This window comes from Coccinella septempunctata, chromosome 8, assembly GCF_907165205.1.
Source record: "Coccinella septempunctata chromosome 8, icCocSept1.1, whole genome shotgun sequence".
In the NCBI taxonomy this organism is placed as follows: domain Eukaryota; kingdom Metazoa; phylum Arthropoda; class Insecta; order Coleoptera; family Coccinellidae; genus Coccinella; species Coccinella septempunctata.
This window is the reverse complement of record NC_058196.1, coordinates 26,666,053-26,954,410: the sequence shown is the minus strand read 5'-3', so window position 1 is coordinate 26,954,410 and position 288,358 is coordinate 26,666,053. Positions and strand designations below refer to the sequence as shown.

Genomic DNA, 288,358 nt, shown 5'->3' with positions numbered 1-288,358 from the left:
TCACCCATCAACACAGGAAGAACTGCCCTATCGGAAGTTGTTCACCATTCGGACATTTGTAAAATTTGTATAATTGAATGTGAAATATATATAATAATATTAATCCGATACGTGTAAATTTATGAAGATTTATCTGAAAAAAACAATTTTTGGTGAGTTCTCAGATCTGAACTATTAGTTCTAGTCAACAATAAGATTCAAATCAAAATTTTTTTTTCGCAATTTTCAACGTGCCATAAATCCTGAAACGATATATACGTAAATCTGTAATCCTACTAGTTGTAAGAAAGATGAATACAAAAGAAAATCTATAATAGCTAATTGTGCACTTTGTAAATAATATATCTAAGAAAAATAATAATAATGAAAAGGTTTATTTCATTTACAAACACTGATTGATTTATATTGTAAATATAGCGATAAGATCTCAAAGTTTCCTACATCGGAATGAATTGTATTATGCAAAGATTTCGTGCAATAATGGAGTGCAACATTTAGTTTGAAGAAATTTTATTTTTATTTTATTATTTGTAGAAAAATTCAACTATATGTATTATACATTTTATTCAATAAATTTGTGGAAATAAAATTCATATGCCCAAAAATACTGCATGAATTGAATGTAAATGGAAATGAAAATTAGATTCGGCTTTTTATTGAGCATTGAGCACCGCTTTGTACTATAGAGTACTTTTCACGTGAAATGTAAAATAAATGTATATATAATTATCGAATGAACCTCTGAAAGAATTTAAAACTAAAGACATTAGCAATTAGAAAAATAGGATAGAATTTATAGGTTTATTTATATGGTACGTTATGTTATTCCGTTTTGTATTCGTAAAAATATCGAATTGATTATAGTGTGCGATGTGTGCTAACATTAAATTACAGTTAGATACGTCATTTTTTATGATGGAATCAAGGCATCCTAACACTGTTAAAAGAGCAGTATCTTTTTGCACTACATGTAATAAATATCCCTCGTAGATTTTCTTATACTTTGAATATACAGGGTGTTTCCAAATTGGTATTAATAATTTAGAATTGTGAATGGTGGGCACAAACTGAAGAAGCCTTTCCTTGAATTTTTTTTTGAACTGTTTGTCTAGCAACACATTTTCTGTAATGGAAGTGATAGTTTCATTGAGTTTTTTCTCAAGTGAAGTATTTAGGACAATGAAATTTGAAAGATAATTGTCGATTATGCAATAATGGTGTCGTAATTTTTTTGTAATTCGAAAATTATATAACAAGGTTGAAAAAAATTACTTCAACTGTAAAAATATTTCTAGCTCCATCTCAGTTTCACTATTTATTTGCAGAATTTATTGTCTATTGGGAACGCAAGGTAGAATATTTTTATATTCAATTTGATTAAATTTATGTTTATTTTCTTGTGTTCAAGTTTATGCCACCGTTTGGACAAAAATTTGTTTGTATGTGTTTTTATTCATATATAGTTATAAAAATATCAATGCAAATTTTTTTGAATAATTGGGAACTATGAACAACTGATTGAAATCAAATTATTATCGAAATTTAAACCCTGATTCTACAGTATTTGATAATGAAATTGATGACAGTTAGAAGTACTTGAACAATTTTGTAATTTAGCAGTTTATACAAAGTGATTTTAAAAGGGGCTCCTCATGTTTAAATTTAGTGAAATAGATTTTCGTATGGGAAGTGTATATTTTGTTGAAATCTCGTTCATATTTACACCAAATTTAAATTATAAATGTGTTGAAATATGTATAAATCGATTTTAATAACTATTGCCCATGAATTTGGTTTGGTTTGACGACTATACAAGGAAACATTTGTTAGTTGCTGAATTGAAGCAAGAGGTGAAATTTTGCAGAGAAAAATAATTGGTTGTCAAGACCCTAACCGAAAAAAAACCGGTAAAAAATTTAATTTAATATCGTTTGGACTTTGCAAACTGTAATATTCAAGACATTCATTCGAGTTTTTTTGGTAGAATCACCTAGTATATCTAGCTGAAACATATAGCATTTCTTCAGGAATAGCACAAACGTTTCAAAATGACCTCCGTCCACACTGATAGAATCCGAATATGACTGCGATTTGAATAAGCACAATTAGAGTATTGAGAGTTGTAATTTTCCAACCCAAGCACACTATATCCAATATTAATACACTAGAAGTTTTGTTGTTTTGTAAATCTTGCCTCCACGATGGAAAATTGAAACCTTGTTCCTTTGTCATGTCGGAAATCTGATGTTACAATAGAGAAAACAGTCCAAAAACTCTTCTCTATCAGAAAACGAAAGTACAAGCAAATGTATACGTTATTATTAAGTTACTTAAGGTAGTGGTGAAACGGCGGTAAGTTTGGGCAGAAAAGAGTAAAACAAAATTAAAAATCCCAAACGTTGTACATACAGCTGTAAGATTCGTAGGATAAGGATAAAATGTATACTGTTTATCTAGATTATAATTATTGTTTGTTTTCTTTCCAGTTTTATATATGAACAATTTGTTGCTTTTTGTTGCTCAAGATATTATATTTTAGTATGTACCATAATAAGGCTCCATCTTCTTGTCGTCTATGTGTGACTGTAATTTATTTTAATAAAACTCATGTTCTCCAGTTGCATCTGTTTTCTTCAACTTTTACTTCATTTAACTGAGATCCACGGGGGTGTTATAAATCCTTATAAAATTATATACGAAGGTTGTGTGAGGTATTTTACTTCTGAAACGACCTTTCAACTCGAGAAGTTGGAAATGAGTTTTCCTTGGTTTGCAGATGATGAAGTGGAAGTAGTAGGGGGATATATATGTCAGTTATCTTTTCGTATGCAATTTTATCCTATCTGGGTTGAAAAACAGGGTTTAGAATGCTTGTTTTCTGAAGTATGACGACCGTCGGGATATTATTGTTTGTCCCATTAATCTTACACCAAATTACAAATGAAAATATTGAGGGAATAGATCGATTTTTTTATACTAAAATGAATCTTATGTATTATAGAATCTGGTTATGATTATTTTGATCGAATATAAGAAGTAAATTTCATTTCCTTCGAGTATATGTGCGATATAGTTAAAAAGTTGAGTACATGTGCGCATTCGCCAAATTTTAGATCTTTAGCATTGATTTTTCTGAATTTCTCACATGTTCTTCTTTATCTTGTAGTATTGCAATAGCGTTTTTAAATCGCATTCTACATTCAGTATCCGCTTTTTGGATACAATTATACAGGGTGTATTTGAAGGTGAGGCTTTTTTCAACAGAAGGTAGAACTGGTTAAAATGAAGCGTTTCACCAAAAATCACCTATAGTGCAAAACTTTCACAATGACAAAGTTGAGAGAAAAATTGAAAATCATAACTGAAATAGATCCTAATACGACCATAGACTGTTTGTGAGCTGAATTATCGCAAAGAACTTTGAAAAATCTCATCTCCTGATTCGACCATGTGGTTTCCTTTAAGGATATTGGCTCATTCGATATTTACGTGGTAATAAAATGGAAACTGAGTATTGCCGAATTGTTCTCATTATTTTTGTAACTTACACGATTTTATGAAATGGCTCATTTCGATACCCACTGACAGAAGAGACTTAGGACACAAGTGTGAAAAACAGAATAATACTTCAAAATCTTACCAATAAAATTCGTCTAAATTATTCACGAATTTTTTCACAATGGTCATCACAATTTTCTTGTTCGAACATTCCAACAACCGTCGTAAAAATGGGATGAAATTGGGATTATCATAGCACTTTTTCAACATAACTAGCATAAGTACTTTCAAGAAACTGCCTAAATTTTCTACATTCTTTTCACCCTAAATTGCACGATACAACAATTGTAATTCTCTCAAAAGTGAGCTGATGCATCTAATCCGATGAACTTGGTACCGAACCATTCATTGTCCAGCCCCATGCTCATGTTTTGTTTCGTTTTTTCGATACCGGAGTCACTTCCCACAGTCCCTTACTTGGAATTCAATGAAATTTTGTCGAACTTCTAGGGGTTGTATCTCTACCATCTTGGATATTTTATGTAGACAATTTTTGGTTAAACAACTTAATCTGATGAGTTTTCTACCTTCTGTCAAAAAAGCCTCATCTTTGAAAACACCCCGTATTATATTAACATATGAGATAATATTGAATCTGCCTTATAATAACACATTAGATTTGGAAATCCCTGTTCTTAATTAGATTTCCAATATTCAAACGAAATTTTAAGGATTTTCCTAGACCACTATGTAGTGGAAGAAACCTAGGAAACAACTCTCAATTGTCACATGTGAGATTTTCTAATCCAAGCTCGACCAATTGTTGAAATACCCAAGAATATTCCTGTGAACCAAATGGAAACTACCCATTAATCGACTAATACCACCGAAGCGTTTCCACGCGATAAACAACCACCCAATTCTACCCCGTCCAACGCCTACTAGCCGTTTTATCATTCGTTCAAGAGAACGAGGAAAAGCAATCAGCCCCGGTAAATAATAATTTTCAGCGAGGTGCATGCTGAAACCGAACATATATTAAAGCTGCAATGAATCAGAGTTTCAGCTAAATCCACCTTGATGAATGTTTTTGGCTCCATGCCTGCATAAATCCTCAATGCATACCAATGAAGTATTCTCGGGATAGCCCTCATTGTCCCCACAGAATCCTATCCCCCTCTCTCTCCCTCAGGCCGCTCTCCTCCTTGAGATGGAGCAAAAGGGGAGGTCTGGACGACGTGGGAGATTTTCCAAATGGAAACTATACTGGTGTGAAACGGCACCAAGGTATAATATTTTTCCTATTAGATATATAGCTGGATGCGCTTTTGTTTAGGGCTGCTGAATCCTATATTTTAATGGCGATATAACTGGGAAACGATTAACAAAATTGCGGGATCTGGGGATGCGACATAAATCTACCCTTAAGGCTGAAAGGGCAATCCTCGATACTTATAAGTAGGCTTTGGAGGAGTAATCGAAAACAACAGTCCTTTAACGGATGTGTCTTGGATTCCATGAACGAGGAAAACTCGATTACAGCTACATATAGGTATGCAGGGTGTCCCAGGATTAATGGGAATGAATTCGGATATAGGTTAAGTACCTCAAAATAAGACGAAAAGTTCCTATGGTGACTTGATTATGGATTTATTGAATTTTTTCTGAAAGAAAGAGACAGACGAATGAAATTTTGTAGTGGTATTATTCAAATAGAGATATATCCAGAACTCATCTTTTATAATTGAAGAAATCTCGTAGAATTTTTTCTCAGTCCATGAAAAAAAAATAAAACAAATTTTCATCAAGAGTAGACGGATTAAGTCAAATGTTTTTAGGATGTATAGGGTGTATTTGAAGGTGAGGCTTTTTTTTCAACAGAAGGTAGTACTAGTAAAAATGAGGTGTTTCACCAAAAATCACCTATACAATACTTTCAAAATGACAAAGTTGAAAAAAAATTTGAAATGATTACTGAAATAGATCCTGATACGACCCTAGACCGTTTGTTATCTTAATTATCACAAAGCAGTGAGAAAAAACTTATCTCCTGATTCGACCATGTGGTTTTGTTAAGGATTTGGTTTGTTCGATATTTACGTGGTAATGAAAATGGAAACTTTGGATTGCCGAATTATTCTCATTATTTTTTAATAACTTACACGATTTTATGAAATGGCTCATTTCGATACCAACTGACAGAAGAGACTTAGGACCCAAGTGTAAATAATAGAATAACACTTCAAAATCTCAACAATGAAGTTCACGAATTTTTTCACAATGGACATCACAATCTTCTTGTTCGAACATTTCAACAATCGTCGTAAAAATTAGATGAAATGAGGAAAAATCATGGCACTTTTTCAACATAACTAACATAAGCACTTTCAAGAAACTGCCTCGATTTTCTACATATTGTTTCACCCTAAATTGCACGATACAACAATTATGATTCTCTCAAAAGTGACCTGATGCATCTAATCCGATGAACTTGGTACTGAACCATTCATTGTCCAGCCATATGTTTATATTTTGTTTCGTTTTTGCGATGCCGGAGTCACCTTCCACAGTCCCGTACTTGAACTTCAATGAAATTTTGTCGAACTTCAAGGGGTTGTATCTCAGCCATTTTGGATTTTATATATAGACAATATTTGGTTAAACGACTTCAGTTGATGAATTCTACCTTGTCAAAAAAAAGCCTCATCTTTGAAAACACCCTGTATACTATTACCCTATTATTTTTCTGATGTTACTCAATTTTTTTTAGAATAATAAGAAAAACCTCATCTTGAATTGAAATATACAACTTTCTTAATATGTATTCGGTATCCCCTGCACCTGTGCTGTCAATGACCTCATAAACAAAACCTCTTCCTCCATTTTCCCAATGAAAGTTAATCACCCAATCAATTAACATCCGACGACCTTTAAAGACAATGCATCTCTCCCGCAATTCCATTTGCCTAAAAATACTTTGAAATTCAAATCGAACGATCCGAACGGTATTTTTATACAATTAGTATTTGTTTGAACTCTGACAGTTCACGATATTAACATAATTTCACAGTTTGTTCGGAACCTTTATCGTTCCGACGTGGAACGGTAGCTGACAGTGTAAGAAATTGATGCCGAGTTAATGAAACCTTTGAACGATGAAGATATAAAATCTATCGAAACTATACTTACTGTCAGGAACCTTTTAAAGTCGGAGATAGTGGTTATAAACATAGAATATGGGGAGATTGGTATCGTCTTTGATGTCACCGAAGCTCCGATTGAAATATCTTGAATTTTATTGATTCGCTATCTTGTAGCTGAAATCCATTTGGGTATTTTCTGAATTGATATTGTATGAGATAATGTTTTACTTTGGTCCAACGAAAAAGAATCAGTTAGAACGTAAAACACTCCGAATTTTTCTGTTGAAAAGTAAGAAAAGTTTACTCTCGTCTATATGATTAATAAACATAACATTATCTCCCAATTTGCTATACAGGATAAAAATGAATTAGTTAAAATAATTTCACGTCAAAGAACAGTATAGGTCTCTCATGAAAACTGGACTCATTGTGAAGAGAGCATGTAAAGGTTGAAACCTAATAATTTTCTTTGAAATAATTGAATTTCGATCTACCAGAATCCTAAACCAGCTTTTTTTTATTGAATTTTGATTAAAATTTTAAAGTGATAACTTACTTGCTGCAGAAAGCATTGATATTATTTTCGAATAGAAGTAGTTAAAATCATATCAAATTTGCATGTTTCATACAAATTTGCAAAACAAGTAATTTAATAATGAAGAGTCGAAATGAAAAAGAAATATATGAAACAGCTAAAATATAAACTCCGTGGACAAAAAGAAAATGATTCTCACTTAACTCATCTGATTGAATATCATCAATAGAGTAGTAGGACATGGCTATCAGAAAATTTCTGATATTCCTTCTGAAATTTCAAATGTAATACGTCATTTGAAAATAAAGATCTAATTCACATGATTTTCATTACCTTTGAATTTTAACTAATTTTAGTGTTTCGCTATCATAGTAGCTTCCCCAGGTTGGTCCATTTATTACTATATACTAAGCTGTTATCCTAAGTTTTTTTTTATCTAAAGTGAAGGGGAAAGTAGAGGGATGGTTTTAGGGGTGGTTTCAGAATTAGTGACGCTTTATGCTAAATAAGAAAATTTGTCTATTTCTCAAGAATATTGCAATGTTGAATTAAATCCAACTCGTGAACTAACCCTCGTTTTCTTGGACGTATTACATACTTTTTTCCCCCTAATCAAGAGACGTTTTCGAAGGAGAAGCGATCTCATTATACCGAAAATTAATTCAGCCGTAGCTTTCCAATAACCCTAATTACACATTAAAAAACAATCTGCCTGCGCCATATCCACCCCAACCACCCCCCACGGCATCGACTTCGCCACCCGTGGGGGGCGGGTGGATTTGCGGTAGGGGATGCAATCAGCCGCCTGACGGCGATGAAAGATGGAGCCACCAGGTGTTGCATAAAGCATCGTGTGTCGACGGGTTGATTTAGCGATCTTATTTCGGTTGTTTTTTTTTTAATTTCGCCTCGCGATGAGAGAGCGGTTATCTCATCGAATTATAATCGAAACGGAGGGTTGCTTGAGTGGGGCGATAAATTTATATTATTTGTATTTTTCCACCCCCGTTCTGGCTCCTACGCGAAGAAGGGTAGTTGGTCTCAGGCTCTCAAGGACCAAGGTGGCAAGCCACGATAATAATATTTTAATTTAATAATCTAGAATGCTATAATAAAACAAAAAACTAAACTTGATAATTTATGCATACAATTATAATTCAATTATTTTTAGATTAATAAATAGACTGACGGTACATTAAAAAAATTTACATATGGAAAGAAATCCGGAAAAGATGAAAATATCAAAAAATGATAAAAAAAGCTTTATCGTATATTTTCATAATTAAAAATCATTGAAAAAAACTGAAAATATTTAAATATTATAAAATTATGGAAGAAACTGAACTGACTAAATAATTAGGACATTTTTTTGCGATTTCACTAATTAATTCCCATAGGCGAAGTTGGTTTATACAATTAAGTTGACAAAAATCGAAAAAATTAATTCTTTTAATTTTATATTTTTTCATCATTAAAATAATATTTCAGGTACATACAATTGAAAAGTTAACGAAGCAAGTAAAATATTCTTACCATAAAATGCCAAGAATTTTTTCAGATTTTTTCTTTGAAATATTGCATTACTGACTTCAAATCTAAAGATGTATTTCACAGAATTCTTGTTGTTAATTGCTTTAAAAATCGTCAATTAAACGTACGCCAGAAAATTCAACTCGAACAAGATCAATAAGTCCCTCAATATTATCATTAGTTATGGGACCTCCAATTTTTTTTTTCAACACCAGTTGTTTACTGGAAAAAATAAACCTATAAATACCAGTTCCTGAATATAGAACAAATATATCATTAATTCATAATAATACATGAAACGACATTTCTTTACATGTTATAGAAGGTCCAAAAAATTGTCTCTCCAATAGTACAAGCTAGTCATGAACGAGCGTAGGAAGTCCTAAAGAAGTAGAAACATCCAAACGCAACTGTAGACCGATTTCGGGATCATTGTCCCTCGTCAGTACAGTGTAGTGCTGAATATTCCAAACGAAGGATGGAGTCTTAAACGAAATTCTTCCTGTCTCGCAAAGGCTGAACCAAAACCTAGCTTTCTCTGCGGTTTCCTATACCAATGAATGAGGAATTAGCCTTTCTGAACCCCTTACATATAATACTTGTTCTCAAATATGTTTCCTGATATTTGTCCCCCAGAAAGAAAACTTTTTCCTACAGAAATTCACCGAACCGCCTGTTAGCAGCTATAAATATTTCAGGACCTGACACATACCGAAAAACAATTCAGCATAAAACGGCCGATAAAAAAATCGACGACAAATTTGAATCGTCAATAAATTTTAAACAACCAATCGACCGTACCTAATGATTTCTGCATTATTAAAACTAATCAGATGCATTATGAAGACGGTAAATAACGAATGCGACCACCAATCACAATTCGAATGATGCATGGTCAACGCCGCTGATTACTTTTCGGGTGGGCATTGTTTATTCACAACCCGCGACACGGTATGTTGTCGGAAATTATTTCGTTATGCGGTTCAACTGGTAGTGAAATATGTTAACGCTGGAATAATTGCAATTTTGAAATTTTCCGCGCCGAAATTGTTATTATTTATCGGCCGCTGTTTCGTTGTTTTTCTCGGAAAAGGCCGTTCGTGATGGGCGTTTGTCATCGGCGGATTGATTGAAACGCGGCAGTGAAATGTACCTTGTGTTGCTGAAGTGATTTAAAGAGGTGCAACGCCCTGTTAATCAAATTAAGGTTTTAGAGAAGAGTATAGGTAATTCAGGATTTTCTAAGACTTCCTCAAGAGATGACCTGAAATAGAAATGACTTTTTGATGTTGCAATACAAAAACTTAGAAACACGAAGTTCTTCAGCCTGTTATTTGTCATCGATGACCTTGGTTGATAACCCTGTATCCTTCAGTTTCAACGCTTTTTCCAAATACTGAATTGAATTGTATGCGTTCCAGATACAAACGACAATGAAGAAAAAGTTGGTCTCCAAAATAGAAACTCCCATAACTGTATATCCAGCAACATTCTCATAAAAACTCGGCAGATGCAACAACTCCGGAGAATCTCTCCGACAAATACAATAAAGTCATAACTCTGTACCCTGGAAAATAATCGGCGATTTTATGGCGCCGATAAAACAGGGCGAACGATTTCCCGAATGTTCCCCACGCATGCCGTTACGTGTGCGGTTCCGCACCTTCCTCCCGCGCCCACCCCAAAACCGAAACCCCCCCACTCCCCCGGTCGTGACTCCGCATACGCAACGAGCACGCACAACCCTGAAAAATGTCAATTTGTTCTTCATTAATTCAGGCGATATTACATCTGACAACGTCGTAAATTCCGGGGACGGCCCGTAATGAGTTCGTGATGTACCTATGTATCATCCCCCTGGGGGATGGAGAGTGTTGATTTTTCAGGCGGCGTCTTGATATGGGTTGCTGGAGGGTAACGATTGATTCCAGTCTTAGAGGAGGAGTGGTGAGTGGGTTAAGATTTCCTTACGATTAGGAAATTTTGAAGATTTGGCAATATGTTTCAGTTTGATGGTACAATCATCGGATGTATGGGATCCCCAGATATTTAAACTTTGTTCGAATCTTGTAGAACAGCAGCAATTTTACCATCTAATGTTCATTGAGGGGGTTTTATCACTTATTGAGTGAATATAACGACAAAATTTGAGGTATCTGTTAAAGTACCTCAAGGTTGAAGAAAGGTCTTCCAAAGAAAAGGCTCCGCTGTCTGAGACTACCTCTCGAGTTCCATTCAGAGGAAAATATTCTGTATAGCCATCCAATAAAAGAGTAAGATATGCAGTAGATGAACAGCGCCAGTTCTGGAGCAGAAAAAACTGAGTGGGCCCCCGCTTAGCCAGTATGTCTGCTTTGTCGTTTCCAGGAACCTTCAAAACGTTACCACGTACAGCTTACGCATAGCTTTCCTACATTTTCCTACCAAGTAGTATATGACCTTTTTCTCAGACAGTTATTTCAGCCTCCCCTGAATGTTACAGCATTTATAGATGGGTTTTTCATAGTATCCCAGCGTATATTCTCTAGCATGCTAACAAGAAAAGCATAAAGTTCGGCCTGCACTATGTGCCTTCCAACACTCCTAAAGGAATGGACTGCTTGAACAAGGTATCCCAATCCCCACAGGAGTTCTTCTGGACATCACAGAGTTGTCGATGAACCAAGTTGGACCTTCAGGTGCAAGAAATCTCTATCAGGAAAATGTAGGGTTAGTCAAAGCAGAAGTTGGTTGTATGTGGATTTTGAAAATTCCTTCATCACACTGTTATCTCTCTTCTAGCTAGCAGCCCAGAGGATCTACAGATAATGCTGGACACCTATAAACATATATACGAAGCTTTTTGCCTTAGACTCGATATCTACAAAACCAAAATCCTGGTAAGTCCGCCAGAAAGCCTGCAAACACATATCAGCCTGGAGAATGAAACTCTAGAACAGGTCGAGCAGTTCAAATACTTGGGAAGCTTCATGAATACTACGGCTAACCTAGACACGGAAATACACAACTGTATCAATTTGGCATCACGGGCATTCTGGAAGCTAAGGGTCAGAGTGTTTCAAACTCACGACCTCAATCTGAAGACCAAGAAAGCTGTTTACAAGGCAGTGGTCCTCCCAATGCTCCTTTACGGAAGCGAAAGCTGGACGCCCTACTGGCAACATATTAAACAGCCTGAACAAACGCAACAACGTCATCTAAGACAAATAATGCCCATCAGATAGTTCCACAAAGTTTCGAATATAGAAGTCTTGCAACGCGCGAGTTGTACAACAATTGATACTCAAGTAACAAGGGCCCGACTCAGATGGAGTGGCCACATTCTGAGGATGCAAGACACAAGACTCCCCAAAATAGCTCTATATGGCAAATTCACAGAGGGAGCCCGGAAACCAGGAGGCCAGTATAAGCGGTTTAAGGATGTACTACATCAATCTCTAAAATCAGTTAATACCAATCATAACTGGGAACAACTAGCGTTGGACAGGTCACAGTGGAGGTCTTTGGTACACAGTTATAATGAAGACTCGAGAAGGATTCAGCGGCGGCCAGATCTGGTTGGTGACTATCCATGCCCGGAGTGTGGAAGGATCTGCAGGTCACGGTTGGGTTTCTTCAGTCACAGGAGGGCACACAATCGCAACTAGCCACAGCAATGAATCTCTCTTCCCAGACTCCAAACGCTGTCCTCATAGCCACCTCCTTAAGCGGCAAGGTGTACAAGAAGTAAACCTAGCAGAAGATTCATAGCTGCCGTAGGAGTAGATCTTAAAGTACCCGTAATATTTAGTCAGGCTTTCCTCTGGCAGTAAGACATACTGCTGCAGTACCATTCTTCTCCAGACTCAGTCTTTCGAATCAAATGTTTTGACGTGGCATGAGAAATTCACACATACTCTGATCTACAACCACTTGGACGATGGTAGTTGAATGAAGATCTTTATAGCCGTCGAAGATAATGATGAAACATGTTTTCTTCCCCACCACTATGGCCAAGACCATAAGATAGAAGGTGCAGAAATGTTTCCTTGAAAGCTTATAAAGCACTTGTAATCTATTTCAATGGTTTTTCTCACCTAAACATGTTTGGTTTCCTACCATGCTAGACGTGTCTCTCCTATAACTGAGTAGACAAAAGTCTACAAAGGCAGGAAAGCAAAACTTATTTATCTTCTTGTTGTAGGAAACTTGTTTATGTCAATTTTATACAAATATCGTTATCTTTGGAACTGGTAGATGAAAAGGCCCCTAAAACTATTCCAGAACTCAAGATCGACTCTCATCTCAGAACTATCCTCGTTTTTCCTAGAACTCTAGTCGCTTTTGGAATATTAATAATTTATTAAACAGGTGATTCTGAATTACAGTTCTTCATGGCCTCAACTTGGTCTCTCCGAAATACAAAGAATATTACCATCTGGATCTCTTGACCATTGCAACCAACCCAATATACATACACCAACTTCACTTCTTACCAATAAGGGAAAATCCTCCCCGAAAAAGACCAACACCCTTTAAGCAAGATGAATACCGTCGAATTAACTGCGTAGATCCCAATTTGCCATCTTCGAAAGAACCAATAATGGGATGCCAGGATAGCCACACGGAGCGTCCGAAGGACGTTGATGAAGAAAAACGGCTCCGGGGCCCTAGCGTGCCTTCTGGAGGGACGTCGGAGTCACGTGATTGATGCGAAACGTGCCCGGGGTGTCTGAATACTTAATATTTCATTGCAACAAATGGCATTCGGTGAGGAATCCAACCCTTTAATTTGGGAGAAGAATTGGGGCGAGAAAGGCGCTGGGTCGCTTTTATAATTGGGAGATTTTTGGCTGGTAGAGGATCCTTGAAGGATTTCGTGGACATGAAAAAATGTGCGGGAAGTTTTCGGGTATTTCATGGATATTTTTCGAATTTCGCATTCACATTTCCGCCTATTACGTTGTAAGCCATACTTCGTGGTCCATTTTGATCTATACAAGATTGGGAACTGTTTTCCCTCCAGATGAATCGTTTTTCATGTCTCATCTTCCAGTGGAATATTTGGTGAACGGTTTTATCAGATCTCCTCTCCAAGTACAGGGTGAGGCAGAGCTGTTTGACGACTGTCAAAGGGCTATAAAAGGTTGGAGAAAAATGCTTTTAATTATTTCAATCAGTAGGGGATATAGTTCTAGTACTCATGTACCTACTCGCCTTCAGCAACGTGACACTGATGTCGTCGTTTTCGACGAGTGGTATGGCCTTGGTTATTTGTTGCTCGAGTTATGGCAGGATGTGTGGATGACCTTTAAAGATCTAGCCTTCAATGTAGCCCCAAATCAGGTGAGCGCGCTGATCACACCACGTCCCTCTCAATGCCTCAAAACAACTGATGTTAATCATCGTTTTTATATCAGAACGAAGTACCTGGCCAATTGTTATTCATATAAAAAGTAGTGAAAAGATTTCACAACAGACCAAGACGTGTTTTGCCCGATACGTGTTGAATCGTTCCTCAGATATAAAATGTCCAAGTGAAATAGCCCGTTATGGCCGTTATTCAATATACAGTGTGTCAATTTGAAGAGGTTCCACCCACAATATTTCGCACCCCATGCATAAGAGAACCTTTTTTTAATTTCTACCATACAATTTATTTCTACCATACAATCTTCAAAATCCAATAAGTTCGTATCGTGGGCTCCCCAACTAGAAGGCGTGACAGCAACCCCTAAAATCTTATATGTGAGGGAGGGTTGAGTAACACCTTGTTTTGAAGGTTATTCGATTGCTTTTTCAAAAATGTGGCATACTTGATCATTTTGTTAGTACTTATGAAAAATAAGAAAAAAGAGTAGAAGAGTTACGATAGCAAGAGCGGTGATAAAACATGAAAATAGTGAATATAATTTTTCTACAAAAGATTCTCAAAATGCCGTCGATTATTTTGTGGACAAAAGTATAGGGTGAGTCTTTGACTCTTGAGGTCAAAAGAACCATTTTTTTCCGATTCGGTCCTGATAAAAATATATAGCCATTTTAAGTTTTCAAAATGAGCCACCTCTGGAAAAACAAAACAATCTTCAGAGTAGCTAGCTGAATCTGTGACCCTACACATCTCTGAATCTTATTCATCCATTGCTGTAGTCCGTTACCGCGAATAAATCTACAAAAAGACAAAAAAAAATTCAAAGGTGCGAACTGACTTGTCATTTCTTAGGGCTAGTTGGCCTCCTGTGACTGAAGAGACCCAACCGTGACCTGCAGATCCTTCCACACTCAGGGCATGGATAGTCACCAACCAGATCTGGCCGCCGCTGAATCCTGTCCAAGTCCAACGCTAGTTGTTCCCAGTTATTATTGGCATTAACAGATTTTAGGGATTGATGTGTATCCTTAAACCGCTTATACTGGCCTCCTGGTTTTCGGGCTCTCTCAGTGAATTCGCCATACAGAGCTATTTTGGGGAGTCTTGTGTCTTGCATCCTCAGAATGTGGCCGCTACATCTGAGTCGGGCCCTCGTTACTTGAGTCTCAATTGTTGTACAACTCGCGCGTTGCAAGACTTCTGCATTCGAAACTTCGTGGAACCATGATGTGCATTATTTGTCTTAGATGACGTTGTTGTGTTTGTTCAAGCTGTTTAATATGTCGCCTGTAGGGCGTCCAGCTTTGGCTTCCGTAAAGAAGCATTGGGAGGACCACTGCTTTGTAAACAGCTGTCTTGGTGTTCAGATTGAGGTCGTGGTTTTGAAACATTTTGACCTTTAGCTTCCAGAAGGCCCGTGATGCCGAATTGATATGGTGTGGATCTTAAACAGAGTTGCATTCAGCTAAAGTACCAAATATTCAGAATATCACAGATATTTTCATTTTTGAACATCAAATTACTCGAAATCGGCGCATTATACGAGAAAATATGAAGAATACTTTTATCTTACAAAACGTCCATATATTCATTAGATAGCGTCCAACTTAGATTCAAGAGTTGGGTTCTTAGAATTTTTGGTATTATTATGGTACATAATGATCATAATGAGAAAACGGGAAGACGTGGGTGATATCTTGTATTCGAAACAGATTCATCAAATAAACGAAAAAATATATACCGAAATTCATACCATTCGATAAAACCGTTTTTGAGAAAAAACTAAAAATAACATTTTTGTATAGTTTTTCAACAGCCGGTATCTCTTAAACCGAGCCGATTCGACAAAAATGGTAAAGGAAAAAAGTGTTTCTTTCGACCTCAAGAATCTACTGCCGAAATATTTGTACGACTCAATGACTCACCCTGTATAACCTATTTTCATATTCAACCATCACTTTTAGGACTTGAATTCTTACTTTCTACAACCAAATGCAAACTATACTATTTCCTTCGAGCTCTACCTAGTTTATCCCGAGAATAAAACCGAACCAAACTTCAATCCCAAACGGACATAACCCGTCAATCAACCTCCAGTAAAACCGGGGTAACGTTAATGTCTCAATCGACGTATAATCGAATGAATCCGGCGGGGCAAATTGAGAAACATCAATAAAACACCGACGGCGCAATAAGTTCGAATAATAATCCGAGGTCCCCCCCACGTCAAAGATGTTGTCTTCAGAAGCCACGGCCTACTTGATATGCTGGCAACGATCTCGCTCGCCATCATTTCTCTTCTGTCTGCCGGAGTTTTCCGCTCGCGAAATTCAACGGGGGCGATATAAGTCTTCCGGGCCATGCATGTCTTGAATTACGAGAGATGGACAGAGACGGGGAGAGAGATGGCCGATGCAATTTTTCGGGACTCTGGTAATTGATGTACGAGCGTCCGATGCGTTTAGAATAATAAGTGTGACGGCAATATTCGCTCGGGTATTTTCCATGTAAAACTGTGCCAATAGAGTTCAGCTAAGAGTTTGACATTTGCATAGAAAATTATGTCGATTTCAAGGGCTCAAGGCGACCTCTACAACCATAGAACAAATGTAGGTTAGCTAAATTTGGTTATCTCGGAATATATCTGGTATTGATAAGGATTTTACTATAGTTCAAGGTAGAGCATTTCTCCGAGAAGTCTGGTATGCCAACTCTGCACAGCACGAGAAAAGCCCTCAATATTATTCAAAGCTATAGAGTGTGGAGCCGAAGAAGGAAATTCGGGATTTACTCGAGCCTGTCAGACAATGGACCCTGTAGAATACCTCTACCAAAAATAAGACCTGTATATAGAGGGAATTGTCTAGGACAGCCTATCAGAGTAGTAAAAAAAACGATCATTGGACATACTCAAGCATGCCAGATTGAGATATATGTGGTTAATTACATGTTGAAAAGTGTATATTCTCAATCTGACAATTTGAGCTTGAATAAATTGTGTGGGAGAGTACCAAACTTGCAGAAAAAAAACGTAACGTATTCATTCTCGAGCACGGTGGCTGTTTTCTTATTTTGAAGCTAATGATTTAACACTAACAGTTTCAGCTTTCTGAAACAATAAAAATTGGCCATAAATGTCACAAAAATCTCCTCTCCTGGGCTTCAAATTGTTTTCGCATTCATTATAGAAGTTGTAGAGCATAACATTTTCTACAAATTTTGTCCGAAGCAATTTCTTCTACGTTTGAACGTTTTTGAGATACATGGCGATTAATGTACATTAGACTGGGTTTCTACGTTGACCTTGGCGTTTCGCATGTGTGGCTAAGCTCCTCGACCTTATCGCCCTCTAACTCGAAAACGGTTAAAATTGCTTCAAACAAAAGTTGTATAGAATCTTATTATCTACAACTTTCATAATGAATACAGAAACGATTGGAGGTACAGGAAGGGAGATATTAAAAAAAATCCTTGATATCATCTTCAAACTGTCAGATTAAGGAAACATCCCCTGATTAGTGTCAGATTAATGGGTCATCATGTCTGCCACACCGAGATTAACCACCTGAATGAAAATCTGACATGCTGACGATTTTTTCTACATCTTTGAGAACCTGCTGACGCTTTCTCCACCGCTGAAAGTGCATACCTCCTAGAACCTTTTTCTTTCTCCACGATACTCGAGTTAATTCCGATTTAGCATCGTCCGCTCCCCAACTAATAAGAACGTGTTCAAAACTAGGTTATTGGAGATCATCACAGATCTCACACCTTTTCATCTTCCCTGGGCTAGGATTAGTCCATGGGGGTATTCTAAGACTATCCATTGAAGGTACCGGCAATGAGGGAGTTATGAATCAGAGAGCCTGGTCATCTCTGACTAGGTTATTGGAGATCATCACAGATCTCACACCGTTTCATCTTTCCTGGGCTAGATTAGTCCATGGGGGTATTCTAAGACTATCCATGGAAGGTACCGGCAATGAGGGAGTTAGGAATCAGAGAGCCTGGTCATCTCTGGCCAAATATATCCTTTCAGCAAAACTTCCGAGTAACAGGATGAACTAGCACAGAGAGAACCTTCACCAGGACGCTTTAAAGGGAGCCCAAAATCCTAGCCATCGAACAGAATAATATCAATTTGTACACAGATGGCTCTGAATCCATTACGAAGATTGGCGCCAAAGACTCACTACTTATAAAGGAAGTATTATAGAAATATATTTATACAAACCTATAGCGATACATTCTGAGAGTCAGCCTGCAATTGAAGCACTGAGCTCTTATCATTATTGATCATGGATTCTAAGATGATCTGGGAGTGTCGAAAAAAACTCAAAGAATCAGACAAGAATAACAAGATCTGCAAGTCTTCAAAGGAAATGAAGATGCCAATACTTGCCTGGAAAGAAGCAAAACTCTTTCCATTGGCACAGAATCTTTCTGTGGTAAAGGTAAATGAACCTTCAGAAAAAAGATTCAGGAGAGGGATTAAATTGAAAGAGAAACACTAAGGCGGAATCTTTTTGGGTTAGATCATTCCAAAAAGATTCTTCTCCTTACAGGACATGCCACCTCAGGAAACACCTAATAAGAATGAGTCCAGCAGAAAACGATGAGTGCAGATTCTGTGAGGAAGAGGAGGACACTTTGGACCACCTGATGATGGAATGCCCCAACATTGCTAGCCAACGCAAAAAACTTGTAGAAGTGATGAAGTAACTTTCCTTTGTCATCCCAGATACTGGAGTTCATTAGAAGTCTGGGGGCGAGGACAGCTCTGGTGGGAGGAACAAAAGACAGATTACAGGGCAAAAAGACCACCCTCAAATCAAGAATCTATAAGCGAGCTTAGCTTAAGGTTGAGGTATTATTTGTTATTTTCTTTCCTACAACTTTTAGACGAAATTCGAAGTCAAATAGAGAAAAAGACCAATTGGTCGAACCTTCCCGACATCATACAATCACAGCTCCCTCTGAATCTCATCCAGAACCGAAACCGAAGATCCTCCGTCCACCCGCCTATAAATCCCGTCTTACCGCCCGCTTAATCTGCCCGTCGACCTGATATACGCCCGTTCCAGACGTCCACGTTCGATTATCCAGGAAATGTATTGCAAAATTCAAATGAGGCCACATAAATACCCCGAAATGCACCCGGTACACCGGGACGGCCGCCAGTTTGATCTCTGACATCCTTAAATCAGGGTAGGCTTTGTGAGCGCGGGTATTAAAGTGCCCGTTCGTCTTCGGCGCGGGCGTTAAAGTTGAATAGTTTCCAACATTTTGGCTTCTATTAATAATGGGAGCGATAATTCCCGTTCAGTCGCCGCCGATTTAATTGGATGTGAATAATGAACCTGTTAGAATCGCGCTCTTATTGTCGGAGTGGGGTAATGGCGTTTTTCTGGGTGGGTCGAATTGGCTGGGTTAGTTGCGGTTTTGGAACGCGTTATTTGGTATAATTAAGAAGAGTGAGGAAGCTTTGGGTATTCGGATTATAACTGTTTGATTAATGGCTCTCTCTGACCTTGCATGGATTTATGTGTTCCTTTATTCATTGCTGTATCCCGTTACCAAGAATAAATCTACAAAAAGACCCAGAAACAAAACTATCGGTGCTATCAAACTTATAATTTCTTAGGTCTACTTGCGACTGTGTGCCCTCCTGGGACTGAAGAGACCCAACGGTGACCTACAGATCCTTCCACACTCTGGGCATGGATAGCCACCAACCAGATCTGGCCGCCGCTGTATTCTTCTAGAGTCTCCATTATAACTGTGGACCAAAGACCTCCACTGTGGTCTCTCTAACGCTAGTTGTTCCTAGTTATGATTGGCATTAACTGATTTTAGGGATTGATGCAGTATATCCTTGAACCGCCTATACTGGCCTTCTGGTTTCCGAGCTCCCTCTGTGAATTCGCCATACAGAGCTATTCAGGGGAGTCTTGTGTCTTACATCCTCAGATTGTGGCCGCTCCATCTGTGTCGAGCCCTCGTTACTTGAGTCTCAATTGTTATACAACTCGCACGCTGCAAGACTTCTACATTTGAAACTTTGTGGAACCATCTGATGTGCATTATTTTTCTAAGATGACGATGTTGAGTTTGTTCAAGCTGTTTACTTTGTCGTCTGTAGGGCGTCCAGTTTTCGCTTCCGTAGAGAAGCGTTGGGAGGACGACTGCTTTGTAAACAGTTGTCTTGGTCTTCAGATTGAGCTCGTGATTTTGAAACTCTCTGTCCTTTAGCTTCCAGAATGCCCCTGATGCCGAATTGATACGGTTGTGTACTTCCGTGTGCAGACTAGCCCTAGTATTTATGAAGCTTCCCAAGTATTTGAACTTTTCGACCTGTGCTAGAGTTTCACCCTCCAGGCTAATATCTGTTTGAAGGCTTTCTGGCGGACTTAACAGGATTTTGATTTGGTCAATATTGAGTCTGAGGCCTAAAGCTTCGTATATATGTTCAACATGTAGATCCTCTGAGCTGTTAGCGATAAGTGCGCAGTCATCTTCATATTGAAGTTCCGTGATAAACTTTGTACGAGTTTTTGCTGTGGTGCGCTTCAGGTTAAACAGGCCTCCATCAAATCTGAATCTCAATCCAACACTTCTTACAGGCATACCATGTCAGCAGTTATCGAGACAGCTATGGCGTATATACTTAGTAACAGAAAAAAAAGAACAATAATTAGGATAAATATTCATGGAACAAATTGAAACAACAAAATTAAACACAGAGGGGGAAGAAAATGAAACTATCATTTTCATTTTATATTCACAAACACCTTACAGAGTTTCAAATATAAAATAGATTCATTACTAGAAAAGCTGTTCTTCATCCAGAAGAGAGCCATTCATAAATCATCACTTCAACTCCTCTACCCAGGGTAAAAAGTATGATTTGATTTCGTATAAGGTGCATAAAATATCTTTCAATCAATATTTATATAACCTCACTGCTCTAACGACAATATAAGCCAGGTACGGCAGATTCGAAAATGCCGTACCTGTCTTCTTTTATAGAGTATGTCTGAAAAAGTCAGAAAATGTGGAAATTTATAATGCGTTATGATTTTTCTTGGGTTTACCAATGAGCAAATCGATAAATCCTTTGTATCGACATCGGGACCAAGAGAACCCCTTGAATCCAACAAAAACAACCCCGGAACCCCGCGCGCCAGCTCAAGACACTTCAAACGCAGAAATTACCCTGGAGACGTTAGATAAATCACAATAACATTTTCTTCATCCAGTAGTGGTAGTGGGAAAGTGCGAGAAGAAGAAGCGGGCCGCAGAAATGGCTCTCGCAAGTGCGGTCCAAATGTAATAATGTTGTCTTGTTTAAACTCGAGAGACGCGCGAAATGCCTGCAGGAACTCGGGAATGTAACATGTTTGCGGGCATTCCATCAAAGGGAGCTTCCTGCTCGCATTACGACGTAGTCGAAATATGCGAATTGCTCCCAGATATTCCGAATATTTTAAGTGAAATAGTGGAATAAAGTTCTCCGTCTGGTGCCCTCATGTGGAGGTCTTTATATGGTAGAAGTTCGTTGATACAGAATGATGTAATTTTGCTTTTTCAGAACGCCCCATGGAATGATGCAAATTCCATACAACTATCATTGTTTGTTTCTGCCATTGAGTACTCAATACTAAATATCTTCACTCACTGACATACTGTATACAGGGTATCCCAAATTGCAGTACTATATTTTAGGGAAGTTTAGGAATCCTTTGGCGAGATCTACTGGGTGTTTAAAGAAACAAAGTGCATAAGCCATTAGAAGACAACCACCTACTAACTCACAAGAATAAGCAATAACGCGATTACTTGCAATTGAAATTACCTCACGTCAAAAGCATTAATTGAATTCGAATGCACATTACGTTAATTCGACAGAATCGACAACCCTGCTACTACAATAATAATGGATCCACCGGTAGGACATTACCTAGTAACACGAGGACAAGGAACTCCCAATTTGAAATTCCGTTCTATTCATTCGATAGTAGGCGTGGGAATCGAGCGGTCAATTGTATTGGGATTGGATTTTTCGGGTTTTCATTCGATCGAATTTTTAATTACTTTTCGACAACACAACGTGAATGCACAAACGTTCAATTATCTGCTGCGTGCGATCTGCCTGTTATCGTTGACGTTTCATCACGTGAACCTCAATAAAAGTTTCAGAAGATGACGATGTTCAATTGATCATCGATTTGAATGCCGATAAACCCTAACACGATCCTAGCTCTGGTGTTATTTTAACAATCAGGTAGCATGAGAATGCCTGTAAGAGGTGTTGGAATAAGATTAAGATTTGATGGAGGCCTGTTTAACCTGAAACGCTTCAAAGCAAAAACCTGTACAAAGTATATCATGGAACTTCGATATGCAGACGACTAGGCACTTATCGCACTTATCGCTAGCAGCCCAGAGGATTTACAGATAATGCTGGACACCTATAAACATATATACGAAGCTTTAGGCCTTAAACTCAATATCGACAAAACCAAAATCCTGGTAAGTCCGCCAGAAAGCCTTCAAACAGATATCAGCCTGGAGAATGAAACTCTAGAACAGGTCGAGCAGTTCAAGTACTTGGGAAGCTTCATAAATACTAGGGCTAACCTAGACACGGAAATACACAACCGTATCAATTCGGCATCAAGGGTATTCTGGAAGCTAAAGGTCAGAGTGTTTCAAAATCACGACCTCAATCTGAAGACCAAGACAGCTGTTTACAAAGCAGTGGTCCACCCAATGCTTCTTTATGAAAACGAAAGCTGGACGCCCTACAGGCGACATATAAAACAGCTTGAACAAACGCAACAACGTCATCTAAGACAAATAATGAACATCAGATGGTTCCACAAAGTTTCGAATGCAGCGCGCGAGTTGTATAACAATTGAGACTCAAGTAACTAGGGCCTGACTCAGATGGAGCGGCCACATTCTGAGGATGCAAGACTCAAATCTGCCCAAAATAGCTCTGTATGGCAAATTCACAGAGGGAGCTCGGAAACCAGGAGGCCAGTTTAAGCGGTTTAAGGATTCACTACATCAATCCCTAAAATCAGTTAATGCCAATCATAACTGGAACAACTAGCCTTAGCCGGAACACAGTGGAAGTCTTTGGTCCACAGTTATAATGGAGACTCGACAAGAATACAGCGGCTACCCGATCTGGTTGGTGACCATCCATGCCCGGAGTGTGGAAGGATCTGTAGTTCACGGTTGGGTCTCTTCAGTCACAGGAGGTCACACAACCGCAAGTGGCCCTAAGAAATTATAAGTTTGATCGCATCGATAGTTTTTTTTTCGAGTCTTCTTGTAGATCCAGCAGTGAATGAAAGAAGGAATGAATTATGATATTATGAAAATATCTCCACTTAATTCTAGCTTCTGCTGCATCAAAAATGAACCGAGCATTATTCCTCACTACTGAAGATGATAAACCCAAAGCAGTTAAAGAATTACACGAAGGTCATATCAGTCATACGTTACTCTCCCAAACTTCCGGCATAAACCAATAAAAGAAACCATCGCAGGTTAAATGCCGCATTTGAACGACCATCCACATCTTCGACGGATCATCGGGATTTTGAGGAGTCGTATCTTTTTTCATTCCCTCGCTCATGTCCAAGCAACGGGCTCCGAATCATGCGGAGTGATCGCTGTTTATCCCGAGATATCCACTAGATTTACGCCCCAATCGAGGGCCTATCTCCCGATCGAAGCAGGCATGGAGACGGAATAACGTAATAGTTGTGAAAAAGAACGACATGTTTATGGGACGTCGTATAATAATTTTATTGATGTTCCCGAATAAATCGGAGGAGCCCTTGGAAAATCTCGACCGAATGGTAGGTCCAAGTGGAAATTTCGGAAAAACATATATGTATATGTGGCTGATTTATGTCTTTTCGAAGCCCCGATGGAATCGCATATTTTTTTCTGGATTAGGGAGAGGATGATATGTCCTTTTCTGTTTATTATCGGTTGATTAATGCGTTTTTGGGGAGGGGTTGGGATGGAGAGGATTAAAATTTAAAACACGTCCGATGATTCGATCATTTAATTGATTTATTGAATGAAGTTGAGGAAACGTATGTATTACTGTTTTGAAAAAAATTATGTCGAATACAGGATGTCCAATCATATGTGCATTTAAGTTTGAGGAGAAATTTTCTACAGGGAAATTAAGCGATTGTGCTTTCATTTTTTCGGTTATAAAGAAGTGGAAATCAAATCTCATATTTCAAGAGAAAAGTTGGGATGTTTAGTGATGCAGCAGTCTTCAGTGAGGTACAATAAGACTACTTTATGTTCTTGTTGACTCATTATGTTTGAGTTTCTATGTTAATGCATAGTGATTCATTACTTTCTGTACATACATACACCAAGGATCGAAATACAGGGTGACTGTAAACAAATGCGAAAGACTTAGGGAGATGATTCCTCGATGAAAATAAGCAGGGGTAGTTCCTATAATTTTTTTTCGAAATCGACCTCCCTTCCAAGATACAGCCTTTGGAAGGCGATGGCGAGTTGAGAGTTTTCAATTTTTTTATGGTTTCTAAAGAACACTGAGTCATGAAACTACACATAATATGGAGCACTAAGTAGATGTTACTCACACAATTTTTTTAGATCTAATAACTTTTTTATTAGGGGTTGAAAATAACAACCCCTTATGATTTTCCTTGAATAATTGTTTTCGTGGGATAGATTTTCGAAAATAAAAATTCTCTTATAGTTTCTCATTCAAATCTGGAGAAAAAAAGTCTCTTGCAAAATTTCGATACAGTCGATACTTTTCTGGGAATAAATAAAAACTTACAAACATTTCTGATCACTGTTCATTCCATTTCATCATGTAAGTTTTCCATAGAATGGCAACCTCCCGCTAAAATACATGCATCTATTCTATATCTCATAGACCTTCGTATACTGGTTGTAAGTTTTTATTTATTCCGTGAAAAGTATCGACTGTATCGGAATTTTGCAACAAACTTTTTTACTCAGAATTGAATGGGAAACCATAAGAGAATTTTATTTTTTCGAACATCTATCCCAGGAAAATAAGTTTTAAAGGAAAATCATAAGGAATTGTTAGTTTCAACCCCTACTAATAAAGTTATCTAAAAAAAATGTGTGAGTAACATCTACTTAGTGCTCCATATTATGTATAGTTTCATAACTCACCTGCCCTGCCCTGCTTAGTTTTTTCGAAGGGGTCATCTCCCTAAGTCCTTCGCATTTGTTTACAGACACCCTGTATAATTATAATAGTCGATTGAAATCGAAAAAAAAGTATCACTAAAATAACTATACTTCCAAAGGCACAAAATCGGAAAAAATTCCACTGTAGATTAACTAAAGTATGCGTTATAATAATAATTAGATTGAATCATTTCGCTCTATGAAAACGTTATGAACCACGAGGCTACGAGACTTTCACGAAAATCGAGACGAGGCGAGACTAGAGCCCATGAGACGAGACTTCATGTCTCATCGATGAGACTAGACGAGTCTTCAAGTCTCATCGATGAGACTAGACGAGACTTCGTGTCTCATCGATGAGACTAGACGAGACTTTATATCTCATCGATGAGACAAGACGAGACATCATATCTCATCGATGAGATTTGACGAGACTTCATGTCTCATCGATGAGACTTGACGAGACTTCATGTCTCATCGATGAGACTAGACGAGACTTCATGTCTCATCGATGAGACTAGACCAGACTTCATGTCTCATCGATTAGACTAGACGAGACTTCATGTCTCATCGATGAGACTGGACGATACATCATGTCTCATCGATGAGACTAGACGAGACTTCATGTCTCATCGATGAGACTAGACGAGACTTCATATCTCATCGATGAGACTAGACGAGACTTCAGTCGTAACAAGGTATGGGGGCGATTGTTTATGGAACTTTGGTATTCGTCAGAGACAACATGACGAGAACCACTTGTTTTGTTTTCTATGTCACTTAGTTTATCATCGCCGCTCATACTTCGTATATGACCTCAGCTCGGAAGTCTGAGAAACGCTCACTCAAGAGGGAAAAAACGGAATTGTTATCTTCTCAACTCGACAATAATCACCTGAGCATGAACCGGAAAAACTCGCGCGAACAGTGGGGAAAAAAGAAAAACTTATACAATATATATCCGGCCGTCGTAAACTTTAGATTGGTAAGTTGAAGCCCTTTAACATCCCCCAATAAAAAGCTAATTTAAAATGCGCCACTAGCAGCGGCCTATTTCCCTCCGCGTCCCGGAGCCAGTCCAATTCTGCCCTTCTGGCTGAAGATATTGCAGCAGGGGCCGAGTATAAATTTCCCGCCAGACTTCATTTCGAGCCGGAGCGGACCCGTTTATCTTACACACAATAACTCACCGGCCCGTCCGTTCTTTTTGTTTTTTCTTATTGTCTTCCTAGAGACTTTGCTGTAAGAAACACAGCGGAATGGAAATTGTAATCTCACTCCGAAATGAATTATTGTTAACACGACAAATAAAGATATAAACATTTTCGAGAATAATGTGAATTCTAGACGACATAAATTCAGTTCTTATCTCTCGTACGTAATCTGATCCGCGGCGGTGCTCGACTGTGCGGGTCCGCGACCTTTCGTTACGCTTTGAAGTAATTCGGGAAAACTTTGATTTTAAGGGAAAATCTTATTGGGCTGCTTCTTTTTCTCCGCGCGATTTATGCGCCGGACGATTTTCTCTCAGTGAAAAACAATAATGGAAAATACACTAATTTCCGAGTCCACCGACTTATTTAAGACTTGACTCGTTCATAAGGTGTAAAGGGGGAAAGACTACCAGAATGTGAAGTGTTGCCGGAACACTTGAACGATAAGGAGATGAGTAGAATATTAAAATAGTTTCCACTTTCGTCGAAAAGATGGCAGCACTTAACGAACGTCGTTTTTCAATTTCACCAGGATACGAATTCTAGCCAATGGCGAGACTTTTCGAGAAATTTTTTCATGTGGGAATTCATAGAAGAGATAGTTGCACCTCGCAAAGTTAATAACATGAATGAATACTTGTTCTTCAATGAAAAAAAAATTTTTTTCGTTTGACGAATAAAATTTTTTCAGACTTTGCGAGATGACGAACTGATTGAATTGAATTATAATGTAAAACCCATATAAATCAGTGGTTTCTGACGTAAGATATTCATTTTCTCTTTTTGAACTCACCAGTGAAACGGTGTAGAACCCTCTTAAGGCTTGACTTATTCAAGTGATTGCTATGGTACCTGCTAATTAAATAATATGACTTAACGTTAAAGCAGGCGCAGCCTCAGCTAGCAAGCAGGCGAGACAATACAGGGAACCAGAAGGGAAAAACCTTCAAACAGATATCAGCCTGGAGGATGAAACTGTAGAACAGGTTCAGCAGTTCAAATACTTGGGAAGCTTCATAAATACTTGGGCTAACCTGGACACGGAAATAGACAACCGTATCAATTCGGCATAACGGGCATTCCGGAAGCTAAAGTACTGAGTGTTTCAAAAACACTACCTCAATCTGACGACCAAGACAGTTGTTTCCAAAGAAGTGGTCCTCCCAACGCTTCTTTACGGAAGCGAAAGCTGGACTTCATACAGGCGACACATTGAACAGCTTGAACGAACGCAACTGCAGAAGTCTTGCAGCGCGCGAGTTGTATAACAATTGACACTCAAGTAACTAGGGACCGACTCAGATGGAGCGGCCACATTCTGAGAATGCAAGACACAAGACTCCCCAAAATAGCTCTGTACGGCGAATTCACAGAGGAAGCTTGGAAACCAGGAGGCCAGTATAAGCGGTTCAAGGATATACTGCATCAATCCCTAAAATCAGTTAATGTCAATCATAACTGGGAACAACTAGCGTTAGACAGGTCACAGTGGAGGTCTTTGGTAAACAGTTATAATGGAGACTCGAGTAGAATACAGCATCGGCCAGATCTGGTTGGTGACTATCCATGCCAAGAGTGTGGAAGGATCTGTAGGTCACGGTTGGGTCTTTTCAGTCACAGGAGGGCACACAGTCGCAAGTAGCCCTAAGAAATCATAAGTTTGATCGCATCCATAGTCTGGTTTTTTAGCCTTTTCGTAAATTTATTCAGCAATGAATGAATTTGACAACAGCAAATGACAGTTATTCTCACAGGCACTTATGTTTTCATCAAATTCTGTTTGCACAAAATTGATTCAATCTTTCCTTCATCTAGTACCTATATTGGCATCTTACTGACGAACACCCAGACGAAAAGAGTTTACGGACGAAAAGTGTATGCGGACGAAAAGTACTGGCTTCAATTACATATTACTGTGGGAAATAGTTGAAACAATTTTGAAAAGTGAAGCTATTTACTTTTTCTTCCATGTTTATGAGAATTCTTCTCATTCAGCCCTAAATTCAGTCCCCCATCATATTTTTGTCGTTTTGGCCATGATTTGATTGTTCAAAGTCCATCATATCTTGAAGAAAACGCACTCCTTGTTCATCTTAGTGTGCAGGATTTTGTTACACTTTGCTCAAACGGCTTGAGAGAGTGAACGAGCACACTGACAGATCATAGAAGTTCAAATTGTAATTGGCTACCCCCTGCGGGCGATCAAATGCGTCTTGTCGCTAAAAAGCATTATAATAACACAAAAACCACCCACGCGATATTGGGACTGAATATTCCGAATCCTCCCCTGTGTCTGATCTCCGCTAGTTTCTTACGCAGTTGCCTGATGGTTTCTGCACTTATAACATGCGATAACGTATCTGCCTCGTTCTCCTTCCGGAAGAAACTAATTAGGGAAAAGTTCCTCCTACTTCCAGAAGAACCGGAATATATTGTTTATCTCAGGCAGATAATAAAATGGATGCCTCGACAACTTTTTTTCTGATACCGAATTGGTCTTTCACGCTATTCCGATAGCGAGCAGAATATCTGAATAGATTCCCCGGCGAATCTCCCTTTTGGACTCACGAAAAACCCTATGGATAAAACATGAATCTATTGGCAATCTCTAGATAAAACAGTAGAATAATAAATGAATCAATTCAGGCACAAAACACCCGGTGATACAAAATCAACAAATGTTACGATATGAATCGAACTAAGAACACTTCGTCGAGAAAAGTAGATGCTGACCGTGGTTTCGGTCTCATCTGACCTCGTCAGAGCAACACAACTCCCACATCCCATTCATGGTCTCTGATGTTAGCAGACGGTACAGTGATGGGGTACACCCTAGCGCCATCTGAAAAGAAATGAGGTAAAATTCACTTCTCTAACTGTCAGGGCGAAGATGTCATTGCTCAAACGCTCAAATTGCAAGAACCGCATCTTACAATAATCGAGAAGAGAGAGGGAGAGCGAAAACGTTCGCATTCAAGGCAATAACCGTTTCTTCTAACTAGGGTGTATTCAAAACATTTCATCTTTTATTATTATCAATAACTTTTTCCATTGATGAACGTGTTCATGACATCTTCGAGTTATATTCACGAAATAGTACCTAAGTATCAGAATAAAAAGTCTTTGTATTTTCAACTAATCTCCAAACAATTGGATTTCCTTGAAACCCATACACAACAGCTTAAACACTTCCAACCCTAAATTCCTTCGTCCACCCCATATATTCATCCCTAAACTATCAAATTCACGACCTTGAAATAAGTACGGACCGATCTTCACCAATCCCGTCGTCGATTTCCATAAAAATCGTATTATTTATAAATCCTTCGCCCGGTTGCCATAGTTATAGAAAGTGCGGAGATTTTGAGCATCATAAATAATCATTTGTCATTGCCGATCTAGAGCGAACAATAGCGCGCGGAGTATTCGCCCGATATATAAGTCGTAAATCATGGCAAAGCTGCGAAATGTAATATGAGTTGTAGGGCTCTCGCCCCCCTGCCTACCTCCGATGTCCACTGGAAAGATATTGGTTTTTTTCTGCCACTGCTGCGCCTGCTGCCCGCCGGTGCCATCTTGTCCGGTCCGCCTATTAGTCTTTTCCCGCTCGCATATGTACAGATTTTTCCGCAGAGTCAGATTATACATTCTTCGATTATTAAGCGGAATGTCCACGTTGCGGCAAAAACGATTCGTGTCAGGTTCATGACAGGGGCGTCGCTGTAGGGATGATGGTATATCCGGAATTTGTAACCTGGGACACTAGATTTTAGATAGGTCTTTTCTGTCACTAGGCGACCTGGAGTTACATCCTCTTCTCCACAGAATCTGAACTCGTAAGATTCATTTCCAATAGGTCCCTAACAACACAAGTACATTCTATGGACATCCCAAGGACGTCTCTCACAAACTAGGAGGATGTCCCTGAGACAGTCTCTTTTGGGATATAGGACATACTAGGAATGGTCCATGGACATCCCCTGACTGCCAAAAAGGACATATCTGGGATGTACCTTTGGGTACATCCTAGGGATATACCGGGTAATAAGTACTTACAACATCCCAAAGATATCCCATATAGGTAAACTCTTACCAAAATATTGAATTCCTTGGATATTCCCTGGATGTTCCAAAGAATTTTACCAAGGACACACTCTTGGCACTCTTTTGAGTCATACTGCGGACATCCGATTTCCAGAGAAAAGGCGATAAAAGGAGTTCAAAGAAATACATCATCTCACTTGCTAATAACTTGCGTTCATCGTCCAAAATGAGGACATTGAAGGTCTATTTCATGGGGATTACAGGGACATGAGTGGAATGACATCTCAGGGATGAACCAGTTGAGATATCTCTAGGAAATACTAAGGAGGATATCCAAGGGATATCCCAATCATATTATTGAACTGACGGTACAGTTTAGGACATCAAAAGATATTCCTGTGTTATTAGGGGTGCTTTCAGATGCTGCAATGTAAGGTATTTAATGTGAGTAATTTAGTAAGGAGTAGCTTATTCTTGCTAAGATCCAGATACTTCTCTGAAGTGTTTTAGATCCCAAGGATTTCTCCGGTGTAATTCTCTTTCGGTTTTTTCTTGCTTCTGGAACTCTTTCTTGTAGGCTGTAGGTACATTTTCCTATACTACAGAAAGGTTCCAGGTCAATGAAAGGAGTTTGTGGTCCCTTACACAGCGGTCTAGCGATAGTGAACATCTCTTGCCAGCCCTGAATGCTCCTGCGTCAGTGCCTGACGTTGTTTACGAATAACATCACTACCTATAACATTTAAAAGAATTTCTTCTGAGGATTTGAGGTGGGATCTCTTTTCCAAACTTCCGCTCTACTTAAAATCGTGGGGATTCTGGATGTTCGTTGTCTTCATCTTCTGGTTCCTGGGAAGAAAAGCTGATGGGATATATTTGGTTAGAGAAGCCCAGACTTTCTGGTTCCTTGAAGTTAGGTTGGCGCGGTAACTCCCCAGGATATGTTTAGGATGGCCTTATGGACTAATCTATCTATTACAAGATGAGGAGCGAGGGGTGTGAGATCTGCAATGATCTCCAGTGCCCTAGTTTGGCATATTCTCATAGCTCCAGTGATGGAAACACAGCCTATCCGTCTTATTCTATCGAGTGTCTTACCAGCCACATTTCTGCACGATATCAAGGCTTTTATTACTTTACTAGCATCGATTTCAGAATGGTTATTCCAAGGGAGCTTACTATCTGGATTTATTCCCAGATATTCAACTGCAGACTTCCACTCTATGATCTCTCCCTTCAGAGAGATGGATTTTATCTTCATCTTTAGCCTTTCTGACAAGACTGAACATGTCTCCAGCCCCCAAATACTAATTCTTCACTTTTCTTGACGCCTTAACCACATCTAACTGACAATGACCACTTTTAACATTGAAGATTCAATTCGTGATAATGATCCATTTGAATCTCAATATCTTGGCCATTAATATCAGCGTTAATGATCATGGTAAATGTAAGTCTACTTCCAAATACTCAGCTCAGCGAGAACATGAATTAATCATCGCTTAATCCAACTGCCTGGGAGATGCAGAATTAAAAAGAAAAATGGCGCCACTACAATAACTACCTAATGAAAAGCAAACCGTCCTTGGTCCTGGAACACGACTAATCAACTTCCAAAAGCGGCGCACTCAGTTGAAGACGTGAAAAATATGGGACGCGCAATACGTTCATGAATATGGAGGATAAATCATTGTTGGTCAGCAGCGACCGAACAACGGAAGCGGACGAAAAGTGCATCATCCGAATTGTTCATAGCAAATTTGATTTGCCGTTTGTTTTATGGGGTTTGTAGGATGCACAAAACAGATCGTCCTGTCAGGGCTTCAGGGCTGGGTGTTTGCCGTGTCCACTGGAAATGTCGACGTTTGTTGGGATCACCAACCAATTATGATTTCCTTGAAGAGCATCCAGATATTCAGCAACGTTTGATTGCAGTGTAATGAAACCCTCCCTTAAATCAACAACTTACAGATAGGCACTTTGAAAATGTTTTGAAATACAGAGATCTTAAGGAACAAAACAGGAGAAAATGGGAGTTGAGAGATATTGAGGCCATCCCCATCATTCCATATAAGAACCTGATAACCAAGGACCTACCAGAGGAAGAAGAAACTTCAATTAGACGAAAACATCTATAGGTCAAGCAGAGTGATACTGACATTCATTAATTCAAAGACTCAAAAAGAAAACTATCGGTGCGATCAATTTTATAATTTCTCAGGGCTACTTGCCACTGTGAGCCCTCCTGTGACTGAAGAGACCCAACCGTGACCTGCAGATCCTTCCACACTCCGGGCATGGATAGTCACCAACCAGATCTGGCCGCCGCTGTATCCTTCTCGAGTCTCCATTGTAACTATGAACCAAAGATTTCCACTGTGATCTGTCTAACGCTAGTTGTTCCCAGTTATGATTGGCATCAACTGATTTTAGGGATTGATGCAGCATATCCTTAAACCGCTTATACTGGCCTCCTGGTTTCCGAGCTCCCTCTGTGTTTTCGCCAAACAGAGCTATTTTGGGTAGTCTTGTGTCTTGCATCCTCAGAATGTGGCCGCTCCATCTGAGTCGGGCCCTCGTTACTTGAGTCTCAAGTGTTATACAACTCGCGCACTGCAAGACTTCTACATTTGAAACTTTGTGGAACCATCTGATGTGCATTATTTGTCTTAGATGACGTTGTTGCGTTGGTTCAAGTTGTTTAATATGTCGCCTCTAGGGCGTCCAGCTTTCGCTTCCGTAAAGAAGAGTTGGGAGGACTACTGCTTTGTAAACAGCTTTCTTGGTCTTCAGATTGAGGTCGTGATTTTGAAACACTCTGTCCTTTAGCTTCCAGAATGCCCGTGATGCCAAATTGATACGGTTGTGTATTTCCGTGTCTATTTTAGCCCTAGTATTTATGAGTCTTCCCAAGTATTTGAACTGCTCGACCTGTTCTAGAGTTTCATCCTCCAGGATGATATCTGTTTGAAGGCTTTCTGGAGGACTTACCAGGATTTTGGTTGTCAATATAGAGTCTAAGGCCTAAAGCTTCGTATATATGTTTATAGGTGTCCAACAATCTCTGTAGACCCTCTGAGCTTCTAGCTATAAGTGCTCAATCGTCTGTATGTTGTATGACGTCGAGAACAGGGAAATCATGAGCCCAAAACCAGCAAAGGGCTCCAACGGAGCTTAATCCTTTTGATATCTGCGATAAGTTAATGTTCCTCACCAGAGGAACAAGGAGTGTGAAAGACTAAAGTAAAACATTGAAGGAAAAATACTTCGTTAATTGTTGTTCTTTATCAAAAATATTGGCAGTGTTAGTTTTTGTTTTCTCATTTTATTCATTAATTTTATTTTATTGTTTATTGCGAATGGAAATGAATAACAAAAACATTGAAATGAAGTTTTTCTGGTGGGTTTGTGTTGTTTCTCATATCCCCGCACATTCTGGTGAGTGCAACCCTCGGAATATGCAACGATGGAAAAATTCAGCCCCCTCCTCGTGCACATCCCTGAACGAGGTAGCGTGTCGAGTGTATAACCGAAAAGGAATTGTGTTAGAGCGAAAGAGAGAGAAGAACCCAGGCCCGAACTGACAGAGACGAATGGGTTTCATTTCACGCTGAGCCTCCCCCTGCCCCTCGCCAGTCTCGGCCCCGCATGATTTACCGGGCTACAATGTGGTAACCCATGATTTATTGCTGCCGAATGGCGGGCTCGCGAGTGTTGGTGCGCTTCAAAACCCGAACCCTGGCCCCCCCGGCCCCCCCCGACGCACTCCTCGCGGCCATACGATTATCATACAACTTATTTTCGATTCATTAATCGAAACGTCAAGCTCAGAGTGGAGAATTCGGGTCGGACGGTTTTTTTTCCCCGATCGATAGATGGTGCTGTTATCGGCCGGCGACACTTGGGATCGGAGTGGGCGGCGGACGAGCGGTAAGAATGGGTGGCGAGATAAGGACTGACCCTTGGGGGACACCTCGCGGCAGAAGCGACGTTTCGAAATGGTTGATAATGACGGTGTTTAATGGTCCTTTTTGGTACAAGGAAGAACTCAACAAATGTTTGATAATGGAAACCATTTCCATGAATTTCTCAGCAGAGTGTGAAGCAATATCATAGTATAACAACAGTTTGAATACTGGTTTTTTACATTTCAGACAGAGTTCGTGAAAATTTTCTTTCAAAATATCCTATTTTTATGGAAAAATTCATGGTATTAGAAGCCTGTGGAAATAGTTGTCGATTTCACCCCTTTCCAGCTATGGGAGATGAGAGAGAAAATTAGTTTCAGGTGCATCTCTATTCGAACAATACCACTGCAAAAAATCTTTCGTTCAGCTTGGTCCCACTTGAAAAAATTTAATAAATCCATAACCAAGTCTTCATCTTTGAAGCAACGTAACTTTTCAACGGAGCGTCTCCAGACATATATCTCCATAGGGACTTTTCGTCTTATTTTGAAGTTCTGAACCTATATTCAATTTTAGTCACATGAATCCTGAGACGTCCTGTACAGGGTGGGCAAAATTCGATGGGATTGAATGGCAGCTCTCTAACCGTAAGAGCTAGGGAAAAATGGTTGGCACGTTTCCCACCTCGTTTTTCAAAAGATTTTTTGTTTGCGAGTTATGAGTGACAACTCATTTTTCGGCACTCCAGTGATATAGTGATAACTTTTCTCTTTAATTTTTCCCGTAGAGTGGTCAGTAATGTCGAATAGTGATCTCCGGTTATTGTTCTATCCTTATCCAAAAAATCAATCATGATTACTTCATGGCCATCCCAAAAACCTAAAGCAAGAACTTTTCCAGCAGATTTTTGGACACGAAACTTCTTAGGTCTTGGAGAACCAGAGTGTCGCCATTCCATCGATTGTTGCTTCGTTTCTGGATCGTAGAAGTGTACCCAAGTCTCATCCATAGTAACAATTCGGTTTAAGAAGTCTACATCGTTTTCAAATCGAGCACAGATCGAACGCGATGCTTCTACCCTTGAACGCTTTTGGTCAACATTCAAACATTTGGGGATCCATTTTGCAGCAATTTTTCTCAAGTCCAAATTGACTTGATCTATATGATGAAAGCATTCGTATGAAATATTCAATGCTTCAGATATCCGTTCTAGCCCAATTCGACGTTCTGATAAAATCATGTCATGAACTGCATCGATATTTTCTGGGACTGACACAGAAACTGGCCTTCCCGATCGGTCATTATCTTCAATGAAAAATTCATCTCTTTTGAAGCTTGCAGTCCAACTTTTCATGGTCGCATACGAAGGGCATTGATCACTAAGGGTATTAAGCATATCTTAATAAATTTGCTTACCTCTTAACCCTGTTAAATACAGGTACTTGATGATGGCTAGATACTCCAATTTTTCGATTTTCACAATTTCGTTGGACATCTTCTTTCTTTTAATTTATTGCTCAACTCTGGTTTACTTTTTTGACCTTAAACTTCACACTGACACTTCTAATGAGTTATTGTTCGTTGCTATGGTAACGCAATATTTTTTCATGCATGGAACTGGCCTAGGCTGACTACATCCTCGTACTTCCAATTCGTTTATCTGCATTTCCCCAGTGGAAATAACCTGTAGGTACGCTGATCTCAACAACAACAAAAATTTTCCTAAGACAAGGACGCGTACTCAGTTATTTATCTACTCTTATATCAAGCAAATAATCAAGACTTCATTAAAAGAATTTATTTTAGGAATTAATGAAAACAAACAAAAATCACATTGAAAACTAGACGATTTTTGAAGACAAGTATTTTTCGTCCGCAGACACTTTTCGTCCGCTTCCTTCACTATGATACGGAACGGTAGGGTAGGAGAGCGTTTGAGTCATTGTCGTTGTCAGATTAATTTACCAGATTTTAGGAGTGAATTAAGAGCGTGGTTTGAATATTAGTGTTAATTATAATCGAGTTGTAATGTTATGGATGTATTCAGAACCAATATTCATTTGTTCGCCCATTTCTATCCGGATAAATCCAAACCTCCTTCAACAATTCATCCCTTTCCTTCGTTCATCCCTTCGAGCACCCGCAGAAGTGACCCATAAATAAGGGGATACCTCGCTAAGTCCATCCCTTCACAAGGAATCCTTCAGCGGATCCTCTCGAAAGAATGCATCTGATCCGCGATCCGGCCTACCGCCCGTAAATCATTATTAAATCTCGCACGACAAAAAATAAGACAAATCGACGCATGGGAGGAAGGAAATGAGAAAAATCCCCCCATAAATCCTTCTTGCGCCCGGGGACAAGCGCGTCGGTCCCCGAACTTCTGGCGAACTTGCTCACCAAGTCCGAGCTACGTCCGACCCCTAAATCATGGCTTCCAAATGTCGGCCAAGTCCTACGGAGAGTACGGAGACGCTGCTGCCGCTGCTTCCCTCGAATCCGAGCGGGCAGGGCATGTGCGCCGCTCTACGTGAATAATTAGGGTTTGATGCATCGCGGGAGGTGGCTACGTGGTTAAAAGTCGCTTCGCAGTGAACGGAATAGTTATTTTCTTGAGAACAGTTAGAATTTAGGTTTGATGAGCGGAATGCACTGGTACAAGGAATTAACGCGCCATTCCAATAATTTCTATACCTGTTTAAATTCACGTTTTAACTAACAGCTCTACGTTTTCAACTGTAATTACCAGTTGGGTTGCCTACGACGGTTTGTATTCGAGACGAGACTTGATATTTCATCGACGAGACGAGACAAGACTTTTATAAGGTCTCGTCTCGTGCGAGAGACTCGTAGTATCGTGAATATTTTAGACAATAAAGGAGTTTTGGTTCCGAATTTGAATATTTTAGAATCATTTTTTCGTATTCTTATCACTTTTTCCTATTTTTACCCATACGAGATTCAAGAGCAAAAACAAATGAGTTGTTTTCATCGAAATTTTCATCACAATGATCGAGAGCAGGAATTTTTCATTCTATTGCAATATACAGGGTGTGTGTTTGATTCGCACAAATATTGTAACAGTATATTCTTATGGTCAAAGAAACAGTTTTCTCCTTTACCATTTTTTCCGAATCGGCTCGGTTTGAATGATAGAGAATGTTGAAAACCCATAAAAGAAAATTATTTTTAGTTCTATCTCACAAACGGTTCTATCGAATGAAATGAATTTCGGAATATGGTTTTCCATTTATTTGATGAACCTTTTTCGAACACAAGATATCACCAACGTTTTCCAGTTTTCCTATTATGACCATAACGTACCATTAAAATACCAATAAGTTAAAGAACCCAACTCTTGAAAGTAATTTGGACGCTACTTAATGAATATTTGAACGTTTCGTGAAATAAAAGTATTCTTCATATTTTCTCGTATAATGCACTGTTCTCGAGTAAATTGACGTTCAAAAATTAAAAATATCTGTGAAATTTTAAATATTGGGTCCTTTGGCTGAATACAACTCTGCTTAAAAGATCCACAGATGTGTAGTGTCACAGATTTAGCTAGTAATTCCGAAGGTAATTTTGTTTTTCCAGGGGTGGCATAGCTCATTATGAAAACTGAATATGGCTATATCTTTTTATCAGGCCTAAATCTGAAAAAAATGCTATAGGAAGCAAGTTTCTTTTGACCTCAAAAATCTACTGTTGAAATATCTGTAAGAGTCAAAGATTCACCCTGTATATGAATGAATTCTACACGAAAACCTAATCGGAAAAATTTTCTACACTACATCACAATCGGACATCTGGTTCCGGAGTTATAGTTATGGAAAGAAAAACATACAAACTAACAAACACACGAATAATACTAGTATAAACTAAAGTAAAGATACGGTGTCTATTGAATAGTAACGATAGGTCAATGAACTCCTCGGTATGTCTCCAGTAACGAGCAAAACGATGGTAATGAATTGAATTTGACACTTTATGGAGAGTACAGGATCTTTTGTTTTCTTTGTCACTTAGTAAACATAAAAACAATAAAAATTTGAATTCGATAAGTTCGACCATTTCATCCCTATAAAAAGAAAGGGTAGATAAAAAAACGCCATCAATGACAATATCATACACAGAGCAAAATATCTGCCTAAGTACCTATCCATTTCTGGCATAAAAATTAAAGCTTACCATTTGAAAAAACTCGAAAACCTTCTACATCTCGTAGAATTAATGACAAATTAGTTGAGATTCAAAATGCACATCAGATGGTGTCACAAAGTTTCAAATGCAGAAGTCTTGCAGCGCGCGATTTGTATAACAATTGAGACTCACGTAACGAGGGCCCGACTCAGATGGAGGGGCCACATTCTGAGGAAGCAAGACACAAGGCTCCCCAAAATAGCTCTGTATGGCGAATTCACAGAGGGAGCTCGGAAACCAGGAGGCCAGTATAAGCGGTTTAAGGATACACTACAATCCCCAAAATCAGTTTATGCCAATCATAACTGGGAACAACTAGCGTAAGACAGATCACAGTGGAGGTCTTTGGTCCACAGTTATAATGGAGACTCGAGAAGAATACAGCGGCGGCCAGATCTGGTTGGTGACTATCCATGCCCGGAGTGTGGAAGGATCTGTAGGTCACGGTTGGGTCTCTTCAGTCACAGGAGGGCACACAGTCGCAAGTAGCCCTAAGAAATCATAAATTTGATCGCACCGATAGTTTCGTTTTTGAGTTTTTTGAAGATTTATTCTCAATAAACTTCTATAACGGGATACAGAGCAATGATGATGATGATTCAAAATGAGAATTGACCTATTTGTGCAGTTTTCCACAAAATGGTAAATATCGAAGATATGAATTAGCCGTTGCTTTTACCCACTCTTCAACAATCGTCGTTTGTAAACAACGGAATCCTCGGTGAAAATCACGAAACGTATTACCTGTTGAAAAACAATCCTTAAACTCAATGATGGGTCATCCGATCCAATCGCAAACCGCCCGCAATCGCTGGTCCGTCAAGTCAAGTCGTTCCACTTGCAGACACCACATAATCACGGCAATAACTCACAAAGCGCCGTAAAAGTAAACAAATACGAATAATGACCAATCACTTATTATAAACGCCGGCTATAAATCAGGAACAATACCAATATTACAATGTACCCGATGCTTCGAGCCGAGTTTATCTACCAAACATCGGTTCTTGCACGATCTGTGCATGTTTCTCTAGTCCACGACGCTCTTACAACTCGCCAAGAACGACTGCAATTACAGCGAATAAGAGCAGCAACCATTATTTTCGCAATCATTCATTTATCACTTTAAAGTTATTGTTTTTCGTGGCCGAGACTAGAACCTGAAAGTTTTGTGATCCTTCAATTAGATAATTTATTCGAATTGACCGTACACACCTAAACACAATTTTCTACCAAAAATTCTCAGTTTTTTAAACTAAAATCTTTATTTCCTTTCAACAGAAAGGTATGTGGATTAAAGAAAAGGACTCAATGGTTTCTTTCATACAGTGGCGTATCAAAGTAACGACAACGGACGAGAAGAGTTTACGGACGTAAGTGTCTGCGGACGAAAAATATAAGCCAAATGCTTGGTCACCACGACATATGGATTTGGCTGATGGAGGGTTAAGTCACTTATAAACCTAGGGGTCGACAAGTCAAGAATTCTTGTCTTGATGAAAAACTTCTTGTCTTGTCTTGAAAAAGACATATCAAATTTTGTCTTGACTCATGAAATTTCAAGATCTTGAAATTTCTTGATTAGCCAGCGACACTCTTAATACATGGTGATTCCCTGGCGAACTTTTCACGGCGTTTCGTGATAACACGACAATCTTGTGGTTCCCCGATATTTATTTGTTTTCTGACGAGGAGGTTTTTTGGACAGGATAAAAATTGCTGCAAAATGGATCCCCAAATATTTGATAGGGTAGAAGCATTGCATTCGATCTGTGCTCGATTTGAAAACGATGTAGACTTCTTAAACCGAATTGTTACTATGAATGAGACTACATTTCTACGATCAAGAAACAAAGCAACAATCGATGGAATGGCGACACTCTGGTTCTCCAAGACCCAAGAAGTTTCGTGTCCAAAAATCTGCTGGAAAAGTTCTTGCTTCAGTTTTTTGGGATTGCAATGGAGTAATCATGATTGATTTTTCGGATAAGGGTAGAACAATAACCGGAGATCACTATTCGACATTACTGACCACTCTACGGGAAAAAATTAACGAGAAAAGACGCGGTAAGCTATCCAAAGGTGTTTTGTTTTTGCTGGGCAACGCCCCTGCATCCAAATCTCATGTTGCCATGCAAAAAATTCCTGATTTAGAGTTTGAATCACTAGAACATCCCCCTTATTCACCAGATTTGACTCCATCCGACTATTATCTCTTTCCCCAACTGAAAAAAAGTTTAAATGGTCGTAAATTTTCTTCCAACGAGGAGGTTATAAAAGCTGTGGAGGTCTGGTTTTCAGAGCAAAAAGAAACATTTTTTTTGAAAGGTCTAGAGACGTTGCAGATTCGCTGTAATAAATGTATCCAATTAAGAGGAGAATATGTTGAGTAATAAAATATTTTGACATTGAAATTTTGTTTGGTTCAATAGTAGGCTAAGAATTTTTCAATATATCCATCAGACTAAAAATAAGGAATTTTTTCTGTTTATAAGAGCAGATTGCCGAAGTAATGTACCCAAAAGTTCTTCAACAAAAATCCCAATTCCATATCTTCAAGGATATATGCCCAAAATGTACCCCCATTGAAATTTGATCCCTATAACCGGAATCCTCCATTCGACACTTCATTATCCGGCTGTAAAACATCCCACCCCCGGGCCGAAGACGCGGATAAAGAGATATTTAACCGAAACACATAAAATCAAATCACTCGTCTTTTACGGCACCATAACAACCCTCCACCGTAACCTAAGATTTGAACCTCGGGGGCAGCCGCTTCGCGTGCGCCTTCTACTTTATGAAGTACTAAAACGGAGCAGGAAGGACGGAAACGTCCGCGTTGCTCGGCGGTTGCGAGAAGGACGGAGAGCGTTCCCGAAGGCTGGGATATCGTCGAAGGGCACAACAAGTGTGCTCTTAACATAACTGTTACTATAAACATAATTCCAGCGTGAGCACTTTTATTTTGTGGTGTACTTCGAGTCCTCAATAACGGCGGCAAATTGATACCCCGCAATGGGGTGTTGATTTTTTCATGGGATCGCTGGGGTATTGGGTTCTTTATGGTCTCTGGGAGGGTTGAAGCTGGGGGAGTTCGATTGATTCTGAATTTCTTGGTCGTGGGAAGACTTTTACTTCAAGATTTCAGTTGTTATTATCAATTTTCACGCATATATTATACAGGATGTCGTGAAATACTCAAGAAAAAAGTTGGAAGTTCGAAAAATAGTGTCTATCATATGAAAAAAAATTTCGAGTAGCCCTAGCTTCGATACTGCCCCCTAAAGATGGAAAGTGAAAAACAAATTCCAATTTATTTCTTAGAAATCAGAAAACTGACAGAAATTGAGAATACGAACCGAGAAGGCCATTAAAAAAATGTGGATGGTGTTGATGACTTATTTTTTCTCGAAAACCATTACTTTTGGTGAAAATTTACTAGAGACTTTATTTGTCAATAAATCAAGCTCTCAAAAATTGATTTTTAATGGTATCATATGAATAAGGAGAAGAGCTCTTTCTACAACTTGCAAATATAAGGGAAAATCACCAAATTTTTTTGTACCTTTCGCTCCCATAAAATGTCTACTCAACTTCATCCCTTAAATTACTTATCAACCATTTATCCTCTTTCCTCTTCAATGTTCTGAGAGTTTTTTTAAATGCCATATTGAGCAACTATCAGTCTGTCAACGTATAGGTTGGCTTAAAATTGCTGAGATTGAATGCTGCCCTTTGAGATTGATTTATATTGAAAAATTGCGGAAGTAGGTATGTTCGGGGATATATCTATGAAATATGGAGCATAATAATAGTTATCGATCATATGATAGAAAACGTCATGCTTCATGATGCTTGAATGGTCTATTCAGCTTTCAAATTTTGCCGACTAATGTTTTTTACCTGCATAATTGCTTTCAAGTTCTGGAAACTACCATAAGGGTTGCCTCTAGATCAGTATAGAATTAGAATTGATTGCCTGATCATTTAGCATTCTTCAAAATTGTTGCGAGAAATATGAAGTGTGAAGAGGTGGTTCTTCTTTTTGTTTTAAACCTCCCAAACCCTCCAAGCTACTACAGCTTTAATGAATTCAATTTGGCAGTGAGCTTACGTTCATCAAATATCAACTTCGAGTTATTTTTAATTCTGAAATGGTATCACAAAGGTATGAAAAAGTCGAAACCTAAAATCTGTCTCATCAAAAATCAGATTTTTCGTATCCTCTGAATGCCTCATAAAATTGTTATAAAAAAATATAAAATAACACTCTTTCAACATAAAATCACAGAGAATTAATATTGTCTTGAAAAAATTATGGAGCAAGTCATTTTGACATTAAAATGGAATACTTTCGAGCAGTCTTCGATTTTTTACCTCCAGTTTTTAAAAGCTGTCTAAGAGGGGTAGTTTCTTATAAGCAGAGAATTTAATTTGGGAACACCTTGTTTATTTGTTTGCCTATTCAAGTAACAATATTACCTTCACCAAACTGAAGCTATATTGTAATAGCAAAAGCACGTGTAAGATAAAAAATCATCGTGTAACATCAATGAAATTCTCAAATTTGTGTCAATTTATTTTGATAACGCCAACTCGATTATTTCTTTTTATGTGCATTCGGTCCCCGAATGGCAATAAAATTCAAACAATCATAATTTCGAATATGAATATAATAAAATAAAATGCTAGACATAAACTTCAAAGTGAATAGTTCCACTTTGGATAAAGCCAGATCATTATGTTTTTTGTAATACCTAGAGATTAAGTTATTCGATCGATTTGTATCGGAAATTATACGCTAATTCTGGACCCAATGTTACTCCCATGAATATTTATGACTATTACTGAAGAACGTGGTCTCAATAATTATTGCCGCGCAGCATCATTTGAAAATATTATTCGAAAAATGATTAACCTACTGAAATATAATGCCTTTCTAAGAATACCCTCGGGCACAAATTCAATGGCTTAATTAATATTGAATATTTTACCCCTGGTCAAATAACATTTCTCATTGCTTGGTCGGTTGTAGACAAGAATGTTAATAATTTTACGTTCACTGAATTATACAGAGAATTTCCTTTAGGTCAATAAATGAGTCGAAAAAGTTTTGTTTTCTGTTGGTGTCTGCAATTTTCATTCACACTTTCCGAGTCCCAACAAAAAACCAAATTGCAATATGAATTCTTCAATTCTCAATACATTATATTCTTTGAATACTGTAGGGTAGTAGTTACAAGGTCATCGTCCTAATCAGACCTTATATAGCCACGCACCAATTCAAGAAACATCTTTTTAAGGAATACCTCTGTCACTAAAAAAGTGATTTATTTCCAGCATCACACCGCACTGAATTTTTATGGTCCTACTTCCGAGAACGCCAAGGTACAACAATGCACAAGGTCCCTCAAAAATGCTCTGAATAGAGGATTTTATTTTGCTAGTACCGAAACGTTTTTTACGGAATTCGTAGTTTGCCATTCATAAAACCTCACGAAGGTTTGAATGTACTAGGGCATTGTAATAAAAATAAAATTCGTTAGTTTGAAACGGGCAGTTCTACTTGTTACAGTTTCATGCAGAGAAAATTCAGCAGTCGTGTTTAGGGTTTTCTGGTTGAAGTTAAAAACTTATTTGTGATTAGTGAACTTTGTTTGTTTATTATGAAAATTATTTCGATGCAATATTGTGGATTTAATATTGAGTGTTAGTCGAAATGAAGAAAGGGATGAACTGCTAATAAGGGGTGAGTCGATTCATGAAAATACCTCCCTTTCAACTGATTCAATAGAAAAAATTTCACATTTCATTCAGAAACCCTGCTACTGAACTAAAATTTGAAATGCATGATACTTATGGCTTCAAAATATATAATTTCAACATAAAATACATTCAGCTATCTCATGACTGGGTGAGGTGTATAAAAAATAGCGTCCGATAGCTTTGGTAGGCAAAATGGCGACAGCTAATCAGATAAATGTGTCAATTTTCAAACTTTGCAACACTGCACCTACTGTCAAATTATCGAGTATCTTGTTAATTGTTATTGTCATTCTTAAGCAGTCATTTTCAAGGATTCTGTGTTTATTCACTATTTATAATATCATTTATTTTTTAAGTTTATTAATACAATGTCATGATGGATGGTCATTCACTAAACATATTGTCTACGATGATACGACTAGCGACGGCAGTGATTGAATCTGGCAGTGTATTTAAAAATATAGTGTTCATGTGAGAAAATTTTTCTCTTGCAGATCAATTTTCTGGTCTGGATTGGTTATGTTCCATTTGAATAACCTTACACCTGACTGTATTTTGTAATTTGTGTTTTAATTGAAAATAGTTGAAACAGTGTATTTTGTATTCAATATTTCAAATATAAGGGTTAAAAATATTTTGTCTTTCGTATTTTCTATACATTGTACATACCTAGATAGTATTTTATAATTAGTATTTTAATCAAAGTGAATTACTGATTCTGTCCAGCTCTGTCTGAACACAATTCAATTATTCCATTATAATCATTTGAAGGAGAAATGTTGTTGATGAAATTCGATTCTAAAACTCCTGGTAAATCTAGCTTTTATTTCGAGAACGTTTGGGAGCTTTAGAATAGACAATACAGACATTGACGATTCATTTGTGGGAGGTGCAAATTTTTCACCAACCGCATTCGCAGAATAGCTCGATTGTTTGCGAATTACCTTGCTGGAGTGAGGCAACCTTGACTTAAAAAGGAAGGTACTGTATCGGTTTCTTATGAGCCCATAATGGCTAATTAGAAATACAGAAGCTCTTACCTTTTACTCCCTAATGAGCGGTTTAAATGCCGGCTGTTGCACAGAAACTGATACGAAGGATCAATGTGATCAGCTTTCCGAACGAAAATGTCCTTAGAAGAATTCCTTTTCGAAACGTGCTGAAATTGTTAGCGGTGGGGAATTTTCGAGATTAGGCTCGCAGTTTTATGAATCATTTATTGTGGGACTTTTCAGACTGTGTGCGCCTTGAAAGAAATGGGAAAAATTCCAATACCGCTTTTCTTGTTTGCTTTTCGTTTTGTTCTTGATCGATTAACGCTAAAGAATTCACGGTATTTGCAGACATTATTAGACTAAACCTGAAAATTGATTCGTCAAACTTGTTAAAGTTATTACACAAAAAAAATTTGCTATTCCATAATTGTTAGTTTGTTGTATTGTATTTTATTCACATTTACAGTTGTCATATATTTTGAATGTTTCCATATACACATCACTAGAAGCATTACCTTTACTTTTACATAATTTAGTCCCATCTTTCTATCTGTTGGTAATATCCATGTGCGGCAAGAATGATCTACAATAAAATTGACTATTAAACAATTTTAAAAGATTATGTTACTACCCCTATGAACCTATAAATGATTTGCTTATTCGCAACGGCCATATTTTGCGTCAGATATTTTCAGAAGTGGGTGCCACCCCTATAACTAACATCTGTTTACTCTCGATTGGAAATATCGACAGACAATATTTTATATCCTATCAACACCAGCGATCGACCCTATTAGATTGAAAACTCAAATATGTCGAATGGATCCCCTGTCATTTCCACCTCATCGATTTTCTGTTGAGTTATTACCTTATCCGATACGGTAATGAAATTACAAAGAGTTCTGACTTACAGCCGTTAAAAAAATATATTTTGTAATTTGGCATATTATTGATCATAAATTAGAATTGAATAAACAATTTCTGTTTCATATGATTCTACCAGTAACTTTCAAAGTGAATAACAATGATTTTTGGCAAAATTACAGAAATAAGATATGGAAATTCTCACAGCTACTTTTTTATGCTGTGTTCGAATAAACCGACAAAAATTCACATTTTCATTATAATGATTCTATTGTGAGATTTCTGAATGAATACAGAAAATGTTTATTTCATTCATTAAATTATTTTCTCTATGAGAGGTTGTTTATAATCATCCCTCTTCTAATCAGCAAACCTAGTTATGAAAGTCACAATAGGTTGGAGACGTAGATGAACAAAGTGCGATATTACTGTCAAGAAGCGAATAATTCGATACTAAGTATAAATAAAACTATGAAAAATAAATAAAAAATAATCGATGTTAACGTTGATGTGCGATCTACCATCAGAGACGTATACCCACATATGAATAATTTGGGGGGGCATAGAAAATTGAGAATTAGAAAATGAAAATAAAACATAAAATAAAATGCTACACTTCAAAAAATTGAAATTGAAAATGTTTAAAACTGTAGGAGTTTTTAGTTTGGTTTTGTTTCCAGAATTTTTTATAATTAAAAAACACTGGATACAACCTGCAAAAGGTGTTCTTGAAACTATTAATAAACTTGTTCATATGACAAAAATATCAAAATAGTTCAAAAATAGACCGTAAAAAAACAGATATCGATTGAAATTTATTTTGGGAGGATTTTGCATCTCTTCATAAACTTTTTAGGGTTTTCACTCCCAATCTCTGAAACAAAATCAATTAAAAATGAAATCAACGATTTGCTTCTGCGTAAATTCTTGCACTAATTCGTCAGGAGCAAATTAACTAGAAAAAATTGTTGCCTGACAATGAACTCAAAATAAATAACGTTGAAACTATAATTCTTTGTAACGTTTCGGAGTCTATATCAGACTCCTTCATCAGACGAAAAAATCTACTTTTGAAAATCTTCTGAATTGTCGCTTTAGGTGAGACTGTTTTCCGTGTGGGATAGTTACAAAGAATTATAGTTTCAACGTTATTTATTTTGAGTTCATTGTCAGGCAACAATTTTTTCTAGTTAATTTGCTCCTGACAAATTAGTGCAAGAATTTACGCAGGAGCAAATCGTTGATTTCATTTTTAATTGATTTTGTTTCAGAGATTGGGAGTGAAAACCCTAAAAAGTTTATGAAGAGACGTAAAAAAACAGTAGCTAATATATTTTATGTAAAAATCTTCGTTTTAATGTCTTCTTGTGAGGTCGTCTAAAATATTCTGTACTTATTAATTATTTACAATTATATTTCGATATACTCTATCTTCATTTATTCCACTTCTGCATGTTCTACTCCCTTGAGAGTACAGAAACTACTCTTTGAAGTTTTTACTAACAATACTGCTTATATTTACCAATATTTAATTTATATTTGGAAAGATGGACACTCTTGTTGCGTCTAAGCAGCAAAAGCCGCCGGTGCCTATTATTATTCCAATATAATATGAGTCGAACTCAAAGCAGAGTAAAAATTGCAGAAAATATTGCAATATTTGTATTAATATTACGCTTCTGGGGGGGCTCAGGTAATTCAAGCGAATTATGCGAGAAATAAAATGAAATGTTGTAAAGATATTCAAATAATTGTGAATTGATTAATACTCCACAGAAACGCGTAAGGATTTTAGTTATTCTTGTAATTCTCTTGAAACTGGCTGAGGGAAGGGGGCAACCAGCTGTTGGGCTAAGGGGGGTGACAACAAAATTCTCTCTTAAAAACTTATAGTGATTTTCTTGTTTTATTACTAATTTTCAGCATCTAGGGAGACAGCTGCCCCCTCTTACCCCTACCTGGCCTAATGTCTGAAAAATTCCGATAAATCAATAAAAAATCCTGATTAAAAGGAAGATTTTGTGGTTTTTTTTTAGAAATTTACCTCCATTTTTGCAGTGCCGAAAAAAACTATAAATTCTCACGAAATAACATTTTAAGGGTCATTTACTGATGTTAAATCAATCTTTTCATTTGTCTAACCCAACAAATCCGCCCCAAAAAACCTAAATAACTGCGCATATCATCCGAAACCACCTACACGCTCCTCCGACGTTGATTAACTCATAAAGCCATTAACACGAATAAGAAATTAACGCGTTTCAATCTTCCCGATCGCCCCCTCAATCCTCGCCCCAAGAATATATGATAAAAATAGTGGTTAAGTTCATTTCCTCCGCGAGCGTCCGTTTCGCAGTTGGCGCCGAAAGGCGCGAGCATTGGTAGCCGGTCACATGGCCCCGTTACGTCACGGAGTTTCCAAAAGAGACGCGTGTCCAAGCGAGAGGGGGCCCCCATAAATCGGGTGCGAACGAGAGAGATGTACATAAAGCATGGTTAGCGGGGAGCGTCAACCATTATCTTGCGTCCCAGGCGGCGTCGGTCCTTCTCTAACGCACTGCCCGGGCGCCGGAGACGCAGAGACGGCACTTCTGTCGTTCCGCCCATAAAGTATACCCGCCCCCCCGCACCGACGCTCGATCGGGCGGAGCGCGCGGGTATCAACTCGTAAAGCATTTTCCCCGACACTTAACTCACGTAAAGCTATCGGACAAGTCCGCTCTCTGTCCCGCGCTATCGGATGATATCGCATGATTTTCAACCACAACTAGTCCGCGACGAACGCACGGTCCTTCTGACGCGTCCCTCTGACCGTTTCACGTAGGTGGTTTAGAGACCTATAGTGCCACACAAGCCTCATGGACTTCGACATCCGCAAAGCTTCCGGTTCTACCTAGGCCTCCGGATTCAACTTCGGATCTGAAAGGTCAGTGGCTCTTTATTACTTCCTATTAGTGATGGTGCGGGGTGTCTACCTACCCCCGTTGTCGTCGTCCCCCCCTTCCACCGCTTTCACCGACGAGCACAACTAAGAACAGGTCATCCCTCGTCAAAAGTAACCAACCGTCAGTCTCTTCATCGATACCCAAAATGAAACCCCCCCACCCAAATTCGCATCGCAAACAATCGAACTGTCTAACCTAAAGAAATACATTACAGCTGTAACAGGATAAGATAAAAATAATATAACAAACTGAAACTTGTCACAATCTATTTTTCGAGAATAGAAAGAAATACATCATGATCTCCATAAATCATTCACAATAATAAAAAAAAATGAACTAAATTAGATGCAATCTCTTTAACCGAAAAACAGAAACAATAAAAATATATAACACAAAATATTGTATCAGAAATGATCGTGCATCAATAGAGAAAATTTAAGCATGACTTCAAATTGAGCAAAATGAAAGTTAACTCTAAGACAAACAAACTAAACCTAAAATATGTTCTCAAAGAGTATAAAGCTATCGGATCAAGTGGGTAAGAATATGGAATTTGTCGCTTAGATAGGTTGTGATGAGGTTAAAGTAGGTAAATTAGTGTATTTTTCAATGCATACAATTTTCTTTCCAATGAACGTGATTTACGTTAATTTTTGGTTGGAACTTTAGCTATTTTTTCATAGTAATCATTTTTAAATTGCATGTTCTGCAGCACAGCCAAAAATACATACATATAAATAATTTTTGAGAATATTGGAATGAAAATGAATTCAGTCTTGTATTCAATTCACAATTCACGAAAAAACTGTCTTCACTTATGATCATGAATAAGTTTAACCCCAATGCAATAATCATTGTATTTAATATAGAAATAACTCTACAAGTAGCATATATATTTGTTTGATAAAGAGCATCACAATTTTTAACATCAAACAATAATTATAGCATTGTATGAGAAACATTTTTATCAAAGGTTAGATTAACTGGGACCATACAATTTTGCGTATGATACAAGGGCTTAGGGAAAAACCTCAGTAAAAAAGGCTTTCTCCCCGTCAGTGTAGAGATGAAACTGTTTACAAAATAAGCTGAAATATTTCATATTGAAGGGCATCTCGCACTGCAAAAATTGATCAAGTTACCAGATAACTTTATACGAGATAAAAAACAAAAGCAGTAACAAGAGAGATAATAAAATAGAGTTCTCTATGTCAGATTGACCTAAAATTAACAATCCAATTCAAAAAGGTAGCCTTTGTGTCCCTAAAGTCAAGTTGTAGGGACAAATTGAGAAGGCGACGGTAACAAAGGCCCAAAAAACCATAAAAATGCATCACAGCACTATAATGTGTACAAACAAATGATTACAGTCCATAAACAGTTCATTTACTAAAATAAAAAGGCCATAAACGCCAAACGTTATTAATGCGCTGATTGATGGAGAAATGGAACCATAAAATATTTTATGGGTTTTACGACAAACGAGAAGCTAATAGGTTATATGCTCAGAGGCCGACCGACGGATTGAATACGTCCGTTGAGAATGGAGCAAGGATATCGTTATCCGTTTTATCGTCAATTCGCTATAGACATAAGTTTTTGGATTTTTTTTTCAGTTTGTGGAAAACGAAGGAATTGAGAATATTTTTATTCAATCAGAAATTTTCATGGCAATCCTGAACTTGAAATTGGACCTATGCATAAAAAACTACTGGCATCCACTTCTAAGAAGCTGAGAAATACTCAATAAATTTCTGTAATAATTCTGTTTCATTGTTTCTAATTATAAGAAAAAAATTAGACTAAAAGAAAGATCTGTCCATTATAAGTGAAATGAGCAGAAAAACATGACAAAATTCATGATCAGGATTAGCCTCATGCTTCTCTAGGTCAAAAACAATTTTCTCCCCTTTAAAATTGAGTAAATAGTTGTAACATATTTTCGTATATATCATTGAGTGATAAGCAGCCCCCTTAATTCTGCGAATTATGATTTCTTATTTTATTTTCAATCTTGATTAGAATGAATATTCCATATTTGAATAATTTTTGAGAAGAAATGGTAGTTTTTCATGAACGAAGTAGTAATAAATTCCTCGAAACGAAAAAGAATATTCAAGAAGAGAGTTCAATGTTCGCTAATTATATCTTTTCTGTGATGAAAATTAATTAAAAGTTCAAAGTTCATATGGGGTTGGAAAAAATTTCGGTGTAAAAATTGACCCTAGAATATACAGATCTTTGTACTCATATATCTGAAAATTCAAATGATGGACTGTTTTTTTTTTAAATTCATCCTGAATTAAATAAAAAATCCTTTATCTACTTGTGAAGGTGAGCTTTTGCGGATTTTTATCTTGCCATTTATTTTTTCTTAAAACTGACAAACTCGATAATTCCCTAAATTACAAAACAACAGAGTTATAATTGAAAATATCACCAATAGATACTGGGTGTTGAAAATGCTGACATTCACTTAATGTCAACCGTTCATTCCCATTTAATTTTGTACAGGAAAATATTAAAATCCTTTGTATACCTAAGCATAAAAAACTAATGGCATCCACCCATAAGAAGATGAGAAATGCTCAATAAATGTCTGCAATAAGTTTATATTATTGTTTTCAATAACACTTAACTTGGAAATCGAATATACGATCTAAGAAGGTGGTACAAAGTGATGGTCCTAGCTTTGTCGAGAACTCCTTGTTTTTTGAAAATATTCTTATCCAAATTCAATACAAACATATATTTTTAATATACATACCTAATATGAATAGGTAACCACTGGAATGTCATTTCCATACCAAAAAAACAATAAAAAACGATAAAAATAAAGTATCCTATTAAAGCCATAAAAATATATTTATACCTACATTACAACTCCCCGAAAAAAATTCCCAGCGTACCATTCTAATGAAGATCTAGTTTCAATAACAACTCTACAGAACCGTTCGAATTACCTTCGAGACGATGTAGAACGGTTAATATTACCCGTTGACATCTCCTGACCAGTTAACTTCCTATGCATATGGACGGTTCAATGCTTGAGAAATTTCCCTGTAATTATAATATGGGCCATAAATTTTCTGCACTGACCACGTTCGTTGATAGCTGCCAATGCGAAAGCCGGACATTGGAATAGCTTCATTCTGTTGCGTACTTACATATACGCAGAGAAATTTATCGATCGACAGCTTTAATCTTAATTCTCATTTATATTTCAATCCTTGCAGGTCTTCCAAGTATACCTATAGCTTGCGGCCTACTTTTAAATTCAGTTATTATTTTGAATGGAGATCCTGTTCTTGAATTATCAGCGACAAAAAGTTGATGAAATTTGCACCTATTTTTTGAACAATTCCAAACAATCCCAAGCTGTGGACGCTTGGGTTTACGGCAGCAATATTTTCGAAGTTATTGGACATATATCGAAGTGTAGATACGAATTTGGCATTCAAAAAAATTGTTTTATCAATAGGAATACTTTCTAACAATTCAAAATTAAAATATCTCGAAACAAAACTTCGAAAATGACAACTTCTTTCATTTGAACATTCAATACTTTTGGTGCTCATTTATATATCAGCAATTTTGCATGTTATGGAATATTTGTGAATTCCTAAATTGATAAATAATAAATTAAATCAAAAAAGAGAAAAATTGTTGAAGGCTTCACCATTTTTATTAAAAATCAATGCAGAGCTTGAATAAAATTGGTATATGAATAATTTGTAAATTAATATCCTTTTTTTTTTTTTTCATTTTTCTGACTCGAGTTATGGCGCTCATACTATCTATCGATATTTCCTCTAATAAACATTATAACTTTAAGTATCTGACATTCTAATTCAGTCTAATTCAGACTATTTACGTAGAAATTATTGAAGCAATTTGTTTTTTGTCATCCTGGCAAGACACGTTATTCCCGATAATTTTTTTTCGTTTATTTTTGTCTTACCTTGAAAAAGATGCCGTTTTATTACCTGCAATTCTGAATTCTTCCATATATGTTCATCGAAATTTTACTGCTATACCGTATGAATTTCTGATTCCAATATTTGAAAAAATTCATACAAAATAATTTTCCCCACTTTTCAGATATAATTAGCAAATTAAGATTTAATATTATATGTGCGAGTGTGAAGGGAAGGGGGATTTACCATTAAACTCTTCATTACCACAGTAACAGGAGTGCTTTGTTTTATTTTTGGCTTTCTATAGTTTGTCGAAATATTTATAGTTTACTGTTTTTATTTGTTTTTCTTCCCAATAATCTCAATTTTTTCTACATTTCCATTTCTATTCGATCTCAAAAACGTATCATTACTGCCATTTTCTAGGAATTGCACACAAAAAGTCGACCATTTACGATCATGAGGGGATTTCTCCACACCATCGGATTTTTCCGTAGAACACTATCCGATCAAGTATTCGAAAAATACGCTGTGTTACGCAGCGCCTTGTATATTTACATGAGCGATTCCAGGAATGTTTTACCCACTTCTCGGTATTTATCAATTAGGACATACTTATGTGACTACAGGATTATATTCCTACGAGGAATGATGCTACGTGAGTTGCCTTGCGATCGATGCAGTGCCTCACAATGAGTTTCTATTTCTGATCGAACTCGTGAATTGTTTGGACGATAATAAACTTGGTACTTTCAAGAAATAGCATCTGAATTCGTATGCACAATCCGTCGATCAGCTCTGAAATAAAAATTGCGATAAATCGCTACCAGAACATCGGAACACTTCCTTGTGTAGTCCCAGAATTGTGTAGAGGAAGATTTGAAATAGAAAATTTCCTTCGAAAAAAAGAAATTACATATTTTCATATCTAATGGTTCAATTTCCATATGCCCATCTCATTTCCTATCTGAAATATGGCCCAAGTTATCCATAAATCCACAGGAAATAAACAAGATAAAACAGTAAATAATCAAGTTTGAAAAATACTTTCGTTGTTGTGATTCAACCCAAGGACAGTGCAATCAAAGTTAGAGGTACGTTTACTACCTTTTTCCTTATGATTTTTCGTGGCTGCTGGAATTTTCCTTTTTTGTATTCTGACGAGCGAACTGTGGAATAATAGCATTTTAATCGACGAACAACTTCCTTACAATCAATTTTATATGGCCATGTCAGCACTTAAATATTTATGATGCACGCGGTAGATATATATATATATTCTTTTGAATGTCAGCAATACATTTTTAGTTATCAAACAATATAGCATATGTATGAGTTTTAGCAAAGGTTAGTGTAACGGGGTACCATACAATTTAGAGTATGATACAAGAGCTTAGGGAAAAACCTCAGTAAAAAAACCCTGTCTCCCCGTGAGAAGTGTAGTGATGACAAATTTGTTTACAGAATAGGCTTTTAATACTGAAGGGCTTCCTTTCCATTGACATAAAAATTTCTTTATCCTCTTTCCATTTCGAAATAATATCTGAAACAAAGAAACAGAGCAGAAAACGAGAAAAAAGGCGAATAATAAAGCCTTCATTCAAACTTATTTCAATATATGCATCGTAAAATTTATTTCCGTTTTCTGCGATTTTAAACTGGCTTTATGTGTTTGGTTAGCGAAATATTTCTTGTTCATCTTCGATGCATCTTTTTTGTTCCAATTATTATTCAATTCTTTGTCCAAAAGGCGAGGCATAATACATGGAATTTTCAAAGGTGAGGCTTTTTTTTGACAGAAGGTAGAAGACATAAAAATAAGTCATTTCATTGAAAATTGTCGCAAGCAGATTTCTCTATTATCATCATTGCTAATACGTATAGTTTCCGATGTTGAAAAATAATTGGATTCGATCTTAATAATATCCTCATACAGATTCTTTCTCTTGCAACATCATAATGTATGCCAGAAGGATGTTTTTCAAACGTTTAGGACTTATGAATAAAACATCCATTTCGTATCTAGTGCAGGTTGTCATTTTGTAAAATATCTGTGAAGAATTAAATTCTATCTGCACAGGGTGCGCATTCAAGAATATATCATCATGAATTATATAGATTACAACATAATTGATGATGTAAAAGCATAATTTCGAAGCCTAATAGAGTTATTTTCAGTTAATAGCTACCAATTAGTCAAATTTGAAATTTTGTTCATCCTGCAATATACAAGGATCTCAATTTTGGAACCTTCTGAAACCAGCTGTGAGAATATTCATTTGACAGTGTGTTTTTGAGTGCCTACAAAATTAGGTTTATCTGTATCTAAGTTTGAACGAAAATTATATTGAAAGATCTTGAATATAACGAAACTGACATAACCTGATAATAAATATTAATTCAAATATAAAATTAGCCATAATATGATATGGATAATATCCATACTATAATGAAGATAAGTGTTTCTTCCATATTCCGCTAGCAAAAAAATTATTTTCATTGGAAGGTATACTGAATGTTATACAGGGTGTATTTGAAGGTGAGGCTTTTTTTCAACCGGAGATAGAACTGGTCAAAATGAAGCGTTTCACCAAAAATCACCTATACCATTAAGTATTAAATCCATGGGTTTAATAGTCACTGCCTATACAAAACTTTCAAAATGGCAAAGTTGAAAAAGAAATTGAATTTAATAATAATAAATTTAAATAATAATAATAATAATACGACCCTAGACCGTTTGTTAGCTGAATTATCGCAAAGCAGTGGAAAAAACTTATCTCCTGATTCGACCATGGTTTCGTTAAGGTTATTGGCTTATTCGATATTTACGTGGTAATGAAACTGGAACCTCAGGATTGCCGAATTGTTGTCATTATTTTTTAGTAAGTTACACAATTTTATGAAATGATTCATTCCGATACCAACTGACAGAAGAGACTTTTCACACAAGTGTGAAAAATAGAATAATACTTCAAAACCTCAGCCAATATAATTCGTCCAAATTATTCACGAATTTTTTCACAATGAGCATCACAATCTTCTTGTTCGAACATTCCAACAATCGTCGTAAAAATGGGATGAAATGGTGAATCATCATAACACTTTTTCAACATAACTAACACAAGCACTTTCAAGAAACTGCCTCGATTTTCTACATTTCTTTTTCACCCTAAATTGCACGATACAACAATGATAATTCTCTCAAAAGTGACCTGATGCATCTAATCCGATGAACTTGGTACTGAACCATTCATTGTCCAGCCATATGTTTATGTTTTGTTTCGTTTTTGCGATGCCGGAGTCACCTTCCACAGTCCCGTACTTGAAATTCAATGAAATTTTGTCGGATTTCTAGGGGTTGTACCTCAGCCATCTTGGATATTTTATATTGACAATTTTTGGTTGAACGACTTAGTTTGCTGAGTTCTACCTTCTGTCAACAACAAAGCCTCACCTTTGAAAACACCCTGTTTAATAAAAGCTTTTTAAATACAATTTATTGATAATATAATCGGAATTTTGGTTGTTTCGCTTTCAATATTCCATATTGATTATTAATGTTTCTACCATAATTTGTTTCTACGTACTTATGGTTGTAATTAAAGTACCTACCTTCCGCTCATTTCTGAAAATAAGACAGAGTTAAGATAAAAACAAACAGGGCGTCGAACCACTTTCCCAATCCTAGAAATCAATATGCCCTAAACTACACCTTCGGGTCCCACAGATCGACGGCCATAATGGACTTTAGAAAAGGAAAGAGAGGCCCCTTCCATTGATAATCGTTTCGCAATTGTTCCGAAAGCAGAGTCCCGAAATACGGTAGCCTGGCGGAGGGGGACAGCGATAGCGAGAGTAGTCACAGAATATCTGGATAGGAGTGAATTGGCGCATTATAGACTGTTTACTAGGCGCTCTGTGGCCCGCAATTTCAACTCATTTGTGTGGAAACGGTCTCGTTATTATAACGGTTATGGTTATTGGCCACCTGTTCAACTATACGACGACTCCTGATGGACAGACGGGACAGTGTTCTGTGCACTGAATCGCGATGCATAGAATGGGAGAGGGTTTGCTAGGGGTTACGTTCAGGAATGTCACAGACGGTGTCTAGAAGTGGGTGTTTATAATTCAATGTTGCGAAATGTGGAAAAAGTGAATGGAAAATGTCTACTTTCGACCAATGGTCATTCTTATCCATCTTTTATATCACCTGCGGTATAATGTTCGAAGCATCGCGAATGGAAAATATTCTTTTGATACAGAATATCTTTGATCACTGTATATAATTGTTCAATGAAGAAGCGTAAACTGAAACATTGAAACTTTTGTAACTCCGTCTTTCATTTCTCATTCACACATTTTCTAACAATTTATTTAATACAAAATATTTTCACAATAGGCTATAAAACCAGCCGACCAATATTTTCATCAGAATTTTCAACGAATTTCAATTTCACTTCAAAAAAATAATTCTATAAGTTAACTTCCCAATATCTTGAATTTTTTGAATACATAGATATTTTATAAAGAGGACTGTCTTTGACTCGTACAAAAATTTCAACAGTAGATTCTTGAAGTCAAAAGAAACATACTTTTCCTATAACATTTTTTCCGATTTGGCCCTGATAAAAATATATAGCCATTTTAAATTTTCATAATGAGCTGTGCCACCCCTTGGAGAACCAAATTACCTTCAGAATAACTAGCTAAATCTTTGACACTACACATCTGTAGATCTTTCAAACAGAGTTGTGTTCAGCCAAAGTACCCAATTTTTCAAATTTCACAGATTTTTTTGACTTTTGAACATCAACTTACTCTAAAACGGTGCATCATAAGAGAAAATATGAGGAATATGTACTTTTATTTTACAGAACGTTCAAATATTCATTAGATAGCGTCCAACTTAGTTTCAAGTGTGGGGTTCTTTGAATTTTTGGTATTTTTATGGTACTTAATGGTCATAATGAGAAAACTGGAAGACGTCGGTGATTTTTGTGTTCGAAAACGAATAATCAAATAAATGAAAAACTGTTTTCCGAAATTCATTTCATTCGATACAACCGTTTGCGACTAAAAATAACATTTTTTATGGTTTTTCAACAGTCTGTATCTTTTGGGCCGAAACGATTCGAAAAAAAGTGTAAGTGTACTGTTAAAATATTTGTACGAGTCAAGGACTCCACCCTGTAAAATGAATCAATCAATAGAAAAAAATATTTGCAATGCATTAAAAAATTTATGAATTAAGAATTGTTATTATAGTGTTGAAGTTGAAGAATATCTTGGGGATAGTTCATAATAACTCTATTATTTGTCCGAATTTGTTGCCTTTTTTGTTCACTTCTGTGTTTGCTTCTTTATTGACTCGTCCTACACATTTTCATTGTCTCAGTCTAAAAGGATAATCTTCTACATAAATTCATGTAATAAAGTTAGCTGGTGAAGATTAATTCAAAATGACATTTAACTATAGTCATTTGAAAAGTGTTAGGTACAAATCGAGGAAATATAACAATATTCAAACAGATTTGCCATTGGCATTGCAAAACAGTCTAATGGATTTTTTCAAACAATAAGGATAATTAAATAATTGTCTTTTTTAGCCTTACCATTTTAAGGAAAAAATTATAAAATGTATAATGAATTCGTATTTATAATAGACTTTTAAATGGGAAAATTAAAATGTGCCTAAATGTTCAGGTGACCCTTTCATAATCTTTCTGAAAGGTGTCAAATTTCATCAATCTAAATTACTCAACAGCTAAATGACTGCCCTCAATTTCAGTGGGTACATGAGCTCAAGAAATCTATCAATTCTGTCGTACTTTTTTTATTATCAGATTTTTTATGAATTTTCTCCGAACTTTCTTTGAGTTTTTCATTTTTTTCGCGAATTTTTCTATTTTGTGTATATTGGGAATATTTTTATTGTTTCTCTTGATCAAGTATGTTTCTTGTGTTGTTTTTTGTGGATATTTCTTTTTATTCATTTCTGACTTCTTATCTTTTAGTTTTAATCGCGAATTGTTCGAATTTATAATTCGATCAAAGCCAGACGACTAAGTTTAATCGTTACACATCTGTTTCCGCTGCAATTCGACCGTGTACGTTTGAACAACCAGCTCCAACACTGGCTGCAAACGCCGCCTCGTCCGCCCCATTCACCAGCGTACGAATTCCGGGACAAGACCGGGTGGTAAATTACTTTTCTCGGTCTCCGCACTCACACACATGGGTCCTCACGTGGCTCCCAATTAGACTATTTGCTTTACATTCATTACAAGGCCCGGCTACGAGGATTTTACTAACTGCCGAATTTATTGCGAGATTTGTCGCGTTCCCAAAATTTATTTAAGTGAGAAATATCGTTCGATGTATCGCAGGTTTATTATTGACTTTTTCCGCCGTGTGCCTCAGTTGTTTTTCGGTGATATATCGCGTTGCGCGCTAAGCCCTTAGGTCTGCCTTCGGAGTTATTACCTGCCGTAAGCGGTAAAGGGTAGCGGAGGGGTGGGAACGTAGCTACCGATCGGAAACCGGGATTTGGAGATCCATAATTTCATCCGCCGCAAAAAAAAAATTAACGGAGCCAAACTGCGGTTATTGCAGAAGTTGACTAGTTTTTTGAAGTGAGAATTTGGATTCCAGTTTTCCCAAAGGAAATAACTGAAAAAAGGATAATTTAAAAACGTTTAATTTAAAGTCCCACTCATCAATATTCAACAATAGTAAGAGAAGAAGGACCATAAAATGTTGAAAAATGTTTCGTTGCGAGCGTAGCCTTAGTCGATCTACGTCTCCCCAAATCTCTTGAAAAAGTCCTCAATTTCCGTTATTTTATGGAAATTCTATTTCATTTTTGTTAATTTTACATAAGTAAAAATTCATTCATCGATGTCTTCGTCATGATTCAATGAGTGTGTAATTGTGTGCAGCCCCTCAAATATGAGGTTCTTGATACGTTTGACATCAATCTGAGTGCTGTTCTGACTTTCTGATGTATGCCATGGAACCAAAAATATCTATATGTATCTAAATATTCCTACAACTCAGAATGCAGCATTTCGATTTATGATAAACATGTAATTGCGTAAATACTGATGGTGTTGCACTGTTTCCAAGTTCTATTCTGGAATCGGAAATCCCGAAAAGTGTTATATTTATTGAATTTTCAACTAAGGGACAAATAGGTATGAACCAATTAAAAATGCTACCAGACAGTAATAGTCTTGTACAGTACAGTTAATTTGCGGAAAACTATTTTCAGAAGCAGAGACCAAGGTCATAGGTAATAATAATAATTACACAATTTGTTTTCGATTATTCACGAAAAAAATGCAAGAGAGGAAATTAATTATACATATATCATTCAGTATCTTTCCTTACCGAGTTCACACCTTTACCCACCAATTATTTGTATTAAAATTGATGTCATTATGTATATTTTTTTTTACACCTTTAATCGGGCCTCTGGCATGTTGGATGTAAATAAATAGATGAACCATTTCCTGATTTATTAAATAACTTTTTTCCTTTAAAAAATGGAACATTTTTAAGGCTGATAGTGTTTTGCAGATAAGTGTGAAATACATTCGATGATGGATATATTTTTTTTCAACGGTTAGGTATCTGTTCTGCAAACTCATAATGCCCTTAATAAGCCTAAAGAAGTTAACGATACCTGAAGGAATTCTTTCACATACAGTCGAAGATCCAATGGTATATTACCAAGGTCATATTTATTTGTTCCCCATTTCTAGGACTTCTTTCTCAACTGATGCTATCTTAAAAAGAGAATTTTGCTCTAGGGGTGTCCTCGCGTGATAACTAAAAAAAGGTCAGGTCCTTGGTTATTGTATAACTTTTTTTGTTCTCCTTTATACAGTCAGAAGTTGCAATATTACCTGTGCGGTTGTTTCGAAGAGGATACATATTTGAATATGTTGTATTTTACGGTTGTAGCAACCGAAGGTCAAGTTTGCTTTGCTCGAATTACATTTTTTCATTGTTATAGATGCACCTTAAGGTCAGTGGTCGCAATAAAGAAAAAAAATAACTTCGAATGTCATCAAGGTATGCTTTATGGATTTTGTGTCAAACGAAGGACAAAACATCGCAAGGATGGGTTTGTTTGACTTTGATGTGGTCGATGAGAATCCATAAACAACTAAAAACAGATTAAATGATTTTCACAAATTTATTCAGATATCGCCATGTATGTAATCCAACTTATTCGTGGCATAATGTCCTCTCACTTTCATGAAAGGAGTCGACTGGCCTTGGAAATTTGACATTTGACACTGTATAATGCGAAAATCTGAGGTTAGACGCTTCTAAAAACATTTTTGGGTTTTAAATTAGCTTTTATAAAAGTGTATGGAATATTTCTATAGATTCTTCTGGAATTGGAATCTCGAACATATCACGTATAGAAATACTGAAAAAGATGGCGTATCACTGCCAAGAGCTGCGACAGATGCATCAGAGATAAATGCTTTTCTCGCCTGAGCCTCACAGACGCACCTGATTTCAAGTTTCAATCTAGTCCCCATAGGCCGGCAATAATTCATCGTATTATATATTCTCGGCAGTGGATGAAAGATAAATGGTCTGAAAAGAACTCAAGCTCAAGGTGTTAGTCGATATTAATATTTCAGAGGTGACATAGCGGAAGAGCTAAACCGTTTTGAAAATGCGCCAAGCGAGGCTAGTTCGAGAAACCCTGAATGGGGGTCAGTCTGTAGGTGACAAGGCGATGATTTCGTCGGTATATACTAATTTCATAAGCACCGAGTGGGAGAAGGCATTGGGGTTCTATGGGAAAGGAACGCGTAAAGATTGAGAACTTTGAGATTTTTGACGTTTATCAAATGAAGCATCTACAGCTCGCCCCACAGCTCTAGAGCAACGGTGAGACTCTCTGCAAAGAGTATACTCTTTGCTCTTTGTGACCAGGGAGCAAGAGTTTTCTACTCTTTCCTATAGAATCTACAATCGTCAGTTTCTGATAAACCCCTTCTCATCAGATACTTCCTGAGGTAACAATATCCTGTAAGAAACCCAGGGATGAGGTTATGAGGTTTTTACTGAGATCCAGATACTTTTTGGACCTCACAATTCTCAAATTTCGAAAGCGCTTGGTGTGTTGCACCCCTGGAATATTCCACCAGAGAATTTTTCCTCTGGCTTTCTCTTTCTCCAAAAACTCTTTTGTTATGGTGCATTTATCTGTGCCACAGAAAGGTTCTGCTCAAAGTGGCGTTTGTGTTTCCTTTCTGTCAAGTGTATTTTCCTCTTCGTTGCCTTTGATTTCCCAGACACCAGACTAGATAGACCTTTTACGTTGAGAATTCTGCTTGAAAGATACAGCTCCAGCTCCTGACGTGATTTTCGAACCTTCTGTATACCATTTTATAGCATTTTCTTCGAAAACTTTCTTCTCAGTGCTGATCAAATGTAAATGGTCAGAGAGGATCAGTTTTTCTGGCTTTTAATGGTCTCGAAACATATTACCTTCTTCAGATTTTCTGGGGATGGCCTCATCAATAACCTATCAATTACCAGATGAATATGTGTGAGATAAGGAGTGACCTCAAGTGCCCTTGTTGGAAATTAAATAAACCTAATATAACCTAACCTAACCTAACCTATCAATTGCCAGATGAAGATGTGTGAGATCAGCAGTGACCTCGAGTGCCCTTGTTGGGAATTAAATAGTGTTACAAGGGATTTGTGACCTCATTAGTTATATTACGAGCCACGAGGTCTACCAGCAGGTTCATTTGCGTCAAAACCTACAGCGTCAAAACCTGACATATTTCGGGGCCCTACAAGAGCGATGAAAAGCCGAGATATCCCTGAAATCATTACGAGTTACTCATCTTTCCCCGACACTAACTAACCTGATGCCTCTCGTGGTAACTCATGGCTGGGTGAGGATGTCTTGTCGACCACCGCAACGGCCTTCAGTGTTTACGACTCCTCGTTTTGACGCTTATGACACGTGTCGTCCTTGTCTCGCGCGTGTAAACGGGCCAAACGGTTTGCTCTCGTCGGACTTTATGTGACGGCCGGTGCATTACACACTTCTGGTGGATTTTACGAGGACTAAAATGCGACATTATTTCAACACGGGGGTCTTGACGATATGTCACGGAGGTGATTCTGATCTTTCGCCATATTTGACCAACACCGGAACACGAAATTGACGGGGATTTATCTTTTTATTTCCGTCAATAAACCATTAAATTGATTATGAGGTGGAAAATAGCGTAACCAGTATTTGTACTAATATTTTAACAGAAGAATCTCGAGGTCAAAAGAAACACTTTTTCCCTTAACCATATTTTCCAATTCGACTTGGTTGAAAAGATACAGGCTGTTGAAAATCCATAAAAAAATTGTCAGTTATATCTCACGGTGTATAGTTTCTCATTGATGTGATTGACTGTCTTTTTTCTGCGAAAAATCAACCCTCAAGGCTTAAGCTGTTTCGTACACCCTGTATTTCAAAGTCACTCTGTATGTGCAATGAACTGTAGACGTTCGAATTCGTTCAAGATAATCATTAACCCCCCCCTAAGCAGGACATATATTTTTAGAATCTATTATATTGGCGATGGAGATAATAATGATGGATAGACCTATAACATGTCAATTAACAAGAATTGAGCTCAATTATTACAATTTATATTTTCCCCAACAAGCTATCTCGTTGATATCCTTTGACTTTTTCTTAGCACTCAATTATTCACCATAAATTTGATTCGATATTTTGGTCTGAATATAATTTATAATCTGAAATATGTATTATTACCGAAAAAAATTACCAACTCGAAATCACTGCAATAAATTATATGCATTTCTTTGGGGTTTTCTTCAATTGAGTCAATTAATTTTGCTAATTATAACTGGTTAATGTTCAGTTCCTTCAAGATCATGTGAACGCTTTTTAATGAAAAATATGTTTTTGAATAAATAGTTAATGAATGTCCGAAGACCAGGACAGGGTAGACCACGGGTAACAACTGCCATTCAAGAACGTTACTCGAGAGTTTCTTCGTTGAGACAACGGTTTGCAACCGCTCGCCTCCTTCAAATTCAGCTTGAGCAAACTCATGAGGTGCAAATTAGCACTCAGAAAATAAGAAATCGCCTCAGAGAATATGATTTAAGGCCTCGTGTCGCGGCAAGAGGCCCAGCTCTTACCCCAGCCCATCGAAGGGCGCGTTTGGATTTTGCGAGAGAGCATATCCATTGGGAAGAGGCCGATTGGGAAAGAGTTCTCTTCACAGATGAGTCTAGATTCTGCCTCTACCATTGTGATCGACGTTCCCTTGTATACAGACGTCCGCATGAAAGTAATGCTCAGTGCAATTTCCTGAATACTACTTGTTTCGGGGGAGGATCGATTATGGTATGGGGTGGAATATCTTTGATTGCTCGCACAGACCTAGTGGTCGTTGATAATGGAGCTATGAATGCGGATAAGTATAGAAGGAACATTCTTGAAGAGCATGTAGTGCCATTTGCCCCATACATTGGTGAAAATTTCATTTTTATGGACGACAATGCCAGACCCCATCGTGCGCGCATCGTTCAGGAGTACCTTGAAGAGGTTGAAGTCTCTCGAATGGAATGGCCAGCAAGAAGTCCAGATCTCAATCCGATTGACCAGGTTTGGGACAACCTCAATAGAAGGCTGAGAAGTTCAGAAAATCATCCAGCTACTCTTAATGACTCAGGAATCCAACTCGGAGAAATCTGGGAAGGATTAGATCAGAACATTTTAAGATCACTCATTTTGAGTATGAACCGTCGTTGCCGAGCTGTAATTAACGCCAGGGGTGGAAATACCAAGTATTAAATCACTTATCAGCATTTCAGTTTTTTGAAAATTGTTCATTTCTCTTCTTTCACATAAGATTCGGTGAAATCCTGAAATTCTCTTCCATTTAATGTGTCTTGTTTCGTTCAAAACCTTCCCGACAGAACATAAAAAATAAGTTATAAAGTCAGTGTAGAGTTAACTTTCATTAAAATTGAGATTTTCAGAATGTGCGTTAATTTTTTTGCGCAGTGTATTTTGTCATATAATAAGAAATATCTGCGCATTTCATTCGGCGATAAGTTTTTTTGCCTTAGCTCGATTTAAATGTGAGTTTTGTGGGATGAATACGTCAAGGCTTCATTTGGGAATGACTGCGTTTAATTGATGGCTAGACTAAGACGTCGGAGTAAGTTTGCGTACTAAATTTCGGAGAACTGAAAGCAAGATGCCTCCAGTTTCTAATTGCTCATATCTGATACGTATTTATAGCGAGCAATTATGGCCGGGCTTCAAGTTTCCAGCCAGGAGGGAGAGAAGAGTGTTCGTCGGCAACAGAGGCAAGAACTTCCAAGGCAGTGTACACACAGGCGTATAGTTATTCTCCGGCAACTTCCTTATAACTTATCTTCCTTCAGGCTTGTCATATAGGTATTTCATTACAGGTCTGATTTATGGGTCGATTTATTCCGTATAATCTTGGTGAAATGTGTATAAAGCTGAAGTATGTCGCCATAATTAAAAGGGAGTAACACTTCTTGGTATTCGCAATTTGCATGGAGCCTGGGCCCGAGAAAAACCAAAGACCGTAAAATGAGATGGTGTGCCGACACCAACGTTGGGATATGGCGAGGGAAAAAGAACAGTAATAGTGTTAGATGATGTTAAAGCGGTTATAATGAACTTGTGCGTGAGAATTTTGCAACTAACTATACAGCTTATGTGTTGAAAAACTGTAATCGTATTTCAAGAAGATGAATTTATTGGAGGTTATAGATCTACGAATAACACACCTGAACGGTTCTGAATTGTTTCATTTCAGAACTTTGTTGAACGTAAGTCAATATTAGATTTGCAAAATTCCAGTTAGCAAGTGAGCATATAATCAACAAACCTCACTATGAAAAATGAAATTATTTTACAGGGTGAGACTTTGACTCGTACAAATATTTCAACAGTAGATTCTCCAGGTCAAAAAGAAGCACTTTTTCCCTTACAATTTTTTTTCGAATCGGCTCTGTTTAAAAGATACAGGCTGTTGAAAAACATAAAAAAAATTATTTTTAGTTCTATATCTCACAAACAATTTTATTGAATGGAATGAATTTTGGAATATACACTGAGCAAAAAAATTAACGCACATTCTGAAAATCTCAATTTTAATGGAAGTTTACTCTTCATTGACTTTATAACTTATTTTTTATGTTCTCTCGGGAAGGTTTTGAACGAAACAAGAAACATTAAATGGAAGAAAAATTCAGGATTTCACCGAATCTTATGTGAAAGAAGAGAAATGAACAATTTTCAGAATACTGAAATGCTGATAAGTGATTTAATACTTGGTATTTCCACCTCCTGCGTTAATTACAACTCGGCAACGACGGTTCATACTCAAAATGAGTGATCTTAAAATGTTCTGATCTAATCCTTCCCAGATTTCTCCGGGTTGGATGCCTAAGTCATTAAGAGTAGCTGGATGATTTTCTGAACCTCTCAGCCTTCTATTGAGGTTGTCCCAAACCTGCTCAATGGGATTGAGATCTGGACTTCTCGCTGGCCATTCCATTCGAGAGACTTCAACCTCTTCAAGGTACTCCTGAACGAAGCGCGCACGATGGGGTCTGGCATGATCGTCCATAAAAATGAAATTTTCACCAATGTATGGGGCAAATGGCAGTACATGCTCTTCAAGAATGTTCCTTATATACTTATCAGCATTCATAGCTCCATTATCAACGACCGCTAGGTCTGTGCGAGCAATCAAAGATAGTCCACCCCATACCATAATCGATCCTTCCCCGAAACCGGTAGTATTCAGGAAATTGCACTGAGCATACCTTTCATGTGGACGTCTGTATACAAGGGAACGTCGATCACAATGGTAGAGGCAGAATCTAGACTCATCTGTGAAGAGAACTCTTTCCCAATCGGCCTCTTCCCAATGGATATGCTCTCTCGCAAAATCCAAAGGCGCCCTTCGATGGGCTAGGGTAAGAGCTGGGCCTTTTGCCGCGACACGAGGCCTTAAATCATATTCTCTGAGGCGATTTCTTATTGTCTGAGTGCTAATTTGCACCTCATGTTTTTGCTCAAGCTGAATTTTAAGGAGGCGAGCGGTTGCAAACCGTTGTCTCAACGAAGAAACTCTCAAGTAACGTTCTTGAATGGCAGTTGTTACCCGTGGTCTACCCTGTCCTGGTCTTCGGACATTCATACCTGTCTCCCTGAATCGCTGCAACATTCTGAACACACTTGTATGGGAAACTCCAAACCTTTCTGCAATTCTTGTGTATGTCCACCCTTCTTCTCGCAAAACTACCGCTTGGGCACATTCCTCTTGGGTCAAATTGCGTGTTTCGCGTTGCATAGCTATCGAGTGTAGAAAATTAAACGAAAGAAAAACTATTGATCACTAGAATTGATCCAGAACAACTGATTTTAGAATGGAACCAATACATTCAAAATCTGATAATATCATCATTTTTTATTCCTGCTGGGAAAAAACATCTGTATTGAAGAAAACCGTTGAAAGTGGATAACATATGCATGCATAAATCTGATAAAAATAATTATCATTGAGAACACCTTCAGTTGTAGAATAAATTCGAGATTTCCATAATGTGCGTTAATTTTTTTGCGCAGTGTAGTTTGTCATTTATTTGATGAATCTTTTCCCTCCATAAGATATCACCCAGGTCTTCCAGTTTTCTCATTATGACCAATACGTAGCATAAAAATACCAAAAATTACGAGAACCCAACTCTTTAAACTAAGGTTGCCGCTATCCAACTACCTAGTGAAATTCCCATCAAAATCGGACATTTGCTGTCCGAGTCTTGAAAAGACAAACATACAAACAAACTAACTAACAAACACAACAAATGTTTCGTTCTAAATCGAACTAGCAAACTACATCGGATATTCTGATGAAAATACTGCCAAAATGAGGATGAAACAGCATTTAGATTATAAGGTGAATGATTTTCGAAATGGCGTTTTAAAATGGCGGACCACAGAACTTTGTCTGTGGAAATTCTGGTGAATGATGAATACGCATATGGGATCAAAGTAACCTAATCAAATTCAGCTCCCGTACCAACTTTCGACCCGAATCTATTCGAACCAACTCCAGGTAATTCCATTTGTCAGCGGACATAGCTGACGTCCACAAAAAGTTGTAACATTCCCGGTCTAAGAATTTCGTAATATGGCCGCTTTCAAGGAGACCCCTCGCGGCCAACAATTCGAACTACACCCAGACGCAACGAGGGTTCAGCACGACAGGTTGGCTGTCAACGGTATTCGTTTTGAGAAACTCCCAACGTCTCCCAGAAAAAAAAAATCGAAAATGGGCAAACTCGATCGAGGAGAGATTTACATCGATCGGTTTCGTTGAAAATGTTGTCTGAAGATTGGTTTCGAATTGTTATATCTTATTGATGCGCATACGCTGTTAATTGTACAGGGTGTCCCGAAATCAATGCAACAATTTTGGACATAGATTCACAAGATGAAAGTAGGTGTAATTGTAGGAAAGAAAGGATTTAAGATAAAGTTTATTAGTTTGAACGTCGGTAGCACATATCCAACAAATTCGAAGAATGACAACTGCTCACCTGAACTGCTCACCATGGCGAAAATTGTGCGATATTGCAGCGATGATGGTTAATTAGGTACTGATCGCGCACAATCACATGTATATTTTCTGACCCCTCGCCCTCGAAGTTGTCCGCAGAGATGGACATGTGCTCCGCGAACGCGTAACAAAAGAAAATAAAAGAGAAAATAAATTATTTCATTTCTGAGTCATACCTACCAAAAATTATGATTTTATAAAATTTGGAAGATTTCCAAACAGTAGGTGACCCTTATTTTTGTTTTTTGCCACGAGGCCCCCATTGAGACACTTTTCACTGGGTAACAATGTCTTTGGAATCACTAAACATTCCTTGAGCATTGTTGAATCGTTAAGCCCATTCAATTGAAAAACTTAATTGCCTCTTTTTTTGATAAAAATCTAAAATTGTGCGAAGGTACGAGGATATATTGAAAAATTTTTAGCCTACTACAGAACCAAACAAAATTTAAATGTCAAAATATTTTATTACTCAACATATTTTCCTCTTAATTGGATACATTTATTGCAGCGAACCTGAAACGTCTCTAGACCTTTCAAAAAAAATGTGGGGGTGTTTTAGTAATTCAAACACTAAATCACGAATTTTCCGCGTCTTTTCTCTTTAATTTTTTCCCGTAGAGTGGTCAGTAATGTCGAATAGTAATCTCCGGTTATTGTTCTACCCTTATTCAAAAAATCAATCATGATTGCTCCATGGCAATCCCAAAAAACTGAATCAAGAACTTTTCCAGCAGATTTTTGGACACGAAACTTCTGAGGTCTTGGAGAACCATAGTGTCGCCATTCCATCGATTGTTGCTTTGTTTCTGGATCGTAGAAATGTACCCAAGTCTCATCCATAGTAACAATTCGGTTTAAGAAGTCTACATCGTTTTCAAATCGAGCACAGATCGAACGCGATGCTTCTACCCTTGCACGCTTTTGGTCAACATTCAAACATTTGGGGATCCATTTTGCAGCAATTTTTCTCATGTCCAAATTGACGTGAACTATATGATGAACGCGTTCGTATGAAATATTCAGTGCTTCAGATATCCGTTTTAGCCCGATTCGACAGTCTGATAAAATCATGTCATGAACTGCATCGATATTTTCGGGGACTGACACAGAAACTGGCCTTCTCGATCGGTCATCATCTTCAATGAAAAATTTACCTCTTTTGAAGCTTGCAGACCAATTTTACACGGTCGCATACGAAGGACATTGATCTCCAAAAGTACTAAGCATATCTTCGTAAATCTGCTTACCTCTTAACCTTTTTAAATACAGGTACTTGATGATGGCTCGATAATAAAATTTTTCGATTTTCCCAATTTAGGTGGACAACTACTCTTTTAATTTATTGCGTAACTCTGGTTTACTTTTTTGACCTCAAACTTCACACTGACACTTCTAATGAGTTATTGTTCGTTGCTATGGTAACAATATTTTTTTTTTATGCATGGAACTGGTCTAGGCTAACTAGATATCAATACATCCTCGTAAAAGATCACTACATATATGCATTCCAAAATAGACATAAGAAATTACCTTTTCAAACTCTTTCATCTGCGAATGTTGTTGAATGGCCATGTTGAATTTTTTATGTATTTATCATAAAACATTATCCCATTGATGTTATTCTTGTTTCAGGTATAGTAACACCGGACCGTCACCAGTCCAAACTCATAAATTATCATCTAAAACGGAGATTAACCGGCATCCCAAAATGTACATCAGCGAACGGAGAAAAGGTAAAGCGACCAGAATGAATAATGCATAAGCTCTTGAAAGTTACGAACCACATTAAACTTGCGGACATTCGGAGTTTATTATTCCGTAAGTCATCTAGTAATAAGCCCTTTTTTCGGAATTTGTATGACAAAGTTTAATGCTCGGCATAGGAGTTTTATTGCGAGTTTTCCAACTTTGCAGCCGTTTATTTTCATTGACCGCGGCAGGTTTATGCTACGAATTGATGGACGCCTTGTTGTAACCCAGGAGATGTTCCATTAAAACTGCCATTTGAATGCTGTAACAAGTGATCTAACAGGGAGGTCGATTTGTGTGAATATTCAGAATTAATTTTTTCATCTCTACCTCTTTTAAACCAAGCCAAATAGTGCAAGGAAAGTTGATGCTGCAGCACTCCAAACATGGGAACAATATTCTAAACCCAGACTTTCAAGTCTTTCATGTTGCCTCCCATGTTACATTGCGATCGCCTGTCTACGCAGCTTGAGTACCCTCACTAGAATCATTTTTGCTGTTATGATTTAACACAGTATTTCTAAAGTTCTTTCTCTTTCCTGAACTATCATAACTCGCAGTCCTAATAGGTTCTCCTGCCTTCCTTCAAAACAAACCCATATTTCATAGCGAAAAAAAGAAATCCATCCACTCCAGCAACAATAGTCGAGCTATAAACTAGGCAAGATCATTTCACCGATTTGTTTACGTCCGTTACAAGTCCGGTGAGACTTATTGACGATTCCACCCACAGCCTATTCAAATTGGTGACTTATTTGTTATGGAAATCGGTGGATTTTCACGTCTGTTCGAGTAGCTAGCAGTCCGTTCGACCAGGGAATCTCTCAATTATTACGACAGGACTAGTTTCGTCAGTCCCACGCTCCCAAAACTATCGGAAATTGCCGGTAATGAGCCGACCACGATTAATCATTATTCGAATGTGGGCTTCGGATGTAAAAATCTCTTGTCAGCATAATTTGGCGCGCCGTAGAAACTGAAGGAAGGTTAGAGCGAGTGGGATACATCATTACCGGGTATCTTGATGTCGTGGCTATATTTTAATTCGGACCGAAAGTTGGGATCGGAGTTATCTGGAGATTTGGACGGGAACATTGTGGTTTTTATACACGTGCGTAGGTTAGGACATGGTTTTGTACTAGTTAGATTGGATGTTGTAAATTAGAGGTGGACTTTTTGATTGAAAGGACCAATACCTTCACCTTCTGGTTTTCCAAGTCATTACTCTGCTTTTCATCAGGTGTTGGAGTGATGCTGCAGGATTTTCATGTTGGAGAAACGTCTCCTACAGGCAACCAACGAGGCTACAATAATTTCCTTCATTCTGAGAAGAAATCTACCAGCTATATGAAATCCATCTGGTTGAGCGTCACAAGTATCTATGAGAATAACCCTAGAAAGCTTCTGTTGAAGCTTTTAAAGCTTCTGTTGAAACTTTTAAAGCTTCTGTTGAAGCTGTTAAAGCTTCTGTTGAAGCTGTTAGAAATACTGATAGTGGTGCGATAAGAGTCCTGTGAGACTGGAGCTTAACCCTGAAATACTGTGATGTACATAACGATTGTGAGACCAAAAATAACCTATGGGGCAGTAGTTTGGTTGGCTGAAGCAGAGCACGAGAAAAATACTGGACTAGGTACACTGGCGACACTCTGACTCTCGAAGACCAAAGAAGTTTTGTGTCCAAAAATCTACTGGAAAAGTTCTTGCTTCAGTTATTTGGGATTGCCATGTAGTAATCATGATTGATTTTTTGGATAAGGGTAGAGCAATAACCGGAGATTACTATTCGACATTACTGACCACTCTAGGGCCAAAAATTAAAGAGAAAAGACACGGAAAGATATCCAAAGTTTTCTTGTTTTTGCAAGACAACGCTTCTGCACACAAATCTCATGTAGCCATGCAAAAAATTCGTGATTTAGGGTTTGAATTACTAGAACACCCCTCTTTTATTCACCAGATTTGGCTGCATTCGCCATCATCTCTTCCCTCAACTGAAAAAAAGTTCAAAAGATCGTAAATTTTCTTCCAACGAGGAGGTAATAAAAGCTGTGGAGGTCTGGTTTGCAGAGCAAGAAGAAACATTTTTTTTGAAAGGTCTACAGACGTCGCAGGTTCGTTGTAATAAATGCATCCAATTAAGAGGAGAATATATTGAGTAATAAAATATTTTGACATTGAAATTTTGTTTGGTTCTATAGTAGGCTAAATATCGATAAACCTAAGAAACAAATATGTAAAATGTGGTTGATTCAATATTGTATTTTTCATAGTGAATAAAGAGGTTCCTTATACGATTTATAAGTGTGGATAAAGCTTCAATTATAACGTGATTATGGACAAAAAAATACGCATCCAGTTACACCAACTCGAACCCTAATAGAGTCGTTCGTATTTGTACATCCAGAGACGCCTCGCGACAAATCAACAACGAAACTCCATCCTCCTTCATGGCATCCTCTAAAAACGTCAATAACGCGTCATCCCTTATTCATGAGTCCACCCCAAATTGATTCCTCAATAAAACGTCCGGGACGCCGCTGCGCCTGCACGCATCGCCATTGGCACGTTGCGAAAAAACTCCTTCGGTCAGGACGTACTCTTGGGACGATTTAGCAACATGCGTCCATGCACCGACGTGCCATCAATCAATGTTACTGTCAACCTTTAAAACAATGCCATGCCACCGTATAATTGAACTCCATACATCATGCGCGTTTGATAACCCTTGTCCGTCCATCTGGCACAGAGGTTCGGACCTGCCGAACGGAATGTGGGCGGTGATCTGGTTCGCGATTTCTTCCCGATGGATTTTCGATCAGGGCATCGCATGGGAAGGCTGAATTTGACCTCTGGTTGATTTCGTGGAGACCGGATACTCACTAAAACTAATAGTCTTTTGAAGCTCGCAGTCCAATTTTTCACGGTCGCATACGAAGGACGTTGATCACCAAGGGTATCAAGCATATCTTCGTAAATCTGCTTACCTCTTAACCCTTTTAAATACAGTGACTTGATGATGGTTCGGTACTCCAATTTTTCACAATTTTGCTGAAAATCTTCTTTCTTTTAATTTATTGCGTAACTCTGGTTCACTTTTGTGACCTCAAACTTCACACTGACACTTCTAATGAGTTATTGTTCGTTGCTATGGTAACGCAATATTTTTTCATGCATGGATCTGGTCTAGGCTCACTAGATATCAATACATTCTCGTATATTTTTAGCGATAAGAATTAGCTCAGATGCATATCACTCGCTGACATTAAAAATACATATCTGACTCATTAGATCACAGAGGGTTGCACCAGGAGTTCCTATTTCTAATCGGTGGTTGAAGAGCACGAAGGCCTACTAGATGTGTTATTGCTGTATGAAATAAATTATAGCAAATCAAGTAGAAAAAATTGTTGCTTGACAGTGAACTGAAAAAATTAGAAATTATAATTATCTATAGTAACGTTCATTGTCGGGCTACAATTTTTTCTGCTCCTGACAAATAAGTGCAAGAATTCGCGCAGGAGCAAATCGGTTATTTCAATTTTTTAATTGATTTTGTTCCGCAGATATTGGGAGAGAAAACCCTAAATAGCTTCACCGAGACTTTCACATTTCTTTTTCATTAATTTTTCTTCTGTGTTATTCAAACCTAAAATTTTTGATAATTTCGAATGTTCCTGAGATAAATTGACAGATGGTCAGTGATTCTTATCAATTTTTGAGGGTTGTAAGTGTAGATTCATTTGGAAAATTAGAAAAACAAAGTTTAATATCGAAGAATAGGGCAGCAGAGAATAATATTCATTATTCGAGGAGTTGAATCACTTGTTTATTTTACCATTTTCTCTTTGATCTCTCCAAGTACTTCTGTCGGACTAAACGCATGAAAAATCCATCTCGAAACGGACAGATTCCAGAGCGCCAGATGAAAACATCTCAATTCCATCTCGGGCGAATGCCATAAACGTCCTTAATTTTTCCTGATAAGGAACGTGGAGAATGTTGTTCTTGTCACCTCATCCTATTTCAGATTGAAGATGATTGTTATTTTTACGTGACAAATATCGAAGGCCTCCGAAAGGTATCTGGGTATATAGTATCGTAATTGCATCAAATCAGAAAATAACCACTTGGAAGGCGAGGAAAATTACAGTGTTTCGTATTTTGCTGCAATATACCGCTCACGATTTCTGTGCCAACAGATTACGGTGGTGTTAGTTCACCTTGGCGATGGATGCTGCAAGAAGTGATGCTGGATCAAGTTTCTTATTGGGGAATTGGAATATTCTGATGATTAAACTATATAATTGTCATCCAATAATGTCTTTATCACTCAGAATCTAGGCCCAAAACGTGATCATTTTTATCAACGTCATTTTGTATATAGACTAATTTATAATTTATGTTCTTATCTTGGGTTTTAACAGCTAAATAAATGAAATTTTTCGCCACTGAGAGTGAAATCCATTTTTCGTTACAAGTTGCACAATATTTCACTTTGTGCAACTAGTTATACAAAGTAAGATGTTTCATAACATTAATTAGTTCTAAAAAGTGTCACTTTATATGTCAAAATTAGAAAAAAAAATATTTTTTGCATAACGTTTCGGGATAGTTGCCATGGAAAAAACTTCAGGAATGGAAAAGAAATCAGGAATTTTTTAGAATGTTCTATTACTTCTATACAGGGTGTATTTGAAGGTGAGGCTTTTTTTCAACAGAAGGTAAAACTGGTTAAAATGAAGCGTTCCACCACAAATCACCTATACAAAACTTTCCAAAATGACACAGTTGACAAAAAACTTTGAAATGATTACTGAAATAGATCCTAATACGACCCTAGACCGTTTGTTAGCTGAATTATCGCAAAGCAGTGGGAAAAAACTCATCTCCTGATTGGACCATGTCGTTTCGTTTAGGATATTGGCTCTTTCGATATTTACATGGTAATGAAAGAAAACTTCTCATTATTTTTTAGTAACTTACACGATTTTATGAAATGGCTCATTTCGATACCAACTGATAGAAGAGACTTAGGACACAAGTGTAAAAAATATAATAATACTTCAAAATCTCACCAATAAAAACCGTCTGAATTATTCACGAATTTTTCCACAATGGGCATCACAATCTTCTTGTTCGAACATTCTAAGAATCGTCGTAAAAATGGAATGAAATGGGGAAACATCATAGCACTTTTTCAACATAACTAACATAAGCACTATCAAGAAACTGCCTCGATTTTCTACATTTTTTTTCACCCTAAATTGCACGATACAACAATTATGATTCTCTCAAAAGTGACCTGATGCATCTAATCCGATGAACTTGGTACTGAACCATTCATTGTCCAGCCATATGTTTATGTTTTGTTTCGTTTTTGCTATGCCGGAGTCACCTATCACAGTCCCGTACTTCCAATTTTTGGTTAAACGACTTATTTTGAAGAGTTCTACGTTCTGTCAAACAAAAAAGCCTCACACTTGAAAACACCCTGTATTTAGCCGTTTAACTGGACATGCTGAATCGCCTCTCGTCAACTTCGCCGATCCGGCAGCGTTAGTCATCAAATGGCCTGGATTTTCCCTTAACGGTGAACAGGAGTGCATTAGAAGTCCGGTCGTTCTTCTGTAGAAAAGAAAAAATATTCTCTCCAAGCGCCATATGCATTATTCATCCGGCGCATTATTATTGCCGAAGCTCGCACGATTTACGCATTCAGCGCGTTATTACATATTTATACAGTCATAATTCTATTTATAAATAATTATTGTTGGACCTTTGCTTGGTATGTCTTATTCCTTCCCGCCCAGGTATTCTAACGTTGCCGCTGTTTTCCTAGAGGCTAGAGGCTCTTTCAATCGACCTGCGAAATATTGCACACTGAACGCAGACATTCAATTTCTATTATGTCAGTTGACAACAATACGAATTTCTGTGTCACCGGAAGTGATTCACCCTCATCTGACGCTCCAATCAAGTCGTGTTAGTATTTTCGATCATAAAATAACATCCTACCAAGGTACCAAGAAAAAATTGCGGAAAATCTGACTTGATTCACGCAATTCGATGAGTTGAATTATAATCTACACTTTCATTATTGTGATCTACAAAATTTGATCACTCATAAGCTTTCTGAAACACCCTGCATATTAGATTCTAGATTTTAAAGCGGGTTGCGTTGTGATTTTAAGCGTGTTGGCGCCTTTACTGTTCAATATTTTCGCCATAGCTGTCTCGATAATTGCTTAAATGAGTGTGCCTGCAAGAGGTGTTGGAATAAGATTCAGATTTGATGAAGGCCTGTTTAACCTGAAGCGCCTCAGAGCAAAAACCCGTACTGGGTTTATCACGGAGCTTCAATATGCGCACATAGTGCTAGCAACCCAGAGGATCTACAGATAATGTTGGACACCTATAAACATATATATGAAGCTCAGGCCTTAGACTCAATATTGACAAAACCAAAATCTTGGTAAGTCCGCCAGAAAGCCTTCAAACAGATATCAGCCTGGAGGATGAAACTCTAGAACAGGTCGAGCAGTTCAAATACTTGGGAAGCTTCATGAATAGTAGGGCTAACCTGGACACGGAAATACACAACCGTATCAATTTGGCATAACGAGCATTCTGGAAGTTAAAGGACAGAATGTTTCAAAATCACGACCTCAATCTGAAGATCAAGACAGCTGTTTACAAAGCAGTGGTCCTCCCAACGCTCCTTTATGGAAGCTGGATGCCCTACAGGCGACATATTAAACAGCTTGAACAAACGCAACAACGACATCTAAGACAAATAATGCAGCTGTTTCCACAAAGTTTCAAATGCAGAAGTCTTGCAGCGCGCGAGTTGTATAACAATTGAGACTCAAGTAACAAGGGCCCGACTCAGATGGAACGGCCACATTCTGAGGATGCAAGACACAAGACTACTCAGAATAGCTCTGTATGGCGAATTCACAGAGGGAGCTCGGAAACCAGGAGGCAAGTATAAGCGGTTCAAAGATATACTGCATCAATCCCTAAAATCAGTTAATGCTAATGATAACTGGGAACAACTAGCGTTAGACAGATCACAGTGGGGGTCTTTGGTCCACAGTTATAATGGAGACTAGAGAAGAATACAGCGGCGGCTAGATCTGGTTGGTGACTATCCATGCCCAGAGTGTGGAAGAATCTGTAGGTCACAGTTGGGTCTCTTCAGTCACAGGAGGGCACACAGTCGCAAGTAGCCCCAAGAAATTATAAGTTTGCTAGCACCTATACTAGCAATGGCGGGATTGTGTCATCAGATGATCTGGACTTTCATCCTTCTTCCCACAGAATCTGCATTCGTCAGTTTTCCTATGCCATAATAGAAAGATGCCTAGCCAATGAAAGGATGAGTTCGTGCTCCTTTCTTGGAAAGTGTATCGATCCTTTCATTTCATTTGATTTCCGAGTGGACCAGAGGCTGTTATCTTGGCTGAAGAGACCATGTTATTATTGCCTAATTTGTTGAGTTTTCTGAGTAGTCCCATATCACTTCAATTTTTTCTTCTTTTTTTCCATAAAGCGGTGCAAATCATCGAAGGAATGAGGAGCTTTTATAATTAATCCCTCTGAACAATCCGAAGACGCCCTCCATAGACATAGCTCGGTATTGAACCAAACATCTCAACCACATGCACTTATAATGAAAACGTAACAGTTTCAAACAACTTTCTAACGGACCAATTCCATGAAAATCATAAATACCGTCCAGCAGTCGCGTTGATGAAGCTTTTAACGCGTCCCCCGACTAGGTTCACCTTATAATCGATCCAGTTTTTGCGGCGACACCAGGCTGGATCGTATAAGGTGCACACGGCATAATGCGACCAATGTAGCCGATATCCATACAACGGCGTACAATTGACTCGGCCAGTCCATAAATCTGCCGAGGACGGAGTCCGTATTAGCCGCTACATTGATCACATGCGTCCGTACACAACGGCATAAACTAATATACCGAGTGCACAACGGCAATTTGTTATAAATAAATCCGGACTTCCTTCTCGCATTCGTCGGACAAGCGTTGAAATTCAATCAGAGGTTATGTTTCAATCGGGAGTTATTGTGTGGCGCTATGGACGCTCCATCGGTTTTAGATGCAAACCGGGGATGTATTGTAGATGTAGGATCATGTCCTGTTGTCGGTGAACATGAAGGATTTGTCGAAAAGATGGATATCTAACAAAAAATTTTCATCGAATTAAGATGAACGATCACTTATGAAAATTTAACAATACTGAACAAACACTGAAGTATTATTTATGTTTTCTTATATTATGCGCCGTTTTCCAATAACTTGATGTTCAAAAATAGAAAATATCTGTGAAATTCGACTTTGGATGAATGTTTACAAGATTCACATAACCTTAAAACAACATATTCTTCTTCTTCTTCTTCCAGCTTATAAGATATGTGCCTGGATCGCACCATCTACACATTACAGATGTATAGTGTCAAAGATTTACGTGGGTTTCATAAAACTTTTATTGACCGAACAACGACATGACATCACTGAGACCTTCGCATTTCTGAATATTTTGAAGGAGAATAAATTTTGGACCATAGAATGGATTATGTAGGTCATAATTTGATGCAAGAATGATATTCTGAATGCTCATGATTGAACGATCGATTGAAAACAAATTGACTTTTATTCGTCAATCAAGCGTTGATTCCCCGATCAAGCTTTGTGAAACAGGGGGTTAGCTTGTTATTTTGAAGGGAATTTTGGTCTTCTCTGTTTGGCAAGGTTTGAACGTGCAGGGAAATTGAATTTTACAATTTGCATTTGTTCAAAGCACCCAATTCTTCTAATTTCACAGGTACCTTTAAATTTTTGAACATCAAATTACTCGAAAACGGTGCATTACACGAGAAAATATGAAGGTTACTTTTAGCCAACCAACCAATTTTGCTCCTTGTAAACGTAAACGAAAGAAAACTTATCCAGAATGTTTTTTTACCCATCAAAAATATCACTTATACCGAAAAAACTCTTGTTTCTTCCTTGTATTGCCATTCTATAACTTAACCTTACCTCAAACTGTTTTAAGTAGGATTTATGTCTGGTATCATGTGAGATCGGTAAAAATGGAAATATATGGGGGGATCAGTGGAGTAAGAAAAATCATCAACCGATAATTTACTTGCACCTAACTGACAACAATGCCATAATTACAGTATCCTCAACAAGTCTGATCGCTCATAATTAACCGTAGAATCTTACACGCAAAAAAGTGTCCGTAGATTTATACCTATCTAATTGAAGAAGCAAATACACGAGTGGTTTTTGTAGACGCGGCCTAATGAATATTTAGCTCCGTAAATTGCCGTGTATCCCACCACTCGTTTCATATAATTAACGATTACATAATACAAAATTTATCGTACCGATAATATCTTTATGGTAGTTTTCATACCTGATATTTAAGTTCTCATGATTTAATTGAGTTCTTAAGTGATCGCGGATAGGAGCGCGCACAAATGCTGCGTTTAATTGTATCAATCGTCGGAGGAGAAATCGTAAATCTTGGATTATCATAATTCATGATTTGGATCTAGTGATTAAGGGGTTTTCGCATTCAGGTGCTGTCTGTAAGGATGATGCTTGGAAAATCGGTTTAACGTATTCACTTACACGAGAAATCGGGGGTTTTACGTGCTGTTTCGAAATCAACCAGAACGGTCACCCATCCAGGTACTGAACATGCCCAACGCTGCTCAACCTAAGAAATTATTTTCCTAATATTTTTTTCTGTAGAATAGAGGGTTTACTTCTCAGGGCTTTAGAGATCCTCAGTTTAGGTCCATATAGGCCAATGCCAGTGCCCTGTTCTGATTCTGATCCATCAGTAAACCACGTGGATGCCTTTTTGTCCAAACTATTAACGAAACTTATTGCACTAGAACGGTCAGCAATGTCGGTTTCAAAGGGCGTTCTGAAATCGAAGAGAATTGGCATAAAATCCGATGGTTTTGGTAAGTGGTTTGAGACCAGTTGGTTCAATATCCTCATATGTCCAACCCAGTTTCCGGCTAGGAGATTCCCGTTAAGGGATATTCTTATTGCTTCCAGCAGGCTATATTTCCTCACATGAAGGTGTAGATGAAATACAGATAATGTTTTGGCCAATGTTATGGACTGTAGAATAGTACGAGTATAAAAAAAAATGAAATGTGGAAAATTGCTGAAATTTTTACTCACCAAACTAATCCTTTGACTTTGTTAAATCGGCGTACCTTACCCTTCGTGAACCACAGGAAAAAGGTTGGGCTATTGGATAAAAAAGGGGCGAAGGGCTTCACCAAGCACCCTTTCCTCTATTTTGGTTCTTGTCTTCCACACAAAAACAGAAGACACTAGCGGCACTAACTACTATTGCGGAATACTCTATATTTGATAGCGGGTGAACTAAAGTTTCGATAAGTATAGCGGGTTTTTCTATTCTAATAAGCGGAGATTTCTATAAATTGAGCGGAATTTCAAACTGGGTGAAAACTATAGAGTCATTCGGGGCAACTGTGCGCACTTTTGCCTTTCAAGCCATACCCTGTTCCAAATGTTCAAGCTAGGAAAATTAAAACATATTCATAAGATAGAGAATTTTCTAATCTATAAGAAAACATCAAAAAGCAAACAAACAAAAACGTTTTCTTTCCGCAAAAAAGAATTTAATAGAGAAAGTCGGAGTGCGTTCACATACCCCGTATTGCGGGTAAGTGTGCGCACCCTCACGGGGTAAGTGAACGCAGTACTTAGTGAACCACACAATCAAAACAAATTACAAAATAATGTCATCAAAATGTTACAATATTAGAGAAATGCTGTTTATTGTCAATACAGAAGCGCCTTTTTACAAGCAGTGCATTATTGTTCGTGCCACAATTCTTGGTGAACACAACACTTGATACATTCCCCTGTTGGTGGCTCTTCATATTTTTCTGAACAAATAGGACAATATTGATCGAGTCTTAACCAAGAAAATCAACAATGTCATAATTTATTCCTCACTGAACTAATGCCCATATAATGAATCTATGCGCACACTTACCCGCGCACACTTTTCCAGTAAGCCAAAATTATAATTGACGTTCTTATAGAGTTGAGCAGCTAAGAGAACCTAAAATTTTTTATTATATATTTAGATTAATATGCCCATGATCGAATAAAATATTGTTTAAAACTGAGGGACTCGGAACTTGGACCTGGCAGAATGTGCAGAGATGCTTAAAATTAACAAGAAGTGAATTTGATTGATTGCAAATAAAAAGTTAAAGAAACGTGGCACGGCGCACTCCTATGAAAAACTAATAGGGCGATTCTGCGCCCTTGCTTCACCCAAATGAACCCCTCTTTCATACATTGCATAGTCGAGATATACGCACTGCGCACACTTACCCACTGCGCTCAGTTACCCCGAATGACTCTAATAATCAAAAATGAAAGGCAGCGATATATCCTCAAACGACAACTATCGATTCAATACTGAATCCATACGCGGACTTGTGAAGACGATTTCAACAGATGTTCTGTTCATGTGAAAAACGCAAAATGAGGAAATTCGCGTAAACAGATAAGGATGCAATTTTTTTCTTATTTTGCAAATTCTATCAATTCGGCCAATTCTATCGATAAATTACTAAACTTTTTGTCATCTTCTTTAACGTTTGAGGCAATAATCGTAACAGACAAAGATGCAGAAGTCATTGAAGTTGTAAAAATCCGAAAACTGAACAATGACGAGAACTGTCAATCAAAACCACAGATATTGAAATCGGCCAGTACCGTCCAGTTAAAAAAAATAAACGACGTTTTGCTCGGCGAGATAATCACCTCTAAAGTCACCTTAACACCGACATATTGATTCCTTTTCGGAAGGTGTTCACTCATAAATTGATCCATTTCATTTACAAACGTTACATTACGCCATACTGCCGCTAATAAGTTAATTAAACCGTCGGAAATTCACAGATGAATATGTATGAAATCTACTGACGGCGGGCGAACTGACAAGCGAAACTTACAAGAAACGTATGTACTGAATGTTGAATACGAACGTGCCGAGTTTTAAAGATGCAACTACAGGTTTTCAACGGGATAAGGGGAATACGGAATCAGTGCAAAAGCATGAAAATACTGCTCGTGATTAATTTAACGTGTTTTTATCGAGGAGTTACATCCATCCGTTGGTTTTACGCGATACTGAAAAACTCGAGATATTTATATCTGTTCACAGAAATCGTCGCTTCTTTTTTAACATAATTCGTGGAAATACTGGATCAGACGTTGAAATAATCAGGGTAGTGGCGTCTGAAGCAATCTCTGTGTAAACTCGTGAGTTAGTCCACGATGATTAATCGAAGTATAATTGATGGTGTTTTAAAAAATCATCAAGACCGAGTGGTTGCATCAAGCTCGATGAAATTTCGTAATTTATTACTAGAAGAGTTGATCTTTCAGAATATGTATCACATTTAGATCTAGGATGATTTGTCTGGATGATTTTGGAATCACACTGCCAGAGATCTCTGCTGACATGGGAGTTCCGTAATACCATAAAGCAACTGGCCAGAGACAACAAAGTGGACCAGGGCATTGTGGTGTTGAGGGAAATGAGAAAGCCGATGAACTTGCAAAAGGGCATCAAGGTTAACACCTGCTGGACCTGAGCCTTTCTGTGGGCATGGAAAATAACAATATAAAAAACTTTTAAAGCCCGACCTTCTGCTAATTAAAGATCAGCACGTCATTGTATGCGACGTCTCAGTGAGCTGGGAGTGCCCAGAGCCTTTAAGCATGGCTTATCAGTTAAGAAAGCCATATACTCCACTCCCACCTTCCTAGAGAAGGTTGAGGAACTCCACCCGTATAAAATCATAGAGGTGCTTCCACTGATTGTGGGAGCTAGTGAAGGATGGTGCCCTGAAAACCGCAATATCATCAAGATGGTTGGCGCTACAGATGCGGACATTGGTGACATTATCCATACCGCACTGAGGGGTGGCTGCATCATACATAAGCAGTTCAACCGCGTGGTTTGGCGCTGTGCCCGTAGGGTTCGCGAAGTTCGCGTTTAGTTCGTCCCACTACAAGACCTCAGTGGTAATGCTTTAACCAGTCTCGCGTGTGCGCGAATTGGTTGTGTGTTCGGGCTACTGATGCGGGCTGTAAGTGCGGTTCGAGAGATTTTGTTCGTGAACTTCGTTCTATACTTGGACGTATTGATTTCTCTCTGTTTTCTGTCAAATATGTCATGTACTTAACTTTTATTTTCTGTTTTATCTATGGACCTGACATTGTCTACGTCATCTCTGAGGTCATGTGACCGAATAGCATAGGAATATCTTTCCACTCTGCTTTTTGTATTTTCCTTTGCTGTGAACCGCCTTTGTATACTACCTGTAGTCTGAATATTATATAAAGCCTTATAACAGCGGTCCAACAATGGGAGTTGAACAACAGAATAACCCTCTGGAGAAACACTCCAGGACTTACTCAGTCAAAGAAATTCGTGATGCTTCCACCGACCTACACAAGAAAGCTGCTAAAGCTGTCACGAGCTGAGCTTGGGGTGATGGTGGGACTGCTGACAGGGCACTGTTGTTACAAATATCGTTTGTACCATATGGGAAAGTCAGCAGATGAGATTTGTAACCTTGACCTTCGAAAAATTCTCAAAAAGTTGGGGTCATTTCAAAAATCGTCAAGACAGAACGGTTGGGCTGAGCTTAATGAATGAGATTTATTACTAGAAGAGTTGTTCTCTTAGAATATGTGTCACATTTTGCTCTGGGACAATTTTTCTGTTAGATTTGTGTGTCGAAATGCGACCTTCGAAAAATTCCCAAAAAGACGGAAAGAAGTTTTTATTTTCCTCTTCAAATGAAAATAAGTTTCAAAATAGTTTTCTGTCAAACATATAGCTCATAAAACAATACCTTATACACAATTTCAAATAAAAAATCACAACGCCCTTCCCAAAATCACTCCTGGAACAGCCATTGGTTCATGGGACCTTGTCGAATTGGCGAAACGTCGAATTTGAATATTTCTGATTGAGATATCATCGAAATAGGCGAACTCGCGTGTCGTTACGTTGTTATGCGTCGTTTCCATCGAGGCGGGGGAATAATGGAAATTTTCATGGTTAAATCCGAGTCCAGATCATGCGAGATTGAGTGGCGGAAATTGGAATCCGTGTTGTTAATACGCCCGTTTCGGGTGCGCGGTCTAATTTTACTGCGTTTCATCGTATTTCGGGCTAAACTTGCATGATACGGTCTCCCATGTCCCAGGGAATCCTTGGAGCTTATGAGATCCCTCAAGGGCCGTCGAAGTATTCGACGCCAACGGACATCAATGAAAAAAATCTATACTAAGGCTTATAAACGTCTCAAGAAGAAGTCTACATTCAGAATATGCCACAGGCAACGTGCCGTCATCGAAAGGCCAGTTTCGCTCTTATTTGATCAAATCAGTACCGCATAAATCAAACAGCGATGCCCATCGAATGAAGCAGAGGATCTTCTATTGAAAGTCAGCAGCCGCATGGAAGTACTAAATAAATAGATGCGACATCTGGTGACCGAAACCTTAGTTAGCATCTACTATCTCTCGACCAAATGATATTTCTGTTAATATTTCAAGTGGATTCTTCTCTGTCACATTTGATGATCATACACTATACGTCTGCAGTCTCGCGATTGGGATTTGAAGCTTTTTGGGATGAACGCTACCATCTTTATAATTCAATATTGGCTACTTGATGGCCGCGAATGAATCTACAAAAAGACTCGATCAAACTTATGATTTCTTAGGACTACTTGCGACTGTGTGCTCTCCTGTGGCTGAAGTGACCCAACCGTGACCTACAAATCCTTCCACTCTCCGGGCATGGATAGTCACCAACCAGATCCAGCCGCCTCTGTATTACTCTCGAGTCTCCATTATAACTGTGGCCCAAAGACCTCCACTGTAACCTGTCCTACGACTACCAAAGGAAACTCAACGAATTAGGCAATAATAACATGGTCTCTTTAGCCTAGATTACGGCCTCTGGGACACTCAGCAATCAAATGAAATAAAAGGACCGATGCACTTGCCAAGAAAGAAGCACGAACTCATCCTCTCATTGGCCAAACATCTTTCTGTGGGATAGGAAAACTGACGAGTGCAGATTCTCTGGGAAGGAGGATGAAAGTCCAGATCATCTGATGACAAAATCCCGCCTTTGCTAGCCAAGGAGCTTAAGGTCATTCATTCATTACTGAATACCGAGAAGAAATCTCCAAGAAGACTAAAAAACCAGACTATCGGTGCTAACAAACTTATAATTTCTTAGGGCCACTTGCGACTGTGTGCCCTCCTGTGACTGAAGAGACCCAACCGTGACATACAGATCCTTCCACACTGCGGGCATGGATAGTCACCAACCAGATCTGGTCGCCGCTGTATTCTTCTCGACTCTCCATTATAGCTGTGGATCAAAGACCTCCACTGTGATCTGTCTAACGCTAGTTGTTCCCAGTTATGATTGGCATTAACTGATTTTAGGGATTGATGCAGTATATCCTTGAACCGCTTATACTGGCCTCCTGGTTTCCGAGCTCCCTCTGTGAATTTGCCATACAGAGCTATTTAGGGGAGTCTTGTGTCTTGAATCCTCAGAATGTGGCCCGCTCCATCTGAGTCGGGCCCTCGTTACTTGAGTCTCAATTGTTATAAAACTCGCGCGCTGCAAGACTTCCGCATTTGAAACTTTATAGAACCATCTGATGTGCATTATTTGTCTTAGATGACGTTGTCGCATTTGTTCAAGCTGTTTAATATGTCGCCTGTAGGGCGTCCAACTTTCGCTTCCGTAAAGAAGCGTTGGGAGGACCACTGCTTTGTAAATAGTTGTCTTGGTCTTCAGATACGCTAGTGTATCTCCATACTTTGTAGTACTTGCCATCATTTAACATATTGAGGGCCTTCTGTATATGTTCTCGTCGAGAGAGCTCAGAAGAGATCGAGTAAGATCGAAACGATGGTCAGCATCTACTCTTTCTCGATGAGGCATTCTTTCTTTTATCATCCACAGTAGTGGTGGTTAGCTAGTTCGAGTCGAAATGATTTGTGGATATTTATATCCTCTGGAAAGTGAGCAACAAGAAGGAATGGAAAGTTCTCTGCAGTTTTTATAATGTTTCTTACAGAATTGATCTTTCCAACCATCTCAGTAGTAAATTTGGTTCATTTTTAGCTGTTAAAAAATGAGAATTTTTAAATAATTCATTTCTTTTTTGAATATAATTTTGTTTTTTGAAATATTGACTAGGTATTTTTAAAACATTTTTAACGTCTTCTTTATTTGGATAAAAAATCAATTCTGTCGGACTCCTTTGATCTACTACACTACACAATTTTTCGGCGATTACTAGAATCCACACGTGACATACATAGGTTTTCTATTTCTCACAAAATCAACATCATTCACGACGTGGAAAATAAAAATAACACTACCGTTCTTACAAGCAGCAAGACTAGACCGAAGAAAAAAACCAAAACACGATAAATCCTATCATGGCTTACCGGGTAGAAACAGTTGGACCGGATCCACCAAAAACAAAACGCGAGATCGTTCGGATCCACGTCGGCCACGCACACACACAGCCATCTTGATGCACGGTGCTTCGCGATTTATGCAGTAGGCAGTTATTACACATCCTATAAGCAGTCATTAATTATAGACTTTATATTTTAAGTGCGCCTTATTTATGAACAACCCGGAGTAATTTATTTGTTGTGTTGATAAAAAGATGGTTTTTAGGCCTCTTTTCTTTTTGAGTTCCTATACATGCATTGATGTCGGTATGTTGGTCTAGAATAACAGACATAAAAGAAGCAAATTGAATGCCAATATGTATTTATAGTAACTCGCTTCGGGTCGATAATTCACTGTGGTAGCACCGGGGTATTTCAAGGCCCAGAAGTGTTTCAGTCGAAGCTGCTGGTGCGTCGAAAAATAAACACGCATTCTTTCCTACCTTTGACATCTGAGTTCACCAGTCTTGAAGCTGATCCTTGTAATCTATTCCGTACATTCGACTTGAGTACAAGCAGAATCCCACAGTTTGTATTCGAAGCAGATCAGAGCCTTTCAAAGTTCCATAATTATTTTGGTTAAACGTGAAACTTTTTTCCTTATTGAGAAGTTTATTTATGGTTATGGATAACAGGGATATTTTCCAACGCCCTGGCATGAACCAGAGTTGTTGATGAGTAATAGTTTGAATAATATTGTTTGCAAACACCTCCCAAACGCCAAGTCCTTTGCTTCTTCCATAGCCAAAACAAAGACAACGATCATCCGTCTGTCATTGTTCAGGAGATATAAGTACCTACCTAACCCATTCCTCCATAATACTAATAATCCAAATCATCCTTCAGATAGTTCAACATTCATCTTGTTACCATTATCAATTCATGTTCTTCATTACGAGACAAGAATGTGTTAATACGTTCGAGAGTGAGAGAGACGGAGGGTTGGGAACTACCTGGCCGAAGATTTATGATAGGGTATTGGTCTCACAATCAAGATGGCCAATTAAGGTCGCCTCTCAATTATTATTTAGATACCGGAATCATTTTTCAATGGGTCCTCTGCTAATGAGGAAGCCATGATAGGAAGTGCCATATTGTTGAAACTAATCGCTGTTTTACTAGCTCATTGAGAGGTGTTGATTGTTTTTTTTTTGTTACTTTCAAGGGGTGATAGTCGTAGTTGAGGTAACCGAATATAAACAAGGCGAAAATTACTGAATATCAGAGTTACGATCATATTGGTGATTGTACTTCAAACTTCAATATCCCTGAAGATTAGCAAATTCGAAAGTTCTGAAAAGAGCTGGTAGCATTTAAATGATGAATGTCCAGTTTTGGATCACACTCATCATAGTTTTTCTCGTGAATAAAAATACAGGGTGAGTCTTAGACTCGTATAAATATTAGATATACTTCATTCACTTTTATTTTAGCAGTCGGTTGGCCATGGAAATTTGACACATTTCACTCTGTATAGTACGAAAATGTGGGGTTATGAAGCTTGTCAAAACATTTTTGGGCTTTAAATCAACGCTATGTTGCCCGTTCTACGTAAAGGTTTCTGTTATTACGTATTTTATCACAATGTCGAATCTCTTCGGAAAATATGTGACGAACATAATTGAAGTTATTTGCATGGAAAATTCAAGAGGCCAGTATAATATCATAATATGCACTAGCTTGAGGAGAGTTAATATTTGTTATCTTCTTCGGCTCACATCATTTGTAAATTTCAAAAATATTAACCAGAAGATGAAATGCATATGATGCAGTGGTTGGGAATGGGTATCTCCCGAAGGAATTAACAGATAATTACAAGAATGTTGAATTCTTCAACAAAAATCATCTTGAATCAATATAAGTACAAGGAATTAAAGGAAGTTTCAAGTCAAGATGAACTTCACCTTCGAACAAAAATTTCACATGAATAAACAAGTAACAGGACAACTGGCGCGTATTTGTGGCTGTTCATCTTAATACATTGATATAATTATATTAATTAGGTACCTATTTATTAGTACCTTAAGACATTTACATTGTATAGGACAAGTCAAATGAAAAATAGAAAAATCCATTTTAGGGAACTTATTCTCCGATGACATTTGTCGAAAATCCTGTAATAAACTTTTCGCATTAATTCACTCAACAAAAAATAAAATTCTCAAATGTCACCACTTCTTTGGATCTCCCAATAGATGGAAATTCTTTGTCATCCTCTTCATTCACAATCTTTCTGATTGTGGAAATATCCAGCTGAAATATAAGTCGTTTAGATTCAGATGAAACATTATATAAATTCTCTTACATGGAATATGTTCGCTACCGCCTGACGTATTGTGGATTTAAGAATATCAGGGTATAACTATTTCAATGAGCGGACCTGAATTCTAAATAGCACTTCCTGAAACCCTGTTTTTTTTTCCAATCACTTTCGGTATTTTCGTAGTAAAAATTGATATTAGTTGTGGCAACGGCGTTATGACATTAACGACATTTCATGAGTGCCAACCTAACTTCGTTCTAGTAACAAAAACTTGAGAAAATTATTTCATGGCCAACCGACTGCTAAAATAAATTTGAATGAAGTATAGATACTTGAGGTCAAAAGAAACACTTTTTTCCTACGCCATTTTTTTCGTTTCGGCCCTGATAAAAAGATATAGCCATTTTAAGGTTTCATAATGAGCTGTGCCACCTCTGGAAAAATAGAATTACCTTCAGAAGAACTAGCTAAATCTGTGACACTACACATATGAGGATCATTTAAACAGAGTTGTATTCAGCTAAAGTACCCAATTTTTCAAGTTTCACAGATATTTTTTATTTTTGAACAAATTACTCGAAAACGGCGCATTATACGAGAAAATATAAAGAATACTTGTACTTCACAAAACGTTCAAATATTCATTAGATAGCTTCCAACTTATTTTCAAGAGTTGGGTTCTTTGAGTTTTTGGTATTTTTATGGTACATAATGGTCATAATGAGAAAACTGGAAGACGTGGGTGATATCTTGTGTTCGAAAAAGATTCATCACATAAATGAAAAACTATATTCCGAAATTCACTTCATTGGATAAAACCGTTTGTGAGATAGAACTAAAAATGACATTTTTTTATGGTTTTTGAAGAGCCTGTATCTTTTAAACCGAGTCGATTCGGAAAAAATGGTTAAGGAAGAAAGTGTTTCTTTTGACCTCAAGAATCTACTGTTAAAATTTTTGCACAAGTCAAAAATCCACCCTGTAAATTCTTGGAACAAAAAAAAAATTTTTTTTTTCATTTCAGCTTTTTCACTCGTCTGTAATTTGCAAAAGATATATATTCATCACCTGCCATATATCTACGAACTCACACGGGTAATCAACAATTTGTCAATAAGGCTGCCGTGAAAAGGTCCAACATTGAACCTTCCAGTTTAATTTTTTTTATCGCGTATAGCGCCGACACGACTGGGGTATTCTAATCTCTGTCGAATGCCCTCGGAAGCTGCCGCCGCACAGTGTTTCCTTCATTCCGTGGAATTTATGCGCTTATTAAAATATATCTCCGGGAGAAGTTATGGTCCGGACGACCAAAGGTGTAGCCTGGCGACATCAGTCATCTTGGCGACTTTGAAGTCGTTTCGTTGCCACTGATGATGGCAGGTGACGGCGACACGACCGGCCAGCTGATATTTCTGGTTAATTTCGCCGGCATTTCTGGCTCCGACGTTTGTACGGCGTACGTCTTGAAAATATCCCACTTTTCATACTTTCATCCAACAAAAATACTATTCTGGCATGTTTACGATTTATATTTTGATTTGTCAACCGAAATTTCAGTTTTTCGAGGTCAAAAGAAACACTTTCTTCCTTTATCATTATGTCCTAATGGGCTCTGTTTAAAAGATACAGGCTGTTGAAAACCTACAAAAAAAATTTTTTTTTTCAAATAGAAATATTTTAACAGTAGATTCTTGAGGTCAGAAGAAACACTTTTTTTCCTCGCCATTTTCTCCGAATCGATTCAGTTTAAAAGATACAGGCTGTTGAAAATCCATAAAAAATGTTATACCTACTTAATTCTATCTCACAAACAATTTTATTGAATGAAATGAATTTCAGAATATAGTTTTTCATTCATAAGATGAATCATTTTCGAAAACAAAATATCACCCACGTCTTCCAGTTGTCTCATTATGACTATTACGTACCATAAAAACAGCAAAAATTCAAAGAACTCTTGAAACTAAGTTGGATGTTATCTAAGGAATATTTGAACGTTTTGTAAAATGAAAGTATTCCTCATATTTTCTCGTATAATGAGCCGTTTTCGAGTTGAATTGGGTACTTTGGCTTAATACAACTCTGTTTAAAAGATCCACAGATGTGTAGTGCGCAGATTTAGCTAGTTATTATGAAGGTTATTTTTATTTGCCAGGGGTGGCAAAGCTCATTGTGAAAACTTAAAATGCCTATATCCTATTATCAAAAATCGGAAAAAATTAAAAAAAAGTGTTTCTTTTGACATCAATAATCTACTGTTGAAATATTCGTGTAAGCCAAAGACTCACTATGTATATTTCATAGATTTCTATATACAGGGTATATTTGAAAGTAAGGTTTTTTTGTCAACAAAAGGTAGAACAGGTCAAATACGACCCTAGACCGTTTGTTAGCTGAATTATCGCAAAGCAGTGTGAAAAATCTTATCTCCTGGTTTGATATTGGCTATTGGGTATTAGGGTTACCGAATTGTTCTCATTATTTTCTAGTAACTTACACGATTTTATGAAATGGCTCATTTCGAGACCAAATGGCAGAAGAGACTTAGGACACAAGTGTAAAAAATAGAATAATACTTCAAAATCTAACCTAAAAAATTCGTCTAAATTATTCACGAATTTCTTCACAATGGGCATCACAATGTTCTTATTCGAACCTTCCAACAATCGTCGTAAAAATGGGATGAAATGGGGAAACATCATAACACGTTTTCAACATAAATAGCATAAGCACTTTCAAGAAACTGCCTTAATTTCCTACATTTTTTGTCACCCTAAATCGCACGATACAAAAATTATGATTCTCTCAAAACTAACCTGATGCATCTAATCCGATGAACTTGGTACTGAACCATTCATTGTCAAGCCATATGTTTATGTTTTGTTTCGTTTTTGTGATGCCGGAGTCACCTTCCACAGTCCCGTACTTGAAATTCAATGAAATTTCGTCGAACTTCTAGGGGTTGTATCTCAGCCATCTTGGATACTTATTTCGATGTATAAATAAGATTTGTACAGCAGTTTTCTTTGGAGCTTGCCAAAAAAAAAAACAAATTCGGACCTATAGGCTTCAACTGAGTCAATACTCAATTTCAGGTCAGTTATCTCTAATAATTCTACGTACAAGTAAAGTGAATTCGAAGAATTATTGTCTCGTTCTCGTTCGCAAATCATGATTCAATCCAGTTAACCTCAGGACAATCGAAATTCACAGTCGTCTTGATGATAATCACGGGCCAGTATCACAATGACCATTCTGGATTGGAAAAATCAATTTTTCGCTTTCTAATTCCACAGCTCTGTTGTTCACGTACGAACTCCGTATGTACGCTGAATAACCCGTTGTGCCGCAATAAAATACCAAGCTAAACGTTTTTCCCGCACACACGATAAAACGGGTGGCTTTAAAACTGTTTATGATTCAACATGTCAACAGACCTCGTGGAATCCACGGTGAAGGTATTATAGTAAATACGAGTATCCTGTACGCTGGATGTTTTTCTTCGTTCTTTATGTTGTGCAGGTTCTTGGCGTGGGTATATATAATATAATCCGCCATATTTGGTAAAAATTGGGGCAATGGTGTGTAGTTGACGGTTGCGATCATCCCGCATTGTCGTATTCAACGAATTTTATTTTGAAATATGTTCAACGTCGTTGATTCAGTGTCGTATACTCGAAAGACCACATGATGATTTTCTCTCTCATCAAGATAGTGTATTTGTTGTCCTTTATTATCAACGCATATTTCAGTCGATGTTGTCAACTTGTGCAATAGAAACGAAAAGCTTTAAATTTTAAATACACTTTTATTTTTCATTTTTAAGTCCTTAAACTAATTTTTTTGGGAAACGGTTGAAATGGTTATTTCAAAATGTCACGTTTCAAAGATATTCCATAAACAATACATCATTTTCGTCAGAAGGAGTATTCCCTATTGTTGCATTGTAGTTAAATGCATCGTAATTCATAATATTGGTAGTCTGCATCTGGTGGTGACTATCATTAGCCTGCGCAATGAAAGATTTGGTCATGAATCTATAATGATAAATGTATACATTGAGAACATGCTGAATTAATGAAAGATGTTAAACATTAATCTTTGTAATCACCTTGAAAGTCGGCATAATGCTTTGTCATGAACTACTCGTGCTGCTCCAAATGATGTAATTTCAAAGATTTTGAAAAGCAATATGCATAGAAATTATGGTGGTTTGAAAAAAAGGCCAAATTTGGTTTTCCACGTAACACAACCAGAGGCTTCATATTCCGCAATTTTATTGGTTGGATAAATAAGGATAACGCAACAAATATGGTCCTTCGGAGATAAAATCGAATAGGGAATACTCCTTCTGACGAAAATTATGTATTTTTTATGAAATATCTTTGAAACGTCACATTTTGAAATAACCATTTCAACCGTTTCCCAAAAAAAAATTATTTTAAGCATAAAAATGGGTATTTTAAGTTTAAAGCGTTTTGTGAGAATTGCTCAAGCTGGCAACATCGACTGAAATATGCCTTGATAATAAAGGAAAACAAATGTATTATCTTGATGAGATAGACAAAGATGGCTGACTATGAAGTCTGCGACGAACGAGGAAGGTCGTAAAATTTTTTGGGATTTTTATGGCCGGTTGCAGTTGAAGCTCGCCAGTAAGTAGGCGCCTGTAGTTTAACAGCTGTTATTTTATAAACAAGCTGATCGGACATTGCTCTTTTCATTGGCTTGTAAGCGCTGTTGCCAAATCGTAAACTCCGCACAAAGCGATTTAAATTTTAAAACGCCATATTTGAAGGATGATTTCGAATAGTTTCCGCGGTGAATTTGATAAAATCATGAATGAAACTCATAATTATACAGTTTAAACTTGCATATGCAGTGATAACCTAAATTGAGGAGAATTCCCCATTGCCGTAATCGTAGCTGATCGTCAGCGATGTAACACTACTTGTTAACCCGCCTAATTTTTCATCGTCGGCCTGCGCACCCAAACGAACGTCCATGGCGCGGAAGGACCCACAGTAATCAATAAACGATTGCCAACACAACGGCCGTAAATTAAATTAACGCTAAATTAAATTTCGAATCAAGTTGGGCCGGGATTTATGGCAACGCCGCTGATATTGATGAACTGTATATATGCAAAATTTAGTTAACACGGAAAACTGTCACACTGGCCATCAACGTCAGTTACATCGATCACGGCGGCTTAAAAATGCACCGAAAATGGGCCTGCGGAAGCGGCAATTGGATTCGATGATATTTAGCCGGTGCACAATCTGCAGTTGAGTGGAATATTCGATGGTTTTATGAGGACTGTCGTATGCATCGTGATAGGTTATGTGACGCGGGGAGCTTTATTGGCCGACTGCGATTTTGTCAATAAAATATTGGATGGCAGAGGAACTGTATTCGGTTTTTGGCAGAATATTTATCACGGTGTTTTCACTGATAGTAATCTCAAAATATGGGGAGTGTTGAAAAATTTGACACCTGCCAGAAATAAGGGAATGGGGATTTCTCCTTTGGGTTATCACTGCATTTGCAAGTTTAAACTGAATAATTATGAGTTTCATTCATGATTTCTTCAAATTCACCGCGGAAACTATTCAAAATCATCCTTCAAATATGGGGTTTTAAATTTTTAATCGCTTTGTGCGGAGTTTAAGATTTGGCAACAGCGCATACAAGACAATGAAAAGAACAATGTCCGATCAGCTTGTTTATATAATAACAGCTGTTGATCTACAGGCGCGTACTTACTGGCGAGCTTCAACTGCAACCTGCCATAAAAATCCCATAAATTTTTACGACCTTCCTCGTTCGTCGCAGACTTCATAGACAGCCATCTTTGTCTATCTCATCAAGATAATACATTTGTTGTCCTTTATTATCAAGTCGTATTTCAGTCGATGTTGCCAACTTGTGCAATCGAGATTAAACGCTTTAAACTGTAAATACCCATTTTTATTTTTCATTTTTAAGTGCTTAAAATAATTTTTTTTGGGAAACGGTTGAAATGGTCATTTCAAAATGTGATGTTTCGAAGATATTTCATAAAAAATACATCATTTTCGTCAGAAGGAGTATTCCCTATTGGTTAGTTCGAAAATCTTCACGTTAAACGTAGAACAAACTACGTGCAATAAGTTTAAGTAGTTAAGCCAGCAGAGTCATTGCTGAATTTATTTCAGTTGAACGAAGCCAAATACAAAATACAAACAGAACGAGAAAAATAAATAAATAGCAGCGTTTGCTCATCCTGAAAGATAAATCCGGATAAAAGGAGTCGTCCTGGAAATATTTCACTTCAATCCATATAAATGGCGTCATATTTCAAGATGTTGTTTATCTTCGCCCTTCTTTACATCTTTGTTTTAGTTATCTTTGCAATTGCTCAAGTCGGAGCTTACTCCCCCTCCCCTTGAAAAAGATGGAAGGGTTCAATAGTTTACCAGAGAATTTTTCAGTTATTTGTCTGGATTTTCGGAACCCTTACTGAGGGGGTTGATAACCATTTAATGTTTTGTTTACGCTATTTGTCGAGAGAGAGTGCATTTTACCAATTAATTGTGCTTTTAAACCTTGTATTTCGTGTTGATTTAGCTGTGTATTAATAATTAATGAAGTTTCAGAGAATGAAACATGTACTCTGTTATTTTCTACAACAGGATCTCCGTTACGTACACTGTACCCGAACAAAACACAAGAAGCGTACAAGCACCATGCAGATAGGAATACTAATATCAATATCACGTATGCATAAGCGAATAAATCATGCATTTGAATAAAATACATTCATGATCAAAAGGTTACATCTTAAGTAATACTTGTCTCAACGATATGATTTATTCAGTCCATATGCTAATTTAATTATATATTTGTGGTATGTTTAGTAACTGTACTTAATAAATCTTTCAATTAAGTTAATTCATTCGATGTATATTTCTCACACTTCGCAGTTGCCTTAAAGTTATTTATGGGGGGGCAATTTGTTCGAAATGGAAACAGAAATAATTTCGCCTGCTTTTCCGCGCTGCGGGAAGAAATTGGTGTGGCAAACATACGTATATATATGGTAATTTGCATTAATAAGTCTTTTCGTTCTAAATATACAGGGGGCGCGGAGGGACCGAAGGAATAATGACGGTGTTTGTTGGGGAAAGGCTCGAAAATTGAGCCTTGTAAAAATTTCGATCCTATAGCACTTCTGTTGTCGTTTCACGGCAGTGGCGGCTCGTGAATATTCACCATGGGTATAAATGACAACACCTTCGAATTTGTCATTGAATCTAACATTTTTCTTCGAGAATAATCCTTGATGAATTCGAATATTTCCATCGTAAGACTTTCTCCTCGCCTTTACACGTTGAAATAACTTTACTCATTAAACAATGGGCTCACTTTTTGCCGACATGGGATTTGTCTTAAAAAAACATAATAAAATGAATTTCATAAATACCGAGGCCAAAAATTCTACTCATCGCCAACGATTAGTTGAATCGATACTCTCCTCCTTGTCTATGATCGGCGCTAACCTCACTTAGTCAGTTTCGTCAAATTGATGACAGATAGTGCTTTCCAAACCCTTTAAATCTGCTGCTTTTCCACTGTTGCCACTCGATGCTTACGCAATTAGTCAGCACCAACAAAAAAGAGACAGAACTCTCTTTGTTAAAATACTATCAGTATAATATAATAGCCATGGTATATTTGATGTATTTCATCAGAAAATATTAGCAGGAGATTTCAGTTTTCCGAGTGACCTTGCATTTTTAGTTAGAATTTTGCTGCCTTGAAAAATTCATCTATAGCATTTGAAATTCATTTTGCATCTTAAAGGTTAGGTTAGGTTAGGTTTTGCATCTTAAAGGTTAGGTTTTTTGATCTACAAATTATGGAAATGATAGATTATGTTGATTCTTCTTCTCTCATCCATACAATGGTACAGTTATACAGGGTGAGTCTTTGACTCGTACAAATATTTTAAAATTAGATTCTTAAGGTCAGTAGAAACACTTTTTTTCTTGCCTATTCTTTCCGATTCGGTCCTGATAAAAAGATATAGCCATTTAAAGTTTTCGTGTGTACTGTGCCACACCTGGAAAAACAAAATTACTTTTAGAATAACTAGCTGAATTTGTGACACTACACATTTGTGGATCTTCTAAACAGAGTTATAGCTACTCAACCGAATTACCCAATTTTTCAAATTTCACAGCTAATTTTTAATATTTGGACATCAAATCACTAGAAAACAGCGCATTAGATAGATATACGAGAAAATATGAATATTTTCATTTTGCAAAACGTGTTCATGTATTAACGTAATCATAAGATAGCGTCTAACTTAGTTTCAAGAGTTGGGTACTTTGAATTTTTGGTATTCTTATGGTATGTAATGGTCATAATAAGAAACCTGAAAGACGTGGGTGATATCTTGTGTTCGAAAAAGATTCATCAAATAAATGAAAAAGTATAGTCCAAAATTCAATTCATTCGATAAAACCGTTTGTGAAATAGAACTGAAATAACATTTTTTATGGTTTTTATAGCCTGTATTTTTTAAACCGAGCCGATTCATAAAAAATATTAAAGGAAAAAATGTTTTTTTCGACCTCAAGTATCGACCTTCAAAATATTTGTACTATTCCCACCCTGTAAACATATATCTCTAATTATTCGAGGTCATTAATTGAATTGTTGATGTCTGTATTTCGTAGAATTTCGAGTAGTTCTCGAAAAACAGTTCATACTGTGAGATCGAGACTTATGTTCTATGCTCATTTCACCGAGTATCTCATATGATGAAAACGTGAAAATGACAAAGAAAATAAAATCAACACAACCAACAAAAACAACAGTTTGAAATGAAAATAACCTAACCAATCACAACAAACAAAACAGAATGAAGCGACTTAGCTCAGCAAAAATTAAAACAAATAATGTATTAAAAATCGAATTCAAATAATGAATGGAAAAAAATAGTTTCATATCAAGAGAATTTTATTGTTTTGTGAAAGTTAAGGTGTTCGTTAACTTTGCATTGTTGAATTAAATGTGACTATTTCCGGTATATTTTAAAACATTCTTCGTTTTTTTAGATACTGAAGAGATGTCGGGAAGTTTATGTTTATGAACTATGGGAGTCGCTTTATTTATTAACTTTTCTGCCTTAACGATAGGTGAATACACCGAAAATAATTGTATAAATTTTTTTTCCGCCAGGATTGATAGCCTTCATGGCGTTATAAGAAAAAAGAAGCATGTGGAAACTTGTGAAATTTGTATAATTCAATCCTCATGTTGGCTATTGATGTTTGGCTGGAAAATGGGAGGTATCTAATATGAAGGTTAGACCCAAACGAAATTCAATTTATTCGAATGAAACTTTTCGGAAAAAAATTTTTGCTGAGAAAAACGTTTTATATCATCTTGAAAAGAAGGCATCTTGTTTTCCACCGAAAAAGTGGCATAAGACATTAGGTGAAAGCCTTCTTCCATACGTCACGCAACCCCCCTACCGCGAGGGGCGCCCACCAACTAATTATAATGCGAAAAATATCGCAACACAAACTGCCGCGAATTTATTTCCCATTATCTCGTTTTTTCACGGCCCCCCATCTACGCTCGCGCAACTTCCACGACTTTTTTCTCGAGCGCGCGGCCATAACTCTCGAAAACGGGTGCATATCCAACTTTAGATTGTACAAAGTATAATGTATAAAGAAACCCCTAATGTAAAATCGATGGCACGCCATTACTACAGTCGGTTCCGACTCCCAACTACGCTAAATCATCGGGCCGCCACCGTCGTCGGTGAGTTGCTCGCCGAATTTCACTTGTATCGAGTTCCGGTTCGAGGACTTCTTCCAGCACTTCGCCGCTCCTTCGATAACTGGGGATGGGGAGGGAAAATTTCGGGCTTATGCTTCGCCAGCAAAAAGTTCAAGGGCTAGATTTGAGATTGAAATTAGGCCCATGGGACTTCTCGATACAATCGCTGATGTTTTGGCTAAATCCACTTCCAAAATAAAAACGACTTCAATTTTATGTTCAAGGACGTCAATTACACGATTAGAGTGTAATTTTTTCTACGTCAGAGCGTCGCATTTACAGACTAAACGCGTTGATACCCTGATATCGTAAATACTGGAAAATTCGGTAGCTAAAGGTGCGTACACACTGACGAGAGGTACCCACAACGGCAATCAAATTTCCGTTCGTCTTTGCTTTGTCAATATAGACAGATGTACTGCCAATCCCAGACTTTGCAGTGCTCCGAGAATTGTCAGTCTTTGGCATGATCAAAGGGCTGTGCTCCTCAAGGACAAACGTAGAACGTAGTCACTGCTGCAACCTTCAGCATAATGGGGAATCATCCTCAATTTGGATTATCACTGTATATGAAAGTTTAAACTGAATAATTATGAGTTTCATTCATGAATTGTTCAAATCCACAACGCAAAATATTCAAAATCAATCTTCAGATACAAGGTTTTAAAATTTAAATCGCTTTGTTTCAAGTTTACGATTTGACAACAGCGCCTACTAGAAAATAAAAAGAACAATGTTCGGTCACCTTGTTTATAAAATAACAGCTGTTGATTTACAGGCGCGTACTTACTGGCAAACCTCAACAGCAACCGGCCATAAAATTCCCATAAAATTTTACGACCTTTCTCGTTCGTCCCAGACTTCATAGACATCCATCTTTGTCTATCTCATCAAGATGATGTATTCGTTGTCCTTTATTATCAACGCATATTTCAGTCGATGTTGCCAGCCTGTGCAATTGACACAAAACGCTTTGAATTTTAAGTACCCATTTTTATTTTTCATTTTTAAGTACTTAAAATAATTTTTTTGGGAAACGGTTGTGATGGTTATTTCAAAATGTGACGTTTCAAAGATATTTGGATTTTCACTGTAGTACTGGTTCTGTCCGCTAGTTAGTACCTCTTTTAGACAGGATAATATTTATGAAACTGTGCAGTGACTAATTATTCAGTGGATTCATCTGCCTATTGTTTCCACAATTCCCAATTATGCCTACTAATTCTATCTTTTCTTTTCTAGGTAACTTCCATTGCTCTTTCATTAAATATGCACCATCTAAGGTATGTAAAACAGATTAAAAATTCGAGGAAAACATCCATTTGCTATCACTTAATTTGGGGAAGTTTTCCTTCAGGTTTCGCCATTTTATCATTAATTTATGTTGATACGTTTTTATTTTCATTGTTTATAGACTTATGATTTTTTCGGTGAGGAACTCATCATAACGTTCAATCAAATTTGAAAACGCCTGCTTTATGTATTAGACAAATGGATTAAATTCAAAAATGTCTCCACATATTTCGTTTAAAAATTCTTGAAACGAGTCTAATCTATAACTGTTTCGAAAATTATGGGTGTTCTCAGATCAATGGCGAAAATGAACATTATTGAGAGAAAATTTTTCATTGCAGAAATTTGCTACAACATATTTGTGATATTTGTGAAATTTGAAAAATTTGGTACTTTGGCTGGATGCAACTCTGTTTAAAACATCCACAGATGTGTAGTGTCAGATTAAGATTGTTATTCTGAAGGAAATAAGCTCATTATGAAAACTTAAAATGGCTATATCTTCGTATCAGGGCTGAATCGGAAAAAATGGTGTAGAAAAAAAGTGTTTCTTTTGACCTCAAGAATCTACTGTTAAAATATTGAGTCAAAAACTCAACCCGTATACTTAATCAAGCAAAAAATACTCACATCAATAGAGTATTGATGAAAAATTCATGCAGAATAATTATCTCCAATTCAATGACTCCAAATCCTCGAAAAGTTTCGTTTATTTTTTGCGTTCGCTTATCCTGTTTGCGCCTCAAAAGCCCCCCTCTAAACCCATTACAAACAGAAGACAATGCCGTCGTTAATGAAAAGCTGCTCGTTCGGGGCGGAGTGAATTTAATATATAATCGTTATATAACAAAACCACATCTCTTGCCGGCCCAATACATTACGAGGGCAGAAGGTCGGAAAATTTAATATCGCCAGCTTGTATATATACGTCGTGCGCCAGCAATTCCCAGAACTTGCGGTATTTTTCCATTACATCTCGTCCTCTTTTCTGCGTTGCTCGCGTGTCGGACAAGAAGGGACAATTTCGACCCTTGGAAAACAACACTCAGCGCTTCTTCCTGACCCTGACTCCGTTGGGACGATGCCATCAGATTGATGGAGATCTGTGTTGATCCGAATCTGGCCGATCTTTTCGTTCTTCTTGGTTTTATTGGGATAAATAATAGGGCCCGGCCAATAACAATGAATTGGTGACTCCGGCATCGCAAAAACGAAACAAAACATAAACATATGGCTGGACAATTAATGGTTCAGTACCAAGTTCATCGGATTAGATGCATCAGGTCACTTTTGAGGGAATCATGATTGTTGTATCGTGCAATTTAGGGTGAGAACAAAATTTAGAAAATCGAGGCAGTTTCTTGAAAGTGCTTAAGTTAGTTATGTTGAAAAAGTGCTATGATTTTTCACCAGTTCATCCCATTTTTACGACGATTGTTGGAATGTTCGAACAAGAAGATTGTGATGCCCATTGTAAAAAAAAATCGTGAATAATTTAGACGAATTTTATTGGTGAGATTTTGAAGTATTATTCTTTTTTTTTACACTTGTGTCCTGAGTCTCTTTTATCAGTTGGTATCGAAATGAGCCATTTCATAAAATCGTGTAAGTTACTGAAGAATAATGAGGGCAAGTCGGCAATCCCAAGTGTCCATTTTCATTACCACGTAAATATCAAACGAGCCAATATCCTAAACGAAACCACATGGTCGAATCAGGAGATAAGTTTTTTCCCACTGTTTTGCGATAATTCAGCTAACAAACGGTCTAGGGTCGTATTAGGATCTATTTCAGTAATAATTTTCAATGTTTTTTCAACTTTTTCATTTTGAAAGTTTTGTATAGGTGATTTTTGGTGAAACGCTTAATTTTGAACAGTTATACCTTCTGTTGAAAAAAAGTCTCACTTCAAATACACCCTGTAGTTTAACAGTTGATTCTGGATCAAAAAGAAACACTTCGCATCTTTATTGTGAAAAGTAGAATCCAAGGAGACTTCTCCAAACTACCAGAAAATTTCCAATGAAATAAAAGAAAACAAAAGCATAAAAATGTTAAATAATAAATACAGTTTTATATGTCAGATTGACCCAAAATTCACAACCCAATTAAAAAAAGTTTCTGAAACAGCATGGATAGCCTAAAGCCATCCTGAAATTTAAAATGGGACAATGATTAACCAGATGATTTATGGTTTCACATGGTTGCCCAGAAGAAATAGGGCTTTCAACTGAATTCCATCGGGAAAGCATACAATTGCAACGTCCGTGACCTGTTCCTATACGATTTAGAATACACCATATTTTTCTGGGAAAATAAAAAACAGGAACTTTATTCGAGGGATGACTAAGTAATTCTTGGTTGAAAATTGTGCATGTATTCCATTCAGACTACCAAATGACCTTGCCCCTTACATTCGAATTAAGGAAAGTTTTGGACAATAAGGGTTTACGCGACTTCAGTCTAGGAATCGTATTTTGTGGAATACCTACGAAAGAATTGGAAATGAGTAGGGAAAGGAGTTGAATTTATTCCAGTAATTTATACCTGGACTCTGTCTACGAATGACAGAACTGGTAAACATTGAATAGGTGAAGAATAAGATTTTTTGATAAACTTGGCATTACCTGCATTTAGACAACGTAAAGCTATTCCCATAAATAATGTCCTTTTTAGAGTTGGGTCAATTTAACCATGCAAACAACGTATCGAATGAATAAAAAACCACAGGATTTCAGTATATTCAACAGTGGTATGGTTTTTCGATGAAATCATTTCGCACCACATACAAAGATCACCCCATATGTGCCCCTAACTGATTTTTCACAAGGAAACATTAAATATTGTTTGCTACCTGTTTATTTCAATCATTCCACTCGCCGTTTCTTCGGCATCATTTTATTATTGCCAACATCCCAAGGGCACAATAGAAATGCGAAATATACGTCGTCCATTCCGGCAACATGTGCATTGTCCCATTTTTCCGCGCCATTTTAGCCCACCCCACCTTGTGTCCGACACAAAAAGGTCGAAAATAGCTGATATCCACGAATAATCACGAACAAAACATCGTGGACCCCATTAATCATTTCGGCCAACTCGATTCTTGGAGGGTTCAGTTGAGGACCGCGTTCAATAATATCTCTGAGGCCGTTCATCAAACCCCTCATGACCTTCCGGCGAGATTGCCGGGTCAGGAGATTGCCCGGAGCCGAGTATTTTTCTCGTTATTAGATAGGAATTCCTTCCTCGGTTTGGGAAACTCAATTTTTGTTCCTTTCATTAAAATAGTCGACCTCATATCCGACCCAGGTTATTTTTGGTCACAAAAGCTCACTAATTTTTGGATTTTTAATATATAAAACATAACCTACAAGAGTATTCAAACTGAAAATAAATTTTTTGTTTTTCCACTTCTCATTTTCGAGTTGACTTCGAAGAGCTCTCTGGAAAATCTAAACCAAGGAAGATAGGCTTTTGAAAATACTCGCAATAGATTCAGCGTGGTCGAAAACCTATATTTTCATACCAAAATTTCAAATATCTGGGCCTGTTAAGGAGAAAATAATTTTTTTTGTTTTTCCACTTTTCATTTTCGAGTTGACTTCGAAGAGCTCTCTGGAGTGCAATTCTCTATTGAATCATTAACTGTTTGGTTTTCTAGGATCTTCAAAACAAATTCTATGCACTCCATATCCTAGGATAGTAATGGAACATCCTAATTTTCAGACAAAGTAGCAAATAGGTCATTTTAGGGGGGTCTAACCCCTTGCTCATTTTTGACCCAAAAAATCGAGATTTTCGAAAACGAGTTTTTGTGCTAGGGTGGAAGCCTAGGCAACGCTGATTATATAACCGGAAATCCCAATTCGATCAGACGAATATAACAGGAGATATCGCAGATTGAAATTTGCAAATTTTTTAAAAATGCCATTTCCAAGATGAAAATCTAAACGAAGGAAGATAGGCTTTTGAAAATACTCGCAATAGATTCAGCGTGGTCGAAAACCTATATTTTCATACCAAAATTTCAAATATCTGGGTCTGTTAAGGAGAAAATAATTTTTTTTTGTTTTTCCACTTTTCATTTTCGAGTTGACTTCGAAGAGCTCTCTGGATTGCAATTCTCTATTGAATCATCAACTGTTTGGTTTTCTAGAATCTTCAAAACAAATTCTATGCACTCCATATCCTAGGATAGTAATGGAACATCCTAATTTTCAGACAGAGTAGCAAATAGGTCATTTTAGGGGGGTCTAACCCCTTGCTCATTTTTGACCCAAAAAATCGAGATTTTCGAAATCGAGTTTTTGTGCTAGAGTGGAAGCCTAGGCAACGCTGATTATATAACCGGAAATCCCAATTCGATCAGACGAATATAACAGGAGATATCGCAGATTGAAATTTGCAAATTTTTGAAAAATGCCATTTCCAAGATGAATATCTAAACGAAGGAAGATAGGCTTTTGAAAATACTCGCAATAGATTCAGCGTGGTCGAAAATCTATATTTTCATACCAAAATTTCAAATATCTGGGTCTGTTAAGGAGAAAATAATTTTTTATGTTTTTCCACTTTTCATTTTCGAGTTGACTTCGAAGAGCTCTCTGGATTGCAATTCTCTATTGAATCATCAACTGTTTGGTTTTCTAGAATCTTCAAAACAAATTCTATGCACTCCATATCCTAGGATAGTAATGGAACATCCTAATTTTCAGACAGAGTAGCAAATAGGTCATTTTAGGGGGGTCTAACCCCTTGTTCATTTTTGACCCAAAAAATCGAGATTTTCGGAATCGAGTTTTTGTGCTAAGGTAGAAGCCTAGGCAACGCTGATTATATAACCGGAAATCCCAATTCGATCAGACGAATATAACAAGAGATATCGCAGATTGAAATTTGCAAATTTTTGAAAAATGCCATTTCCAAGATGAAAATCTAAACGAAGGAAGATAGGCTTTTGAAAATACTCGCAATAGATTCAGCGTGGTCGAAAACCTATATTTTCATACCAAAATTTCAAATATCTGGGCCTGTTAAGGAGAAAATAATTTTTTTTGTTTTTCCACTTTTCATTTTCGAGTTGACTTCGAAGAGCTCTCTGGAGTGCAATTATCTATTGAATCATCAACTGTTTGGTTTTCTAGAATCTTCAAAACAAATTCTATGCACTCCATATCCTAGGATAGTAATGGAACATCCTAATTTTCAGACAGAGTAGCAAATAGGTCATTTTAGGGGGGTCTAACCCCTTGCTCATTTTTGACCCAAAAAATCGAGATTTTCGAAATCGAGTTTTTGTGCTAGGGTGGAAGCCTAGGCAACGCTGATTATATAACCGGAAATCCCAATTCGATCAGACAAATATAACAGGAGATATCGCAGATTGAAATTTGCAAATTTTTGAAAAATGCCATTTCCAAGATGAAAATCTAAACGAAGGAAGATAGGCTTTTGAAAATACTCGCAATAGATTCAGCGTGGTCGAAAACCTATATTTTCATACCAAAATTTCAAATATCTGGGCCAGTTAAGGAGAAAATAATTTTTTTTGTTTTTCCACTTTTCATTTTCGAGTTGACTTCGAGGAGCTCTCTGGAGTGCAATTCTATATTGAATCATCAACTGTTTGGTTTTCTAGAATCTTCGAAACAAATTTCATGCACTCCATATCCTAGGATAGTAATGGAGCATCCTAATTTTCAGACAGAGTAGCAAATAGGTCATTTTAGGGGGGTCTAACCCCTTGCTCATTTTTGACCCAAAAAATCGAGATTTTCGAAATCGAGTTTTTGTGCTAGGGTGGAAGCCTAGGCAACGCTGATTATATAACCGGAAATCTCAATTCGATCAGACGAATATAACAGGAGATATCGCAGATTGAAATTTGCAAATTTTTGAAAAATGCCATTTCCGAGATGAAAATCTAAACGAAGAAAGATAGGCTTTTGAAAATACTCGCAATAGATTCAGCGTGGTCGAAAACCTATATTTTCATACCAAAATGTCAAATATCTGGACCTGTTAAGGAGAAAATAATTTTTTTTGTTTTTCCACTTTTCATTTTCGAGTTGACTTCGAAGAGCTCTCTGGAGTGCAATTCTCTATTGAATCATCAACTGTTTGGTTTTCTAGAATCTTCAAAACAAATTCTATGCACTCCATATCCTAGGATAGTAATGGAACATCCTAATTTTCAGACAGAGTAGCAAATAGGTCATTTTAGGGGGGTCTAACCCCTTGCTCATTTTTGACCCAAAAAATCGAGATTTTCGAAATCGAGTTTTTGTGCTAGGGTGGAAGCCTAGGCAACGCTGATTATATAACCGGAAATCCCAATTCGATCAGACAAATATAACAGGAGATATCGCAGATTGAAATTTGCAAATTTTTGAAAAATGCCATTTCCAAGATGAAAATCTAAACGAAGGAAGATAGGCTTTTGAAAATACTCGCAATAGATTCAGCGTGGTCGAAAACCTATATTTTCATACCAAAATGTCAAATATCTGGACCTGTTAAGGAGAAAAAAATTTTTTTTGTTTTTCCACTTTTCATTTTCGAGTTGACTTCGAGGAGCTCTCTGGAGTGCAATTCTATATTGAATCATCAACTGTTTGGTTTTCTAGAATCTTCGAAACAAATTTCATGCACTCCATATCCTAGGATAGTAATGGAGCATCCTAATTTTCAGACAGAGTAGCAAATAGGTCAATTTAGGGGGGTCTAACCCCTTGCTCATTTTTGACCCAAAAAATCGAGATTTTCGAAATCGAGTTTTTGTGCTAGAGTGGAAGCCTAGGCAACGCTGATTATATAACCGGAAATCCCAATTCGATCAGACGAATATAACAGGAGATATCGCAGATTGAAATTTGCAAATTTTTGAAAAATGCCATTTCCAAGATGAATATCTAAACGAAGGAAGATAGGCTTTTGAAAATACTCGCAATAGATTCAGCGTGGTCGAAAATCTATATTTTCATACCAAAATTTCAAATATCTGGGTCTGTTAAGGAGAAAATAATTTTTTATGTTTTTCCACTTTTCATTTTCGAGTTGACTTCGAAGAGCTCTCTGGAGTGCAATTCTCTATTGAATCATTAACTGTTTGGTTTTCTAGAATCTTCAAAACAAATTCTATGCACTCCATATCCTAGGATAGTAATGGAACATCCTTATTTTCAGACAGAGTAGCAAATAGGTCATTTTAGGGGGGTCTAACCCCTTGCTCATTTTTGACCCAAAAAATCGAGATTTTCGAAATCGAGTTTTTGTGCTAGGGTGGAAGCCTAGGCAACGCTGATTATATAACCGGAAATCTCAATTCGATCAGACGAATATAACAGGAGATATCGTAGATTGAAATTTGCAAATTTTTGAAAAATGCCATTTCCGAGATGAAAATCTAAACGAAGAAAGATAGGCTTTTGAAAATACTCGCAATAGATTCAGCGTGGTCGAAAACCTATATTTTCATACCAAAATGTCAAATATCTGGACCTGTTAAGGAGAAAATAATTTTTTTTGTTTTTCCACTTTTCATTTTCGAGTTGACTTCGAAGAGCTCTCTGGAGTGCAATTCTCTATTGAATCATCAACTGTTTGGTTTTCTAGAATCTTCAAAACAAATTCTATGCACTCCATATCCTAGGATAGTAATGGAACATCCTAATTTTCAGACAGAGTAGCAAATAGGTCATTTTAGGGGGGTCTAACCCCTTGCTCATTTTTGACCCAAAAAATCGAGATTTTCGAAATCGAGTTTTTGTGCTAGGGTGGAAGCCTAGGCAACGCTGATTATATAACCGGAAATCCCAATTCGATCAGACAAATATAACAGGAGATATCGCAGATTGAAATTTGCAAATTTTTGAAAAATGCCATTTCCAAGATGAAAATCTAAACGAAGGAAGATAGGCTTTTGAAAATACTCGCAATAGATTCAGCGTGGTCGAAAACCTATATTTTCATACCAAAATGTCAAATATCTGGACCTGTTAAGGAGAAAATAATTTTTTTTGTTTTTCCACTTTTCATTTTCGAGTTGACTTCGAAGAGCTCTCTGGAGTGCAATTCTCTATTGAATCATCAACTGTTTGGTTTTCTAGAATCTTCAAAACAAATTCTATGCACTCCATATCCTAGGATAGTAATGGAACATCCTAATTTTCAGACAGAGTAGCAAATAGGTCATTTTAGGGGGGTCTAACCCCTTGCTCATTTTTGACCCAAAAAATCGAGATTTTCGAAATCGAGTTTTTGTGCTAGGGTGGAAGCCTAGGCAACGCTGATTATATAACCGGAAATCCCAATTCGATCAGACAAATATAACAGGAGATATCGCAGATTGAAATTTGCAAATTTTTGAAAAATGCCATTTCCAAGATGAAAATCTAAACGAAGGAAGATAGGCTTTTGAAAATACTCGCAATAGATTCAGCGTGGTCGAAAACCTATATTTTCATACCAAAATGTCAAATATCTGGACCTGTTAAGGAGAAAAAAATTTTTTTTGTTTTTCCACTTTTCATTTTCGAGTTGACTTCGAGGAGCTCTCTGGAGTGCAATTCTATATTGAATCATCAACTGTTTGGTTTTCTAGAATCTTCGAAACAAATTTCATGCACTCCATATCCTAGGATAGTAATGGAGCATCCTAATTTTCAGACAGAGTAGCAAATAGGTCAATTTAGGGGGGTCTAACCCCTTGCTCATTTTTGACCCAAAAAATCGAGATTTTCGAAATCGAGTTTTTGTGCTAGAGTGGAAGCCTAGGCAACGCTGATTATATAACCGGAAATCCCAATTCGATCAGACGAATATAACAGGAGATATCGCAGATTGAAATTTGCAAATTTTTGAAAAATGCCATTTCCAAGATGAATATCTAAACGAAGGAAGATAGGCTTTTGAAAATACTCGCAATAGATTCAGCGTGGTCGAAAATCTATATTTTCATACCAAAATTTCAAATATCTGGGTCTGTTAAGGAGAAAATAATTTTTTATGTTTTTCCACTTTTCATTTTCGAGTTGACTTCGAAGAGCTCTCTGGAGTGCAATTCTCTATTGAATCATTAACTGTTTGGTTTTCTAGAATCTTCAAAACAAATTCTATGCACTCCATATCCTAGGATAGTAATGGAACATCCTTATTTTCAGACAGAGTAGCAAATAGGTCATTTTAGGGGGGTCTAACCCCTTGCTCATTTTTGACCCAAAAAATCGAGATTTTCGAAATCGAGTTTTTGTGCTAGGGTGGATGCCTAGGCAACGCTGATTATATAACCGGAAATCTCAATTCGATCAGACGAATATAACAGGAGATATCGTAGATTGAAATTTGCAAATTTTTGAAAAATGCCATTTCCGAGATGAAAATCTAAACGAAGAAAGATAGGCTTTTGAAAATACTCGCAATAGATTCAGCGTGGTCGAAAACCTATATTTTCATACCAAAATGTCAAATATCTGGACCTGTTAAGGAGAAAATAATTTTTTTTGTTTTTCCACTTTTCATTTTCGAGTTGACTTCGAAGAGCTCTCTGGAGTGCAATTCTCTATTGAATCATCAACTGTTTGGTTTTCTAGAATCTTCAAAACAAATTCTATGCACTCCATATCCTAGGATAGTAATGGAACATCCTAATTTTCAGACAGAGTAGCAAATAGGTCATTTTAGGGGGGTCTAACCCCTTGCTCATTTTTGACCCAAAAAATCGAGATTTTCGAAATCGAGTTTTTGTGCTAGGGTGGAAGCCTAGGCAACGCTGATTATATAACCGGAAATCCCAATTCGATCAGACAAATATAACAGGAGATATCGCAGATTGAAATTTGCAAATTTTTGAAAAATGCCATTTCCAAGATGAAAATCTAAACGAAGGAAGATAGGCTTTTGAAAATACTCGCAATAGATTCAGCGTGGTCGAAAACCTATATTTTCATACCAAAATTTCAAATATCTGGGCCAGTTAAGGAGAAAATAATTTTTTTTGTTTTTCCACTTTTCATTTTCGAGTTGACTTCGAGGAGCTCTCTGGAGTGCAATTCTATATTGAATCATCAACTGTTTGGTTTTCTAGAATCTTCGAAACAAATTTCATGCACTCCATATCCTAGGATAGTAATGGAGCATCCTAATTTTCAGACAGAGTAGCAAATAGGTCATTTTAGGGGGGTCTAACCCCTTGCTCATTTTTGACCCAAAAAATCGAGATTTTCGAAATCGAGTTTTTGTGCTAGGGTGGAAGCCTAGGCAACGCTGATTATATAACCGGAAATCTCAATTCGATCAGACGAATATAACAGGAGATATCGCAGATTGAAATTTGCAAATTTTTGAAAAATGCCATTTCCGAGATGAAAATCTAAACGAAGAAAGATAGGCTTTTGAAAATACTCGCAATAGATTCAGCGTGGTCGAAAACCTATATTTTCATACCAAAATGTCAAATATCTGGACCTGTTAAGGAGAAAATAATTTTTTTTGTTTTTCCACTTTTCATTTTCGAGTTGACTTCGAAGAGCTCTCTGGAGTGCAATTCTCTATTGAATCATCAACTGTTTGGTTTTCTAGAATCTTCAAAACAAATTCTATGCACTCCATATCCTAGGATAGTAATGGAACATCCTAATTTTCAGACAGAGTAGCAAATAGGTCATTTTAGGGGGGTCTAACCCCTTGCTCATTTTTGACCCAAAAAATCGAGATTTTCGAAATCGAGTTTTTGTGCTAGGGTGGAAGCCTAGGCAACGCTGATTATATAACCGGAAATCCCAATTCGATCAGACAAATATAACAGGAGATATCGCAGATTGAAATTTGCAAATTTTTGAAAAATGCCATTTCCAAGATGAAAATCTAAACGAAGGAAGATAGGCTTTTGAAAATACTCGCAATAGATTCAGCGTGGTCGAAAACCTATATTTTCATACCAAAATGTCAAATATCTGGACCTGTTAAGGAGAAAAAAATTTTTTTTGTTTTTCCACTTTTCATTTTCGAGTTGACTTCGAGGAGCTCTCTGGAGTGCAATTCTATATTGAATCATCAACTGTTTGGTTTTCTAGAATCTTCGAAACAAATTTCATGCACTCCATATCCTAGGATAGTAATGGAGCATCCTAATTTTCAGACAGAGTAGCAAATAGGTCAATTTAGGGGGGTCTAACCCCTTGCTCATTTTTGACCCAAAAAATCGAGATTTTCGAAATCGAGTTTTTGTGCTAGAGTGGAAGCCTAGGCAACGCTGATTATATAACCGGAAATCCCAATTCGATCAGACGAATATAACAGGAGATATCGCAGATTGAAATTTGCAAATTTTTGAAAAATGCCATTTCCAAGATGAATATCTAAACGAAGGAAGATAGGCTTTTGAAAATACTCGCAATAGATTCAGCGTGGTCGAAAATCTATATTTTCATACCAAAATTTCAAATATCTGGGTCTGTTAAGGAGAAAATAATTTTTTATGTTTTTCCACTTTTCATTTTCGAGTTGACTTCGAAGAGCTCTCTGGAGTGCAATTCTCTATTGAATCATTAACTGTTTGGTTTTCTAGAATCTTCAAAACAAATTCTATGCACTCCATATCCTAGGATAGTAATGGAACATCCTTATTTTCAGACAGAGTAGCAAATAGGTCATTTTAGGGGGGTCTAACCCCTTGCTCATTTTTGACCCAAAAAATCGAGATTTTCGAAATCGAGTTTTTGTGCTAGGGTGGAAGCCTAGGCAACGCTGATTATATAACCGGAAATCTCAATTCGATCAGACGAATATAACAGGAGATATCGTAGATTGAAATTTGCAAATTTTTGAAAAATGCCATTTCCGAGATGAAAATCTAAACGAAGAAAGATAGGCTTTTGAAAATACTCGCAATAGATTCAGCGTGGTCGAAAACCTATATTTTCATACCAAAATGTCAAATATCTGGACCTGTTAAGGAGAAAATAATTTTTTTTGTTTTTCCACTTTTCATTTTCGAGTTGACTTCGAAGAGCTCTCTGGAGTGCAATTCTCTATTGAATCATCAACTGTTTGGTTTTCTAGAATCTTCAAAACAAATTCTATGCACTCCATATCCTAGGATAGTAATGGAACATCCTAATTTTCAGACAGAGTAGCAAATAGGTCATTTTAGGGGGGTCTAACCCCTTGCTCATTTTTGACCCAAAAAATCGAGATTTTCGAAATCGAGTTTTTGTGCTAGGGTGGAAGCCTAGGCAACGCTGATTATATAACCGGAAATCCCAATTCGATCAGACAAATATAACAGGAGATATCGCAGATTGAAATTTGCAAATTTTTGAAAAATGCCATTTCCAAGATGAAAATCTAAACGAAGGAAGATAGGCTTTTGAAAATACTCGCAATAGATTCAGCGTGGTCGAAAACCTATATTTTCATACCAAAATGTCAAATATCTGGACCTGTTAAGGAGAAAATAATTTTTTTTGTTTTTCCACTTTTCATTTTCGAGTTGACTTCGAAGAGCTCTCTGGAGTGCAATTCTCTATTGAATCATCAACTGTTTGGTTTTCTAGAATCTTCGAAACAAATTTCATGCACTCCATATCCTAGGATAGTAATGGAGCATCCTAATTTTCAGACAGAGTAGCAAATAGGTCAATTTAGGGGGGTCTAACCCCTTGCTCATTTTTGACCCAAAAAATCGAGATTTTCGAAATCGAGTTTTTGTGCTAGAGTGGAAGCCTAGGCAACGCTGATTATATAACCGGAAATCCCAATTCGATCAGACGAATATAACAGGAGATATCGCAGATTGAAATTTGCAAATTTTTGAAAAATGCCATTTCCAAGATGAATATCTAAACGAAGGAAGATAGGCTTTTGAAAATACTCGCAATAGATTCAGCGTGGTCGAAAATCTATATTTTCATACCAAAATTTCAAATATCTGGGTCTGTTAAGGAGAAAATAATTTTTTATGTTTTTCCACTTTTCATTTTCGAGTTGACTTCGAAGAGCTCTCTGGAGTGCAATTCTCTATTGAATCATTAACTGTTTGGTTTTCTAGAATCTTCAAAACAAATTCTATGCACTCCATATCCTAGGATAGTAATGGAACATCCTTATTTTCAGACAGAGTAGCAAATAGGTCATTTTAGGGGGGTCTAACCCCTTGCTCATTTTTGACCCAAAAAATCGAGATTTTCGAAATCGAGTTTTTGTGCTAGGGTGGAAGCCTAGGCAACGCTGATTATATAACCGGAAATCTCAATTCGATCAGACGAATATAACAGGAGATATCGTAGATTGAAATTTGCAAATTTTTGAAAAATGCCATTTCCGAGATGAAAATCTAAACGAAGAAAGATAGGCTTTTGAAAATACTCGCAATAGATTCAGCGTGGTCGAAAACCTATATTTTCATACCAAAATGTCAAATATCTGGACCTGTTAAGGAGAAAATAATTTTTTTTGTTTTTCCACTTTTCATTTTCGAGTTGACTTCGAAGAGCTCTCTGGAGTGCAATTCTCTATTGAATCATCAACTGTTTGGTTTTCTAGAATCTTCAAAACAAATTCTATGCACTCCATATCCTAGGATAGTAATGGAACATCCTAATTTTCAGACAGAGTAGCAAATAGGTCATTTTAGGGGGGTCTAACCCCTTGCTCATTTTTGACCCAAAAAATCGAGATTTTCGAAATCGAGTTTTTGTGCTAGGGTGGAAGCCTAGGCAACGCTGATTATATAACCGGAAATCCCAATTCGATCAGACAAATATAACAGGAGATATCGCAGATTGAAATTTGCAAATTTTTGAAAAATGCCATTTCCAAGATGAAAATCTAAACGAAGGAAGATAGGCTTTTGAAAATACTCGCAATAGATTCAGCGTGGTCGAAAACCTATATTTTCATACCAAAATGTCAAATATCTGGACCTGTTAAGGAGAAAATAATTTTTTTTGTTTTTCCACTTTTCATTTTCGAGTTGACTTCGAAGAGCTCTCTGGAGTGCAATTCTCTATTGAATCATCAACTGTTTGGTTTTCTAGAATCTTCAAAACAAATTCTATGCACTCCATATCCTAGGATAGTAATGGAACATCCTAATTTTCAGACAGAGTAGCAAATAGGTCATTTTAGGGGGGTCTAACCCCTTGCTCATTTTTGACCCAAAAAATCGAGATTTTCGAAATCGAGTTTTTGTGCTAGGGTGGAAGCCTAGGCAACGCTGATTATATAACCGGAAATCCCAATTCGATCAGACAAATATAACAGGAGATATCGCAGATTGAAATTTGCAAATTTTTGAAAAATGCCATTTCCAAGATGAAAATCTAAACGAAGGAAGATAGGCTTTTGAAAATACTCGCAATAGATTCAGCGTGGTCGAAAACCTATATTTTCATACCAAAATGTCAAATATCTGGACCTGTTAAGGAGAAAAAAATTTTTTTTGTTTTTCCACTTTTCATTTTCGAGTTGACTTCGAGGAGCTCTCTGGAGTGCAATTCTATATTGAATCATCAACTGTTTGGTTTTCTAGAATCTTCGAAACAAATTTCATGCACTCCATATCCTAGGATAGTAATGGAGCATCCTAATTTTCAGACAGAGTAGCAAATAGGTCAATTTAGGGGGGTCTAACCCCTTGCTCATTTTTGACCCAAAAAATCGAGATTTTCGAAATCGAGTTTTTGTGCTAGAGTGGAAGCCTAGGCAACGCTGATTATATAACCGGAAATCCCAATTCGATCAGACGAATATAACAGGAGATATCGCAGATTGAAATTTGCAAATTTTTGAAAAATGCCATTTCCAAGATGAATATCTAAACGAAGGAAGATAGGCTTTTGAAAATACTCGCAATAGATTCAGCGTGGTCGAAAATCTATATTTTCATACCAAAATTTCAAATATCTGGGTCTGTTAAGGAGAAAATAATTTTTTATGTTTTTCCACTTTTCATTTTCGAGTTGACTTCGAAGAGCTCTCTGGAGTGCAATTCTCTATTGAATCATTAACTGTTTGGTTTTCTAGAATCTTCAAAACAAATTCTATGCACTCCATATCCTAGGATAGTAATGGAACATCCTTATTTTCAGACAGAGTAGCAAATAGGTCATTTTAGGGGGGTCTAACCCCTTGCTCATTTTTGACCCAAAAAATCGAGATTTTCGAAATCGAGTTTTTGTGCTAGGGTGGAAGCCTAGGCAACGCTGATTATATAACCGGAAATCTCAATTCGATCAGACGAATATAACAGGAGATATCGTAGATTGAAATTTGCAAATTTTTGAAAAATGCCATTTCCGAGATGAAAATCTAAACGAAGAAAGATAGGCTTTTGAAAATACTCGCAATAGATTCAGCGTGGTCGAAAACCTATATTTTCATACCAAAATGTCAAATATCTGGACCTGTTAAGGAGAAAATAATTTTTTTTGTTTTTCCACTTTTCATTTTCGAGTTGACTTCGAAGAGCTCTCTGGAGTGCAATTCTCTATTGAATCATCAACTGTTTGGTTTTCTAGAATCTTCAAAACAAATTCTATGCACTCCATATCCTAGGATAGTAATGGAACATCCTAATTTTCAGACAGAGTAGCAAATAAGTCATTTTAGGGGGGTCTAACCCCTTGCTCATTTTTGACCCAAAAAATCGAGATTTTCGAAATCGAGTTTTTGTGCTAGGGTGGAAGCCTAGGCAACGCTGATTATATAACCGGAAATCCCAATTCGATCAGACAAATATAACAGGAGATATCGCAGATTGAAATTTGCAAATTTTTGAAAAATGCCATTTCCAAGATGAAAATCTAAACGAAGGAAGATAGGCTTTTGAAAATACTCGCAATAGATTCAGCGTGGTCGAAAACCTATATTTTCATACCAAAATTTCAAATATCTGGGCCAGTTAAGGAGAAAATAATTTTTTTTGTTTTTCCACTTTTCATTTTCGAGTTGACTTCGAGGAGCTCTCTGGAGTGCAATTCTATATTGAATCATCAACTGTTTGGTTTTCTAGAATCTTCGAAACACATTTCATGCACTCCATATCCTAGGATAGTAATGGAGCATCCTAATTTTCAGACAGAGTAGCAAATAGGTCATTTTAGGGGGGTCTAACCCCTTGCTCATTTTTGACCCAAAAAATCGAGATTTTCGAAATCGAGTTTTTGTGCTAGAGTGGAAGCCTAGGCAACGCTGATTATATAACCGGAAATCCCAATTCGATCAGACGAATATAACAGGAGATATCGCAGATTGAAATTTGCAAATTTTTGAAAAATGCCATTTCCAAGATGAATATCTAAACGAAGGAAGATAGGCTTTTGAAAATACTCGCAATAGATTCAGCGTGGTCGAAAATCTATATTTTCATACCAAAATTTCAAATATCTGGGTCTGTTAAGGAGAAAATAATTTTTTATGTTTTTCCACTTTTCATTTTCGAGTTGACTTCGAAGAGCTCTCTGGATTGCAATTCTCTATTGAATCATCAACTGTTTGGTTTTCTAGAATCTTCAAAACAAATTCTATGCACTCCATATCCTAGGATAGTAATGGAGCATCCTAATTTTCAGACAGAGTAGCAAATAGGTCATTTTAGGGGGGTCTAACCCCTTGCTCATTTTTGACCCAAAAAATCGAGATTTTCGAAATCGAGTTTTTGTGCTAGAGTGGAAGCCTAGGCAACGCTGATTATATAACCGGAAATCCCAATTCGATCAGACGAATATAACAGGAGATATCGCAGATTGAAATTTGCAAATTTTTGAAAAATGCCATTTCCAAGATGAAAATCTAAACGAAGGAAGATAGGCTTTTGAAAATACTCGCAATAGATTCAGCGTGGTCGAAAACCTATATTTTCATACCAAAATTTCAAATATCTGGGCCAGTTAAGGGGAAAATAATTTTTTTTGTTTTTCCACTTTTCATTTTCGAGTTGACTTCGAGGAGCTCTCTGGAGTGCAATTCTATATTGAATCATCAACTGTTTGGTTTTCTAGAATCTTCGAAACAAATTTCATGCACTCCATATCCTAGGATAGTAATGGAACATCCTAATTTTCAGACAGAGTAGCAAATAGGTCATTTTAGGGGGGTCTAACCCCTTGCTCATTTTTGACCCAAAAAATCGAGATTTTCGAAATCGAGTTTTTGTGCTAGGGTGGAAGCCTAGGCAACGCTGATTATATAACCGGAAATCCCAATTCGATCAGACGAATATAACAGGAGATATCGCAGATTGAAATTTGCAAATTTTTGAAAAATGCCATTTCCAAGATGAAAATCTAAACGAAGGAAGATAGGCTTTTGAAAATACTCGCAATAGATTCAGCGTGGTCGAAAACCTATATTTTTATACCAAAATTTCAAATATCTGGGCCTGTTAAGGAGAAAATAATTTTTTTTGTTTTTCCACTTTTCATTTTCGAGTTGACTTCGAAGAGCTCTCTGGAGTGCAATTCTCTATTGAATCATCAACTGTTTGGTTTTCCAGAATCTTCAAAACAAATTCTATGCACTCCATATCCTAGGATAGTAATGGAACATCCTAATTTTCAGACAGAGTAGCAAATATGTCATTTTAGGGGGGTCTAACCCCTTGCTCATTTTTGACCCAAAAAATCGAGATTTTCGAAATCGAGTTTTTGTGCTAGAGTGGAAGCCTAGGCAACGCTGATTATATAACCGGAAATCCCAATTCGATCAGACGAATATAACAGGAGATATTGCAGATTGAAATTTGCAAATTTTTGAAAAATGCCATTTCCGAGATGAAAATCTAAACAAAGGAAGATGGGCTTTTGAAAATACTCGCAATAGATTCAGCGTGGTCGAAAACCTATATTTTCATACCAAAATTTCAAATATCTGGGCCTGTTAAGGAGAAAATAATTTTTTTTGTTTTTCCACTTTTCATTTTCGAGTTGACTTCGAAGAGCTCCCTGGAGTGCAAGTACATTTCATCAAACCTTTGTGGAAAATTCTCTCCTTTCGCTTTACCAAAATGATAACCATGCAGATGTGTTTCCATATGGAAAACGAGAGTTTTCAGCTATATTCATTTCCACCCCCTGTTCAACAAGACGAAAAATCCACACGTTGATAACGTCGGATTCCCGAATCCCAATATGAAATATCTGCTGATATACGAGAGGTAATATCGGGGTGTAGTTATAAGAAACGATATCGGTCCTTCAATATGGAAGAGGAATTGAACAATGGCCCATTCTCGCTCACTTGAGAGACAAATTCTGGGGGTTTTATCTTATTTTTCTACCCTCGTCTTTTCCCAACAAAGATAGATCACCCACGCCATTCTTGCAATTTTCCTGTCGTATCTAAGCTCATAAATTGCGGGTGATGCACGACCGGGCCTTTCGTTGTGGAAGAATGGGGGAGTTCGGGGGTTGGGGTAGCCCCCGCGAGGGGAGGTAGGTTGCCCGGTTACGCGCCGCTGTCTTCCGTATGAAGAAATACGGCTGCATCAAATTCCCGGATGGTTTTGGCGATATTCCTGGCGAGTTCTGTGCTATAGATTCGGATCCCTTGGAATATGGAAAATTTGGCTGTTTATTCGGTGAGTCCTCGAACTTTCACTGTTCATTGTTCGAAATCGAAATTGGAGGTAAAAATGAAATGCTGTTTGTGTTATAAAACGCCAATAATATCAAATATACACAAAGAGATACACAACCTGGAAGTTCCACCCAACCCAATTGTTAGAGAATAGCATCAACAGTTTCTCTTCTTATCTTGAGGTTCAGCGCTGTTCACAACTAGGTATGCGGAGTATGTTGCGATAGAATTTATATTCTAATGTCTTGGGATGAGCAAAACATTGATCTGGCTGATGAAAAAACATCAATGACCTAATAATCTTCAGTAACAAAAGGTCTATCCGTTTTTAGCACGAAAAGATAGGGTTACTCATTGAAAAAAACTTAACTACCCTCCACTCCTCATAACAAATGAAAAACGTTCCAATTATACATGAACAGTGAAATTTTAAGTCAAAATTGACCAGTTCGAGCATCTCTCCAACAAAAAATATATATCGGGAATATGTATTCTTAAAGAGTGGTGTGAGATCTATTTCACACAAAAAATCTAAAAGCTCTGGCACATGAAACAGATATTTGTTCTAAGGCAAATGGACATGGATCTTCTACTTTCAGTAAATTATAGCATCGAAGATTATGAAACTACTATAATCATCAAGAAATAAACGAAATGAATAAATGATTTCGATTACTATTGAAAAAATGCAACAATCTCTTGTTTAAGTACTGGAGAACTTCATTCTCCATGATCTTCTATCATCATTGATAATAAATTATAAGACTCTGGTTTATGTGAATTCCTGGTACGTGTTTCTATTTTACTCAAAAACTCATGCTCGGTGTTGTTGTAATCCAATTATTTTCCCGCCAATTCAAAATCTAAATGTAAATCATCTAGTCTCTAACACAAATGACGCGCATAGAAACTCTGACTGTAATCTCCCACTAAAAATTACTGTCTGAAAAGTTAGTTAGTCCACCATTGTCTTTTTATCGCACCCTATTTAAAAAAGGGCCCCCAGAAGGGTTTCCAACCTGTTTCGTTATGATTGAGACAGCACTTGCTAAAATAAAAATAATTGAGTCTCCACTGATTAATGGCTTGCCACGTCTCAGTTGCCATTTTGGGATGAGACAATGCAAATGAAGCCATTCATATAATCACTATATTGTCGGTTAGAGACAGGGACAGACTCATCATTTCTTCTTATTCGATGAAGTAGTTCATGGGGAAACATACCTCGTAAATGTCAGCAGGGATATTGCCTCTGTTCGAATGAAAAGACTGGGTTCGATGGGGAATTCTCCTCAATTTGGGTTATCACTGCATATGAAAATTTAAACTGATTAATTATTAGTTCAAATTCACCACGGAAACTATTCAAAATCAATCTTCAAATGTGGGGTTTTAAAATTTAAATCGGTCTGTTTCAAGTTAACGATTTGGCAACAGCGCCTACTGGAAAATAAAAAAAACCATGCCCGAACAGCTTGTTTATAAAATAACAGCTGTTTATTTACAGCCATTATAAGGCGAGCGTCAACAGCAACCGGCCATAAAAATCCCATAAAATTTTACGACGTTCCTCGTTCGTCGAAGACTTCATAGCCATCTTTGTCTATCTCATAAAGATGATGTATTTGTTGTCCTTTATTATCAAAGCATATTTCAGTCGACGTTGCAGCTTGTGCAAATGACACAAAACGCTTTGAATTTCAAATACCCATTTTATTTTTCATTTTTGAGTACTTGAAATAATCTGTTCGGGAAACGGTTGAAATGGTTATTTCAAAATGTGACGTTTCAAAGATATCTCATAAAAAATACATCATTTTTGTCAGAGGGAATATTGATGTGAGGGCTGATTTTTTTAACAAAAAATCTTGAAATTTATCTTCGATGTTTACTGTTCTGTGAAAAAATAATTTCACAGGTCAATTTTTATTTTCAATTACACAATTTTTTTCGTTTGATGGAGGAGTTATATCAGCTGACTGCACGTTGATCTTTTAACAGTAGAATTTTCGCTTTAATCAATTCAACAGAAGGGGGAACAATCCGGAAAACAAACGCTCGCACACATGGGGGCCAACGCTCAAGTTTTCATTTCAAAACTCAACCACAGTATGCAAATTACCACCCTATTTCATTACCGGAAAGGTGGAAACCGGAAATGATTATTTAAAAGGTATCGCACCCTCGGGAATCGACGAAACGGACTGGTCCGACGCTGAAACGTGATATATATGTAAAAAATTGTGTTTCGCAAAACGGACGGCGAAGTGACTCGGAATTTATATGGTCTGATTGTTCCGTGAGGTAATTCATCTTGGAAGATGGAAGCCGGGTCCCAACACCCCGAGGTAATCTGCAGCTCATGATTCAGCGCAGCCTCTTCTCGCTCTGCACTCCCCCGCTCGCTCTTCTGTGATGAATCCATTCCCTAATGAATATTTGTAATAAATATCGCTACCCCTTATTAGTGTATTCTTGCGTGAGTGGGATGGGGACGCGGAATTAAGTATGGGCTTAGGGCTGGGCTTAGCCGATGGAGATTCAGAGTATGGGTACTTGAAGTAGATAAAACTCCTCTGGATCAGGTGCGGGAAGTTCATTTTGTGATCGTGGAGTTGTTCACTCGTCTCGAGATTTTTGGTCATCTCCGAGCCGGATCCAGGATCGAGAGTGTTGCCTTGGCACTTTCTGATTTCTCGACTTTCGTTTGGTTTCTTTTGGTCCCAGCAGTTTGGACCAATAGAGCATTTTTGGAACCTTCTAAAGCTGCTCATCTGCTGTGGTCTTGGCTGGGTTGATGTCTATCCACACTGACAAGCACCATTGCTCGGAAATTCTGAGGTCTTTCTGCATTAAATCGCATAAGGTGCTCTCGAATTTTGCTCTTATTTCAGGGGTAGTTCCTCATCGAACTGTTTCAAGTCTTCCCAGTAGAGTCATTCGGGGTAACTGAGCGCAGTGGGTAAGTGTGCGCAGTGCGTATATCTCGACTATGCAATGTATGAAAGAGGGGTTCATTTGGGTGAAGCAACGACGCAGAATCGCCATATTAGTTTTTCATAGGAGTGCGCCGTGCCACGTTTCTTTAACTTTTTATTTGAATCAATCAAATTCACTAGTTTTCTTGTTAATTTTTAGCATCTCTGCACATTCTGCCAGGTCCAAGTTCCGAGTCCCTCAGTGTTAAACAATATTTTATTCGATCATGGGCATATTAATCTAAATATATAATAAAAAATTTTAGGTTCTCTTAGCTGCTCAACTCTATAAGAACGTCAATTCTAATTTTGGCTTACTGGAAAAGTGTGCGCGGGTAAGTGTGCGCATAGATTCATTATATGGGCATTAGTTCAGTGAGGAATAAATTATGACATTGTTGATTTTCTTGGTTAAGACTCGATCAATATTGTCCTATTTGTTCAGAAAAATATGAAGAGCCACCAACAGGGGAATGTATCAAGTGTTGTGTTCACCAAGAATTGTGGCACGAACAATAATGCACTGCTTGTAAAAAGGCCCTTCTGTATTGACAATAAACAGCATTTCTCTAATATTTTAACATTTTGATGACATTATTTTGTAATTTGTGTTGATTGTGTGCTTCACTAAGCACTGCGTTCACTTACATCGTGAGGGTGCGCACACTTACCCGCAATACTGGGCATGTGAACGCACTCCGACTTTCTCTATTAATTCTTTTTTGGGGAAAGAAAACGTTTTTGTTTGTTTGCTTTTTGATGTTTTTTTATAGATTAGAAAATTCTCTATCTTATGAATATGTTTTAATTTTCCTACCTTCAACATTTGAAACAGGGTATGTCTTGAAAGGTAAAACTGCGCACAGTTGCCCCGAATGACTCTATTCCTCACTCTAAGGCAAAGTGGCTTAAAGGGGGCTAACTCTTACTGCTTCCATTTGGGCCTTTCTGTTGTCTTCAGATTCAGATGGTCTGATCTTCAGGAACAAACTGTGTTACTCAAATGACTATTACCCGGGCTTGTTAAAAATTTCCCCAATAGTTTCAGATCGTATGCGAACCAGTTTCGAATAAGAGGGCTTTAACAGTGTTCTTCTCAAACTTTCTTCTGATGCACATCAGTTCTAGGCCAAAGAATCTTAGTGGTCACAGTCTCTTGACCAAAACTTACTGGCATAGTTTACAGTCTCATTTCCAAAGAATACTCAGACGATTTATGTTCTTGTACCGATTGCTAAAAAGTTTCTTTGCTTACTTTCTGTTACTCGTTAATATAAGAAGAAGCAGAGCCTACTGGTACTGGTACTCCTCCTATGACTCCTACCTCATAGTACTTGTTCTTCTATCAGCTGAACAAGCTCAAGTCGTAGGTATGATACTGTTTCATCCGAGCAGCTATCTGGAACTGTTACTAATTCCTCGTCATTTTCAGACTGAAGCTCGAACACTTTATCCTGTAACCCGTACACAGAACGACTGAAATGTGTTACTGGAGCTTCTTGTTGTGTTGAGCTCTCTGGTTTTCAGTCGTTGGCTTTCAAATGTTCATCTGTCTTAGTAGAACTGGGTTGAACAGTCCGTACCTACACTAATTTATATTCCTCCAATCATTATGCCGGATGTGCATCCTTTCTTTATAATTTTTAGAAAATAAGTATACCGAATTCTCAGTTTAGTTGTCTTTTTCCATAGGTATACAGCTGCTATCACGTTTCAACAATTCATAAATCAAAATTAATTTTGTGATCGTTACAGGTCAGTAAACGGAATTCGAAATTGTGAAAAACGATTTCATTTGAATTAATTAATTTTAATGATTTCCTACTGTGCTCGGGCAACAGAGATTATGATAGAACATGTGTGCAAGGAAGAATACTGTAAGACATAAATTACATAGTCCAGCCATGGCACATCCTCTTCTCTAGTCTATATATTTTGCCTATTCCAGTGTGGAGGCAGTGTTGAAGACTTCATTGGGAATTGGCGTTTGAAACAAGTGGAAGAACCAGTAGAAGGATTAATCAATTTATTCAATCCTTTCTACAAATAGAAAATAGTCAATTATGAAATGAAATTTCGACGTTCATTGGATTCTGAGGAAGATATTCAAACAGCTGAGTTGCACCAGAGACCAAGCAAATTTGATCCCTATCTGCTTGCACTGTACCACTCATACTGTGGTTTCTATACGGTCGATTCTAACCTATTCAGAAATTGTCGTCATAGCCTCCTGCGTGCATTTGTATTTCAGCAACAGGACAAACCGCCGGTCCACCGCAAAAATCCGACCATACAGAAAGAGATCCAGGGGCGCTCGTCGACAGCACGGAGTTTAATATTAATTAAATTTAGAGTGACTCGTTGTTACGCGAGTTCATTTATGCGCCAAGGACGGGGTTGTACGGAATGACAAATTGGGCTCACCCCTTTGAGCACAGCTGTTCGGGAGAGAAGCCGTGCATACACGCACACCGGTATGGTCCTTCGGGTCGGATGCAGCCGGTCGGCCCCGCCGATCCGACCCTTCGGGAACACGTACCCCGTGATTACTTACACATTATGCATGTCGCGTACTGTTGGGATACTCTGATGTCTTCCGATTGGTCGGGATCGGTTTTTGAAGGTGTATTGTCGTAAATCAGGCGGATGTCTCCCTGTGGAAAAAGGGAGTCGAATCGGGATGAAAAATTCATGTCGGTTTGATGAGCGTACGAATTATTTTGTGTTCTAACAAACTGTTGAGGCCAAATAAATAACCTTGTGATTAATTCTGATGAAATATTTTAACGAATTAATATTGATTACCACAACTTTCCGGGTAGAACTGGGTAAACAACCCCAATTATGGTAGCCACCCGAATCCTAATTAAGAATCGATAAATTTCCATTAAAACTCACAGAACACGTTACGGATGTTCAGCATTCTACTTTCGAGAACACGGTAGTTTTAGTATTAATAGTTAGTAATAATGAAGATTGAAAAAAATTCGGAAAAAGTCATCATTATCCTGACAAATTAACTGAGAAAAAACCAGGGAAGAATTCTTACAAAAAGTTGAGATTGTAGTTTATAATGCGGATATGCAATCATAAAAAAACCGTTGGAATAAATTCTTTTCCTGGTTTTGTCTTCGTATGTCCCACCATTCATTCAAAGATCGGAATAAAAAAAATTGCTATATGTAAGGAAGTCAGAAATCACCTGAATTTGGTGAATTTAGATGAATTTCAATGCTGCAGGAACACTATGTTTCTGAGTATTTCCTCCCCCTATGTTCCTTCCCAGCAAACAATGTCAAAACGCTGCAGAGTTAATTATTCCCGTCGTAAAGTTGGCTGGGAGAATCTGTTCCCTATTTTCTCAACTATTCCTGTAAGTCACTCTCGCGCAAAGTTTGACAAGAAGATTCTGTTGCTGGCTTCATCCCCATCTCGCCATTCGAGAGGAAAATTATTGGGACTTTTGTATGTTTCACTTCTTTATGGGAAATATTGAACAGTTTTGGTGGTAAATTTTTCTTTAAAATAGTAAAACTGAGTAAATTGAAATTAAACATGTGCACTGTTTCAAACAATAATAGAAAACATAACAAAGATATTAATTTTCTGTGTCTACAACCTAAGTGAATTAAATTTTTGAACACCCTGTGAAGGTAATTAGTATAGCAATGATGGGCCTTTGACTGGGTTTTTGAAGAGTGATCTTCTTTCACCTTTTTCTTGTTTAACTCACGTCAATAGCTCTTTCCCTATAGAAAACACGATTTTTCAAACGAAAATATGCAATTTATAACTTCAACGATAACACAATAAGAATATACGAGGATATATTGAAAAATTCTTAGCCTACTATAGAACCAAACAAAATTTCAATGACAAAATATTTTATTACTCAACATATTCTCCTATTAATTGGATACATTCGTTACAGCGAACCTACAACGTCACTAGACCTTTCAAAAAACATGTTTCTTCTTGCTCTGCAAACCAGACCTCCACAGCTTTTGTTACTTCCTCGTTGGAAGAAAAATTACGACCTTTTAAACTTTTTTTCAGTTGGGGAAAGAGATAATAGTCGGATGGAGCCAAATCTGGTGAATCAGGGGGATGTTCTAGTAATTCAAACCCTAAATCACGAATTTTTTGCATGGCAACATGAGATTTGGATGTAGAGGCGTTGTCCTTTAAAAACAAAACACCTTTGGATAGCTTTCCGGGTCTTTTCTCTTTATTATTTTCCTTTAGAATGGTCAGTAATGTCGAATAGTAATCTCCTGAACTGAAGCAAGAACTATTCCAGTAGATTTTTGGACACGAAACTTCTTAGGTCTTGGAGAAGCAGAGTGTCGCCATTCCATCGATTGTTGTTTTGTTTCTGGATCGTAGAAATGTGCCCAAGTATCATCCATAGTTACAATTCGGTTTAAGAAGTCTACATCCTTTTCAAATTGAGCACAGAACGAACGCGATGCTTCTACCCTTGCACGCTTTTGGTCAACATTCAAACATTGATCCATTTTGCAGCAACTTTTCTCATGTGAACTATATGATGAACGCGTTCGTATGAAATATTCAGTGCGTCAGATATCTATTTTAGCCCAATTCGACGGTCTGATAAAATCATATTACGAACTGCATCGATATTTTCGGGGACTGACACAGAAACTGGCCTTCCCGATCGGTCATCATCTCCAATGGAAAATTTACCTCTTTTGAAGCTTGCAGTCTAATTTTTCACGGTCGCATACGAAGGACATTGAACACCAAGGGTATTAAACATATCTTCGTAAATCTGCTTACCTCTTAACCCTTTCAAATTCAGGTATTTGATGTTGGCTCGATACTTCAATTTTTCGATTTTAACAATTTCGGTTGACATCTTCTTTCTTTTAATTTATTGCGTAACTCTGGTTTACTTTTTTGACCTCCAACTTCACACTGACACTTCTGATGAGTTATTGTTCGTTGCAATGGTAACGCAATATTTTTTTATGCATGGAACTGGTCTAGGCTAACTAGATATCCATACATCCTCGTATGTATTGTTTTCAATGTCTTGATGTAATAAATTGCATAAAAAATCGTATTTCCTTTCAGGAAGGAGCTATTGACGTAAATTAAACAGGAAATGTTAGAAAAAAACTCATTTAAATATTCATCATTGCGTTACTAATAACCTCCACAGAAATTCAGAAATTTGGAGGAAATTGCAACTTTCAGATCTACCCTGTATACCATCAAATTACTGCAGACTCGAAATCAATTGATGAACTAGATGAAATAGGCTACAAAACGACAACAAAATGATCACAATCGATGCACACCTTAAAAAGTTATTCTAAAATGAATTAGGTGGACATTTTTTCTGTCCGTTTTTATGGTCCAGGAGTGTTAGTAGTAGTGAAGAGTGAAGATATTGAACCAAATTAATGATTGATTTTTGAAAATTCATCTTTAGTTTGACCTACAAAATTCATCGAGAATTTCTCCGAACATTCGTCACATTTATTAAAAAAATAGCGACAAAAACTCGAGCGTCGTATATCCCAAGAACCCCAAATTATCAACTGTCCCCTTCATCCATCTGAATGCGCCGCACTCCCTTACCAAAGTGGCGAAAAATACGCCCGTCCTTCGCCGAAAGAAATCCGTTTTTTCGTGACCTCGAACCCCGTACGCCCGGCCCGATAAAAACCCATCTTTTTTTCCCCCGGCCCACAAATCATACGCAGATAACGCCGTCGCCGATGCGTTCCTCCGTCGGGCGGGAGATAGATATTGCGAAGGAGGTACGGGGGGGCATGCTAAGTCACCGACGCGATCGAAAAACGCGAACGAGATAACGGGTACGAGGCGGATGTAGAAACAGTCCGTGGCGTTGTCACTCCATTAAACGTTTCAAGAGACGAAAAAAAAAATTATCAGTCATTAGACCCATTGATTATGAGTCTCTCGTTGCGATAAGTATAATGGTCGTTGTGTTCCCGCGGCTGCGGTTGCGTTCGGGGCGATGGAGTGTGTTTTAATTCGGTGTACACTACGATTAGGTTTTTTCCCATCGTTTGGTCCATTGAGCAATCGCTGTTCGGATTTTTTTTTAATGATTTTCATCGGCATTCTGTATAATATCAATAAAACACAGGGTGTCTGTAAACAAATGCGACTTGGGGAGATGATTCCTCGATGAAAATAAGCAGGGGTAGTTCCTATAAATTTTTTTCGAAATCGACCTCCCTTCCAAGATACAACCTTTGGAAGTTGATGACGAGTTGACCATTTTTTAATTTTTTTACGGGCTCTAAAAAACACTGAGCCATAAAACTATACATTATATGAAGCACTTAGTGGATGTTACTCACAAAATTTTCTTAGAATTCATAACTTCATTATTAGGGGTTGAAAAAACCAACCCCTTATGATTTTCCTTCAATAATTGTTTTCGTGGGATAGATTTTCGAAAAATAAAATTCTCTCTGGTTTCTCAATCAATTCTGGAGAAAAAAAAGTCTATTGCAAAATTTCGATACAGTCGATACTTTTCTTGGAATAAATAAAGACTTACAAGCAGTTCTGATCACTAAAATAGACGCATCAACTCTCTGCCTCATAGACCGTCGTATAGTGCTTGTAAGTTTTTATTTATTCCGAGAAAAGTATCGCCTCTATCGAAATTTTGCAAGAGACTTTTTTTCTCCAGAATCGAATGGGAAATCATAAGAGAATTTTATTTTTCGAAAATCTATCCCACGAAATCAATTTTTGAAAGAAAATTATAAGGGGTTGTTATTTTCAACCCCTAATAATAAAGTTATGAGATCTAAAAAATTGTGTGAGTAACATCCACTTAGTGCTTCATATTATGTATGGTTTTATGACACCGTGTTTTTCAGAACCCTTAAAAAAAATTAAAAACTGTCAACTAGTTATCGCCTTCCAAAGGCTGTATCTTGGAAGGGGGGTTGATTTCGAAAAAAAATTATAGGAACTACCCCTGCTTTTTTTCATCGAAGAATCATCTCCCTAAGTCCTTCGCATTTGTTTACAGACACCCTTTATAGGTTAGCTTTGATTAATTTTTCCAAGATCTGAAATGGCCTGTAGTTAAAAATTAAAAAAAAGTGTAAAGCCTTCTTGGAAATTTCTCTTTCCCTAGTCAAAGTCCCTTGAAAATCGGTTTAACCTACAAAAGGGAATTTTTCGAAAGTTGAGTTTCGACATGCGTATATCCCCAAAAAATCATCGTAGATCTAAATGTGCTTGTTGCAACCATTTCTTCTTGGAGATTTTTTAACTGACTCCATCATTTTGGAAATCATTCGAAGATCAACTTTTGACACGCGTATATCCCAGAAATATCATGGTAGATCTAAATGGTACACATATTCTGAAAGAGGGACTCTTTTAATAATAAATCTCGAAATTTCATAGAGCATGGTGCAACCGTTCGGTCTTGACGAATTTTTCACTGAAGTCATCTTTATCGGGATTTTTCGAAAGACAATTTTCGACTCTAGTATCTCCCAGAGAAATCATCGTAGATCTAAATGTAATATATATTCTGAAAGAGCAACTTTTTTATTGGTAAATCTTGTAATTTCATCGACATCGATGCAACCATTTCGTGTTGACGATTTTTTAACTGACCCCATTTCTTTCGGAAATTATTCGAAGGTCAACTTCTGATGCGCGTATATCTCAGAAAGATCATCGCAGATCTTAATGTGTTACGTATTCTTAAGAACCTCCTCTAATAACTTCTCTACACTATAGTGATAACCCCATCTGGTTCCGAAGTTATGATATACCAACATTCAAAAACATCTTTTCAGCTACAAACTACTGGGTTTTTCCTATTTAAATGTCCTTTTGAGTACCTATTTCTTTGGATCAACTGACTTCGAACTTTTTCCTTAAACCAACAACACGCCACACATGATTGAATTACCCGCTAACTCCAGAAAAACAAAACAAAAACTTATTATCTCCTTAACAATCTTTTTCCTCGCGCTCAAGCAGATGACTAAACGATAACGTCCGCATTACCTCAATCTACAACCCTATCAGGAATTTATAATGGGTTCGCCGTTAATAACAAGTCTCGAATATACCCAGTACATGCACACAATACACCTCTTCTCTGCTAGAACGCCAAGGATCGAGGAGAGGACCTTGACGACAATAATTCGTACCTTTTCTGTTGTTGCGTCATTTCTCGTAATCGGGCAACAGCGCTCGCTGCTGTTCCAGAGACTGGCGAGAGAACGAAATATGCGGATGTTGAGAATCAGAGTCAAGGACTTCCACAAACTATGTGGAAGAAATTGGTCTTTTTGGGTAGGAACCTGTTTGCGACCGTTCCTCAACGCCTCACCGAGAACGGTGCCATTGGTCTGTAATTGGTAGCATCCAGCGACGCGATCTTTAATTATCTGAAAGTGGTTCTACAAACGAGGAAACGATACAGATCGATTTTCTGTTAATTTTTTTTGAATAACTCAGGAATAGTCGCTTTTCTATGACTTATGAGCGTAACTCTGGAATTTAATTGATATTTCTTCAACCAATAACTGAAAACCCTGAAACCCTTCAATCGATTTTGAATTACCCTCATTTTCTGTCAAGAAAGCCCAGTTTCTGTGATTATCAGAAGAAACAAAAAACTCCCTTGACAAAAATAAATTTAAGCAACAGCTTATAATGAATAACTTGGAAGAAGTTAATTGAATTTCAATTGTAGGTACTTGTTGTTTGAAATTTATTCATTTATTTATTTATTTCCCGAAATGGAACACAAACAGGTGATTAAACACCCAAATTAGTGTTCTCAACTTAGTTACAAATATTCATAACAAAAGTGCCGTATTCTAAATTTAAACAAATAACAATGACAATGATGAAGAAATCAGAAGAGAAAAAAGAACATAACTTAGATTAGCGAGGCTCTCAAACATAAAAGGACATGAACCTATTTCTGAGTATGTACTTTCTTCAATGTTTTCTCGTATTGGAAGAATATATCAATATGGGTTTTTGAGTTATATTAAATTGAAAGTAATCATTTTTAAAATAAGCTGTGCCACCCCTGGAAAAACAAAATTATCTCCAGAATAACTAGCTAAATCTGTTACATTACACATCTGTGGATCTTTTAAAGAAAGTTATATTCTTCCAAAGTACCAAATTTTTCTAATTTCAGAGATACTTTTTGATTTTTTGAACATCAAATTATTCGAAAACGAATTCATTATACTAGAAAATATGAAGAATTCATTTATTTCACAAAACGTTTAAATATTCATTAAATCGCGTCTAACTTAGTTTCAAGTGTTCGGTTTTCTGAATATTTGGTATTTTTATGGTACCTAATACTCATAATGAGAAAACTGGAAGACGTGGGTGATATCTTGTGTTCGAAAAATATTGATCAAATAAATGAGAAACTATATTCCGAAATTCATTTCATTCGATCGAAGCGTTTGGGAGATATAACTAAAAATAATGTTTTTTCCTGTTTTATCGACAGCCTGGATCTTTTAAACCGAGCCGATTCGAAAAAAATGGTGAAGGAAAAAAGTTTTTCTTTCGACCTTTCGACCAAATATTTGTACGAGTCGATGACTCACCCTGTATATTCTTTGTTGAAGTAATTCCTGAGTTGCTTCATATTTTTATTTCAACATTGATTTTCAGTCAGTAAAAGAATACAATTAACACAAAAAAAAAATCTGTGTTGTAAATTTTTTATGAAATAAATTTTTTTTTTGGTCATGCGAATGAACGCTTGAAAAATAAATAAGATCGGATTGTTCGTTTAATTAAACAGCTTCATTATCACAAATTCAAAATCTACCCGGTGCTTAGGTCATCGCCGGATAGATAAACTCATTAATAAACATGCTTTCGTTCGAATACAAAAAAAAAATTAAAACATTTTTAATTTAGAACCCACGCATGCTTTCAACAGTTTGGCGGTGCGTCGCGTAGCATTCGTTCGGACTTTTTATCTAACCGAATATATCAAGAAGATATATCGTTGACAAGATGAGGAATAGTCAGCGTTTAAATAAAGACTTGCCCAATCGGTCGGTAATAGAAAAATCTATTTCGTAAGAGGTCCGAGCGGTTGAGGCCGGTTATCTGGACATAAATAAAAACCTGTTTCTGTATTGTTAAAACGCCTGAAAAAATGCAATCTAATTATTTTGTGGGAGCCAATAGGTGGACGTAAAAGTGCTCGAGTGATTTGTTGGCCTTATGTGCGAAGGAAAATTATTTATTGATTATTCTTCGAACTCACCACTGAAAATCTCACATTCTATGACTTTGGTACTTATAAAGGTGTCCCGAAGATAAGTTAAAAAAATTTAGATACAGGGTGAGTCTCTGACTCGTACAAAATTTAACAGTAGATTCTTGAGGTCAAAAGAAACCCATTTTTTCTATACCATTTTTTTCCATTCGGCCCTGATGAAAATATAGAGCCATTTTGAATTTTTATAATCAGTTATGCCACCCCTGGAGAAACAAAATACCTGTAGAATAACTAGCTAAATTTGTGATACTACACATCTGTGGATCTTTCAAACAAAGTTGTTTTCAGCCAAAGTACTCAATTTCTCAAATTTCACAGATACTTTTCAATTTTTGGACATCAAATTACTCGAAAACGGCGCATTGTACGAGAAAATATGAAGAATACTTTTATTTTACAAAACGTTCAAATATTCATTAGATAGCGTCCAATTCAGTTTCAAAAGTTGGCTTCTTTGAATTTTTGGTAATTTTATGGTACGTAATGGTCATAATGAGAAAACTTAAAGACGTGGGTGACATCCTGTGTTCGAAAAATATTGATCAAATAAATGAAAAACTATATTCCGAAATTTATTTCATTCGATAAAACCGTTTGTGGGATAGAACACAAAATGATATTTTTTTATGGTTATTCAACAGCCTGTATCTTTTAAACCGAGTCGATTCGGAAAAAATGATAACATAAAAAAGTGTTTCTCAGTCAACGTGTTTCCAAGTTGTTGAATGAAAAACTATTAATTTAATATTGATAACCACAAAATGTTTGTGATTTTAAATCAATAAAAAAGATTTCAAAAGCCAAAGTTGGATGGGGTTGTCGACAAGTGTTAGAAGAAAAACGCTTAATTTTATTGGCGCAAAATAATAATTGTTTAAAAATCTATTTACGGGTTTTAGCGTATTCATTTTGAGTTTTTGCTTCAAGAAATATTAATTTTCTTCAGACTTATGCCTAACCCTGTATGATAACTAAAATAATATTTTCTTATATATATGTAAATCAATATGCAATTCAATTCAATTTGCAGACATTGTCGTCGTCACTATATTCAAATGAGAAGTATCCAAATGGTTTTTTTCAGATTCGTTGTCAGATATAAAGTTCTCAAATGCGTTTTTTCCAGATTGAACATTTATATACATAATTGACTAACGCTGTACGGTTTTTCGTTTGAGTATCTTAAACTCCAACCTATCGGCAGAGGTCAAGTCAAAAAAATTGTTGCCAAGCTATTATAATATTCAAGTCCACATATTTCCAACAGAAGGCTCAGAAATGATTGAAATAGAGTATCTATATATTCTGTTTTATCAGTTGAAAAAAGCAGAATACATAATTCTGAAAGAATTCTCGAGATATTTGCTAGAATGCATTTGTTAACCTCGCTAATACCTAATAAAAATTTTAGATTAGGATAGTTTCAACACTATTTCACTTTACACAAATGTTTAGGGTTTTCCCGGAAAAAAATTTGTTATTTTACAATTTTTTTACGATGGTCTGGCTAATTGGGATATACTCCATAAAATCTGAAAAAATCAACACAGATTTGAGATGATGAAATGAACTCTCTTCTTGATCAATAAATGTTTAATTCAAATATAAATAGTAAAAATAAATGAATAATGGGTTGATCTGTTTGGGCTATATTTAATTATGAATATTTTTTACTCTTTCAAAAGATATTCTTATATTAAATTTTTCAATTCAATCTGAGTTGGAAAAATTTATCCCTCGGATAAAATCGAATCTAATTCAGCTTCCGATGGCAAACCGCAAGAAGTAATTCGATGAATTATCATTCCACGGAGGATGAATACGACCTTACATCCAACAAAGGCACAAAACCTCAAGGAAATATTCGGTTTCACCGATGCACTCTCACGAAAAATTACATGCACCCTCGAAATTGCATGCGATACCACATAAATTACACGTTGAATAATAATCGAAGCCCATCCGCACAAAGAAATACCTCCAGAACGCCCGTCAGTTCCGTTTTCGGTCCAGAAGATGAATTGGCCCTTTTGAGGAACATAATTATAACTTTATTCTCTCCTCATTAAAACCAGGTAGAAATGCTATCGGACAACAATTCGAACATCACTTCTCGCATGGCAAACAAACATGCCTCGGAGAGTAGACGATTATCCTGACAAAAGTCCCTAAATCCTAACAGCGATTGGTCCTTTCCCCTCTTTCTGATAGACGGTCCTATCGGCGACCCTCTATGGGCTTCAAATGGGCCCCGAGTTTTATCAGAGCCCATAGCTAGGACCCCTCCCCCTCTCGATTGCCCTAGGTTCGAATCTGAGTGCGGTAAAGCTCAAAAGAATTAAATTAGTCTCCGGTTAACTGAAGAACCACGAGCACATGAGCTTTTATTGTATCCCAGCCGGTGACGCTTCATTAAGAAGTTTACTAGTTTTGTTGTGTGGTGATTATACAACGTTTGTGCCTTTGTTTTGTGTTTGAAGTTCAATTGTGGTTTTTGTTTTTTTTTTGTGTGATTAATATCGTTATTTTTGGTGAGTTTCGACTTTGTTCTATTTTCATCTCTGGAACGGAGGAGTTGTCAATTAATTCTTAGAAAAATTCCACTAACTCAATCAACCAAAAAACGACAAAATTGAATTTTCGAAGGAAATGACATTATTACATTATAATTTTTCCACAATATCTGAATTGCTTTCACGATCCAGTAAAATGAAGGAAAATATTAAGAAAACAATCTAATAACTCATGTTCTTCGAATATATGTTTCACGAAACGGTAAAAGTTACCTAAATTGAAAGAAAATCTTGATAATCTGTGGGATCTTCCTGTATAAATACCAAATTTTATACACTGCCGGAATGATGTGATATATTTCTGATTGTATCTCTCTTATAATCGGAAGCCTGATATAAGGCTGACATTTGAATAATCCCAATGTTAATCAAATTAATTTTGATTTATCTTTAGCGTGAATAACGGCCGTTTAAAATGGCCTCTCGGCTTAGCCTACTGAAAGTCACTAATTAAGTGAGATGAAGGTTTAGAAATCTCGATTTAGTGTTTTATCCTACTTCAAAAACTGCTATTAACGTACAGGAGAAAGTCGAAATTTCGAAGAATTTCCAATCTTATACACAGTGGGCCTTTGACTCGTACAAATATGTTAACAGTAAATTCTTCAGGTCAAAAGAAACATTCTTTTCTCACACCATTTTTTCAGGTTCCTGTAACTGGAGCGAAGTAGAAATGCTTGTCAAAAATTGAAGAAAAAGTACCAGGAAATACTATTTTGAATTGAAATCTTCTCTTTCTAGTAGTAAACCTTTTTGCAAACTGACAAAGATAACCTCAATAAAGTATGTAGAAGGTGAGTCTTCGGCTCGTACAAATTTTTTAACAGTAGATTCTTGAGGTCCAAAGAAACACTTTTTTCCTTTACCATTTTTTCCAATTCGGCCCTGATACAAAGATATAGCCATTTTAAATTTTTATGATGAGTTATGCCATCCCTGGAAAAACAAGATAAGCTTCAGAATAACTAGATAAATCTGTGACACAAATCAGGTGGACCTCTTAAACAGAGTTGTATTCAGCCAAAGTACTCAATTTTTCAAAGTTCACAGATACTTTTTGATTTTTTGAACATCAAATTATTCGAAAACGGTGCATTATATGAAAAAAATATGAAGAATACTTTTATTTTACAAAACATTCAAATATTCATTAGATAGCACTTAACTTAGTTTCAAGAGTTGGGTTCTTTGAATTTTTGATATTTTTATGATCCTTATGGTCATAATGAGAAAACTGAAGGGTGATATCTTGAGTTCGAAAAAGATTAATCAAATAAATGAAAAACTATATTCCGAAATTCATTCCATTCGATAAAACCGTGTGTGAGATAAAACTATAACATTCTTTTATGGTTTTTACAGAGCCTGTATCTTTTGAACCGCGAACCAATTAGGAAAAAAATGGTAGAGGAAAAAAGTGTTTCTTTCAACCTCAAGACTCTACTGTTAAAATATTTGTACGAGCCAAAGACTCACCCTGTATATCGAAGATTTACTCTCCGCTCATTCTCCCCCTTCAGTGATTGTTTCCTGGATTATTTAGGCCCCTGCAAAATACCAAATAAATAAATTCCGTTGAAACATCCTGATCTTTCTTCGCAACCACTAAATTCGCTTTCAATCCCCATCGCATCGCTTGATACGATATAAAATCTCCCTGCACGTATTAAAGATACCGGCTTTCGGCCGAAAACCCAGTCCCAAACCGTGTTAGGGTTCAGATCCCGAAGGACAACCGGGTTTTGAGATAGTAGCAGTGAAATGGCAAAGTTTAGATGAGACCCAGATAAACAGATTAGGTTGATTTAGCTATACGCGGATGTGTACGTATGTTGGTCGGTTGCCACAACCCAATCTCCATGTTTGAACTCGATTTCGACGATTGTTGCTTGTTGTGTCTATTCCAAGTTGAATTTTACACCCACCCCTTAGTTCTCATAGTTGGAAACATGTTAAAATTTGAATATGTAACGATACTGAGAAAAACCTGAATAAAAAATTTGAGCAACCTGAAGATGCTTCATTATAACGAAACACGTGTAGCGGAAAACAACTGAACCCAGTGAAGATTGGGTAATTTCTGTTTTCAATCTGGATAAAATGTATTCTTGTGAATACAATTCGATACACTCAATTTTATCGCACCAATGATATTGTATGAATAAGATCCAAATCTGGCGAGAATGCTCAGAGTTTCCCCGTCCAAACTTTACCTCGAAATTCACTTTTAGAGACGTAGGAAAACTGTGATTTATTCGAGATGTTTGTTGAAGTTTTCGAACTGTTCGAATAATTTTTTTCTCGTGTCAGACGGACCACTTTGAGCTGTGATTTAAGAGGCACAGGTTGAATTATTGCAGTCCGGGAAAACGTACTCGGTTGTTGGAGGGCGCGTAGGAAAAATGAAAATGGAAATTCTTCTCAAGGCTCCTGAAATATTGGAAAATGACATCGTAGATCTGTGTAGATATGCTTGGAAGTCTCAATGATTTTAAAACAATATAGGTACTTCCCACATTATTCACACTATCTATTCACGTCAGTTTGACAAAAGTGAGGTTAACACCGATCACAGATAGGGTAGATTTGACACGTAGAGCAAAGAGTAGTGTTGGTAAAAGTCAAAAACCCTTTATATCCTCAATTTTTTTTGGATAATTTCTGATCTGAGTCCAGGGTCGAAAGTGTTTAGTTCCTTAATTTTATGCCATCACTTTTGACCCCCACCATCAATCTTAATCGCCATTGAAACTCGCAGTTTTTGTCTGCGCTAAAGATATCGATCCAGAACTGTCCCCGGCAATTATTCCAGTCATGCCCAATTGAAATCGCGGACATTTTCCTGTACAAGTGACCAGGACCTGTGCCAAAATTTATAGACGAGCAATTAATATCGCGGCGTGAGACAAAGTCTGAGCGCGGCTTGCATTCGTTGGCAACCCGAAAGAAGAGGATAAAGGCGACCAACCAGCAGAAAAGGGATCATAAATTTTCATTTATTAGGTGCGAGCTCACGGAAGTCATATGTGAATTGGTAGGGACAAATATTGCTCTTGGTGGGAGGTTTATTCGGGCCAAAGGATACTGATGTGAAAAGGGCGACAAATTCAACTTTCGCGGTAGTTTTTCGCAGTTGAAGAATGTCTGAAATGTTTACATACGAGGATATATTGAACAATTGTTAGCCTACTATAGAACCAAACAAAATTTCAATGTCAAATTATTTTATTACTCAATATATTCTCCTCTTAATTTGATACATTATTACGTCTCGAGACGTATGTTTCTTCTTGCTCTGCAAACCATACCTCCACGGCATTTATTACCTCCTCGTTGGAAGAAAATTTACGACCTTTTAAACTTTTTTTCTGTTAAGGAAAGAAATGATAGTCGGATGGAGCAAAATCTGGTGAATAAGAGGGGTGTTCTAGTGATTCAAACCCCATAATCAATAATTTTTTGCATGTCATCATTAGATTTGTGTGCAGGGGCATTGTCCTGCAAAAACTAAACACCTTTGTATAGCTTTCCGCGTCTTTTCTCTTTGATTTTTTCCGTAGAGCGGTCAGTAATGTCGAATAGTAATCTCCGGTTATTGTTCTACCCTTATCCAAAAAATTAATCATGATTACTTCATGGCAATCCCAAAAAATTGAAGCAAGAACTTTTCCAGCACATTTTTGGACAAGAAACTTCTTAGGTCCTAGAGAACCAGAGTGCCGCCATTCCATCGATTGTTTCTTTGTTTCTGGATCGTAGAAATGTACCCAAGATATCATCCATAGTAAAAATTCGTCTACATCATTTTCAAATCGAGCACAGATCGAATGAGATCCCGCAAACCGATTGCTTTTATGAAAGCGAATGGACTATATTAATTATATTCTTATTCACAGAGAAGAATTCATTATTATCATTAAGTCTGGCTCGGTATAAATATAAAGATCAATGGGGCTATGCCTGCGCTTCCAGAAAAAGGCACCTTGTACCACCAGATCGGTCATATTTCATAAAAAAAAACGTAACCCAGTACCCACCACCTTTCAATATGCGGGAGTGACATGAACAAGCCTCTCTTTCCGAGCCAGGAACGACTGCGTAACAAGCGTCATCTGTTCAATATAAATTTGGAATTCAGCCGATGCTGCCATAATTCAAAACACCCTCATAATATATTAATTCTTTGCGGCCGGCAATTATCTGTGTCCATTAAAGAGGGATCATGAGATGCGACCGGTCTTCGGCTAAGGCCGCACACCGAGCAGCCATCGATGGAAGGGTTGTTTATACCCCCGTTGACCAACGGTGAGCACCCTCTCACATCCTAAACGTCGCAGCCGCGCCGCACCTGTAGGGACGTGCGATGGGGATGGACAGCGTCCTGAAGGGGTGGTTTTTTTCCGGCCATTGCTAGGGCAATGAATCATACTCGCGGGTCCGAACTTTATCTGCTGTAAACAGAGGAAATGAACTGTTCGCGGGCGACGAAATCGGGGACAATTAGCATTTATACTGCGTTGAAAGTTTGGGGAGATTCCTGTTTTGCATTTGTCGAGCTGGACGATGACGTCTGCGAAATATGTTCTTCGCATCTTGCTTTGTGCCACGGATTCACGCCATGTGACCTGCGAGATCCAGCGTGATCCTATTAAATTGTTCTGATTTTTAATGAAAATGAATGGCATAATCGGGGAGAAACCAAAAATTTTCTATCAATAATAATATTGATAATATTGTCAATGCTGTTTAGTCTGTTTGATTCAGCAACGCAGTTCTGGGAGATACAGGTGTAGAAAGTTGACCTTCGAAAAAATTTATAAAGCCTACGAGTATTTCAAATATTAAATTATGCCCCCCCCCCAAATCATCAATAGAAATAGAAATTACGAGTTTATATTTCGAAAAATACTTCCATTGAGATCCCGATGTTTATCAATAACCCATTCAAATTCTATTGATATTAATATTAATATTTTATATGCCAACTATAAACTTGCTACTTTTAAAAGTCTTTTCTGTAATAAACCTCCGGTTCAGTAGCTCCTAAAAATTTTCACGAAATATTTAATATATGTACATTATCCTTGTTAGTCACTTATGATTGAATATGAAAAAGAAATCAAATTTGATTAAAAAAATTTTATTTTGAGGAGTCATTATTACACTTTTATTCCCTTGAAACAATTTATTTACATTAGGCTGTATCACCACATCATCTACTAATATTATGTAGAACATAATATTAGTAGACCCAATTATATAAAATAACTTTGGCCATTCGACAAAAATATTTAAAAAAGGCAAGAAAAGTTCTGTAAACTATTTTATCGGTCAACACGATTTACAATCGTTAATATTATTTTCGCAACATAAACGAATTTGTATTTATTAAGAGAACGTAGCCATGTTGAAGTTGAAAACTTTTTTTTATTTTTCGTAATTTTTTTTCGTTTCGATACATGGTCCGAAACTAATATTTCAGACGGTCATCCTGATCCAAACAGGCGTCAATGCATCTGTGTTGGGATAGGAATCGCGATTTAGGACGAACATTAAAATTTATTACCCGTGTAAACGGTGCTTAATCAATAGACAATGGAGACTTCCCGCTTAGTTGGACTGAAGCATGTTTACACCATCACAAACGACGCTTGTTTAATTGAAATTGTTTCCGACGGGCCGGACGGTTCCCCATCTAATATGCCCCCTGCGATTAAAATTAATAAATTTTTTTTATTTGAAAAAAATATAAAAATAATTTACGGTTAATTTTTGTGATTCAGTAAAATATAATTGAAAAATATAGCTGTCAAAATGAGAAATTGGTTATCAATAATTTTTTTTAAATAGTGCCAAAAATTTTACGTTGTATTTCACTCAAAAAATTTTCAATAAATTTTTTTTTCAGAAAACAGGGAAGAGGCGAACAGAGGTCATATGTATTTAATTTCGGAATTTCACGGAAAAAAAATTAAAAAATTTAGCCACACTGTAATAAGAAATTAATTGAAAAAAACGGCGAAAATAGGTAGTAAATAATTTTAGAAACATTTTAAAAATATAATCGACCTGAGAGAGATATGAATAAAAAGATATCTGCAATAAAATCATAAATAAAGTATTAATTTGTGCGCTTAGGTGTTTTACTCTTTTTTTTATCAATTTATCTCCAATAATTTTATACGTGGAAACTGTAAGTTTCGTTGTTGGAAATTCTAAAAAGAAAACGACGGCCACAAGCCGAGTGAGACATCCACGACGATTTATAATCTCTTAAACTGACAAACGTAGAAAAATCTAATCGAAAGACGTCCGCTGAAAGACCCGGGAGAATCTACGGTCTCCGGCATATTTCTGAAAATAAACCTCACGTAGCCTCTCAGCTATTTCCTACGGACTGTCAGGGAAAAAACCCTCCATTGTTCGCGGTCCAATAAAACGCACAAAAAATTCTTTGTATTTTTATTAGTCCCAGAGCGTGGTGCCGTAGACACTGACCTCGATCGTTTGAGGCTTTCAAACAAAAACCACTTACCCGGCAATAAGTCTCGGAGTCGAAACGGGATTCTTGTGTGCATCGCTCTACGCTTTGAAAGGTGTGCTTGGAGGCCCCGCGGGGTAATGCACTGTAAATTGCCCTTATGACGAAAAAATAACGGGTACGGATCTGTCCGTTGGGACGGTTATTTATGGACGTGGGTTTTTTGTCGATTTTATTTCATTTCGAAAATTAGAAATACATGCCTGTCGGACAGTTAGCTGAGACCGGGAGTCTACTGTAATTTAGTGGTTTTTATCGAGCCCTTAAAAATTTCCGGGTGAAGTAGGCTTTGGTATTTTGAAAATTCTTGTTCAGTATGTTAAAATGTTGATCATTTTGATACGGTTCAAAAAAACGTCTAACATTAAACGAATTTTTTCGTTGCTTTTATTTTTTGTCGAATCAAAGATAAAAAATTGAGAATTATGATACTTACCTTAATTTATTCACATTCACACATCTGATTATTTTTTTCTTGAAAATTACTTGAAATAGACTTTCCACCTAACATTTGAAACATGAGGAATTAGACATAAAAATCTTGGTAAAAATGCTTCTGCGTTGGGAGAAACAATAAAATTAAAAAAAAAATAATTAATTTTTTTTATTTCCTATGTTGCATATTCCTTGGGAATTCTAATAGGCTTCCACATTTAAAATCAAAAGAAGCAATTGTTTGCATTAGAAAAATGAATAAAAATAAAAAATATATTTTATTTCCTATGTTGCATATGCCTTTAGAATTTTGATGGACTTCCACATTCAATATCAAAAGAATATGAAGTAAACAATTTGTTGAAATGCTTCCGAGTGTGAAGCAAAAATAAAAAACTTATTTTTTTTTCTTTGAGCTTCCGATGTTAGGAGAAAAATCCGATATTATTTTTCGAATAAAATACTTCATCAATTAATCATATAAAGGGTGTAAAGCATAGTTGCAAAATATTTAAGGGGTGATTTTTTGCCAAGAAAAAAGGTTCTTTTATAGATTTTTTTTTAGCCTCTGCTAAGGCTAGCATCACAACATTATTGACAAGAAAGCAACTGTTTTAATATTCGCTGCTATTACTGCTGATTGATTGTTACAAGTGTCATCCTTCAGTTGGCGTGAAAAATGCAAATGTCGAGACCATCGAACACGTGATAAAACCCGAATAAATATACATATTCATAGGAGGACACCTAAAATATGGCCATTTAATTCGTCTTATCGGGGATCATCAGACATGAAATTTTGGCGAGTAGGAGAGAAATTTGCATCGAGCAAAAACACAGCACAAATAAAAGAAATTCCTTTTTGTCACTCCATTTTGGCTTCTTTGTTCGGCGGCCATATTATAATTAGTTTCTGATTTATCACCGTCCAAGATTAGCACATATGGTAATTCGCCAGAAAGTTGGCAAACGATCGGGATGGGGGTCTTGAACTGAAGACAGAGGCGTTGCACCGGATGGGATGTGGGGGCTCTTCCTTCATATTTTCCTCCTTCATCAATTTCTTGATTTCTTATCGGTATCTCATTTCATTACAATACTTATCTTTAAATCAAAATTGTTGGTATTTTCCTGTTAATCGTCGAATAAAATGATTATTTTTCTTTCCAAGTAAATTATTTTTATTATCAGATATATTATTTCTGTTGTGCTAGTTGTTGTTCGTTGTAGTATATTTGTTTTCTCATTGATTATAATTTACATTAATTAAATTAGATTTTCCCAACATAATCCAAGACAATAACTTTTTCTGTACCTACTTGATTTTCTAATTTGAATTTTTAAAAATTATTCAAATGTCGGAGAATAATATTCCTGGAGTCTTTTACTTGGTTGTTCTTGTTCGCACTAAATACTATCTCTCAAAATTTGTTATACCTTATTCATCATAAATGGCACATTTTTTCTAACAGGTTTATTCCCCTGAAACGAACATTTTGATTGAATTTTTTCCTTCATGTCAGTCACAGCTTGTTAAAAAATACAATTATATCATTTATTAAACGTTAAAAACTGTGATTTTAATAAAATTCAAACCTAACACCACAAACAGAATACAACTTGGAATGTTTGTTCACCCTTTCAACATCGTGACAATTGCAATTGACAGTTCCTTCATTTTCATATTCTGCGTGATGGGGAGATGATCACTGCTCCGCCGCCACTGGCGGAAGGGGGAGAGATGCGGAAAAATTCTTATTTGGGCGCTGGAAAGAGTGCGCGGATTTGCGTTTTAAATTTCGTACGTTAAGCCGTTTCTGCCATAATGGATTAGGGCAGGCCTGAGTGCGAGACGAATCTCCCTGGGCCCCTTTGGCTGTGTGTCTGACAGCAGAAGGCCCCCAGAATATCTCCTCACCCCGCCCCTCGTGTAGAGCCTGACCCTAATCTAGCCGGCTCTGACAGCACGCCAGCTGCTTTGTGATAAAGCTCGTCTTAGACCGCGGTACTTATATGTTATTTATGAGTCGGCTCTAGAAATAGCAGCGGAATTAGCTGTTAGGTTAGGCCCGAGTATTACGCGTTTGTCGACTTTTTCTGAGGGAGATGTATCGCGGATTTTCGGATGTACGTGATTATCTATTCACTCCCAGGAATGAGGAATTTTCATCTACACCTCTTAGTTCCTCTTGAAATACTCCATTCGTCTTCGTATTTGATTTACAATACAATAATTCATTATTTTCACAAAATGTACTGTAACAATTATTATTTCTTAAATGAAATAAGTTCGATAATTTAAGCCTTATTTCGAGGACGTCAAAGACTTCAGATAAACCATTATTTCTTTTTCTGTGACATCCTACTATATGTAAAGAACAAATTTCAACTCCGTCGATCCTAGACGTTTTAAGGAAAGATGCTCTGCTAGATAGAAATACACTCATAAGACACTCACAAGACTCATGGATCTCTCATAAGTCAAGTATTATTATTAACAGATACAGATAAGTTAATACAAAATCGCAATGCATACTTAAAGCTAGGTAATAACTTTTCAGGATATGGGAGAATGTGTAATGAAAACTCTGTCACAATCAAGAACAAATAATCTGATACCAAACTTATTAACTCCTTGAATCAGTCGAACATATTCAAATCCAATTGCTTTCACGCAGATCTACTCCGTGTGAAAATGAATATTCATATAATAATTCCATCACAAATCGGTCGGATATCATGAACAATTAACGACCAATTACGCAGATATCCTTACAACTGACACTTACAACAATTAACCTTTAATTACCCATTTCTTTATTTTCCTTTTCAATCATATATGTGTGTATATGTCGTTCGCATATTTCAGGATATCGAGCATTCGGTTATTTCTCAGTGCATAAATGATTCGCCGCAATTAGCATTATGGTATGACAAATCGTTGGCGATTTATTTTGTACCTAATTGGATGTAATTTGTGTTGTACGAGAATATTTGGCTGATACATCAAAAGCGGAATTGAAATTGTTTATGTACTAATTACTGATTGAAATATCCGGATAAATTACGCGAACCTTCATGCTGAAGCTGTGCATACTCGTTGTTTGATTTGAGTTGTGTTAATCTTATACTGATTTGCTCCTTGGTACGAAACTGATTCCTACTGAAAATAGAGGAAAAACTATTCATTGAAACAGACACTTATATTTATCGATAGGTGAGGAAGGAAAGCTATAATCATTCAAATTATTCTGTCAAATAAGTCTGATAGTGGGTATCCGCCTTTAGTGACAACACGTAATACTGATCTGGCGTTCTAACTGGAGTGGAGATGTGTAAAACTATGGTTTATATTCTTGTGTGTGTATCGTTAGGCTGAGGCCGCTGCCCTTTTCGGCATGTCCTCCTCTTATAAATCATGGCTCCTCTAGATTTATGGGTTTTAATACAAGAAATACAAAAGTTATTTTCCGGGAAGTATTAGTTTGACCGCCGTATATCAGGAAGAAAAACGAGCCATGGTGACAAATACAAATACATGGTCGAACGTGATATAAAAATATTTCCAGTAGAAAACTCCAGGAATGGCTAGACCTTCGGAAAATTCTTCTGAAAAAATATTATTGAGCCGATTCAATTGAGAAAAATCATGATAGCATGTGATTAAGTTAATTTTAATAGCGAAACGAATAAAAATAAAATGAGAAGAAGATAATATAATTGAGAAAACACTGAAAACCAATATTGGGAATTTAAACAAATAAAAAAATCGAAATGAATAATACTTTGAATTTCAAGAAAAAATTGATGAAATTTGTAAAAATGCTACTGTACATTCAAAAACAGCAAATATTTTGTAGTTTTCCAGTTATTTCATTGTGTCCCCTTTTATTCAATCTTGTTAATGATATTTTATTGATTTTTCAAATAATAATGCTTTGAGTAAAATTAGCAGCATTTTTTTCGACGACGACAATACCCAGCAAATCAATCTCTCTCTTAATTTATCGAACTTTTTCTCGGTTTTTATGAATTTCAAACCGCGGAAACATGCACCGGACAATTACTTCAATTATTTTAAAATCAAATACGAGTTCTACGTCCGCGCTATCTAAGTAACATGTCGAGAATGCTTTCGAGAACCCCGATCTCATTTCAAGACTTCGCTGACTAATTGCAATCAATGTCAATTCGATTTTCAAACAAATCATTCCTCGACTTTGGAATGAGGGAAATGAGTCTGGCAATATTATTTATTAATTGTACGTATGCATCAAGCAGAGTGTTAAGTGATGAAGTTTCCGCTCAAAACTCAAAAAAATGATCACGTGAGTTATCGAAAAACATGAGTGAACGGTGAATAGAAAACCGAACATGCTTAGATTTGTTCTGCAGGTACAAAATTTCCAATACCTATTATTTTTAATTGAATTTTTCACACGATATTGAACAGTGTTGAAACTAGGCCGTGTAAAAGTCAAAACTATAAAGCCTTCTCGCACCAATTTATGTCAACCCCCCTTCTGATGAATTCTCTGAAATCACCGGGCGTTTGAGCTCATTAGGGAGAGATACTATCTCTATATAACTCAGGCGTGCTTTACTACCCACCTGAATTATTCATGCAGTCACCACTAAAATTATGGGTTGGACGAAGTGAATTTCAACAAATTGAGGTTTATAATATCTTAAATTGGAGAGCTTGAATTCCACATTTGTGGAAGATTATTTTTTTTCAAAGAATGTCCTAAATTCAATTAGCGAGTTCCTAAGGAATTTCGAGAAAACTGTTATCAGGTTAAGAATTGTTCTGTCTCTTGATGATCTACGAGGATGTATTGATATCTAGTTAGCCTAGACCAGTCTCATGCATAAAAAAATATTGCATTACCTTATCAACGAACAATAACTCATTAGAAGTGTCAGTATGAAGTTTGAGGTCAAAAAAAAAACCAGAGTCACGCAATAAAGTAAAAGAAAGAAGATATGCTTAATACCCTTGGTGATCAATGTCCTTCGTATGCGACCTTGAAAAATTAGACTGCAAGCTTCAAAAGAGGTCAATTTTCCATTGAAGATGATGACCGATCGGAAAGGACAGTTTCTGTGTCAGTCCTCGAAAATATCGATGCAGTTCATGACATGATTTTATCAGAACGACGAATTGGGCTAAATCGGATATCTGAAGCACTGAATATTTCATACGAACGCGATCATCATAGAGTTCACGTCAATTTAGACCTGAGAAAAATTGCTGAAAAATGGATCCCCAAATGTTTGAATGTCGACCAAAAGCGTGCAAAAGCATTGCGTTAAATCAGTGCTCGATTTGAAAACGATGTAGCCTTCTTAAACCGAATTCTTACTATGGATGAGAATTATGTACATTTCTACGATCCAGAAACAAAGCAACAATCGATGGAATGGCCACACTCTGGTTCTCCAAGACCTAAGAAGTTTCGTGTCCAAAAATCTGCTGGAAAAGTTCTTGCTTCAGTTTTTTGGGATCGCCATGGAGTAATCATAATTGATTTTTTGGATAAGGGTAGAACGATAACCGGAGATTACTATTCGACATTACTGACCACTTTACGGGAAAAAATTTCCTTCCAATGAGGAGGTAATGAAAGCTGTGGAGGTCTGGTTTGCAGAGCAAGAAGAAAAATTTTTTTTGAAAGGTCTAAAGACGTTGCAGGTTTGCTGTAATAAATGTATCCAATAAAGAGGAGAATATGTTGAGCAATAAAATATTTTGACATTGAAATTTTCTTTGGTTTTATAGTAGGCTAACAATTTTTCAATATATCCTCGTAGATTCTACGTGGTAAGGAAACCTCTCAGTGTAAATTTAATTGTTCTGTTAACAACTCGATTGGACTCTCCATGAATAAGAATGAGATTCAATAATTGTACCAAAACAAATGGAACGACTAAAACTATAGAGCGGAATCCACCAACTTTATTTGGAAAAATCCTTCTAATTTGAAAATCGCTTGATTGACCAAAGTAATAAATCTTCCTTAATTGACGTTATCTGGCAATTTTTTTCTGGTATAACACTGAACGTTTTTTGCTCGAAAACGTCAACAAGATAAACCTACTCATTCGTTGGCTTCAATAAGCAAGGTCGGCGAAATTATCATAATCAATCAAAATCCGCGCTCCTATTTGAATGCTCTACGTACGTCTGTGCATGTGCACGCGGCCTACCGCATTCACGACACGACCACAGAATATAAATTCATATAAATAAATATCGTCAATCGATTTCGATAATAATTATTGCGATTCACATTCAAGTCATAGTTGGCGATGCTCGTAAATCCTGCATGCCACACTATCTGGGACCATCTATTGTGGGGTCTAATAAAACAATTTGTCACACAACTAACGTATGAATTCCGTTGGTAACAATTTCAGAGTCCACTTGATCGTTGTCCTATATTGAACGTTGTCAGGAACGTGCGTAACCATAGATGAGAGTCCGTGGTTGTAGAATGTTTTCTATGACCTCAACTTTTACCGTCGTGTAGGGTCTAATGCTTATATGGACCTTCTGATATCTTTTCGTTTAGTTATTCACTCTTCATTGTCCAGTTGTCTGAACACAAATCGATATTCGACAAATTTAAATGCCTCTTTCTTTCGGTGTTATCATTAAAAGAATCTTAGCGTATCAATATTTCGAATTCCAGCTATTGAAAAGATTTATCAAAGGAATCTATTATGCTGCGTGAGCGCCATCTACAAAGGAGCAACGGAAAATCTCACCAAAATGATTATCCTATTGAATTTGTGATAGATCAGTAATTGAATTCACATTATTTGCTAAAATTTCAACAAAATATTCTGTTTCGTTCTGAACAACTACTAGATTTCTGAAAAAAAACTCTTTACCGTTATCACAAAATACCCTGAATAGCTACGATTAAAATCAATTACCTCCAGTTAGGCTATCAACTCTTGAATTTTTTTTAGTCATTGTAATGAGTCTGACAATTATCAAATTAACTTTTTCATAATCCGAAAATTCAAAAATCCCAACTCAATGTGCATAAACCCAATCGATACTGGTTTGGAGAGTCAAGGTTCCTTCCTAGGAATCCACTATTTCAATTACAGTTATCTTGTTAGGTCGATAGATATCCTGATTCGGGCATTGGCCGCTAGATGCGCTAGGTCGCCGAGTTACGCCATCGGTGGCAGATGTAGTTCACTAAGAGAAGATAGCGCCCCTTTTTACCGACCCTGATCGATCGCAGAATGTTTGACGTGTAGCGCCACCGATTTTCCAGCGGAAAACTGTTGAAGTTAAGCCACGTTTTCTGGTTTCAGGGTTCTGTAAGAGACCGCTATCCAGAAATTATCGATTGAGGCTAATGCCACAATTGATCGAGATATGAAACTTTAAAATTAATTTAGAAGTGTTTTATTATTTTTAAATTTATAAGGCGATTTTGGAAACTACCCCTTATATCAATGCATCCTCAATACTTAATATTTCATGGGATATTATACTTACTAATTATTTATTTTCGTGATTATCTACATTTAACTATATTAAAGCAATTTTGTAATACAGTTGAGATCATAGATTTGTATATGAATTTCGAAAAATCAATTCCTCAGTTGCAAGTACATTTTGAAAATGTTGATAATATTAAATTGTGGTAACCAATTCGCATTTAATTAATTTTAGTTTGCTCCTACATAATCAGCCCTTTTTATGAAGTATAGATTTTCAAAAGTCAAAAATTGAAAAAAATCAATTTGTATAGCGTATTGCAAAAAACTGTGTAATACTATTGAAACTAATTCATCAATTTGACATTTATCGGTTTTCTTGTTTGACAATAGTGTCGAATATCATATGAATCCGTTTAACACTACACGTTATCTATAATAGCATACAAACAAACATTAAACCTATTATAGGCACGTAAAATTAAGACATCAATCAGATATCCGGATTTATGATCCGGATACACCCGCCCAATGATTACAATATTGCCCGGTTCATTTTACAACGTGTTAAATGCCCATTACAGCCGTAGCATCAGTTTTATGGCATCGTAAACCATCTGAGATAGGGCGCGTGCTTTACGTCAGTGATGTGGCATCTCCAACAATAAAAGACTCCAAAATTATTCCACAGTGATGAAACAGAGTTACGGATGGGATAAAAAAAAATTATTTTTTTTATTTATTTTTTATTTATGATAAAAAAGTTATTAAAGTTTGTTTGATTGAATTTTTTTCCTTACTAATTCACTGTCGGCGCACTGTTTGGAACGCCGCTGTTATCTTGATGTCACGAGGCGCTTCAGCTAAATTACGCCTAAATTGTTGGCGATATTGAATTAACTCTTTTATGGCCCACCAAAGCTATTATTTTTATGGTCATTTTATGTGTTCAGTATGCCACTACAGAGGCTTTATAGTAGTTTAATTCGCTTTATTATGGGCTAGTAATTTGGGCGATTATGTTGTTGTAAATCAACGCCCTAAGGTTATTTCTCTACTCTCATCTTAATTCATTCACACGTTTATTGTTTATTTGCATAGAAATCTGACTCCGATTAAAGTTAATAGCTTTCCCACAATCTACCACATCTCGGCTTTATGCGCAACCAGTTTTTTTTTACATTTTAAATCGGACGTCATCGACGCGATACGCATTTCAATTTTGCGGATTGCATTCTTGTTTTTTATTATAGTAAATGCTACATTCCGTTTAGAGATTATTACTTACGAAATTAATCTTTACAGGTTCCTGCTCTCAATGGATTATTTCAATTGCAAAACAATTTGGAGACACACTGTATTCTAAAAGGTGAGTTACGAAAATCGATGGATTTTGATTTTGTGGTTTGTATGAAATATTTCGAGAAAAATAATAGTAATTTATAAATAAATAATATTAAGTTTTGTCAACTTCAACTGCAACTTTATTGATGAAAAAAAAGTCAAAACGATTATGAATGACATCTGTTGGTCAAGGCACACATTATTTTCTCGTTGAAACTAGGGGTGAGATTTCAAAATTGCATATTCAATCGAAAAAAAAATCTAGTGATTTTATCTATTTATTGGGGTTGGTTATTTTAATACTTGCTACCCGTTGTGGAACTAACTATATCTTTACACATAAGATGAAGAAACCCTTGTTTCTTATCAAAGTTCGTTGGAATTGAAAAAAATTACCGTCATCCCTTAAATCTGAAGGTGAAGGGGGTTCACACCAGAGAACATGAATAGTTCGAATGAAATGGTTAGAATTTTTTCTTTTTTTTCACATTTATGAGGAAAAAATTTATTTCATCACACATTTTGAAACTGTATATTTAAAAATAAACTCTGATTACTGTGCGAAGTTAAAATATCGAAAAAAAATTGTTTCGGATTAAATTATAGTTGATTTTGCGATTTATTGTGTTCTCACTGAATATTGTCTGATCTTCAGAGAGGGAAATAATAGAAAAAAATTCTTTCGGATGGAAAATATCTTCCCAATACAAATTATAGTAATTCTTTGATTTTTTTCGTGGTTATTAATTAACTCTCATTTCAAAATGATTCTTGGTGTTCAGACTCCAATTTAATTTTTTGTGTTGTTGAAATTAAAACAGCAATTTTCGTGAATTCAGGTAGATGTTTCGTCCGGCAAAAAACAAGACCTAATACTGGTAATTTTCGTTTTCTCCTTGCGGAGGGCAGCGAAAAGGAATAGATAGGCCAGTTTCAGTCGATAAATCAGTCAATTTCTCTGTCCGATCGAGCAGGCGGACATATTTTTGATTTACGATCTAGTCAGCCACTCTTGCGCATGTTATTATTATAATAACAAGCTTTTTGATACTTGCCCTCGGGGTTTTTTCGGCGAAGTCTACCTGAGACCACTTCCACGTATCCACTTTTGTCTCGTTCCATTTCTGCTCAACTCTCAAAGAGCGAGCAGGAAAGGGAGAGACAAATGTGAATGAAATAATATTGCGACCCCATGACACCGGGGTAGGTTATGTAGAAGGTATTCCGATTCTTTTGTTATAGTTATCTTGATTGATGCATATTTATTATACCAGTTATGAACTTGCCCCTTATTAATCTGGTTCATCTGGTATTTATTTTCATTGTTTTCTTATTTCATACGAGGTCATTATGTGTGTTTTCACCTCAATAGCCAAACAAGAATAATTTTATTTCATTTCGTACTCTCACTGAACCAGAAGAATGACATTCTTATCATATTATTTATACAGAATAGTTTTTGGGTAGATTTTTTCATATTAACCAATGTGAAAGTACTTATAAGGAAAATAAACTTAACACAGAAAATACAATACAATAATATTTATTATTTCATTCAAATAAAATTCCTTTTTAAGGGGGTTGAAAGAGAAGTAAAATTCATATCGACATACTTAATTCCACTTCATGTGACAAATTAATCAACTGTCACAGGGTTTGTTTCGATTTGCTGCGTATCTCCTGAACTCTGTATGCGCACAGGAAGTCGCATGGCGACCAAAAGCAGGTGCTTTGGACGTTGATAAATAGTGGTCAATGATGGCAGCCCAGTTTTCTTACCTCTGGCGATATTTTGAATATTGGCATTTTTCGTTCAGACCAATGCAGGTAACTGTGGCAAGTTGTCACACCCCTAAATATGGCTGTGAAGATCTTATCGTGTCTTAAAACGGCCCATTACGCGTTTATTAAAATCCGTTTTATCAGGCCGATCTGGATTTCGGTACCTAATAACAGGGACATTGGGGTAGAAAATTTAATACAGTAATGAAAAAGGCAATTACAAATTTGGATTTGAACTTCTGGAGTGATTATTAGGCCTTGAATTTATACCTATATTTGGCGAAGTGTAGAATGTCGTTGTTTTGTTTGTTTTGTTCAAAAATTTATTAATTTTTATTTGGTTATTACACTTAAGAAAATCAATATTTTAAAGTTATTATATGCCTATCTAATTATCCATACATTTTGAGTTGGTGTTATTGCTTGTCAATAAAAAGTGTGGTTCTTTTAAATATTGAAATTACCTGATGGACGACTAAGCCGAAGATAACATGATAACAAGATTTCACTCTTTTTGGATTATGACATGAAAGGAGTGAAGAACTGAATACTCTTTATATAATGATCTTTATATGTTTTTATTTAGCTTTCAGTATTGTTTTTGATTTTTTTTCTCTCGAAATGAACCTACAAATTTTTCAACGTCATTAAATTTTTGTTAAAGAAAAATCAAATATATGATTGGTTTTGTGATTGTGGTCCTATTTATTGTTGTTTTTGTATAATGGCGCGTTAATATTAAAAAAAAGTGCATTTTTCCAATTCGTGAGTTCGTATCAACGTAATCAAATTTCAGAGCGAAATGTATAGCAGGATTTCATAGAAATTTTCCAGAGAAAAACGTAATGTCAAGTTTTTCTTCCGAGATATCACGAGGTATCGCCGCAACCGGGATCAGATAGCCATGGCGGCGTTTACAGGGTGTCGTCTGGACACAGTGTTGTCCATTGTGCTGTCTATTGCATTATCGGAGAGGTGCAAGAAAATTCTCGAGACGATCCGGACTGTCCGACGGCGAAACATCCGCGAAACGGGCTAAGGAACAGCTTGCAGGACCGTATTAAACGAAAAATTTAAATCTTCTTGGTACGGCTCCTCTAGAAATGTTGTTTGACTCAAAATAAATAAAAATAGATTAAAATCAAAATAATTTATTCAAGTCACAATCACAATAATTTATCACTGGGAAATTTACAATTTTCCCTCAAGAAAAGCCTATCATCCTAAGTTGGACATGCTGAACACATGCTTCATCGCGCCGGTCTGTAGTTTGTTCATCGATTTTTCATCAATTTTTTCTTCTTCTTTTTGCTTTCGATCAGCGTCCTGAAACGAGCAGAAATTAATATTAACGAAATCAATAATGAATAGATTGAAATTACCTTTAGGAGATATTTCAAATAAATCACGCTTTCTATGATTCCACTCTGGGATGGGGCCCATGGGTTCATCTTCACAAAAGGTGCTGATTTCCTTATTTCGTTGTCTGTCATTGGGAGTTTTGTCTGTTCCGTTTCTACCACAGGCATATTGTGCACCTTCCAGTCTTTTTGCTGCAATAGTTTTATGTGTTTTTTATCGTCGAAGTTTAAAAATGGAATCAATTATTATTAATGACCAAAAATCTTAAAATATTTAGGAAAAAATGAAGATTTCATAAATGAAATACATCGAAAAAAAAAATTAAAATAATTATTAATATATTTTTGCTAAAATATATGCAATGTAATGCATTCATAAAAAATTTGAATAATAACTAATATATTTCAACTCAACTCACCCCTTTGAAAAGATTATAAAATATAAACATTCTGACTGGTTCGCAATAGTATGGCCCCTTCATCATCTTTCGGTAACAGGCTGTTGCTGCTAGAGTCCAGAAGACTGGTTTTCTTTTTTTCTGGTTATTTTTCGTCTCCACGCGATACGATGATGTGTCTGTCAAATCCATTTCGTTTTTTGAATGTAACGGAAAATCTGAAAAAAAAATAAATATGTATCTCGTTTCATCTGAATGAAATTGACATTCAAAAAAAATTTTATTTCATGAAATTCGAATTATTTTATTTTAAAAAGGTATTCTGAGGGCGGAATATACACATTTCCAGTTTATTAGTTCAGTTGTGATCCTTTCAGGAGTTTTTGAATTTTTTCTCAATTTTTTCTTTAATATCTTGCCCCCTTCTAAGAAGAGATCCTTTTAAAGTTCAGAGTTTTCTATTTGAAATAATCTTTAAATTAATATATTTCGCATTTCTTCGAAGAGTGTTCAGTTTCTGAACCGGCCTAGTAAGACCCTGCCCCGATAGTTACAAATAAATGAATAAAGGACATTTTGCTTTTGCATAAGCTCTTGCAAGTTGTCCAAATTGTCTCCGGTCGACCTGACAGTCCCGAAATGATATGTCGGTATTTTCTTTTAGTGCTTCTCAAGGTCAAACGACGCGGTTGTTCACAGCACGACAGGAACAGACTTAGTTTTTTTGTAGAGAGAATAAAACGATAGTGACTGGTCAATACATTCCATTAATTTTTGATATTCAACCTTATCGTTGCCAGTTTTGAGAAAAATGAAATTTTGAATCAACGGTGAAGTTCATCCTTAAAATTTTTTATCTTTTTTTACCCAGCAGACAATTATACAACAGAATATGTTTTATGGTTGTAAGACTTCAAATTAGAATATTAATTAGTTTGTGGCGGACGACCATATTAAAGACTGATGAAATCTTTTAATTATACCACCATCAGATACCTGCTTCTTCAAGATGCGGGTGCTAGGAATAGCTGTATATTATACACATTTAAAATCCATGGTTAAAACAAGCTGTTCAAATTTTATAGTGCTCACAGAACATCTGCACTTTACCATTCATAAACTCAAGAAATAACGAGTGCCTTATTCGAAAAAATATATATTTATTCATTCTCCGTGGAAGCTCAATGAAAAATCCTAAGATAATCATCCTCTTCAATGAATCTCAAAAAAAAAGCGTTGTAAGGAAACATGGGTTTCGCACAAATATAACTTATCGCTCGGAATCAGTAATTAGCACATAAAGTACTTTCCCTTCAATAAACATTCCATTCAATTTGTGTAATATTTTATTTAATTTATTACCTTGTTTCGCCACTGTACTGTCCCGCAATCATCTCATATTTATAAGGTAGGTAGATGCGAGGAGATAATTGCGTAATTATTATTTCTTCTCTAGTATATCCCAGAATTTAATTTTCATGCAGAAAGAATGGCGATTCTTAAAAATTCCCAGCTGAAGTGGTTGGTGATGATTTGAATTCATTCAAAATTTATTCAATTTCTTATTCCACATATATAAAGAAATATACAATTTTGAAAAATATTATGCGGGTTAAATTGTTCCATTAATTGGAAAAATTAAACTACAACTTTAATATTTTATTTATTATGTATTTTTTTAACTAGAAAAATCGACCGAAATTTGGTAAAAAGTCTCTCAGATAATAATATCACAAACACAGTTTTTGTGTTATTGTTTTTCCTATTATTTGACTATGAATAATCTTCTATTTACCATTTGCTACCTCACCAATATTGAAATATTGATTTTCAAACCTAAAAATGCGACAAAGTGCACAGTCGGGCAGAACAAACGAACGAAGGTCGAAAATCTTTTATAAAATTTATCATGCCTCTCTAATTTGTTGCCTTTTTACGCGTCTTAAGTGCAGCTGCCAAATTGTTTCCTAAAAAAATTGTACCTACTTCTATTGATAACTTTAGGAATTTCGGGATGGGTCAAATACTTTTTAGCGTTATTTTCTGCCTGAACCATGGGTTTTGAAGGTTAATGATAGGTCGAAATATGATTTATGCCACAGGAAATATGTTGCGATTCAGTTTAGGGTTTTAGCATTCACCAGAAATGGTCTTTTGTCTCATCGATTCTGAAAATTCCTTCAATATAATATTTTTTCTATTTATTTAATAATTCGAGATATTTTTAATGAACCCCCTAAAACATGCACATCTACTAACAAGTACATATATCTAATTCAATTAAACTAATGAATTTTCCGGGCGTTCCTTCCATTTAAAAAATACACAATACGTAAATCTCAAGAAGAAACCATAAATCATGATAATTGGGCGGTTGATATGAATCTCATTAATTTAATTCGGCTGTTAGTGGACGAATGGCTATTAATTAAAATGTGAAAAGTGTACCGATTTGGATATTTTCTCACATGGCTTCCGAATGACCTTCACGGAAATCGTTGGCATTTTATCGTCACGGAGGAAACATCGATCTGTTTCAAAATGGCTACCAGAGAATGGCGGTTCCGGAAGAAAATCGATTGTTTCAGAGTCGTCCAATATTTGATAAAAAATTTTATATTAATGCAACATACATATTATACTTCACATGTTTATGGTCTCAAAAAGAATAATATCCACATATTATTTTAAATTAGATAATTCACATGACATGAAAATGAAAAGTTTTTTGATGAATTTTCTTCCATTTATTTGTTATAATAGTTAATTAATATAAAAAAATAAATTTAGGGTTGGAATTATTTTGGCACCAATTCGAAAATGCTTTTATTTTTCTGGTTTGATAAATTTGATGAGAACTAATTTCGACTATTATAAATATTCAATAAATGTAATTAAAATTCTATTTTATTTTTGATAGTGGTTGGTTCATGAAAGAAATGAAAACTTTAAATTTGGGAGTGAACTAATGATGATAATTTGAAAAAAAAAATTATTTCTTTCTTCCAATGACTTTTACTAATTTTTGCAAGTTTATACCTACTCACTAGTGGTATAAAAATCATGACAAATTTAATTTATTCAATTAATCCCCATCCACAACCTCTATTTTTTTTATCGAATATCAATATTATGAATTCAAATTTTTAGCAAAAAAATTCTAAAATTTATAAACTCACAAAGAAAAATTGTAAAAAAATTAGAAAAAAAATAATTTTATAAATTTATTGTTCGATATATGTGGCTAAATTTTTTACTCGTGAAATGAGCTGAATAATTCATTAATTTAATTAATTTTTGGCGCTCACAACACTGGATAAATTTTACTGGAGCATACGAATCCCTCATCCAGTTTTCGCCGGAATTTCGGGTGAAAGGCAATCTTTCATCATTTTTCAATAATTCTCGTCTGTCAGGGCCATATAGGCGCACGCTGGCCAATTAATAAGATCTGGGTTCCGTCCTCATCCGGTGGAAACCCCGTCCCAAAAAATGTATTTCCTCCTAGGCCCCGGCGGTTTAATGAGTTATGATGTCATAATTCAAACACAAGAAAGAACTGAGCGTCGCGGCGCCCCGTAGGTGGTCGTCCTGGTGGACCGCCACGCGGTGGTGGCGGCGGCGTCGACGTGCGTCCCCCAAACACGCGACGGAAGCGTCGGTCGCTGTGGAATTCCGCGGAAAATTTTTTTTTGTTAATATTAAATGAGCGTCGTTGAACGGTCGATGTTTCCTCGGCTTTGATCACGTGTTACGGTTTATAGATTCGACAGGACTTGAAATTTTGTGGACGGGGGTTGAACATTGAGTGAGTTATAGTTTTTTCAGTAAAATTTTTTGCAATTAATTGATTTTTAATTAAAATTATTAATTTGTATCAACTGATGATTGAAATGAAGATCCTAAAATATTATCGATTATTTATATATGTGTTAATCGATCGTAACATAATTTTCATTAAAACACATATCTCTAACATTAATATTCATAAATAATAAAAAATAACAGAAAATAATATATTATAATATAAGGTATATTAATTACACAATATTATATTTCATTTTTCTTTTTTTATTGTGTCAGTTTTATACTCGAATCGAAATATTCAAATCATTTTCGTCTTCCCAGTTGATAAATATAGGTCTCTGTATTCCCCGTGAACGAACATTTTTACAGCGCCCCTGTCGGCGGCACCCCCGAACCAATGGCTTCCAGGAAGTTCGGCGAGCTTCCGCTAGATGTCGGCACCGACAGGGGTTGTTAGGATTTCCCATCTCCGTCTTAGGGTCGACATAAAACGGAACGTTCGGGGTGGTAAACGGCAATAAAGTGAAGTTTTATCACTTTATTATAGACTTTACGCTGCGAAATCTTGACAAATGGCAATTGAATTTTTATGACGGTACTTGTTACTTGGAGCGTTCAGCAAGCCGTAAAATCAAGGGTTTGATGGGGATTGGAAGCGCTACTTGTTGGAATATTTAGGAGCTTGTTGATTATCATCAGATGATCGCTTATCGGAATGTATTTATTGTTGGGGTAGTCTTTCGTAATTTTTTTTTGCCCTATACTTACTATTACCTGCTTGAAAACATAGGACGATGGATAGATCTTTCGAAGAGATATCACCCTCTTTTTGGATCACACTTTTTATTAGAATGAATATTTTAATGGTGATTTTGAAAGGTTCTAAATTTATCTTTATTTATCTAATCAATACTTTCTAGAGACTTTCTAGTGTCTGTCTCCTGTCTCATTTGCGCATATATTCCTCGATTTTTTTAAAATTGATTATACATCGATAACTATTCGCAGCCCAAACATTTTTCGAGCATTTTTGGTGGTATCGTCCCTCCTGTAATTCTGGATCGAAAAACCCACCCCTATTGTTCGACATTATTTATTATCAATATATTTATTCAGTCTAAATTGCAACAAAAATAAATCAAAATATTTTTGAATAATTTTCATCAACTTTATGTATATCTCAATCATTGAGAAATTACTAATTGAAAAATTCTTCATTCATTAAAAATTCGATGAAATTAATGAGGATTTCTGTTTCAGGTAGGTGGAGTTATCAATCTTCTATGCCTGTTAAAGACCGCAGATACGGTGAGTGCCTGGGTTCATTTTCACATGAGATATAGATCCCTGGACCTAACCGGCCTACTAGGGTTCGTCCATATGGGAGCTTTTCAAGCCACATGTGATATGCATTTAGCACTTTGGCAGAGCTTTCTAAGGGTAGCGATGAGGGGGTAATTAAGGGGTCCTATGAGAGGGAGGTGAAAACACGAAAGCTTTTGGCAATTAGGAAGTTGAACTTCGACGGAACACGTTCTGTGGATGTTGGTTAGGAAGAGGACATCCTCCTAAGGTTGTCTCATTATGTTTGGTTCGGATATAATGTTTACATTTCAGGAGAACATCATCAAAATTTTTCCTTAAGTCATTTTTGCTTCCATACAATGTCTGTCACTTTTGTGGCTTCCCTTATAAACACTGCGTGGCTGCTAAAAAAAATATGTGAAGGACCCACACTTTTTTCTGCATTAAATCACCCCATAAATTTTTTCGCAATTTGTTATTCACACCCTGTATATTCACTATAATGAGCCTTTATCACGATCTTCAGATAATTCCGGTGATCACTCAAAAACTCCTCCGACAACTTTCTCGTCCCCAAGGAAATTATTGGTCCTAAAGCAGAAATCTGCCCCCGCATAAGTTTACAATGAAAACTCAATCTCCGTTTCTGTTATTTAGAAAATTAGGGGGATCAAATCGGCTTCATGTTACTTTCCAACGAGTTACGCCTTTTCCTTGTAAAAGTTTGCCCGTTCTCGAATTCTCCTGATATGGACGGTATTATAATTGTAGATCCCGTGGGGTTGGCCCCCCTTGCCCCCCACGGGTTTACATATGCCTTTTGTGCGAGTATCTTCTGCTTGTACATTGATCGATTGTCGGAGATGTTGGGAAGTATTATTGAAATTTGCTCGGTTTTCTTCTCTTGGGTATTCGGGCAAGTATGAAATATAACGAAAAAATTCATTAATTAATAAACCAACGAGACATTTTGAACGAATTATGTCCGGATAATTTATGCAAATACTATAAATTTTATGATTCAAAACGAACCAAATTTTTATCTCCACCGGAATTTTTAATATATACGATTTCAAAGATGTGAATTTCACGAAAATCAATTTTATAAATATTTTAAATTCTTAGTTTTTCAGTTAAATTCAGACTATAGGTTTAAATATAAAAATTTCGGAAACAATGAATCTGAGGCTAAAATTGCATAGTTTCTTCATTATTTTCATTTCCACCCTCTTTTTGTAACTTTTAAGATAATAAAAGAGTAACGTTGGTACAAACTGAACAGGATATCGATGATTTATTACATAAAGTGATGAAAACCCCCCTATATAATTAACTCAAATTTGGTAATACTTCCAATCATCTTTTAACATAAGATACAAAAGATGAAGGCAAGATGCTAACATAAACGAATTCAGATACCTATGTAAATGAACATAACCGGAAACAGGTAGCCCCAAATAATAATTATGCATAAATTTTTACTATGAACAACATTCGGTTAAATTTTATCAGTCATACAAATGATCGAAACCCAGAATAAAAATTATGAGTTCAAAAAGATATTTTTTTGCAAATCTCTTATTCTTGCTATACAAAAGAATTTGACTGTTAAGGTTTACTTCCTTAATTAAATAATTCAACAATATCAGAACTAAAACACACATTGAATAAAAATGTTGAAATAACATAAACATATACTTACACAACCATCGAAAATTAAAATCAATAGCTACTATGAAATAAGATATATTTGAATACTCACATAACTCTGATACTTGCTGAAGCACACTGCAACACCTATTCACCTTCTGAAACCACTGTGACACCTACAACTTTTGGATTTCAACTGAAATATTTCAGTTTGTCCAGCAGTACTTTAACGAATACCTCCCCCAAAAATCAGACAATATTAGTCATGAAGTTTCACCTAGGCGAACTGTTAAATTATCCTCTAAGAGTTAATCCAAACCCTTATTCGAAGAAAAGGATGAGTACGTAATTATACCTCTGTGCATAAAAGGCAAGAGATTTACAACAGGATTTACTTATCTTCATTTTCTTTGTGACAGTTCATAAATAAGTACAGTGTAGTAAGAATGCAGAATTTGGATATATTGAAGGCACAAATTGCATTATGTACCTACTACCTGTATTCTACATATAGTTTATATGCGTCGTTAACAAGTTTTCAGAGTCTATTCCCAGTTTTTGCCTTAACTTTTATGTTTTCCTTCGTTTAAATTTTTTTTACGAATTCATGTTTTCAGGATAGAAAAAATACAGTCAAGAAAAATCAAGAACTTGAGTTTTTCACTCATTGTATATTTCTGAATGCTTCAGTATACTCGTATTTTTAAATTTTCATCTCATAGTTTTATTTTTTCTGATGTCTGCGATTCAAATTGATTATCCATCAGCTTTTCCCTGATTGCTCTGGTCTATAAAAGCCAGCAGATATAAGAGAAAACAAAATTATAAGGGTGAAAGGTATAAAAAGATACTGAAGACTGCAGAATTATAAAATGAGTGTGAAACAATTCGAGTTATTAATTATTCGATTTTATCTTATCATTATAACCCTGAAAAACATGAATAAGTGGAAAATATATATTCAACAAATAAAAACCATGGCTATTTTTAGAATATCGTCGAATAACTGTTACGTCGAAAAGTAGCAAATAGTTTATCGATAAATGACAGTTCGACGAAATAACAACTGAATAACTGTTATCGCAGATCGACAATCTAGAATCACTGTTCCTCGTTCGATCTACCTGAGACGCACCGGACGCAATTCGCGAAGATTGAAAATTTCTAATCTGTGCCCTATACCCGGCCGTCAAAAGATGATGAAGGGGCTCCAACCCCCGAAGACGTTACTTATGCGAGAAGGATCGCCCCCGATACGACATTGAAATGGGTTACGTAACGGACATGATTCACGGCCCGACTTGATATTTGATTATTGGATCGCTAGCGAAATGCTAGCTTTACTCTGGGGGACGGCGGCGTGTAGCCAGAGGCGGGGGCGGGGGTGGCATGGGTCACCGATCGGAATTAGCCCGCCGATCCGAAATGTCGTCTGGTACGCTATCTGATCGGGAACGGGGTGAAATGGACTCTCTCGAAACTGGAATCCTGGAATTAATTAGTTGGGGAGTTTGGGGAGGAAATGCCCTATCGATTTTGGGGGTGGTGATCGCGAATCTGTGTTAGGTCAAATTTTGTAGATCATTTTTATACAGGAATAGTTGTGAAATAATTTTAAGACCCCTGAAAAACAATTTTAAATATTTTTTTAACAACCAGTAAACTGACATTCTATGCCAATAAAAATATATCTGTAATTTTTGACAAGAAATCATCCCTTGAATTTTTTGCAAATATTCATTAATTCTCTGTAAAACACCCATATGGCGTTCTTTAGCAGAGCATCCAATATTTATCGGCTTATAAAGTACATAAATAAAAATTCTTTAGAAAAAAACCGAAAAGAGCACTCTAGAATTCAAACAGTTTCTTTCACTGACATGTAGATTTCAGAAACCGAATAAAATCGTCTAAAAATTTTTATAAAATTTCGTTCAGTATTATTTCCAACTAACTAATAAAATAACTATTCACAAGTGGAACAAATGGACTGAAAACATAAAAATTTCAACGCTTCAACATCAAGTTTTTCGGTTCACCCAGTAAATCTCTATTATGTAAACCCATGTTATCTGACAAAAGGACCCATGAAATTTCGGAAGACGCAACATTACCTCATTCAAGGTGAAGTGAAAGTCTGTGAATTTTTTCTTCATAAATAGAGTCCTAGGTAAAACTTTCTTTTCCATCTTTAGGACGAAGTTTCACGTCAGTTAGGTTTTTGAGAGTGTATGACTTGGGACCGTTCTTTTGAAAATGATAAATCGAGAAAAAAATATATTTTTACTCGTTCAAAATGTGCAAATAACTGCTAATAAAATTCGACATGGTTTGTTTTGTATTATATGTATTCCTCTTCATTTTTGATTGATTTTGTTTTTGTGAACAATCATATGTGTAGTTCCATAGGATAGTTTGGCGTTCTCACCAGCTTTTATGATAGGTATCTATTATTTTCTAGAATTTGAATTTTCTCGAAAAAAAAAATTACATTTATACATCTGTAAAATATAAGAATATAAATAAGAAATGTGCCAAAAATAAAAACAAAATTTTTTTACGTATTTTTAGATTGTAATTGAAATAACATGGTTTTTTTATATTTATTTGGGTAACTTCACCTTAATAAAATTTCTCGAAATTTCCCAATTCAAAATTTTGGAGAAAATCAAAGAAAGCTTTGAATTTTCACGTAAATTATTCATTATTCTGGTAATCAAACTCCTGTAAAAATGATTTCAATACCTCTGTAAGATCATTAGTTCATTTTTATTTGTATCAAATACTCGGAATATTATTATTATTGTTGGAGTAACGAATAAACAATAAAATAATACTATCCAACTCGTCTCCTCCTTCTCAGCAACGGTCACGAATTTTTCCATCAGAAACGGGGCCAATTGAATCGAATCCATGTGTTAGAATGAAACACACACAACCGTTATGTATTTACTTATAAAGCTGACCACCCACACGGAAAGAACATAGGCAAGGTATATAATTATAAAATATGATCGCTCATGCAATAAATTAAATGATACCATCTTGGTTGGCCGAAGGTAAACGGAGTTAGGAAAAATGGGAAGGGTGTACGAATTAGGGAGTTTGCGCACGCCTGCGGGGGGCTGAAGAAATACAAACAGCCTAAATGGACTGGTCAATGTAAATGAAGTGATGATGTATGAATATTCAACGTTTTGACGAACGTCAGCCTGCTGATAAATGGTCGTGGTAGATTTGATTTATTTCTTTTTGTCATGGATTAATTATGTTGGTTTCTTGAAAACTCAACACCGATAGAATAGATCTTTATTCATGGAATACAATAGGTTTATCACAGAATTTTTGCGCTAAACAGCAAAATTTAAAACCGCAAACAACCTTTTATTCGAATCATAATGAGGGAAATCAACTGTGAAGAAGTAGTTACTTAAAAAATAAAATAATTCTATATTTTGGTATAATTTGACAATTAATTCATTTTTATAATGGTAAACGGCCAGTTTACATTTTTTCAAGATTTCAGAAGTACGAGAAACTCATTTAACTTGACTGGAGTTGAAAACTCAACAAAAAATAGGAAAATAAACCATAAAAAAATATAATAAAAAAATGTTGAAATATTTTGTATGCTTTTAACTTAGTTTCAATACTAAATCGAAATAAAAAAAAACACTTATAGTTATGCAGTTCGGAATTCAAAAAACCTTCAAGACTTTTTGGATTTTCTTTATTTTTTGAACGTATTCAAAATTAATTTCTAATATAATCTATATGTTTATTCATTTAAATATTTTTGAGTGGTTATTTATAATTTATAATAATAAAAATTTTTGTGTCCGTTTTCATGTTCAGAATAACCTCATGAAATTATTTATTTTTCCTTGTCTGGTAGACATGCCACGTAATATAAATTCAATCAATTTGACGTTCCCGCGTTCGAGAACCCGTATTCCATTTATGCCCGTCGGATGAATCGCATGACAAAGTTTTGACGTATTCGGTACGTAAATCATTCCACGGCAATTCCCCGTAAATTACATATTAGGAAAATAAGTTCAATTTTCGCAGTCCTTAATTTTCCAGCGCTATCCCTCGCCCCCCCGGATCAGCCCCCCACCTGACATGTCGTGTCTGGACGCCGTTAGGGACGACGGCGGGCGTCTGTTCCGCGGCCCGGGTAAGAGACACCTTGTGGTACCGGAATTACCTGGATGATTACCGAATTCAACTCGTGTTTTCGAATCAGATACACGGCCAGATATCTTCATCGCGTTCCGTGCTCGCGATGGTCTTATCTGTTGCCCCCCTTTCCACTCTCCTTAATGAATATTTATTTTAATGAGACGGAACGTGCGGATTGCGCCGAATAAACCTGAGGATTTGAGGGGGGCACGACAAATTTCGTCTATAATGGAGAATTGAAATATCGCAGTTCGGGATAAACTTTCTCCAACCAAATTTTTTTTTTAAATCAAATAAAACCTATATTATCTGCGCTATTTTATAGAAAAGAATGAATGTGAAATGAATATTTATTTTATTTTATTTTTATTATCTTTATTCCAATTTTTTATCAATATTTACTTTTTATTACTATCAATCTCTATCATTTTATTAAGTTTTTTATTTGATTTTTATTCCTTATAATGGATCCCTATGTGACCCTTCAGAAAAAAGTTTGATAACTTCTTTTGCAATAAGTGTTAATAAAATATTATTTAAAAAAAAAAAAAATTCTTCAATCTACTGTAATATGAATAATACGCGTGGTTCATTTCGAATAGGTATAATTCATTGAAATAAAAATTATAGAGATCAGATTGAATGTCTCTATTTGATTCTATTGATTTTTTCAATAATAATTTAAGACCAATTATTATTTTTTAAATTTTTGTTGCATATTTGGACATCAAGTGATGACGTTATAAAAAAAATATTCAATTGTTGCCGTGAAATTCGTGATTGAATGAACTAAAATAAAAACAAGATTTCGTTTATTCACCATTTATTTTATTATTATATTATTCGCTACAAATAAACGAATTTTGTTGCAATTGAAGTTCTACCTGTATTGAATAATATACTCAGAAGCCCTTTATTATATTATTCCAACAATTCATACAATAATACTCTAAGCTGGATACAATCCTTGATTATTTCTGAAATACCTCCAATAATGCTACTAATAAGAAGAAAACATGTCTCTGTGAAATAATGACAGTGGAAACACTTTGAACTGTGTGTCAATATTAATATTATACCTAAACTAAACTTAATTTATTCACAACTAATATAATTTCGATCCTTTTTTGTGGCATTTAATTTTCCATGAATTTTCATTATTTTTATGACTTAGGACACCTGTTGAAAGTATTCAGAATCTGTCGGTATCTCACATAGCGATATTTGAATAATTTACTCATAAAATGCATGTTTGTTTATTCCAATTATGGTCATATTTTTCACAACGAATATCTTTGATCGCTGTGAACGAAATTTTTTGATGAATGTGTTCTTATCTTGAACAAAATTTTGCCGAAATATGTAAATTAACCATATATTCCATATTCAAAACGTCGATGTTCCTTGAGCCCGATGTTCAACTCCTGAATAAGCCAACCCAAATTAACCGTTGCCTTTAAGCTCAATGTTAACTCCGACCATAGAAATTCCCGACCTGTTCGTTGTTAACACGAATTTTAATAATTTACGATGTCAATCTGCGATACCACAAGAATATAAATGAAGAGAAAAACACCAATTCAAAGACATTATGTCAACATAAATCACCAAAAAAAACATTCGAAAATTTCGACGACACACGGTGAATCACATATGAGGGGCATTCATTTAAGATAACGTGTCGAATATCCTAATGTCTTCACTCTATCCCTCGGAAAAATTAGGAGTTATGACTGGTTCGACAGATTTTATAAATCATCGAAGTATATAAGGTAATTTTTATGAGCTCTCGAAACACGACTCCATCTTTAAAGCATTCAGATTCTTCAGTAGCACAGACACCAATACTTCATGTCTGTTGATTCCAATCGTAATTGCGATATGATTAAAAGTGTTCAAAAAAGTGATGAATAAACCATCTTAAAGACTGGCAGTTAAACTGATTCTGGACCTGGACTCAAAATGGCAACAGGGCACTATATCACAAATATGGTTCGTCATGTGGAGTACAAAGAAACAGGGGACGGTCATGAGTGTCACTAGTGTGACAAGGATGAAAAATGGTTCCCGTTTCAGTAGCGGTATTAGTGATGGATATAGGAAGGGGAAACCTGTATAAACAGAATTTTTGTTCACCCCAACCCCGTATAGCTTTCGTTCAGAAATCGAATTACGGAGGGGTGCCAAATGTAAACTTCGGCAACATATAATACAGCGATATAAGTATGATACTTACAATACAAACAACTCACGGTTATTTTGCTGATGGGAATCTTATAGTAATTTAAAGTGTGGTTTTTATTATCGATAAAAATATTCGTTAATTCATGCAATAAACCTAATTTCTCAATTTTCGTCGAAATTGGGGATGTATCGTTTGAAAATATTTAAAAACTATCCTAATGTTAATTGTGATTAATTTTTTTCAGTTGCTGAAGTTTTATTCGCATAAATTTAGCCCTAATACTCGGAATTTATGGAATTGACAAGAAAATTTCTCCTTCACATCTAGGCCCTATTTAAAAATTAAAACAAAAGTTCAACAATTTATAAATATGAAAAAAATAAGAAAACTAAAATCGAATAAAATTAAAAAATAAATATTAAAGATTTTCTATATTCGACCATTATATTTGTTGCCGATTTATTCTCCATCGAAGGTTTCAACTTCGGGCGAAGCGCCTAAGAAATAACTTTCGGTTTCCGATACCTACGCTACTTCCATCGTCGCATTCCAGATGTTATTTTCTGGCACATTGTGTAGGTATGGCTTAGCCATAAATATCCTCTGTAATCGCTTCATCAGTGCAGGGCATTCTTTCTCGATAATTACGGTTTTTATCGATGATGACGTAGGGTAGTATTTAGGTTCGGTAACATAATGAGTACCTTAGATAGATGTTTTATTGAGGGGTTATACGATTTGTAGAAATGCATGGAGTCAGTTCTGCTCCGAAAAATGCATCTTAACTCTACCTATAACCTATAACTACTAAAAATTGATTGAAAGTACACATTAAGAGCCTATATCCCTTGATAGACCTTAGTATTGCGATCTTGAATATTTTCTATAGGCGATTTTTGGTGAAATGATTGATTTTGATGTGTTGGTTCTACATTTCGCCATGTAGAAGTTTGAACTCTGAAAAACACCATGTTTCAGGGCCGGTCTTAGCCCCACAGAAGCCTTGAAAAAGACATTTTCTTGGCGTCCCCTATATTCTACCAGAACGTGGTAAAACATAGGGTGAATTCTTGTTCGTAATGCGTGTTGCAAAATAAATCATGAATACTTCAATTAACCAATGACATATACCTAAAACAACATTTTTAACTTTCGTACCTCATGTTGTTGTTAGGTTAGGTTAGGAGAGGATAATAAATCATGAATAATTTATTTCACCAGTGACCTATCCTATACCTAAGAAAAAAATTTCAACTTTCGTACCTCAAATTGTTGTTAGGTTAGGTAATTTGGATCAATCAGTATTCAAATTAGATATTGGAGTTTGATGGAATATTCTATACTGTAGGAATCAACTCAAACCGTCATGAGTTGTAGCCTCGAGTTCGAGTTATAGAGAGGTGTTCGAGTTATAGAGAGGTGTTTCAAGTTATCAAGAGGGTTTAGAGTTATAGATAGGTGTTCGAGTTATCGAGAGGTGTTCCAGTTATCAAGAGGGTTTAGAGTTATAGATAGGTGTTCGAGTTATCGAGAGGTGTTCCAGTTATCAAGAGGGTTTAGAGTTATAGATAGGTGTTCGAGTTATCGAGAGGTGTTCCAGTTATAGAGAGGTGATCGAGTTATAGAGAGGTGTTCAAGCTATCAAGAGGGTTTAGAGTTATAGATAGGTGTTCGAGTTATCGAGAAGTGTCCCAGTTATAGAGAGGTGAACGAGTTATAAAGAGTTGTTCGAGTTATAGAGAATTGTTCGAGTTATAGAGAGTTGTTCGACTTATAGAGAGGTGTTCGAGTTATAGAGAGATGTTCGAGTTATAGAGAGGTGTTGAAGTTATCAAGAGGGTTTAGTGTTATAGACAGGTGTTCGAGTTATCGAGAGGTGTTCCAGTTATAGAGAGGTGTTCGAGTTATAGAGAGGTGCTCGAGTTATCGTGAGGATTTCGAATTATAAAGAGTTATAGAAAGGTGTTCTAGTTATCGAAAGGTTTTCGAGTTATCGAGAGGTGTTCGAGTTATAGAAAGGTGTTCAAGTTTGAGAGGCCTTCGAGTTGCAGATATTCGAATTATAGATATTCAAGATACAGGAAAATGTCGAGAATTTTTGGGGAGGTGTTATAGAAATACGATTCTAAGTCCTTCATAATTAACGTTGTCACTACTGTAGTAAGGACCTGCTGGCTGAATAATCTATTGTTATTATTATGTTGAAGAGATAATTCAAACGAAGAATGGCAATACCCATTGATCAGTACACATTTATTTTGCCCTAGAACCTTGTTGTTCTCATCGACCATCCAATTCTCGCCTCGCCTTCGCGTCTCAACCCTCCCAACAAACTTCAACGACCCAATATTCACGTATTCGGATCGGAAATTGAACGTTCAGCTCCCCGCCCTCGCCCCGCCAATTTTTTTAATTATTTTCTTCGACCTCCCCCGACCCGACCGTTCCAGCTGTCTATTCCCATCACATCGAACACAGCCAACGATTCCCCAATTTTCGGAGCTTTCTTTCTCCGCGCACGAAAAACAATCGCCGTCCTCGTCTGACGCGCTCGGTATCGGGCAGTATCTCCGTCTCCGTCTTCCGAGTTCGTCTCGGCGGCCATATATAATGCGTCATGCTTGCCTGTCTATCTGCTTCCAAAGCCTTAGAACGCCTGCTACTAAATCAATACCGGGCTCGGGCCCCCTTCCCCGCAGCTGCCCGCGGCGCCCCTGTCCTCTCGACGAAAATCCAGAGGCTCATCTTCACTCTCTATATTACACCGTTTCTTCGTCACACTGGTGGTGGGAGAATTGAAAATTCGGGGGCATTTTACGGTGTTGATAGATGTTTTCGTGGAAGCCGGACTCCTTTGCTCTGCTCCCGGAATATTTTGCAGTTTTATAGCTGCTGACCACCCCCTGTTGTCAGGTCGAATCGAACCAATTGTTGTTTGACTGTGTCGGTTGGCTTATGGAATATTCCCTTTCCAATGTTTTAATAGTCTGTTCAAGAAATTCTTATTTTTTTTTCGATTTTCCTGAAAACAGTTCATGTTCATCCCTTCCAGAAGGGTGTGACGTGAAAGTACTTTCGAATATTAATAATTAAACTAATAAACAAAAAATATATTCCATAGAAGCAGAATTTCACAATATATTTCAATCATAATTACTGTTTCAACAATAAGATAAAATGCAAAACATATCCTGTAGTTTTTTTTTATTTGTTTCATGATCCATGTTATTGAAATGATGGTCTCTATTATTATTCCTATCAAAACTTAGCAAAACTTCACAATCTATTATTATCAATCTATTATTAAATAACTTTTTATCAACATTCTAAACATTCACCTAGAGACATGGTTTTCTTGATGGATTTCCTTAATGAGTCCAGTTTTCGGTTAATTTTGGAAAGTTTCTCCCCAATTACGTATCACCTATTGTTGAAGGCAAGTACTTTTCGACCACAGACACTTTTCGTCCGCAAACAATTTTCGTCCGGCACTTCGTCACTAAGCAATATTAGATCCCCAGGAGATCACTCAATTTTGTGGATACATAATTTGATAAAAACATAAGTTTCTGTAACAATAATTGTTATTCGCTGTTGTCAAATTAATTCTTCACAAAATCGGCTAGATTTAATCATGTTAATGCAACAATAATTGTCGCGCAGTTTGATAGGATTAATTAAAAATAATATTTTCGTCTAAGTTTCCTTCAGTTCTCATCCCCATTCACAGAACTGTTTGTTGAAATTGTCATATTATCAAGTATAGTCGACTCTGGCTATCTAAACAAGAAAAAACAGTTGAGCTTTTAGAAATAAGAATAGTGTTTTGCAAGCTTGAACAATATAATATAAAATATAACATTTCACTGATGGTAGAACAATGTAGAATAATATAAAATAGGATAATGAAATAAGTTTTGATAAATGGTGCTCCTAGTACATTTATAATTTCTGTATTCCTAATTTTCCGATAATTAAGTTTTATTTCCAGTCATAAAATTAATTTATATGTGTACCTTCTAATTTTCATTACTTACTGTTCTATAAACATCACATATTAACATATGTTTTACTAAAAGCACACCAAATTCCTCGTTTTACTGGCACATAAATAATATTAGTCGTCTCCCAAGACTGCGGATTCAACAAGTAATAAAAATAAGGCAGAAGTGGCCATAAAATGCGGTAACACTCATTAAGAGGGTGTAAGAGGGGAGTTAACTAAGCGCTTATGCTTCAACCCAGTGTGGTTCTGGATGCTTGCTCTAAATCCTAGCGGGGGATTAAATCAAGGATCAGATATGACATAGCCAGTGGGACTTTTTCTGGTCACGTTCCTAGAAAGAAAATAATCGTTTGAGCGAAATCATTTATGTCACTTATTCTACATCAGTTCCAAAGGTGTTAATTGTTATAACAGATTTTTTATTTGTAAATGTGTAATCTATTAACATTTAAATCCAACATTTTTTTAATTTTAACGATAAGTCTTAGTTTGATTTGCTCTTGTTGGTTCAATTTTGTTTTTATTCATGTTATTTATGTACACCTTTTTCAATGAATTATCAATAATTTTATATATATATATAGTAGGTATTCATATTTTCAATATTTGCTCTTTTACTTTTATTTGTTTAATAACTACAAATAATTATTTTCGCAACAGTGAATTCATCTATTAACTTTACATTTCTCTCGTTATATTTCTTTACTATAAATAAATAGTAATTTTTTTTAAACCTTAGATGGACAAAGTTCATTTCTCTCTTTCTAAAAGTGATTCGGGATATCACTTAGTTTGCCCATGATGTTGCATTCTGGATAGTCGTCTAAAGTTTCCAAGTCCATGACATTCATCCTTACGATCGAGCCACAATAAACAACTCCGTTCGATTTCCTGTCCATCTAGGAATTCGCAGAAAATTTCATCTCATCATCCCAATTCCCAGATTTCACCCATCACGTTTCTCGGAAAAACTGGCATCTCGTTATGTCTCCTTTTCTAGCGTCCGCTATCGCATTGGCACACACGCATCCGCTCTCTCTTTTCCCTCGTCTCACCTCTCTCGCTCGTCTTCTCCCCGTATGTCGTCCTCACCAACAGCCTCAATCTGGCGAAGTCCCGCATCTGTGATCTGAATGCTAATTCTGTGGAACGGATCGTGTTTTCTGTGCTTCGTACCGACAGGCCGGAACAGGCGATATATCTTTTTTTGCGTTATTTTTTATTTCTTGATCGATCCTTTATCGGCTTTTACGGAATCTCCTTTTATGGTACAGTTTTCTACGTTGCACTTCGATATGATGTTTGCATCGTTATACCGGGTGTTTCACCTGACGTCTTCTCACAGCAGAAGGTTTCGCAAATTGAGTTTCTTCAGTAAAGTTCAAAATCAAAATCATAACGCTGTTATAACATAAAACAGATAGCATTTGATTTAACGAAATTCAGAAAAAAAGAGAAAATATTTGACGTCTTTCCGAATGCTCTGACAACTCTGGGTGACCAGAGAAGATTCTCCATTCCGTAATTTTACAGCGGGTTTCATAAAACTTTGATTGTCCGATCAACGATTTGACAGTCACTCGATCTCTAGAACTAAATCACTGAAACCTTTTCATTTCTGAGAATATTGAAGATGTAGCAATTGAGAATAATTGAATGGACGTGTGAACATCATATAATTTGATGCGAGAATGATATTCTGAATGATTATGAGTGAATTATCGATTGAGAACAAATTGACGTCAATCAAGCGTTGATTCCCCGATCAAGCTTTGTGAAACCCGGGGTTAGTCTAACCATAGACAAAGAGAATGGATTGAAAGAGACGTCTATGTCCACAGAAAAGAGAGAGTTTCGTTGCTTTCTCTTATGAGGTTATTGCTCAGTCGATTTATCTATGTCTATGAGTCTGACAGACTGCGATATAGACGTAAACGTCAGATTGACGGCAGTGATAGCTACCGATCACGAAGAAGTGTAGAGTTTTTGGCCTCAGTATTTATAAATTTCATTTTTTCTTCAGTTTTATGAGGCGAATAGGCGGGAAAGGTAGATCTATCGAAGAGGTTGATCTCCTGGGCTCACTTGTAATGACAAATATTACACTGCTCGACAATTTCAACTAATTTGTCAAGGAATACATATTCTTAGAGTCACCGATAGAATGGCAATTTTTTTCGAGGAGATATTTCACTTGAGGGTTATGAATGAAGAATACGTTCAAAAAATTACCAAACAGCGAGAAACAAAATTGTAAATTGGACAAAATCAATAAGAAATAATCGAAAAAACCTAAAACTGTCAGATAGATTCTTACCAACTTCAATAAATTTTGCCACGCACTATGGTACCATGAATTTGACACATTTTAAATCGACAGATCAAAAATTGTCAGTGGCATACTCACAACAATTTCCATCGAAAAATTATGAAAATCAATGATAAATCCTAAGCCATAAAAGGTCTAAAATCTATGTCGAATTCAAAGTTATACGTTATATCTCACAATTTCAAATCACAATTACATTATCTTTTCATGTCTGTTCTAGATATTAATAGAACTATTTTAATATTTTTTATTTGTTTTTTTTTGAATCCCTATCCTAGCTAGGGGATGATAGGAAATCTTTCCCTGATGATTATGCTCACTCTTACCTCCCTGTCATGAAATCTGTCACACATATTCACGATCCTGTTGACCGTTGGTCTCTTTCATATCTCCCGCCGCCAGCTACTTCTTCCGCCGTTCATTGCACGCCGGATCAGCCTCCGGCAACGCCACCCCCTAGCCCCCCTCGCGATATCCCTCAAAAACCCCCACGCCAACGTCAGTTCACTACGGTTAATCTGAAAGAGATGAATTAATCCAAACTTCCCATGTCAGCCGAACCGTTCGGATAATTTATCGCTAACAGGGAAAACGAAATTTTGGCAGGGTTTTATCTAAATTTAAAATCTGTGTCGACGGCGGCGCCCCGAACGTCGGGGGGCGGCAACGGGGTCTCCCTAATTAGCCGGATGGCGTTTCATTGTAATTAAAAAGTTCGGTTCGCCGTTTCGTAGACGTCAAAACATGTTATTGACTTCTGGGTTAGCGGAATGCTAATCTGGGGGGTTTCCTGTGGGGGAATCCGTTTTTCCACCCCCGTTTTATAATATTCACTTATGCATCAGTACACATTTTCACCGAGGGATGCATTCACGGTCAAGAATTTCATAGTAAAGTTTATTCATTGATTTTTTTTATATGTATTTGTATATATTTTTTATATTTTGTTTATTTTACAGTCTTATCTTGTATTTTTTCGCTTATACAATTCAGACACGTTGTTCAATCATTTAACACTTTATATTCACTGGCCCCCATATGCCACCCATCGATCTGTCATGCTATAATAACCCCTGAAACATTATTATAGCTTACAGTCAAAACGGCGAGGAATTTAAATATTTCTTTTAATATCTTTTGTTATCGATATTGCGTTGAAGCTTCCAACAAGCTCTCCTAAAATCTTTGTTCCTATAGAATCATCGACTAAAATCTCGATCCCTGGCGTATTATAATATACCGCGAACACGTTAGCGCAGAGGAAATAGGAGAGCAGGTATTCATCAGCGTCCATATCGGCAATGACGGCCCTAATGCGAGTCAAATTGAACGTGAGACGTCGACGATCCTCCGGACTTTTCATCGGTCGGGAAAGCCGAAAGAAATCTGGAAATGAAAGCTTTACGAGCCGCACTGACAGCTTTAGGAGCTATCGCATCGGTCTGAAAGCGTCGATCGAGCGCCCCCACGTGTAGACGCAGGATGTATTAATGTTGCTGCTACGTTATTTCGTTTCGTGTTACATCGCCAGTGATCGAAAGGCTCGAGGATGTAACGTGCGATCGCGGATTTATTCATGGGATGTGTAGGAATCTGGCTGGGGCCCTACAGAGCTTTTCGATCTAGATGGCGAACTGTCTGAGCTCTACTTATTTGTTTCTCAATTTGAAAGTTTCGATAACTTTGGGTTTGAAGTTTCGTAATCATCTCGATATTTAGCTCACTCTTTATACACAGGTGGAGTAGCAAAGCTTCGGATACACTATACAGGGTGTATTTGAAGGTGAGGCTTTTTTCAACAGAAGGTATAACTGGTCAACATGGTCAAAAATCACCTATATCTACAAAACTTTCAAAATGACAAAGTTGAAAAAAAAATTGAAAATAATTACTGAAATAGATCCTTATAGGACCGTAGACCGTTTGTTAGCTGAATTTTTATCGTGAAGCAATGGGAAAAAACTTATCCCCTGATTCGACCATGTGGTATCGTTTAGGATATTGGCTCGTTCGATATTTACGTGGTAATGAAAATGGAAACTTAGGTTTGCCGAATTGTTCGCATTATTTTTACACGGTTTTATGAAATGGCTCATTTCGATACCAACTGACAGAAGAGACACAGGTGTACCAAATAGAATAATACTTCAAAATCTCACCAATAAAATTCGTTTGAATTATTCGAGAATTTTTTCACAATGAGCATCACAATCTTCTTGTTCGAATATTCCAACAATCGTCGTAAAAGTGGGATGAAATGGGGAAACATCTTAGCATTTTTTCAACATAACTAACATGAGCACTTTCAAGAAACTGCCTCGATTTTCTACATTTTTTTTTTCACCCTAAATTGCACGATACAACAATTATTATTCTCTCAAAAGTGACCTGATGCATCTAATCCGATGAACTTGGTACTGAACCATTTATTGTCCAGCCATATGTTTTGTTTCGTTTTTGTGATGTCGCAGTCACCTTCTACAGTCCCGTACTTGAAATTCAATGAAATTTTGTCGAACTTCTAAGGGTTGTATCTCAGCCATCTTGGATATTTCATATAGACAATTTTTGGTTAAACGACTTATTTTGAAGAGTTCTACCTCCTGTCAAAAAAAAAGCCTCACCTTTGAAAACACTCTGTATACTATACAGGGTTGGTATATTTTCTTCATCATCATCAACCGATGTTATTTCTTTATCCCGATAAGATCTTTGTGTCTATTTTTCAATCGGACAAAATATTTTGACAATAAATACAAATAGATTCTACGATAGTTTCAAGAAAAAAAAATTAATTAAACTCGATAAATAAAAATAAAACCTTCAGCTCCGAAATGAAATTCACACTCCGCGTTCATCATGCAAGGACCCTCCTACAGGCCACGAATGATTTACGCGCTCTCTAAACGATTCGTACAAGTGTATTTATATTCGGGATCAGGTAGGAAATCTGGAATAAATTTACGAACAACAAATCACTTTATTTATAAACACCTTGCCCCAAAAACCGCGCACCGTACAGTCCGGCCGATACGAACAAGAAAATGTGCCCGACGACTTCCTTTGCGCGATCAAAGACGAAAAATTAGCCGAGGCTTCAAACGCGCTCCTGTCCCTGATTTTTATGATGGATCCTCAGATGTTCGGAACTAATGGACCGGCCGTAAATTGTCGCTATAATTTTTCAGTGTCGTTGCAGCCCAGAAAATCGTAACATATGTATGTAGAACGTTGGCAGGATAAGGATGGTTTAGTTCACAATTTTTGCAAGAAAAGTTATATAATTTGATCGATGGCATTAGATATAAAAAGTGATTAAAATTGAGGGACAATTTTGAAAACTTCGGTATGTCACTGACTTTTTTCTAGTGTTTTCGTAGAAATATGTATGATGTATGCAGGGAGTTTTTGACAGTAAATCTTGAGGTCAAAAGAAACACTTTTTCCTATACCATATAAAAAGATATAGCCATTTTGAATTATCCCACCATTCCAGCACTGGAAACCTGACACTGAAGTTTTTCCAACATTTATTTTACAATTTAAACCCAGCATTAACTACATAACAACTCCTCCAAGGTCTCTACCAGGTCCTCGTACTCAACATCTCACAGGCGACATCATAGCCACAAAAATGGCAAATTCACCGTTAGATACGCAATCCGAAAAGGTCCACATAACACGCATAACATAAAAGCTGGACGGAATCCCTTAATTGATGCAACAAGCTCTCAATGTCACCATGGGAACGTCATTAGGTAAAGTTATCGAAAACCTATTAGGACATTAAGTGGGTTATTAAAGGCATAGTCCGGGCCGATGGACCGTAACTCTGTGCTCGATCTGTCAGTTGCCATAACCTCAAAGGCTTGCTAGTGCCGTTAATTGAATTTCCTAATTATATTCGCGCCGTGAGAATGTAATAGAAGTGCAAGAAACCGCCAAGAATGCTCTTAGATGGCGAAACGGGAATGTCAGAATTCTTTTCGGGGGAAACAAGAATCAACAAAAGTTTCTGACTTTAAAATTATCTTGAGAGAATGATTCTTATGAATGCTATTGTTGAGGTACAATCCCAGTACAGCAGCAGAGATTTTTAGATGTCTATTCATGGAAATAAGGCGCCTAGGGATTTAAAAAAGTCAACAACTCCTATTTCAATTTTTCTTATTATTGTAACTTTTATTTTATCTTTTATTTTTATTTACTAACAAAATCGATGTCAATGTTTTTCACTACAAAACTAACCCAATCTATCTGTATCAGTATCTGTACCCTGTACTCCCAAATAAGGACCTCATATGTCAATAAGAAATTGACTTGTCAATGAAAATCGCCATAAATCAGTTTGGTCGGTCCACCGAGCTATCCGTTTATAAATAATCCAATGAGTCCAGGTTCAAGAAGTAACAAGAAATCGACAATACGAAATTATAAACCCGGCAGAGGCCGATATCAATAAAACATGAACGTTTTATTGACTCCGTCGGTAATAAAGAAATTTACAATGACAAATTCAATGTGCCGGGCGGTGATAAATAAGCAAATGGATGAGATACGCGCCGCAGTTCGCAATGATATTGTTGCAGTTGAGATGTTTAATTGAGTCAGTCTCGTTGTGTATAAATCAGTACTTAACGATGCAATAAGAGTTTGACAGAGTGCCCTCAATATTCCCGATGAATCTCTTCATTATGGCGGTCGGTCATTCGGGGAATGAGTCATGTGCTAATTGATTGAGTGTACATTGGTCATATCCATTAATACCAATGTAATTAGATGGGGAATAGTGGCGATCATCGCTAATCATGTAAAAGCCTTGGTAAATTCACACCTTACAGAATTTCAAATAAAAATTACTATAAATATTATAAAATGATTACTGATAGTGAACACAAAGATATGAAAGCGCTGAAGGGCCACACAAAAAAAAATCCAAATGTATAATTCCGACTTGCTAAGTCAGAATTCTGAGTTACAAGTCGGAATTCTGAGACACAAGTCGGAATTCTGACTTAGCAAGTCGGAATTCTGAGATACTAGTCGGAATTCTGAGTTACAAGTCGGAATTCTGAGATACAAGTCAGAATTCTGAGATGCAAGACAGTAGTGGGGCTAGAATTGGTCGAATGACATTTGCTTTGTTGCATTCGATTGTTGCCGAATCATGTGAGCAAAATGCTCTCTGTAGAGCAGATTTCTCTCATTTAAGGCATGTATTGGCACATTTGGACCCTTAACCTACGCCTACCCTATCTCTTTTCTTTCAATAGTTTTAACAGACGTTATTGATTCTGACAAGCTCACAGAGCTTCTGAGGGGTTCGTCGTTACCTACGGGGAATCAGGATAATATGATTATATATCTGTAGCATCCATATATGCTCGTAGGGTGACAATAAGTCGATCGCTTCTTCGTGTTTTGACACGATTTCCGAAGGCCTCTCACGAGCACTTTATAGGGATTACTAAGGACTAACGGCCAGTTTCATAATCAAACTTAAAGCCCCTTCATTTTCAAAGCTTTTCTTCAACCCTACCGAAACTGACACTAAACGAAACTTAAAGTGACTCTGAACTTGATTATGAAACTGGATGTAGAAATTTCGATAAAGTGTTCGAATCACTAAGCACTGGGAAAGGTTTTGAAAAGTTTCCAGGAGCATAATTCTTGGGAGTACAAAAATACTCCAAGTGCTTTCACAAGCACTGAGCACGAAGCTTTGGGACAGCTCAGCTATGGTGCAACCGAAGAGAAAAATAGAATATCATTTCATTCATCCGAAATTCCTCCAAGAAGCCAAAAACACATTCACGGATCAAATGAAAAAAAAACAAAAGTCATAAGACCTATTTTAGCCATCCTCCTGCCTTGCATCTCAAAATTCCGACTTACAAGTCGGAATTCCGACTTGTGTCTCAGAATTCCGACTTGTATCTCAGAATTCCGACTTGTATCTCAGAATTCCGACTTGTATCTCAGAATTCCGACTTGTATCTCAGAATTCCGACTTGTATCTCAGAATTCCGACTTGTATCTCAGAATTCCGACTTGTATCTCAGAATTCCGATTTGTATCTCAGAATTCAGACTTGTATCTCAGAATTCCGACTTGCAAGTCAGAATTCTGACATGTATCCCAGAATTCCGACATTTGGAATTATTTTTTTTTGTGTGGCACTTCAGCGCTTTCGTACAAAGAGAAGGTTTGACTGGATAAATACTTCAACCACTCTTATTTTAAATTCAGCATTCGAATAGATTGCTCTGTTTGAAAAAACTTGTTGAATATGGAGATGAAAAAGTGAAAACTTAATGAATTCAATTTTAAACCAGAAAATAACATCGACGCTACTACACATCGATGTTTCATCCCTAGCCACAACTCGTACTTTCTCCCGGATCCTCAGCATCCCTCTGTGCCAACACACCTGCGACATTCGAAAGTTCGGAATTCTTCCATACAACGCACCCGCTCGAACCCTCAAGCGCGACCAATTCTTCCTCCGTAACACGTGACAACTTTTCCAAACGGTCACGGTCGGGCACTTTCCTAGATGCGATCGGGGAATAAACACAATCGCCTCCGATAGATCCTTACGCCTCCCGGAACGGGGTGAGTGGAGAAGCGCAGGGGACGCATGAGCACTGGCGTCGGGACGCTTAACACAAGTGCCGGATTACCGCCGACGCTCCAGCATCCCCATTCGCCGCCAGTCACGCGACACAGCCGCCGCTCGCCGTCCATCTTAAAAACGGGAACCGTCCGCGCTAATCAACGACGCGTGCAGATCAGCGCCATCTAGCGGTGCGAGAGTGGAAGATTCGTACTGTCGCGATTTGGACCGTTCGCGGCGTATAAAAAGGCCGCAGCGTCCGTTCGGCTTTTTACCGCGATCGCAATTTGTCATTCAGGCCGCGTTCGATACAAATCGATGACTGGGCAAAAACTGGTCTCCTCCGAGGCATTATAGAGATGTCAGGCGATCGTCTGAGGCGGCGATAGAGCGTGCAAGTTCAACTGGTATCCGACACAGTTGCGGTCGCTTCGCCAACGCTTCTCATTGTTCGGTACTAACGCTGGGGGAATTTATAATCGCGACAATGTCAATTAGGCCGCGGACGAGGCACTAAACGCCGTTTTTTTGGGGGGACCGCGAGTTATGCGGCATCCTTTCGCGGCCGGTCTTCGCTGGACGATTCATGAGGGATTGTGGGGGTCTCACGTGGTACCGTTTGTTTTGGGTTCGATAGGGGTAAGATGTTAAGGCGCAAGAGAAAACCGAACTCGATTGATCTTGTGTTTCGGCTGTCCTGAGAGACCTCGCAGGATTAAGAACGTTGGAGAAGGTGAGTGCTCTGTAGGATTTACACGAAAAATAGGCAAGGTAGTTGTCGTGTTGATTAGATCCTTCAGCAAAGCATAAGTAAATAAAAAATGCGATAAAATTGAAAATATAAAAATCCGAAGAAACACAACCAAAATTCTGTACTGATGTCACAAGAAAATCGCTCTTCAGACATGCAATTTCATTTCCAAAATTTTCTTGGGATAAATATCCAGAAATATACTGGCATTGTTGCATATAATGTTTCCAACCAACAAATGAATATAATTCGAAAAATATAAATTATAGAAACACCGAAAAATCGAAGAAACACAAAGAAAAAACAACAGGTTGAAATGTTCAAAGATTCGTCGTAGATACGCCCCCTCCATCATTTCACATCAATATTTTGTTGAAAACAATGCCTTCTGGGAATTCCATTTTTCAGAAAATAATGTCATATGTATTTGTGATAAAAAACCAGTAATTCTTTTAAGATATTTTTATTGACTGTTTATGTTTATTATTTTATTTTTAAAATATTTAATCAACTCCAAATATATCGAGGAATTGAGTAAAGAACCCCTTTATTTTTCTCCAGACGTTTTACCGTTTTTCCTAGGATTTAAAAGAGTATAACTATCACAAAATGACGAGCAATTACTCGAAGAATAGACTATATGAGAGCATGGCGCGATAATTATAGTTAATACCGGATTATTATGTCTGAATTTTACAACAACAATTTAACATTTTATTAATAGCCCCCTCGGTCTGTAATCAGCAATTGTGAATTTGCCGCATATTAACGTTATATGTTACAACAATTAATTTCACAGTCAGATGATTTTATGAGGTAATGATTGAATTGATAAGTCGAGAACGTGTTCTAGTTTCAAATGGGATTTTTCGTGTACGGTGCACTTGAAATGGGTTCTATTTCAGATATACATATGTAGAATTTATGACGTTCTAAAAATTCCATACTGACTATTTGTTAGCTCATCTCATTAAAAAAGATTTACTACATCGATCAAATTTAATTTATCACACAATATATTTCATGATACATAGACACATGTACGATAATGCGTCCAATTATATAATCAACCTGTAATTTCGATGTCAAAACAAGTGATCCATTATGTCTAAAATAATTATACCTGATTCGAGATCTCAAATTTTCAAATCCTTATTTTAATATGTAATTTTCAGACTTTTTACTTTACAATAAATTATTAACTTAATTTTTTCGAATTAGCTAATAAAAAAAATTGGAACTGATAAATTTTTTTATGTAAAACCATTGTTTATTAAACTTCGATTTAATAACTCAATGATAAACTGGAAAACTATTCGAAGATAAGAAGCAAATTTTTTCGGAAAAAAATGGCAATTTTCAAATGTGCCCTTTTTGAATAAAATATTTAATATTTTGTTGTTTTGGGCACATTATTGATGAATTCATCTAAATCAGTACTTGGGTCTGCAATTTCAGCAAAAAAAATTTTTATTTTTTTAATTTTTTATATTTTTCCATTTTCAAAATTGATTCAGCGTAGAAATCATAACTTCCCGTGGTCAGGAAAATTATTGTATCTCCTCTGTCGAGTTTTCCGGGCAAATTTCAACGGAAAATGACACTCTGTTGTCTGTCAGCGCTAGTGTCATCTCACCCCCTTTTTCCATGTTCGCGGCTTGTTGGGGATGTGACAAAATTTTAATTAAATCAATTTCGAACTCGCCGCGTCGCTTTCGGAGCATAAATCTCTGTGAATCCTGTGTCCGCTTATTCTAATTAAATATTCCGGACTGATAAATTGTCGTCCATTGTCTGATACGTTACGGAACGTGGATAGATTTTTATTTGCACCTCCCGCGATGTTATATGATGCAATGTTTACCGAATATAATACGGCTAATAATGAATCTATATGTTTATGTTGTTCTGCCGGTGTTCTACAGTGAAAAACAAAGGCGGATTTAGACACATACACTTCCGCTTAGGAACTATTACTCACAAAAAATTTTATGATTTATTCTTGGGGCTACACTTGAAGAAAATACATGGTGAATCTTTAACTCGTACAAATCTTTTTACAGTAGATTCTTGAGGTGAAAACAAACGCTTTTTTCCTTTACCATTTTTTTCGAATCGGCTCCGTTTAAAAGATACAGGCTGTTGAAAAACCATAAAAAATGTTATTTATATTTATATCTCACAAACGGTTTTATCGAATGAAATGAATTTCGGAAAATAGGTTTTCATTTATTCGATGAATCTTTTTCGAAAACAAGATATCACCCACATCTTCCAGTTTTCTCATTATGACCATTACGTACCATAAAAATACAAAAATTCAGGGAACCCAACTCTTGAAACTAAGTGGGACGTCATCTTATGAATATTTGAACGTATTGCAAAATAAAAGTGTTCTTCATATTTTCTCGTATAATGCGCCGTTTTCGAGTAATTTGATATGCAAAAATAAAATATCTGATATTGGCTGAATGCAACTCTGTTTAAAAGATCCACAGATGTGTAGTGTCAGATTCAGCTAGTTATTATGCAATAAATTCATAAATCATTGTACGATAAATTTCAGTGATATTTCGGATTATTGAAAGATTTTATATCCGTAATAGAAAGTGAACAAAATTTACGAGGCAAACTGTAAACGATGTAGGTGGTTTTATACATGGGGAATTCATTCGTAGGTTTCTAAAGTACTATGGTATTCATCGTAAACTGCTGATTAATTATTTCATTAGACAAATTAATTGCAAGCCACAGTCTTGTAGTAAATCATGGTTTTCATTCTCCATCTAATCAACCTATTCTTTTTGTTGAATCGTGAAAACACATCGTCTTTGTAGACCTATAAGCACCAATTAAGAGAACAATTTATGATTCTTAAACCTTTTTATTGCAGGTAAGACATCGAACAAGTAGACGAATTGTAGCAAGTGTTGAAAAGTCGCTGTAAGTAAATCATTTTATTTTAGTCATAGAACTGAAATCTGCTTCTTGTTTCCAAACGTCTTTTTATAAAAATTCGAGGGGTCATCTTGCATCAAGTCAAAATTATTCCCGAAAATGTTTTCAATACATAAAATCCATTCGGAAATCAAAATGAAATCATCTCGAAGATTCAAAACATTTTCTGTGAAATGTCATGCTGCCAAGTCAACTCCTATTAAATAAACTTAAGATTTTTAACTTCTTTCAAACAATTCAACTGATGCCTTTTCATAACGCACCAAGGTTACGTCTCTTGTGATTCCTAAAGAAGGAAATTTCCCCTGTAGGAGAAAGCGTAATGATAATAGACCAAAATTTGTAAGGGGCGACCTGTCACCCTAAAAAGATTGTCCCCCCGCTTCTGGATCATCCGAGGTAGGTTGTAAAACGTTTAAGATCTTCTTGTTCCTCACTTTCGCCAACGGACCCGTCTAAACAAAGGAAACCAGGGTTGTACCCACCCCAAAATTCCTACCGAACTTCCTATGCAGTCATTATCGTTACCGTTGAATAAACTACACCCAATTAATTCGATCTGATTACAGGCCTGATATTCATCTGCTATCAAATAACACATGTAAGAGATATTTCGCGAAAGATTAAGTGGCATTAAATTCTCTCTTCTTCCTTCGCATTGTTAATTGAAATTATAAAACAATTCATTAAAAATGTGCAGCTGTTCAATGACCACCTCGGGCAGCAATTTGGAATCTCGACCTTCAACTGTTCTTTAATTAATTAATGGAAATTATTAACAATATTTCTACTCTTTCTTCACGAGTATTTTACGACGGGATGCTCACAAAATGTCTATGAAGGATTTGAATGTCAGTGACATCTGATACGAACTAAATTAGGAAATCTTTCTTAAAAAAAACTAAGGATAAACAATCAGAGACTAAACATTAATTCATTTTGTAACCGGATGAATAAGGAAGATATTTTTCGAATAATTTAAAATACTTGCTCACGTTTCTATTTCATTAAAATAAAGATCAGATATTTGTTTATTATTATATAATTCAATATATTTCACCAGTAACATGGTGAAGTGGAAACTTCTGACCAGAAGTGGAACTTTCTGGAGAACTATTCTTGGCCTAGAGCCACCCCTGCAACTGCTCGAATGAAAGCATAAAAAGATGAAGCAAAGAGGCCACATTAAAATGCCCCCGCTTATCTGGAGCCTTCGCACTTTGGAAGTGAAAGTTGAAAAAGTACACTTTGAAAATTTTTGATTTATGGCGTCGGGGACGCGCAGCTCTTGAAGTATGAATAAATGACTACGTAGAATCTTTGCAATTCTCGGGGTTCCCTTTTGGAAATTTACATAATGTGACGTTTAACTGCATAACTATGGGTGTCATAATGTGGGTGTCAAGACTTTTGAATGATGGATATTTATCTGCTACCTTTCTGGGATTTTGGGATACCTATACCTTGATTTTGTTGTTTTTGTCTCCGCCTGGTCGTCTTTGACATTGTCGGGAAGGTATTCAAGTCATTTCGTTTATGGAAATGTTTCTTTTTGTGCCGATGGCTTCTTGAAATTATGAATAAAATTTTTATTGCGGGAAACAAGAGCAGTTTATTCTTTCGATAAATCAAGCTTTGAATGAAGGTATAACGCTTTTTTTTATTGTCCCTCAAGAATTAGAGAAATTAGTTAATTTAACTGGGCCAACAGTTTCACATCTGAATTCTAGAATCAACGCTCGATTGATGAATCCATATCAATTTATTTTCAACCGATTATTCGATTCAAAGAGTCACCCTGTATAGTGGTGAATATTTTCTACAAAAATCATTATGGAATCTGAAATTGTCAATTGTGATTTATGGATTTTGGTCTAGATTTTCGATATCTATAACGTGAGAATGAGTGGTCAGATTTTTAAGAAATTTTTTGGGCTTGTTGACTTCCATTAACCCTCCAAAATGGCAGATGCAATTTCAAAATAATCAGGACAATCCTCAGAATATTGAGATTTTCTATATTTTCTGGATCAGTTGGAAAACTTTTGTTTTCAGTATTGCAAAAAAGGTATTTTTGTCTATCAAATTCAATTTTTCGAATTTCCTGCACCATCTGGAAGGGCTATTGGAAGTAACTAAAAACGAGCCCACAACTTTTCATTACAATCGGACTACTCGTTCCCAAGTTATGGATATCGAAAATTTAAGCCCAAATCTCATAATCACCCTGTCTCTCCGAATCTAATGGCCTTTGGGTACAAAAGAGGCAACTTTTCTTGAAGGCCTAAATGACCCTCATTCACCATTAGGCTATGGCTAACCGCTCGTGAAACACCCTATGTACAGGTGAAGCTTTTTTCGACAAAAGGTAGAACTCATCAAAGTAATCGTTCAACCAAAAATTGTCTATATAAAAAAAAATATCCTAGATGGCTGAGATAGAACCCCTAGAAGATCGACAAAATTTCATTGAATTTCAAGTACGGGACTATATGGAAGGTGAATCCAGCATCGCAAAACCGAAACAAAACATAAACATATGCCTGGGCAATGAATGGTTCAGTACCAAGTTCATCGGATTAGATGTATCAGGTCACTTTTGAGAGAATCATAATTGTTGTATCGTGCAATTTAGGGTAAAAAAATATGTAGAAAAACGAGTCAGTTTCTTGAAAGTGCTTATGTTAGTTATGTTGAAATAGTGCTATGATGTTTCCCCATTTCATCCCATTTTTACGACGTTTGTTGGAATATTGGAACAAGAAGATTGTGATGCCCATTGTGAAAAAAATCGTTAATAATTTAGACGAGTTTTATTGCTGAGATTTTGAAGTGATATTCTTTGTTTTTCACACTTTTCGTTTCCATTTTCATTACAACGTAAATATCGAACGTGCCAATATCCTGAACGAAACCACATGGTCGAATCAGGAGAGAAAGTTTTTCCCACTGCTTCGCGTAATTCAGCTAAAAAACGGTCTAAGATCGTATGAGGATCTATTTCACTTTTTTTTTCAACTTTGTCATTTTGAAAGTTTTGTTTAGGTGATTTTTGGTGAAACGCTTCATTTTGACCAGTTCTACCTTCTGTTGAAAAAAATCCTCACCATCAAATACACCCTGTATTTGTGTTCGAGATGAAAGCAAATAAAAATCCGTATATCGCGCACAATACACTCAGTTCAGTTCTCCTCAATCGAGGAAACTCCAAGACGTTCATCCCGACCGAACTAAATTAACTTTCCGCTCCACCAATCACGTATTTCTTGGTTCCACAGCCTCCTCGGATGTTCTCAGGCAAGGCGGCGAACAAGGGTCGGCGGGAAATTCACTCCAGGCATTTCCATGGAGCCTCGGAAAGCTGAACCCGTTATCACTCGGTACGCCCTAGCGAGTACGTGTCCTTTATAATACATTACCGATACCTGCTGAAGTGTAAAGAAAGATGTATTTTCCCCGTTTAGGGAGAACTCAAAAGAACAGCCGCTGCGCCCGCGCCAAGACGTCTCGGGGGTGTAGGGTCGAAGCTTTCCTGTATTCACCAGCTCGTGAAAAGATATCCATATCTGTGGAATTTCGAGCTTTGGAACGCGTTACGAGAAAAGCGGCAGGTTGAATGGGAATGGTTTCATCTGGATGGGACAGGAATTTCTGAATCGTCGTGGATATGTTAGAAGATACGTGACCGAAAGACGTGGAAGTGGTCGCCCAAGATCTACCACTCCTACACAAGATCGGTTGCTGACTATGTCGTTAATCTATATTCTCAATGACTTTTGGAAGGATTCCACTATCTCAAGATCATATTCGACTTCAAATAGAATGGGTCACTGAGCACTTTGATTGGAACGATCAATGGAAGTCAGTGGTTGATATTCGAAGAGGTCTTGCTTTAATTTTCTTTGTTTCAGACTATTTGAATAAGAAATTCTAATTTCAATTTTAATTCTTCAAGCGAAACCATAAAGACCATTTCAATTTTCGGAACATTCCTTCCCAACTATTCATTTGTTTAAAATTGTATTTTAATATTTTTAATTCTTGTCGTCTCCATCTTTTCTTCCTCGAAATCATCGCACAAGCCACCGAATCTAGGTCTATATTCCAGCCATTGAAACACTGCTGCTCCCTAACCCCCGATTCATCAAAATAAACCCCGGCGAGAATCCCCCCATTAACCGACGCTGCGTAGCTGAATCAAAGCCTCCCAGCCCACCCCCAAGCCGTCTCGTTTGGGGTGAGCCTTCCCCCGTCCGAATATACACTGCGACATAACTCCCATTGTGTCGCAGGGGTTCGGAGGGAAAGTGAGCCATCCGCCTTCTTGGAGAAGACGAAATTCCTGGCTCTCCCAAGTGCCTTTCCTAATTTCCCCCCTTCCCTCGCTCTCTTTGTTTTCCACTAAAACGACAACTATTTATAACCGAGTATAAATTTACCGCAATTACCGCATTGAACGCAACGTCGACTGTTTATCTTTCAATTATTGCGTCGGGCTGTTTCGATGTGGGCTTGCTGGACCTGAAAATTGGGGGATTACGCATCGAGAGATTCAATTGCTGGGTGCTAGAGTCAACTGAAGCCATGCATCGTCGAAAAAAACGTTCAGTTATTGAATAAAAATAATGAAATATACTGATTCATAAAGGTTTAGAGGATTTTATACCACGGCACTTTCACGCCAGCCGTAAAAACAAAGAGATAGCATCACTTTACTTTTTTAATTCCAGCAGGTATCGAATTGTAATCAATGACAAGACTTTTCTAAAATTCTTTTCATGTGAAAATTTATTGAAAAACTCATTTTACCTCGGAAAGTTGATAACATGATTGTATATTTCTTCTTCAATGAGAAAATTAAAAAAAAATTTTTTCCGTTTGACGAATAAAAAAATTTATGACTTTCCGAGATGAGGAACTGATTGAATTGAATAACAATATAAACTCCATATAAATCAGTAGTTTCTTGCCTAAGATATTCCTTTTCTCTTTTTCAACTGACCACTAAACGGTATAGACCCTCCTTAAGGATGTTCAGAAATTTTGAGACAGTTTCAGAAGCTTCCATATTATTTCGCCAATTTTCCAAATATGGAAAAACTGAATGCTTAGTCACATTCTCGCAAAATAAATTTTCAGATTTAAAATCAAAGTTGATTGTTAGAACGTGAAACAATAACTGATCCAAAATTCTCTGAAAAGCAAACGAAAAAATGTTACCCGAAACTGAAAAAGGCATCACACAAAGAGTACCCCAAACATTTGATTTTCCATCAATGAGCGTTTGATGAACTAGAATCGGCTTCATTTTTGTATGAGTCATAAAATCATGCCGATTGTCGTTGCTGTCAAAAATCACCCCTTCGCGAATTATACCGCGACCTGATGATGTCCCGCTTCATTTGCGTTTCGCACTTTGGGGGGTTGCGTTTTTAAATCGTCATTTTTACGCCCGCAAACTGCGCCAATGCGGTAAATCGGCGATGCATACGGAGGCGAGGTTTGCATATAACGCACCGGGAATAACTAAATCAAATCGGGAAGAATCAATGGCCCAATGGACGAATATGACAATGGCTTTTGTCAGGTCGGGGTTCGTCCGTAAATCAAAATCGACTCTTTTGTTATATCGTTTTGGCTGCGAACGCGAATGAGCGCGCGTTGCAGGGCCGGCTTACTCTATTTCGTACGAAAATAGACCAGAATATTTAACGCCACAATCAAGAGAATAAATTATTGTCCAATTTGGTTCTAATTCGATATTTGCATATCCAAGTTAAAATATATCTCACGAAGCGTGATAAATACCCTCGAAAATGTTTCAAAAACCATTGAAAATTAATAAAATACTAAAATATGGCTGAATTTTCAATTTCTTTTTTTTATTGAGACTTTTTACAGCTTAAAAATCTTTTTCTGAATTTTTTATGATTTTTATTGATTTATTGGATTATTCAGTTCAATATTACTATTATATTTGCATTGTAAAATTATTAATCGACCTCATTAGTATAAACCGGTGGATCGATGAAAGAATTGAGAAAATGTTTCAATTTTTTGTCTTTCAATAAAACCATTTAATTGTTTTTGAACTGTTATAACACCTTTATGAGCAGTAATACATGAAAATATTATATTGCCTTGTCTATTATATAAATTATTAACCATCATTTTCAAGTTATGGGCTATTAAAAAAAATATATTTTTAATTGTTATCTAGAATTTCAAATATATAGCATAAATTATCAAAAATTTTCGAATGCGTAACTTAAAGATGAATTAAGTATTTTTAATTTTCTTATTTTCATGAATTTTTGCTGAATTTGAATGAACGTTCGAATCCAGTTCTTTGTGCACTTAAATTTTCTCGATTATAATTGTGCTATAGCTTAATAAAAATGAATTTGTTAAACTCATGAATATTTTTAAATTTATATTGAGTTTAAATTTATTTTTCCATATTTTTTTTATCTGCTCACTTACCGATATTCATTTATTGAAAATCGACATAGAAACTCCCTACACGCCCAAAATTCATTGCACCCTCGCTCATTCGATAGCCGAATCACGTCAATAAACCCCGTCAAAACCCGATATACCCCCGCGCCTCCCCCGGGACGTCCGTCCGTCAGCGCCCGTTCGTTAGCGGAAGTTACACGCAGATATTTTAACGCTTTACGCCGCCCGGGCGCCGTCCGCGACCCGTTTCGCCCACCGACACAGATAGGAAAATGCATCTGCTCCATCCGTCCGAAATAATATAACGCGCTGATTTATGGCCTTTCGATAATTTTATAAAGCGATTATTTTATTAAACAATACAATCGAACAAAACGCCGGCCTGATTTATGGGCGTCGGGAATCGGAAAGGGTCGAGGGGGGCCGAGGGGGCGCAGACCGATCGGCGTGAAGCGCCGAGGCCATAAATCGCGATGATTTCAATCGAGTGTGCATCTATGAACATTCCGTGCGGAAGTGCGCGAGATGTTCCATTATTTTATTGATAGAATTTCACGGGGATGTTGGCCGGGGCAGCTGCGGACTTTCCGACTACGTCGGGGGGGTTTTAGGGGCGTTTTGTTCGTTTTACAAGGGAAACCGAGTAATGGCAACTGTGAAAGGCCGAAAGAAGGTAGAACAGTGGATAAGGTTTCGACAATTTTTTGAGGCCTATACTCAGCAACATTCATTTATATCAGAAATAAAAATTCATAAAGAAGTTGAAATTCAGTGATAAAAAAAAAATCAAAAATAAATACATATTTTTCGTTATTTTTTATTGATGTTTTAGCGTTGTAGCATAACAAATAAATACAACAGAAATGAATTAAAAAATAAACTAAAAATAAAAAAAAATATTTCGAGTTCAAAATGAGGGTTTTTTTTCAAATACATCGTATAAATGAATAGTAACGATAAAATGAAAAATATAGGCAACTGAACAGCCATTTGTAATTTCTTTCTTATAAAACAGAAAACAAAAATAGCAGTGAGCATTCTATGGCAGAGAGAAAAAAAATAAAACTTTTTGTTGATTCTACTACAATATCAAAAATTAATTTTTTAACGGTATATTATAAATAAAGAACAAATTTCCTGTGAAACTAATTTAAGGGGAGGCTTCTTCTATCCTTGCAATTATAGTCAGTTTTCTGGAAAGAAATTGAACATTCTTTTCATGTACCATCTTCAGGGGGCTGCATTCAAACGGGGCCAACTAAAAAAAATAATAGGAAATACTCATACTATTTTTTGAGACGGTATAATACCTTGAATTTTCACGCAACTGTTATTCATTTACACCCCGTATAAGTTACAGTTAAATCTTTACATTGATTCCATTGAATCAGAAGGACGTTACTTTATTTTTAAAGATTTAACTTTTTTTTATTCTGCAACGAATTTTGTTTTTTATTTTATTTTTCTGAATATAATTTCTCAGTTTCAACTCGTAATTTTTTTTCCTTGGAATATATTTCGAGTTTCAGTTACGATTAATTAGAATAAATTTTCTATTTTCAGTGGAACTGACAACCACCCAACAATTTTGACTGATCCAGGTGTTATAACAATATTTCTTCCCAAAAATTATTTTTTTTCGAACACCCATTCATTAGACCCAAAAAACATATAATTTTAGATAGATTACGTCCCAATTTTTCCTCCCCCTTTCTTTCTATTTGATATTATTACATGGAATCGCATCAATAGGTCCAAGCCAGATTTTTGTCGCAAAAACGCGCGTAACCAGAAACCCCGAGCGTGATCCATCATAAACGCGACGTCGGACGGTAACTTTTTGGCTCGACACGACCCAGTTCCACCCCGATTCGAACGTGACATCGTGCCGGGGGCGCAAAAAACCACCCCGACTTGGAACAAACACAATAAAAGACGCGAGAGAGAGTCGGGGGGGACCGACACTGGTGAAAAGTATAGTGGCCGCGCCACAAATCATACTGTATAAAACGCTACGGGGCTGCAATATATCTATACGAAAACTGTAAACTGGATGTATAAATAGAGGAGCTTTGTGTTTTCGAACGCTGTATTATATCCACAAGTTGGCGAAATTCCGTGGGAGGGGATGAAATTGGGGATGAGTAATGGATTCGGAGATGCCGCGATCATTCGTACACGCTGGCCGACTTAAAAAAGCGCCCGAAGCGAAATACAAGCTAACGTGGCGCTGAAAACGCCATTGTTATTCGAGTTCAGATCGTTCATCTTTCGTGACAGAATCTGAGGGATTTTTCCATGAAGGTGCAGGATTCAAAGGTTCAAAAAATATGGTTTTCAGTAGCAAAGGATGTTCTCAATGTTCCAGACCTAAACATCAAATTAGCTGAGCTTTTCCATTACTCATTCCCACATCGTAGACCAAATTAAAACCTAAATATTGTAGGCTGATTACTTACTTTCACATACTCTTTACAGAACTTTATCTTGTCGCTTCTTTCGGTGAACTAATTGTGAACTATAAATGATAAAAATAAATTTACACCTGAAACTGTGTTTATGGCTTGTCCTCTACTCGAAACAATCATGTGATAAATAAATAAATAAATAAATAAATAAATAAATAAATAAATAAATAGATAAATAAATAAACTTATGAAAAAAATGTGATATTTCAGTAAATATTTAGATTTCTCATATTAGAAAAATTGAAAAAAATCCTGAAGAGTATTTTACGAGTACCTCTTCGAACGCTCATTTCATGAAGATATATAATCCGATCACATGACGTAAGTTCAACAGACCGTTCAGACAATAAAAATTAATCGATCTAATCCGGAAGCTGATGAAAGCAATTTCACCCAGTTTTCGAGCCTACACGTAGTTATTCTTCACTATAAGAGATCTCTCACTGTTATATTTCGAGAAAATTGACGATAATTCCTCATTAAAGAAACATTTTCGATCCCCATTATCGGTATGGAAACTGTAATTTACAATGTATCGAGATAGTTACTGCTGCTCATCTTGGGTGTTCTAATTCAGGATGTGTAATAAAATTTGCTATCAGCATGTTTTAACAGTATAATGTGTTATTACGGGAAGGTTACCACAAAATTAACGCGTCAGTACTTTGGAACGGGAATTGATTATAGTCGGTCGTTTTCGTATTAATCTAAAAAGTACGATAATGGTTTCACCAAAACATATACTCTCTTTCAATGTGGATTGTCCGAATTTATCAGAATTATCACTCAATAATAGTTCTAAGCTGTGGTGATTACACTTAATTGAAAGACAACTCGTTTCACTGAAATGGCTCTTGGTTTATATACAGGGCCCAATCGTAAAAAATGGTACAGGAAAAAAGTGTTTCTTTTGGCCTCAAGTATCTACTATTAAAACAATTGTACGAGCCAAATACTCACGCTGTATATACCTACAATGAAACCACTGTCGAAAACGCTGTTATTTGATCGGATGCTTTAGTTCTACGAAGAAACATTCTCTTCGTAGCCAAATTTCATTAGCTACGAACCCTCCACTAAGGTCCACTCAGTAAAGGGTAGAGTGAGAAGCTTTAAGAAAGGCTGCAATCTTAAGATCTTTTGTGCCCCCTCATCAGAGCTGTTTTTGACGCTATGTAGCAAGCCATGGTTCAAGGAAACAACCTCCTCGTCCAAATAATTTTTTGCGTTAGCTTTCAAGGACGAGACATTCCATCACCAGATCATCTGGAGTCTCTCCTAATCCCAGAATCTGCAACCATTTTCTTTAGGTGCTTCCTGAGACAGCAATGCCTAGCAAGGAATCCAGCAAGGAAGTTAGGGTGAAGCTAGGAGTCAGGTAATGCGTTATGTAAAGGAATAATTACTTGTTGAGATGCTATTGATGGAAAGGGGTCCAGTGTTCTATGTCTGTGCATTTGCAGACTAGAACTTCGTTCTCTCGCTGCTATCTTCTACTTCGTTTTCCAGTGATTTTTTCTGTTTCATTTTGAGTTATTCTCAGTCAGTTTTTCTCCTTCTGTTTCTCTTCCAGGTTTTCTCTCAACCTGGTTCTTGGTCTCTTGATTCTGCGTTTTTCGTTTTCATCATAGTTTACACTTTCTCTCATACCACTGTTTTCATGGCTTTCCATTCGTTCTGTTATGCCAGTTCTGTTATGTGTTCTTTGATTGTTGTGTTTCCTGTCATCTCTCTGATTTATTTGTTTCTTGTGTACCACTCTGCGTCTAGGGCTCCTCTAAGAGTCTTGTTCAGTATTGTTTCCAATTTTTGAGCTGATTCGTATTCATTATTAAAATTTCACTTCCGTATGTCATGGTCGGTCTAATGATTGCTTTGTAAAGTCTCACTTTCAATTCTGGGTCCAATTTGCTCTTTCGGTTAATAAGGGGATAGAGATATCCTTTGATACTACTCGCTATTTTTGCTGTTTCCTCTATGTGTTCTTTCATATTCAAGCTTTCATCCATTGTTATTCCTAGATATTTGTCTTCATTTAGCCATTCTATTTCTTTGTCATTAATTTCTATCTTAATCTTTGGATTATGTTCTTTGATTTTATATTGTAACAGTATGCTTTGACTTTTGCTCTAATTTATTTTTATTTTCCATTTCATGTACCATTTGGTCAGTTTGTCAATGTTTTCGGTTTTTCCTCAGGCTAGGACTGCCGTATCGTCTGTATGGAGACCTAATGTGACCTCTTGATTTCTTGGTATGTCGCTTGTGAAAACGTTGTATAGTATGGGTCCCAGTAAGGATCCCTGTGGTACTCCTGATGGAAAGGGGGCATAAGACGAGGTATTAGTAGTGGAAAGGCTTGCATGGATATGGTATTATGTATTAGCATAGAATTCGCACATTCTTCAAAAGAAAAAGTTGGAAGAATGCACTTGTACGTTCTTTAAGAAACTGCCGCTGTACTTATCTAGTCGTGTAGGGGATGAAGCTAACTTTAGAGGCTTCTACACACCGAACAAAGGATTACAAACGAAAGCCCATCAATGTATAGGTATTGGAGCGTAGTATAAGATCAAAAAACTTTGGTATTCTGCCTGTGTACTATTGCAAACTCTATGCCTCTCAATGAGTCTATTACCGACTTTGTTTTAACCATAAGTAGAGGTAAAACGGTTGATCTATAAATTTCCCTAATCAATCTACCCTGAGATGAGACTTGCAAGTTCTATCCTCGCTGTTTTAATTTTTTTATGGATCTCACAGCGAGACTGCTCAGTTTCCATCGTTTTCTGAGACAGCGAACGGTATTGCGAAATTTGTTTACCCACGCGGTGCAATTTGGCTAAAAGCCGACGTCATAAACCGAGCCAGATTAGCGCAGCACTCTTCCTCGAAACCCCGACGAATTTCCGCCTCACTTACGGCGTTAAAATCGTCCGTACGATTTTTATTTTTCCTGATACGGAGGTCCATTGGATGTGACGTCTATCCCGCTCTTCATTTCTCGCATTTTCCATCGCCATAAATCAAGGGACAGGAGACAGGCCAGTAGAGAGCACTCCGTTGCCATGGAAGCCGTGGCATCCCGTCAGCGGCTGAGCGGGATCGGGGGGGACGCGCGGGGGCGCGGGGGGAGCGCGGATGATCAGAACCAGGGATTTAATCCCTGTCGGGAATGTCTACGCGGGAGCAGAAACGAGGAAAGTTAATAAGAATTTGGGGGGATTAAAAATAATCCTGCTGTTTTGCAATAATACCGAAACGGTGATATCGCCCTGGGCGTGTGGGGATTTCGGATAAACTTCGGAGCGGCGCAGAATTTGGGGCTACACGAGTTGGAGAAGATCCAATTGAGACTATCGGAATTTTTTGCAAAGGACAAAAATTTACTTTTTGATTTGGCCGATACTTGATTAAAATCAATAATGGAACTTACAAAACAGATTAAACGACTTCTACAAAATGAGTTTTTTAACCAATTTACCTCCACCCACCTGAAGATGCTATTGTGATAGCGAAACACGTGTAGTGGCAAAAAATAGATAAGAGCCAGTTTCAAAATGATCATGGACAAAATTACTGATCTTATTTATGTATTGACGGTTGGTAATGTATTCAGATTAAGATCTATTATTAAGTGATTTTTTCCCAGTCGAAAATAGAATTCAACAAGAAATTTCATAAAAATTATAATAATTATACATATAAATATAAATATCAGGTTGAGGAACAAGAAATCCATTATTTTTTAGGTAGATTTCTGCAAAAAAAAAGAATCTATCGAGATGTTGAAACTGGAAGTCAACAAATAGAAAATTGGACACATTTCTTACATATGAGATACATTTGAGGCAAACAACTAAAGATGTGATTGGTTTGGAAAATAGGCAGGACTCACATTCGTTATACAGGGTGAATCTTTGACTCGTACAAATCTTTAAACAGTAGATTTTTGAGGTCGAAGGAAACACTTTTTTCCTATAACATTTTTCCGATTCAGCTCTGATAAGAAGATATAGCATATAGCCATTTTACGTTTTCATAATGAGCAAAATGCAACCCCTGAAAAAAATAACTACCTCCAGAATAACTAGCTGAATCTGTGACACCTGTGGACCTTTTAAAAACAATTGCATTCGTTCAAAGTACCAAAATTTTTCGAATTTCACAGATATTTTTTATTTTTGAATTAGTCGAAAACGGAGCATTATACGACAAAACATGAAGAATACTTTTATTTTACAAAACAAAAAGATATTCATTCGACAGCGTCCAACATAGTTTCAAGGGTTGGGTTCTTTGAATTTTTGGTATTTTCATGGTAGGTAATGGTCATAACGAGAAAACTGGAAGACTTAGGTGATATATTGTGTTCGAAAAAGATTCATCAAATGAATGAAGAATTATATTCCGAAATTATTTTCATTCGATAAATCCGTTTGTGAGACTAAAAATAACAATTTTTCATGGTTTTTCAACAGCCTGTATCTTTTGAACCGAGCCGTTTCGAAAAGAATGGGAAAGGAAAAAAGTGTTTCTTTTTACCTCAAGAATCTACTGTTAAAATATTTGTACGAATCAAGACTCACCCTGAAATATCGAGCAAACTTTTTTTAATACACTCAGAATAAAGAAACCTTTTCTGAGAAATTTGTGCACAGGCGTGGCCTGAAATAACTTCCAAGAAAAATACACCAGTGGTTCATATGATCCCTATACAAGTCTATATCCAAAAATAGATTGGTTGGATAGATCGTGCTGAACTCGACATTTGACATTCCAAAATTCTCCTGTAATCCCATACCGGTACACACACGCAACTGTTTCTAGGTGTCAAATTCGGGGGCCATCCAGGGCTAGATTCTTGTTACTAACAATCATAAATAAGGTTGTGACTTGATGGTTTTACAGTTTGTGCTTAGCGAAAGCCGCACTGGTCTAAACGAGACTTGTCGCTTGAAATTTATGTTGATTGCAGCAAGGGAGTAGAACGCATTCGTCAACTGTTCGAATCAAAACCAAAACAAACGTAGAGTTCTTCGGATTTTATGACTGGAAGTATTTTTGTTTATGTGAGATTGCGTGGGAAGAATTTAAGGGAAATATTGTCGATATGCGGAATGAACAAGACCCAAATAATGCAATAAAACCTATAATGTACAACCAACAGTTGCTGCAGTGAAAACTCAACAGAAAAGTAGACTTTATAAGGTGAGTCTTTGACTCGTATATTTTAACAGTAGATTCTTGAGGTCAGAAGAAACACTTTCTACACTCGATCTACAATCTACGAAGAGGAATGTGCCCAAACGGTAGTTTTGCGAGAAGGGTGGACATGCACAAGAATTGCAGAAAGGTTTGGAGTTTCCCATACAAGTGTGTCCAGAATGTTCCAGCGATTCAGGGAGACAGGTATGAATGTCCGAAGACCACGGGTAACAACTGCCATTCAAGAACGTTACTTGAGAGTTTCTTCGTTGAGACAACGGTTTGCAACCGCTCGCCTCCAAATTCAGCGTGAGCAAACTCATGAGGTGCAAATTAGCACTCAGACAATAAGAAATCGCCTCAGAGAATATAATTTAAGGCCTCATGTCGCGGCAAGAGGCCCAGCTCTTACCCCAGCCCATCGAAGGGCGCGTTTGGATTTTGCGAGAGAGCATATCCATAGGGAAGAGGCCGATTGGGAAAGAGTTCTCTTCACAGATGAGTCTAGGTTCTGCCTCTACCATTGTGATCGACGTTCCCTTGTATACAGACGTCCACATGAAAGATATGCTCAGTGCAATTTCCTGAATACTACTGGTTTCGGGGGAGGATGGATTATGGTGGAATATCTTTGACTGCTCGCACAGACTTAGTGGTCATTGATAATGGAGCTATGAATGCTGATAAGTATATAAGGAACATTCTTGAAGAGCATATAGTGCCATTTGCCCCAGACATTGGTGAAAATTTCATTTTTATGGACGATATTGCCAGACCCAATAGAAGGCTGAGAAGTTTAGAAAATCATCCAGCTACTCTTAATGACTTAGGAATCCAACTCGGAGAAATCTGGGAAGAATTGATCAGAACATTTTAAGATCACTCATTTTGAGTATGAACCGTCGTTGCCGAGCTGTAATTAACGCAAGAGGTGGAAATACCAAGTATTAAATCACTTATCAGCATTTCGGTCTTTTGAAAATTGTTCATTTCTCTTCCTTCACATAAGATTCGGTGAAATCCTGAATTTTTCTTCCATTTCTTGTTTCGTTCAAAACCTTCCCGAGAGAACATAAAAAATAAGTCATATAGTCAATGTAGAGTTAACTTTCATTAAAATTGAGATTTTCAGAATGTGCTTTAATTTTTTTGCGCAAGTGTATTTGGTCTACTCTATCGTGGTGTGACGTTTGATTCACTAGTTTTGTGACACCCTGTATTCAAATTATTCGAAAACACTCTCGGTAGATTCCCATATACAAATTGACTAAGGTTGTGATGTGGTGAGAGGCACCGTATACATATACCCCGAATGCAGACCAAGTCCATCCATGTGTGCGTTGTCCCGATCGCCAAGTTTATCGTACATTCGCTCTTCAGCTGGCCCCGAGGCAGGCCCGACCCATAAATCGTACGATCAGCTGTTCGCGGCGAGAACGACCGCTCGATGTTGTGCACGATTGGGCGGATGTGGCTGCTGAAATCTACGTGCACCTCGAACCCGCGCCTTGCGCCATGCTTATGACCCAGAAACGTGGTCTCTTCCCGGCCGACGTTCCGCGTAGCCCAGGCTCATTCACGGCAACCGTGCGGCACACAGAAGATTTCTGGCCGTATAAACAAATCGTAAATTTGTTTAAATGGCCTGTGCGAATTCCAGGCCTCAGGTTCAGGGTCGCAGCCGTGATGTACGTCCAGAAATACGGCGGGGAGGATGGGAAGCTATTCCGGGATGGTTCGCGTTGTCTGAGGTTTGAGAACTTCTTTGTGCGCTGGGTCGCTGAATAGGGGATAAAATCGTGACAACTGCACACACAAGGTGTACGTAAATATTCAGCAGAAAATGTTCGAAATCGAGTGAAAATTTTTGGTGACGCAGACTTTTCAACAGAACTTTTTGTTTTCTACTCTTATAATTTATTGAGCGTCGACAATGAAAGCCGCTTTTCGTCATTCCTTCATTATAAGATAGGGATGAATTTTACACAAAAACCTACTGGAATAAATTCTCCTCACATTAATGAAACTCCCATCAAAATCGGACATCTGGTTCCGGAGTTATGTGAAGGACTCTTTCATATTCTTTACATTCTTCATATTCTTTACAATCTTTACATCAAGGATACAAAATTTTATTTTCAAAAATGAAGTAAAATATGTTAAATCTCTATTAATTATAGTTTTCAATAAATTTTACACCCACTGTAAGAAAATTCCGCATAATATTCAATGATGTGGTAATAACGTTTTCATTGAATTAAAATTAAAATAGTTGATCTAGAATGAAAAATTAACAAAAATTGAAAAAATGGGGGGAAACCGGGAGACTTGCTCAGGTAGGAGACTTGAACCACCTCAAATGTTTCAATTCAAATTTCGCGCTACCGGTATCGTAAATAGCTTGCGATATACATACTCGTAACAAGGCACAACTAGTAGCGGCTCCATTTTGGCCGCCATCAGAACAGTTCGGGAGTGAGAGGGTTGATCGTGATTTTGTTGTTAGGAAGTAAAAAATTTAATGATTTTTGTTTGTTACACTGTCTGAAAAGTTCATTGTTTAATATTGTTTTACAAACGATGAGCCTTTTTAATAATAGTTGAAAAAGTTTCAAGAAAACCTCTGTTGAATAGGCTAAAAGGGAGTGCGGGAGACTTGACCCATGCTATGGTCGGGAGACATAATCAGTGGTCCAAGTTTCTCGCACTCAGCTTAGATAGTTTGCTTTAAAAAAAATTGAATAATAGAAATAAATATAAAAAAATATACAAAAGTTTAAAAAAGTAAAAAACATCTCGAAAATAAGTGAGAGTGACTCTGAAATAGAAAATATGTATTTCATACGCTGATACAACTGATGATGAAAACCTTGACATAGAATATCGTTGGTCATTGGGTATTGTTTTCTTTCAATATTTTTCCTGGTAAACAAACTTATGGTCAAGTCTCTCTCGCCCCCTGTTCAACTCTCCTATGGGTTAGGGAGACACGAGCCAATTTTCGGTTCCTAAAAAAAGAATTGCTGTACGTAAAATGTTCATCTAACCATCACTCTACTATTATCTATCGTTACCTATTTGGACATGATATCTTCACGCAAAAAAATGAGGTGCTACCATTTACAGATACAGATATTGTTTCCGAAATCACCCTGTATGAAAAAAATTTGAGATTTGATGCATCTCGTCAAATAGTGTGTATATTTCAGCTTCTTCTATAGAATTCTGATGAAAACGTATAAATGAATCAGATATGCTGAAAGAATGAAAATTCCCCATTAATTAATGAGGCACTATCAATGTAAGCCTAATTTTTATCCAACCACCGTTAACATATTTATCGATATAAATACGTGGCTGAACTAAATTATCATTCCACAACCATATCCATAGATTTTAATGATCGTAATTACGATTTACCATTTTTTCGGTAGATGTACATTGTAAGTCGACGGAATATAGCGTTGAGTAACCAGATGCATATTAATCGATACCGGCGTTCGGAATCAAGTTCACCCGAAGAACTACAGATAATACCAGTCAGGAAATAGAAAACCGGCCAATATGTACTTTCAAAGCTTTTTGCCATGGTCTGCAGAACGAGGTAAACTACTCTTTCAAGCCGTTAATAGGATAACGGTTTTATAAGACACCTGATATAGAGGAACAATCAACCTCAATTAATTAATTTGCGGTATTGGCCTTTTTTCGAGTCTACGCTCATTTGTTGATACTCACACTTTGTTGAAACGATTCTGGTTCCGACACCGTTAAAGTAACACACTCTGTAGTTGATTTACAATTTATCAGTTTTAAAATATAAATTTTAAGGATTCTACCTTATGGATAATGAATAAGTTAAGTTCAAGATAAAATAAAAGAAACGATATGCAAGAAAAGAAAAATAATACAGAAGTCACATAGCCAAACAACGAAGAAAAAAGAGAGAAGAAAGAAAAAACGTGTTTAAGAATACAGTGTTCACAGAGATTTAAAAATACTCATCGGTTGAGAACTTCATGTTGGATTCTTTGATCTCCTTCGAAATCTAACATTTACACCTGTCCCCAAATAAGAAAAAGCGACCATTTTCACTGAAAATTCCAGCATCAACTCCGAGGCAGCGGCTCATCCAACCTCATATAAATACGCCTAAATTTATGGCGAAATGTCTGAAAACTGACACCTCCTTAACAGTCTCGCACATTCAAGATGCAAGACAATCAGGGACTTGATTGAGATGGCGTCAACACCAATATTCACGCCCCGTTTGGGGATTTGGTGGTTATGTCCCCGCTTTTGAAGCTTTTTTTAGAACCAGCATCCAGTTGCTGTGATCGCCAGGAACGTCATTATTCATGTTTCTTGTGGCTCATCTCGGGAGCCTGTGGAACGAACCGCCATCAGTCAGTTGGCAGGAAATGAATTCACGGAAAAGGTAGACGTGTTAATTTGATTCCTGGATTCTACAGGGCGTTATTTTAGGCTTGGTTCTTTCATAATATAGAGAAGGAAGGAATTCCCAGAGAGGCTGAAACATTATACGAAAACTGTAGACCTGTTTCGGGATTATTGTCCCTCATTAGTACAGTGCAGTGTAACACATCTCAACCGAAGGATGTCGTCTCCATATATTTCCGGGTACAGGTCTCAATTTTATCATTTCTTGACTTCTAACAGGTGAACAGCATCAATGCCTTGATCTTTTCTTTACTAGGTCACATGTCAACGTCTCGGCGTGTAGATATGACGCGTACGGTCCTATAAAAGTAAATTCTCACGCATTCCGCTCGGCAAAGAACGGTCCCATTGTGTAAAAATGTCTGGTCTAACGAGTAGCAATTACAAATACCGTGTAAATTACATTCCTAGGTCGCTATTTTCGAACCAGACATAAATCATAAATAAGCATGGCGTAATGAAGAGCCAAGCCTGCTTCTGGTAGTATATGGCCATTCTGGTATCTGGAATTATTCAAGAGACAGTTCCGGAAACACACAAGTGTGTGTGTGTGTGTGAAGAAGGACAATCTGGTCATTTCATTTCTTCTGGGAACCAGGGGTACGATGAATTTTATAAAGTTAATTGGTACTGATTACATCTGGAGGTTGTTATATAAACAAATAAGGTCTTCTGTAACTACTTGTTAAAAGTTTCTGGTAAAAAAATATTCATCAAAAGGTTCGTAGCGTCAGTCGTATAGATATTTTCGAATTTTGAATGAAAAAATTCTGTTTTGTACCATCAAGTCACAGGGTGAAAAGGGGACGAACTTTTCCAGGTAAAAAACCTCCCCCTGTGATGCTTGAAAGAAGAACCAACCCCAAGTAAAGTAACGACCATTCACTGAACCTTGAGAAAGAACAAATTATAATTGTTAACGTAGCCCCAAAGAAGTTGAATGCATCTATTGATTCCGCATTGGGAAAACGAGGAAGTTACAAATCTATTCTTTGTTAACCGCAAGGTATACCTGATTTTTTAGCAATGATGTCTAGTTAATTTTAGGAAAGATTTATGTGCAATAAATCTTAGAGTGTTTGCTGGGGGAAATAGGATATCGATGCTTTGAAAATGGTTTATTCTTTAGCTATGTCGATAAAAAACGGTATTATTATTATTATTATTATTGAAAAAAAGAAAAGAGAGGAGGTTTACACCTATAAACTCTCATGAAATACAATAAAAAGAAAAAGAAATATATCAAATGCACGCAATAAGCTCTGAAGTCACAAAAAAAAACAAAATTAGTAGCTAAGTGCATCCAAACGGTTCTTGAAGGCATTTAGACTAGGAGCGCAAGCAATGTAGCCCGGCAGGGAGTTCCACCTGTCGAATATCCTGTTGGTCAAAAAATGCTGTCTGTGAATCGTGTGATACTTTTCGTGATAAAGTTTCAGCTGATGACCTCTAAGGTTGTTGGTATAAAAAACCCTCTTGGTTCTGTACCGAATTTTGACAAGAATTTCACCTTGGAATACATCTTAGTTTTCATAATATTCAAGTGGAAATGAAGAAAAAAATCTAATTCATCAAGTTAACCATTATATCCCTAAACACACGAAGGGTTGAAAAAAAACCTCATCGAAGACCAAAGATTCCTCAGAAATAAAAGATCTTTCCATTTCTGGCACTCAAATTTAAGGTAGGTTAGGTCAAACTATCGTCCAACTTTCGTAAAGGGTGCATGACAAACTCTGTTTAACTCACATTCTAGATATAAAAGCTGTACCTATTGAGTAATTTAATTTAAGTTTCATCACTTGATAACTGATAGGGCTAAAGTCATGCAGTAAAAAGTGGGTACTATGTTGGGGATTCTTTTTGTTTTACTATTCCAGCTGGCAGTTTCGTCAATGATATTCTTTTTTGTATTATTCTTCATTTTTCAACTTCTAAAATTGGTTGATTCTGAAGAACTATTAAGATCTTTATCGAATAACTTTGTTGCCAATTTCATATTTTTCATTGATTTCAGAAAATTTTCAATACATATTCTAGATTTATGATAAGAAGTAATGAGCGATCGTAGAAAATCATTTCGAAATTCTGTTCGCCAAATAACCCCTCGTTATTATTTAATCAATAACCATCCAGTGGAAATCAATAAAGAAAAAAAGAGTCCATCCACCATCACTTCGGATATAAATAATTCAAGAGGGCCCCCCCAATCTATATTTAAATTTCTGATTCACCGACACAATCGAGAACACATCAGCTGTTCCCCGTACCTTTTTTCAATTTTCCCAACCACGAATACACCTTTTGTTCGGCGGACATCTTAATTATAAGAACAACGTTTATGATATATGGCGGGGTCCTTCACGAAATGGAAATACCGATGTTTCAGATCACCTCAAAGGAACTATGTTAATCGGCACATCACTGTAACAAATTGCCCCGTATTAATTCTCGTTTTCAACGTGCTCCCCAAAACGCCCCCCACTGGAAACGCGGTCGTACCTTAAGGATGCCGACGCCATTTTGATTCCGATCGATGGAGTCGCCTCAAAATTTCCTACCCTCTTGACGCTAGGGTGACGTTGATTGATGGTTCGGAATGAGCGTGCGTCAACTGAACAACATAATCAAGAAAAAGCCTGGGATCGAAAAATATACAAGGTGTTTTATTTTTTATCCTTGCCAGATAGGAAAACGATGACACTAACACTGAATATACTGGGTGTATTAACTGAATAAGCCCCCCTTTTGAATATTTTCGTAAGTTCTTGAATCATCAATCAATTGATTAGACATGTCCAATTTTGAATCTTTGAAGAGTGTAAAAAAAAGTTGTTACAACCCCCTGTGGAAATTTTTTTCTTGACAATTAAATGTCGTATGACGATTAAAATCAAATCTGCCTCACTCTATCGTTTTGGCTTTCCCTCGATGAAATTACATGGAATTTAAACTACCCATCAATTTATGTTTTTTCATTTATTTTTGTTATTATTCATTCGTTATTCATTTCGTTATTTAGATATCGATTCATTTATTTAATTATGTGTTTGTTCACTCGTTTAACTCCTCATTTGTTCATTCGTTTCTTTTTACTTTCATTTTATGTATTTATCTTTTGTATTTTAACAGTGGATTCTCGAAATCAAAGGAAACACTTTTTTTTTACCATTTTTTCCGTATCGGCTAAGTTTAAACGATACAGGCTGTTGGGAAACCATAAAAAAATTTATTTTTAGTGCTATCTCACAAAAAGTTTCATCGAATGAGATGAATTTCGGAATATATTTTTTTTATGGTTCTATACTCAATGCTTTGGCTGAATACAACTCTGTTTAAAAGATCCACAGATGTGTAGTGCCACAGATCTAGCTAGTTATTCTGGTAATTTTGTATTTCCAGGGGTGGCACAGCTCATTATGAACAAATAAACTGGCTAAATCTTTTTATCAGGGCCGAATCGGAAAAAATGGTACAGGAAGAAAGTGTTTCTTTTGACCTCAAGGATCTATTGTGAAAATATTTGTACTACTCAAAGAATCGCCCTGTAAATTTTTACAAATTATCCACTGTTTATCGTATCAACCAGCTCCTCACAATCCACAGGCAGCGTTTGAATGTTTTTTTATTATTTGTTACCATATCCCCTGATTGCCGCCATATTGTGACGTCACATTTGGATCTACACCCTCTGAAGAATTTTCGTAGCTCAGAAAAATGACAACTTAACAATACCGTCGTAATACATCATTCCCACTGCCGTTACAGTGATCTGAGCTCTCCCAACCCCTCAAAAACCTCAGAACAACAACCAAATTCAATTAAACACCCCGAGAAGAAACGCTCCCCCACCCCCGAAGGGCCGACGACCACCCCCTCACAGCCGACCCCGTCGGTATTCAATATGACCGAACCGCCGATTCCTTTTTTCACGCTCCAGCTGAAAACAAAACACGAGGGGGGTGTCGCGGGGAGCGGCGTAGGCCTCCATTGTGAGGGCGAGTATTCCTAATATCCGGAATGCCGCGATCTTAGGCGCATTGTGTATGCCGAGCGGGGATTAGTCCATTAATCACCGGGGTCATTGTATCAACTATCAAAGCGTGCAAGGTCCCGCAACAATAGTTCGCGCGCTTCAGCGAACACACCCCCCGAGTTTGGCGGCGTCGGAACGGGCCCGGCCAGCGTCGGGGTGGGTCGCCGTCTTGGAGTCTAATCGGGGCAGACGTAATTGGAATTCTGGAGATCCACGGAAGGATTGGTTCGATAAGGGGGTTGTTTTCCAGTCGTCCCTGACTTGTTAGACTATATCACAGATAATTCCTGGAAACCTACGAATGTTTATAAAACTAGTAAGCCCATAGATCTACCTTGTAGGTAGATTCATCTTTACATGCTGATTCGCTTTTCGTCCGTAGCTCGGACCTACGGCCCTCGCAATAGGGAATACTCCTTCTGACGAAAATGATTTTTTATGAAATATCTTTGAAACATCACATTTTGAACTAACCATTTCAACCTTTTCCAAAAAAAAAAAATAATTTAAGCACTTAAAAATGACAAATAAAAATGGGTTTAAAGTTTAAAGCGTTTTGTGAGAATTGCACAAGCTGGCAACATCGACTGAAATATGCCTTGATAATAAAGGACAACAAATGCATTATCTTGATGAGATAGACAAAGATGGCTGTCTATGAAGTCTGCGACGAACGAGGAAGATCGTAAAATTTTATGGGATTTTTATGGCCGGTTGCAGTTGAAGCTCGCCAGTAAGTACGCGCCTGTTATTTTATAAACAAGCTGATGGGACATTGTTCTTTTCATTATCTTGTATGCGCTGTTGCCAAATCGTAAACTGCGCACAAAGCGATTCATATTTTAAAAGCTCATATTTGAAGGATGATTTTGAATAATTTCCTCGGTGAATTTGAAAAAATCATGAATGAAACTCATAATTATTCAGTTTAAACTTGCATATGCAGTGATAAACCAAATTGAGGAGAATTCCCCATTTGCCTCTAATCTCTACCTCGGGCCTTCGGCCCTCGCGATTCGATCTTTTATAAATATATAGGGTAAGAATGTTTGCCTAAGTGGGAGCGCCCACCAAAGTAGCGTAGCATTGACATGGCACATACATGACAAAGGCGATTCACTATTTTCAGATATCGCACATCCGAGTGAAGTTTCATAAATTATTTTGCATCGCCTTTGTCATATATGTTCCATGGCAGTGTTACGCTACTTTAGTAGGCGCTCTCCCTAAGAGTCCGATCGACTTGAAGCACCTTGTTCTGTGATCGCTGCCAAGATCATTGAACTCTAAAAGAACTGGAAGCGCCTCTTAGGTACCGAAATACGACGAAAAGTGTGTCCAACTGAGACGGAAGATGTAGAGCAACCCATCTCTGTCTAATGGTTCGGAAACCAATCGAATAACCGTAACAGACGTCGGATGTAGCAGTTGTCTCACTTGAACGCCCCGGGTTGTTTTTGTTTACATCGTTATAAACCAATTGACAGAGCGCAGAGAGAGATAGATTGCTCTACATCTTCCCTTTCAGTCTTCCTCAGTTTACCTGCATCAAGATGCCATTCCAGTTCTTTTATAGCTCAATGGCCAAAATACTTCCGTCAAAACCTAAGTTAACCTATAAATGATAAACTGACATTGGTTGTCAAAGTTTCCTAACCTAACCTAACCTATAAATGACAAGCTGACATTGATTGTCAAAATTCACCAAAAGTTCTCTGATCATCGATATAAAATAATTCGATTTTGTGAAATGTCACTCGATAACCTCTTTTAGCAAACTATAAACTACCGTTGTAGATTTAACCCATAATAACCTAGTGTTACACATATGTAACGCAAATTTCACTGGCAACTCTATTTTATTTCTCAGTAATTGTAGCTATTAGCTCCATATTATTAGCGTTACATATATGTAACACAAATTTTCTCAAAAACCATACATTTTTCAAACAAAAATTGAGTTGTTTTTGTCTTGTGAACTCCAATAAAGGGTTTTTATTCAATTAGAGTAATCATAGAAACTCAGGTTATTAAGGGTTAAGAGGGTTTGCATGTCATTGTGACCTTGGTCAGTTATTGCTGTTTCGAGTCTTTTCCTGTCAGTGAATTACTTCTGTACGATGAGGGTAAGCTACAGCGATGGTAAATATGGGGTCGAATATTAAACCCCCCCCCCAAACCGCATATTCACAAGAAAAATCAAGGAGATCACGAAAAATGAAACATTACGCATCGTCATGTTCCACATCCTCATACGCCGTCATGAAATATAGTTTCAACTGGATGCGCAATCTTATTATTCCACATACATGGGTCATAATTGAACTTTTCAGTTCCATTCCTCCCCCGTTCTCCCCCTCACCCCTGACCACCCCCTCACTTTGGCGGTTCCGCGTCGTAACTCGTAGGTGCCACAGTCAGGGAGGCCATTTATCAATCCCCGTGTAAAAATTGTTCAGTGTACGGGAAACGTAAATTTCACTGGAGCAAAAATAACGCTGATTGAACTGGTCGCAATGGTCGGGCCCGAAGAAAAAAGACGAGGGGTTGCGATGGCTATGGCCACGCCGGCCGGGGGGAGGGGGTGGAATGGTGCAGACGAATAATTGCCGTCCTGACCCTGAACCCGAATTAATCCTGTTCTACGCTCTCCCCTAATTGAAAAAAGTTCAAGTTGTGATGGAAAAATGATTGTTTTTCGGGGTTCGAACTCCGGGGGAGGTCGCTGATTCATCGGGAACCTGGGCATTTTTTTCCTCGTCGTATGAATGGGGTTGGGGATGATAAATCCTCGGCGACAATTAAAAATTGTGTATACCGCGTTTTGATTCATCCGTTCTTGTATTGGACGCTCAGTTCAATTTCTAACGTTCTTTTTCTGTTTCAGGTGAGCCTATAAATCGACAAAGGTACCCGGAAAACCTAGACGGTGAGCCAATATTCACTGAGTTTGTCATGACTTTCGTTGTCTCCACCATCAGTTTTTCAAAGCCATTCGAAGCGGCATATATTCCTTTGATGTTTCCGAAATTTTGAAGAATTTAAATCAGCGAAATTTTTCACTAAACTTTCGATTGCCCATGGTCAGCCTGTAACGAAAAGGAAGAAAGCGGCGCAGCAACCTTTGATGTTCAACGTGATCTCGCGTGTCGGACGTAAGTGACTACCGTCCGTCGTCGGTCGCCGGCAAAAACCCCCATGAATAATCGGACCAGTGCAGCGGCCGAAACCCGATAATTTCTACGGACTGAAAACGGGGTGTATGCACTTTTTTCAGCGATAAGAGCTGTAATTGAAGCCGCCGCGCACGGAAAACAAAACACGCCTAATTATTATTGCCGCGATAGCGATCCGTTTGCGGGTTGCGGGCTGGCATCGTTGCGGCCTGCTTATTGATATTCATACGCTCTGTGCATTGTTGAACGTTTCCTCTTGCCGAATGATATATGCTGTTATATTTAGACGCAAATTGCGGTAGTTTAGCGATCTAGTTTGACGTGAGATTCTCCCCGACGCATTGGAAGTGACACTGAATTATACGACAGTCGTCACGATCGAATTACAGGCTGTTTAGGTAGTTAGGGCTGTTAGGTCGCATTATGCCGACTTTTGCGACGTAATGGAGCTTTTTGGTGGTGATTTATGGCTCAATCGGAGAAATGTATCATCATTTCGATGCTTAGGTTTTTCTTTCTCCTGAAACTTTTTCTTGTAGGTACATTTGAATGGGCATTTTCATTCCCTTTGATTCCAGAGTTATTGGAAAAGGTAGTTAGAGCTGTTAAGTCGCATTATGCCGACTTTTGCAACGTAATGGAGCTTTTTGGGGATAATTTATGTCTCAATCGGAGAAATGTATCATCATTTCAATGCTTAGGCTTTTCTTTCTCCTGAAACTTTTTCTTGTAGGTACATTTGAATTGGCATTTTCATTCCCTTTGATTCCAGAGTGATTGGAAAAGGTAGTTAGAGTTGTTAAGTCGCATTATGCTGACTTTTGCAACGTAATGGAGCTTTTTGGGGATAATTTATGTCTCAATCGGAGAAATGTATTATTATTTCGATGCTTAGGTACTACAATTCAGAAGCTCGGTTTTTCTTTCTCCAGATACTTTTCTTGTAGCCTTTTGGCCTTTTTATTCTCTTTGATTCCAGAGTGACTGGAAACACAGGCTGAACAGACCTTGTGTGAAACACAGAAAAATAGATATGTTATTACCTCGACTATTCTTCGAATTATTCTCTGAAAATTCAGCGTGGTACCCAAAACCGCTGCTATTGGCCTTAACAACAGACTCGTTTTCTACTTCCCAGAAAAAACTAGCTCTGTCTATGACCGGAATTATGTATATTCGGAGGATTGAATTGAATTCTGATGCCCAGACGGAATCTTCCGGCTCATTCTTCGGAAAAAATTTGCACATCCCGTGTCTTGAATTGCAAATTACGTCGAATTATTGTCCGAGCAAAGCGTTTCTTCGGCTCGGGCAATTTATGAATTACGGTGGTGAGTAAGGTGTAATTTGGAATGCTACATTGTAACATTCTGAAATTGTTACATGGCTCCCTGCCTTGGTTCGCGTTTCGATGCAATTATGAATAATTTGCCGGCTATTTTCAGCGAGGAAGCTCGTGGTGGAACTACCAGCGCAAGTGGGGTTTTCAATATTTATGAGGTCATAAAGAGCGTCTAGTAGGACAGTATGAATTCTTCGTTTTCCAAGATTAGGATTCAGTCTAAATCCATCCGTTTCTAAGAAGAAGAAATGACGGATTTTCAAGCATTTCTGTAATATATTAGTAGACGTAGTTTACTAAGATTCAGATATATTATACTATAGAGTAGGTACCTTGTTTCGAGAACTGAAATACTATGTATTTCGAAATTTCTCAAATATTCAAATTCGCAATTGAAATGTTTCACGATAATGCCAATATTTCGGTGATGGGCAAATGATACAGTGAATAAATTATGTTTGAGGCAAAATATTATTTGCCTCACACGCCTGATACAAGTTCTTTTAAATGTAAAATGTACAGACTTGACTATAGAAGCAACTACCTACAATCAAATCAAAAATGCATAGCTATCTTACTTCTTACAGCAGAAGTAAGAGACGTCAACGATGAGTTGCAAACGATTTCTACTCAAGAAGCCCATTTGCCGCCCCCACTGAATAATACCTCGCTCCACGGCACCCGCGGCTCCTACAACCTATTTAATGTAAATAACCGAACGATCTTACAAATTGCCCGGACGATCTCTTCGGATCTGGATGATTCATCTAAGAGCGACCTCGGAGTACACGCGAAATTACTCAAGTCTGTGTGGTCTACCTAAGTCGCCCCGTGGAGCCCCCTCCGAATCACGAATATGGACGGGTAACATAGTGGGCAAATAATTTACGAGTCGCGCTAGGTATTCGGGCGGAACGTAAACGATTCCTGCGAATGGACTGTTGAAATCCCGTGTGTTGGATGGTTCACGTGCTCTGCAGGCTCCGAAAACGCGCGGGGTCCTGAAGGCGAGGGGGAAACAAGCCACTTTCGAGGCCATAATTATTTGCCGCATATTTGCATTTCGGACAAACTTGAAGAGTTTAATGCGAAACACATTTGTTCTTTTTTTTTGAGATAAGGTAAAACTCATCCAAATAAGTCGTTTAACCAAAAATTGTCTAGATAAAATGTCCAAGATGGCTGAGATACAACCCCTAGAAGTTCAAGCAAATTACATTGAATTTCAAGTACAGGACTGTGGAAGGTGACACCGGCATCGCAAAAACGAAACAAAACATAAACATATGGCTGGAAAATGAATGGTTCAGTACCAAGTTCATCGGATTAGATGCATCAGGGCACTTTTGAGAGAATCATAATTGTTTTATCGTTCAATTTAGGGTGAAAAAAAAATGTAGAAAATCGAGGCAGTTTCTTGAACGTGCTTGTTAGTTATGTTGAAAAAGTGTTATGATGTTTCCCCACTTCATCTAATTTTTACGACGATTGTTGGAATACTCGAACAAGAAGATTGTGATGCCCATTGTGAAAAAATTCGTGAATAATTTAGACGAATTTTTTGGTGAGATTTTGAACTATTATTCTATTAATTACACTTGGGTCCTAAGTCTCTTTGTCAGTTGGTATCGAAATGAGCCATTTCATAAAATTGTGTAAGTTACTAAAAAATAATGAGAATAGTTCGACAATCCTAAATTTCAATTTTCATTACCACGTAAATATCGAACGAGCCAATATCCTAAACGAAACCACATGGTCGAATCAGGAGATAAGTTTTTCCCACTGCTTTACGATTATTCAGCTAACAAACGGTCAAGGGTCGTATTTTGATATATGTATTTCAGTCATCATTCAAACTTTTTTTCATCTTTGTTATTTTGAAAGTTTTGTAAGGTTGATTTTTGGAGAAACGCTTCATTTTGACCATTTCTACGTTCTGTAGAAGAAAAGCCTCACCTTCAAATACACCCTGTATAACTATGCCCCCAGCCCATTGTCACTCTTGGAACCGCCACTGCAACGAGCTCGATGAAATTTCGAGATTTATTACTAGAAAAATTGCTCTTTTAGAATATGTATCACATTCAAATCTACAACCTTACCTAACCTAACCTAACCTAACCTAAGCTTATCTAATCTAACCTAGCCTTACCTAACGTAACCTAACCTAACCTAACCTAGCCTAATCTTAAATAACCTAACATCTACCGCAGACATAAGATACGTTGTAATTAGTGTCACAGATTTAGTTTTTCCACTACCAAGCTAAGGAACAAAACGTTGCGATATTGGAAGCATTTCTTCTTCCTGGTAGTTTAGTACCCAATGTTTTTCTACCACGCACTAAATCTCCCTCTGGATGCCCTACATCCGACGTTGCACATCGCCTTAATCGATGAGCCACGTGTTATCGCCATACCAAGCGTCCAAATCCAGTCCAGCGCTGAAATATCATCGGTCGCAAACTTTCAGAAGACTCAATTAATAACGTCCGACCGTGGCATGGCCGGGGCCTAAGGGGCGGTTTGGACATAGTCATTGTGCGTAACGCACGACAGGGGGTTGAAACTCGCCATCGTTACGTCCCACGGCCACTCCGATGCGAAACTAACAGAAACAGAGGGATGACTAATGCAGCTGTCAGGGTTGCAGAGGACCGACATCTAGAACTCTAATGAATCTATTATGTTACAAAATGAGACCTCATCAAGTCGCGCTATGCGGACGCTTTGTCTTCTGGGTTTTCCTTTCTTTCGGGACAAGAGGTGGGGAGGGGGATTTTGCATGGCCAATGAGAGCTGTCTCCGTCTAAACTGCCTAGGGTGGTTTTTTCTTGATAACTGTTGAAAATGGAAATTGAATTTGAGAGGGTTCATGTGGACGTTGGTAATGTCTGCAATACATTTATTTGACAAATAATTCTTTGCTTTACACTATACAGGGTGAGTCTTTGACTCGTACTAATATTTTAACAGTGGATTCTTGAGGTTGAAAGGAACACTTTTTTACTTTACCATTTTTCCCGAATAGGCTCGGTTTAAAAGATACAGACTGTTGAAAAACCATGAATAAATGTTATTTTTAGTGCTATCTCAGAAATATTTTTATCGAATGAATTTAATTTCGAAATATAATTTTTCATTTATTGGATGAATCTTTTTCGAACACAAGATATCACCCACATCTTCCAATTCTCTCAGTATGAACGTTACGTACCATAAAAATACCAATAATTTAAAGAACCCAACTGTTGAAACCAATTTGGACGCTATCCAATGAATATTTGAACGTTTTGTAAAATAAAAGTATTCCTCATACTTTCTCGTATAATGCGCCATTTTCGAGTTTTATATTCAAAAATTAAAACGTATCTGTGAAATTTTAAAAATTGGGTTCTTTGGCGGAATACAACTCTGATAATTGAAAGATCCACAGATGTGTAGTGTCACAGATTCAGCTAGTTTTTCTGAAGGTAATTTTGTTTTTTCAGGGGTGGCACGGCTAATGAGCTGTTCTATCTCAGCTATAGCTATTTTAAGTTTTAATAATGATGAAACTATATATCTTTTTATCTTGCCTTATCGGAAAAAAAGGTATAGAGAAAAAGTATTTATTTTGACCTCAAGAATCTACTGTTAAAATATTTGTAAGAGACAAAGACTCACTCTGAATATTCATGAACATACGATTGTATTACAGTATGTATCAGTTTTGGAAGCAAGATCAACAATAAAACAACTAGTCTTGTGTTATTATCGTCGTAGCATAATAACAGCAGTTCCCTGTGTATTCTCCTAATAAATTAATCGATTGAATAATATAATACTTTTCTCTCCTATAGTTTGACTGTTATCGCTCCATTAACAAATCCACATCGAATTGATTTCCAACGATTAGTATGTTAATGTGACTAAGAACTTGTTCATTCAACTAACATCATCATCGACATAATTTTATTGGTTTTCTTATTACCTAGTGATTTGTTCTGATTATCCCGTAACATATCTTTTACATGTCCGAAACATCACTTATTTTATGTCCTCGACTATTTTACCATTCACATTAACTTTTTTTTCCTTTACCTTTATAAGATATCAAATCTATTTCTTCATTTTGTTAACTTCACCTGTGAGGCAAGCTTGACGATATTAAATTGGTACTGCTAAAAGCTGGTTCAAGTTTTGTCACCATTGATTGTCGAAGGAATTTTAACTGATCCCAAACAATAGCTTAATTCCACGTATAACTCAATCAGTTAGCTAAGAAAACTGTTCCCATTTTGACGTTCTGCCATCTTCTTAACTTTAACTCTAACTAGAGTTTGCTGCCTTAGTTAAACTAAGGTTTCACAAGAAATACTTTTATATGAAAAGTCTTGTAAGTATTTCCAATCTAATGTGAGTCTTGTCATCGTGAAGTGTGAAGAATGAACAAGAGGAACACTGAGGCTGACACTAGCTGAGTTAGCTAACCCATGTTGACGTTCTCTAGATACGAGAATTCGTATTCTCATATTTTTAACTGCAGCTCTGAGGCACACTTGCTGCAAGATGGGGTTTTGCCAGAAATACTTTTATATGGAGCTGTTGTTAGAATTGGTATCCATCATCTTGGAGTGTCAGAAACATTGGCTGAAGTCAAACAAAAGCTGCACTAATCCAAGAGATTTCTTAACTTCCTATAACTTAGAATCTATAAGGCAAGCTTGCTGTTAAATGAAGCAGTTTCAAGTGATGCTCTTAAGAAAATCTAATACTAGTCTCATTGAGGGTCGAAAGTAGTCACAGTAGGTTGCTGATGCCAAAGAATAGCTACATCAAGGTACGACTCAATCGGTTGAATGTTAGCCTCCAAAAGTTGTTCCCATGTTGACGTCCTCTAGCTACAGGGAGATCCTTATTGTTTCAACGGTTCCCTCATCTTCCGTTCGAATTTAAATCCGTCGCTACTTCGACATAAATTCATCCTAATTCCCATTCATCCGCCGTTAAACTTTCAATCCATCAGGACCGCCGTCAACCGTCCCCGTATTTATAGCAACTCTGAGACGGATGGGCAATAGAAATTTCATCGCATTCGCGACCATATCCGCCTCTTATTTTGTCTCCGCTCTTCGCGTACGAGAGCATTGTGATGCAGTAAGTGGCGCAAGAATTATGACGCGGGGTGCCGATGCTCGGGGGGTAGGAGGTTGAGCCTTTTAGTGCAACCGGCATGACGGACTGCACGGAAAAAGGGGGCCAACATCATAGTTCCCCGTCCGTCTGCGTGACGGAGAGGGAGCGACGTCGTGTGCGTGCGCCTCGCTCTCTCGCGGTGATGTTTGAAACGCTGACAAGCTTGCCAGCACTATTACAACCTCGTTCCACCAATCCGCTGGCAGTGCAAACCGACCGTCCACGACACAGACGTCCCTCTGTATCGCGCCGCGCGACTTTCACATGTTTTTCGAATTTGACAGGTCAGTCGGGCCGTCAAACGTCGCAGTCCGCGGTCAAGTTTCGCGCCAAGTTTCCCGCCGATGGTCCTCCGCGTCGTCTGTGTTGCAGTGCGTTGAGTTCGTAACTACTAAGGTCGTTTATGGTGGTTTGTGGTCCTTCGACGGGGATAGCCGCTAAAATGAGGATTTCGCATGCTAGATTCAAGGTAAAGGTCCGTTTCGAGTCCAGGCTTCTTGTGTGGTCGTACGCGACGCTAATAATCTTAATTGACATGTCTTCCTGATAACCGAATCGGGCCGCGTAGGGTTGAACGGGTCCGTCAGGACACGGTTTTACGTAGGCTATTGTACATTGTTACACTTCGTCCGTGTAAGTGTGAAGGGGACGAGCTTATGTAATGCCCAAACTGGTTTACTGAATTTAAAGCGGATTGACAATTGAGATGCATGGATTCATTTGCATCCGCGAGGATCTGCGTTTGTCATTTGGAGCAATGAGTGTCGGTTAGATTATTTTAATCAGAGTAACGTTAAGTACGAAACTCTCAGTCAATTTATGAAATATGGGGACTGCAGCTTTGAATGTTAACATAATTCGATTATATCTTATGCAGATCAGAAAAATCGAAGAATATACCAGGATTATTGTATCGATATGAAGGAAAATGAACTTGAGAAGTGTTAATTCACACAAAATCATTATCATAAGATTCGAAATATTATTTTTCATTAATGTTTAATTAATTTATATTAATAACCCATCTCTTGACCCAATGTATGGAATCTGAGGGCCTTGAAGCTATTAATGAGATGAATATTGAGATAAACACTACTTGATTATTCGCTTATATCTTAGGCAGATCAGAAAGAACGAAAAAATTAGCAGACATAAAGGAAAATGAACTCAGCAACAAGTGTGGAAAATCCGCTTTAGGTTTTCCCCCCTAAAAAATTATATTTTATACAATATCATTCCGACAATTTTATGGTGGAACCTAAGAATCTAAATATCGTTTTGCATTTATGTTATAAAAAAATTAAAAATCGACAATGAAGCCTTCGATTAAGAAATTCATTCAATTACCAGTTTCACGCTGAATAGATAAAAACAATGAAGTAATATAAAAAATCAGGACAGACGTAGACTAATACGTGGAAAATATGAAAAATCCCAGGAAAAATCAATTCGATTCGCATTTATTTATTATTTATATATTTTATTTATTAGTTACTTAAAAAGGACGAGAATATGATCAGACGAAATTTGCGACGAGAAAAAATGAATTTGGAATTGAATAATATTTTTTATTTTTTGGTGAATTATTATTCAGCAAAAATTTGATATTTACAATAAAAAACGTGGACTAATAAATTTTTTGAAAATATAACTGCCCTCGAATATCATCAGACCACATTTTTCGTTTTTTTTCCTGACGAATCTGATTTTTTTTAATTCTCTGAAATTATTCCTCAAATATGATAAACCACCAATAGCTGAACTTAATGTATAAATGTGTAATCTATGGTCCTCAGTCTTCAACAGTTTTCGAAAAATTTATTTTCATTCAAAATTATTTATCGCATTTTTGAACTTTCCAAATAGGTTAAAATTTATTTCATCGGATTTTCCGATACCCAATGTCGAAGTGAATAAATGAAATGTCTTTTCAATTCTAATTTTTCATTCTGCTAAAAATCCTGCAATATTCTGAATCCACTCAAAAAAAGCAAAATTCAATTTGCAATCTAAGCCATAATATAAGAACGGTGGATATTCCTCAAATGATTTTTGAAAAAGTTTCTTGTATTCAATTCAATATATTATGATGAAATTATCACAGTAGGGTTGACTGAAGAAATTTACGTAATCAAATTTTTTTTTATTGATTAATTTTTTTAAATTTATTTTCGTGCTCGAAAAATTATTTTTACTACTTAAATATTTCAAAAAATTACGCAAAAAAATGTAAGGTAGTCAAAATTATTTCTGAAAATAGTATAGAAAATATGGAAAAAATATCTTCGATTTTGGAAGATTTTCAATAGCTTCTATTTCGCTCAGAATTTGTTTACCGTGTGCTCCTTTTAAAATTTTAAAAAACTCAAGTTGAGAATGAAAATTCTGATTTAATTAATTATTTCACTAAATCATCTAGTACCAAGGAGGGTGTATTAATATCAATCACAACGTGGGAATGTTTGTTAAACCAAGGCCCATGTGTACTTTTGCCGGTATCATTTTTCCGCCGCGTAATCTACTCCTCCTCTAATGGAGGTTATCGACAAATATTTGACCGTTGCGGCTGCCGATAAGCTCTTGGTGTTATTGTAACAACAACAATCAAGACCCTGTTATATTTAGCAATGATTCGTTTTCGTTCCTGCCAAAAATTTCTGTTTATAAACTGATTGCTTATCGCGCGACTGCTGTTCATTTTGAATTCATTCGTTCTGTCTACTTCGGCACATTTATAATTAATGCCCCATCATCAATCCCAAACGTCAAGTACAGAAATTGCTTCCGTTGTCTAGCTATCCGTGTGGGATGGTAAAAAATACAACGGTTCGGATTTATGTGAATGGTCGTGTATATAAAGTCAACCCTGGGTCGATGATGAAACCTGCATATCTGGAGGTCTATGTTTATCTTTTGGTGTATCTATCTTTAGATGGCCGGTGGAATGCTAACATAGGCTGAAAGATGCCGTGGGTTACTTTCTTAATTACTTCGGGAGCTATTCACACCTGATTAAGTTTCGTTCCGACCAGTGACAGTGCAACTCTGAAATAAGTTATTTATGTTTTGCCGATTAGAGTTTCCTGGTCAGAAGGCTCCAGTTCTTGTCTGAAGTGTAGTTATATTTTTGGTTACACGCAAAATCTTATCTACGCTTTTCGAAGAATATAAATCATTTATCTCGTATATTATGTGACGATTGGTTTGGTCAGGTAATATAAATGACGGAAAAGTATATGTTTTATTTCATACTGCAACCCTTGAAATTCAAATACGCTCCGTTACGGTCCTGCGACCGTACATAACCTATTAGACCTAATTGAACGACATCGCGAGACATATGTAAGTCGTGTCCCTCCCCGACAGGCGTCTAGGAGACGTGGATCCTAGTGGCCTTTCCGTTTTGGTCCCACAAAACAAAGGAGCCAAGGGTCAGCCAGAGTTGGAGTAGCGGTCTTCAAGATTGGACCATGTTAATCAAGAGATCTCTTTCTTCTTTCCTTTGGTTAGAAGGCCGACTCTCATAATTTATAACTGCCATACCGACCAAATTACCGAGTCCGCGTTCTTTGAGTTATGTCGGTGTATGGCGTTTGAAAAATATGGTGAAATCTTCATTGCAACTTCATCCGTCTAGGCGGCTGGTTTGGCTGAAAGGGTCCGCACGAATATTAATACTTCCGATCGATCATCAACGTTTATAACAGATGGACTAGCATATTTTCACGTTTTAATGAGTCTCGAATGTTAATTTGGATTGGAGGGATTGCGCAATGATGGTTTGTAGAAGAAAAATGTAGGTCTTGACATTGTTTGATTTTTGGAAAGTTACCGCAAATTCAGAGGCTCAAAAACCCCAGAAATGGTGATAGAAATATGGATAGTTCATCTTCCAAGTAAAAAAAAATTTATTTTAAAAAAAAAAAATTTGGATTGACAGATTAAAAACGAAATTGTTAGGAAATTGGTGAAAAAATTTGGCTTTTTTCGATGAAATTCATAAATTATAGTTATGGTACTGAAGAATACCACATTTCTGTAATTAACCGACATATACAACCTAATGAGAAAAAATATAAAAACAGCTGTGAAAAAAAATTATTAATTCGTATTTATAAAATACCTGGTTGATTCTATATAATAATACTTAGGTATACTTGCATATATCAAATGTAAGCTTGTTTTATATTCTTATTTTTCATTATCATTTTATTAGTTTTAATAATAATAATATAATGCAATTTCGCCACTTTCTTGACCGAATATTAGTTATAATTGTTCAAAAAATCAAATAAAAAATATGAATAAATTAATAATAAAAATTTAATCAATAAAAAATAAGGGTCATACATTTTGCCGTCTCAGAACCCCCTCTTTTTCATCCCTGTTAGTCCAAGAAGCCCTCACGGCTCAAATACCGTATAAAACATATATATGCATGTCTCATTATGCTGAAGAGCTCTTGCGCTCCAATGTAATCAGCATAGAGTCCCCACCCTGCTATAAATCATAGACATGTTAACAGGGATTCGAACAACTCCCCCATCCCCCTGTCTTCCATCCCGATCGGGTGGTACTCGCGCTTATTAATAGTTTTACGTTCGATGGTTGGGGGGGACGTACGGGGGGACCGTGCACGGTCCGAGTTAATGATTAATTATTTTAATTAAATCGTAGTTTCGGCCCAGCGTTCATTGATTTGGGTCTGCATGCGTTCGATAGTTTCGAAAATGAGTACGATTTTAATTAGCGATCTCGCGATCTCGTTTTATTCTGCATGTATGATGGGGAATGGCCGGCAAAATATAATGATCACACAATGGACGAAAAAAGTTGAAGAATAACTTGCAACAAAGAAGAAAATTGCCAAAAATGAGTAATAATTCTCGTTGCATATAGCAAAGGTTTTTCCAATGAATTAAATCATATCTTTGATAATTTGATTCAATTGTTTTGAGTTTTAGTTAATTTCCATTAATTTTAATTTTGATTTACTTCAAATTTCAATGTGATTTTATTGAAATTCAATAAATTGAATTTAATTGCAATTTAATCGAATCGAATTGAAAATTAATTTAATTTAGTTGATAATAAAATTTATTCTACTAAATTACATTTTTCATGAATTGATAGAAAAAAATTGACGTAAATTAAATTAAAAGCTCGATTTAAAATTGTTATTCATTGATTTTTGTATACATATGTATGTATAAGAATAAAACGATTTGAATATTTCAACAACGAGACGGAAGAATAATAAATAGTTGTAAAATATGAGATGGAACTGAAAGTAAAAACTACAGAAATAGACAATACACAGAAAAGAGAGAGATCATAGTTTTTATAGAAGATTTTTATTTTTTATGAAAGTAAAATTCTTGAAAAGACCCTAGCTCTTTCTAACCCTAGTGAGGGCGTAGACAGCCCGACTAGTCGTTGTATTAATGACTTCCCTTCCTACATCGGACGAAAAACAAGGATTTGAATTAAGATAATAGAATTAGAGCGAAGGGTCCCTCTGCCATGTGCTCGCGTTCTGTTTCAGCCCTCGGAATGGGGTGGTAAACGCCGTTTCTGACGTTGCGTGCTGGGCGACCGTTAGCTCGCAATCAGCTGGGCAGGGTCCGAAGTTTTACACGGAATCGGTAGCCGTTTTAGAATCCGGATACCGGGATCGGGAAGCTTATCACTTTGGCGAGAACATGCCTCGGTATCGGGCGTTTGGAAGGGGTATAATCAATTTCTGGACGTTCTAGAGCAGGTATCTGAATGTCTAGGGAGATTCGGGAGATGATATCCCAGGATTGACCATCCATCTTTACTCTACAGGGTGAGTCTTTGACTCGTACGAATATTTCATAAGTTATACGAATAACTATCAGCGTAAAAACAGCTCAAACCTTCCAATGATTAAAAAAAAAACGGAAATCCTCTCAGACCGTGATTTTACAGATTAATGACAAGAAGTCCAGTTTCCGTTGCTATTTCTTTTTGATATTTATTAGTTTTAGAGCGCTGCCGAAATTAAGATCATCTCGCACACATCGCTGTGAGGTCCGACAACTCCTGTAAAACACACAGCTTATTGCCCCGCATATTTCCTGCTATTGTCATAGAGCCCCATCGAAAAAACCGGATCGACCGCTTGTTTCTCGCATTTGAATCGCAAATGCCCCGTCTCCTAAGCGGTCCCAATTAGTCTAATATTCAAATTTTCCACAGTCGTTGCTGCGAAGACACGAAAATTCTTACGAATTCGGAATCACACACATTTTTTCTTGCGCATCCTGTATTATTTATGCCGATATGCGGCGGGCATGGGAAGTCGTTTGCATATGTTTCGAATAATTTGGGTTCGTTAAAAAATTGAGGAGAACAAGAAACCGATCCCGTTATGGAGCGTTAGTATTAAAAGTTCTTCTCCTAATGAATCGGGCATAGAAGCGGAAGTTTATTTCCTGTTCGCGAAAGACGGCGATAAGGTGGGCACTGGGAACTGTGAGAATTGGATGAGTAAACTCAAAAGTCAGAGTTAAAACTTTAAAACCTTCGATTTTTATCATTTTGTGTGCGTCTGTATTTTTCCAACTTTGAACCGAAAGGTGGACTCCAAAAATTCACCACTATAACAAAAGAGGCTCTTAATCCCATTTGGTAATCGATTCTGTCGACCTTAAGGCTTTAAAATCTCCAACATTTCAAGAAAAACATTCAGGAATTGTTCTCATATTCACACTCCGGAGAGAATTGCATCTCTATTTTAATTATATTCTCCCAAAAAAACTCTATTTTCCGGACTTGTTACGTCAATTACTATTCTCTTGAGAATGATGCTCCGTAACAATGCTATCTCCTTTTGTACAAAAATGATTGAGGACTCTATTTCTTTCTTTGAAATCCAAATGAGATCACTTACTCAAAAATATAATTTCATGAAAGCAACCCCTATTACCCTACGATTCGATTTATCGGAAAACTCCCATTTTTTTTTCATTTTGACAAAACTATGGCAAATTGCATTTCAAGACCCAAGTTGGATTGGAAAAAATTAACGCACATTATGGAGATCTCAAATTTATTCTACAACTGAAGGTGTTCTCAATGATAATTATTTTTATCAGAATTATGCATGCATATGTTATCCACTTTCAACGGTTTTCTTCAATACAGATGTTTTTTCCCAGCAGGAATAAAAAAAGATGATATTATCAGATTTTGAATGAATTGGCTCCATTCTAAAATCAGTTGTTCTCGATCAATTCTAGTGATCAATAGTTTTTCTTTCGTTTGATTTTCTACACTCGATCGCTATGCAACGCGAAACACGCAATTTGACCCAAGAGGAATGTGCCCAAGCGGTAGTTTTGCGAGAAGAAGGGTGGACATACACAAGAATTGCAGAAAGGTTTGGAGTTTCCCATACAAGTGTGTCCAGAATGTTGCAGCGATTCAGGGAGACAGGTATGAATGTCCGAAGACCGGGACAGGGTAGACCACGGGTAACAACTGCCATTCAAGAACGTTACTTGAGAGTTTCTTCGTTGAGACAACGGTTTGCAACCGCTCTCCTCCTTCAAATTCAGCTTGAGCAAACTCATGAGGCGCAAATTAGCACTCAGACAATAAGAAATCGCCTCAGAGAATATGATTTAAGGCCTCGTGTCGCGGCAAGAGGCCCAGCTCTTACCTCAGCCCATCGAAGGGCGCGTTTGGGTTTTGCGAGAGAGCATATCCATTGGGAAGAGGCCGATTGGGAAAGAGTTCTCTTCACAGATGAGTCTAGATTCTGCCTCTACCATTGTGATCGACGTTCCCTTGTATACATATGTCCACATGAAAGATATGCTCAGTGCAATTTCCTGAATACTACTGGTTTCGGGGGAGGATCGATTATGGTATGGGGTGGAATATCTTTGACTGTTCGCACAGACCTAGTGGTCGTTGATAATGGAGCTATGAATGCTGATAAGTATATAAGGAACATTCTTGAAGAGCATGTAGTGCCATTTGCCCCATACATTGGTGAAAATTTCATTTTTATGGACGATAATGCCAGACCCCATCGTTCAGGAGTACCTTGAAGAGGTTGAAGTCTCTCGAATGGAATGGCCAGCAAGAAGTCCAGATCTCAATCCGATTGAGCAGGTTTGAGACAACCTCAATAGAAGGCTGAGAAGTTCAGAAAATCATCCAGCTACTCTTAATGACTTAGGAATCCAACTCGGAGAAATCTGGGAAGGATTAGATCAGAACATTTTAAGATCACTCATTTTGAGTATGAACCGTCGTTGCCGAGCTGTAGTTAACGCAAGGGGTGGAAATACCAAGTATTAAATCACTTATCAGCATTTCAGTATTTTGAAAATTGTTCATTTCTCTTCTTTCACATAAGATTCGGTGAAATCCTGAATTTTTCTTCCATTTAATGTATCTTGTTTCGTTCAAAACCCGAGAGAACATAAAAAATAAGTTATAAAGTCAATGTAGAGTTAACTTTCATTAAAATTGAGATTTTCAGAATGTGCGTTAATTTTTTTGCGCAGTGTATTTTAACCTCTAGAATCACCTCTTGAAATATATGTACATAAAATACACACACCTCGTATATGGCATTTTTCAACAATTTTCTACAATATTTCGATGAAAATTTTTCTGTTTTACTTTTAATATTGCTCACTGTGAAAACACAGAACTTCCTATGAACACTCAATTATCAGACAGTAGTTAAGAGCACCCTGTACATTTTTGAATGCGACGACAGCTATCTCAGAAACCATTTGAAACCTACGTTTGCCAAACTGGGCCGATCGTCCCACAAAAACCTACAAACAGATCGTGATCACCTCCTCGAATTCTTCGGTAACCGTAGTAACGACTTCATTTGTCCTTCGCCAACCCACGGCTCAATCTACAATAAATGGCAACCATCAAGAGCCCCAGATCAATGAGCAACGTCCGACACAGACAAATGATGAACGTTGGGAGAGACCTATGAGATTACAAGAGCTGGCTGTGACCTGAATGGTGGTAGGGCGATCTGACGATTTATATCTGTCTCGAAAACGTAAAACTGCCTCGGTTATATGAGGCTGCCTCCTTGGCCGGCAGCCATCGACTTCGTCACGGGTTCTATTAACAATTCTATTTACTAATCTACTTTTAATGACTTAATATCGCGCTCTCTGGGGTCCCACGTTTGTTTGATTAGTGACAGCTCCATAATCTAGACGCTGGTGCATCTGTCGGTTTTTACGTAATTCATGTGATTAAAGTTTATCGAGTGTGAAATGAACTTAGTTGGTTATGAGTTAATTATAACGCGGAATATTCGATTTGATGATCTAGGATACCTGGGTTGACGGCCATTTTATACACGAAAATACCGTTCGCTTGGCAACGCAGCATTTCGATTAAAATACAGGATTTTGCACCAAAATTACTCATTCGATGTAGTTCTATGCTTAGACTTCATAATAATTGGTATAAAGTGTGTCAAACATTACTTCATATCTGAATCGGCCGTCAAAAAATACGACAGTTTGACAGATGACAGTTACGGGTTTGTTTTGATGCCGCACTTCACGAGAAATAATGAGTCGAAATAGTGATTACTTTCTTTCGATCCAGGCGAAATATATCAGAAGACGAAAGTATCAGCCTTTCCTGAAATATCACAAAGAGCAATTTTTTGTTAACTTGCTTTGTGAAGCGTCAATTATTTTCATCGTATCTTCTCCAATTTAGGTTAATACCCAATCATATCAGGTAATTCTACCCTGGTGACCATAATTGAGAACAGAATAAGGAGCAGAAACGTATACTTTCTTGTTTTGTCATCGAAATATAGCATAAAGAGCGCAGATATAGATGGAGCGGTTATTAGGCTGCTGCGGTACATTTCAAATATGAATCATTCAAATAATCACTTCAAGATCCATAGTCTTTCGTCAGTTTGCCACTGGCATTTCTCAAAAGTCTGGAAGAATCCTTAAAGAGGACGTTAACATCCATGCTCCCTCCATGAGATCAAAATGATACATCCCAAATATAGGACAACTAGATATGTAACATAAAATTTCAGAGCTGGAAGATACAAATTACAAAATATAGAAAATATCGGGATATCGTAATGGTTAAAGACAAATAACACATAACAAAGTTCCTTATTAGATCTCCCAATAAAACATAGCAGAGATGTTAACGGTGACCTGGAGAGCTTCTATAAGAAGGCCAGTTCATGATCTAAGCCAAATTGATCGTGAAAGTCTGAAAACAACGTGATTGTCTCAGGGGAGGCCTTGTACGAAAGATAGCCGATATAATTATAAGTCTCCGAAAATCGTGAAAGCAAGCGAAATGAATTTTACCTCAGCCCAACCTCCCAGACGTCTGTCTTACGAAACAGGCAGCATATTAGATGTGCCGATTGGACGTGTACCTTCTAATTTCACACCTTTGGCGTTGCTTTCGTAATGACCGAGAACGAAAAAATCATTACGATGCTTTAAGGTACCAATTGAGAGCTTATTAGCTTTTTATATCGTGCGTCTAAGCTCTAATGTGCGGGATAAACACAGTCGTCGGGACTATTTACGTCAACCTAATTATTTTGGCCTTGCTAGCGGCCAAATCTCTTCCGCGGTCGTGATATTGCCGATCTTTCTCGCATTGGCAATAATGTAAATTTTTTTCTTGATGAAACTGAACGCCTTTTGGTGGGTATCTTGGGATAAACGCATACACGCTAGAAAGTAATAAGTAATAAACGACCGTATCCCCTAAAATCGTCAACCCGGTGTTCCAGTAACCCCCAAGGTGGGCAAGAATGCTACACGTGTACGACTTCAATTGCTGCTCTGTTAATTAGTTTAGTTTTTTTGTTTGGGACTGCGTTCTTTTCGTTTCCACCTGCTCGAATGAATGAAAACACCTCCTGAACCGAAGGAAACAATTAATTAAACTTTAAATGGTTTTCGGATTCCAGAAGTTCATGCAGTATGGTGGTCGGAAACGACGTGACAGTGTACGACACCGCAGTCCGTCGCGCAGGGCCGTACTGAAAATATTTCCACGGAGAAACTTTCTTTATTTTTTTCCACCTTTTTGTTTTTTCTTTTTTCACGAACAGATGAGGACTTGAATGAATATGATAAGGTAGAAAAATTAGAAGAAAGAGGCGTGTTCGACCATACTTGTACCTACATATTCATGCTGTTGTTCTTCGAAAACTCCTTAAAAGCACTTTTAGCGAAGAACAGATGCTTAGATCTTATCATGACAAGCCATCTCCGGAACTACTAGATCATGGAGCCCATTTGAATATCGCCCATTTCAAGGAATTCACGGTGGAATATTTTAATGTATCCGATCTTTTAATGAATTCTAAATATGATGAATATGCTAAAAGCTAATGATGGTGCCGTTGTTGCAAGGAAGCTTCGGTTTTGTGTGGAATGTACGATAAATCTTTTATTAACCTAATTTCCATATAACATACGAGGAGAATTTCGTGGCATTTTCTGTACGCTTATCGAATTCAATTCAGAAATTTCATTCCTTGTTTTGAGGTTGTTCCAAACGAATTCTTGAAAACTCTAATTTGTTTCGATGATTTTCAAATTTGTACGTAGGAAAGGAGATTCTATTCTAAATGGAAAGATTGCCAGTGCTAGCGAAAAGAGTACATTCAGAATTACACGAGCATGGTGGGGCAATTTCAACACAAACATGAAATTAATGCTTTCGTATACCTCAGGAACATCCAGTGAATCGATAACAAAACAATTAAACATGTGAACAATTTGTTGAGAATTGTAAGCTTGAAATGAGTCAATTAAATTCATGTATTGCAATCACTTTCAGACACTTCGAGAGTACAGAAGCGATTTTAAGGCTGAAGGGTGCCCATGAAAATATTATAATTGTTCTCCCAGAACTCCTATTTGTACGATACATTATATCCAAACATTACTATTCAATAATTCTCATTAATGAAAACACTTGAAGTTTCAAGATTCATCATAACTCTCATAAAGGGTGCTTCTCTAGAGAAGAAAGCTTTTACCCGATCATTAAAAAAAAAGAAAATATAGAAAAGATTAAAATTTCATTACTTTCCACATCTCCCTGTATTTGATGAATTTATTACATCCAAACCTAAATATTATCTTTATCCTTGCTACCAATTCACATAATCTGCATATTTTACACGGAAACAACCTTATTCTTCTGGATAGGTTGATGGCACTAAAATTGTTCCATTTTCCTCTCAACCTTGCCAAACCACTCGTACCAACATCGGAAATCGACGATCCTTATCACGATCACGAGCGGTTCAAGAGGTCTCTCTGCTCCTATCGCGAACCATAAGGCTAAAATCATATCGCCATGAATTAAAACACCGTTTGTTTTCACTTGAGGCAGTGAAGGACCGGTTGGCGTTCAAAGAGATCCCGCTGTGCACAATGCATCATCAGGCCCTGAGCCATCTGCCATTGGCTCTGAGTTCCGGTAAAATCCGAATTTCCAATTCAATTGTGGATGAATGGCGGGGATGTTCAACATTTGAGAATTTATCGCAGTGAGAAACTTTCGCTTGTAAGTTATCCATCTCTTGTGGAAAACAGTTTTGAGTATTGTTGGAAAGTGGTGACATCTATTGATTGGGCTCAGAGAAAACTCAATCCGCAGGTTCTAGCACTCCGAAATTATTGAATATCAGAACAGAAGTTCAATTATGTTACAATGGCTCCAGCATTTGCCTAATCAATTTACCAATTTTTAACATTGTATAACCATTCATACTACTGGCCCTAATAAGCACAGCTATTTTTATTCATTGGAATATTTACAGCATAAGATAAGAAGTTATTGCTTTCTTTTAAAAAGTGTTATTTGGGTTAGTCTACTATTATTTGTAGGTATGTTCCTTACTTTTCACGAAAAAAATTCATTAACACTGGAAATATCTCAGAAATGATGGAGAAATAATAAGAAAAAATAAGGATTATTTCAAAATTAATTTCCCAGAAATATGTGAAATTTCACGATGAATTTGTAAAATTGTTAAATTTCCTGGAATTTCTGTAAATTTTCAGAAATATCTGAAAATTTCCAGAAATTTCTGAAATTATCCAGAAATGTCTGAAATTTTCCAAAAATTTGTAAAATGCTTTGAAATGTTCCAGAAATTTCTGAAATTGTGACTCACGTCGGCGGGCTTTGTTCGCACTCTGTATATTGCAGTATATCCCATGAAAATATGTAAATTTGACGACTTTCATATTCGAGAGACCGAATTTCCCGGCAACAATAAAACGTATCCAGCAGCCAGTATTAAATCTTCGCATGGAGTTAAAAAAATTTGTCAAGCACAATAGAAAGTCGTTCTCGGACGCTTTTATTTCAGCTAATGTGGCCGTATAGCGCGTCTAGATGCGAAAAATAGAGGATAAAAGCTAGGCAGACGCCATTCTCGTCGCCGATACACTTTATGGCGGCAAAATTGATAAATTGGTGGTCGGTTTCGGAGTCGTGTACGCGGTCCGGATTGTAGTCGGTGATGACGCGGTGTGGTCGGCCGAATTGCGTTTAAAAGTCGCGGCGGAGGTAATTTGAGACAATTTGACACGAATGTTCGAATTAATCTTTCGCTTTTGGTTACCTCGCCGACGGGATTTTTAAAGCATTTGTCACACCGGTGCTTCACACGGTTGGTGGAAGAAGAATTAGACTGTGTTCATCCTGTTAAAAAAAAACCCGGGAAAATTACAGGGTTTCCCAGGTAGGAAAACCACCTGAGGGGGCAACAACCTAAATTTTTTTTGAGTAGGAAAGATATGCCGAATGTGTTTTGATTAAAACGCTTGTTTTAAACAACATTTGATATCTACTCCCTATTCAAAAAATGTTTGGGGCTTTTGCCCCCCTCAGGGGGTTTTTTCTGAACAATTATTACATTCTCTCGCAAATAATGAACTGGTTTTGAAAATTTCAACTGGGTTGTGTACAGAACATAAATAACTTTCAAACTAATCAATACTCGACATTTCTTCCCTATTCAAAAAATGTTGGGGGTTGCTGCCACCTTCATGAGGAGGGTTTTTCATGATGGAAGTTTGCCCCCCTCAAGGGGGGTCGAATTTTCAGCCCGTATAGAATAATAGTAAATAATGGAGATAATGATAATGTAACATATTTTACTACATATATGATTTTTTTAAGGTGATATGTTGATAAGGGGGGGCACCAAATTTTTGCCCCCCATTTTTATTACACGAAGCTTGTTTCGTTCGCAAAAACTACTCATGCTACCGAGTGAAACCGACCTCGACCGAATTGAAAATCTGACAGAAAGGGCTCCGACTGCGTCTGGCTCGGAAAATGGAAAACCCGCCCGGCAGCGGTGAGGGGTGACCGTCCGTCATTTTCCCGGAAACTATAAATACGTCCGCCGAAATTTATCTCGGCCAGAAAAGGGACGATTTTCCGTGTCCATTTTTATAAACGATATTTGATTCGAATCGCGGACGAATGTGATTTACGGGACCGGAAGCCATCAATCTGGGCCCATCTGGGCGTCGCGTATGTTTCTCTTTTTGCCGAATTTAATTATGTTCGAAGGCGGACGGTGGGGGGGTTTATCTGCTGGGGTCGTATTTTACCGGTGGCGTTCGGGGTTGTTGATTGGAAAAATGGATAGTTGGGCCATTTCCTCATGGGTGAGGAAATTCATAGACGAATTGTAGGAAATTTTGATGGTTTTCGATGCAAATAATACTTGCACAAATTTATGGGTATCGTTTTGAGACTTGAATGGGTAAAGAAAAATTTTTCTACAGAGTTATTAAAAATAGTGCTGCGTGAAAATGAAGCGAATCGACTTAATTTGAATTTCCCAAAAAAATTTGTACTCAGGAAATTCAGGGTAGCAATGATAATACAATAATTATAAATAATACTTAGGAATAAATCGACTAATAGAATGTAATTCAATATAATTTTTACTCATGATAATTTCCAGCTCAAACCTAATTTTTGGTGGGCGTAAATAATTCCAAATTTTTTATATAGGACCAAAGCTACCTTAAATTCTCAAATTTTATATAAAAATGCGCATTATCCACATATTTTTCTCGGAAATTATTGGTTCATCTTTTTCAAGGATAATAAGTAGGAAAATTCATTTGGTTTTTTCAATATATTTTTTTATATTGTTGCTTCGGCTATGTATAAAAACATTATGATTAATATACCATAATTCGAGAAAATTCAAATTGAATAAATATTTCCTGGATCTTAATTCAAGCTCGATATACAAGATGTGAATTGATAGTTGTGAAAGAATCTGAGGGGTTAGAAAATGCCTTCTTTTTTTCAGCACCCCCTCCTTGAATGCAGCTTCCTTAAATTTGCACCTGAAAAGCAATTTTTCATTTTTTCTTAGAACCCAGGAAATTGACAGAAATGGAGAAATTGAACTGATATTATTCTATGGAAACGAGAAGGCAATCAATAACAAATTTGGTGGCGTTTCCCATAATTCCAAGGTGTAGAAAATGCCCCCCCCCCCCTAAAATTTGTTTTGCTAAAAACTTTTTTCCTTATGCATTTTATTCTTTTGAAATATTAATTTTCGATGTTTAATTCATTCGAAATGAGCCCCTCTGGAATTCCTGCTAAAATTAACGATTTTCGAAAAAAAAAAATGAAATGAAATATAAAAAATTATATTTACCTCTAGTACAGGCGGATATCATAATGACATAATAGGGGAGCATCACCAGAATTTTGTTATTGCCTTCTCACCCCCATGCCCCATGGAATGGCTGCCCAACTTTATTATTGTCAGCTTCCTGGTCTATTAGAAAAATTAAAAGATTGCTTATGCCTTATGCTAAGAGGAAATTTATATGGAAGACCAATACTATCAACGATTTAATCCCAACATTTTTTAGCAACTTTTTATTTACACTCTGTATATTCAGATCTTTTGAAATTTTCAAATCATAAAATTCAATATCGAGTTGTCAAGGAAGAGAAATTTACACTCATCGAATGATCAACTGAATATGCTAGGGATTAAATTTATTTTAGAAGAAATTTTTTGTGTTTTCAATGTTGAATTATTTAGAAAGGACGATGTAAACGTCACCAATGTGAAGATTTTAATTGTTTTATATTTTATATAATTTTAATTAACCTTTCTTTCTTTATTTCAGGTAAGGACTGCAATATTCCCAGACCAACTAAAAATTACTGAAACAAAAAACAATGCTCCTGATGGTGAGTTTTCCACAACACCTTATTCTGACGAAGTCGTGAATTGAAAAAAAAATAATAATTGGATATTGTGTGAATGTACTGGAACAGATATGCACATTACCATGAGCATTGAAATTAACACGCCAACTGTCTATCTGGTGGCTGTCACAGACCGATAACTTCGAATAGATTTTTCATGTCAACATTTGAATAACTATGTTAGCAACTTATAATTTACTGACGATAAACGAGGTAATGAAAACCTTCAGAACAATTTGCTTACATTCTGAGAGTGAGAGAAACCTATATTTGATTCTGTTATATGGATACAATGAAATGGCGAAAATAATGCATCAAGAAAAGGAAATTTTAAATTAGTAGTCAAACTCATACGCCAAAAGCGTTTCAGTAAAATATTTATATATTATTTAATAGTCGTTTTTTAATTTTTTATCATTAATTAGAAAAATTAGCGCTGGCCTCTTGAAATCAATGTAATATTTTCTCCCAAATGTGAAACATTGATCGGACAAAGTCACAAAGGATTGATTTGGGCTAAATGATGAGAAATTTGGGGTCGAAATCAATTTTATTTATCCATACGGGCATAAACATTCCGAGGACTAGGAATACTCACGGTAGTTGAGACTCTGATTGCCTGCTAGACGGTTAAAGAAGTATTGTAGACGTCTGAATTATTTTTTATCAGAAAATATTTTTTTTGTGGGGTTCGAGCAGCGTTGACTAAGCTCAGTATCTGGATGGATGACCTCCCTGATTATGTATTCAAATAAGCGCGAAAAGATGCTGGTTTCTTGTCAGTTTTTTCCCTATTCCGAAGTGGTGAATAGAACTAGGTCTGGACTTATTGAATTCTGATATTTCACGGATAAAAAAGTTATGTTTGGTCGTATCTACGGTTGTAGATTTCACCTCACCAGGTATACGCTCACAGTAGCCTTTGTCATAGACAATCTCGCCATCGAAACCGAGGAATAAGTTCCTCCTTTTGCGCAAAACCTTTCGCAACGTCACCTGTTCATTGATGCCCGGCCAAAACTTTCTAATTCATTATTCTCGAGCTCGCAGGACCCGTCCGTAGAATAATAACCGAATATCGAAATAAAAGTGCGACTAATCCCCGTAGAGCGAGCTGGATCCCGACCCCAGACGTGGAACGGGTCGAGATCGGAATAACAAGGTAATTTATGGGCAGACTCACAATGGATCCACAAAATGTTGACCCAAATTCTTACGTAAGTTTACACGGAACACAATGGATAGTTATCTTGACGAAAATAGAACGAATATCTGCTCTTCCACCTTCGGCGCGACAATAAGGGGAGAGAAAGTTCCTCGCAGCGTCTTTCCCGAAACGGAATCATAACTTTCGGGAATTCGAAACTGATAGAGGGAAGTTGGGAATTGCGTGGCAGACGTGGAAGTTGACCGATAAAATAGTTATTTATGTACCAAAAACGAAAAACTGTCCATTACGGTCGATCCTGAAAATTGATAGCCGAGGCGCGGCCGAGGCGAGCAAGCAGGCGAGGCAATAGACAGATTTTTGCCTCGGTGCATATTACATTTTTCGTAGACCTCTTTATACCTTTATATAACTAAGTAATTACCTGTTTGTGGCTTCTGCTATGTCTCCGTAGTTGCCAATTCCCTCTGCTTTGGAAGAGTGTTACTGATATCGCTATAACGATCCATTCATGATTATTATGATGACTAATATTCAAACCACATTTCAATTCACTACTAAAATCTACCGGATTTCGTAAACAATCAAATTATATATGATAGATAGTCTATAAACTCTATTCGATTCGAATCCGGCATCTACTCTTCATTTTATGGGGTCCATACGCCCGTCTTCGAAGCTACCTGCAGATGTCGGTCGGATTATCGATTCGAATGCAAATTTATTCAGTCTCACCGTTGCATTAGGTCATATCGACTATTGTTTATATCCAGCAAATTTCATATATAGATTTTATCGCCTACCTGCGGATGGCGTTCGTGTTGACAGTGACCTTGACGATCGCAATTTCATTATGGGTTTTTCTTTGTAGCGCTTCGCATCGTATCTCCGTGGAATTTTCGACTGAGACGGAACTGCATTATTATTCGAAGTTGTAGAGTGAACGCGTTTTCGTCTTTCGAAATGAGTTTACTCAGTTTATCGCACGGTGTCGAAAACTGGTACAGTTATCGGAAGTTTATCTATTCGATAAACTAAATGGACCGATAACTTGTAATTTGAGTTGTTGAGGCCCGCTCTTAAAGAAAAACTGTCAATACCCATCGACCCTGATGTACTATTTGACGTTCTTATTTACATGCATTTAACCTCACTTTAGTAGATGCCTTACTGACGTTTGGGATTCTTAGAAGTGGAAGGATACTGGACGGGCTTATAGAAATCCACCAGACTTCTGATTGACAGTTATCAAAACATTGAAAATTACCTCAGAAACTCACACAAAATTAACGACAGTTTATCCATTCGTTAAAACTATATACAAGAGTCCTTATTTGTTAAAAATAAATCAAGCTATCATAAACGAATTTTTCAATGGTATAATATGAATAAGGAGAAAAGTTCCTCTTAGAACGGATTTGAAGGGTGAGCTGCTCTTTCACAATACGCATCACATTTAGATCGACGATGAGTTTTCTGGGATATACGAGGATGTACTGATATGTGGTTAGCCTAGAACAGATATTGCGTTACCATTGCAACGGACAATAACTCATTAGAAGTGTCAGTGTGAAGTTTGAGGTCAAAAAAAGTAAACCAAAGTTATGCAATAAATTAAAAGAAAGAAGATTTGCACCGAAATTGTGAAAATCGAAAAATTGGAGTATCAAGACATCGTTAAATACCTGTATTTAAATGGGTTAAGAGGTAAGCAGATTTACGAAGATATGCTTAATATCCTTCGTGATCAATTGGACTGCAAGCTTCAAAAGAGGTAAATTTTCATTGGGATGGCCAGTTTCTGTGTCAGTCCCCGAAAATATCGATGCAGTTCATGGGCTAAAACGGATATCTGAAGCACTGAATATTTCATACGAACGCGTTCATCATATAGTTCACGTCAATTTGGACATGAGAAAAATTGCTGCAAAATAGATCCCCAAATGTTTGAATGTTGACCAAAAGCGTGCAAGGGTAGAAGCATCGCGTTCGATCTGTGCTCTATTTGAAAAAGATGTAGACTTCTTAAACTATGGATGAGACTTGAGTATATTTCTACGATCCAGAAACAAAGCAACAATCGATAGAATGGCAACACTCTGATTCTCCAAGACCTAAGAAGTTTCGTGTCCAAAAATCTGCTGAAAAAGTTCTTGCTTCAGTTTTTTGGGATGGCCATGGAGTTATCATGATTGATTTTTTGGATAAGGGTAGAACAATTACCGGAGATTACTATTCGACATTACCGACCACTTTACGGGAAAAAATTTAAGAGAAAAGACGCGGAAAGCTATCCAAAGGTGTTTTGTTTTTGTAGGACAACGCCCCTGCACACAAATCTCATGTTGCCATGCAAAAAATTCGTGTTTTAGTATTTGAATTACTAGAACATCCCCATCATTCGCCAGATTTGGCTACATCTGACTATCATCTCTTTCCTCAACTGAAAAAAAGTTTAAAAGGTCGTTAATTTTCTTCCAACGAGGAGGTAATAAAAGCTGTGGAAGTCTGGTTTGCAGAGCAAGAAGACACATTTTTTTTAAAGGTCTTGAGACGTTGCAGGTTCGCTGTAATAAATGTATCCAATTAATAGGAGAATATGTTGAGTAATAAAATATTTTGACATTGAATTTTTGTTTTAGGCAGGTCGAAAGTTGGCCTGAAGAGATGGGGTCAGTTAAAAAATCGTCAATACCGAACGGTTGCACGGAGCTCTATGAAATTTGAAGATTTATTGATAGAAAAGTTGCTCTTTGAGAATATGTACCACATTTAGGTCTACGATGATTTTTCTGGTAGATACTCGTGTTCACGAAACTGAAATATTTTCGGCCTATACCGACTCGAGTAAAACGAAAGCATCTCAACGAACATTGTTCGAAGAGGATGTCACAGAACAGAAGTTCTTCACTGCATACATCCTCCCCGTCAAAAACCGCCCCGTGACAATCGTCATGAGTTACGACGGCAAAAAGCTTTCCCGAAAGTCGCGCTCTGTGTAAGGGCGCCCCGTCCGCATGAATGGAACTTCCCGACTCGTAGGTATGTACGAGCCTGTTTTGGCGCGCGGAGGTGTGAGAAAATGTCATCCCGCACCGAATTTATGACCCCGGTTTATCGCAATAGACGTCCCTCCTTCGGTTTTGTTTGCACGCCGCTGATTTCGACCCGATCCACTCGTGTGTGCCGTTGCTGATAATCGTTGCGATGTTGTGTTCGCAAGTATGCGAGCTTTGCGCTGTTTCTGGCTCCCCCTAATCAGCGGACAACATTGTTGTGTCGTGCGTATGTAACTACGTGCTGCCATGTTGAAGATCGACGGTTTTAGCGTTGACCCTCGCTCGTTTTCGCATGCTGGCGACGAGTCTGGGATGCTGAATGTTCGGAAAACTTTGACATGTGCTAAAAATTACAGTCTGCTTCGACAGCATAGGAACTAATGATCGCGAGAAGGTGCACAGCTGTGAGAAATAAGTAAAATTGGGAAAAAATGAAAAAAAATTACAAAAACAATAAAAAATACAAGTTACCATTTTTAATGAGAATTGTCAGTTTTGAACAATACTCATACGTCATACTTCTGATCTGCTGGATGTTTCTGTTATTTAAACTTATGAGAAACGCTAAAATACTCGAAGCATTTATCAAGGGATGTATGTATGTATGGCAAGCAGCAGATTTTTTCTTGTAGTTATTAATAAGATATTTTCCTCAATGTTTCCTATCTATCTACACACAAATATGAACTACTCGTATATGCGGGGTGAATCTTTGGCTTGCACATATAATTCGACAGTAGATTCTTGTGATCAAAAGAAACATTTCATTCGTTTGACAATTATTTCGATTTTGCCTAGTTCAAAAGATATAGCAATTTTAAGTTTTTCTGAGCTATGCCACCCCTGGTAAAACGAAATTCCCATCAGAATAACAAGCTTAATCCATGACATTACATCGAAAAATTCGAAATAATATGAAGAATAACTTTCATTGTCCAAAATGGTTGAATATTCATTAGTGGACATTCAACTCTTTGAATTTCTGGTAATTTTATAGTATATGATGGTCATAATGAAGAAGCTGAAAGATGAGGGTATAATTTTTCGTTTGGAGGATATTCATGACATCAATGAAGAACTGTATTCCGAAGAAAATTTCATTTGATTAAATCGTTCGTGAGATATAACTGAGATTTACATGGATTTCCACCAGCCTGTAATTTTCCAACCGAGCTGAAATGGAAGAAATGGTGAAGGAAAAAAATGTTTCTTTAGACCTCAGGAATCTTCTATCAAAATATATATACAAGTAGTCACCCTATTTGAATATGACTGAACAATGGGGAATTCTCCTCAATTTGGGTTATCACTGCATATGCAAGTTTGAACTGAATATGAGTTTCATTCATGTTTTTTCAAATGCACCGCGGAAACTATTCAGAATCATTCCTCAAATATGGGGTTTTAAAATTTAAATCGCTTGGTTTCGAGTTAACGATTTGGCAACAGCGCCTACTAGATAAAAAATAATGTCCGATCAGCTTATTTATAAAATATCAGCTGTTGATTTACTGCCGAGCTTCAACTGCAACCGGCCATAAAAATCCCATAAAATTTTACGACCTTCCTCGTTCGTCGCAGATTTCATAGACAGCCATCTTTGTCTATTTCATCAAGATAATGTATTTGTTGTCCTTTATTATCAAGGCATATTTCAGTCGATGTTGCCAGCTTGTACAATTCTCACAAAACGCTTTAAACTTTAAATACCCATTTTTATTTTTCATTTTTAAGTACTTGAAATATTTTTTTTTGGGAAACTGTTGAAATGGTCATTTCAAAATGTGATGTTTCGAAGATATTTCATGAAAAATACATCATTTTCGTCAGAAGGATTATTCCTTATTATGATTACCTATTATTATGATTATTTCAATTGGAAAATGCTCTGACTTGATAATTTTCTATACACATAATCGATTGAACTACCAAAACAAAAAACTCAAGAGCGAGCAATGTGTAGTAGTTTATAAATATTGCTATAATATAATTTGTCCCCCTTCTTCCTTCTTTCTTTTTTCATGAATTATTGAATCTTTGAATTTTTCTTTCGCACTCATCACACTCATCATAAAAAACACACTTCACCCCCAGAGTATTTCCAAATATTGTTTGTAGACCTATCAAGAAATTGCTAATCAACGCATAACCTGATGGAAAAACTTAATTTGAACTCCAACTATGAATATTGGGTAATTGGTGAGATAAGGTGTTCATAAACAAGATATCAGAAAATTCTTATGCTAAACGCTTGGTAGAAAAGGAAATTGAACTACGAGTACTACTACCATCAAGAATTCCAAAATTATTTTGCATCCTAACAATTTCTGCCATAGGCTTCCGGTTTAGAGTATCCATTGACAGTTTCCATAACTACATCTTCTTTTAAATGTATTTTCGAAACAGTGGTGAACACTCCTAATTTGATATCAATTTTATTATTTCGAAATAAACACTATGGAGTGTATAACGATGGATGAGAAACAGGCCTAAAGATGACTGTGAAACAACTCGCGGAAAATCACCAGCTGTGTCACTGTTGAATCATTAAATTCAATAAGTGGTGACAGACACACACATAGACATCTTCGAAAGTAGGTTATGGGTAACATCAGCATTGAAATAAGCAGTTATAGCATACTGCTTCGATTTGAAACATTGCTTGTATTAATGCCTGGTTCCGTCGGATAGGAACAGCAGTTATCGTCAGATGAAAATATTACAATAAATGAAATTCTGATGCCTTATTTTTAACGGGACGTGATTATGTAGGTTGCACCGATGTGGAAATTAGTTTTTTCCGCCTAGTTTCCTAGTATGACCATTGAATCCGCATAAATTTACAGGAGTTTATATTATTCCTACATGAAATTCGTTATTTTCAGTACAATTAATTTTGGTACCAGAATTTTAACATGAATAATGCATGAATATAACTGAAATTCAGTCACAATATTTAGTAGAAAATATATATCGTTCATACATTCCTTATACGCAATTAAATATTATTGCTCCCTAAAGCTATCTTGTTTAATTATTTGCTGAAAATTCTTTTATGCTCAATCTTTACAATGACAATTTTCACTATAATAAAATACAATAGATGCGGATTAAAATGAATTGGTTGAAACAACTCTTCAATATAACCAACTAAAATATTAGATACAACTAGAAAAAAATAGAGACACTTTTCACATTAGTATAAAGCAAGTACATAACATTTCTGTATACTACAATATTCCAATCTATACATCAAATCATTTCTTATACTCCAAATACTTCATAACGAAAAAAACGACAATACATGACATCAATTCAATCAAATAAAATCAGATCCGCTAAAAAGGACAAGGAGGAGTTATCTGGTGATTGTATTCTGTAGCCATCATTCTTTTCCACCCCGTCAACCGGCCATGTTGATAAATGGCAGCCATGATTGTTTAGAATTTTTCATGCTCCCTACCCGGGGGTAACTCCACCCTTCACTCAATCACCTCAGCTGTCAGTCAACAGGGTCGGAGCGAGGGGTATTCGAGTGGTCATGAATTATAATCCGGAAAGTTTCGAATTAATTTATTGTTGTTCTACACTTTCAATTTTCATACATATTCATCGAGGGGGTGGAAATTTTTTTTATCGTCAATGAAATAATTTTCGAATTAATCAGGGAGAAATATTTCGACTACATTGAATCTTAATTTGTTCATTCATCATTTTGCTATTATTATTAGTAGATTTGTACCCAGTTTTACTGAGATAATTTTTCCTTTTTTTTTAAACAATCGTTTCACTACTATTGAATTGAAATTTCATCAATATCTTGTTCAATACCGTGTAAATCGGGAAAGATTATTATTTTTTTGATATTCTATACCTAATTATTGACATTTTGGAATAATTTTCTCCTTTATTTGTAAAATATTATTTGTTGCCCCAATTATCACAAATATAAAAAATGCATTTTAATTCCTTAAAATATCTGTTCTTAAGGCAGAAACCTGATGAAATCATAAAAATCTTCTATTCGAAACTTTTCGATTATAGACAAGAATAACAGAGGTGGATAAAATAATTTTTATTTGGAATTGTCATCAGTGTTGGTTTGATTCAAGTATTTTAGATCATTTATGGACCAATCATACATTTCATATTTCCAAAGATCAAATTATTTGTGTTACAGCCCTGCTCCTCGCTTCTCCCTTTCTTAGTTGGCCATAAATAATGAGCTCTTGAAATAGGCACACCACTGCCATCTATTGGTTACGTGTTCGGTTTCTTGACCCTAAACTCATGAGACTTAAACAGAACTAAATAGTTTATCACCTCGCACCTAGAGGGGACCAGCTGCTCCTTTCGTGAAAGTTTTATTTAGGGGTAGGTTCCACAGGTCGTCAGAATCACCAAGTTTTACAGGATATTTCGAATTTTTTTTATTCGTTGGGAGTGTGAATCTCTAGTTTGATATCTTGGACTGGTTGCTGGATGTTGCTTGTTATCTGTATCATCGTCTAGGTTTCCCCGAATAGGGAGAGACTGGTTCTGTGGTAATCATCACCACAGAAACCATAACGCGGACGCCTTTATGGCTATATAGACCGGTCAAACGCCTGCTCGACAAGATAATCTTTCCAAGAATGCGTTCCTAGAAGTAACAGCAGCATTTTCTCCGCGTATAGCGGTGAAAAAACGACCCCCCTGACCTCATATCAACCCGGTGACCCAAGTATATGTTCAACCGTGATTTTAGTTTCTTGGAAATTAAATAACTATGGTTTGTTACGGTTTTATCGTGACAGTTTGTCACAGATGACATTCCGAATGACCCCCGTGGATTTACGAGTCGAGATCTGGTGAACAGATTAGTTTTATCATAACCAGATTTGTACGTAGGACTAGCGGTTGTCGTCAGCGAGATAGTGAAAAAATTTAAATGTGTGGCGGGTATAAGAGAATAGGGGTCATAGGTCCAAATTGGGCGTCTGTGGAGAAAATTATTCGACAGTTTGAATTTTTTCTTCGTTAGGCTGATACCTTTTTCGGGTTTTATCAAGATGTACTGGATAATTCGAACGAGGTTGTTTTCATTATTTCTTGTTATGGTAGCTGTGACATTTGGTCGAAGAACTTTCAATCGCACTCCTAGTCTACAGGGTGAGTCTTTGACTTTTACAAATATTCAAACAGAAGATTTTGAGGTCAAAATTCCTATACCATTTTTTCCGATTTGGCCTGATGAAAAGATTTTAAAGCCATTTTAATTTTTCATAATGAAATGTGCCACCCCTGGAAAAACAATATTACCTACAGAATAACTATACTCCATTCACTTTTATTTCAGCAGTCGGTTGGCCATGGAAATTTGACACATTTCACTCTATATACCTAGTACGAAAATGTGTGGTTATAACGCTTGTCAAAACATTTTTGGGTTTTAAATCAACGCTATGTGGCCCGTTCTACGTAAAAGTTTCTGTTATTACGTATTTTATCACAATGTCGAATCTCTTCGACGAACATAATTGAAGTTCATACAAACTGATTTAAGGCATACCAAATCCAGTTATTTGCATGGAAAATACACGAGATCAGTATAATATCATAATATGCACTAGCTTGAGGAGAGTTAATGTTCGTTATCTTCTTTGGCTTTAGCCAAAAGTTTGAATACATTACATCAGTTGTAGATTTCAAAAATTATAACCCGAAGATGAAATGCATATGTTGCAGTGGTTGGGAATGTGTATCTCCCGAAGGAATTAACAGATAATTACAAGAATGTTAAATTCTTCAACAAAAAACATCTTGCATCAATATAAGTAAAAGGAATTAAAGGAAGTTTCAAGATGAACTTCACCTTCGAACAAAAATTTCACATGAATAAACAATTAACAGGCTAACTGGCGCGTATTTGTGGCTGTTCATCTTAATGCATTGATATAATAATAATAATTAGGTATTTATTGGTACCTTAAGATATTTACAAATCAATTTTCGGGAATTTATTCTACTATGACATTAATCAAAAATCCTGTAGTAAACTTTTCGCATTAATTCACTCAAACATAAAATTCCAAATGCAACCACTTTTTTGGGTCTCCCAATATAAGAAAATTCTTGGTCATCCTCTTCATTCACAATCTTTCTGATTGTGGAAATATTCAGCTGAAATATAAGTCGTTCAGATTCAGATGAAACATTATATAAATTCTCTCACATTGAATATGTTCGCTACCGTCTGGATTTTAGAATATCAGAGTGTAACTATTTGAATGAGCGGACCTGAATTCTAAATAGCACTTTCTGAAACCCTGTCTCTTTTTTCAATCACTTTCGGCATTTTCATAATGTTAATTGATATAAGTTGTGGTGGCAACGGCCTGTAACTTTTGAACCCAGCCGATTCTGGAAAAATATTAACAGATAAAAGGATTTTTTTTGTTTGACCTATAGAATCTACTGTCGAAATATTTGTACGAGTGGATGACTCACCCTCTTGGTATATTTTCTCTTGACCAGCGAATGCGCCATTTTGCAACCATAGGCGGAAATAGGGGGGGTCCAGGGGGGGCCGTGCCCCCCCTCACATGTTCACGGTGCCCCCCCAGAAAAAAAGAGAAATTAGAAAACAGCGGTGAAAAACAGCAATTCTGAAGCTTATTCGTTGTTTTTAGCCATTTCTAGAATTTTCGGACTTCTTTTCCACCCAACATCTTTACCTCGGGTGCGATTACCTCAGACCTTCCTAAGGGGTGCCCCCCCCCACAAAAAATGTTCAGTTCCGCCTATGTTTGCAACCCTGTAGAGAGTTATAAATCTGCGACTAAAAAACTGCACTGAAAATTATATCCATTTAAAAAACGCTAGCTCTCCTTTATATCTCTAACATTGTAATTTATTTCTATGATCCGTTATGATCATCAAATAAACCATAAAAATTAGTCGAAAAAAGTCTTCGAACATCTCGACTATAAATCTAGATATAGCGAAACATTTGAAACAGTCATTTTCCTGAAACGCCCTGTAACTCGAGAATGAATCAAGATATCTATGATAGGCTTCCTGATATCTTATAACCTGATCCTTGAAGGAGTTTTCTCTAAGTCTCATAATGGGGAATTCTCCTCAATTTGGGTTATCACTGCATATGCAAGTTTAAACTAAATAATTACCAGTTTCACTCATGATTTTTTCAAATTCACCGCGGAAACTATTCAAAATCATCCTTCAAATATGGGGTTTTCAAATTTGAATCGCTTTGTGCGGAGTTTACGATTTGGCAACAGTGCATACAAAACAATGAAAAGAACAATGTCCGATCAGCTTGTTTATAAAATAACAGCTGTTGATCTACAGGCGCGTACTTACTGGCGAGCTTCAACTGCAACCGGCCATAAAAATCCCATAAAATTTTACGACCTTCCTCGTTCGTTGCAGACTTCATAGACAGCCATCTTTGTCTATCCCATCAAGATAATGCATTTGTTGTCCTTTATTATCAACGCATATTTCAGTCGATGTTGCCAGCTTGAGCAATTCTCACAAAACGCTTTAAACTTCAAATAACCATTTTTATTTTTCGTTTTTAAGTGCTTAAAATAATTTTTTTGGGAAACGGTTGAAATGGTTATTTCAAAATGTGACGTTTCAAAGATATTTCATAAAAAATACATCATTTTCGTCAGAAGCAGTATTCCCAATACTCGAGATGCTTTCAGTGAGAGTTGAATTTGGGACATCCTGTAGGTTGGTTCAATAGGCCGACTAGTCAAGGCGTGACACAGAGCCAGTCCCCGAGTCGGATTGAATCGCAGAAGCGATATGCCTAATCGACGTCGGTAAACAACCCCACAATATGTGCAGATAGCACCTCGGCCAAGAAGATCCGCGGTACGAGATAGGAACTTCCAGAGTCGATATGGGGCCTGCGGCGGCCGCGGCCGAGCCTGCGTATTTGAATAATCAGATATTAAACGGACACTCCATTCTGACTATCTGACTGCCCGATAGTGTCGCGTGATTTATGTCCTGCATATCCAAGGACCATTGAAAAGCCAATTGAAATCGAGCGCTGTAATCGCACATGATGAAAACAATTCATCAACGCGACCGGCTAGTTGGTCGGAGCAGGCGACGATCGATTTATTATCGCCGACCAGCCATTGGAAAGTTCATGGAGCACGGGGGTTCCAAAAAGCTGGGTTGGTATTTCGCCTCTTCACTCGATGTTTGGGGTTCTTTCGACAAAATTGTCGCTTTATACAGGGTGGGCTTTTTAAAACGAAACAGACGAGACAACCACCTTAATTGTTGAAGAAAGTAATTACGAATAATAATTAATACGTTGTCTAATGTTGACAATTAACGGTTACCATCGTAACCACAGAATGAATCAGTCAAATAATTGATGATTTCACATAGCATGGTTAGCGGAATGACTGGTACTGTACGAAATTCAAAATTGAATATTTCGAAAACGAATGCAATAAATGAGAACAAAAATCAATACCCTGAATTCAGGATGAAAAGGCCTTTCAAATGAGGTATCACACACCCTATCTTTCCTATTCAAAATTTAGGGGTTGAAGCGATATAGTTGTTAATTTGACCTCAAAAGTTGTCCCCCTCGAAACAAAAATCGACGTGTCCGAACATTCTTTTCGAAATAAATTTATTCCGCCTGTTATCTCGTCTGTTTCGTTCTAAAAAGCCCACCTTGTATAATGTCGCATTGAATTTTTAATCGTTTTAAGTTCATGCGATTGAAGAAAAAGTTTCAACGTTCCTGAAGACAAGGTTACGATAATGCATGAGTAGGTTGTTTTTAATTTTGCACTCTCCATTTATAGATAATTTGGTATATAATATGTATATAATTTATATATTCTGTTCTTTTTATGTCATTTTTCTTATTTCAATCAATGTCACCTTTAAGCATTCGATTTCACAAATGGTCTTCGCACAATCCAAATACATACAGGGTGTATTTGAAGGTGAGGCTTTTTTTCAACAGAAGGTAGAACTGGTCAAAATGGAGCGTTTCACTAAAAATCACCTATACAAAATTTTCAAAATGACAAAGTTGAAAAAACAATTAAAAATGATTACTGAAAAAGATCCTAATACGACCGTAGACCGTTTGTATAGCTGAATTATCGCAAAGCAGTGGGAAAAACTTATCTCCTGATTCGACCATGTGGTATCGTTCAGGATATTGGCTCGTTCGATATTTACGTGGTAATGAAAATGGAAACTTAGGATTGCCGAATTGTTCTCATTATTTTTTAGTAACTTACACGATTTTATGAAATGGCTCATTTCGATACCAATTGATAGAAGAGACTTAAGACACAAGTGTAAAAAATAGAATAATACTTCAAAATCTCACCAAAAAATTCGTCTAAATTATTCGCGAATTTTTTCACAATGGGCATCACAATCTTCTTGTTCGAACATTCCAACAATTGTCGTAAAAATGGGATGAAATGGGGAAACATCATAGCACTTTTTCAACATAACTAACATAAGCACTTTCAAGAAACTGCCTCCATTTTCTACATTTTTTTCACCCTAAATTGCACGATACAACAATCATGATTCTCTCAAAAGTGACCTGATGCATCTAATCCCAAGAACTTGGTACTGAACCATTCATTGTCCAGCCATATGTTTATGTTTTGTTCCATTTTTGCGATGCCGGCGTCACCTTCCACAGTCCCGTACTTGAAATTCAATTAAATTTTGTCGAACTTCTAGGGGTTGTATCTCAGCTATCTTGGATATTCTATATAGACAAATTTTGGTGGAACGACTCATTTTGATGAGTTTTACCTTTCTGTCAAAAATAAAGCCTCACCTTTGAAAACACCCTGTATAATGAACGTATTGAATATTTCAAAATTGCATTAAAATATGCACATCCAAGTAATGAAAGAACAATTGCCAGCAGTTTCCTAATCATTTCTATAATTTTCATCCAACGGAGAGCTTCGGAAATATTCGACCCATATAGGGTGCACCCAAAAGTACCTCACACAGTTGTTCAGATCGTATCCTAACAGAGGTCACTGTCTGACATATAGTCGATATATTTTATAGGTTTCTTCGTACAGGCTACCAATCAAAAATCAGCTGCATAGTTGATAGAGAAATATCATATTTATCAAGAAATCGGAATCCTTTCTCCTTGTTAAATATTGGACTGATTATCTAGCCAATTCGCAATCAAAAAAACGACCTCAATTCGAAATATTTGAGACAAATTAATCTTTCTTGATTAGTGAAACCCGAACCGATTTATAAAGTCCGGTGATTCTTGTTGATAAGTTACTTGTCATCAACTTTGAAATTGATTTATCTATGGAGATATTTTACCCCCAGACATTCGACAATCTCATTAAAATCAACCTTGTAAACCTTCGAAAAATAAACATTAATAAACAATCAACAATTAAATTAACAGGCGCACCCTATTATCGAACTTTAAAACTCTCATCCTAGGCATGAAGGAACCTGGTGTAGAAGCCAACTTTTAAATATAAAGTGCTGTTTTATCGACCACTCGACCCCTCACTTGTGTACTCAGCTTATGAGATCGACTAAGAGATGGTAGGATAGTTGTCGTTTGGAAAGTTTCGTGGTCGACCTGAAGATATCGATTTTTTCAGGAAAGAAACTTTGTTACACGACGTGGAAGCATTCACTGTATAATGATATTTTCAACGTTTGAATAAATCGGAACTCTTCACGAAATTATTGATTGATTGACTGATATATCTTCAAATATAATAATTCCAGACTATTGATAAAATATTTTTCCCACAAACTGTTTTAGCAATAAATGGAAAGAAACCTTATTTGTTAAAAATGAATCAGCTATCAAAAATTTATCTTTCAATGGTGTACATTACATATGAGTAATGAAAAAAGTTTCTTGCGAATCAAATTTTAGGGGTGGTTTTTTTTTACCCCTTGCAATAATGGGGGAACACCACCAAATTTTTTTTTATTGCATTCTCGCTTCTATAGAATGTATGCTCAATTAAGTTTCTGTCAGTTTTCTGGTTTTGAAGAAAAAAATAAAAATTAATTGCAGGTGTAAAAAAAAATACAACTAACCCTCGAAGCTATCAATTTTTCTAGCCTATCTAAATATTATTCCCATTCACCGTACATATTGCCGTTATTCTTTCTTCTATTCACTATATGTATTGTCACATCAGTAGAACAACCATTCATAAGATTTTTTTTTAAGACGCCGTCATTAGTTCACAAATCCCGATCCATTGTTGCGTATGCAAATTCCTCTCTTCATTATACAAACCCATACTTCACTTGTCCGGGACATCTCACCTCTGACTCTAGATCCAGTAATGAAATCAGGATCTGCTCATTCCATCTGGAAGGGTTGGTGATATTAATTGGCCCTGAGAGGAAGCCTTCGCGCCCCAAACCGCTAAAACCGGGGACATTTTGCACCTCGTGCATTAAAGTCCTTCCCATCACCCCTCAGCTCCTTTATGCTACCCGTTCAACCCCTCTGACGCACAACAATTCCGTCCAAAAACACCCTGGAGTGTCAAGTTCTTTGATTAAATTAAAAGTTATATCCCGTCGAGCAGCCACTACTATTTACATGCAAAACTCATTAAGCTCTCTGCCAATTAACGGTCGCTGGACGGTCCTCTTCATTTTATAAATTGTCAGTCGCATCTTCCTACGAATTTTGCCGATAATGAGACCGTTTCAACATAATAAAATAATTTTTTTATACAAACACAAAAACAAAATTAACAATAATAGAAAATAAACAACTGTAATACTGAAACTTATAAGATAAAATATTCGTCCATCAGTATTGGTTTTACTTTCTTTTCAATTTGTTTTTAATTGCTGAATCAATTCTTTTATATCCACATTACCTAACAATCTTAACACCTGTTATTCTAATCGTAATTTAAACTGTTTAAATACTCAATTTTGTATTTTAATTTCGAATACATTTTTTTTCAAGCAAAGAATCGATTATTGCCTAATTTTTTTTTCGAATCCTGTTGCAACAAATGAAATAGCTCCAATTATTCCAAAATATAAAACTCCTTCAGCGTTGAATCCATTTAAACCGCCGTGTACACGAATACGCTCCACACAGATTCCTCATCATACAAACCAACGTTGTAGCCTCTTGTTCTGATGCTCGAGCTTCAGTCTGTTACAACGTGAAAAAAGGTATGAAACGAACGAAATCAGGGTCGAAATCTCATTTGCACATTCACTAACCGTGTATTCTCTTTCCTCTCGTCTTTCTCTGTTGCCACAGTGGCGTAACTCAGGTCGTTCAGGGACCAAAGTGTTTTAATGAGTTTTTATACCTTCAGTTCAAATGGCAGGCTTATTATCATATTTACTCATCGAGAATCCTCATAATTGGATACTGTAAAAGCTATAGACAACGACATACAAACAGAACATAAACTAGTAGAGTGGATATCTTATAACAGATACACACAACCTATGTCATGATGAGAACAGATAAAAATTGAATCTTTAGTTACTACAAAATTCGATTCAGTTCATACGAAAATTCATTTTTCACTCCTGGAACTCATACGTTTGAGTTTGGCAGAAATGATAGACTCAGTAACTGAAGAGACCTTGAAACTCTAGTGATTCTTGAGTCACTCGTTAACATAAGAGGCTTGTGGAGTTGAGTTACTCCGTGACTCGTTAACTTTAGTGACTTGTTATCTTGAATAACATCAGTGACTGTATAACTTGAGTTACTTTGTGACTTGATTAATCTCTCAACTTATGTGGTTGACTGACTCGTTAACTCGACTGACTAATGGTTAACTTCGATGACTCGTCTACGTTGGTGACTCGTCAACTTTTGTGACTCGTTAATTACGTTGGCTCGTTAATTAGGTTAGGATTTTTAACTCGTTAATTATGTTGACTCGTTATTAGGTTGACTCGTTAATTAGATTGACTCGTTATTAGGTTGACTGGTTAATAAGGTTGGCTCGTTATTAGGTTGACTCGTTAATTAGATTGACTCGTTATGAGGTTGACTCGTTAATTAGGTTGGCTCGTTAATTAGGTTAGGTTAGGTTGACTCGTTAATTAGGTCGACTCGTCAACTTTCGTTACTCGTTAATTTTGGTGACCCGTTAATTCAGTGACTCGCTAATTTTGGCAGGTTGCAAATTTTATTGACTCGTTAATTTTGGTGACTCGTTAACTCGTATTCTGTCCATTATCATAATTATTTCAAATAAATCTGATTTGCCCGACATCCAAAATCACCTGAAAATCTCCACGTGTACAAACACTTCGTCGAACTCCCTATATACCTCCCAACCTCCCACTTCAACAGATGCGCCGCTGCTCTCCCCCGCGTCGTCGCACCCCCCTCGCCCGACCCATAAATCTGCGACATTAAAAAACAAAAGCCGCGAGTACATCAAAACATGTCTGCGGTAAAAAATGTCGGTTTCGCAAAAAGCGTAGCTTCCCTGCCTCGGCGTCACGTTGGCTGGCCGCGGTTTTAACGAATTGCATGTGTGCGGAACATCTCAACTTGACAAATCGCGTGTCGTAGACGGCCGGCCGAATCCACCCGCCCACGAGGGGTGGCACGGAGCCGAGGCAATTAGTTTTCCTATTAGAGCGTCGCTGAGAGTCCCCGAGACGTGACCGGAGGGCCGCTCGACTTTCCCGGAATGCCGGGAAAAATGCGTACATCTTCTACGTCGCCGACCGGCCATAATGGACGCAGGGGCCGATGCACTTAGGGTCAGAATATCGGAGTCAAACTGGAAGAAATGATGCCATATACAGTAGAGTTTTTTGGAATTTTATTAAGTTCTCAACAACAAGAAACAACATTTTCGAAATCTGCATACGTACATTTTAGGATTTTTTTTCTGGACATGGCAACGCTGTGCATTGGGGCAGTGACAGACAATTCGACAGCTGACAGCTATATCATATTCTGAAAATTATAAAATATGTATATTAAAATCAATACTGTTACCATTTTCATTTCACTTCATCAAAAAGTTGAAAAAATTTTGAAATATTTTCTACAAAAAAAAAAATGATTTTGGGCAAGAATAGGAATTTTGTACAAGAAGTGTTTATGGACTTGTTGCAAAACGTAATAAATGAAAATAAAATTTTTACTTTCATTATAAAAAATTGAAAGAAAAATCACACTAGTGAAGAAATTGGTTGGAATCAACATCAAAATAAAATAGGCTTTTCATTTCTCATTTCTCTTCTCGTTGGGCTTTATTCTTTAAACCTTATAATTTAAAGTAATTTTGAACACATTTTTGTACAAAAATTCTCAATGTCTCACAATATAAATAAATAATTATTAAAACATCGATTCGAATACATTTTTTTACATCATTTCCGAACTCTTCAATAACGAAATAATAATTATATAAAAATAAAAATAAAAGAACAATAATTTTAATGAATTTTTGTAGGGAACTCTCGAACTTCTCGATGACCCACAATATAAAATTAATAATAATAAAACCAATAATTCAAATGAATTTATCAATAACCCACGATATAGAATCAATAATAAAAACAACAATTTCGAACAAACTTTTCAATGACCCTCAATATAAAAAAAAATGATGAGTAGTAATAAATAATAAAACGAATAAACGTGAAATGCGCTAGCTGAAATATTACCCACATTTCATTCACTCATTCCTGGGATATAACGTGAATCGCCATAGAGCCGCATACCGCATAAATAACCAGACAAATACGAATTGATAAATTCAATTTAATATGGTAAAATTGTATCGAACGTATACCGCGCCGCGTAGGCCGATCTATGTGTGTTTATTATTGCGAATTATGAAAAGTCCCGCCGACGAATGCTAATTTCGGAACAAATATTTAAATTTATGTTTGAAATTGTCAACTATAATGGAAATAATGAATATTAATTTTGCGGCTTGTTAGTGCTCGCCGTTATTCGGAGATTCTATGAGGAATTGGTTAGGGGTCTAGCAATGGAATTGAAAAATTTATTCTGCAATTAAGGGGGTTCCAGCGAGGGGGGCCATGCTTGCCCCCCCCCCTCCTATAAGAAATATTTATTCGAATAAGTTTCAAAGAACCTTTCTTTCAAATATATAATTTATAGCATATAGAATTCCAAATATAAAATCAAGCCCCCCTCCCCCCAAAATCACTCCTGGAACTGCAACTATACGTTATTTCATCAACCAGAAACTGTTGTGGAGTAATGCGATAAAAATTAATTCATCCAGATTTTTTCCAGTTTTATTAAAAATTTTCAGGAATTATTTCGATAAAATATTGGACCGTAATTTGTATGTATATAAATATATATTCTTTAACAGCAAACAAGGAGGGAAATTCGAAAGATATTGACCAATAAGAACGTTTGTGATAAAATCAGTTATGGAGAGTAGCTAGTGTCAGTTGGAACACCTTGTATATCCACCATACATAATTCAACAATGCAATTAATAATTAATTCGTCAGGTTCAGTCGATTTCTCTGAAATCCGCGGAAACATCCATTAAATCAACGTCCATATATCAGTCAATATAAAAGATGAACATAAACGAGATATTAAATTTCACATTATCTCAAATCTTGCAATTACCAATGAAATATGACGGCAGTTGATGTTAATGAAACACACATTTCAATAATAAACGCATTCATACTAAGCGGTTGAAGACGATGATCATATTCATCAATCTTTCATTCAGATTATAATCTTTTTTGCTCACTCGTATCAAACAACGTTGAGCAGGTGAAATTTATCGAGTGTTGAGAAGGAAATGCTACTGTTTCCGAGCGAATATTTCAAGTGATCGGGCGTAGAAACTGCTGGAATTGACACACGACTTTAACGGAATTTGCATGTATCAACGTCTTTCAATCAAACAAATTTTGATACTTTGATTGGAAAAGCTTAAAAATATTGATGAAAAGATCTTCAGACAATAAAATGAATTAAAACCAACAGTTCCATGATACAAATAAAATTGAAACTGAACGGTTTCGGTAGTTTTTAAAAGTCGCGAAAAATTTCCATAACCTCGAAATCCTTGAGTGGATTTTATCCTTTTAAGATTTAACCGGTGAATTATTTGGATTCTCAAACCTAAGAACTCTTCGATTGGGAAAAATGATCGAACTCCTACGTTCAAAATGGCCCAAAATATTCTTAATCGCTCATCAACATCCGGAACCCTGTTGAACTTCTTCCTTTCCGTCCGAACCCTCCAATTTAGCGAGGTTTCTCAAATCCTGGATAACTAGATGCAAGTGTTGCGCCAAGCGACCACGTGTGTATATGAACCGTGCCTTTCAAATGACGACAAATGACGATCTGTCTCAAAGTACATGTGTCAGTCATTCCTGGGTCTAAAACTTCACTTAACTCATTTGCCATTCAGACCTCGTCCTTGCTTTGTGGCTACTGGCAATAATCGTTGCTAAAATGTATTCGGAACCTATTAAGAGCAACCTTTCTGTTTCAGGGTATCAGCGTTGCATGTTGGTTCAGATTGTAGCCTGGATATCGTCCCTCAGCATCGACCAAGTGGATGAGCTTCTGTGAAATCTGTGTTTAAAATGATTGTGTGCATCTACTTCAGTAGAGTGCCGTTGTTGTGATCCAAAGTGCGTTTGCTAAAAACGAAAGTGCGACAATTGCTGTGATTTCGATTTAGGTTTAATTAATAATAAGGGGATAAGATGAGTTCATATTTCGCGAACAACTACATGCCGGACATGAGAAATGGCGGTGTATCGGCGGAACATCCTCACCAACACCAGCATTACGGTGCGGCAGTGCAAGTTCCTCAGGGTGGCGGCGCGGTTCAGACGGATCCTAACGCGTGTGGGGACCCTTCGGTCGTTGGGCTGCGGCAGGGCATCCCGCCGCATCACTACGGCGGGCCGCCGGCCGCGGGCCAACCGCCGCAAGGCATGCCGTACCCGCGATTTCCTCCCTACGACAGGATAGATGTGAGGAACGCTGGGTACTACGGCGCCCAGGCCCAAACTATGGACGATGGTGCGCAAGGTTACAGACCCAACAGTCCTAGTAATATGCACATGGGCAACGGCGCGCCCAATGGACATCAAACACCTGTGGTTTACGCCAGTTGTAAGCTCCAAGCCGCGTCCGTCAGTCCGAACTGCGTGCTCGGGCCCACGGGCAGCCCGCCACTGGACACGTCGCAGCAGATGGGCAACCACCATATGGGCCACCATATGCAGGAGCAGCACCCGCAGCATCACCAACAGCCGCACCACCAGCAGCAGCACATGCTCTACGGGGCGCAGCAGAATGCGAACATGCATCCGCAGGCTGCCCACCAACAGGCAGCGATACCTCAGCCTCAGGGACAACCACCTGCCAACAACACGGCTTCCACCTTACCTAGTCCTCTATACCCTTGGATGAGAAGTCAGTTTGGTGAGTACGATCTTCATCAGTTAGCAATAAGGGTTACATATCAGAAGGGTTCTTTTCTTGACCCTTTCCTTCTGGGGATTGGCTGTTCTTTACCTGCCTATGTAGACTATTCCCATTTGAATGGTGGTTTGTAGTGTGATATCACTTCGACCTTAAGGTCTATTGTGCAACCCATCAGAGCTGTTCTCACAACTGTGCCTGCTACAGCTTGCCCTCCAGCTCCAGATTTCTGATGAACTCCAGTTTCTGAAAGGGCTTCAAGGAGGCTAAGTACTCATTCCTCCTAAGATTTTCTTGTCCAAGACATTCCTTACGCAGACTTGAAAGGGCGAGGCATTCTGTAACCAAGTTAACAGCAGTTTCCTTCTCTTTCTCACAGAATCTATACTCGTCAGTTTTTGATAAGCCCATTATCATTATTATTCTTCCTAAGGTGACAATGACCTTTGAGGAAAACTGTTAGGAGGGGTAATCTATTCTTGCTCAGACCCAAATAGGTACTTCTTGGAAGATTCCTCCTGAATATTTCTCTCTTGGTTTCTTCCTTCTCCAGAAACTCTTTCCTGGAGTGGTGTTAACTGCTCTTGTACCTTGAAATCCATGATAGTCTAGTTCCATTCTACTTCTTCTCTTGCCACAAATCTTCTTGTATGCAGATTGTGGTTTTGCGATGCAATTACTCGTGTAGTATCTTTGGGATTTGAGTTTGATGAGCCAAACCAACTGGAAAATGGATTCTTTCAGCTGTTCTGACAATTTAGGTTATCAAATTTGCACCAGTTAACATATCTCCTCATCAATTGAAGGTCTTCCTAACTTTGTACTGGGTTTATGCAGCCTTTACAAGATTTGAGACCTAGGTTTGAGTTCCTAGCCTTACGAAAGCTGTATAAACCTACCTTTACTGAAGTGGGAAAAGGCAATGGGACTGAGCATCTACCTATAGAATTGCTATACTCTATATCTTTCCTCGGGTGAGAAATCAATTTGATTATTGCTACCTTATCTTAATCAGCTAGCAATACGGACTTTATTATTCATCAAGATGTTGGAGGAGAAGGAAACATATTTCTCCTGGTCCTTCACGCCTTCATGGTTATTGACTATTCTTTCCCTGAGTTCGAACATACCTCTTTTCCATTTTGTTCACTCTTCTTTCCATTTGAACCTGATTAATCCTTCATAAATTTCGAAATCCATTATATCCTAGATGAATTCAACTTTGTCTCTTACCACAAATCTACTTGTATGCAGATTGTGGCTATACGAACAAGTGAACATGTTATGACCTTGAGGTAAGGATGAGTCAAGCCTCCTGGAGACTGGGCAAATGGTTTCTTTTTGCTCGTCCAACTTTTCACGTCGTCAAACTTTGCACCACATAATTTCTAAACGATCAAAAGCCTTTCTAACTTTGGAATGGGTTCATGCAGCATTTCCAAGAGCTCTGAATAGTTTAACACCCTTACCAAATTTTTATGAATTCACCATACTGAACTTGATGATGAGATTTGGTGGTAACCTTAGATATTGCTATCCTCTAATGGTGACGATCTAAGAACTAAGAACTCCATTGCTTTGAAGAAGAAACAAATGTAATGGGCAGACGACGATGAACGCCATCTGCCAGTTAGATTCCTTTCTTAGGTCTTATAATGTCGCATGTATGATGTATGTACCCTCGGATGAGAAGTCAGTTTGATTATTACTATAGCTTATGTTAGAAGTAGGGGCTAGATTCATCCTAAATAATGAAAAAAGAGAGAGTCTTCTTGATCCTTCATGTCTCCATGAAGATTGGCTGTTTCTTGCCTCAGTTAAAACCTCGGTTAATATCTTCTTTGTTATGCTTTTATTTCCGTTTAAATTTTGTCCATATTTACTTCTTCCACGAATCACAAAGCTTTTGGTAAGCAGATTGTGGTGTGAGGAGCAATCAATCATGTTTCATCATGTTTGATCATTCAGCATCCCAAAATTTTGGTAATGGTTCCTTTTCGTGTTTCCAACATAATTTTTTGAGGATCGATAACATTTCAGTTTTCCTCACTCTGTCTGATGAAATTGCGAGATGGGGTCTCGAATTCGAAGACAATTTTTTACAGTTTTTTTTACTTCATCCGTCATCAGTGATACCGGTAACCGTCTACGCGTTTGTATAATTCCAAAATGCCACACCATGATAGTTCGGGGAGAATCGGCATCCTGGCCCTTTTGTGCGGCAAGACCTTGAACAATGGTCTCGTACCTTTCAAATTGCCCAACTTTCACGATTTATAGCGATTATTGTCAAGGAAATATTGAGATTTATGGTCGCTTTTTGTCTACTGTTACAGTTTTACATAATACCTGCAGCCCTGTCAGCGGGGATATCTCAATTTCGGTCTACGTCGACTGCAGGGTTGCTACGATGCTGGCGTGGAACAATGTCCTTTGTTTCCGTTTTCACAATTGCAGGGATCGCGGTGAAAACCAGGGATGTGGGTGCGTTGTTTTTCATTTTGATGTCCAGTCATGCGACGCATACTTCTTGCTGTTGTAATTCTCGATTTCGACGCTGTGCTTGATGATAAAACTGATTGCCCAAATTTTTTTTTGGTCTAGATGAGACGGGTTTAGGCTGAGGATGACCTTGGAATATAAGGACCATTTTTTTCCTATTTAGAATGGGATCGATGTTGTGCGGACAGGTATAAGGCTGCTTAAGAACTCCTGTGGTTTTATGACTATATTTGGGGAGAACTATTACGTTTTGCTGATGCAAATAGGCTGACTTTACTGGATTTAGTTGAGTTTGTGTTCTCGTTGAGGTGTTATTGGTTTCTGGTGTGGCAATCATTTTTCGGGGATACTCGAATATTGAGCAAATAGAGCAGGACTTTGAAGAACTCCAGTGGTTGGTATGGTCCTCGCAATTTTTCTTTATTTTTTCCAGAATTAATTTGGGATCTTCACGTATATTCCCTGTATGTCCAAATAGATTCAAATTGTGAACTTGTTCTTTGATATTCCATGGACATTATTTTGTGTGCAAATTGAACAATCAATACTCGAGGGTTACAAAAACTTCATTTTAAAATTTCTCGTAAGTCAGGTACATCTACATATTATTTGATTCGTTTATTTTTGCCATCGGCAACTGTTTCCAACAGCTAGTTATCAGTTGGGAATTGTTTGAATTATTTATCTAGTGAGCTCTTCTTGATTATATTCAACGTTGTGTTCAACGTTGAAAAATATATGAAATATATCAAATTAGGTATTCCCTATTTTCGAAGAATATTCACAATTTTTCTGTGTTGAACTGCCATCGCGAATAATATTATTTAATATCTCCCTATACAGGGTGAGTCTTTGACTCGTACAAATATTTTAACAGCAGATTCTTGAGTTCAAAGAAAAACACTGATAAAAAGATATAGCCTTTTTAGTTTTCATAATGATCTGTGCCAACCCTGGAAAAACAAAATTACCTTCAGAAAAACTAGCTCAATCTGTAACACTACACACCTGTGGATCTTTTGAACAGAGTTGCATTCAGCCAAAGTACCCAATTTTTCGAATTTCACAGATACATTTTAATTTTTGAACATCAAATTACTCTAAAATGGCGTAGAAAATATGAAGAATACTTTTATTTTACAAAACGTTCAAATATTCATTAGATAGCGTCCAACTTAGTTTCAGGAGTTGCTCTCTTTGAATTTTTGGTATTTTTATGGTAGGTAATGGTCATAATGAGAAAACTGGAACACGTGGGTGATATCTTGTTCGAAAAAGATTGATCAACTAAATGAAAAACAATATTCCTAATTAATTTCATTCGATAAAACTATAGAAATAAAAATAACATTTTTTTAAGGCTTTGCAACAGCCTTTATCTTATAAACAGTGCTACTTCGGAAAAAATTGTAAAAAAAAAATAGTGTTTTTCTCTGACCTCATCAATCTACTGTTTAAATATTTGTACGAGTCAAAGATTCAACCAGCTTCAGTATTGATTCAAATGCCTTGATTCTGATTCTGAAAACATATACGAAGCTGAGAAAATAAATATAATATAATCTAGAAACAACAGAAATTTCTTGGACGGAAAATCTACAATAGCTTTTTCTCCACTAGAGATTTCTGTGGTTTTCAGATTTTTTTCCCCACTTACAAATTCATATGTTCAAAATGTTTCGCTACTTTTAATCCACCCTTGAACATCTATAAATAAACACAGAATTTTCCATCAAATTTGAAGAAATTTCATTTGATATTTCTGCAAGAATTTTATTATTATATTTTTATATTTCAAGTAGAACGTCTTCATTATTCGACGAATTGAACTCGACATATCAAAATTTTGAAGGCATTCTAAATTGCTTGATATTAAACGAAAATTAATAGTTATTTAACAAGGATATTTCCTTGATTAATGCACCCTGAACTAGTAACAACGAAATGAAATGTGGATTTTTTTTTAATAGTATTCTATTATCATTTCCCCCAAATTTTTTGAAGGTGTCTGCTCTATATGTCATAATTCTTAATAAATTGTGCAACCCGCCAAGGAGGACGTATTTCTCTTTTATCGAATACGTGACAAATTACTGCTTCGTTTTTTTTTCCTTCTGAAATATGAGTGGGACCTTTCGTATTATCAAATGTCAGTGGTTTATCCGATCGAAACTGCTGCTCAATTGTTCAATTAGTGTCAATTAGACGTCAGACAAACGACAATGAATCCAATAACGCAACAATCAAGGACAGTCACTGAGCTACATCGTCGTGCCTAAGACGCCCGTCGAAATTTTCCCGGGAAAACCCGGAAAATCCGGTTTTCCGCCGATGTATCTGAGACCTCTCGACGATCTGCAAAGTGCCGAGGATATATAGATACGATTAGACTAATAGAGAAGGAATTTACATCTGTTGGCAACCATAAGCACGGTAATAACAATATAACCGCCACGGTATATAGGCTACTTGTTGAACCAACAATTTATGAGGACTCCACAGCGAGGATGTGCCACCGTCGGATCCGCGTTCGTGTCCTTCCGTGGCTGTTCGGCGCCATTAAATAAGCATTCCGTGTGATAAATTGTTAGGCGGCGAGATTTGATAGTGCAGTAAATTATTTGGCCCTTTTCATCCGGTAATTATTATTAGGTTATGTGGTCGTAATGCGGTCCGAATTGTTTATTTTATTGTCTTTTAATATGCCCGCGGTCTGTGTGGGAATTCCTGGTAGGAAGCGGATTTCGGCCTTCGAAGATCTTCATCAATACATGTTATAGACGATGGAAGTAAATTTCTTTCGATTATGGTTATACTCTCCTAATTTTGATTAAGTTTTGTACAATTAATTTTGAAGAGGGGGGCAGGGGAAAATTAATATTAGCATTTGGTAATCTTCATAAATAAAAGTAAAATTATATTTTTTTTATATAAATTGTATCCAATTGGTCGAGTATTCAAAATAATCACGAAATAGCAGAAAATAGTGTAAAAATATCACAATATATATAATAAACGTAAAAATATTGTGCCCCTCCCTAATACGCCATCGACTTGCATAAAAATTTAAATAAAAAGTCTCAGCACGTGCAAAATTTCAAAATAATTTTTATGGTTAATAAAAATTATAATAAATAAATTTTTCGTAAATAATATGAACTTCCAACCTCTTTAACACCTCGCTGAAGTAATCAAGGAAATGAAAATCATTTCAATCAGTTCTTCGAAATATCAAAAAAAATTAACTCGGTATTTACTTAGTTTATTTTTCAAATAAAATTTTCAATCAATTTCTCTTTAGTATCTTATATATAATATAATATAATAATTTTACGTAGTCTAAATAATTTTTTTTCATCTCCGGGACTTTTTTCTTTATATGAATTCAGTTTTTCAATTTGTGAAAAATTAGTTACATCATGAAAATGACCAATTGAGTGGTTGTATTGTTTTCGTAATCTAGCTGCTATCAGTGTATTTTACCAGAGCTCACAAATGTTTCGAACATGACTACGAGTTGTTTGTTTTATGTTAAAACTTATATTTAAGTATATGTTCATGGAAATCAAAGATAACTACTACTGCAGAATCTTTTCTCAGTTTGTTGAGCATGAAACCGCTAGGATTTTTTAGCCGGGAAGACAGATCCTGGTGCTGGTCACTAATAACCAATTGCCGCATTAAAACCACATAAAAACCACACATTAAACTCATACAGGCTATCGCTGTAATTTGAAGTTAATGAGTATCCCAGGAATAGAATCGCCAGTGAACTGAGTGAGAAAATTATCAATTAATATGGAAAGAAAGTTGATACACACACGTTCCGTTTGATTTATGGCTTTATAATAACAACAATTATATCCTGCTTATTGAATATAATCCAATTCCGATCAGGCCGGACTGCAAAAACTGCCACTATCTCCCATTAATAGAATTTCAAACAGCTCCAGGGTGTCCATAAATAAGTAATGGGTGAAACGGTTTTTTTCACGTTTTTTTTTTCTAGAGCAGAACAGCTAGCAATTTTAGATAAGACTGGATATAATTGAGTATATCATTTCACAAACGTAATTGATTGAATTCATCAATTTATTGTACCGATAAAATTGATGGGTAAGGGCTTAGATATTCCTTGTGCTCAGTTTTGAAGTAGAAAAAATCAGTAAATTTAGCCCACTTTTCTTACGATATGTAAAGGATCTGACTTGTAGGAATGTGAGGAATGAAAAAAAATGTAACATGATATTCCAGATAATTTCATTTTAAATATGGTTGTACTGTTTATGGTTCTCACGTTTTTAAGCTCAACAGGCCCTCAAGTGGTGTAATTATATGTTTAAGTGATCAGTACCGTATTCTTTATTTTGTTGGTAGAGTCATAAGCGATTCGTTTTAGAAATGTGACGGAAAATGATCAAGTAAACGAAAAAAAAAATCAAATTTTGAAACTCTGCAGGGTAAACTGAAATTAAGGTACCAAATTTTGGTTTTTTGATTTCTACCTGAAATTTTGCCCTGAAAATTGTCTTGTCTTTTTTATCCCAGAATCCGGTTCCCTTTAAAATTTTTTTTTTTAATGGGTAATATTAGGACTCGTATTGATTTCAACTTTTTGATTACGTTCTCAGATTTTTCTCAAAAATATGGCATTATTTTTAGGGCTAAATTCGGGGGGCTTTAACTCCGAAAAAGGGGGGCCTCCTGACAAAAATTCAAAAAAATGTTAATGAATTGGCATACTTTTTATTGGAAAATTGCGGTTGATTTTCAAAAACTTCTTGATTAAAAAATGTTTTTCCATGGAAAAAAATTCAATATCTGTACATCTGTGTAGAGATTATTAAATGTGGAAAATATAACCCTCAGAGGGCATCATAAAATTGAAATGCCTCAAAACACGAACCGAAATTTATTTCAATGGTCCACCCCTGCCTTCCAACCGACATAGTCGTTGACGTTTCCACGCGATGTGAAACACACAAACAGGAAAACTTGAAAGATTCCCTGCCTGCGCCATGCTCGACCACCATTGCGTTGGCTGCAGAACAAGTGCTAGTTTCATAATTAGAGATGCTGTCTGCCCGCTATGACTGATGACCCCCCCGACCGTCAGACTGTGACCGTTCGGAAAAGAAAAAGAACGCGAATACCACAGTCTCTTTACGCCAAGAGGTTATGTCAGACCCATGTCAGTTTTCGTGACTGGCTGTCAAAAAACGAACGCGTCGCTTAGACTGTAACTTGTCCCGTTGCCGAGCGACCTGACCGTTCACAATCTGGTCCGGATCCGGGATGGAGGACCAACGTTTCCAACTCGGTCGAACAATTGAATCCTCGGAGGGAAATGAGAAAAAAAGGGGGGTGTGGCTTATTATAATTCCATTATGGGAGAAAAGAGGGGCATGGAGCCAAATCCAGGCGGAATTCTCGTGTAAAATTTGAAAAAAAATCGAACTGGATTCTTTTGTTAGTTGAAAATCAGAGTTGAAGGGGAAAAAGTACAATAGTGAAAAATGAACCGGGAAAATCATTGAGAATAGTTGGTTTAACGAAGTACCTCATACATAGTTTCACAACCATTGATAAAACATTGAAATTATGGACTGCTTTAATCAATGTTCATAAAAACATTAATTGCTATGCGTATAGCGTACATAATCTCTGAGAAATCGATTCAATAACTATTATTTGAACGATGTAGGGAATTAATTTTGCTACAATCTTTATTCATTGTGTAACAATAAATTGAAATTTACTGACTTAGACAATTTGAATTAGGTTACGTCAGCTGTAATTGAAAAAATATGGACATTGTCGAGTAAAGTCACGGAAATGTGTGTTTTCTTCAAGAAATTGATTATAGGCATGTATAACTGAATCTAAAAGGGTGATAAAACCTTGCATCATTTTGAAAATTATTCAGCCTAAACGATGTGAGTCTTTGACTTGTACATATATTTCAACAGTAGAATATTGGGGTCGAAATAAGTATTCTTTTACCATTTTTTCGATTCAGACCTCCACAGCTTTTATTACCTCCTCGTTGGAAGAAGATTTACGACTTTTTAAACTTTTTTCAGTTGAGGAAAGAGATAATAGTCGGATGGAGCCAAATCTGGTGAATAAGGGGGGTGTTCTAGTAATTCAAACCCTAAATCACGAATTTTATGCATGGCAACATGAGATTTGTGTGCAGGGGCGTCGTCCTGCAAAAACAAAACCACTTTGGATAGCTTTCTGCGTCTCTTCTGTTTAATTTTTTCTCGTAGAGTGGTCAGTAATGTTGAATAGTAATCTCCGGTTATTGTTCTTCCCTTATCCAAAAAATCAATCATGATTACTCCAAGACAACACAAAAAACTGTAGCAAGAATTTTTCCAGCAGATTTTGGACACGTAACTTCTTAGGTCTTGGAGAACCAGAGTGTCGCCATTCCATCGATGGTTGCTTTGTTTCTGGATTGTGGAAATGTACCCAAGTCTCATCCATAGTAAAAATTCGGTTTAAGAAGTCTACATCGTTTTCCAATCGAGCACAGATCGAACGCGATGCTTCTACCCTTGCACGCTTTTGGTCAACATTCAAACATTTGGGGATCCATTTTGCAGCAATTTTTCTCATGTACAAATTGACGTGAACTATATGATGAACGCGTTCTTATGAAATATTCAGTACTTCAGATATCCGTTTTAGCCCAATTCGACGGTCTGATAAAATCATGTCATGACCTGCATCGATATTTTCGGGGACTGACACAGAAACTGTAAGCATATCTTCGTAAATCTGCTTACCTCTTAACCCTTTTAAATACAGGTACTAGATGATGACTCGATACTCCAATTTTTCGATTTTCACAATTTCGGTGGACATCTTCTTTCGTTTAATTTATTGCGTAACTCTGGTTTATTTTTTTGACCTCAAACTTCACATTGACACTCCTAATGAGTTATTGTTCGTTGCAAGGTAACGCAATATCTGGTCTAGGCTAACTAGATATCAGTACATCCTCGTATATCTGCTTACCTCTTAATCCTTTTAAATACAGGTAATTGATGATGGCTTGTATCTTTGTGACTTGAAAATGAGACTATATTGAAAGTCTCGAAACTATAGTAGTCTTCAACATCTAATAAAGATTGTGGGCATAGGAACTTTTTCTCTTCGTTCATGAAAAACTCTATTGCGAAAATCATTTCATTCGTTCGTGAAATCTAAATTTTTAAAGGATTTCCCTTTTTGATCTGCACCTGAAATATATCTACGAGTATAGTTGATTTCCATAATATGATGAACTATTAGTTTTTCCTTTTGTGTAATGGTAAGTTTATGCAGAGTTACTAAGAACTAAGAAAGGGTCCATGCATGGGCAGATGGCAAATAGGTGCCAATTAGATTGGTCCCTTTATTAGATAGACTACTATAGTAGTCCTCAGTAACCCTGCATAAACTCACCATTTTTATTTTTTCGTTAAAGTGCGTTCAAACAATCTTCGTGAGTAGTTTTTCATTGCGAAATTGTGCCTCAATCTCAACCCTAACAATTCAATTATTCCCAACCGATTCCAATCCGCCTTAATCCAGAATCTAATGCCCCCCCAGTCGCTTGAAACAAACGCAGCGTAAGCAGGAAGACGATGCACATCCTCCGTCGGTCGCTCTGTACCGATTCTCCCAGGACCCCAAATGTAGAATCCAAAGGCGTAACAAACTTGTAAACTTCAAGGGTGAGGAAGACAAACGACCAGACCTGACGTATAACGATGGCGGCAAAAAGTGGGAACGAACATGTGTGTGAATTGAAGCCAAGAGAAGAGGGTGGAAGAGTAGAAACGCGATATATATCTATCGGAAAACTATTTTTGTGTGTTGTTCCTCGGGCGGAAGAGACGGTTATTTATTAACTAATCAGGTTTCCTGATAGGATCCTCTGATAATAACGCAAATAGAACGTTCGTGAAGGAGGATAAGACGACTGCCTTCTTCGGTTCTTGGTCCCGGTTCAACTCGGGCTTGAATGGATGAACGATGGGCTTAAATTTGTCAGGGTTTTCTTCGGGTTTTCTTTTCTCGACTTGATTTTCTTGCTCATTTGGTTCGTTAAGTGGCTATATGCTCCTTACAACTTGATTCACAACAAGTCTCATGCTTTCTATTTTACTGAAACGTGATGTTCAGAAGGTCTCATCCTCAGAATAATACAAACATATCAAAAACAAACAGGATTTTCTTCTGAAAACCGTCTTAGGTTTTCGGAATTTGTTCCTTGTTCGAGAAATATAAAATAAATATTGAAAAAAACTATCAATACAAAAAAAGGTACAAAACTCGCCGATACTAGTCTTTGACTGGTGCATATACATACAGGGTGAGTCATTTTAACAGTAGATTCTTGAGGTCATAAGAAACACTTTTTTTCTATAGCATTTCTTCCGATTCAGTCCTGATGAAAAAAATTTCAAGTTTTCATAATGAGCTGTGTGAAACAAAAACCAGAATTACCTTCAGAATGACTAGCTAAATCTGTGACACTACACAATTGTGTATCTTTCAAAAAGAGTTGCATTCGGTCAGAGTACCCAATTTTTCCAATTCCACAGATATTTCTTATTTACGAACATTAAATTACTCGAAAATTGCGCATTATACGAGAAAATAGGAGGAATACTTTTATTTTACGAAACGTTCAAATATTCATTACATGCCGTCCAACTCAGTTTCAAGAGTTGGGTTCTTTGGTATTTTTGTGGTACGTAATGGTCATAATGAGAAAACTGGGAGATGTGGGTGATATCTTGTGTTCGAAAAAGATTCATCAAATAAATGAAAAACTATAATCCGAAATTCATTTCCTTCGATAAAACCGTTTGTGAGATAGAACTAAAAATTACATTTTTTATGGTTTTGCAACACCCTGTATCCTTCAAACCGAGCTGATTCGGAAAAAATGGTAAAGGAAAACAATGTTTCTTTCAACCTCAAGAACTATTTAAATATTAGTACGAATCAAAGGCTCGCCCTGTATTTTAACAGTAGATTCCATAACCATTTTTCCAATTCCTCCTAGATGAAAAGATAAAGCCATTTAAAGTTTTCATAATGAGCTATTCACCTCTGGAAACCTCGCACTGGAGTGTTCCAAGCTTTAAATATACCATTTCAATCTTGGCAATAAGTAGCTTATTGCAATTATATTAGAAAAACAAGCATAAAGTAATTTTTTTTCATTTCATACCATCAACGAGGTAGTATTTATAATGATACAATAAATCAGTTACTGCAATTTCGTTGGCCATAATTGTTGAATTTTCTTCTATTGATTTCTAGATTATTTTCGATAATTATAATGGATTCAGCTTAGCACCCATATTAGCTCTGATATTCATCTCCAATATGATGGTAAACATAATCGTTCAAATCGAGTGAACTCAAACTGCTGATCTTTTAGACAGAGCAAAATTAAAATTTTTTTGCAATTTCAGTGATATTTTTTATTTTTCAATATCAGCTTACTGGAAAACGGTATGAGAAAATACGAGTAATACTTTTATTTTCTAAAACGGCTAATTATTCATGGTTCAACTCATTTTTAAAAGTTGTGTTCTTTGAATTTATATTGTATTATAGGTATGTCATAACGAAGAAACAGAAGAATGTGGAGGAAATTTTGTGTCCGGAAAAGTTTCACCAAATCAATGAAAAACTATGTTCCGAAAATCATTTCATTCGATAAAATGGTTTGTGAGATATAACTGTAAATAATATTTTTTTATGGATTTTCAACAAAATATATGTTTTCAACCCAGCCGAATTGGAAAAAATGGTAAAGCGAAAAATTGTTCATTTTGACCTCAGAATCTTCTGTTGAAATATTAATACAACTCATAGATTCACCTTGTGTAGTTTTTTAAACTCGTTTCGTTTTTCAATTATTTCTGTGCTCATTCGTAAGATAGGTTTCTCGTATTTCGCACACAAATCTTAGTTAAATTGAAATTATGTTTTGATGAAAATGGATAAATATTTGTTTCTTGAAGACATCTCATCGAAATTGAAATTTTTTTTTTCCAAAATTATGTCAAAACTTTTTTTTCAAATTTTTTTTATTTCATCAGTGGAAGTAATAGAAATTCTATCATCTGAGATGGATTACCAACTGTTCACGAGTCATTATCACGAGAAATCGTTATTTTCGCTCAGAACGAAAGGATTCGATCGGAGAGCCCCCCTTTTTTTTAAATCTCTCGTATTCCCGGAGGCACCCAGTTATCTAATTAAGGATATTAGATTGGGATGCAAGAACTGATGGACGCAACCCTGCCTCGAACTAGACGTGTAATTATTTTCCGCCCGGGTTTGATTTATATCGACACGGACGTGAAGTCTGATTAGTTCGATGGTTCTTTAATTAACGTATAAGGACGACGCCTCTGTCCGCTCTCAGTCCGATGATGAGATTGTGATAGGAACGAGAGAGGGTTTGAGCGATAGCCGGTGCGGAAAATCGATTTATCGTACGTGGGGTCGACAAAAAATCAAGAATAAACTCACTTTACCATTGCATTCGCCAAACGAAGAAGTATTTATAAAATAATAAATGAGTTGAATTAAGTTCGTTGGCGATGAGTATTGAATATTCTTCTCTCGATGTAATTATCAGTATTAATAATGAATTCAGCTTGAACCAGCCATATTAGCTCTGATATTCATTTCCAATATGGAATCATTCATTTTTTTTGAATGTTCAAACGTTTCGAAACACAAAACACAATAATGACACCAAAATGTGTAGATGCATCTTTTATCTCGTTTTTTATGGATGTTGATCAACCTGTATCTTTAAAATCGAGCCGAATTGGAAAAAATGGTAGAGGGAAAAAGTGTGTCTTTCGACCTCAGGAATCTTCTGTTAAAATATATGGGGAGTCCCCTTTTCACACTTAAGACATTTATTAAGTTGTATCTGTAAATGGTAGCAATTCATTTTTTTTGCGTGAAGATATCACTTCTAAATGGGTAACGATAGATAATAATAGAGTGATGGTGAGATGAACATTTTGAGTGCAGCTTTTTTTTTGTTACGAACCGAAAATTGGTTCATGTCTTCCTAACCCATAGGAGAGTTGAACATGGGGCGAGAGAGACTTGACCATAAGTTTGTTTATTAGGAAAAACTTTGAAAGAATTTCCAATGACCAACGGTTGTCTATGTCAAGGTTTTCATCATCAGGTGTATCAGCGTATGAAATACATATTTTCTATTTCAGTGTCACTCTCACTTATTTCCGAGATATTTTTTACTTTTTTGAACCTTTGTTTATTTTTATATTTATTTCTATTTTCAATTTTTTTTTTGAAGCAAACTATTATCTTAGCTCAGTGCGGGAAACTAGGACCACTGATTATGGTCTCCCGACCATAGCATTGGTCAAGTCTCCCCCACTCCCTTTTAGTCTATTCAACAGATGGTTTCTTAAAACTTTTACAACCTTTATTTGTTTGTTTGTGAAACAATATTAATCAATGAAAGCAATAAAACTGAATGAAACCACGCACCTATTAAACTTTTCAGACAGTGTAACAAACAAAAATTATTCAATTTCTTACTTCCTAACAACAAAATCACGTTCAACCCTCTCACTCCCGAACTGTTCTGATGGCGGCCAAAATGGAGCCGTCACTTGTTTTGCCTTGTTACAAGTATGTCGCAAGCTATTTACGATACCGGTGGTGCGAAATTTGTATCGAAATATTCGAGGTGGTTCAAGTCTCCTACCTGAGCAAGTCTCGCAGACTCCCCCTATTTTTTCAATATTTGTTTATTTTTTATTTTACAAAATTTCGCATTGAATGTTTTATGCGGAATTTTTTCACAGTGGGTTTGAAATTTATTGATAACTATAATTAACAGAGATGTAACATATTTTACTTCATTTTTCCAAATAATTTTTTTTATCCTTGATGTAAAGATTGTAAAGAATATGAAGTTGGTCCTTCACATAACTCCGGAACCAAATGTCCGATTTTAATGGGAATTTCACTAATGTGAAGAGAATTTATTCCAGTAAGTTTCTGTGTAAAATTCATTCCTATCTTATTATGAAAAAATGACGAAAAATTCAGATTCCATGTTCTAGTCAAAGAATCACCTCTGTGTGAAAATTGACCTGGGTTTTCGTTGGATTTTTCGCTTATAAATCGGTTAATATCATTCCCCTGTGACTAATTTCGTTGAACACCAAATCGGACAAAAATTTCTTCGTAGCCATCAGGTAGGTTTCGTCTATAAACCCACCAGAAGCGGATAATTCGATTCCGAAAAAACCCCAGATACGTCCCCCATATTCTGCCAGTCATTAAAAAGAAATCTGACCGCATCCAATAAGGACCAAGCCGAAACGAATCTTGATTATTGGGCGCGAACGGAAACGGATCCCAAATTCTGAGCAATCGGACTCCAAATTTTGTGGGGCAAATGAGGACGGACGAGAGAAACGTTAGTTGATCCGATAATACGCGACGAAGATGATTTATACGTCGTTTATAAACTCATTATCTCGTATGCGGCCCGGGGGGGCCCTCTTGATTGGCGTCGCAAGGTCGCCATCTCTCCCCCCGTGTATATAATTATTTCTCGATGATTGTTCTCCCCCCCGCTCTGCGGATGTCCAGGTACCGATTTTTTTTTAACGAAACTGGTACGGTTGAGGCGAGCCGGACGAGGGGTTTGACAGGCGGTTCGCGATGCAACGATCGTTGCAACAAGTGGAGCAATTTGTATTATTGGCCAATGGATTCAATTCGTCTTTCAACGAGCACGAAGAAAATCATGATTTATGGTTGCAAACTCCTGAAGAGTTTGTCGTATTGTCTTCAAGAAGTTTATATTCATTGGGGTGCGTTAATATTGTTTTTGATATTCTTTTTAGAAGTTTTGTATAATTCAACTTATTTTTCATTTCCGAATTTTCAACTTCGAAAAAAGTTTTTAACATGTGCACAAAATATTGTGAAGTTTCTTGAGATGTTTAAAGGAAAATTCCTGCATGTACAGGGTGGGCAAAATTGGTGATACCTGAATTCCAACTTTTTCAACCCATCGAGATAGTGGAAAATTACATTACTAATAATGCCATCAACTGCAATACTCTATCTTCTTTTGTTTTCGGGTTATAGGTCAAAATTTAAATTTCAAATTTGGTCATTATCTCCGTTTCTGTTTGAGCTAGGATGTTCAAATAAAAACATAATAGAGACACTTTTTTGATAGCAATCCAGTGGCGTACTATGATTTTTTCCAACAGGTATATTTGCTGAGCTATAACATAAAGATGTATTTTTCTTTTGAATACAGTAGTTTAAAATGATTTAGAAAAACTGAGGGCGATGTATGATATATTTCTGAAATGTTAAAAAATGGCGATTCTTTCTTAGTCAGTTCAAACTACTGTTTTCACAAGAAAAACCACAACTTTATGTTATAGCTCAGCAAATAAACCTGTAGAAAAAAATTATAGTACGCCACTGGATTGCTATCAAAAAAGTGTCTCTATAATGTTTTCATTCCAACATCCTAGCACAAACAGAAACGGAGATAATGACCAGAGTTTGAATCGCTCAAATTGCAATTTTGGCCTATATCTCGGAAACAAAAGAAGATAGAGGAATGCAGTTGATGGCATTATTACTTTCTCGAAAAAAGACGAATGAATGGTACAATCATTTTTCTCTATCTCGTTGAGTTAGAAAGTTGTATGTATCACCAATTTTGCCCATACTGTACATTATACATTCTGAATTAGGTTTTGTGGTTCAACAGTAATTCAAGAAGATTTTATAATATTGCTCATTTCGATACCAACTGACAGAAGAGACTTAGAACACAAGAGTAAAAAATAGAATAATACTTCAAAATCTTAGCAATAAAATTCGTCTCAATTATTCACGAATTTTTCCACAATGGGCATCATAATCTTCTTGTTCGAATATTCCAACAATCTTCGTAAAAATGGGATGAAATGGTGAAACATCATAGTACTTTTTCAACATAACTAACATAAGCACTTTCAAGAAACTGTCTCGATTTCCTAAATTTTTTGTCCACCCTAAAAATCACGATACAACAATTATTATTCTCTCAAAAGTGACCTGATGCATCTACTCCGATGAACTTGGTACTGAACCATTCATTGTCCAGTCATATGTTTATGTTTTGTTTCGTTTTTGCGCTGCCGGAGTCACCTTCCACAGTCCCGTACTTGAAATTCAGTGAAAATTTGTCGAACTTCTAGGGGTTGTATCTCAGCCAACTTGGATATTTTATATAGAAAATTTTTGGTTAAACGACTTATTTTGATGTGTTCTACCATCTGTCAAAAAAAGCCTCACCTTTGAAAACACCCTGTTTATTCTGTCCATTCTATTAAATGTTATAAAATTACCTGTATTTTGATATTAATAAAGTTTTTCACATAGAATTTTAAGGTCTTGGATCTAATTATTATGTTTTTTTTCCAGAAAGGAAACGAGGACGCCAAACCTACACCAGGTACCAGACGTTAGAGTTGGAGAAGGAGTTCCACTTCAACAGATACCTAACCAGGAGGCGACGCATCGAGATCGCGCATGCGCTGTGCCTAACCGAGCGACAGATAAAAATATGGTTCCAGAACAGGCGCATGAAGTGGAAAAAGGAGAACAAAACCAAAGGAGAAGGCGGTTCGGAGGGTGGTGGCGACGATATCAGTCCTCAGGGATCTCCTCAGTAGACGTCTTCTGAACACTAACCATATGTACCTAATTATACATTGTAGTCATTTTCAAAATGCATTTACCTCCAGGTCCTTCCAAATTGTCCCCAAGCAACCGTATTGACCTCTTCAGAAAGTCTTTGTGTATAATAACATCGATATAAGTTAGTTTGTATATCGAAAAACGCATATGACAGAGCGATATTATAGTTTATTTATTTATGAAAATGTAGATAATATAATTTTTATTATTATTATTTTTTTTTAATATTATTCGCGCGGAAATTTGATTTGGACTCAAACGAATTTTTCAGAGGCCAGTGTCACGTGCAATCTTAGTGAAGCAGAAAAACTGCCAAATTCATCCCCAACCCCCCAGTGTAAAAATAATTCAAAATTTTTCCACTTCGTGGAGGATTTTTTCGATTCTAAAAGTGAGAATCTTCAAGTAAAGGCGATAACTTTACTCTTTTGTAAAATGTGTGGAATCAGTCAAAGGGAGAATAAATGAATGGTTAAGTGAAAGTGTACAAGAAGTAGATTATTTACTTAAACTGTAGATACTTTTAATGTATGTATATTTGAGTTTAAATACCAATAAGTATAAAGAAACTGTACATAAATCCTATAATGAAGGATATGAAATATACGATATACAAAAAAGCACTTTCATGCCAAAGGTAGAGTAATATTATCTTTGTAGAGTTTGTTGATTACACTTTGGTAAAGGCAAATTGAAACAGGATCCAAAATTCAAAATTATAAAAACATTAAAATCCAAAAATAAGTCGAAGATCTCAATTTTACACCCATCAAAATTAATATTCGACTAGTTCCTATTGTAAATTCAATTTCCTTGAGTTTGCCTGTACCAATTAGGTTCTCCTATGTAAATAAACTTCATTACACCACTCGATTTGAACTAGAAATTTTTCATTTTCTGCAAGAGAGAGACATATTTTATATACCATTATAATTGGGAAGCAATTCGATAAAGTTCGTTGATTTCTGAATTGCCAGTGATAAATTGATAACGAAATACGTAACTATGCTACAAACTTCAGTATACGTAATTTTTAAAATTAACTATTTTATAAAGAGAAAAGAATATGTAAAAAGGGTTGGGCAGATTTAATAGGTTAGTGAATTCTTTGTTAACATTATAATCTTTTCTAAAAATGTACCTATAGAATTCTATTTGAACCCCACTGAAAAATCGGTTATCGTACTATCTTTTCTCGACAAATATGAGTTGTAAATTCATAATTAATAGAATAAAAGCACAAACAAAACCATGACTTTTCAGTGAAACGAAAACAATTAAAAATTTCGATGTTATACGATTTTTTATCAGATCTATGGATTTCGACTGTATAACTCATATTTTTCGAAAGTCACGTTATATATTACTCTAAAATATGGTCGCGGTACGACTTGCTGTATATTTGTACCTATATGGATAAAATAGAAGATAGTTCTTTGTGCTGTGGTGTCAACATTTAGATTTAGAATTATCTGCTGAGTTTGATGAACCTAACAAATTCTGAATTCAGAATTTCAAAATCAATTTCTCATTTTGTAATTCTGGAAAAAATCCTCTCGTTCGAAGATACTTTTTACCCAGTGGTATTTTAGTTACAAATGAAATTTACTGATGAATGCAAATTCTGGTAATATACTTCAAACTTGGATTTTGTCTTGTGGATTTCATCTTATATATATACCGTACATATATAATATATGTAAAAATAAATATTATTGTAAATTGATTTAAAATCTGTATTATTTCATCCCCACACAGAAAATTCATTCAAAATATTCAGCACAATAAAAGAAACAATAACAGAAAAAAAAAGACATTTCGATACACAATATTCAATAATATACAATTAGCAGTGAAGTAATGGTAGGTAGTCCGGTATATTTATATTTCACATTGTTCTACTTCTAATTAACTGTTGCAGGACTATGTATATATGTATGTATGCCTTTTTGAGCCAGTATTGAAAAATATGCCATAAGAACTGGAAAGAAAGAAGGATTGGAAAGGTATAGTTTTAATTTAGTTTCTCATATTGCAGATAATACACATATAATTTTGTTTTATGAAGGTACAACAACGAGAGTATATGGATGATGAGCAGCAACACCCAAAAAGACATTGGAAGTACTTGAAGATTCCAAGGTAGAAGAAGTGTTTCCACCAACAGCATGATTTGGATTGCATTTTCTATTAGATTGCATGTTTTTTGTATATTAAGTGTTTTTCTTTTTTTTTCTGAATTTTTGTAGAATTATTATTGTTTTCATTTATATGGATGCTAGTAGTTTATCCATTCTTGTGATGTGATCTTCAATTGGATATAATTGAAATATAGATATGTATAATATTTATTTTAACATTTCAAAACAATCTGCAGAAAATGAGAATTGAATAACACCAACTGAAAATGTCCTTATTATCAATATCCTCTTTTAAATTTATTACTTATTATCATTAATTTATGATTATTTTTATTTATTTTTCATTCGTCTAGACAAATAGGCTAAAATGGAAAATGAATAATGAAGAAATAAAAAGAATCGTCGACATTTGTCCTCCAACCTAATTGATTTTATCAGAATTATAAATTTTACTGAGTTTTTGAAGAAACGAAAATATGAGAATTGGCTTATAAACCATAATAAATAGCAAAAAATAACCTTCAAAAGTAGTACTATTACAGGAAAGAATACCTGAGTAGGAAAGATAAGAAAAGCAATTGCAACTTGTAAAAATGATAAATAGCATACAACCTAAATATATATGTACATACATTGATTGCTCTCAATGAACAAAGCTTTATTCAAATAAATATTATGACAGAATTTATAGAGCGTCCCTTTTTTTCTTGTATTTAATTTGAAATATATATCAGTAATAGGTTGTAAGTTTGCGAGTCTCGGCATTACATAAATATACAGGGTGAAAACGGCAAGTAATGCGTTTCAATAAACCTACATACTTGTTTACGAGAATTTTATTCAATAAAAACAGGATAATTCGAGAGATACTTCAACGAAATCCTATACCATATGTGAAGTCATTCTTCTGTGGCTTAGATATTCAGGTCGGAAGGACCATCCGACCAAGATGGCCACTAAGAAGGTCATCATTATTGGTTAAGAAACTGTAAATGGCCCCGCCTGTATTTCGTGTCTGCCTGCTTGATGAATTGCCACCCGCAGACTGTAAGGAAAGTCTCCACTAACTAAACACAATTTTTATCGATCATCCCCAAGAAGTTCAGCCTAACAATTCCCGGGGGTGCATCAGAGGGGGTTGTTCGAATCGGTTTCGGATTCAGGGAAATTTCCTCATCTTGCTTTAATGACTTCGTTTAATGCTGTTCAGAACTGCGGATTAAGGGTTGCTTTGAAGCGTTGGGGATCAAACTGAACGCGGAATTTTGAAGGGTGTCTATAGAATGAAAATTCAGGGGTTCATTCATATTCAACAAACAGGAGACCGTTAACAAGTTCACAAATAAAAACTACATAGTCAGATTATTTGAGAAACCTATTTTTCAATATGGTTTGCCATTACTAGAGTTATAAAAATAATAATTTTATTAATTTAAGACATCATACACATGTATAGGAACCGTCAACATATAACAAAAATTACAATATTAATACAACACTAACATTTCGATATAATGATGTGATTACAAAAAGAACCATCAATAACAACAAAAGATAAACTGAAAACTCACACTGTTACCCCTAAACTTAAGGCAATCTTCTCTTTTAACCACCCAAACATAGTCGAGTTCATGAGCAAAACAACAATTAAACTACCACCCACACAAGAAATCCTCAAATTGAGTCGTTTCCAAACAACATCGCAAAGATCATCAATCTTCAAATCAGCAATCCGCTCTTGTGCATCCTCATGCATTGTAACGCCAGTTGAATCGAAAGTTATGGGCAATAACGAGTGGTCTCTTGTAGTAATCTTCCAGTAAATCATTCCCGGGCTAAGGTACACACGATCCCCGTTTATCTCGGTTGGCCATGACTGTGCTCGAACAGTGGACAGGACGAAATAAGATTGAGATTTGAGGCAACAGGATCTGATTAAGTGGGTTGGACAGGAATTGTTTCAGAAGGGAGTCTAAAATGGGTGTAATCCCTCTGGATACACGATCCATGATGGTTAAATCATTTTACAATGACTAGTCTGAGGGAGATCTTGAAAGAAATATGTACCTGTCAGTTTAAGCTCCTCCACCAAATTCCTTGAAGTTGGTGAGTGACAGAAAGGGCCCGTACGACTCTGTCCCCAACAATTGAAACGTAAGGAGCTATCCATAAAATCGCAGATAATGATTTAAGATGGTTGTCATTTCGCTACTTAGTTTTATGTTTACAAGGTCGGGAGTGCTGCTCGCTGAGGGAACCTTTATTTTATGGCCCCGTTTTATGAACGGCTACGGTGCATAGAATGCACCTTTTTATGGCCGGATGGTCCCACAATCTCTCAGCCAATTGATATTTAACGATTTGGTGACGCGTGCGGTCAGATTTATGGTTATGGTTTGTTTGTATTTAGTTGCATGAAGTAGATGGTTTTACTTTAATGGCGTGATTTGCCGGTGAAGAGTGTCAACAACGGAATTTTACGAGCTGTGATTCTTTAAGATGTTGCTTTTTATTATTTGGACCGTTGTTTTGTTGATAGGACTTTTATGGATAGATATTTTATTTTGTCCAATTCCGATTCATACATATCTTGGTTTTTATTCGAAATATTTCTATTTTTTTCCTTTCACCAAGTAGTTCTCTGGCGATTCCTTTCTGAATTTCGATTCAAAAAAATGCTGAAAGAAGAAAAATTGAATTATAGTTATAAGGAGCATCAAAAAAACTTAAGATGCTTGTGCTTCGAAAAATCCCGAAAAAGATGGGGTTAGTTAAAACTTCGTTAAGACCTTACGGTTGCATCTAGGTCGATGAAATTTAGTGATTTTATACTAGAAGAGTTGCTCTTTCGGAATATGTATCACTTTTAGATCTATGATGATTTTCTTAGCAGATACGCTTGTCGAAAAATTTCTAGAAAGATGATGAACCGAGGTGGATGAAATTTCGAGAATTATATCTAGAAGAGTTGCTCTTTGAGAATCCGATTAATTTTTTGGAATATCGATAGTTCCTTCTCCCCAAATCACTCTTGAAACCGCTACTGGGACACCCCATATAGGATTTTTAGTAAAGCTTATAGCCACCATTATACACTCCAGATTATAGACTATAGCTTAGTTAGCACCTCACCCTCATGAAATAATACTTATTGTGAAGAACATCAATAGCAGAAAATCATAGAATAAATTAATAAAAAATGGTCGTACTCTTTATTATAAAACAACTTCTCGGGACCACCAAAATTCCGAATGAAAATAAATTTCGCATTCCCCAACTTTCGTTGTTCATGAACTCTCAGCGAACGCAACAAAAAGCACCGACGATAAAGAGTTAAGTGAAAAGTAATCTAAAGATCTTCATACTAAACACTTATTCGGTCATATATTTCGGGCCAAAGCTGGTATAGGGACCGCAAACAGCTTTATGGAAAGCGCTAGGGTGGCGTCACATAAATCAATAACGATGCTCCCTCCGAGTTCTCTTTCGTCTTCTCTCCTTGTCGCATTCACGGTTTTCTGGGAAATGAATAGTGGTCTCGGTGAAATGAATAAATGACTCACGATTCCTTCAAAGTTCCCATGAATATTCATTGACGTTTGGCTCTGACGATGTTTTAGTTGATTACTTGTAATTTTACTCTTAGTCTGAACCCAACGAGGTTTTTTTTTCATCTATGAGTACCGGATGATTGAGAAAAAACGATGGGAAAATTAAAAAAAATCATAAACGAATATTAGAATAGTTGGGAAAAACAAACTTGCAAAGAAAGAGTTACAAATATAAGGAGAATAGAGAGTTTAACTTTTCTTTTCCTTAAAATATTTTACATTTCTGATAAATTAAGGCATACATTTTTTATTTTTTATTCGAACTGGTTTGACATAATTTGTTGTTTCACCTTTTTTAAACTCAGAAACACAATACCTACAATCATTAAGAAAAAAAGATTACAGTTCCATCACCACATGAAAACAAACATTACAATGGGATCAGAATGATCGAAAACCCGATAAAATTGAATTTATTGTTATTGTAGCACCATTTTTTAAAGCCATTGTTAGCGGTTTCACTAAGCGATATGTAATTGTGGAGGCTTATAACCAAATCATACCCAGTTTCATCAGATTGTATTCTGATAGAAGGTAATTTCGGTATAAACTCGATGGTGATTCGATTTTGATTGTCCGAATGGAATTTAATTCAAATATAATTGAGGTCGTTCTGCATTTCTCCCTGATGATAGGTTGCTACCCAGTGGGTGCATCCCAGACTATCAGGGTCTAACATTATTTGTGTCGTTATAATGAATTCCTATATACTCAAACAGATAGCCACTGTTCCACTGAATAGAAAGATGAACAGATTAATTCAAATCATTCTTTTGTACGTAGGCATTTCGGAGCTTTACATATGCAATTAGTTGAATCGGTTCCAATATAGCTACCAGGACCGAGAGATAATTTAATAAAGTGTTTTATTATAACAGTGTTAATTTATAAGTATTTGATTTCATTTAGGTAGTTTTACAGTAGCTCAAGCAACAAATCTTCTCAGCAATTCAACCTACTACGCCTCTTATGCTTGTGACATTGTGGCACTTGAAATAAACACATTTTTTGTTCCTAGATTTTTTTTTCATTCGATAGTCGCCTATCAAACTCTAACAAGGATTGATATTTTGAATCTGAGATTGAGAGATTCAACTTCTTTTGTCAGGATTGGAAAGAACCTACTTTATTGGCTGGATGAACATCACATATTTGTACAGATTTCTCAAAATTTCTAAATGAATCCAAAACTACGAAAAAATGCTCAGACGCGTCCATATTTGATTCGAGAGGTACAACTTTCAAGATCAAAGTCACAACCATATCGCTTCATCACTTGCCCCGGGTTTCATAAAGCTTGATCGGGGAATCAACGCTTGATTGACGAATGGACGTCAATCGGTTTTCAATCGATAATTCAGTTTTGATCGTTCAGAATATAATTCTCGCATCAAATTATGATGTTTATACGTCCATTCAATTATTCTCAATTGATCCGTCTTCAACATATTCAGAAATTAAAAGATTTCAGTGATTTCGTTTGAGAAATCGAGTGACTGTCAAATCGTTGATCGGACAATCAACGTTTTATGAAACCCACTCTTATTTATTTATTTTTCAGTTTAAATCTCGTCTGATTCGTTTTTAAAAGCCCACCCTGTAGATATTCACGAGTCTGTCATGAGTACAGCGTTCAGAAAAAATCGTCATCAAGTACTCCATGGATTTATCGATTTCACTCGAGTTTTTAGAATGACTAGGGCACTTGATCAAATTTTCGAATCTGAACATTGACTGGGGAAAACTCGACGAAGAAAATGCGTCAATATTACATTTTTTCCGGGACGCATCAGCATCCGCATCCTTCAATGTCTCGACGATCTGAAGATCAAAAGAGCAAGGTAATTCCTCCATTACATCCCTACCTCAGCCGGAGCAACAAAACGACGCTGGTGGGGAAAAACAACCCGTCACACAGGTACCTATTTTAAATTTGGCGCCCCACCGAGGCCATCATGATATGGGCCGGTTCTGCCTAACTCCACCTAGAACGCTTAGTTTCTGTCAGAAAACTGTCAGTGGTGGACGGCCCACGAATTTGTCAAAACCCCTTAACACCGCCCCTGTTCTCCGGAGCCTGGATTTCATTGGCGGAGTTTTGTAGTTTCGTGTGTATGATTAAGTGATTAAGTTCATGCATAGCGGACTCGTTGGATACTAGCGACTCTTTCCGAAGTTGCGGAAATATCCCGAACTAAATAGTTTATAAAGCTGAGCTTTGAGGATCACATCGAGAACGGCGAACAGCCGTTATTTTAATTTTTTGGTGAAAATCACGAAAAAAAGTTGTCTACGCCCATGCTTATTTTTCGTTGATAAAATATCTCATATCTTTTGAGGTTGCATATATTATTTCCAATTTAAATAAGACTGTGATTTGAGTTTAGAAATAATTCACGAAATATTCATTAACATTTTTTATTTGTAATTTTTATTATTCGATGATGTAATTTCAAAAATGTATGGTGGAAATGATGATCATCATGATAAAATTATAGTAACTGAATTTTTTTCTTCAGAATATTGTTATTCCGTACGCGGGCATAGCGGTAGATATATTCCTAACTTTATTCAATTATATCTTTCAACGCCATAAGAATATTTTTGAAAAAATAATAGAATTTAATTTGGAATAAAATATGTAATACTTACTCAAAAAAATATTTAAAGAAAAATTAAAAATTTTGGAGGAATTTATTTGGAAAAATTGAAAAAACAAAATTAACCTGTAGGTATAGGGGAGGAAATAAATCAATAATTCAGTAAAATACTTTATTCATTGTTAAATTTTGCATAGAGCTGGTTTCTAGTGGTTTAAGATAATAATTTATAAAAAATATCCAAGCACTGTTATTATATAGCCATGAGAAATGGATCATACAGGAATAGGAAATTAATAAAACACGATTTATTTTGAACCCATTAGAAGAGCAATAAGGAACTAGCGAAACTGTTGAGAATGAGAAATTTTTATTATGAAAACCACATTTCCTATCAATAAAATGTAAAAAGAATAGTTTCGGAAGGCTAGTAATCAAGCATTATATTTCATTTCATGAAAGACAGTTCGAATTGAGGAAAATATAAAAACTAATGTTTGAAGAGCACATAAAATTTGAAAATCTGTCAAAAGAAGCTATGAACATCATATTTCAGTGATTTTTTGGTTTTAACACGAAGTGTAATAATATTTCGATAACAAAGCTCGTGTTCTAAAATCTAAAATGACCGCCTTATTGAAAATTGATGATGTTGGAATTTGAAGTGATTCAATTTGAAAAGAAAAATGAATAGAGATTTTTTATGATGAAACAGCTTTTGTTTCCTGTTCAATTTTTTGAAAATGATAACTGAATATCTATTGATGATAAATGTGATGTGAGTTCAAAACTTAAATATTCCGCTCTTTATATTACAGAAATCCTGATTTCAAATTGTGAGTATGTACACACTTTGAAAATGAAAATATATGTGAGAGTGCATATTGAAATATTTTATATTGATAAAAGAGCATTGGATAGGTTTTGGGGAACCTGATACTTGAATTTTCTTTGATATATCAATTTGGTAAAAACGCTTTTGATCACACTCAAGTTGCTATATCCACTCAATTTCGAGAATATCATAAAATCTAAGATCTCCTATATGAAAGCGCAGTATGTAGGTAGTTGTACAATAAATGATCATTCATTACAGAGATCTAAAAACATCAGCTTCATGAAACTTACTCATTGATCCATATCCAAAATCAAATAACTCATTATTTCCAAAATCCAAATTTTTTCTCTTTGTGCAGTAAATATTTTTTTTCTAAATGCAGACTTATTGTGAATGATTGCAACAATCGAGATCGATATCAAAAAATTTATTCATGTTAGCAAATTTTTCAAAAAATTATGATAAATATTCAAAATATTTTGAAGAAATAATTATTAATGATATACCAAATAAAGAGATGAGAAATGACAATTCGAATGTTGCCAAGTATTTATAGAGACCTAGATACCAATAGGCATACGGAAATATTTTGGGTCTTAATAAAAAAAAATTTACTCACTAAAAAAATTTGTATTTCAATCACCCTAGAGCATAATTACCGAGGGTTTTTTGAAATATTAATTTGATACCATGAGAAATTCAGTTATTTTTTAATAAATATTTAATATTCCATCGATCTAACATTATAAAATATATATAATTCTGAATTGTTACTAGACCAAAAAGAATTCTCCGCTGGGTGCAGTAAATTTTCGGAGAACTCAACAGTTGTTAAGCAAAATTCAAGCCAAAAATTGGTCAACTCGCTGTAGAGAATTTCATATTCACGATTCCAGTTGAATCCAACAAAAACTCACTGCTTTGTCCAATGAATGTCATCTTAGTTTCGAGTGAAGAAAAGCCACACCAAAAACATAAGAAACAATAAAATATTGAATATAAAATCCGAACGGCTATGAATTGAACGATGTGACAATGGAACTTCTTTTCTCATCCCGATATTTTCGAGGAGAGGAAACACAGCAAGAATTCAAGTAAATCCAGATGATATTTATCAGTTTTTGTCTCCAGCAGAACGATTTCTGATCTCTTTTTTATATTCAGGGCCATTCCTACGATCTCTCAATCATGACGGTGCCTTGTTTCTTTACAACGTCGCCTTTTACATTATTCATTACAGACACCTCTTCCCTGTTTGCCGCTATTTCTGGCTTACGAAGTTCTCCGGGCCTAGATAGGATCTCGGTTTTCGTTGGAAATGTATCTACGAAGATCCCACATCATATTGCAGTTGGAAAAGTATTTTTCCGGAATAATTTTCGGTGGCCACCGCTGAAAGAAAAACATCGATTCTTTTCCATGAAAACTGTAGTAAAAACATAGACATAGAGACATGGACTGTGCCTTCCCTTTATATCTATGCATGAAATACGGTCAAAAAAAGTGACAGAGAGAAAAACACGTCGGGAATGCAGTTGTCTTTTTCTAGAATTTTTATTGGTCTACACTCACCTCTATGTGAACAAAAAAGAGAAAGGTATGTCCCGACGAGCTTTTCTCTCTTTCTAATAAATAGCCAATTTCATGCTGGCATTGCTCAGTCCATGTCTCTATGTCTATGAGTAAAAAGTAGTGAATTTATAGGTTTATGATTGGAATTCAGCTTTTCAGTCATATAACGAAGATGGTTTACTTTCGAAAAGTCGAAAGTAAGTGATAACCCTAATCAACCTCAGCTTTTTTGTATGACATGATTTAACAATTTTTTTATCACAGGAAATCAAAAGTAATGAAATAAATGAAATGAAATCATTTATATCGATCCGTTCTGACATGAATACAGGGTCAGAAATCAATGAATCAATGAAAAGAAAATAGAAGAGGAAAAAGAAAACAAAATACATTTATCATCGATTAACAATAACATTCAGTTCATTTTTTATAGATAATAGCAGACTGTGAGACTATTGAATGGGATAAAATAAAACGTTTGCAGGTGTATGTATAAATAAAGTGTTGATATTGCTTTACTGTAGAAGCTAGATAGTTTAGTGTGGTTTGTTTTATCTTTCTTAACGCGCAAATGACACTTGTTAAGAGTTAGTATTCCGTACTTCATGGTTAAGTGTGGCATGTGTACATAAAAATTTTACTAGAGTAGAGGAAGTAAGAAACTTCAAAACCCCACTGAAAAATTGCTCAAATATACAAAGGAAATTTCTTTTAGCGACGGAAATAAGCGTAATAGTTCGAACGATTTGGAATAACCAACTGACAACTGATTATGAAGATATTGTTGAAATTCATAAAAATCAACGAATTCGAATGAACCTATCGTGAAGTTTTAAAAAATATGCAGTTATGCACTGACTCCTAAAATTTCGATACATGACATAGCTGTTGTTATTATTAGGTGTATAACAGCTGTTTATTCGTGAACATTAGTTGCTAAATATAACTGTATAATATCCGGTATAGGGCGAGCAGAAGTTCAACTGTAACTCCCGGCTATATTTAGTGAATATGAATGTTAGACCTGAAAGAAATTGAATGAACTCTTACCTGGGGGAGATTCCAATCAAGTTACCTGGTTAATTAACTCGAAGCTTTCACTTTCAGAGCTCGATACATTGAACCAGAGCGTTCATTTTTCAATTTTGAATTTAATTGTGTTTTTTCGAAGGAACATGTTTTTTCACGTACCCATATCTTACATGGGTTTTGAAAATTTTCAGATAAAATTGTTTTTTAGAATACTTTATTAACCATATTTGGTATTTTTATAAACCTTGGTAGATGTGAAATAGGTGTAGTTATAGATATCTTTCGTTGAGAACATTAATTGTGTTTTTTGTTTTTCAATTAATATTTTCCAAATGTTTCTTTATTCTTTAATATTGAGTTTCATTAAGTTATTTCTAAATATGTTCTGTGTTTACGTCAAGTGAGGAGGAATATAAATTATAGAATTTTATAGATTTTTCATTGCGAAAAATAGAAAATAGTTGGAAAACTATAATTTCTTATTGAGGAATTTTTTTCTAAGATTTTTTATATGAAAAATGAAGGAAAATGGACGCATGTTTCTATGAAATTCAGGAATTGAAGTCATGATGAACAAAATTCTCTGATTTAATTAATTCACATAAGAAAATACTTAGTGCATGCAATAAAACAAAGTCTTTTACATTCACAGCAGTTATAGCTCTAGGTCAATGATTTTAGGCGTTGATAACATTTCGTTTCAATTAAACGAGACACATTAAAGGAAAGTGAAAAGAATATGACAAGAATCGAAGAAAATTTTCAAAATGGCAAATTTTTGGCAACTTTTTTTTTTTTTGAAGTTTTAATTTCTTGTTGTATCTGTTATAATTTTTAAAATTTTTTCGCATGCCATTTATTGCAAGACGAAAGAATGTATCGATTTACACCAGGCATATACTTTCGACAATTCTTTTCCCAATCCGGCGATAACAAATAGCTTCCTTCAAAGCGCTTCAATGAAAAATCCATAAATAATCTATAATTCACACCTCGAACTATGGAAAATTAATTATGCCCGACCCGGGTGTGTGGGAGAGAGAGAGAAAGAGGAAAAATCGCTTTGAGTCACCGTCGTCGAAAGGAACCGCAAATGAAAACAAATGAATTTCGTGAAAAATCATCCATCATTCCTAACAGGAAAATGATGGGAAGTTATAGTCCCCGCAACAGCCTCTTTGTGTTTGCTACTGTAATTTCGCGACTGCAAAGGTGTTACCTGAAATTATCGAATGTTATTAATGAAGCTAAGATTGAACTGTAATTAGATTTAGAGGGGAATAATAGCTGCCGTACTGCGAGAAAGATCATTAATAACCGTTCGAGGAACAGGGGAATTGCACAGAACGGGGTCCTCTAATAGGAGATTGTTACGTTCTGCAATTTTTGGTTGGGCAATTTCAGCAAGAGTGTGAAGTTTTCGATGTGTTAACAACCGTACTACTAGTTTTTTTTAATTATTTTTGTATTTATTTAAGTGCATGTTTCATTCATTGTTACTGTATTATCAACTATTATTTGTTGTGAAAACTTTTCGATAATTATTTTTTATCCACAACAGAAAGTATTGTATAGTAATATGCATATATATCATTTAAAATGAGTTCGTTCTTCAATAGAATCGTTTGACTAACAGACATGAGGAATAATAGTTAAATGTAGAAGCAGAGATTTGGAACAAGTTTACATTATTAATATTGTTCTTCCATATATAATTCTACATATATTTATGTTCATAAATTGAATATTCAACTACTTTTATCAATGTTGAATATTGAAATCTCCGTCCTATTCAGATCTTCCAAATAATCGATTTCTTTGACGAATATACATATTAAGATGAATGACTTAAGATATTTAATACATATTACATGGTATTCCTCTCGACTTTTTCTTAGTCAGAGTATATTTTCTTCTCTGCAAAGCTTTGAAATCTTTTTTGGACTATTCTCGGGATTTTCGCTGAAAATAATCATGTCTTGTCTTATATCAATCTAAATTCTACAATTTTAAAAACCGATATATTTTTTATTCAAGTTTACAGCTTCCCATCAGATGTTGTTTAGCTGTAGGGCACTTATTAGAGATTACTTTTGATTGAATAAAAATCAGCAACAACACTTGAGTATTATGGTAGATATTTGTAGGCATAAAAACTGAAAAAATCATCTTATAAACGACTGACGAACAGGTGCTAGGCAATTTTGAGGAAAAGAAACAGGTGAAAGTATTACTATCTAGTATCGTTGGTAAAAATATAAACGTTATTCCACTTGGCAAATGGTAAGGCCTAGTTATTCGCTCTATATAAAAAATGAGAGCGTACTCTTGTTCTGAGCTAACATATTCTAAATCCTGCAAGCTGCCTAATTATCAATTCATTTACTATAGGAGTATTATTTGAAACGTGGATATATTTTTAAAAAAAGCGAAGAATTTGATTTGACATGTATGAATACTTCGATGTGGAACATATTGACAATATTGATCAGAAATATCGAAAATAGAAGAAATAGATTTTGAACAGAAAGTTATACGGACTTAGAAGTAAAACTTTGAATTCCCGTACAAAGGTTGAATTTTAAATGCTCTCTTATTGTATATATTCATCTGAACATAAGAAATTAGAAATTTTCGAAACTAGTAACATCTGGTTTTTATATTATTTGTTATTACTTATTCATTTTATTTCTCTTTATTTTGTTACCTTTTTTCTTATACATAATCAGACAAACCAGCCATTTAGATTGACCTCGAAACAGTCATATATTTTCAGCAGCACAGAAATCACAGTAAAAAATTAACAGGAGATTCAGAAAAACTATGGACCACCCGAATTTCAATAAAACTGGTCACAAAATAACTCCTGAGTGAATTTATTTCAAAGGATAGCTTAACCTAGAGTATTATTTATCATTAACCTAACCTAACCTAACCTAGATTTTTATTTATCATTATTTTTGTAGTAATTTGCTGTAATTTTTATTTATTTCAGTGTCTTGTTCTTGTTATCACCTGTCAAGAACTGATGGTTCATTTCGAGCTGTCCTTATCGTCGGCCCCATTAGTTACCACATCTCTCCCTCACCGAAATAATTTATATAGGATTCCAAATTCCCGAATTTCGGGACAGAATCTGTCTTGGTATGTTCACGTTCCGTCATCCGAAAATTTAATTAACGTTTCGAATAACGTCGTGATTATAATCTCCGGAAGAGGAGGCAGGAAATGTCAACGTTGAAGGGAAAATGAGATTAACTTAATCCCGTTCCTCTTTGTTCCTGACTGACACCAAGATTATAATGCAGAATGCATAATTTTTATATTCATCTTGAGGGTTTCAGCTTTTCCGATATAGATTGTCCAGACAAAAGATTTTTTAGAAAGAGGACTGAGCAAATTTAGTATATAAATACTAAATAATTGTATCGTTTCAGTTACAGAATGGTATAATTACTTTTGTTGTTTTTTTTTCTCTTGTTGGCAATAGTTATCTTCTGGAAATACTCGAATGTCTGACCGTTCCAAGCATGTAGAAGGTATTGAAACAATAATCCCAATAAATTACTATTATTATTCTACAATGTTAAAATGTACCAGGTCATTTGAAAAATCAAAACATCGAATAACGGATTTTCATGTTTCATGTGACAGTTTCAGAGAAAGTAGGTTTAATTTAGGATATCACTGCATATGCAAGTTTAAACTGAGTAATTATGAGTTTCATTCATGATTTTTTCAAATTGACCGCGGAAACTATTCAAAATCATCCTTCAAATATGAGGTTTTAAAATTTAAATCGCTTTGTGCGGAGTTTACGATTTGGCAACAGCGCTTACAAGACAATGAAAAGAACAATGTCCGATCAGCTTGTTTATAAAATAATAGCTGTTGATCTACAGGCGCGTAGTTACTGGCGAGCTTCAACTGCAACCGGCCATAAAAATCCCATAAAATTTTACAATCTAAGTCGTTCTTCGCAGACTTCATAGACAGCCATCTTTGTCTATCTCATCAGGATAATGCATTTGTTGTCCTTTATTATCAAGGCATATTTCAGTCGATGTTGCCAGCTTGTGTTATTCTCACAAAACGCTTTAAACTTTAAATACCCATTTTTATTTTTAATTTTTAAATGCTTAAAATAATTTTTTTTGGGAAACGGTTGAAATGGTTATTTCAAAATGTGACATTTCAAAGATATTTCATGAAAAATACATCATTTTCGTCAGAAGGAGTATTCCCTATTCCCAGTTTTATTGAAATATTCATTTAATACTTATAGTTATGATGTCATACGAGTGAGAAATGAATATCATTATGAGCTCGTTAAACGATTTGTTATATACGTTATATTTTTGAAGATGAGATCATCAATAGGTAACTAAAGCAACTTTTAAGCTGGTATTGCTCAATGTTATTGTATGATAAATGACTATTAGAACTGGTTAAAACAATCTGAAAAATTCTTCTGGATTCGTGGTTTATATTATTCATTACTTTGTACATACGTCCTTTTTCTTAAAATTCTTCGAAGTTTCCAAAACTTTGATTAAAGCAAATTGAAGCAGAAGACATTGAAGCCACTGGTGTGGAGTTCACTAGAATCAAAAATTTTAAACTTGAACTGCGATTAGAAGTCGTTGAAAAATTTGGACAAATCTAAAACAAGAAAATATATTGTAGTATCAGTACCCATATTCGAAAAAAACATGAACTAAGCTAGATTAAAAAAGAAATATAAATAAACAA

At 36.5% G+C, this 288,358-nt stretch overlaps 3 protein-coding genes across 6 annotated transcripts in view; 2 read left to right on the top strand and 1 right to left on the bottom strand.

The window, feature by feature from the left end:
• Positions 1–976, top strand: part of LOC123319059 (homeotic protein ultrabithorax) — a 217,523-nt gene extending 216,547 nt beyond the window's left edge. Inside the window, exon 3 of the mRNA XM_044905907.1 lies at positions 1–976. This exon is cut by the window's left edge and continues 63 nt beyond it. The gene's annotated coding sequence lies outside the window, so the exon portion shown is untranslated.
• Positions 977–48,975: 47,999 nt separating this feature from the next.
• Positions 48,976–273,538, top strand: LOC123319057 (homeotic protein antennapedia-like). Of its 4 annotated transcripts, XM_044905902.1 has the most exons (4): positions 48,976–49,214; positions 150,799–150,862; positions 253,574–254,517; positions 271,537–273,538. In XM_044905902.1, the coding sequence occupies exons 3-4, from the start codon at positions 253,791–253,793 to the stop codon at positions 271,785–271,787; spliced, it is 978 nt and encodes a 325-aa protein (XP_044761837.1). In that variant the 5' UTR covers positions 48,976–49,214; positions 150,799–150,862; positions 253,574–253,790; the 3' UTR covers positions 271,788–273,538. The 4 variants fall into 4 exon arrangements, with proteins under 4 accessions (XP_044761837.1, XP_044761840.1, XP_044761838.1 ...); XM_044905905.1 differs by lacking the exons at positions 48,976–49,214; positions 150,799–150,862 and adding an exon at positions 180,951–181,194; XM_044905903.1 differs by lacking the exons at positions 48,976–49,214; positions 150,799–150,862 and adding an exon at positions 216,560–216,969.
• LOC123319060 lies at positions 153,787–154,591 on the bottom strand. The gene is made up of 3 exons (XM_044905908.1): positions 154,400–154,591; positions 154,002–154,172; positions 153,787–153,945 (listed from the first exon to the last, which is right to left on the bottom strand). The coding sequence occupies exons 1-3, from the start codon at positions 154,568–154,570 to the stop codon at positions 153,838–153,840; spliced, it is 450 nt and encodes a 149-aa protein (XP_044761843.1). The 5' UTR covers positions 154,571–154,591; the 3' UTR covers positions 153,787–153,837.
• Positions 273,539–288,358: the final 14,820 nt, after the last annotated feature.

Bases quoted from the DNA above. Each gene is read 5' to 3' on its own strand.
- LOC123319060 (XM_044905908.1), bottom strand. From the start codon at position 154,570: ATGGATTTGACAGACACATCATCGTATCGCGTGGAGACGAAAAATAAC. The intron at 154,173-154,399 runs GTGAGTTGAGTT...AAACTATTGCAG, and splicing joins TTTATAATCTTTTCAAAGGG to CAAAAAGACTGGAAGGTGCA. The intron at 153,946-154,001 runs GTAATTTCAATC...TGCTCGTTTCAG, and splicing joins ATTTGAAATATCTCCTAAAG to GACGCTGATCGAAAGCAAAA.
- LOC123319057 (XM_044905902.1), top strand. From the start codon at position 253,791: ATGAGTTCATATTTCGCGAACAACTACATGCCGGACATGAGAAATGGC. The intron at 254,518-271,536 runs GTGAGTACGATC...TTTTTTTTCCAG, and splicing joins TTGGATGAGAAGTCAGTTTG to AAAGGAAACGAGGACGCCAA.